The sequence below is a fragment of the Mobula hypostoma genome, chromosome 1 (assembly GCF_963921235.1).
Source record: "Mobula hypostoma chromosome 1, sMobHyp1.1, whole genome shotgun sequence".
Lineage (NCBI taxonomy): Eukaryota > Metazoa > Chordata > Chondrichthyes > Myliobatiformes > Myliobatidae > Mobula > Mobula hypostoma.
This window is the reverse complement of record NC_086097.1, coordinates 93,305,429-93,593,786: the sequence shown is the minus strand read 5'-3', so window position 1 is coordinate 93,593,786 and position 288,358 is coordinate 93,305,429. Positions and strand designations below refer to the sequence as shown.

At 42.8% G+C, this 288,358-nt stretch overlaps 1 protein-coding gene and 1 long non-coding RNA gene across 14 annotated transcripts; one reads left to right on the top strand and one right to left on the bottom strand.

Moving 5' to 3' along the window:
* Nucleotides 1-70,198: 70,198 nt before the first annotated feature.
* mgaa (MAX dimerization protein MGA a) lies at nt 70,199-174,555 on the bottom strand. 13 transcript variants are annotated; one of them, XM_063052759.1, is made up of 26 exons: nt 173,575-174,555; nt 170,217-170,329; nt 158,298-159,505; nt 145,728-146,826; nt 138,154-138,220; nt 135,558-135,668; nt 135,188-135,337; nt 133,185-133,301; nt 131,416-131,975; nt 124,789-125,107; nt 122,165-122,337; nt 115,995-116,126; nt 112,468-112,546; nt 111,031-111,668; nt 110,077-110,332; nt 107,252-107,734; nt 104,198-104,494; nt 92,795-93,891; nt 90,645-90,763; nt 88,961-89,024; nt 86,955-87,140; nt 85,316-85,427; nt 82,848-83,141; nt 81,486-81,662; nt 78,408-78,611; nt 70,199-76,289 (listed from the first exon to the last, which is right to left on the bottom strand). In XM_063052759.1, exons 3-26 carry the CDS (start codon nt 159,404-159,406, stop codon nt 74,971-74,973), a joined length of 9,162 nt encoding a protein of 3,053 aa, XP_062908829.1. In that variant the 5' UTR covers nt 159,407-159,505; nt 170,217-170,329; nt 173,575-174,555; the 3' UTR covers nt 70,199-74,970. The 13 variants fall into 13 exon arrangements, with proteins under 13 accessions (XP_062908829.1, XP_062908845.1, XP_062908822.1 ...); XM_063052775.1 differs by lacking the exon at nt 173,575-174,555 and adding an exon at nt 172,109-172,832; XM_063052834.1 differs by lacking the exon at nt 170,217-170,329 and having other exon boundaries at nt 75,457-75,588; nt 75,837-76,289.
* On the top strand, nt 174,215-216,785 carry LOC134349020 (uncharacterized). The gene is made up of 3 exons (XR_010018559.1): nt 174,215-174,235; nt 192,750-192,940; nt 216,288-216,785. It is a non-coding gene; the product is annotated as an uncharacterized LOC134349020 (long non-coding RNA).
* Nucleotides 216,786-288,358: the final 71,573 nt, after the last annotated feature.

Genomic DNA, 288,358 nt, shown 5'->3' with positions numbered 1-288,358 from the left:
AACATTGACCAGATGTTCTTAGTACATTTCCCTGCAAAAACATCATCCCAATTCACACCCGCAAGTTCTAGTCTTATAGACTCATAATTTGCCCTTCTCCAATTAAAAATTTTCCTGTCCTCTCTGATTCTATTCTTTTCCATGATAATGCTAAAGGCCAGGGAGTGGTGGTCACTGTCCCCCAGATGCTCACCCACTGAGAGATCTGTGACCTGACCTGGTTCATTACCTAGTACTAGATCTAGTATGGCATTCCCCCGGTCAGCCTGTCAACATACTGTGACAGGAATCCGTCCTGGACGCACTTAACAAACTCTGCCCCATCTAAACCCTTGGAACTAATCAGGTGCCAATCAATATTAGGGAAGTTAAAGTCACCCATGATAACAACCCTGTTATTTTTGCACCTTTCCAAAATCTGCCTCCCAATCTGCTCCCCTGTATCTCTGCTGTTACCAGGGGGCCTATAGAATACCCCCAGTAGAGTAACTGCTCCCTTCCTGTTCCTGACTTCCACCCATACTGACTCAAAAGAAGATCCTGCTATATTACCCACACTTTCTGTAGCTGTAATAGTATCCCTGACCAGTAATGCCACCCCTCCTCCCCTCCCCCCCCCCCAACTATCCCTTTTAAAGCACTGAAATCCAGGAATATTGAGAATCCATTCCTGCCCTGGTGCCAGCTACATCTCTATAATGGCCACTACATCATAATTCCATGTATGCATCCAAGCTCTCAGCTCATCACCTTTGTTCCTGATGCTTCTTGCATTGAGGTACACACACTTCAGCCCTTCTACCTTACTACCTTTACTCTGTTTATTCTGCTTCTCTTTCCTCAAAGCCTCTCTATATGTTAGATCTGGCTTTACTCCATGCACTCCTTTCACTGCTCGATCACTCAGGGTCCCATCCCCCTGGCAAATTAGTTTAAACCCTCCCGAACCATGCCAGCAAACCTACCTGCAAGGATATTGCTCCCCCTCAAGTTCAGGTGCAACCCATCCAATCTGTACAGCTCCCACCTTCCCCAGAAGAGATCCCAATGATCTAAAAATCTAAAACCCTGCTCCCTGCACCAACTCCTCAGCCATGCATTCAACTGCCATCTCCTCCAATTCTTACCATCACTGTCACGTAGCACTGGCAGCAATCCTGAGAACGCCACCCTTGAGGTCCTGTTCTTCAGCCTTCTGCCTAGTTCCCGAAACTCACACTTCAGGACCTCATTCCTCTTCCTGCCTATGTCATTGGTCCCAACATGTATCACAACTTCTGGTTGCTTTCCCTCTTGTACCAGGACGTCGTGCACCTGGTCGGAGACATCCTGGACCCTGGCACCGAGGAGGCAACAAACCATGCGGGTGTCCTTCTCACGACCATAAAATCTCCTGTCTGCTTCCCTGACTATAGAGTCTCCAATGACGACAGCTCTCCTCTTCTCCGTCCCACCCTTCTGCACCACAGGGTCAGACTCAGTGCTGGAGGCCCTGCCACCGTGGCTCACACCTGCTCGGTCGTCCCCGCCAACAGTATCCAGGACGGTAAACTTATTATTCAGGGGAATGGCTACAGGGGTGCTCTGCACTACCTGTCTGCTCACCATCGCTTTCCCCCCTCTGACTGTCACCCAACGACCTGCTTCCGACAGCCTAGGTGTGACTACCTCCCTGTAGCTCTCATCTATGACTGCCTCATTCTCCCTTATGAGTCGAAGGTCATCCAGCTGCTGCTCCAGATTCCTTACACGGTCTTCCAGATCGCCCAGCCGTATGCACTTCTGGCAGATGTGACTCTGCGGGGGAGGGGCGTTCCCCCAAGACTGCCACATCTCACATGAGAGTCACATCACCGTCTCAGGAGGCATTGTAAAAACTAACTGGAAGCTAGCTCATCCTCTGCCTCTTCTCATCAAGGCCTCTCGAGTCAAAGCCTCAAAGTTCCATTTAGGAGGACATTGCCTGGAATATTCCAGTTACAAGGAGACACTTGGATAGGTCGGGCTTGTTTTCTAGGAACTCAGGCAACTGTGGGCATGCTGCAAGGTGAATGCCAAATTACGAATGGCACAGAGAGTAGGAAACTTTCCCCCACCCAGTATAGATGGGTACGTAGCAGTTGGTATGGATGTAGTGAACCAGAAGGACAGTTTTTGTGCTGTATTGTTCTGTCACTGCTGATCATTCTCTTTTCTCCCTCCACAAAGAGAGAAGGACAAGCTGTCCTGTACAAGAACAGAACAGAGATTATAACATTTATGGAAGTCAACTCTAGTAGCCTGCACCTGTGGTCCTCCCATTCCCATCGATGACGTCTTCCATCAATTCTCCTCTCCATGGATGCCTCATCAAGAGGGTAAACCGGAATATATTTCGGTAAATTGCCTTAAACCAGCCCTTCAAGATTTGAGGATTCTGCCGCCATGCCCCTGCCCTCACGCCATGACTCATCTCTGAACAAACCAGATACCTCTGCCGTTCCTCGACCCATGGAACATAAGACCTGAGCAGGGCGGCTCTAAACAGGCTCACAATACCGGTTTTAGTGAATTCTGGAGGGGTCTGGGTAGGGTAATGTAATTGGTTTAAAAGTACATCATTCACAACCACCAGCATTAAGTTGTGGAGTTGGGGTTCACTTTAAGAGGCTGGTCTGATGTAATTATGTAAAGTTGTTTCACGCACTTTTTGTTCAGTGTTTGGAGTAGAATAAATGAGTTACTATGGTTTTTCTTAAACAGAAAAAGCCTCCACCGTTTTTATTTGTGAAAACCTACAAACTCACTAATGGAACTATCTCGCCATTTAACTTGTTATGTTGCCTTAGGACCTCATATTTAATTGAAATCATCTTTCATTCTTCAAGCTCCAGAGAGTACAGATTGAATTTATTCAGCCACTGGGAACAGGACAACCCTCTCATCCCACTGTCTGATAAGCAGCAACGCAAGAAGCAGGGTTTCACAGAATTTTGTAGAGAGACCCTTAGCCTTTCACTAAGTGTACAGACCATCCATGAAGGAGAAAAAGCTTTTAATAACATTCAAAGTTCCACGTAGATTTACTATCAAAGTACATAAATGTCACCATATACAACCCTGAGATTCATTTTCTTGTGGGCATACTCAATAAATTCATAATAGATTAATAACCATAACAGAATCGGTGAAAGCCCACACCCGCTTGGGCATTCAACCCCTGTGCAAAACATAACTGTGCAAATACAAAAAATAGAAATAAGTAATAAATATTGAGAATATGAGTTGAAGAGTCCTTGAAATTGAGTCCATTGGTTACGGGAACATTTCAATTATGGGGAAGTTGAGTGTGGCCATCCCCCTTTGGTTGAGGTTGAGGGGGAATAACTTTTAGATTACAAGGACACGCAGTCCTCTTTTATTGTCATTTAGTAATGTGTGCATTAAGAAATGATACAATATTTCCTCCGGTGTGATATCACAAAACACAGGACAGACCAAGACAGAAAAAACTAACAAAACCACATAATTATAACATATAGTTACAACAGTGCAACAATACCATAACTTGATGAATAAGTCCATGAGCACAGTAAAAAGTTCAAAGTCTTTCAAATGTCCCACATCTCACGTAGACGGGAGAAGGAAGAAAAACTCTCCCTGCCATGCCCGAACACAGTCCGACCCTGAGTCATCCAAAAACTTCGAGCCTCCGATCAGCTCTCCGACACCGAGTACTGAGCGCCATCTCTGTCCGAACGATTCAACATCAATCTTGGTTGCCAACAGCAGGCAAAGCCGGGGATTTTGAGGCCTTCCCTCCAGAAGATTCCCCACCGCGCAGTAACAGCAGCAGCAAACTGGCGTTTCAGAAATTTCTCCAGCTGTTTACCTGTGCTTTCACGGCTGTCTCCATCAAATCAGAATTGTCCATGGCCCCTAATCAGAACTGTCCCTGAACCTCGTGGTGTGATAAGGCCATGGACTTGGGAACTGGAATTTACGAAGGAATATAGAACAATGAACTAAGTGAGAATGTGTGTGCTATATTGAGACTGATGTAGGGAAAAGTAAGTTTATAAGCTGAAGTGTGATATTCATTGCATAGCAGAACACTTGGAAAAGGAGGGACCCAGAAAGCTGTACATTGTGTATTTTAATATTGATTTACAGGATGTAGCAAACACTGACAAGGCCAGCTTTCATTAGCCACGCCTACTGTCCTTGAGAAGGTGGTGCTGAGCTGTTTTCTTGAACTGCCATATCAGCTTTGGTAATGAGCAGTGCTGCTGGGTAGGGAGTCCCCAGACTGCACCAGCAATACTGGGCATAATGTTATATTTTTACAGGACCTAGTGGACTCAGCTTCTCTACTGAGCAGGTGAGAAGGGCTCTGGGGAAGCTCAGCATTGGGACCGGATGGTGCGAACCCCAAGGTCCTGGAGGAGGGTGCTGAGCAGCTGTGTGGAGTTCTCCAGCCCATTTTCACTCTGAGTCTCAGCCTAGAAAGGGTTCCTCCCGACTGTGTGGAAAACATCAGTTGTGGTCCCAGTACCCAAGGAGGGCCAACCGAAAGTCTTGAATGACTACCGTCGAGTGGCCCTGACCTCACACACCATGAAGACCCTAGAGAGGCCGGTCTGGGCTCACATCTGACCCCTGGCCAGATCAGTCCTCAGTCCCCCGCAGTTTGCTTACCAGGAGCACATTGGAGTTGACGATGCTGTCATCTACCTTCTGAACAGAGCTTACTCCCATTTGGATAATCAGGGCAGCACTGAGGATCATGTTGCTTGATTTCTCAAATGCCTTTGGTACCATAGTCCTCATTGCTGGGGGAAAAGCTTCATTCAATGCAGGTTGGCACCTCCATTGTATCCTGGATAATGGACTTTCTGATTGGCAGACCACAGTTTGTGCATCTTCAGAGCTGTATGTCAGACATGACTATAAACAGCACTGGGGCCCCAGAGTATTGGTTCCCTTCCTATTTACTCTGTATACCTCAGAGTTTAGATATAACACTGAGTCTTATCATCTGCAGAAATTCTCTGATAACTGCAATAGACAGGTGTATAGACAGGGAGGACAGGAGGCTGAATACAGGGCCCTGGTGGAGGACTTTGTCAAATGACTCATCTGCAGCTCAACATTAGTATGACACAGGAGATGGTGATGGACTTCCAGAAGTCAAAGCCTGCACTGCTCCCTGTTACTATTGATGGTGAGGACGTGAATGTGGTGAGGACCTACAAGTATCTGGGGGTGCACCTGGATGACAGACCTGAGTGGAACACCAGCACAGAGGCCGTGTACAAGAAGGGCCAGAGTCACCTCTACTTCCTGAGGAGACTGAGGTCCTTTGGAGTATGCAGGCCTCTCATTCACATGTTCCACCAGTCTGTTGACACTAGTACAGTCTTCTATGTGGTGATGTGCTGGGGCAATGGCATCAAGACAGGTGATGCCAGCAGGCTCAATAAACTGATTAGAAAGACTCTGGTTCAGTTATAGGAGTCAAACTAGACACACTGGAGGCTGTGGTAGAAGAAAGGACCCTACAAAAAATCCTGGCAATTCTGGACAATGTTTCCCCCCTCTGCATACCACCTTGGCTGAACAGAGGAGCACTTTCAGTAACAGACCAAGACAACTGTGCTGCTCCAAAGAGTGCTATATGAGATTGTTTCTACCCTCGGCCATTAGGCTCTATAATGAGTCAACCTATAGCCAGGGAAGTGATGACCCCTCCCCCCCAGCTAACTGTTTATGGTAACTTATTTTTTATTCTTTCTACTTCTCTTCGAATATTTATATCTGTGCACTTGTAATGGTACCTAGACACTGTAATTTCCTTCGGGATCAATAAAATATCTAACTACCTCTATCTACTCGGAGAGAGACCAAGTATTCCCACATACGCCCCATCCTTCTCCTTGGTTAGGAGATAGAAAGCAGTACTAAAGTAATTTAAATAAAGAATTTGAAATGTTCCCTCCCCCTTTCCCCCCCTCTGGGACAGAAAAACACTGGGGCACTGTTTACAAGTTTGGATACAAAACCGCTAGAAGAATGCATAGACTTTGAACGGATTGGAGCACAGATTCATCTGAATGATTCTGGGATACATGATTAAACTGAAGATCACACTTGTGCTAATAAGGTGAAGAGTGATCTGATCAGAGCCTTTAAAATGATTAAGTGATTCTAGAGGGAAGACACAGTAAACGTTTCTCTGTGGATACTAATTTGATGGGAGATTTCAAGGAGTACCTTTTCCAAATCTGTGGCCATGGATGGTGAACGAGTGAAACTTCCAAGACTGAAATGGACAGATTTTTGAAAGGTGAGGTTGTTATACAGAATGCACAGCCTAGCATTTGAGCCATTGGCTCATGTAGTCTGAACTGCTCTTCCTGCTGGCCATCCTCCTCCTCCTGTACTGCAGCTTCCAGACCAGTCACCAATTCCTCTGACTACTGCACCAATCATTGCACATACTGGGAAATCTGAAATATTACAAAATGGCAAAAGCTCAATTTATGTACTCAGCAGCTGGAAATAATTCGGAAGATGTGTGGCTCCGGCTGTTGATGGGTGGCTTCAGTTGTTCTCCAATCTTGGCCATTGACTTGCAAACGTTTCATCGCCACGCGAGGAGACATCGTCAGTGCGCTGTTGACTGTGCTGTGTCCTCCGCATGCTTGGCCTTTATATATTTCAGTCAGCTGACTGGACGTCATTTCAGAAACTCAGTTTTGATGTGGGGAGGAAATCCTGTCGCTGATTGGCTGTCTGGCAAACTTTGTGCGCTGTGGTCTGGAAATTGCCTGCATCGGCTCATAAAAAGGATTGAGATCTACGTGCTGGTTTACAGAATTTCTCATGGAAGACCACGCTTCTAGGAATTCCCTTGCATGTCATATGTTGTCTTGCACCATGACTTCTCCTGATGCCCAGGGCAATTTGTGCCCCTCTTGGTCTTCATGGGTAGATACTCGGGAGAGCTGGTCATACCACTTTACAGCCAGTTGAGGTTTATGGATCCTTGTGGGTAGTTTTCTCCCGGTTTGGCCAATGTAATATTTGCTGCAGTCTCCACACTGGATTTTGTAGACCACATTTGGTCTTGTCTAAACTCAGCAGCTTCTGGAAAAAGAACGTTAATTTTTAGGATGATGATCTTCCTTTTTCAGATTATTTAACTTCCTTCATTTTTGCGGGCTGAGCCAATGTTTAATTGCCCGCCCCTGAGAAGGAGGTGGTGGGCTGCCTTCTTGGACAACTGCAGTCCTTGAAGAGTGGGTATGCCACAATGCTGTTAGGGGGAAGAGTTCCAGGATTTTAACCCACCGACAGTGAAGGAACCCTGATATATTTCCAGTTCAGGATGGTGTGGGGCAAGGAGGGCAAATTCAAGGTGGTGGTGTTTGCTGCCCTTGTCCTTCTGGCTGGTAGGGGTTGTGGGTTTGGAGGGTGTTGTCTAGGGAGGGTTGGTGAGTGGCTGCAGTGGGTTGTGTAGATGGTACAGATTGTTGCCACTGTGTGTTAATGACAGAGGGAGTGAGTGGTTGTGGATGGGGAGCTTGACAAGTGGGCTCCTACATCCTGTTTGCTGCTGAGCCTCTGTGTTGTTGAAGTTGCACTCATCCAGGCAAGTGAAAGTGTTCCATCACACTCCTGATATGAGCCTTGTGGCTGGTGAGCAGGATTTAGGAAGTAACTCACTGCAGGATTTCTCAGCTTTAACCTGCCCCTGTGTACCTGACGACTCTAGTTCAGCTTGTTGTGAATGGTAACCCCCAGGATATTGGTAGTGGGGGGATTCAGTGGTATCATTGAATGGTAGATGGTGATAACTGGACTTTCCAATGCTGGCTATCCTATTGCCTGGCCCTTTTGTGGCACAAATGTTACTAGCTTTTAAACACAACATTCACTTCAACTACTCCTTGTAACAAGTTCCAGATGCTCAAGATATTTCTCCTGTTTGTCCAACTGGTTTGTGAGTGGTCACCTTGTATTTATGATCCATAGTCTGGTCTCCCTCTTCAAGGATAAACTCATTACATCTTTAATTTTCAAGGTCTCTGCTAGGTTCTGAGCCGCAATCTGTTTTGCACATATTCTCGGGGGGGGGGGAATCAACCAAATGTGGCAAGAAAGATGGGACAGGGAGGCATTTATATCAAATACAAAAAACTGTTGCAGGTATGAGGGTACATAGTGGATACAGAAGAGGAGACTGTGTGGACTAGGTTAAGGCTGGGGCACTGTGCATTAAACAAAACATTGAAAATGCTAAGGAAACACCAGACAGGATTGTGTGAGGAATATCAGGAAGAGTCAGTAGAACATGTAGTTCTGAGTTGCAGGAAGTATGGGTTACATATTAACCTAAGGGAGTTGGGGGTGCAGGAATTCACATTAAAAGGGTTGCTGGGCACGGGTGAGAGAGCACAGGTCAGGGTATTTTTAGCTTTAAGGGGTACAGAGGATAAGCAGGAATAGGGTACTAGGATGGCTGAGGGGAGGGGGGGGAAAAAAAAGAGCGAGAGAGAGAATGCAAGTCTATTGCACACTCCAGAGCAGAAGGTGGCAGTAATGCACCATTAAACTGGGTGCCAACTGCCGTAAAACAAGACGAAGAAGAGGATACATTTCATAGGCAGGCAAAATAAGGATGAGGTACAGTTCAGCTATGTTCCAATTGAATGACAGAGTAAGCTGAAAGAGGTATGTTATTGACTCATGTTCCATGGGCTTCTGATGCAGGATTTGACTCAAAACATCGACAATCCCTTTTCGCCTAGAGATGCTGTTTGCCCTGCTGAGTTCCTCCAGTAGATTGTTTGTTGCTCTAGATTCCAGCATCTGCAACTTCTTGTCTCCTTGGTACTACTCCACTGCAAAGTCTATTCAAGGCATGAGCATTTATTTAGATTTAAGATGTACAAGTAACCAGATCTGGAAGCCTTCGTGGTGGATTAAGTTCTTGAGGCATTGGCTGAAATAGAGTGGATAATTCTTCTCATGAATTGGCAAAGGCCTGCTGCAATGTACAAGGACTTTGTAATATAAAGTATTCATATTCAAACACACACATTATCACAATGTATTTACACAACATGGAATATCTCCAAGCTTGGACAGAATATAAACTTGGCCAAGGCCATGAACACACTTCGATTTCCGATGACTGTGCATCAGGATCACAGTAACATCTACAACTCACATCAAAGTTGCTGGTGAATGCAGCAGGCCAGGCAGCATCTCTAGGAAGAGGTACAGTCGACGTTTCAGGTCGAGACCCTTCGTCAGGACTAACTGAAGGAAGAGTTAGTAAGAGATTTGAAAGTCATTTTACAAACATCTACAACATTTCATTTGCCATCACAGCAAATTATGGAATTCTCTCATGTCTGAATAAACAGTGATACTGGACTCAATTTTAACCCCTTCAGCCCTACCAGGCAGCAGAGTGCTGAGTGAAACACACAGTCCTGCTGCCTCACAACTCCAGTTACCTCCAGTGCTAGCTCTGTGGAGTCCGCATGTTCTGCCTGAGACTGCATCCCCATCCTCTCCCACATCCCAAAGAATTGGAAGATGAATTGACCACTGTAAACAACTCCTGGTAATTGGTAGAATAGGGGGCAGGGGAGTGAGTTGATGGGAATGTAGGGATTAGTGCAAATTGACTTTTCAGTTTTTCAATGCTGTTTGACTTTATGATTTATGCAACCCAAATACTCCAGGATTATCAAAAATAAATTCAACATAAAACCCTGTTGAAACAACTGTGTGCCTTGGCCTCCGTTCCAATTCACTGTATTGTTCTTTCATCCAGTGAGATCCTTACAACAAGCTGGACCTTATGGAACTTTCGCCTCAATTTATTATGCCAAGCAAAATAGTTCTTTGTCTTACCAGATCATTTATACAGTGGGTCGTACCCCTCAACTTCGCACAGGTAATGCATGACAGGCGATACCTGATTTCACCATTGAGATTATTCATTTGCAAGTTCATATGCATCAAATGATGGAAATCACCTCACCTGCCTGACTGCAAGGAAGAACACATTCAATATTTAAATATACCGTTCTGCATATAGTTATGGTACCCAAGACTTTTGCACAGTTCTGTATGTTGGTTAAAATAGGAAGGTGATTGGGAAACAGAAATAAGAGGACTTAGCTTTGTACTAGCAAAGAAGTGATAAGTGTTATTTGGTAACTGGAAAGACATAATATGCAGTACTCTCCAACACACGGGAGCTCTAGGTGTGTGTGTGTGTGTGTGTGTGTGTGTGTGTGTGTGTGTGTGTGTGTGTGTGTGTGTGTAAGCCTTATCACAATCACAAACTAGAGAAACTCTGCAGATTTGTACAGTACACCTTATCCTCATCATATGCGGGGGATACATTCCTTGCAGTCGACGCATAATGTGAAATCGCATAATGTGAATAATTATTTAAACGGAGAAAATAGGGATGTGTTCCAGAGGGCTTCCTAAATATGTTTTATCTGTAATTTATTCACATTTTCATACCAATACGCCACAAAAGCAGTACCACAAGGCAACATTTGTATTATTTCATCAATTTCAGGTAATATTCAATATAATAAATCATGGAAAGTTAACATCCTCTGGTGTACAGTACTCACCAACAGTGGCTAGTGTGTTCGCTCCGGGAGATGAGTGGTTGTTGTGGTGTCGGGCAGCTTTACGTGGATGAGATGGATGGTTGTGTGTTGTCAGGATCATCAAGGACAGCAAGGGGTGAAGGAAGACTCACAGAACTCTCAGAACTGCCGGCAGCAGGAGACGACACCGGTTTGAAGAAAGTGGTGAGGGTTGTTTGCTTGGCAGCATTTTGTTTTTCAGCATAAATTTGCTCGTAGGGAAGAAGGGTTGGCGGCAGGGAATGACTGAAGTGCTGACTCCATTCTAAACGTGGGTCCATGTCCATCGCCATTTGTGCCAAGTGTTCCGACTTCCACCATTTCCTCACCGTTGGTAAACTCCCAGGATTTTCAAAATTGTCCGTTGCTTGCAGCATCTGAGAGATAGTTCGCTGTGAAAAAAAAAGCGCCTTGAATGTGGATTACACCGGTTGAGTGGTTGAATCAGCGATGTTGTGCTAGGCAGCAGGAAATGCACTGTTATGTTAGGATGAATGCTGTCCAAATGTTAAGGATGGGCTGGCGCATTGTCAAGCAACAAAAGAACTTTAAAGGCGAGATTCTGTTCCCGGCAGTGGCGTCCCAGAGCTGTGTTTCCTTCAGCTGATGCCGCGCTGTTTATAATTTTCAACTTTTTTGAAGTATTAAAGTGGTTCTCTGCCACTTGGCTGATGGCCCAGGACATGACATCGGACACTTAGGAGGCATAGTTAAATATTTCAAGCACAAAATCACTGTACTGTAGGTAAAACCAACAAAAGTTTAAGAGCATAAGATCGCACATCCACATGTTGCCAAAACCAATGCGAGACTGGCGGGAGTGAGGCTGTGTGGCACACACACCTGAATTGTATTGGCGGGAAAGCAGTGCTCCTCGCATAACTGAGAGTTTTAGATGCATACGAGAAATAGGTTCCTCGCATAACTGTGAATCCACATTGTCTGAAGATGCATATAACGAGGATAGGGTGTACTGTATTTCAGAGTCTAGTAATATGGAGATAAGGTGTATATCAGCCATAACATAAATAATAAAAAAGTGAATTGAAACTCAAAAAGGAACCTGGAGATACCGGTGACAGAAACAACACCATTGCTGGAAGTACTCAGCAGGCCAGGTAGCATCTGTGGAGAGAGAAAGACAGCTTTAGCGAACAAACTGAAGAGCCAGATTATTGCTCTCTGTTCTACAGGTTTCTGAGCAACAAGAAAGAAACTGTTTCAAGTGAACAATTACCCACAAGTTAGTTTGTTCAGTAAATTAAGCTCTTGGAATGCACTGTGTTAAGTGAGGTAATTGGTTAACTCTGTCAAAAATGTTGGTGAGGCATATTTGGCCAAATGGCACCTGCAGCAAGAGGAAGGGGGCGTGGGGGAAATGGGGAGAAAGAGAGGCTGGGGAGAAGAACATCCTTCACTAAGGGTCTTGACCAAATTATAGGGCCAGGCTCTGTCCAAAGCATACCCAAGCCCGTCCTTCCTAGTTGGACTTCTTTAGTTCCGGCAAGGGTTTGGAGTTCTTCCCGGACCTCAGCATGGACTCGAGGCAGTTCACAGCTATCATGGGTTCTACAGAAAACCTTGACTGATGTAAATGGGCAACAATGCTGTTCAGGCCTGTGAACTTCACTTCCACCTAACCCCCCCAACATGGAGGCAGATCTTAGTGCGCATGCGCCGGTCGTGCATGCAGCCTGTTACAGCCGTTCCAGACTATTCTTACCTTTTTCTTCTTACTTTTTTAAACTTACGTTATGTTTTGTATTTTTTTTTTGCACAGTAACACATTGAAGCTGCACCCTCTCTAACATGCTGGTGGAGAGAGTTTTATTTGGGATTTAAGCGCCGGAAATAGTTACATTCCGACATGTCTCATTAGTGGGACAGAAGCAAGGTCGCATTGTGTATTCCAGGGACCAGCTGCTTGCGCTTATGCCGGCCAGTTTAGCGAGCAGAGCGGTGGACACCCCTGCTGAAATCTGGAGGAAAACACACAGAGGATGCAGAGGGGGGAATCACAAGGTCGAGGAAAGAGGACCAGGTCGAGACAACAGAGACTTATGGAGAAGAGGAGTTCGGTGGGTATTAAAATGGACGAGTTCACGGCGCTAGCCAGGTGTCAGAGAACATTTCGGGAGTGCAGTGTTATGTGTTTCACTGGAATGGGGCTGCACGAGGACATACCTGATCAAAACTTCTCCATGGACGGCTTCCAGACCGTTCCAGCTGACCGGAAGTGCACCGAGAGCGGTAAGCATAAAGGAGTTGGGTGCTTACTGTTCTGATGGTGCAATCCGGGTCATATTACGATCGAGGAACATGTTTGTAGACCGGATATTGAACTTTTTACTGTTGGACTTCGGCCATATTCCACCGAGATACAACACTGGGTGGCACGGAAGGTCATTCCTGCCTGTGGCCATCGAACTTGCAGCTCCTCCCGTGGAGGGTCAGACACCCTGAGCCAATAGGCTGGTCCTGGACTTATTTTCCATCTGGCATAGTTTGCATTTTGTTGTTTGATTGTTTGTGGTTTTTGTATTGCTATATTTTTAACGCTCTATTTTTGGTTGGTGCGGCTGTAAGGAAACCCAGTTTCCCTCGGGATCAATAAAGTATGTCTATCTATCTGTTAGAATATCCGTTCATAGTTTCCAACTGGAATGTGTTTGGAACTAAGGAATGCAGTCCACTTCCAGTCCATTCCCTGCCACCTAAACATGATAAGCAGCACCACACAACTAGGCAATGACTCGCAATACAACAGGTCAGGCATCATCTATAGAAATGAATGAACAGTCAGCGTTTTGGGACGAGACCATTCTTCTCTCCTGAAGGGTCTCAGTCTGAAACACTAACTGTTTATTTATTTCCATAGATGCTGCCTGACCTGCAGAGTTCCTCCCATGTGTATTGCTCTGGATTTCCAGCTTCTGTAGAACCTCTCATGTTAATAATTTGCAATTACAGCATGAAATCTATCTGGTGGCAATGAGTGATCGTGGGGAAGAAATAGCATTACAGTCTGCACGACAAGAGTGAATCCAAGCACAACTCACATGCAGACAGTTTTTGCAAATCCATAGGAACACGAGCAGGGCTATTTTACTCGGCATCTACGCCAGGGTTTCCCAAGCTTTTTTTATGCCATGGACCCCTACCTGTCACAGTGGGGTGCTGGGAACGGACCCAAATGCAAGACACAGACACTGAAGTACAAGGAACAGGACTTGACTAGAGTAGGGACGTGACAGGATACAGACCAGGAGCAGGAACAAGAACGCAGACTTGGGCTAGGGAAAGCGGGACCAGGACTAGAAACCATGGACTAGGAGGCAAGGCTTCAACTCCGAGCCCGAGACTGGACAAGGACCCAGAACCTGGGTCTTGCCTCGGGCTCGGACCCCAGAACCAGGCAAGGACTTGACATGACTGCAGGCTGGGGTCTTGGGTCTTGAGCTTGGCTTGGAGTCCATGAGGCTAGGGTTCGTGGGGCCTGGCCGCAGGGTCCTCCAGGCTTGGAATGCAGAGGCTGATAACTCGGAGACTGGAGCTGAGACACAGACTGGGAACTGAACATCAAGCTAGAGCCAGGACTTCTCCTTCGAAAAGCCAGGACTCATCATTAACATGAGACAGAACAGTACATAGACATAAAGCCAGGACTTAGACAAGCCAGGACTCAACCTCTCCACACCAAGGTGGGACAGGTCCACCTGTTGGGTAATGGCAGAACAGCCAGACTTACCCAACAAAGGCAAAGACATGTTCCCTCCCCCCCCCCCCCCACAAGGCAACAGCAGAATAGCCTTATTTACCCCACAAAGGCAAGGACAAGAAGAGACAAACACCAAAGAACAACAGACAGTTCCATCTCTGCTCTGGGGAAGCTCCAAGTCACAGTTACAGCCAGCAACCTCAGCTGGCTACAGAAACAGCCAGATCCGTACCTGGCTCAGAGTGGCTAACAGCCACTCAGCTGGCCCAGGAAGCAGCCAAATCCATACCACAAAGACTAATCCAACGAGTGGCAACAAGGCTCCATGAAGCAGTGGTCCTCCAAACAGGCCTAGAGATCACAAATGGTTTCACTAACCTTCCATCAGCAGGTTGCTCCAAGGGGGACTGACAAGACAAACCAGCAGCCCCCACTCAATCCCAAGGCTACTTATATTCCAAGCCGCAAGATGGGAATCAGGTGCCTAGGATTAACTCACCCAAACGAGGGACAGCTGGAAGACCCGGAGTCCTGAGTCTATGGACCGGACCACGAACCGGAATGCAGACTTCACGGACCGGACCATGACACTACCATTAACCGAGGGGTCCGTGAACGCTAGGTTGGGAACCCCTGATCTTCACAGTCCCACAAGGCCTAGGACCAGTTATTAGATTGCTGAATATTATCACCTAAGTGTTTTAAACCTGATCTGTTCAGGATAGAAGCTATTTTCGCTGAGCGGAGTTTATTATCTTCCTGTGATTGTGTGAGTTTTTCCTGGGTGCTCCAGTTCCTTCCCACATCACCAAGGCATGTAGGTTTGTATAACCTAAACACAAGAGATTCTTGCAGATGCTGGAAATCTTAAGCAACACACACAAAATGCTGGAGGAACTCAGCATTTATAGAGGGGAATAAACAGTCAACGTTTTGGTCCAAGACCCTAGATTAACTGTACACCTCAATTATCCCCAGTATGTACATGAGAGGGAGAATCTGCGGAGAGTTTATGCCAATGCGGAGAGAATAAGATGGGTAAGGACAGAATGTGCAAGAATCTAGTGCTTTCCCTGCGATAATATGACACATAAACCTTTCTTGGGTTTCCAGCCGGGTCCAACAGTCGATTTTAACCGATGTTTCAATGACAAACTCTGCCATCTACTAAGGCCTAAACATGTCTAGTCTGGTGGTATACATACTCAACTCCCATCATCTGTCTCTCCTGATTGGTTAATCCTCAGCCAATCAGGTTTCTGCTGTCCCACCTTGTATAAAATCATATTCCAGTTCTTACTTGAGCGAAACCTTTGTCTTTCTCGAAATTCTTATTCTCCAGTTTTATTTCTATGGCTTCCTTCACCAGGTCCCAAAAGCCATTGGTGTGGCACAGTAGTTCTGTCAAAGTCAATCCTATGGCCATTGTGAATGCAATCTTCTGCTACTGCTGAGTTCTCCGCGTAACCCAAATGGATACACCTCTGATGCTTCTTGAGGGTGTATTCACATATCTTTATATTTCCATGGTTTTTGGAAGGATCACCAGGATAAATACCTTCCACAAACCCGTAAGGAAACTCAAATCACAGCTTATGTGGGTCAAAGGTGACCTGGGACTCAGGCCAGCTGGCGTTCACAGGATTCCCTGTGAATGCGGAACAGCGTATATTGGCCAGATGGGACGGGCGGTGGAAACCCGCATCAAGGAACAAAGGAAGTGCATCCGTTTGGGTTTCCCGGAGAAATCGGCAGCAGCAGAACATTGCATTTACATTGACCACAGGATTGACTTTGATGGCACAGAACTACTGTGAGATCACCTAGTGAAGGAAGCCGTTGAAATAAGACGAGAGTAAGAATCTCAAGAAGGATGAAGGTCTCGCTCTAAGTAAGAAATGGTATAAGATTGTAAACAAGAGTGGAAACCAGATTGTTGAGTACTAACAAATCAGGAGGGATGGATGACGGGAGTTGACTGTATATACCACCAGACTTGCATAGGCATCACCCCAATGAAGATGGCGGATTTTGTCATCGAAACTTTGGTTAAAATTGACACCTGGACCCAGCTGGAAGCCCGAGAAGAGTTGATGTGAGACAGTGAGCATCAACATGTGGATTTGGTGGGCTGGGTCTGTTTAGTGTTGTATCTCCCTACGACTTCAACCTCAGAACATTCCTAGTGATGAAAGAATGCCAGTTCTGGAGAAACACTGTCCTCTAGAGGTTATTGAAATGCAACACTTTGGCATGAAAAAATCTAGTTTTTCACTGCGGTGACAACTAATAATAAACCACTGGTTGACTTTGTCATTGTATAAGTTCACCCTGAGGCTTTCTAGAATGAAATTACTTTGCTAAAATTTGCATTTGTGAAGAACACGTGGTAGGAAGTCACTGAGGGACACCTAACATTCTATAAAACTGCAGCACACCTCCCACACTGAAATTACAGAAATACTGCATTCCTGACTTTAGGAAACCATGGCATAAAGATGGAAATGCGTGCAAAGAAGTGGCAGATGGAGTTCGGTTTGGATAAGTGAGAGGAGCTGCACATCCGGGAGGTCAAATACAAGAAGGAAGAGTACACTAGGCAGCAGAGCACTTGGGAATATCGATGTACGGAGAGATCTTGTGGTGCAAGTCCAGAGTTCACTCAAATTGGCAACACAAGTGGTTGGGAAGGTCAGAAGGCACACACCGTACTTGCCGTCAAAGGCTGGAATGTTGTATATAAAAGTTGGGCTGTCGATTTGTAGCAATTTAGAACTTCAGGCCACACTTGGAACATTGTGTGCACCTCTGGTCACTGCATTACAGGAAGGACACAAAGGCTTTGTAGAGGGTGTTGAAGAGATTCATCAGGATTAGTAAGTATTAGCTATTGGGAGAGGTTGAAGAAACTTGGGATGTTTTCTCCGAAGCATCAGAGGCTGAAAAACAACTTGATAGAAGTTTATAAAACTATGAGAGGTCTAGATAGGGTAAATAGACAGCATCTTTTTCTCCTTGTGGGATGTCAAGGACTGGAGATCATAAGGTGAGAAGGAATGGAGACCATAAGGAGAGGTGGAAACTTTTAACGAGATTTATGAGAAAAGTTTTTTTTTAATGATTAAAAACATTTAAGAGGCTCATGATGCAGGAAATGGACAAATGTACACCTGACACGGGAATGGTTTGCATCTGTACAACTACGTATCAATTAAATAAAAGCACACACACACGTAGAAGTGAAGTTAACTGGTATATTCACTTTGGTGAGAGAGAACAACAGATCAATGTGCATGGGTAAGTTATCAGTCAGTAAGCAGATCCATACATCACACTTCCTCTGCCTTTAGATTAATGTAACAAAACATCAGAAGCAGCAGGTTAGCTGCAGGCTGTGTGTCCCGAGAGATGCAGCTTCTAGATGCTGACTTCTCTGGGCATAGAGCTCGAGAAAAGCAACGCAACAGGCTTTTAACATCGTAAATCAGTGAGTTGTTAGTTATGTCTCCCCTCACACTGTGAAACAGGGACATCCCTTTTTCCCTTATAAGGAGAGAGAGAGCGTGCTTGCGATAAGTCGAATTACCGGGTGAATGTACAGTTTTTGGGGTACCTGTACTGCCAGTTTGTGGCTTTATTGGTGCTTTGCTGCATGCTTGAGTGCTCGGTGGATGGCGCTGATGCTTTTTTTTGCTGGTGGGGGTTGGGAGGGGGTTCGTTGCCTTGCTACTGTTTATGCATGGGAGGGAGGAACTGGGGGGGTGCTTTGGGGTTCTAACATTTAATTGTCATTCATTCTTTGGGGCACTGTGTTTTCCTGGATGTTTGTGAAGGAAAAGAATTTTAGGATGTATATTTTATACATTTCTCTGACATTAAATGTACCTTTGAAACCTATTGAACATTCAATTTCCCTTTAACAAACCATATTCAGATAAACATGCTTTTACAGTAACATTTCATAAATAGCTTCACAATACTAAAGATTCAGTCTTTTGGGTGGCACTCCGTTTCTTTCAGGATAGTGTCTTTGTACCTGTGGATTGGCACCATGTTTGGCTGGGTGACATGTGAAAGACAACTTTCTCTGCTGCAGATGTCACGTTGCTTTTAGTGACATGATCGTCACTGAGAGGTAATTTCGGTGAATGCAATGTATCTATTCTGTTGGATACATTCAGTTCAGCTGTGTTCTTCGGCTGAGCATCTAGTATCTGGTCCACATGACGTCTCCATGTCTGATCTTCAAAATCCACTGTGTACATCAGTGGTTCTTGTAGTTATCCTTCCGGGTGTCCACTTGTCTTCTCGACAATCACACGCTCGGACTTCTTGTCTAACCTCTAGGCTCCTTGCTGATTTACACCCTATCCTCGTTATATGCAGGGGATACGCTCCTCGAAGTCGACGCATAATGTGAAAAATTAATTAAATGGAGAAATTAGGGATGCATTCTGGAGGCTTCCTAAATACGTTTTATCTAACTTATTCACATTTTCATACCAATACAACACAAAAGCAGTACCACAAGGCAATATGCGTATTATATTTCATCAATTTCAGGTTATATTCATCGTAATAAATCATAGAAAGTTAACATACTAGGGTGTACAGTACTCGCCAACAGTGGCAGGTGGGTTCGTTCCGGGAGATGAGTGGTTGTTGTTGTGTTGGGCAACTTTACGTGGATGAGATGGATGGTTGTGTGTTGTCAGGATCATCAAGGACAGCAAGGGGTGAAGGAAGACTCACAGAACTCTCAGTACTGCCGGCAGCAGGAGATGACACCGGTTTGAAGAAAGTGGTGAGGGTTGTTTGCTTGGCAGCATTTTGTTTTTCAGCATAAATTGGCTTGCAGGGAAGAAGGTAAACTCCCGGGATTTTCAAAATCGTCTGTTGCTTGCAGCATCTGAGAGACAGTTCGCCGTAAAAAAATATGCCTTGAATGTGGATATCACACCCTGGTCGAGTGGTTGAATCAGTGGTGTTGTGTTAGGTGGCAAGAAGCGCACTGTTATCTTAGGATGAATGCTGTCCAAATGTTAAGGATGGCCTGGTGCATTGTCAAGCAACAAAAGAACTTTAAAGGCAAGATTCTGTTCCCGGCAGTAGCGTTCAGCCTCTACAGCAAAATGATTAGCAAACCAATCTTCAAAGGTTTGACCAGTGACCCATGCTTTCTTGTTAGCTGCCCAGTGCGCAGGAAGCATATTCTTACTCAAACCCTTAAGAGCACGGGGGTTTAGTGAATGGTAAACTAAGAGAGGCTTCATTTTACAGTCTCCTTCGGCATTGGAAAACATAAGCAAAGTCAATCTATCCTTTGTTGCCTTGAAACCTGACGCAGTTTTTTTCATCCTTAATTATATAAGTGCGTTTTGGCATACACTTCTAGGAAAGCCCGGTCTCGTCTGCATTAAACACCTGCTTTGGTGTGATGCCTAACTCAGCTATCATAGCCCGCAACTGCAAAGAGTAGCGTCCCAGAGCTGTGTTACCTTCACCTGTTTATAATTTCTGACTTTTTTTCAAGTGTTAAAGCAGTTCTCTGTGGCTTGGCTGATGGCCCAGGACTTGACATCAGACGCTTAGGAGGCATAGTTAAATATTTCAAGCACAAAATCACTGCACCATAGATAAAAACGTTTTAAGAGTGCAAGATCACACATCCACATATTGCCAAAACCAATGCAAGACTGGTGGGAGTGAGATTGTGAGGCGTGCGCACGTGACTTGTATTGGTGAGAAAGCGGTGCTTCTCGTCCCAACAGTGAGACTGTGAGGCATGCACACATGACTTGTATTGGCGGGAAAGCATAACTGTGAGTTTTGGATGCATATAACGAGAAGTTGGTAGAAATAGGTTCCTCGTTCCTCGGATACTGTGAATCCACATTGTCTGAAGACACATATAACGAGGATAGGGTGTACTCGGTAACTGGTTGAGCTGTTTATTCTGCACTTCCCGCCGTGGATCTGATTTCAGGAGGTCTGTGTGAGATCTCGGATGCCTGCTCATGAACAACATTGCAGGTGTTTGATTTGTCGTCACATGAACAGGGTACTGATATACAAAAAAATTAAGTTGTCCACTTCATGCTGTAGAGAAATACCCTCCTTGTCCATCACTTTAATGGATTTCTTGAAGTTGTGGGCAAACCTATCAGCTAAGCCATTTGTTGCTGGGTGGTGAGGAGCTGACTTGAAATGTTTGATGCCATTTTTCTTCATAAACAGTCAGAATTCTTCTGACATGTATTGTGGTCCATTGTCACTCACAATTTGTTTAGGTAAGCCATTTCTGGCGAAGATAGTCCTCAGAGTGGAGACAGTCTTTTCAGAGGTGGTTAATTTCATTGCTATGACCTCTGGCCACTTCGAATGAGCATCCACAGCAGTCAGAAACGTGGATGGCCCAGCAACGACAATATGGACTCTTTGTCATGGTGAAGACAGCCACTCCCATGGCTGTAACAGTGCCTGTGGGTGTGCATTTTGAACTTTGTGGCATCCAGAACAGTCTTTGGTCAAGTCTTCAGCCTGTCTACTGATTCCTGGCCATCACATGTAGCTCCAGGCGAGACTCTTCAGATGTGGTGACATGTATGTGCTCTGATAAAAAATTTTATTTGAACGTTGAACTCTGAATGATGTTTCCAGTCAGTAAAGGCAGATATTCGACATGTATTGAACACCACATTATCAATCCCCCTCCATACTTCCAATGAGGTTTCAACTTACAGTTCCTCATCCTTCTCTACATCAGGAATCTCGGGAACACCATCACTCTGTACCCAGGTGTCCTTCTTGCAGATTCTCTAACACTCTGGTGCGCAGTTTAGAGGGGACCTAAACAGGAGATCCACACATCAGTGTTCTTTGATATACAGACAGTTGGTCTTGTCTCACTGAGAACTCTGGAAACATAGTGTTAACCATGAACTGGCCATTCTTGCATGGTGATGTCATAGACTTTTGACAATGTCAGGTTATTCCTCGTTTCTCTTTGTATTTCCGAATTTGTTACCGGCAACTGGTCCACCAACCTTTCTTCTTCAGTTGTCAGTAGTGGAAGACCTGACAAGCCATCAATGTTGCTGTGTTGTCTGGTATCCTTGAACTCTAAGTCATAACAGTGAGCTGCTCGGAATAGTGACCAACATTGTAAACGGGTAGCAGTCAGCACTGGAATTCCCTTCCTGGGATTGAAAATGGACACAAGAGGCTGGTGATCTGTCACTGGTGTAAAGTTTTGTCTGTAGAGGTAGTGGTGGAACGTCTTTATTCCCCATACTAGACTAGAGTCCTCTCGGTCAATCCGTGCGTAGTTGTGTTCTGTTCTCGTCAGTGATCTTGAAGCAATCACAATCGGACGTTCAGATCCATTTTTCGTAATGTGTGACAAAATGGCCCCAATGCCACAAAGGATGCATCACACACCAGTCTGACAGGCACAGATGGGCCATAATGGGTGAGCAGTTCATCTGGTGTTATTAATCTCTTTGTTTCCTTGAATGCTCTTTCACATCTTTCTGACCATTCCCACTTTGTTCTTGTCTGTCACAGTGCATTCAATGGATGCAGCAATGTAGCAATGTTTGGGAGAAACTGGTGGTAGTAGTTTATAGGGCCCAAGTATGACCTGAGATGTGACACATTTTCTGGTTTGGGTGCTTGTAGCACTGCTTCAATCTTCTCTTGTGACTGATGTAAGCCATGCTTGTCAGTGACATGTCCACAACATGAGATTTCATTCTTGAAAAACTCACACTTCTCTGTCTTCATGCAGATCACACTCACTCAGCCTGGTAAACACTTCACCAAGCTTCTGGAGGTGCTCTCCATCATTCTTGCCTGTCACGATGATGTCATCAAGGTAACACTGTGTCCCTGGGATATCCTGGAGCACTTAGTCCATTGCTCTTTGCCAAATTGCTGGAGCTGATGTGACGCCAAAGATGAGACAATTATACTGGAAGTCTCTTGTGAGTGTTGATTGTGAAGAACTTCCTGCTTGACTCCTCAATGTCCATTTGCAGATAGGATTGTGACAGGTCACTCTTTGAAAACCTCTTCCCATCTGCCAAAGATGCAAAAGGGGCATACTACACAGTTACGCAGCACAGGGTTGATGTTCACTTTGAAGTTCCCGCATATGCCAACAGCTGCATCCTCCCTTTCTTGAACCCCAAGACAATGGGTGTGGCCCAATCACTTCACTCAACCTTGGAGAGAATGCCAGACATCTCCAAGCTCTGCAGTTCAACATCCACTTTAGGACATAGTGCGTAAGACACTGGACGCGTTTTATGGAATCTTGGTGTTGCTGTTTCATCCAGTTCAATTCTAGCCTTCATGCCTTTGAGTTTACCAATCCCCTTCTCAAACACCTTCTCGTTAGCAGTAAGCTGCTATGACAGTCTCTGGTTAGTGCTACCATCCATCTGGCCTGCAGTTGCCTGTTGATGACACATTGAGAGCTTTGACTGTGTGCCAGTCTAGTTGGATTTTTTCTCAACCAATTACGGCTGAAAAGTGCTAGCCCTCTACTTTTCAACACATAATGCTCTAACTGCTGTGTTTTGCCTCCGTACGTCACATTTACTTTCAGTTTGTCTTTGGGACACATTTTTTTGCTTGTGTGGGTCTTTAGTTTCACTGCAGTCTTTTCTAATGGTAGCTTAGAAAACAGTCTTTTGTAGTCAATCTCGGAAATTACAGTCAAAGCTGGCCCTGTATCCAGCTCCATTTTCAGCTTTACACCGGACACATCTGTTGCAATCCAGATGATTTTGTGATCTCCTTCAGTAATGCTATGCATTCTAGGCATGGCAGCTCGCCTTTGTCAGAATCTGTGTTGTCTGATTCAGTTTCACATTCAGTCACTTTGTGCATTTGTTTAGTTTTCTGTTTAAAACTTGCACTTTGTGTGCATTTTCTCTTTGGCTGTACTTTTTGTCTGCCTTGCATGCACTCTCTATGTGATCTTGTCTGCAACACTTTCTGCAAACTTTTTTCTTTTAACCAAAAGTCATTTGCCACATCAATAACATTTTTGTCTTTTTGCCCCATTTAGCAACATTTTGTGTGTTTCACATTCTATACTCTTTTTCTGTAGTTCTGACGCTCTTCTGCTGTCTCTAACGATATTGCAATGGTCAATGCCAGTTCTAAGGTTAGGTCTCTTTCTGGCAGTGGCCTCTTTTGAGTGCTTTGACTGTGCATGCCACATACAAGCCTGTCCCTTAGTGCATCAGAAAGTCCATCTCCAAAGTCACAGTACTGGGAAAGTTTGCGCAGTACTGCAATGTGTTTAGAAATGCTTTCATCCTTTGACTTTTTCCTTTTGTGAAATCTAAATCTATTACAAGTAGTTTAGAGCTCAAGCAATTTTGTAAAATTGCAACAATTTCACCGAACAGCTTGCTTGCTGGCTTGTCAGGGTTTGTATAAAAGCTTGTATGATTTAGCACCTATGAAGCTAAGAAGTGTGGAGGCTTTCTTTTCCTCATCCACATTGTTTTCATTACAATACAACTCATCCCTCTTGACATATGATTCCCAGTCCTCATTAGCACTATCAAATTCATCAACCATCCCAACTAAGGCCATCGTCACGTTATTTTCACTTTAACTTTGCCAGTTGTGCATCTCTTACTGTCTACCATGCACTATTACTCATGCATCCCTTTGTTAGTGTCTGTGACAGCCTTCTCCATACTGATTCACTCTTTCCTTTCACTGTCTCTTTCCCTTCCTCCAAATTCTGTCGTCTTGTAACCGTTGACGCAGTTACTGATATTCGCTGACATTCAGGTTTGGACTTGCTGCCAATTTGTCGTGTCTGTACAACTACATATCAACTAAACAAAAGCATGCATGCAGAGGGTGAGGTTAGCTGGTATATCCACTTTGCAGAGGGAGAGCAACAGATTAATGCACATGGGTAAGTTATCCATCAGTAAGTATTGCTAAGGGAAGTCATTGTGCTAAAAGAAATGGATTGATACATTACATCCTGACTTCACTGAAATTGGCAACACAGGTGGTGGGAAGGCCAGAAGGCGTACAGTATACTTGCCTTCATTAGTTGAAATGTTGAATATAAAAGTCGGGCAGTCATTTTGTAGCGGTATAGAACTCCAGGCTATACTTGGAACATTTTGCGCACCTCTGGTCACTGCATTACAGGAAGGACGTGAAGGCTATGCAGAGGGTGCAGAAGAGATTCACCAGGATTAGTAAGTACTGTATTAGCTATTAGGAGAGGTTGAAGAAACTTGGGTTGTTTTCTCCGAAGCATCAGAGGCTGAAAAACGACTTGATAGAAGTTTATAAAACTATGAGAGGAATGTATACCTGACACCAGCAGATGGTAATAATTTTCATTGGAGTTATGGTTGTCATAATATCATTGGCTGAACTGTTCCTGTGTTGTATTGCTCTCGGTTCTCTGTGCACAACTAGTGTGGAGCTCCCCCCAGTGGATGCAGCACGAATGTACCAACCATAGGTACTCGTGATTCCTTGCAGGGTTTTTGTAAGCGTCATAGAGCACAGAGAGAAGTTCTTCAGATCACCATGTCCATCAAGTGCCTGATGCAACTCACCTCATTTACCAGCATTTGATCCTTGTCCTCCTATGCCCACCCTCACAACTGGCCAGTGATTCGGCTGGGCAGGTACTGATGACTCAGCACCACGGTGTGTGCGGACTTTTACCAAGCCCCAGACCTAGTCTCAGTGTTTTTGATTAAACAGCCATAATGGATTATGTTAAAGACTCCCAGGAGGCACATGCTTTGATAGATGTGTTTGTGGTCACTCTACATCTATGGGAAATCAGTGAGATAAATTGTGAAGTTCCTCCGGCTTGAACAGCCACTCCTATGGACAAGTAATGTCCATTTATTTTGCATTATATTTACATTTAATGATGGGGATTTAATTAGATCCAGAACAAAGCTACTAAACCTCCTGCTCCCTGTGCCAGTACCTAGAGCCAAGGAAATGGAATATAATTTCGTGTTTACAAATTCTTTATGTGCAAAAATTGATGTTTCACTGATATTATAATCTTCCACCTAATCAAATGAGAATGCTTAGCTGAGGAGATTTGCTGGGAGGAAAAATCATCTTTGTCTAATAAAGAACAAAAAGGCGATGATCTCCGCATTAATATCATTGTCTGAAAATAAATAAACTCTATATTCAGACTGGCAAAGGACATGTTAGTGGCTCACTGATCAGAAAATTAATGACTTTACGCTTCTGTGGACCTTGAGGCCAAGCTTGCTTGGGGTTTCCTACGTTTTTCTTGTAATGGTCAGTTCTAAATCAACCATCATTCACACTTTGAGTGAGGGCGAATGAAAAGGCTTCTCCTGACAGTGTGGGTGAGCGGTGTAACCTGGAAGCAGTTGATAGTACAGAAATAAAAATTATGTGTCAAAGACTATTGAGTATCAATATCTTTTGTTCTTGCTACACAAACTTACCTTTATATTGAGCAGCTTCGAACTGGGACGTCCACTCACCACGAACTCTGCCTGGGATGGAGCGGTCTCCAGCTGTGGTGTTCTACCACGTGTGGGATGGCTAGCAGTGGATCGGGCTACGGGAATGATCTCACAGTCCGTAATTAGGTGATCAAACATTGATTGCCCGAGGAAAGACATCTGTATGTCTGAACTGATAGGCAATACAAGGCAGGGATCAGTGACCTGGGAGATGCAAGTACCAAACCCCAGTAACCTAACTCTGCAGTCTACCCTTGAAGACTGGTCTTCTTTCAACTCCATGCAACATATAAGGAGACTATTTGGACCATTCATTTTCCCTGTAAAATATTCTTTCTATATTCCCATCAATTTCCCTAAGTGCCATCACTCACTTAAACACTAGAGGCAAACTCCGCATAGACTGTGCCCGAGGTCAGGCGGCTGTGACGTAGTGGGTCTACCACATGGGCCACCTCTCACTTATCTTTCCAAACAGAGCAGTAATATACTCAGAACTATCATGGAGATGAGCAGAATTACCTGACTGGCAGACCACAGTACATGTGCTTGCAACACTATGTGTCCGACAGGGTGATCAGCAGCACTGGGGCTCCACAGAGGACTGCCCTGTCTCCCTTTCTCTTCATCATTTACACCTCAGACTTCAACTACTGCACAGAGTCTTGGCATCTTCAGAAGTTTTCGGATGGCTCTGCCATAGTTGGATGCATCAGCAAGGGAGATGAGGCTGAGTACAGGGCTACGGTAGGAAACTTTGTCATATGCTGTGAGCAGAATTATCTGCAGCTTAATGTGAAAAAGACTAAGGAGCTGGTGGTAGACCTGAGGAGAGCTAAGGCACTGGTGACCCCTGTTTCCATCCAGGGGGTCAGTGTGGACATGGTGGAGGATTACAAATATCTGGGGATACGAATTGACAATAAACTGGACTGGTCAAAGAACACTGAGGCTGTCTACAAGGGGTCAGAGCCGTCTCTATTTCCTGAGGAGACTGAGGGCCTTTAACATCTGCCGGACGACGCTGAGGATGTTCTATGAGTCTGAGGTGGCCAGTGCTATCATGTTTGCTGTTGTGTGATAGGGCAGCAGGCTGAGGGTAGCAGACACCAACAGAATCAACAAACTCATTCGTAAGGCCAGTGATGTTGTGGGGATGGAACTGGACTCTCTGACGGTGGTGTCTGAAAAGAGGATGCTGTCCAAGTTGCATGCCATCTTGTTCAATGTCTCCCATCCACTACATAATGAACTGGGTGGGCACAGGAGTACATTCAGCCAGAGACTCATTCCACCAAGATGCAACACGGAGCGTCATAGGAAGTCATTCCTGCCTGTAGCCATCAAATTTTACAACTCCTCCCTTGGAGGGTCAGACACCCTGAGCCAATAGGCTGGTCCTGGACTTATTTCCTGGCATAATTTACATTTTACTATTTAACTATTTATGGTTTTATTACTATCTACTATTTATGGTGCAACTGTAACGAAAACCAATTTCCCCCGGGATCAATAAAGTATGACTATGCCTAGAAACCCCATTCTCTCACGTGGTAATCTGATCCCAGTAGAATTCTAAAGGGACGAGTCTGAATCTCCAGAGAGAAACACAGAGGTTCTGAACATAGACCGTCTCCATGGAAACGGGTCCATCAGCTGCTGTGTGAATGAAGTGTCAATTCCAGCTGGTAAGGCTGTCTTTGTTACCTTGAAAGGATTTTCTGCCTTTACACATTCTTTTGCACGAGTCTGGGGATTAACTGCCATGTTCCAAGCCATGTCCTGAATGCTGTCCCACAAGCTGGACAATGCACTGAGCATTTACGTAGTGCCTAAGAAGAGTGGACGCAGGGAGCATTTCCTCCTGGTTGAGGAATAACGGGCAGGCCATTCTGAACTAAGGGCCAGCATGGTCATGAAGCAGCTGGTGCAGTGCTTTACTACACATCGGCTGTAAAATCAGATTCAATTCCTGTCTGTAAAGAGTTTGCACTCTCTCTCTGTGACCCCCGCATGGGCTCCCCCCAGATTCTCCAGTTTCTTCGCAGGCGTTCTGGTTAGGGGTAGTAGGCTGTGTGCATGCTATGTTAGCACCCAAAGCATGGTGACATTTGCAGGCTGCCCCCAGCACATCCCCAACGTAAGCGAGGCATTTCACTATTTTCTGATGTGTATGTGGCAAATAAAGCTAATTTTTATCTATAACTGCAATGGGCAGACATTTCTTCACTCAAGGGGCAGTGAATCTTTGAAGCTCTCTACCTTAGCACTTAAAAATAATTTTAAAATAGTAACACATGGAGAGAATGGGATTTGTTATTAGTACATGTGGAAGATGTCTCTGGGGAGGTGGGTTGTATGGAGGGCCTGAAACAGGTCTTTCAGGACCGTGACACCTGTGCACAAAAATCCATATATCAGTAGACAATACACAATAGAATAGATTAGATTATGAGGACAGGCAGTCCTCTTTTATTGTCATTTAGTAATGCATGCATTAAGAAACGATACAATGTTTTTCCAGAATGATATCGCGGAAACACATGACAAACTGACTTGAAAACCGACAAAACCCACATAATTATAACACATAGTTACAACAGTGCAAAGCAATACAGTAATTTGATAAGAACAGACCATGGCACGGTAAAAATCTCAAAGTCTCTCTAAAGTCCCATCATCTCACGCAGACGGTGAACCTCCAGCGCCAACTTGCCAATGCAGAATCCTGGAAGCATCCGACCACAGTCCGACTCCGAGTCCGTCTGGAAACTCCGAGCCTCCGACCAGCTCTTCGACACCGAGCACCATCTCCGCCGAGCACTTCAACCCCGCCCCCGGCAACAGGCGATAGGCAAAGCCGAGGATTTGGGGCCTTTGTCTCCGGAGGTGCTCGATCGCGCAGTTGCAGTGGCAGTGAAGCAGGCATTTCAGAAGATACTCCAGGTGTTCCTCCATGCCTCTCACAGCTGTCTCCATCAAATCCGGATTGTGCACGGCCCCCTATTTAAACGTAATCGATATCATTCGGAATGGCCGCGTGCACTGTGTCGCACCGCCGTCTTCTCCTCCTGCCATATAAATAAATATTTATATAAATAAATATTAAATAATATTTATTTAAATCCAGCTTTTCCAGAAAAGAAGGGACCCCTCCACTCCATCTGCCAAAAGCAGAACTTCCCAGTGGCCAAACTTTGTAATTGCAATTCCCTTTCCCATTCCAACATGTCAGTCCATGGGCTCCTTGTGTGCCAAGATGAGGCCATCCTCAGGGTGGAGGAGAAACACCTTATATTCCGTCTGGGTACCCTCCAACCTGATGGCATGAACATTGATTTCTTCTTCTGGTCATTTTTTCCCTTCCCTCTCCCAATCTTCTGTTTCCCAGTCTGGCCTTTTACCTCTTCTCATCTACCTATCACTTCTCCCTGGGACCCCTCTCCTCTCCTCTCCATCAGATTCCTTCTTCTCCAGCACTTCTACCTTTCTGTCCCACCTGGATTCTCCTATCACCTTCTAACTAGCCTCTTTCCCCTACTCCTCCCAACTTCTTACTCTGGCATCTTCCCCCTTCCTTTTCAGTTTATTCATTTCCATATGACCTGCCTGACCTGCTGAGTTCCTCCAGCATTCTGTGTGTGTTGTAGTGAACCCCCTCGCCTACTTTCTTTATCCAGGAATGTCAGTGCAGAAAAGGGCACACTCCTGCTTTGAGGTGACTATGAAGTTGGATAGGACGTGTGCAGTGGGAGAGCTGTGGCAGTTAATCTTCAACCCTTTTCTCAGCACAGCACAGAAATTCACCTAGTTCCCTGCATATAAATAGTTTTCAGAGCTTTGCCATTGCATCAGCTTGCAGTGCTACTCAGTGCAATGGATCCTAACCTTGACAGTCTTTTAACAGCTTGCTGCTGTCAAAGCCCTTTGAGCTGTTTTAAATGTCCACAGGACTTTTCAAACAACAGGCCAATATGATCATGGCTGATGATCATGTGGAACTGATAGTCAGCTGAGTGCTCTAGAAGTGCTGTCACTGTTGGAATGCAAGTCTACAAAAGACCCACAGAGTAAAATGTCCATGTTTATAGCACAGCATTGCCAACTCTCCGCACTGCTGTTGCAAGACCTTGCAGTTCTCAGCACAACAGGTGCAATCAATGCAAGCCACATGCTTCCTGCTTTGGAGATCCAGAGAGAGGGTGGGGGTCAACTATTGTATGGATGGATGTTGCAATGATAAGGAGGATTGGGCAAGTGACCACAAGGAGCCAGAGAGACTTTAACGTCCATCTGAAAGACACAACCCGCACAAGATGTGAGCTTTATCCACTAAGGCCACGGCAACCATTCTCAAAGGTGGCTGGCAAGAAGCTCTCCGTGAATGTTTACAATGTGGAGAAGAAAAATGGAAAATGCTGGAAACACTCAGCTGGCATGCGTGGAGAGAGAAAAGGGTTAGATCAGAGTTTGTTCTCATGTCTAAACATTATCCGTGTTTCCAGAACTTTCTGTTTTTATTTTGAGTTTCTAATGTCGGAATTTTTTTATTTTCTCCCACTGTTCAGGGCAGCCTGCAGTGTGGGTGAATGTACATGCCTGCTCTGTCAGCCTCTGTGGGCTTAACAAGTAAATGAACTTTCCTCTCCTGAAGTATGGAGTTCACCTGATCTCCCTTGCACAGCAAACTATGAGATGCAGTAGCCATCAGCACCACAGAATAGTGCTAAGACCAGGAAACCAAGAGTGATTGTTATGTAACCATGTTCTCAATGGGCAGAACAGTCCATGCACTCCTAAGGCTCTTTAAGGTTGTGTGAAGATCCCAGATCTCAGTGATTAAGAATTAAGTATTCTAAATTATTGTTGGACACTTAATCTCAGGAGTAAGAACAAAATGAATAAAGGGCACTGGATTCACTGTGTTACAATAAATCTTACAAGGAAGCTTCTCCATAACTTCCACCATCTCCAATGGAATCCCACCCCAACCACATCTTGCCCTCCATCCCCAACCCCTCACTTTCTGCTTTCCGCAGGGATCCTACATGACTCCCTTGTCCATTCGTCCCTCCCCACTGATCTTCCTCCTGGCACTTATCCTTGCAAGCGGAACAAGTGCTACACCTGCCCCTACACCTCCTCCCTCACTACCAATCAGGACCCCAAACAGTCCTTCCAGATGAGGCGGCATTTCACCTGTGAGTCTTTTGGGGTCATCTACTGTATCCGGTGCTCCCGGTGTGGCCTCCTGTATATCGGCGAGCACTTAAACTCCATCCACCAGAAAAAGCAGGATCTCCTGGTGGGCTACCTACTTCAATTTTACTTCCATTCTGACATGTCTGTCCATGGCCTCCCCTACTGCCGTGATGAGGCCACACTCAGGTTGGAGGAACAAAACCTTATATTCCGTTTGGGTAGCCTCCAACCTGATGGCATGAACATTGATTTCCCAAACTTCAAGTGATGCCCCCGCCTCACCATTCCCCATTCCCATTCCCTCTCTCACCTCATCTCCTTACCCACCTATCCCCCTTCCCTTTATTCCATAATCTTCTACCTTCTCCTATCATACCCCTTCCCCCTTCTCCAGCCCTTTATCTCTTTCACCTATCAGCTTCCCAGTTCTTTACTTCACCCCTCCCCTCCCACTTTCACCAATCTCCTACCTCCTTCCCCCTCCACCTTCTTGCTCTGACTTCTCAACTTTTTTTCCAGTCCTGACGAAGGGTCTCGTCCCAAAATGTTGACTGTTTACTCTTTTTCATAGAGGCTGCCTGGTCTGCTGAGTTCCTCCAGCACTTTGTGGGTGTTGCTTGGATTTCCAGTGTCTGCAGATGTAACACCCTGGGAAGGGCTTCACTGCTAACGTAACGGCCTTTCTGTAGAAGCAGAAGAAGGGCATGAGATTCAGGGCTGTGGTTTCAGGGCAGGAGATTCAGGGCAGGAGTTTCAGGGCATGAGATTCAGGGCATGAGTTTCAGACCAGGAGTTTCAAGGCATGAGATTCAGGGCAGTAGTTTGGGTCATGGTTAGAGATAACGGGTACTTTGGAATGCGAGCCGTCAAATGAGGCGAGTGTGTTTTTGTGTTAAGTGCCTGACACCAGTGTGAGCTGGGGCTTTTGTTCAGCATGGGAGGAAGAGAGAAGACGCTGGAGAGAACCGGTCGATGGATTTGACCCAGTGGAGGACCGTGATTTGATGGTGCAACATGCCAGGGGCTACTGAGGATCAGTGAATAGGTATGACTTTTGGAAGAGTTGAGCTCCAACTCTCAAAGAGTTAATTATAATGTGCCCTTTTTGTTTCCTCTTTCTTTTCTTTACTAACCCTTTAGTTAAGTTAAGATTCACAAACGTAATTCCTTTAATCGCATGCAGTGTGCTGTCTGTTATTTCTTGGCACTGAGTTGTAACAGGGTAGCATATTACACTGCATCCACATGAACCGGGGTTTGGAGTGGGAGAGCCATCTCAATCTCACGGGCTTGACGGGACCAGAGAGTGTACTTCCCAGACTTATGCAGCCAAGGAAACCAGTTGGTTTCATTGTGGGGGCCCCGTCTGGGAACGATTTCATTGGATGCTGTGTGATTGCCCTGAGCATTGATCCACTGGGTTGTGTAAAGCTATTGTCTGGTAGAGTGATTATGAGTCCTGATGAAGGGTCTCGGCCCGTAACGTCGACTGTACCTCTTCCTAGAGATGCTGCCTGGCCTGCTGCGTTCACCAGCAACTTTTATGTGTGTTGTATGATACGTGGTTATGGACGCTGAAGGGGTTGAGCAGTGGTGTGAATACACGAGGTTACCGGTAACGAATGTGTGTGTGTATTGAGTGGGGTAGATATTCATATTCCCAATGAATTGTTAATTTGAACTTTAAGTACCAGTAAAGCTTCAGGAGGAGTTACAACATGAGCCTAAGCTTTGACAAAATGGTGGCCAAAGTCTTTGTTTTAGTTCAGACTAGCGCTGACGTAACGGCAGTGGAACTGCCTGGTACTATTGGGACCCCAGGAGAGGGGGCCGTGGGCTGTCCATACTTTCCTGGAGGAGGGGAGTGTAGGAGAAGGTGCCCAATCAGAAGCTGAGTTTCCCGTAGCCGGGGGCGGAGACTTCAAAGTCAGGGTGCTGTTATTTCGGTGGAGCGAGGGGAAGGAGTGGTCTGATTTGGAAGGTTTAATGAGTCCTTCAGCGAGGGGTGAGCACTCTGAGTTGGTATCAGCCCTTACGCCCCTGGCGGATAAATGGCAAAGTGCACGGGCAGAGAATCCTAGTTATCGTCAGCTCAGGATGTTCTCGGGAATAACCCCTACCCCCGACAGGGAGGAGGAGTATGAGACTTGGGCGGAGCAGACCTCTCAGATGCCGGATGAGTGACAGTGCTCTGATGGCAGTGATTGGTTGAAAGTTTGAGGGGGCCGGCTGCTGATGTAGTGAGATCAGTAAAGACACAGAACCCTTTCGATACTTCTGTGGGCTACATGCAAGCACTAGAAAATGCTTTTGGTGCAACAGAAGCCCAATGGAGCTTATGATGGAATTTCAGAACATGTTTCAGGAGAAGTGGGAGAAACTTTCCGCCTACATTTTTTGGCTAGAGAGGCAGCTAAATTGTTTGCAGAGTAGAAGGGTCATTCAAATGGCTGAGGTAAATCAGTTAAGAATGGACCAAGTGGCAAAAGACACACAGTCACAGGGCCTGATCGCTTGGGATCTCCGACTGTCTCATAAGATGCACCTCCCTCCCTCGTTTGTCGAGCTGATCAGAGAAGTAAGAGAGGAGGAGAATGCAATAGAGGCATGGGAGGTCTCTGTCAGCACAGTACAGTCCAAGGTAGTAGCTTCCTTTGCTGGTGACCCCGGTGGTGGTAATGGAGCTGGTGAACTGAGGTATCCTAGTTGTTATCGGTGGGTGTGCCACCCCGCGTGACAAAGCCGGCAGGGAGTCAGACCCCCGAGTCCCTGAGAGAACGGACTAAGCAGAGGGCTGCCCGTGAATGGGGTCCCGTGAGAAGTGGAGTGACAGGTATTGTCTGTTATAACTGTGGGGAAGAGGCAATGTGGAGGCCAGGAAAGTCTTCGGAGAGTGAGCTCTTGGGTATCTAAGTGGAGAGAGACGTCGGAAAACTTAGAAGAGACCCAGTGAAGGAAAGGGCTGGTGTCTCAGGGGGAACTCGTCCCCGGTAATATATCAAGGAATGCCCTAAAGCAAAATCCCTATTCCTGAAGGCTTAGTAGGGCCAAGCTCCAGTGTATCGCTACAGATTGAGGGTATTTATGCTAAAGCCATACTTGACACAGGGTCACAGGTCACTCGGCTGTACAGTTTGTTTTACAACTGGTATCTGACGCACTTACCATTGACACCACTCAGTGCTCAAGAGATCTGGAGTCTTAGTACGGGTGATCATCCGTATGATGGCTACTTGCCATTGAAGCTGGAGTTTTCGGAGGCAGATGTGGGAGTAGCTGAGGTCCTGGATACATTAGTGCTGGTTTGTCTGGACCCAGTTGAGAAGGGCGAAGCTTCAATTCTCGTGGGGACGAATACTCCTCTTGTGAGGAAGCCAGTGGGAGCCTGCAAGGAGTAAGTTGGAGAGAGCTTTCTGAAAACATTGTCCATTCACTCTATGTTCTGAGCTGCTTTTGACGAGGCGCGCGGGCGCACCGGGCTGGGTGATGAGCATAAACTGGCTGTGGATCACCCAGTCAAAACCAGTCGTGTTATGGCCTGGGGAAGTAGCAAGAGTGATGGGAAACCCCAAATTTCCTGGAACATCTGAGGCCAAGGCCCTCTTGATAGATGCTCCGGAAGACCACGAAGAGGAGTCAGGCTTTCTTCAAAGGTTCAAAGGTCCAATGTAATGTCAGCGAAATGTACACAATTTACATTTTGAAATGCTTTTTCTTTGGAAACATCCACGAAAACAGAGAAGTGCCCCAAAGAATGAACGACAGATAAATGTAAGAACGCCAAAGTCCCTCCTAGCTACCCCCCTCCCGTGCGTAAGTGGTAGCGAGCAACAATCCCCCTCCCCCCGCGGGAAAAAAAGCAAGCACTCGAGTGTGAGCAAAGCGATAGCAAAGACACAGACTTGCAGTTACCCCAAAGACTTTGTGTTTCATCCGGAATTCGACATACCACAGATTCTCTCTCTCGGGGAGACATAACAAACAACTGGCTGGTTTACGATGTTAAAAAATCAGCCCACAGCAGATATCCTGACTCCCCCGATGACACACGGGTCTCCTGTACTGGTGGGGCCTGAACTGCAGAAGCCCTCAGTTGTACAGGGGAACAGGATGACTGTGAGTATCAGAAACACTTTGTAGCAGGAGGTCACCCTCAGGCGGGGTGACAATGCCGTGCCTTTTTCCGGTGACGGTAATGTCTAGTGTCCCTGTGGGACAAGCGGGGAGAAACCCTCCGAAAAAGGGAAAGTTGGCTGCCGAGTCATTCGACTTTGGGGTCTCCCTGGTACCTAGAGGTTGGAAGAGGAGGTTGATAGGGAAGATGTCTTTTTTGTTGACGAGTTTGATGTGGGTTGTTCCAAGAGCACTCGTCGCACCACCCGTGTGACCAAGGACACCCTGTTCAGAGAAAGGTCACGGCGACTGACCCCTGCAGAGGTGGAAGACATTTGGCAGCATCTGCGGAAGTTGAAGGAAGCTGGGATCATCACTGAGTCTAGGAGCCCTCACGCGTCTCCAATAGTGGTGGCCAAAAAGAAGAATGGGAAGGTATGAATGTGTGGGGACTATAGGACTCTGAACAGGTGCACCATCCCTGACCAGTGTACAGTTCCGAGGATTGAGGGCATGCTGGCGTGCAAAGTGGTTCAGTGTGCTGGACTTGAGGAGTAGTTATTAGCAGATCCCCATGAGTGAGGCTGACATATGTCCACTGGGATTCTTCCAGTTCGAAAGCATATCAGGAGCCCTTGCGACCTTCCAGCAAGTCATGAAGAAAACAATGGGAGATATGAACTTGCTTGAGGTATTGGTGTATCTGAATGACCTCAGTGTTTGGGTCCACCTTGGAGGAACGTGAAGCGAGGCTACTGAAGGTGCTGGGCCGCCTGAAGGTTGAAGGGTTAAAATTCTCCCTGGATAAGTACCAGTTCTGCAAGACATCTGTCAGCTATGTTGGGCACATAGTCTCAGGATTGGAGTAGCTACAGATCTGTCTAAGGTAGAGGCAGTGACCAGATGGCCAAGGCCCCAGACTGTGAGTGTCTTGCGCTCATTGTTTGGGTTCTGTGGGGACTATCGGAGGTTCGTGAAGGATTACTCTAAGATGAGTCACACTTTAAATCAGCTTCAGTGCAGTTACCCTCCCTTGGGGAAGAAAGGGAGGAGGACTAAAGGAGAGGAGGGTAAAGATTATCTTAGCCCTTCGGAGCCTTTTGGAGTGAGATGGGATGCAAAATGTGAAGAGGCCTTTCAGTTGCTAAAGGAGCTGCTGATGAAAGCGCCTGTGTTGGCTTTTGTTGACCCGTGGTTGCCGTATGTATTGTGTACAGATTCCATCAGAGGGGGCTTAGCGGGTATTCTGTATCAGGATCAGGGCACAGTTTTGAGACCTGTTGTGGTTGTCAGCCGGAGTCCGTCCCCCTCTAAGCGAAACCACCCCGCACACAAGATGGTGTTCCTGGCATTGAAGTGGGCTGTGGCGGATAAGCTAAGTGCCAAGTTTGAGGGGAGGATGGACCACAGCTCATTAACTTATATCATGACTTCAGCGAAATTGGATACCACAGGCCATTGGTGGTTGGCGGCGTTGTTTGCCTATGATTTCAACCCGAGGTACCAGCCGAGGAGTCGGAACATTGACGCCGATACTTTGTCCTGACATGCACATGAAGGGCTGGACAGGGACGGAGAGTGGGAGAGCGTTCCTGCCCCTGGAGTCAAAGCCATGCACTTGTTTTCCATTACGGGGAAGGCAGAGGAAAGGCAGGGATAGAATCAAGTGGCAGATCATTTGGGAGCGTCTGATGGCGCCATTCCACAAGCTTATTGCAACCTGTCTGCTCTGAAGACAAAGCAGTTGCCAGAATTGAGTCCTGGGGAAGTGGCAGCCGCTCAGCGAGATGACCTGTGTACTGGTACTGTTTGGTCAGCAGTTGCGAAAGGGGACATGGCCCAAGCGGACAAGATGAAACACCCTGTCGTGTCTCTGCTACTGAGATAATGGCCCAGACTGGAGTTGAGAAACCAGATTCTATACCGGGTCATGTTGCCTCTGGATCGGCCTCGGGATTCCCAGCTGGTCCTGCCTGAGAAGTATCAGGATTGTGTTGAAGTCACTGCATGATGATTCTGGTCATCTGGGAGTTGACAAGACCTATAGATTGGTCAGAGATTGGTTCTCCTGGACCCGGGTGAAGTTGAAGGTTGAAGAGTACTGCACGTTGTGCATTCGATGTATAGGGAGGAAGACACTGCCTACAGGGGCCGCTCCATTATCCCACTTGCAGAGTGTGGGGCCCCTTGACCTGGTGTGTATCGATTTCTTGTCAATAGAGCCAGATGCCAGCAACATGGTGAATGTCTTGGTCATTAAGGGTCACTACACCAGATATGCACAAGCTTTCCCTACCAAGGATCAAAGGGCATCCACTGTGGCCAAAGTGTTCTGGAAGAAGTATTTCATTTATTATGGCCTCCCTAGGTGTCTACATAGTGATCAGGGACGGGATTTCGAGAGTAGGCTCATACATGAGCTTCTGAGCATGCTTGAAGTCGAGGACTACCCCTTTTCACGCCGGGTGATTCCCAGCCTGCGAGGTTCAATTGGACCTTGCTAGGCATGCTTGGAACCTTGGAGATCAGTAAAAAGAACAACTAGAGTTAACATATTGGACATCTGGTCCACTGTTACAACCGTACATAGAATGAAGCTACCAGGTACTTGCCATATTATCTGATGTTCCGGCGCAAAGTGAGGTTGCCATTGAGCTCTGTTTTGAGACCAGTGGGGAAGATCTGCAACAGAAGACTTATCTGAAGTGTGTGTCTGATATGAGAAGGGAGCTGCAAAAAGCTTATGAATTAGCTGGGGTCGCGGCTGCCAAGCAGAATCAAGGAAATAAGAGGAGGTATGATCAAAAGGTCAGATTCTCTCAAATAATGCCTGGAGACTGAGTCCTCATAAGAAACTTGGGGCTAACTGGGAAGCATAAGTTGGCCAACTGCTGGGCAGCCACACCCTATGTGGTGGAGAGTCTGTTGCCAAACATACCAGTTTCCCGGGTGAAACAAAAGGATGAGAATGGGCCTGTCAAGATTCTCTATCGGAACCACCTTCAGCCTCTGGGACCCAGAGCCGGACCTGGAGCCTACACCTAGTAAGGGGACTCTGCGGTGACGGGGGAGGGTGGGAACTGAAGGACCAGCAGTGGGAAGGATTAGACTGGACCCAACCCCTGAATGAGATACAGACTCGGAGGATGAGGAAGTAGGGGTGTGGTATTTGCTGCCCTTTGCAAGCTCTCCAATAATTGATGAAGAGGTTCCCAACCCTTCTCACGCTGAGGCGGGTGAAATGGGGGGGGTGATCCAGCAGAGGACAGGCAGGTTTGCGGTTATAAAATGACGGGAGGCTGGATGGTAAAATAGCTGGACACGAAGCTGAGCTCAGTCAAGTGACAAGGGGACCCGAGTTATTGGGAGGCATGGGTAATGGACAGGCCGGAGGTAGACAGGAAAGAGCCCAGGGAGTGCCTGAAGTAGAAGAAGTAGATGATGGGGGAAGGAGGTCCCAAAGAGACAGCAAATCCCCAGACAGACTGGCCTGTGTTGCACCCGGGGAACAGAGTGTGGCACCTTTCCCTTTGGTGAGCTATGTCACTGCTACTTACACCTGGGATGGACTATGTGCTTTGTATGAAGGGGTGACAAATTATCTCAACGTCATGAGGACATGGCTAATTTTGGTGGGGGGGAAGAGTGTAACACCCTGGGAAAGGTTTCACTGCAAACACAAAGGTTTCACTGTAGAAGCAGTGTTTGGGATATAGTTAGAGATAGTGGGTGCTTTGGAATGTGAGCTGTCCAATGAGGGGACTGTGTTCTTGTGTTGTGTGCCTGACACCAGTGTGAGCTGGTTCCTTTGTTCGGTGGGAGGTGAAGAGAGAAGACGCTGGAGAGAACCGGTTGTAGGATTCGACCCAGTGGGGGACCATGATTGGATGCAGCAAAGTGCTGTGGGCTACTGAGGATTGGTGATTAAGTGTGACTTTTGAAAGAGTTGAGCTCCAACTTGTGCACGTTTGACTGTTTATTTATAATGGGCCCTTCTTGTTTTCTCTTTTCTGTACTAACCCTTTAGTTAAGTTAAGATGCACAAACATAGTTCCATTAATCATATGCAGTGTGCTGTCTGTTGCTTCTTGGCACTGAGTTGTAACAGGGTAACAAATTACCCAGCATCCACACAAACTGCGGTTTGGGTGGGAGAGTCGTCTCAATCTCACGGGTTTGGCGGGACCGGAGTGTGTCTTCCCTGGACGTGTGCAGCCAAGGAAACCGGGTGGGGTTCACAGATTTTCTCGTCATTTTATTACAATGTTGTCCACGTGTGAGTCGGGGAGGGGGGAGGGTGGCCAGATGGTTTGGGGAGGAGTCTGACTCTAGAAAAAGAGAACAAAATTCCTGACAAAGACTGAGCAGGTGGATTTATTGATGGCCAATAAGAAAACCAGAAGTCGGTACAAAATTGCTCTACCCTGTGTTTATCCACTCCAGACTCAACAATATGTTTGACTTTTAGCTGCCTTGTAAGTTCAGGTTAATTGAAAAGGGTAATAAATGACAGCATTGCCAATGATATCCCTGTACCCTGAATAAAGTATATCTGAATATCTGTTATCATGGCTGCAGCATACAGATATCCAACAAAAGTTAAACTTACAATCACAGGTGACTAAGCCTTCATTTACAGGAGACTCGTCTCCTGTAAACTTGCCCAATATCAGCAGCCAATTGTGGGTCACGTTCATCGACCCCTCAACAGAAGTACTGAGAAGATCTATGGAAGTGTTCACAATTACAGAAGGATAGGGCCTGCAACATTCACTGCCCAGCCTGTGGGATGCTGCCGATTTTTTTCAGGTTTCTAACATGTGCAGCTTGTAAAAATTTCCTTCGGGTGCAAACTCGCTTACTGTAGCAGTCGGGACTGTTGCAATAACTCCTTTGTGGCTGATCAGTGTGGCAGGGCAGGACCACCTCATATGTATTCCCTTTCTCTTCAGGCGTTCCACAGAGAAAAGCAATGAACGAGCAGGAGGTGGCTTCACCACTGGCCATCACAGGAAAGACATGTTGTTTTACTGTACCTGCACCTGTATAACACCAGCTTAGATATTAACCACACAAGGGAACAGAGTTTTGGAGAGTGTTTTGTGAGGAGACATATAGCATGAGTGGGCTGAGGTCAGGAAGAGGAAGCTATTGTCTTGATTCCAACAAGGTTGTGAGTCATTCAGGGTTGGAAGGGGGTCAGGTAAGATCCATGATAGGAAAGCATTCAGGAGAGGGTGCCTAGGACAAAACAGATGCTGAGAGCTGTACTTAGCTCATCCAATCACCTCTGCCAGTTGGGTCAGAAAATAAAGGAACCCCTATTCAAATCTCTCAAGGCCACAAGAACTTCCTCTTGGAAACAAACTGTCCTTCTCTGTCAATGGAAATATTGTCCTGGAGGCAGCCAAGTGTTCCAGAAAATGTAGTCACCACATATCTCCAGTGATCTGGGTTCAGTTCTCACCTCCATTGCTGTTAGTGTTGAGTTTTCATATTCTCCCACTAACTGTTTGGGAGTCCTGACTGTGCTCTGGTTTCATCCCAAAGTCACACAGGTAGGTAAGTTAAATAGACACTATCGGTCGTCTCTAGTGTGGAGGTGATTGGTAGAATCTGCCAAGGGAATAGGTTACCAGGGGGGCATATGGAATTACCATGTGAACTGGCATGGACCCAATGAGACAAATAGCCTCCTCTGTCAAAGGAAAACATGGCAGCTGAGGGAATAAGTTTCTGCCCCCACTGAGTTATGTTTCCCATCCTTCAGAGTCTTGAGCATACAGTAATGTTGCTCAAAAAGGACATTGATGTGGATGTAAAAAGCACACACTCATGTTCCAGGCTTAGCAGGGTCTTGAAGATCATACTAACAGTTGCTCAGTCTGAGTGTACTGTGTTCTGCCCAGTACTCTGCCCATTTGGCAGTACAGGCACCAACACTCTTGTGCTCTCTGAGGATATCAGAACTCTCCCATGAGCCGTGTTTTTCAGACACCATGTACCACAGTGCAACCAAAACTGCTTCCTGGACTTCAGGCTCACCAGTTGGAAACAAGATGGCTATCCCAAGAGGACTGCTTCATAGTGCTTGATCTCTGAACCACTAACAAAAATTGCAATGAGGCACCAGTGAAGTGTAGATTATAGAATTTTCTTTTGCCTTCAATTATGTTAAAGTTTCTGTAGTTCCATTAGTGCAACTGATACCAAGTGAAATCACCTAAGTTAGTTAACAACCTAATTTATGCTGTTCACTCCCAGTACTTTATGGTCTCCAAGAGAAAAACAAAGAGATTTAATTTTCTTTTAGGCAAAGACCTCATCATGTAGTTCACGGGGAGAAATAAAGTACACTCCCAGTCTGAGAGCCAATGATTAGCGGCCATTTATACTAAATACTGCTAAGAATTATGAAAAGGGATTACGACAAACCACTGGGGTGTTTTATCAAAGTTGTTTCAGTGGTTGATTCATAAATATATACAGCAGAGAAAATGATGGGAGTTATAAATGCTGGGCAATCAGATTTGTTTATGTACTGCTCTAATGCAAAGTTAGTACAGTCACAAAAAGTCAAATATCTCTGTAATATCATGCAGTTAATTACCTTAACAGGTGTTGGCAAATATAAAACCATTTTGCACAGATAAGTCTTCATAGCCTTTGGATTTAAGAGCCTCAGGTAAATCCAAATAGAACCCAAACAGCTTTTCTTGTAATTTAATTTTCTATCAAGGTCTTCCTAATCTTTAATTTGACGTCTCATTCAATAAAGTCAAATAACCTTAAACACATTGGCAGCTACTTGCCTTTTTAAGCAGGGACTTGTGGACATGCAGAATAAGTTTTTATTGGTCTTTTGCACTTCCTACTGCTCTACCATTTATAGTTGTAATGTGAACATTATTAAAAGCAAGTTAATACTAATTAGGATAATGGGGGTTTTTACTTCCGGTGTGCTCTGTGTATAGTGTTCCTGCCATGCTGTACGGGTTGTGAAAGCCTCTGTATAGACATAACAGTTTGACGTTCGAGATAAAGTTGTTTCTTTGGCATGAAGTTGCCAAGTGTGCCTTTTTCAAAGTAGAAGTTACTACATATTTTTGGCGATGAGGTGAACTGGTTTTGTGAACGTATCAGCACATTTTTCGAACGGGAGCTTCGCGTTTCAGATGGCTATGTTTGGAACTATTGGGGAATTTCTGGAAGGAAACGAGGACTGGCCAGAGTATGAGGAAAGATTGGGACACTTTTTCTGTGCCAGTGGAATTACTGAGGAGGCTAAGAGCACTCTATTCTCCTGAGTGTGTGTGGGGCAAAGACTTACAAGCTAATAAGGAATTTGTTGTTGTTGTTGTTGTTCGTCCTTCGTAGTCGAAGATGACCATGGCTTCAAAGTCAAATGGGAGATTGGTGGCTGTGGGTCCGGAAGTGACTGATGAGGCCAATCCGGGCCCTGAAGGCTCGCCCACATGTGGGACACAAGTGGGTGGGTGCTGTCGTGGCAGTGGATGCTGCTCGGGCCTTGCGCACAGCACGCTTTCGTTGCGCCTCGATGATGCGCCTGACTTCAGCTGCACGGGCTCCTGTGGTGATCTCGCTGCGCCAAGCTGGACGGTCGAGGGCAAGCGTCTCCCACATGTTGATGTCGACACCCAGGCCTTTGAGGGACGCTTTGAGGCAGTCTTTGTAACGTTTCTTCTGCCCCCCGACTGAGCACTTGCCCTGACACAGTTCTCCGTACAGCAGCTGTTTAGGCAATCGGCTGTCTGGCATTCTGACCACATGTCCAGCCCACCTGGCTTGGGCTTTCAGCAGGAGGGTGTAGACACTACAGAGCCCAGCTCGTTCCAGGATTTCCGTGTCGGGGACTTTGTCCTGCCACCTGATGTGGAGGAGTCTGCGGAGACAGCTCAGGTGAAAGTGGTTGAGCTGTTTGGCGTGTCTGCTGTAGACAGTCCAGGTCTCGCTGGCGTAAAGGAGGGCGGTAAGGACCACTGCACAGTAGACCTTCAGCTTGGTGGTAAGGCTGAGTCCTCTCCGCTCCCAGACGTTCTCACGGAGTCTCCCAAAGGCAGCGCTGGCTTTGGCAATCCTGTTGTTGACCTCAGCGTCTATATTCACTGCGCGAGAGAGTATGCTGCCCAAGTAGGTGAAGTTGTCGGCTGCCTGGAGGTTCTGGCCCTTCACCGTGATGCGCGGCTCCTGGTATGGCTTTCCTGGGGCAGGCTGGTACATAACTTCGGTCTTTTTGCTGCTGATAGTGAGACCGAAGTTGTCGCAGGCTTGTGAGAAGCAGTCCATTTCACGCTGCATCTCCTGCTCTGTGCTGGCGTTGAGTGCGCAGTCATCAGCAAACAAGAAGTCTCTGATGACAGTCTCTCGCACCTTTGTAACTGCCTGCAGGCACCTAAGGTTGAACAACCTGCCGTCAGTCCTGTATCTGACGTGGATTCCTTCTTCGTAGTTATGGAAGGCATCTGTCAGCATGGCAGAGAATACCATACTGAACAGAGTCGGGGCAAGAACGCAGCCTTGTCTGACGCCATTTGTCACTGGGAAGGCCTCCGACTCGTCGCCATCATCCAGAACTTTCACCATCATACCGTCGTGGAACTGCCGGACGATCGTGATGAACTTGCTGGGGCAGCCAAACTTCTCCATGATCTTCCACAAGCCTTCTCTGCTGACAGTATCGAAAGCCTTGGTTAGATCGACAAAGGTCACGAAGAGGTCGCTGTGTTGCTCCTGGCATTTTTCCTGGAGTTGGCGCGCAGCAAAAATCATGTCCGCGGTGGAATTTAGCCACACCGCGGAAACCGGGGACATTCCATATGACGAACTGATCAAGCTCGTGGGGAACCACTACAATCCGAAACCTTCTGTGATAGTCCAACGGTGTAAGTTTCACAGCCGTTTCAGGAAGCCAGGTCAGTCTGTGGCCAATTTTGTGGCAAAGCTTCGGCAGCTGTCGGAGCATTGTGATTTCGGAGCGGTGTTGAATGACATGCTCCGTGACCGATTGGTATGCGGCATTAATAATGACGGCATGCAACGCCGCCTGTTGGGGGAAACCCCACCGTTGACTTTCAAGAAAGCCTTAAAGATTGCCCAAGGCATGGAGATGGCTGTTAATAATGTCAAGGATATCCAGAAAGGACATGGGGGTTGCAGTCGGCAGCAGTGCACCAAGTCAGGAGGGAGACTGGTAAACAGGCAAAGCGGGTGGAATGTTTCCGGTGTGGAGGGACGCACTATGCAAATGATTGCAAATTCACTGACAATGTCTGCTATGCTTGTAGCAAAAAGGGACATTTAGCTAAAAAGTGCAGAAGTTCAAAGGGTAAGATTAAGCCTGGGCAGCGGAAACCTCAACAGGCCCAGGCAGCCACACACCATCTAGAAGAAGCAGATGAAGAGGCAGCGTGTGTCTACAACATGTTTGCAGTGGAAACAGATGAGGAACCACCTGAACCATATTATGCCATAGACACTGTCAGGGGAAAGGACATTAAGTTTGAGATTGATTCAGGGGCTACTGCATCGGTCATTAGTGAGGAGACCTACAGGAGGACATGGGGGTCCAACCTGCCTCCCATTAGACCATCAAAACTCAAACTTGGGACCTATACGGGGCAGCCCATACCTCATTTAGGGGTGTTATATGTGGACATTTCAGCCGGGGGTCAGAAGACTGAAGCCAGGCTAGTGATAGCTCAGGGCAGGGGGCCCACTCTTTTGGGTCGCGATTGGCTTCACAAAATCCGGCTAAACTGGCATGAAATTAAGTATGCACACACGACGGAAGACATTCTGCAGCGGTACAGTGACGTTTTCAGGGACAAGCTGGGAACACTGAAGGGTAAGACAGTGAAACTCCATGTCGACCCCAAGGCTACACCACGTTTTTTTAAAGCCCAGGTCGGTGCCCTATGCCATGAAAGGCAAAGTCGAGGAGGAGCTGGAACGTTTACAGAGGCTGGGCATTATTGAGCCCGTCCAGTTTTCAAGGTGGGCGGCTCCCATTGTTCCAGTTTTGAAGGCAGACAAAACGGTGAGGATATGTGGGGATTATAAGCTTACGGTGAATCAGGTCTCTAGGCTGGAGGAGTACCCATTGCCACGGGTGGATGACCTGTTTGCGACCCTGTCAGGGGGTAAGCTGTTCACAAAGCTGGACATGAGCCATGCCTAGCAACAGCTGCTGCTCGATGAGGATTCAAAGGAGTATGTCACAATTAATACGCACAAGGGATTGTTCAAGTACAATCGCCTGGTGTTTGGAGTAGCGTCCAGCCCTGCCATTTTCCAAAGGACAATGGACACTTTGCTACAGGGGATTCCACACGTAGCAGTGTACCTTAATGATATTTTGATCATGGGGGCTACGGAGGTGGAGCATCTGGCTAATTTAGAACGGGTGCTGAAGAGGATCTCAGACGCAGGGCAGCGGTTGAAACGTAGAAAATGTGTGTTCCTGGCATCGAGTGTGACTTACCTGAGACGCAAGATCACAGCTGAAGAGCTTTGACCTGTGGAGGACAAAATGAGAGCTATTAAGGGGGCTCCGAGCCCTAACTCAGATCATTTTTGGGCATGGTGAATTGTTATGGCAAGTTCCTTCCTGAACTCTCAAGGGTTTTGACCCCACTGTATAAGCTGCTTCACAATGACACTAAGTGGCAGTGGGGTGAAGAGCAGGAGAAGGCTTTCAAGGAAGTGAAAGAACTCCTCCACTCAGGGAAGCTGCTTGTTCACTATGACCCAGACAAGGAGATCACCCTTGCATGCAATGCCTCGCCCTATAGAGTCAGGGCAGTTCTCTCACATGTAATGGAGGACCGTTCAGAGAAGCCTATTGGTCTTGCTTCATGTACCCTGACAGCTGCTGAGAAGGGATATTCACAGCTAGACAAAGAAGGTCTGGCCATTGTTTTTGCGGTCAAACGCTTTCATCAATACCTTTATGGACGCGCATTTACAATTTATACGGACCATAAACCACTGATGAGCCTGTTCAGTGAGACTAGATGCATCCCACCGCTAGCCTCAGCCAGGATACAGCGTTGGGCTCTTACACTGTCAGCCTACCGGTGCACTATAGTGTACAGAGCGGGTGGGAATAATGCAAATGCTGATGCACTGAGTCGACTACCTTTAGCTGAGACACTGGTTACTACATATGTGCTTCCAGAGACTGTGTTTTCATTGGAGAGGCTGTCAGAGACACCTGTAAAGGTGACCCAGATCAAGCAGTGGACAGAGAGGGACCCAGTCCTGTCCTAAGTCAAGACTTTTCTTTTACAAGGTTGGCCCAGAGTCGTGGAAGGAGAGGAACTGAGGCCTTATGGCAAATGCAAGACAGAACTCAGTCTGCAGAATGGCTGCATTTTCTGGGGGGCGAGGGTCAAGGTGCCTCCCCCAGCCGTTCACAGATTGTGGAGGAAATTCATGAGACTCACCCAGGGGTGTCTCGAATGAAAAGCCTTGCAAGATCCAACGTTTGGTGGCCAAGAATGGATCAGGATCTGGAGAACAAGGTAAAATCATGCATGCAATGTCAGACTAATCAGAATATGCCACCACCAGCTCCTTTGCACTCATGGGAGTGGCCAGACCACCCCTGGCCTAGGCTACATTTGGACTTTGCTGGCCCTTTTCTGGGGCAGATGTTTCTTGTAATGGTAGATACACATTCTAAATGGATCGAAGCTCACATCATGAGCAACATCACAGCCCCCTCAACCATAGACAAACTCAGGCAAGTGTTTGCAGTCCACGGGTTGCCTGACACTCTGGTCACTGATAATGGCTCGACGTTCACCAGTGAGCTGTTCAATGAGTTCATGCAGCAGAATGGCATTTGTCACATTCAGACGGCCCCTTTCCACACAGCCTCCAATGGTTTGGCTGAGTGGCTGTTCAGACAGTGAAGGAAGGCTTGAAGCGGATGACAGGAGACTCTCTTAGCATTCGGCTTTCACGTTTCCTGTTTAAATACCGCCTCACGCCACAGACTATGACTGCCCGCACTCCAGCAGAGATGCTGATGGGGTGTAGGCCCAAGTCAAGATTAGACCTGCTGCGATCGGACATGAAGGCAAAAGTGAAGAGAAAGCAGGAAAAGCAGAAGGAGGGACATGATCAACATGCGCGAGAGAGACAGTTAAAACCGGATGACAATGTCTGTGTGAGAAACAATCAGCAATGGCTGCCTGGGGTTATTCTTAAGCAAAGTGGTCCTGTCTCCTATGTTGTTAAGCTGACCTGCGTCATGATACCGGCTCAGAGGCAGACAGTTCCATGGAGTTTCCATTTGTGAGACAGACTACGGCGGAAGCATGTCCACCAGTGACTTTGCCAGAGGGCGAGATGCTGGCAGAGGGGTCGGGGTCCCCTAAGGAGGATGGACATTCTCATGCAGACACACAGACCCCTCTCATGCCCCCAACACCAGATCCACCCTCACCAGCTGTACCTGCTGGGTCACCAGGGGGTAGTGCGCAGATCACAGCACACTCATAAATCTCCTGACAGACTGAATCTTTGACAGGACAGTTTTTTTTATTGTTGTTAGATTGAATGTTGAATCTGTCACGTTTTCCGGATGTTTTGTATTGGTAAACTGTTGCTGAGATACTAGTATAAGTTTTCAGGGGTACGCAAGTTAATAACACCACTGTTTTTATTTCCTAGTTTTCACATTTGGGGAATGTTGGATTTTAAAGGGGGAGAAGTGTTGTAATGTGAGCATTATTAAAAGTAAGTTAATACTAATTAGCATAATGGGGGGTTTTACTTCTGTTCTTTTTACTTCCGGTCGGCTTTGTATATAGTGTTCCTGCCATGCCGTACGGGTTGTGAAAGCCTCTGTATATACATAACGGTTTTGAAGTTTGACATAAAGTTGTTTCTTTGGCATGAAGTTGTCGAGAGTGCCTTTTTCAAAGTAGAAGTTACTACAATAGTATATTCTCTTGCTTATTTGTATTAACTTGCATTTCTCTGCAACACCAATGCAGTCATCGGTGTAGTGGAAGGAGAGTTGGGATGTGGTGCAAGGACTGTTCCAGGTAGCTAATTAAAACCACAGGCATAGCTGAGACCCAAGAGGGTGTCTACGGCTAGACTTTTGATTTGTAGAGAGAAAGGAATCAAAATGAATGTTTTTCAGGTGCCATTAACCTGCAGTTTATACATTTCTCCTCTTCAATAGGACAGTTCATTCCCTTTGCACTATACTTGGGTTAGGGTTTCTCTGCAATCATTAACCTTGGTTATTGTGTTTGTAAACTATCTATACCCTCTTCCTGGAAAACCTCAATTTATCTTGACCTGTGAGTGTGCAGAGAATAAGATTTCTATTGCAAGCGATATTCTTGTCAAGTCTGCATCACAGCACCTATTGATGTAAAACTGTATAATCGAAACTTACTCCCAAACTGATTGAAAAACTGATGACCTGTAGCAATAGATTTCTGAAGATATTTATTTTGTTCAATTTAGTAACAAAAACTAACTATAGAACCAACCAATGACTTATCAGTTGCTTTGCTGTAATCTGTTACGGATTCACTTGGTAAAATATGCACCACTAAGAATTTGTTGGACCATTAATAGCTCAATGTAGACCTTAAGAAAATCACCATTTCAATTCAAATTAATTGGGCTTAGATTACAGAACTCATCAGTCTAGAGATCACGAGTAGTTTTCATTCATATAACATTCCATGTGAATAACATACGAATTAGCCATTCACATCACATTTCAGAAGGAGCTTCTTCTCTCTCAAATTGGTCACATTTCAGAGTTAAACCCCAAGACACATTTACATTTTGTGCCTGCTACTTAACAATAATGCTCTTGCACTCTTATCCACCTGATGGAACTTGTTCTTACCTGAACCTTGACAAGGACCCAGAACCTGGGTCTTGACTCGGGCTCGGACCCTGGAACTAGGTGAGGACGTGACGTGGCTGCAGGACTGGACATGGCTTGGTTTCTTCATGGCGAAGACATGACGAGGCTTGGGTTTGGGACACTGAGCCAGAGACTGGACAAGGACCCAGAACCTGGATCTTGTCTCGGGCTCGGACTCCAGGACTAGGTGAGGCAGCTCCTGGACAGGACGAGAACATGGAGCCTTGACTTGGTACTCGGGAACAGCTGAGCCTTGGTCTTGGGGACGACAGGAACCTCGGAGCCCTGGTCTTGGGGACGACAGGAACCTCGGAGCCTTGGTCTTGGGGACGACAGGAACCTCGGAGCCTTGGTCTTGGGGACGACAGGAACCTCGGAGCCTTGGTCTTGGGGACGACAGGAACCTCGGAGCCTTGGTCTTGGGGACGACAGGAACCTCGGAGCCTTGGTCTTGGGGACGACAGGAACCTCGGAGCCTTGGTCTTGGGGACGACAGGAACGTCGGAGCCTTGGTCTTGGGGACGACAGGAACGTCGGAGCCTTGGTCTTGGGGACGACAGGAACGCAGAGCCTTGGTCTTGGGGACGACAGGAACGCAGAGCCTTGGTCTAGGGGACGACAGGAACGCAGAGCCTTGGTCTTGGGGACGACAGGAATGCAGAGCCTTGGTCTTGGGGACGACAGGAACGCAGAGCCTTGGTCTTGGGGACGACAGGAACGCAGAGCCTTGGTCTTGGGGACGACAGAAACCTCGGAGCCTTGGTCTTGGGGACGACAGGAACCTCGGAGCCTTGGTCTTGGGGACGACAGGAACGCAGAGCCTTGGTCTTGGGGACGACAGAAACACAGAGCCTTGGTCTTGGGGACGACAGGAACGCAGAGCCTTGGTTTAGAGCACGGGAACATGGTGCCTTGAACTTGAGAGACAGGAACACAGGGACATGGAACACAGAGCCAGGACCCGTCCTTGGGAACAGGACTTAGGGCCGGGACTCACACACGGAACACAGAGACAGGACCCCTCCTTGGGATCAGGACTCGGGGCTGGGGCTCTACACAGAATGCTGAACACGACAAGACAGTTCCCAACACTAGGAAGCAGCAAACGGCCAGACCTACCTAGCGAAGATGTGGACATAGAGACGGTTCCCAACACTAGGTAGCGGTAAGTGGCCGGAGCTACCTAGCGGAGGCGAGGACACAGAGACAGTTCTCACTCAACAATAGACAGTTCCTTATCTTGACACAGCAAGGCTCCGGTCTCACTCCGGTGATTGAACTTGACAACGTTGCGGGCAAGGCTCCAGAAGGAAGGAGAAGGGAAGGGAACAGTCCAGCCTCAGGGTAACAACAAAGATGGCCTGGCTTACACAACGGAGGCAAGGACAGGAAGGGACAGATCCAACCGTAGGGTAATGGCCTGACTTACCCCACAAAGGCAAGGATGGGATACTGACAAGACAAACCAGCCACGACACTCGATCCCAGAGCCACTTATATTCCCAGCCCCAAGACGAGCATCAGGTGCCTATGATTAAGCCCAACTGAAACAAGAGACAGCCGGAAGACCCGGAGTCCAGAATCCACAGGACGGACTGTGAACAGAAATGCGGACTTCTCGGACCGGACCATGACAAGGACTGGTCCTCTGAGGTAATAACATCATGAATTTAAAGTTACTGATCCTCTCCATCTCTGATCCTCTGATGATAACTGGCTTATGGACCTCTAGTTTCCCTTTCCTGAAGTCCACAACCAGTTCCTTGGTCTTATTGACAGAGGTTGTTGTTATTACACCAGTCAGCCAGATTTTCAATCTCCCTCCTGTACACTGATTCATCACCACCTTTGATACGGCCCACAACAGTGGTGTCATCAGCAAATGTAAACATGGTGTTGGAGCCATACAGCTATGCTAATGTCAGTTTATTCTGATATAAACTGACATTGTCAGACTTTTCCCTGCACAAAGAAACAAATTAAATCCAGTAACAATAAATGAGGAAAGATCTATTAAAATACAATAATCTTTATAGAAACTTAACCTTTGCAAAGCTGCACAAGAATGCAATGTAGAGGGAATGGAAAGCTAGCAGAAGAGGGACGTACAGTTCTGTGCAAAAGTCAGGCACATATATATATATAACCAGAGTGCCTAAGATTTTTTGCACAGTACGGTATTTTTCAAGGTGGAACAGAAAGCAAGGTTGTAAATCTTGTGGAAGCAAATCCTGCTAGTCTTGACAATAACCACAGATTCTTAATGAATATTGTCCTTGCCCACCTATCTTTACCTCAAGAAACAATTACATCTTCCATGATCAATTACTGCTTCTTTGTTTGTGCAATACACTATCCTAAGACCACAAGATATAGGAGCAGAAGTAGGCCATACGGCCCATCAAGTCTGCTCCACCATTCAATCATGGGCTGATCCAATTCTTCCAGTCAACCCACTCCACTGCTTTCAACTCATACCCTTTGATGCCCTGGCTAATCAAGAACCTATCTATCTCTGCCTTAAGTACACCCAATGACTTGGCCTCCACAGCCGCTCGTGGCAACAAATTCCACAGATTTACCACCTTCTGACTAAAGTAATTTTTCCGCATCTCTGTTCCAAATGGATGTCCTTCAATCCTGAAGTTGTGCTCTCTTGTCCTAGAATCCCCTACCACGGGAAATAACTTAGCCATATCTCATCTGTTCAGGCCTTTTAACATTCGGAATCTTTCTATGAGATCCCCCCTCATTCTCCTGAACTCCATGGAATACAGCCCAAGAGCTGCCAGACATTCCTCATACCTGGAATGATTTCATTCCTGGAATCATTCTCGTGAATCTTCTCTGAACCTTCTCCAATGTCAGTATATCCTTTCTAAAATAAGGAACCCAAAACTGCACACAATACTCCAAGTGTGGTCTCACGAGTGCCTTATAAAGCCTCAACATCACATCCCTGCTCTTATATTCTATACCTCTAGAAATAAATGCCAACATTGCATTTGCCTTCTTCACAACCAACTCAACCTGGAGGTTAACTTTTAGAGTATCTTGCACAAGGACTCCCAAGTCCCTTTGCATCTCTGCATTTTGAATTCTCTCCCCATCTAAATAATAGAGGCATTCTACAAGTATGTGAAGAGCAAGAGGATAAGATGTGAAAGAATAGGACCTATCAAGTGTGACAGTGGGAAAGTGTGTATGGTACTGGAGGAGATAGCAGGGGTACTTAATGAATGCTTTACTACAGTATTCACTATGGAAAAGAATCTTGGTGATTGTATGATGACTTGCAGCAGACTGAAAAGCTTGAGCATGTAGATATTAAGAAAGAGGATGTGCTGGAGCTTTTGGAAAGCATCAAGTTGGATAAGTCGCCGGGACCAGATAAGATGTACCTCAGGGTACTGTGGGAGGCGAGGGAGGAGATTGCTGAGCCTCTGGCTGAGTCTCTGCAGATGGAGTTCAACCCAGATAAGTGTGAAGTGGTTCATTTTGGTAGGTCAAATATGATGGCAGAATATAGTATTAATGGCATTATCAAAGGGGATGGGAGAGGTTCCGGAGGATTGGAGGGTTGTGAATGTTGTTCCTTATTTCAAGAAAGGGAGTAGAGATAGCCCAGGAACTTATAGACCAGTGAGTCTTACTTCAGTGGTTGGTAAGCTGATGGAGAAGATCCTGCGAGGCAGGATTTATGAATATTTGGAGAGGTATAATATGATTAGGAATAGTTAGCATGGCTTTGTCAAGGGCAGGTCATGCCTTACAAGCCTGATTGAATTTTTTGAGGATGTGACTAAACACATTGATGAAGAAAGAGTAGATGTAATGTATATGGATTTCAGCAAGGCATTTGATAAGGTACCCCATAAGGTACCTCACTGAGAAAGTAAGGAGGCGTGGGTTCCTAGGGGACGTTGCTTTGTGGATCCACAACTGGCTTGCCCACAGAAGGCAAAGAGTGGTTGTAGATGGGTCATATTCGGCATGGATGTCAGTGACCAGTGGTATGCCTCGGGGATCTGTTCTGGGACCCCTACTCTTTGTGATTTTTATAACTGACCTGGATGAGGAAGTGGAGGGATGGGTTCGTAAGTTTGCTGATGACACAAAGGTTGGAGGTGCTGTGGATAATGTGGAGGGCTGTCAGAGGTTACAGCGGGACATTGATAGGATGCAAAACTGGGCTGAGAAGTGGCAGATGGAGTTCAACCCAGATAAGTGTGAAGTGGTTCATTTTGGTAGGTCAAATATGATGGCAGAATATAGTATTAATGGTAAGACTCTTGGCAGTGTGGAGGATCAGAGGGATCTTGGGGTCCGAGCGCACAGGACGTTCAAAGCAGCTGCGCAGGTTGACTCTGTGGTTAAGAAGACGTACGGTGTATTGGCCTTCATCAATCGTGGAACTGAATTTAGGAGCGGAGAGGTAATGTTGCAGCTATATAGGACACTGGTCAGACCTCACTTGGAGTACTGTGCTCAGTTCTGGTCGCCTCACTACAGGAAGGATGTGGAAACAATAGAAAGGGTGCAGAGGAGATTTACAAGGATGTTGCCTGGATTGGGGAGCATGCCTTATGAAAGCAGGTTGAGTGAACTTGGCCTTTTCTCCTTGGAGCGTCAGAAGATGAGCGGTGACCTGATAGAGGTGTATAAATGATGAGAGGCATTGATCGTGTGGATAGTCAGAGGCTTTTTCCCAGGGCTGAAATGGTAGCCACAAGAGGACACAGGCTTAACGTGCTGGGGAGTAGGTACAGAGGAGATGTCAGGGGTAAGTTTTTTACGCAGAGAGTGGTGAGTGCGTGGAATGGGCTGCCGGCAACGGTGGTGAAAACGGATACGATAGAGTCTTTTAAGAGACTTTTGGATAGGTACATGGAGCTTAGAAAAACAGAGGGTTATGGGTAAGCCCAGTAATTTCTAAGGTAGGGACATGTTCGGCACAACTTCATGGGCCGAAGGGCCTGTATTGTGCTGTAGGTTTTCTATGTTTCTATGTTTCTAATAGTCTGCCTGTTTATTTCTTCCACCAAAGTGCATGACCATACACTTTCCAACATTGTATTTCATTTGCCACTTCTTTACCCATTCCCCTGAACTATCTAAGTCTCTCTGCAGGCTCTCTGTTTCCTCAACACCACCTACTCCTCCACCTATCTTTGTATCATTGGCAAATTTAGCCACAGATCCATTAATACCGTAGTCCAAATCATTGACATACATCGTAAAAAGCAGCGGTCCCACCACCGATCCCTGTGGAATTTCACTGGTAACCGGCAGCCAGCCAGGATAGGATCCCTTTATTCCCACTCTCTGTCTTCTGCTGACCAGCCAATGCTCCACCCATGCTAGTAACTCCACTGTAATTCCATGGGCTCTTATCTTGCTAAACAGCCTCATGTGCAGCACCTTGTCAAAGGCCTTCTGAAAATCCAAGTACACCACGTCTACTGCATCTCCTTTGTCTACCCTGCTTCTAATTTCCTCAAGAATTGCAGTAGGTTAGTCAGGCAGGATTTTCTTTTCAGGAAACCATGCTGGCTTTGGCCTAGCTTTTCAGGTGCCTCCAGGTACTCCATAATCTCATCCCTAACAATCGATTCCAACAACTTCCCAACCATTGATGTCAGGCTAACAGGTCTATAGTTTCCTTTCTGCTGCCTCCCACTCTTCGAAAATAGCAGAGTAACGTTTGCAATTTTCCTGTCATCTGGTACAATGCCAGAACCTATCGATTCTTGAAAGATCGTCATTAATACCTTTGCAATCTCTCCAGCTTCTTCCTTCAGAACCCGAGGGTGCATTCCATCAGGTCCAGAAGATTTATCCACCTTCAGTCCATTAAGCTTCCTGAGCACCTTCTCAGTCGTAATTTTCACCGCAGAAACTTCACTTCCCTGACACTCTTGAATGTCCAGTGTGCTGCAGGCATCTTCCACTGTGAAGACTGATGCAAAATACGCATTCAGTTCCTCTGCCATCTCTGCATCTCTCATTACAATATCTCCAGTGTCATTTTGTATTGGTCCTGTATCTACCCTTGACTCTCTTTACCCTTAATATACTTACAAAAGCTTTTAGTATCTTCTTTGATATTAGTTGCCAGCTTCCTCTCATAATTCATCTTTTCCTTCCGAATGACCTTCTTAGTTTCCTTCAGTTTCCTTCTGCAAGTTTTTAAAAGCTCCCCAATCCCCTATCTTCCCACTAGCTCTGGCTTCCTTGTATGCCCTCTCTTTTGCTTTTACTTTGGCACTGACTTCACTTGTTAGCCATGGTTGTGTCCTTCTTCCCTTTAAAAATTTCTTCTTATTTGAAATATATCTGTCTTGCACTTCCCTCATTTTTCGCAGAAATTCCAGCCATTGCTGATCTGCTGTCCTTCCTGCAAATGTCCCTTTCCAGTCAACTTTGGCCAGTCCTCCTCTCATGCCATTGCAATTTCCTTTATTCCACTGAAATACCGACACATTGGATTTTATTTTTTCCCTCTCAAATTTCAATGTGAACTCAATCATATTGTGATCACTGTTCCCTAAGGGTTCCTTAACCTTAAGCTCTCTTATCACCTCCAAATCATTACACAGCATCCAATCCAGCACAGCTGATCCCCTAGTGGGCTCAACAACAAGTTATTCTAAAAAAGCCATCCCTTAGTCATTCTAGAGATTTCCTCTCTTGAGGTCCAGTACTGACCTGGTTTCCCCAATCAACTTTCATGTTAAAATTCCCAACGATTATCATGACATTGCCTTTCTGATATGCCTTCTCTATCTGCTGCTGTAATTTGTAATCCACATCCTGGCTGCTGTTTGGAGGCCTGTATACAACTGCCATTAGGGTCCTTTTACCCTTGCCATTTCATAACTCAACCCATAGAGACTCTACACCTTCCAACCCTATGTCATTTCTTTCCAATGATTTAATATTATTTCTTATAGACAGGGCCACACCACCCCCTCTGCCTATTAACCTATCTTTCTGATACACCGTATGTCCTTGGACATTCAACTCCCAATGGCAGCCATCCTTTAGCCAAGTTTCAGAGTTGGCCACAACGTCATATTTGCCAACCTGTAGCTGAATTTCAAGATCGTCCATTTTATTCCTTGCGTTGCGTGCATTCAAATACAACACTCTCAGTCCAGTATTTGTTGCTTTCTGTTTTAACTGCACCATGCCTCTATTGCCCTGTAACTCATGCCACTGGCTTTGATTAAGCCTCATCTCCTGCCTATTCTTTCTATAATCTCTGTTGCACGCGATCTTTGATTTATTTCTGTTTTCCCCTTCCTCAGCCCTATCACTGTGGTTCCCATCCCCCGGCCAAATTAGTTTAAACCCTCCTTAACAGCTCTATTAAATCTGCCCACTAGGATAGTGAATCCCTTTGGGTTCAGCTGTAACCTGTCCATTTTGTACAGGTTGTACCTCCCCGCACCCACCCCCCCAGAAGAGGCCCCAATGATCCAGGAATCTGAAGTCCTGCCCCCTACACCAGTCTCTCAGCCACATATTAATATGCCTGATTATGCTATTCTTGCACTCGCTAGCACGTGGCACAGGGAGCATTCCTGAGCTTCCTACCTAACTCCCTGAATTCTCTTTTCAGGACTTCCTCCCTTTTTCTACCTATGTCATTGGTACCAATGTGTACCAAGGCTTCTGGCTGTATACCTTCTCCCTTCGGAATACTCTGCACCCGATCCTTATTGACTTCTCACTGTTCAAAGCTGAAGACTTAAATATTTCATCCATTCCTAGGGATGTTATTCTTGATTCCTTTTTCCTATGTGTAGAAAAATACAGTGGACAGTCCTACATCTTCAAGCTCTCAGCAAGCGGAATGTTGGAATTATTGGAGATTAAGAAATAAATATGGTTAAGTCTTAACACAAAAATAGGAGCGAACAAACTGGGAGCACTGAGTACAGCTTTGATGTGCTTACTTTGTAAACATAAGAAACAGGGGCAGGAGTTGGCCATCTGGCCCGTTGAGCCTGCTCCACCATTCAATAAGATCATGGCTGATCTGTCTATGGACACAGCCTCACTTACCTGGCTTTTCCCCATAATCTGTAATTTCCCTGATATGCAAAAATTGATCTAACTCTATATTTAATGAGGTAGCCTCTACTCCCTTCAATGGACCACAACCTTGCCATGGTTCGAAGGCTTGCGTGTCTCAATGACCCGGAGAGCTACGTTGTCTGGAGTCAGGGCTTTATGCTTTGCCTCTTGGTAGGGTCACCCATGCCAAACAGGTCAAGTGGTAGAGGACAGACTAAGAGTGACCCACTGGTCCTCAGCTCAGGGCTAACGCCCTGACTGGTCAAACAAAACTGTTACAGAAACTGCAATGAAGAGTGCGACGGTATTCCTGTGTCTCCACCAGGAATTTGCATGACTGGCAGTAGTGAAAACTGAGGGGAGGCTACTGACATGATGAAGGAGGCCCTAAAACATTACCAGAGATGGGGTACTTTCATTGCTGCCCATTAGTGGTGTAATGGGCTGTTGCTTGCTTGCTAACCTCTAATGCTTCCCTAGGAAGAAAATTCCAGGTTCACTACTATCTGGAAAAAGTGGTTTCTTCAGATCTCCATCCCAAATATATTCGACCAAATGTAGAGGATATGCCCTCCCATTTCAGTTCTATTCTCATTTACTGGTGGAAACAACTTTCCTGCTCTATCTCATCAATTCCTTTTGTAACTCTATATGTTTCTATAAGATTCCCTCTCATTCTTCTAAATTCCAGTGGTGTAATCCCAGGTGACTCAATCTTTCCTCATGGGTTAACCTACTCATCTCCAGAATAAATCTACTAAACCTCCTCTGCAACACTTCCCAAACCAAGTACATCTTTCCTCAAGTAAGGATTTCAGAACTGCATGCAGTACTGCAATTGTGACTTCACCATATCCTGTGCGGCTGCAGCACAACCACCCTGCTCTTAAATTCAGCATTCCATCCGTATTCTTGATAACCTTTTGCATGTTAACCTTCTCCAGTTCCCTGGGTTATATCCCATCAGAACCTTTGGGCCTACTAGTTTGTTCGTCACTACCTCTTTTAGTGACTGCTTGTATTAAGGTCCTCACTTCCCATTGCATCTATAACATTTACCTTTAAAATGCTAGATGTGTCTTCCACCATGAAGACTAACACAAAATTCAAGGCCTTGGCCATTACCACATTACCCAACAGTAATTCCTTCTTCTCTTGTTCCAAGGAACCTATGCTCACATTAGCCACCCTCTTCTGGTTTTATATAATTAAAACAATGTTTACTATCTGTTTTTATATTTTGTACTAGTGTAATACCCTGATTCAGAACATGTTTTATTGTATTACTACAGTTATGCTGTTGGGTATTTTATTTTCTGCAGATTCTTTGTAAAATGCAGTGTGTTCTGTTAATCAAATTTCACAGTCCAGTATTTCGTTTTAAGATAATGAGCCATTTGATTAGCTTAGGCATGTTGTACCAGCCAAATCGGCTCGCCTTGTGATACACCTTCAATTACTCCAAAAGACTGAAGTAGGGTAAATACTGAAAGGCTTTTACTCGCAGTAAAATGTGACTTCCAGCATGCTGCGTGTCTGCCCCTGGACTGAGGAGGAGGAGCAGGGGGAAATCACCTTTATTCAGGGGTCTCTGGGAGGAGCCACAGGGGCAGTCAGCAGAGGGGCTTGTCCAGACAGTTAACCCAGTTACAACATATATATGGTTTACCACATTCACCCCCCCTTTTTTTAAAAGAGTCCCGCAGGGTGAAGTGACTGACAATATTTACAAGTAGAATACCTGCAGGTTAAGTCTATCAGGCCGTTGAGTCTGTCGCTGTGATCGACGCAGCACCGGTGGTGATTGCACCGGCGATGGCGGTTGTGCTGGCTCCGGCCTGACTTCAGGTGCCAGCACGTTAGGCGTCGGTAATCCCTCGTGCGTGTGCGTCGCGCCCGGTATGGGAGTGTCGTGTGCTGTCTGTGTAGGGCTTGGAGTGCGCGGTGTCTGGTGGGTATATATAATTGGTGGTACAGGGTTAATAGTCACCATGGAGTGTTCAGGGTAGGGGCCCGGAGCTCCTGCGGGGGCCAGGTCGCGGATGGAGACCGTGTCCTCCCGCCCATCAGGTAAAACCACATAGGCATACTGGGGGTTCGCATGAAGTAAGTGAACCCTCTCGACCATCTGGGAGTATTTATTGCTCCTCGCATGTTTCTGGAGCAGCACTGGCCCCGGGGGACGTCAGCCAAGTTGGTAGGGTGGTCCCAGTGGTCGACTTTCTGGCAAAAGAAAAGAATCGCTCATGAGGGGTGGCATTGGTGGCTGTGCATAACAGGGAGCGGATGGAGTGAAGTGCCTCGGGAAGGACCTCCTGCCAGCGGGAGACCGGCAGTCCCTTTGACCTGAGGGCTAAGAGTGTGGCTTTCCACACCGTGCCATTCTCCTTCTCCACCTGTCCATTCCCCCGGGGATTATAGCTCGTGGTCCTACTAGTTGCAATTCCCCTAGCCAGCAGATATTGGCACAGCTCGTCACTCATAAACGAGGACCCTCTGTCACTGTGGATATAGCATGGGTATCCGAACAGAGTGAAGAGCTTGTGCTGGGCTTTTATAACTGACGTGGTAGTGGTGTCAGGGCAGGGGATGGTGAAGGGGAACCGTGAGTACTCGTCGATAACGTTAAAAAAGTACACATTGCTTTGGTGGAGGGAAGGGGGCCCTTAAAGTCAACACTCAGTAGCTCAAAGGGGCGGGTGGCCTTGATGAGTGGTGCCTTTTCGGGTCGGTAGAAGTGTGGTTTGCACTCTGCACAGACTTGGCAGTCCCTGGTCATCGTCCTGATCTCCTCAAGGGAGTAAGGCAGGTTCCAGGCTTTCATGAAGTGGAAAAACCGGGTGACCCCCGGGTGGCAACGGTCTACATGTAGGGCATATAGCTGGTTGATCTGCGCGCTGGCACACGTTCCCCGGGATAGGGCATCAGAGGGCTCGTTGAGCTTCCCAGGCCTGTACATGAAGTCATAGTTGAAGGTGGAGAGTTCGATTCTCCACCTCAGAATTTTGTCATTTTTGATTTTGCCCCACTGGTGGTTACTAAACATGAATGTGACTGAGCGCTGGTCAGTCAGCAGGGTGAACTTTTTGCCGGCGAGATAGTGCCTCCAGTGCCTAATAGCTTCCACTATGGGCTGGGCCTCTTTCTCCACCGCGGAGTGCCGAGTTTCAGGGCCTTAAAGGGTACGGGAGAAGAACGCCACTGATCTTCCTGCCTGGTTGAGGGTAGCAGCCAGCGCAAAGTCAGAGGCGTCACTCTCTACTTGGAAGGGAATGGCCTCATCCACCGCATGCATTGCTGCTTTGGCAATGTCCCCTTTAATGCAGCTGAAGGCCGCATGGGCCTCGGCTGAGAGGGGGAATGTGGTGGACTTGACCGGGGGCGGGCCTTGTCTGCGTAGTTAGAGACCCATTGGGCGTAATATGAAAAGAAGCCCAGGCACCTTTGAGGGCTCTGAGGGTATTGGGAAGAGGGAGTTCCAACGGGGGCACATACGGTCGGGGTCAGGACCAATGACTCCATTCTCCATGACACACTCAAGGATAGCAAGTCGGGTGGTCCCGAATACACACTTGTCCTTGTTATAGGTGAGATTGAAAGCTTTGGCCGCTTGGAAAAATTTTTGGAGGTTGTTGCCGTGATCCTGCTGGTCATGACCACAGATGGTGATGTTATCCAGATATGGGAACGTGGCCTTCAGTTGACATTGGTCTACTATGCGGTCCATTGCCCTCTGGAAGACAGATACACCATTCGTGACACCAAAGGGGACACGCAGGAAGTGATAAAGCCTGCCGTCTGCCTCGAAGGCAGTGTAAGGACGGTCCTCCCGGCGGATGGGGAACTGATGGTAAGCGGATTTTAGGTCTATGGTCGAGTACACCTTGTACTGTGCTATCTGATTGACCATATCTGCGATGCGGGGTAGAGGGTACGCGTCGAGCTGCGTGAACCTATTGATGGTCTGGCTATAGTCCACGACCATTCTATTCTTCTCCCCGTTCCGAACAACCACCACCTGCACCCTCCAAGGACTTGTGCTTGCCTCAATGACCCCCTCCCTGAGCAACCGCTGCACCTTTGACTTAATGAAGGCTCTGTCCCCCACGCTGTACCTCCTGCTTTCAGTTGCCACAGGTTTACAGTCGGGGGTCAGGTTGGCGAACAGCGGTGGGGGAGGGATCTTGAGGGTGGAGAGGCCACAAGTGGCGTTGATAGTGCGGCAGTAGGCATGATGTTGGGTGGGATGTGTGTGTCGGTGTGTGTGTGTGGTCAGTAGCGGGGTATGTGACGTATTCCTACAAAACAGGGGATTTATGACAGTAATTGGCAGGAGGGGCCCATCATACTTCATTGTCTCGCTTTTCAGGTGGCTCTGGAAGTCGAGCCCCAATAGCACAGGGGCACACAGTTGAGGCATGACCAGTAACGTAAAGTCTCGATATTCTGTGCCCTGCACCACTAGCGTCGCTACACAACCCCCCCGGATGTCTGTTGTATGCGACCCGGAAGCCATGGCAACCCTCTGACTTACTGGCTGTATTGTGAGTCTGCAATGCTGCACCACGTCTGGGTGGATAAAACTCTCCGTGCTGCCTGTGTCAAACAGGCAGCTTGTCCTGCGCCCCTCCACCAGGATGTCCATCATTGACCTTGCGAGCTGGTGGGGAGCGCTTTGGTCGAGGGTCACGGAGGCCAGGGTTGAGTCGCTGTCTTGGTCTGGCATGGTGGGGTGCCCTGTGAGCACCCGTGGGTCATAGGCGGTGGGAGGTGGTGCTGACCAAGATGGCCGCTCCCATGTCTCGCACGTGGTGGCGGCGTGCAGAGAAGATGGTGACCCCCATGTCTCGCACGTGGTGGCGGCGTGCAGGGAAGATGGCGACCCCCATGTCTCGCACGCGGTGCTGCTCAATCCCGCTCGCGGTTTGGACTTACAGACCTTGGCAAAGTGGCCCTTCTTTCCGCAGCTGGAGCAGGTAGCTTCTTGGGCCAGGCAGTGTTTCCGGGGGTGCTTCTCCAGTCTGCAGAAGTAGCACTTCGCAGACTGGCGACTGGCAGCAGCTGAGGTCGGTTCGCCGGCGGGTTGCGGGATCTGCGGCGCCCACGAGGCCATTGGGGTTTGTGTGCCGGGAGAGCCTCAGAGTTGTGCAGAGCGGCCTCCAGCGTATCGGCCAGCTCAATCGCCAAACGTAAGGTAAGATCAGCTTTTTCCAATAGCTGCTGGCGCAAATACACTGACCCGGTCCCCGTGACGAAGGTGTCTCTCACTAGGAGCTCTGCATGCTGTCCTGCCACCAGGTCCTGGCAATCGCAGTCCCGCACGAGCATCTGTAGCGTCCGGACAAACTTGACACTCGATTCCCCAGGCTGCTGGTGCCGGGTCGCTAAACGGTGCCGCGCATAGATGGTGTTTAGCGGCTGCAGGTATTGTCCTTCGAGTGCGCTCATCGTGCCGTCGTAGCGCAGCTGGTCTCTGATCATCGAGTAGACCCGTGGACTGACCCTGGAGAGTAGAACTCTGTGCTTCGCTGCGGGGTCCGTCGTTTTAATCTCCTCTAGGTACGATTCGAAGCAGGCCAGCCAGAGTTCGAAAGCGTTTCCAGTTTCAGGTGTTTGCAGATCGAGATCTAACTTGTTGGGTCTCAGGGCACATTCCATGCTTTAAAATTACTGCAAATAAAATTGATGCACCTTCAATTACTCCAAAAGACTGAAGTAGGGTAAATACTGAAAGGCTTTTATTCACAGTAAAATGTGACTTCCAGCATGCTGAGTGTCAGTCCCTGGACTGAGGAGGAGGAGCAGGGGGAAATCACCTTTATTCAGGGCCGTGTGGGAGGAGCCACAGGGGCAGTCAGCAGGGGGGCGTGTCCAGACAGATAACCCAGTTACAACATATATATGGTTTACCACACCTTGATAACATTCTGTCCAAGGGTACGCCATGGGTCATCGAGAGAAGATGGCGGCATCCAGTTTCTAGGAGAATGTGGGCTTTTGGGGTTCTTTTGCTAGAGATGAGTGAGAAGTAGGGTTGCCAACTGTCCCGTATTAGCCGGGACATCCCATATATTGGGCTACATTGGTTTGTCCCATACGGGACCGCCCTTGTCCCGTATTTCCCCCGCTAAGGTAGAGCATTCTTATGAAACCTTTCGTGCCAAAATGGCGTGAAGCAAATAAGTAATTACCATTAATTTATATGGGAAAAATTTTTGAGCGTTCCCAGGACCCTAAAAATAACCTACCAAATCATAGCAAATAACACATAAAACCGAAAATAAATAACACTAACATATAGTAAAAGCAGGAATGATATGATAAGTATAGAGCCTGTATAAAGTAGAAATAATGTATGTACAGTGTAGTCGGGAAGATTAAGCCAAATTACCGATTTGTGGGGAAAAATATCGGCACGTACGCGCATGCCCACACAGATGCCCGCGCAAGGCTTCATGGTCATGGTAGTCTTTCTCAGGGTAAACACAAGTGTCTCGTATTTGACTGCTACTTTTGTCTCTTATTTAGGAGTGAGAAAGTTGGCAACCCTAGCGATGCGGTGAGGAGCACAATGGAAGATGCTCGTGGAACCCCACCCGAAGGACAGATACCATTGTAGGACATTTTTTGTACAGACAAATGGGTCCACAGAGACAGTGCCAGTATTTCTGAGTTAGCCAGTTAATTTGTAATGGTCTTCGAGGAAAGTTTGAATCATAGAAACATAGTAAACTTACAGCACAATACAGGTCCTTCGGCCCACGCTGCTCTGCTGAACATGTACTTATTTTAGAAATTACCTCGGGTTACCCTGAGCCCTCTATTTTTCTAAGCTCCATGTACCTATCCAGGAGTCACTTAAAAGACCCTATTGTATCCACCTCCAGCACCGTCGCCAGCAACCCATTCCATGCCCTCAACACCCTCTCTTAAGAAACTCGCCCCTGACGTCTCCTTTGTACCTACTTCCAAGCACCTTAAAACTGCGCCCTCTCGTGTTAGCCATTTCAGCCCTGGGAAAAAGCCTCTGACTATCCACATGATCATCATCTCATCATTTTATACGCCTACACAGCCTATACTGGTATCTGTCCCCCACTTTTCCTTCGCTACATCGACGACTGCATTGGTGCTGCTTCCTGCACGCATGCTGAGCTCATTGACTTCATTAACTTTGCCTCCAACTTTCACCCCGCCCTCAAGTTTACCTGGTCCATTTCCGACACCTCCCTCCCCTTTCTTGATCTTTCTGTCTCTATCTCTGGAGACAGCTTATCTACTGATGTCTACTATAAACCTACAGACTCTCAAAGCTACCTGGACTATTCCTCTTCCCACCCTGTCTCTTGCAAAAATGCCATCCTCTTCTTGCAATTCCTCCGTCTCCGCCGCATCTGCTCTCAGGATGAGGCTTTTCATTCCAGGACGAGGGAGATGTCCTCCTTTTTTAAAGAAAGGGGCTTCCCTTCCTCCACCATCAACTCTGCCCTCAAACGCATCTCTGCCATTTCATGCACATCTGCTCCCACCCTATCCTCCTGCAACCCCACTAGGGATAGGGTTTCCCTTGTCCTCACCTACCACCCCACCAGCCGCTGGGTCCAACATATAATTCTTCGTAACTTCTGCTACCTCCAATGGGATCCCACCACTAAGCACATCTTTCCCTCCCCCCCTTCTGCTTTCCGCAGGTATCGCTTCCTATGTGACTCCCTTGTCCATTCGTTTCCCCCCCATCCCTTCCCACAGATCTCCCTCCTGGCACTTATCCTTGTAAGCGGAACAAGTGCTACATATGCCCTTACACTTCCTCCCTTACCACCATTCAGTCACCAGACAGTCCTTCCAGGTGAGGTGACACTTCACCTGTGAGTCGGCTGGGGTGATATACTGTGTCCAGTGCGCCTGGTATGGCCTTCTATATATTGGCAAGACCTGACGCAGACTGGGAGACCGCTTTGCTGAACACCTACGCTCTGTCTGCCAGAGGAAGCAGGATCTCCCAGTGGCCACACATTTTAATTCCACGTCCCATTCCCATTCTGATATGTCTATCCACGGCCTCCTCTACTGTCAAGATGAAGCCACACTCAGGTTGGAGGAACAACACCTTATATTCCATCTGGGTAGCCTCCAACCTGATGGCATGAACATTGACAGCTTGGAATCATACATGGAATTATGATGTAATGGCCATTGCAGAGACCTGGCTGGCACCAGGGCAGAAATGGATTCTCAATATTCCTGGATTTCAGTGCTTCAAAAGGGATAGAGAGGGGGGAAAGGGGAGGAGGGGTGGCATTACTGGTCAGGGATACTATTACAGCTACAGAAAGGGTGGGTAATATAGCAGGATCCTCTTTTGAGTCAGTATGGGTGGAAGTCAGGATCAGAAAGGGAGCAGTTACTCTATTGGGAGTATTGCATAGGCCCCCTGGTAGCAGCAGAGATACTGAGGAGCAGATTTGGAAGTAGATTTTGGAAAGGTGCAAAAATAACAGGGCTGTTATCATGGGTGACTTTAACTTCCCTAATACTGATTGGCACCTGATTCATTCCAGTGGTTTAGACGGGGCAAAGTTTGTTAAGTGTGTCCAGGACGGATTCCTATCACGGTATGTTGACAGGCCGACTAGGGGGAATGCCATACTAGGTCTAGTATTAGGTAACAAACCGGGTCAGGTCACAGATCTCAGTGGGTGAGCATCTGGGGGACAGTGACCACCACTCCCTGGCCTTTAGCATTATCATGGAAAAGAATAGAATCAGAGAGGACAGGAAAAGTTTTAATTGGAGAAGGGCAAATTATGAGGCTATAAGGCTAGAACTTGTGGGTGTGAATTGGGATGATGTTTTTTCAGGGAAATGTACTATGAACATGTGGTCGATGTTTAGAGATCTCTTGCAGGATGTTAGGGATAAATTTGTCCCGGTGAGGAAGATAAAGAATGGTAGGGTGAAGGAACCATGGGTGACAAGTGAGGTGCAGAAAGACATTGATAAGATGCAGAAGTGGGCTGAGAAGTGGCAGATAGAGTTCAGCCCAGAGAAGTGTGAGGTGGTACACTTCAGAAGGACAAATTCCAAGGCAGAGTACAAAGTAAATGGCAGGATACTTGGTAGTGTGGAGGAGCAGAGGGATCTGGGGGTACATGTCCACAGATCCCTGAAAGTTGCCTCACAGGTAGATAGGGTAGTTAAGAAAGCTTATGGAGTGTTAGTTTTCATAAGTCAAGGGATAGAGTATAAGAGTCGTGGGGTAATGATGCAGCTCTATAAAACTCTGTTTAGGCCACACTTGGGAGTACTGTGTCCAGTTCTGTTCGCCTCACTTTAGGAAGGATGTGGAAGCACTGGAAAGGGTACAGAGAAGATTTACCAGGATGCTGCCTGCTTTAGAGAGTATGCATTATGATCAGAGATTAAGGGAGCTCGGGCTTTACTCTCTGTAGAGGAGAATGAAAGAAGACATGATAGAGGTGTACAAGATATTAAGAGGAATAGATAGAGTGGATAGCCAGCGCCTCTTCCCCAGGGCACCACTGCTCAATACAAGAGGACATGGCTTCAAGGTAAGGGGTGGGAAGTTCAAAGGGGGTATTAGAGGAAGGCTTTTTACTCAGAGTGGTTGGTGCATGGAATGCACTGCCTGAGTCAGTGGTGGAAGCAGATACACTAGTGAAATTTAAGAGACTACTAGACAGGTATATGGAGGAATTTAAGTTGGAGGGGGGGTTATAGGGGAGGCAGGGTTTAAGGGTCGGTACAACATTGTGGCCCGAAGAGCCTGTACTGTGTTCTATGTTCTATTGACTTCTCTAACTTCCGTTAGTACCCCACCTCCCCTTCCAACCCCATCCCTTATCTATTTATTTTTTTTCTCCCTCTGTCCCTCTCACTATAACTCCTCGCCCATCCTCTGGGCTCCCCTCCCCCTTTCTTTCTCCCTAGGTCTCATCCCATGATTCTCTCTCTTCTCCAGCCTCATATCCCTGTTGCTAATCAACTTTCCAGCTCTTAGCTCCATCCCTCCCCCTCCTGCCTTCTCCTGTCATTTTGGATCTCCCCCTTCCCCTTTCAAATCTCTTACTATCTCTTCTTTCAGTTATTCCTGAGGAAGGGTCTCGGCCCAAACGTGGACTGTACCTCTTCCTATAGATGCTGCCTGGCCTGCTGTGTTCACCAGCAATTTGTGTGTCAGGTGCTTATTGCTGCTTTTCAACATGTGCTTTCAGATGCCATCAAAGAGGAGTCCTCCAGCACCTCCAAGAGCAAAGTTTAGGTGAAACCTGAGAAATGTGAAATCCATGTGTTTGAGGTCTCCTCCACATGGTTCATCACCTGCAAGGGTAGCATCCAGATGGATCTCAGAAAGCAATCATGGACTGGCCATAACCCTCTTCTATCAAGCAGGTACAATGCTTCCTTGATTTTGCTAACTTTTACCAATGATTCATCCATAACTTCAGCTCTAGAGCAGCCCCTCTCACTGCCCTGACCAAGAAGTCCACAACCCAGTTCACCTGGGCCACTGAAGCAGAGAGCTCAAGCATTTCACTACTGCCCCAGTCCTAGTCCTCCCTGATCCTACTCTCCCCTTCACAGTTGAAGTGAATATGTCAGATGTGGGAAGAGTAGTGTTGTGAACAAACATCTGGACAATAAGCTCCATCTATGACTCGTCTTACACCTAAAGAAAGATGTGGGTAACAGGGAACTGTTAGCTATCAAATTGGCTTTGTAGGGGTGGTGACAATGGCTGGAGGAGGCCCAGCATCCCTTCATTGTTTGACCTGGCCAGAAAAACCAGGAGTACATTCAGCAAACCAGAAGATTAAACCCCCATCAGGCCCGATGGGCTCAATTTTTCAACAGGTTCAATTTTGTCCTGTCTTACTATCCTGGATTGGAAAATCTATCATCAGATGCCCTTCCCACAGTGTTCCAGAAAGGGACCCTGAGCCCATTGCTTCGGATTCCAGGCTCAGTGACTCCAGGTTCGCTGGGAAGTAGAGACTGTGGTCTGGCAAGTATGACATGGAGGTACCAGATTCAGGTAATGGCCTTTCCGGTTGACTTTTTGTTCTAGTATTGTTCTCACTTCACTGGCCGCCCAATGTCCTCTCAGACAGTGGACCTCAAGAGACTTTTTTGGTAACCCAACATGGAGGCAGACATTCATGCTTTTGTTCCTGCCTGCTCTACTTGTCTGGAGTAATAACTCCCGACAACATCCTCATGGCCTGCTTCACCCACTACCCACCCCGAAATGACACTGGTCCCACATGTCCATGCGCTTCTTTATGGGGCTCCCATCCTCACTGTAATAGTTACTCTTGTGATTGTTGATCAATTTGTCTAAAGCCTGTCGTTTCATTCCCCCGCCCAAACTTTCCTCAGCCCATGAGACTGCGAAACTAATCTGTCAGCATATTTTTCAAACTTTTGGCTTTCCACGGGACATTGTTTCAGACTGGACCACAGTTCACTTCTCGGTTCTGGTGGGCATTCTGCCAATTGATTGGGGTATCAGTTAGCCTCTTCTCTAGCTTTCCTTGCAAGTCCAATGGTCAAACAGAGGATTAACCAGCACCTCAAGACAACTTTTTAATGCTTCACTTCCACCAATCCCACCTCCTGCAGCAGTTACATCCTGTGGGCAGAGTATGCTCACAACACCCTGCACTGCTTCTCCACAGGAATGTCCCCATTTGAGTGTTCCAGGGTCAGGAAGCTGAAGTGGGCACGGCTTCAGCACAGAGGTGCACTTGACACTGCCAGCAGACTTTGGAGGAAGGTCAGGTTGGCTCTGCAACGGGCTTTTCAGTGTCAACAGCTCTAGGCCAACACCATCCTATCACCCTGGGCAAGAGGTTTAGCTCTCTACAAGCAGGCTCCCTGGTTTATATTGGTCCATTCAGGGAGTTGAGGAGGATAAATCCTGTGATCTATCACCTCCTGATTGATGCAGATTAACCTCACATTTAATCTTAGGCCTGTGGTCACCAGTCCCCTGGCTCCGACTGCAAGCTGCATCCCCCTCCCATCCACATCCAACCTATTTAGTCTGCCTGGGTCTGTGTATCTGGTATTTAGCGGACTGAGAGAGTTATGGGACTGAAGAACGCTTTTGGGTTCCAGCACAAGATATATTGGATTCTGATCTTATTCAGTTCCATTGCTGTCATTGTTACCCTGCATCCCCAGGGGAATGTCAGAAGCCGTTTCCGGAGGGGGTTCCTGTTAGGACTCCGCTCTTCTCTGGGGTTGGCCAGCAGGGGTAGACATTGTTCCCAAAGGGTTTTTTTTTCCCCAGAACTGATTGCACTCTGTCACTGATAATGGATTGCACATATTCCCAATTAACATCTGCTTCCTGTACCTTTTCTTGCTCAGTCTCAAAGTGTGATCTCGTCAGTAGCAAGAGCCTGTTTGTTTGTTGTTTTTTCTCTCTCTCAGGTTTTTTTGTGTTTTTGATGTCTTCTTACTACCTGCCATTTCTGGATCTTATTTGTACATCAAGATCTTAGATTACTGAATTTGTGTTTGGATTACTGCATTTCTGAGTTGGACTGGTTGCCTGCTTTTACCCATTTTTTTTTGCCCATCTTGGCTTAAATAAAGTAAAACTTGCTTTTGAGTCTACAAATCAACTCTTGTCTGCATCATATTTTCTGCAATTGGGCTCATTCACATTCCTTAGTAGTAGATTGCTGGACTTTCAACCCAGCAACCAGAGTTCAATTCCCAATTGGGCCATTTCCTTTACAATGATCATTCTTTTAACAGCATCCCTAACTACCAGATCATTAATTTTTTCCTAACTGCAAAGGTTGAAATCTATGATAGCACTCTCCTTTGTAGATTCACTAACATGCTGTTCAAGAAAGCCATCACTGATGTATTGAGGATCAGGTTTAATATCACTGGCATATGTCAAAGATTAAAAGTATATTTATTATCAACCCTGAAATTCATCTTCTCCACAGACAGCCACAAAACAAAAGATCAACCTGTTCAAAGATAATTAAACCCCACTCATCCCCACGAGCAAAAAATTGCAGAAACTGCAACAAAACAAAAACATGTGAAAACACAGAATATAAAATACAAAATCAAAAGGCATATTTCAAATCAGCTCAGTGTTCATATTCTGCAGGCCACTCTGATTCAAAAATCACCCAAAAGTAGCAAAAAGAGAAAAGAGCGACCCAGAACTAGAACACATCATAAACGTGAATTGTAGACCAAATCTACAAACCACAGCGATTAAGACGTGTCGTGATATTTGTTATGCAGTACTTGCAATACATAATAAACTATAAATTACAATAAGTATATATATTTAAAAAATCATGTAAAAAGAGAAAAAAAGTAGTGAGGTAGTGTTCATGGGTTCAATGTTCATTCAGAAATCTGATGCAGAGAGGAAGAAGCTATTCCTGAATCGTTGAGCGTGCACTTTCAGGCTCCTGTACCTCTTTCCTGATGGTAGCAATGAGAAGAAACCATGTCCTGGGTGATAGGGGTCCTTAATGATGGATGCTGCCTTTTTGAGGCATCACTCCTTGAAAATGTCCTGGATGCTGAGGAGGCTAGTGCCTATGATGGAGCTGGCTGAGTTCACAACTTTGCAGCTTAATCCTGTGCAGTTCCACCCTCCCCCATACCAGATGGTGATGCAGCCAGTTAGAATGCTTTCCACAGTACATCTGTAGAAATTCTGTGAAATCCGCCTCAAGGTTACCTCGACCACCTTGATTTGCCCAATCTACCTGCAAGTTAAAGTCCCCCATGAGAACTGCTGTTCCATTCTTACATGGATCCAATATTTCTTGAATGCTATTTGGTGGCCTATAGACAACTGTCACCAGAGACTTCCCCTTAACTATTCCTAATATCTAACCAGATGAGCACAACATTCTGCTCCTTAGATCTTGTATCATTTCTCACTATTGTCACAATTTCACTCTTAATCAAGAGCACTACCCTACCTCCCTTACTTTCCTGCCTATCCTACCATATAACCCGATATCCTTGGATATTTAATTCACAATCATCTCCACCCTATAACATGTTTCTGCATTGGTCACTAAATCATATCCTTTGTACATATTTGTGCCACAAGTTCAGTGACCTTGCTTTGAATACTAACAGGGATATACTGGAGATGATAGGAGAAAACTCTTCAGGTTCAATTCTGGGATGAAGAATTTGCCTTATAAGGAACATCTGAACAGGTTGGGTTGATACTCACTGGAGGTTAGAATGAGGTGACATCTTATTTAATTTTAATATTCTGATCAGGTAAATGCTGAAATGTTTATTTTAAGATATTACTGAGTAATCTAGGACAGGTATAGTTTCAGCACTTAAAGGGATACCATCTTAGACATAGATGAAAAGAAATTTCTGCTCTGATGATCATGCATCATTTATATTCTTTAGGTTAGAAATGTGGAGAATGTATTCAAGGCTGAGAAAGCTTTTTGGACTGCAGTAAGGGAAAATCAGAGTCTGCAATGAGCAGGCAGGAATGGAGTTGAAGCCAAAGTCAGATGGTCAAGAATGTAATAAACAGTACGAAGGCTCCATAGATAAATTATCTATTCCTGCTTTTAGTTGCCATATTCAAATAACTTTGAGGAACAAGGCAGTATTGACTGATAATCGAAGGAAAATGCTCCATCACTTTTAATGACTGAATGTGACTGATACATCCTAATGCTCAAACTAAAGAATTAGTCTTCAGAAAATAGGAATGTGGATAAGCTAAAACTTTCACTACAGATTGGCTTGGTTATGAAAGTGTTAAAAAATCCACCTTGAACATATGGGAGGAAACTGGAGCATCAGCACATCTGAAGGACATGTAGATTCACAGCAACTGTGAATTGTCCCAGTATGTAGGTTAGTGGTAGAATTTGGGGAAGTGGAGTTGAGAATGTGGGGAGAGTAAAATGGGATGTGTGTTTATAGAGGCCTGATGGTCAGCAAGGTCTTGATAGGCCATACAGCATTACCAAATGCATTTTACTCAGATTTTCCATGCCATTTTCTACTGCCATCTGTCTTTCGCAAGCCTCAATAATCTCACATTCCCCTTTCTGTGTCCCCAATTCAGCAGCAATCAGTTTGCCAATTCAATATCATTTCTCTTACATTTTCTGATGAAATGTACATGTGCAGGGTAAGAATACAATCAATGAGAAGGTACAATGTGCAAGTTGATGGAGGAAGTTCTCTACCAATAATATGGCATGGAACTTCTCTGCTGAAGTACTCTAAATAGCAATGACACCAGTGAAGTCACTGAGCAACCAACGTGCTTATACAAATAGACATGGTGGTTCTATCAAGTTACTTAGTTGCATGCAGATAGATATTATCAAAGAAATGTGTCCTTGTCATCTGAGGTTGAAACTAAATTATATTAGAGAATCACAAATTACAGCATGAATCTTCAACAGAAAAGCATACAACAAAGTGCAGGGTTTTAAAGAATAAATTGCACCTATGCCAAATGTTTCAATAACTTATTAGTTGGAATTCTTGATCAAAGAAATGGAAGAAATATTTCTATTATTCTTGAAAGAAACAAAGCAATACTTTCAAATAACACTTCAAATTTGACTATAATATTGTACAGTAGGTTCTAATTTGTTTTGGGTCTTGGTCTTAATGGGGCTATGGATTAATCATAGCCTAGATTGTGGAAGGACTGGGTATGGGAGATAGGAAGTGGTGGGATTAACAGAAAAGGTTTATTATTTTAAAAAAACAGATGGAGACTTAATTAAGTGAATAATGATTTGATTGCAGCATCATAAGAACATAAGAAATAGCAGGAGTAGGTTATCCGGCCCATTCAGCCTGCCCCCTCATAAAATAAAATAAGATCATAGCTGATCTGTCCGTAAACTCAGCTCCATCTACCTGCCTTTTCCCCATAACCCTTAATTCTCCTACTATGTAAAAATTTATCTAACTGTATCTTAAATATATTTAGTGAAGAAGTCTCAACTGCTTCCCTGGGCAGAGAATTCCACAGATTCACCACTCTCTGGGAAAAACAGTTTCTCCTCATCGCCATCCTAAATCTTCTCCGCTGAATCTTGAGGCAATGTCCCCTAATTCATATTTGGAATAAACTTCAACAGTGACGAAGTCATCCACTCCCAGTCAGAATTTATATGAAAACTTTTGCAAAATGTCTTCAAAGCTCCCAGGGCGGAGAATTATACATTTATTCAGGGTCAGCACCCATTAGAAGAAGGGTTTCCAACCTGGGTCCATAACCCCTTGGTTAATGGGAGGGGTTCATGACATCAAAAAGGTTAGGATCCCCTACATTAGAAACTTCAATTTGAGTTTTTCGTGGGATCTTTGTTGGTCAAGCCCTTTTCCTGCCCCTATTTGTCTCTAGATGATTTTTAACTTCCCCTTATCTAGAAGTGACACAGAATAAAATTTTACTAATCCAATTTTCTCCTGAAATCATTCTATTTAAATTGTTAACAAATAAGTGGCTTTCTTTGCTCTTGCCAAGATCTGGGACATCCTGCAACCTCAAATACAATCTTAGACGCATGATCAACCGTGGAAGTCAAGATCACTCTCAGTTTCCCAGACTTGAGATTCCAGTCTGTTGCTGTTGGTCAAAGCATCTCATTTTACTGACCATTGTTATGTTACGAACTCAATAATCAGTGACAACTGCTGAAATTTTCAAGACTGGCAAGATACACCAAGCTGAAATTGAGACGGCATAGTGTTACACAGTGGAAGTTCTGTAAACCATGAAATTAAATGGGACTTCCACAGACAATGCGAAGGCAAAATTACAATCATGAAAAGGCAATTAAGCAATTCCTTGTCTAATAACTCCCTTCATTGCAGCGCCTGATACAGAACAATAATGCGTAAAATGACTGTAACACAAAATATTGATTTTACCTGTTTTATTGCAAGGCCACACATGCCCTCTTACCACAGGAGGTTCTAACGAGGGCTGTGTATGCAGTATGAATTATCTAAAAAAATAGTGAGATCTTGACAAAACAAAAAAAAACTTAAGTTTCTGCTACATATTTTAAAAACCATAGTGAAATATAGTATTTACACATCTTTTAATACACACCAGACATTAGATTTTGTCCCTCTATTTTGTGCTGCACAACATAATTCATCTTCATTAGTTTTAAGACGTACACTATTTAAATTTCATCTGTTCCAAAATTAAGAAATTCAAACGGTAGGTTTGGTGCATTTAAAACACACTAACCGTTCAGTCATTCGGAACAATAGGTTACCAAAACACAGAAAAGGACAGTTTGTACTACAGTTCAATGATTGCTCTGGAAAGCAAAGCTCAAAATTTCATTTATACAAGTTACATATACCTCCCCAAAAAGTTATGCTTGGAATCTTCATGCTTAAGGTGGTTAGGCTGAAAACTGCACAAGATCCTGAAATGACTGAAATGGAAGATTCCACTAGGCAAGATCTAGCTAAGAATATCTAGAAATTATAGACTACAGTGTTTTGCCGTGATCTGTGCAACTTCATGATGGACAAAAGCCAGAAACTGTACATCAGATCCATTAACCAAAACTGAACTTATTATTTTAATAACACAGTGCATGATCACCATGGACCTCCAAAGAAAGCTTAATTTCATATTTCAACTCCCCATTGGAGAGATTTGTAAAATTATGAGATGATAAGAAGCAAAAAAAAAAAGTACTAGTGTTCTCCTGAAGCAAACTCTGGACCCCCCATGCTGTTTTGTTGTGGGGAAGAGATCCGTGCCAAAGCAGGCATTGGTTTGTTAGTTTCTGGAGAATCCTCAGACCTTGACTCAACCTGTACTGATGATACACCTTTCCCAGCTCCCCAAGCAATGCCAAGGGGTGCCAGCTTAGGCATTGGTCTCCAAAGCATATCCAAAGAACTTGATATCCCTGTGTTTGCTGAAGAGGTGGTTGCTTTCATATGGATGAGTGGGGGAGGAGAAATATTTACTGAACTGCTTGAACCACTAATAGAGTTGCCCTCCAATTCCAGTGTGCCATTATCCAATTCACTCTGAGAGTCTACGGGCATTTCATTGCCAAGAAACTGCTCAACGTTCAAGTCTTCTTCTTCTAGCTGCAACACCAGTGGGCTGGTGGAGCCACCGCTCTCCCTCCCTGCCACCTGCTTTAGTTCAGTGGTTCCATCAGTACTGTCAATATCCACCAGTACTGGTCCATGGATCAATGACAATTCATCCATGCTGTCCCCTTGGTTTCCACTGTCAATAAAGCCCAATGCATTGTGGTCCGACACAGAAGAGACATCTGGATTTTCTTCATCGGAGAACTGTTGATTTAAAAATGCAAGTTCATTTAAAAGAGAAGTGAATGGCTCATAACCCTCAGTATCCACCATGTCACCAGCTGCTGAGCCATTTGCTTTCAATAATGGTTCAAGGAGCTGAGACGAGGACAGTTCTGCATCTCTGTCACTCTGCCCAGCTTTATCTATGCCGCACGTCTGCATTCGGCCACCTATTACCTGCAGTTCCAATTTATCTCCAAGCATTATTTCAGTTACTGTCGATGACTCACCTGGAGCCGCTTCCTGAGTCCAAGCCTGCCCTGTGCAAGATATTGCAGTTCCGTCAGGCAAGCTAGACAAATCCAGTGCTTTGGGCAACTCACTGATATTGTCCGCATCCACTGAATGAGATGCTACAATCTGCTGTGTTTGGGCACACACGGATTCTTCAGCCTCAGATGAAAAAGGGCATGACGTGACCTCACTTTCATCAGGTACAGTAGACTTCCCAGTTGGATGAGAGCTGTTCTTCACAATGGACAAACTTGATCTTTTACTGGTTGTAAGACTTAGCCGTTCCTGCAATATACGTCGTTTCCTCCCTTTCATGCTGAAGTCAAGAGGCTGAGTATCAAATGCATAGGAATTATTCATGTCCTCTATACTCATTAGTGGGGCTTCCCCAGTTGCCAACGAGGTTACATTTACTATTCTTGGCATCATGAATGAAGGAGCTTCATCACCTATGATGACATACAAAACGATTAAAACATGCCACTGCAAAATTAGTACTGCATCATTCAAATTCTTTTTATACAATTTAAACTCGCTCTAGGACAAGTTTACCCCTCAACCTTATCTTTTACATTTTCAGTAATGAGATATGCAAACAATAAATCCCCTTAACTTGTGTGGTATCTTAAGTGATGGGATGTACGGGTGTCCAGGAATGGGGTGGCACCTCTGGTGAAGGGGTTTGTTGTGTCCATTCTGGGGCAGCTCACACCTATGGTGTCAAGCAATTGTTTGCATGTGACAGTGGCCACACCCTGGTACACCACTTAAATAGGCAGACTAAAGCAGCTGAGGGCAGCTTGCAGCCTTGTACCCCTGTGAGACAGGGACACGCCCATCCTAGCATGCAAAGTCAGCTCCCGTGGACCGGGCAAGTGAGATCCAACGGCCAGGAAGGAGAGCGAAGGACGTAACAAGGCACAGAACATGTCTTGGACATGGTCAGACATGACGGGCAACCAACCATCTTAAGTGATCACTGCATGGTGTTCTGTTCACTGTCAGTTCATCATTCAGACTTTAGTGATCACCTATGTAAAAGCAACCAAGTGAGGAACATCAAGATCCATACATTTTCTGAAATATCAATTCACTGAGATCACATGGAAATCTCCATAGCAACAAACCAAGTGACTCAAATTATATCAGTTAGCCATATGTCAATAATTCTGCAACAATATAACTGTACAAAGTCACTCAAAGCATTCCTCACCACCCAAAATATTAATTCAAATCAATACTAAATCAAAATAATTGATTGAAATAATCCTTTGAGGGCCTTTATGTTGACCAACACATTTCACAATGTCCCAAGTCAAAAAATGGATGGGCGGGGATTCTACTGATCAATTTTTATCTGTTGTCAGCTGAACAGGGCTCGCTTCAGAATTTCACAGACAGGTATTGACCAATATACAGCCTGGCAAAATTCAGTCTGAGTCTATTTGTTATTGTCATCAGATCACTATTCGCTCCTCTACTCACAGAACCAGCAATTTCTCTACATTACACCAAATGGGTAAGGATGATGAATACTCAAGAAAAACAAACAATTCCTTGGTATTTTAAAACATATTGTGGAAATCAGAAAAGGAAGGAGGAACGTTTCCTCCACACAAGATGCTAGTGGAGGAACTCAGTGGGTCAGGCAAGTATCTGCAGAGAGAAACATTTTGGGTCAAAACCTTTCATCTGGACCGAAATATAGAGGAGAGACAGCAAGTATAAAAAGGTGGGGGGAAGGAGTAGAGCAACAGCTGGCACATGCTAAGCAGATCCAGGTGAGTTGAGGTCAAAGGCAAATGGATGAGAGGAGAGTGGAAATAGAAGCAGAAGCTGAGAGGCGAAAGGTGGAAGCAACAAAGAGCTGAAGACAATGGACTCTGATGGGAGAGGAAGGTGGAGGGGGGAGAGGGCAAATGGGAAAGGGTGAGAAGGACCCAGCGGCATGTGGGTGATGAGGAACTGGAGCAAGTAGAGGAGGAGGTGCGTGGCCAAGTGGTTAAGGCGTTCGTCTAGTGATCTGGAGGTCACTAGTTCGAGCCTTGGCTGAGGCAGCGCGTGTGGCCTTGAGCAAGGCACTTAACCACACATTGCTCTGTGACGACATCGGTGCCAAGCTGTATGGGTCCTAATGCCCTTCCCTTGGGCAACATCAGTGGCGTGGAGAGGGGAGACTTGCAGCATGGGCAACTGCTGGTCTTCCATACAACCTTGCCCAGGCCTGCACCCTGGAAATCTTCCAAGGTGCAAATCCATGGTCTCATGAGACTAAGGGATTCCTATTAGAGGAGGAGGAGAAAGAGGGGAAAGAAACCAGGTGATGAGGACTGCAGTGAGCAGAGGAGATTCTAGAAGGGAGATTGGGGAAAGAGAACAGAAGGGTAGTAGTTCACCAGAAGTTGGAAAAGTCAATGTTCATGCTGTCAGTTTGTAGACTCTGTGGGTAGAATATGAGATGTTGTTCCTCTAATTTGTGTTTAGCCTCAGGCTGACAGTAAAGAAGGCCAAGGACAAGCATGTTGGGTGGGGTGGAGAAGTAAAAGTATGGATGTAGTGCTTCTTACCAACTGAACCTGCTGGAGCTTTCGATTTGGCATTGTTCCCTTGCCTCATATCTGCTGAATCGGAGCTTACAGCCTCCATCCCTGGTTTGGTGCTCAACTGTGCAGATGCTGACTGGTCAGAACTGAGTGATCCCGCAATAGCAAAACTGTTTACCTGAAGTGGAGCTGGTAACCCCTGCAGTTGTACAGTAACTGAAGCAATGCCTGGGGTAGAAGGGGGAGGAGAGAGGAGTGGAGGAGGGGAGGAGTGTGTGGAGAGAGGAGTGGAGGAGGGGAGGAGTGTGTGGAGAGAGGAGGGGAGGAGGGGAGGCGTGTGTGGAGAGAGGAGGGGAGGAGGGGAGGCGTGTGTGGAGAGAGGAGTGGAGGAGGGGAGGAGTGTGTGGAGAGAGGAGGGGAGGAGGGGAGGCGTGTGTGGAGAGAGGAGGGGAGGAGGGGAGGCGTGTGTGGAGAGAGGAGTGGAGGAGGGGAGGAGTGTGTGGAGAGAGGAGGGGAGGAGGGGAGGTGTGTGTGGAGAGAGGAGTGGAGGAGGGGAGGTGTGTGTGTGGAGAGGAGGAGAGGAGGGGAGGTGTGTGTGTGGAGAGGAGGGGAGGAGGGGAGGTGTGTGTGTGGAGAGGAGGGGAGGAGGGGAGGCGTGTGTGGAGAGAGGAGAGGAGGGGAGGCGTGTGTGGAGAGAGGAGGGGAGGTGTGTATGTGGAGAGGAGGGGAGGAGGGGAGGAGGGGAGGTGTGTGTGGAGAGAGGAGGGGAGGCGTGTGTGGAGAGAGGAGGAGAGGAGGGGAGGGGTGTGTGTGGAGAGGAGGGGAGGAGGGGAGGTGTGTGTGTGTGTGTGTGTGTGTGTGGACAGAAAGGGAGAGAGAGGGGAGGGAGGGAGAGAGAGGGGAGGGAGAGAGAGGGGAGGGAGGGAGAGAGGGGAGGGAGGGAGAGAGAGGGGAGGGAGAGAGAGGGGAGGGAGAGAGAGGGGAGGGAGAGAGAGGGGAGGGACAGGGGGGAGAGAGATACAGCATAAAAGGAAAGTAAGATAGAAAGAGAGTAGGGCAATATAGAATATTATTCACATCTTAAAATTCAGCAACAAAGGTAAAGCTGGTAGGAGTTCATTTCTTGGAATCAATTTATACGCAAGTCAATCGGCCTTATCTAGCACCTTTTACAAACTGTTCAGGTACTTGATGTAACATTAACGTGAATCAGAAACTGTAGGCATTCTGGGGTCTATACACACACTTAACAAGGCCACAAAGTACATTTGGAATGGAGTTGGCTAACTTCAAAGAAAACCTGTGTTAAAATACTGCAGCAAACAACATTGGTGTACACTTCCAGTGTGACAATTTTGAAAGTGTTAACATTTATTTGATATTGCCACACTGCCCTCAGTGTGTAGTATATATTATTTTATCTGTATTAGTCTGATGGCCCTTATCCTTGGCTCCAAATACAAATCAGTATTTGGCCATGCAAAATTATAAAATAAAATTGTACATACTGTTGTTCACAAACTAAATTTGCTTTAGATATTAACACATTTTAAATATTTAAGAAGTGGTTTTAAAATATAATTGTATTAAAAGTTTTTTCGAAGAGCAGATTTACAAGGATAAAAACTAAAGTTAACTCCAGAATTTCCTCAATTTTCCAAGCAAATTAAAACTGCTTTGGGCGTTCAATGGGCAATATAATATAGCACACTAAATTTTGAGCTGTCAACCTCACCACATATGTAAAGTTGCATTGTGACATGTTTGTTGAACAGTATCATAACGATTTGCATTTCTATGTACCTCTGAATGAGATGTATCACCACAAGGACTTAAGCAAAACTTTTATCATGGAAATATAGAGCAATGTGACATAAGAGCAAAAGCTAGTTAACTGACTAGGTTTTTGAAGTTCTTTCACGGAAAGGTAGAGGCCCAGAAAGGTTTAGAACTGGAGGTTAGAGAGAATTAATGAGTGAGTTCAAAACCAACCATTTAAAATTTGAAGCAATACAAGCATGAATGTAGCAAGGCAACTCAAATACAAATAGGAGAACCGTACAAAGATAGCATGCTAAAGGATCAACCTTCACCTCTATCAGTCTCTTATACACTACAAATATCTATATTTACATAGTGCTTTTAACAGAGCTTTCTAGTGTACTTTGCAAGATCATTATTAAACAAGACTGCAACAATGAAGGAGACATTACAACAGATGGATAAAAGTTTAGTTAAAAAGGATAGGTTTTAAAGTAAAAGAAGAAAGCAAAATTGTCTAGCAAAGTAATTCCATAGTCTGGGGCTGAGTTAGAAGAACAATGGTGGGGCAATTACTTTCAGGGATTATGAAGTCACCCATATTACAAGGGCACTATTACCTTGGAGTTACTTTAGGATGAAGGATATTATGAAATGAGGCCATAAAGAGATTAGAACAGAATTTCTTAAAAGATTGTGAATTTAACTGTGAGACAAAGTGGACCAGCAATACACAGGAGGGAGGGTGTGTGCTTTTGGCACAAATTGGGAACAAGGAATATTGGATGGCTTCAAGCTAATAGAGAACAATAGTGATGGAGGTCAGCAGGAATGATTTGGAAGTTAAATCTAAAGGAAACAAAGCCAGTGAAATGTTGAGGTAGCAAGGAATCAGGCAATTTCACAGAGGCATAAACACGCAAGTGGTCTTAGCGACAATGCAAATATCTGGTTTAAAGCTCTGCTTGGGGTCAAATTTGATATCAAAGCTTGTGCATGCAACCCTAACGCTGCTGGATTAGTAATTTTTTTTGGTAGCAGGAATAAAACCTATAGCTTTCCCTTCCAAAAACCTTGTGTAAAAGGATGACAATTGCATCTTCCACGAGGTAATGCAAGTGACTCAAATGACAATTCAGCATCAATGTGCAAATTATGACCAAATTTAGTTAATTCTTATGGAGGAAAGGGTAAATGATTCATATGAACATTACAGCCAAATTGACAGCCAATCTTAATTGGAACTGCAATATCTTAAGCAAAGGTGCTATACAATTCTTAGTCACGCCTTTCACAAATGTGGAGTATTGTGAAGATCCAGCCAAATCCCATTAGTAATACCTGCAATACTTGTTCCAGTAACATCATCTCCCTTGGACTGGTTTTCACTAAGGAGTCCCTCAGCAGTAAAGAATGAAGTCTGGCCAGAAATAAGAGGGCCCTTTAAAGTCAGAACCTGACCCTGTGGAGTCATCAGCAAATTCCCACCTGTCACGGGGATGGAAGTGGTTGAAGAATCTGCAAAAAAAAACAGTATTTTGACCAATCGTTTAATAGTTCCAACTCATTGTGCATCTTGAATTCTTACTTAACATGCACACTCTTGTACTTCTCATTCATAGCCTAAACCTTTCTTGCTCATCAGTACACCACCCTCCAATGGCATTTCAAATGATTGTTAAACCTACTGTATCTTTTGAACCTTCATACAATTAATGTCTCCCATCACCCTCCCATGAGCTCTGCAAAGGCAGAAGCTCACGATGGTAAATGCAAAAGCTTAAACAAGACCTGCTGTGTTGACAAGGGCTGCTCACGCTGCACTGCACTAAGGTGTCTTTAATGTCACTTTCTGCTTCACTTCAGGTCAACAAATTTATTTTTACTTTTTTAAAGTTCATTTCCATCAAAAGGAAGGGAAAAAACTCCTTAATGATCTTAACCACGGCAATCAGCATCAGGAGACAATTTGGTCATCAAATTAGCTGAGAGAGGTAGGAGCACTGCAGTCAAGTCTGCCTCTGTTTCTATGAACATGGACTTTCATTTCCAAATTAATTACTAAATACCAACCTGTAGCTTTAAACCTAGGAGACAGCACTCATAGCAGCTCTAAAATGGTACCATCAATGACAATGGCTGACCTTACTTCCTCAACTTAGACAAGGGATGGAGTCAAGAAGGGGAACCCCTGCCACTCTACAAAATGTTTCTGAATTTTCCTTTTTAAAGCTTAGTTCCTATTAAATATTCAAGACCTCAAAAGTCTTCATTTTCACAGTGCATCTACAGTAGAAAGTACCTTACAAAATAAAACTAAACAATTCTCCTCCACTACTTCCAACAGATTTCAATGCCTATCTGTGAAGTTATATGTGAAAAATACTTTAGGTAACAGATCATGCAGCGGAAAAGCCTGTAAGTAGATAAAGGACCCAATCATCTTCAAAACTAAAGAGTTCCCCTCACTACAAAAAATTCTCCAGTTGCACAGTCACAGAAAGGACAAACTTGGGCTGTGAATTAACAAAAAGGGAATAGAAAAAGATATACCCTACCACCGTACTTATGAATTGTTTAGCATTACCTTGTAAAATATTCCAAAAATAAAGCACTGCTATCAATCAGCTTTATATAACAACATTACATCACTTTCACTTGTGGAGTGACATCATCTACTCTGCAGAAGACAAAGTTACATACCCAAAGCTGTTGATGATCGTTTCCTGGTGAGAATAAGAGGTTTTCTAGTACCAGTTTTGGGCCTCTCCTGTTCACTAGTTTGCGTAACGACATTGGGTGGTTTCTGGTTCCGCAAATCCATGGCCACCTTCTGGAGAGAGTCCATTGATGAACTAAGTCCTGCATTCCAACCTTTGGAGCGCTTTTTTCTTGTGTCATCTGCTTTCTGTGTGAGCTTTTTCTTCTCAGCATCAAGTGCCCTCTGTTTTGCACAAATATATTCCAGTTTCTTTAAAATAACTTCCTCAGTCTTCCCTATAAGCAGAACAGATAATCACTAAATTAAACCCAGCAGAAATCAAGTCTTGGTTAAGCTGATGAGAACATTTCCCAGTAGCCCAACAATTCCTTTTTTACCCCTCCAGTGCGGTTTCATGACCAGACGTATTTTCCCCTCTCCTTCCAGCACTTCAGAAGGCCCCCTTACTTTGCAATTCCTTGGCACAATCTTCCACTTTCATCTCTTACACCCTTTCTCATGGGACTTTTCCATGTGACAACTTCCTATTCAACACTTGCCTTTTTACCTCTTCTCACCACAATGATCTAACACTTACCATCCCAGAGAAGCATACAGTGCCTATTAAAAGTATTCACCCCCATCCCCCGGAAGCTTTTATGTTTTACAATATTGAATCACAATGGATTTAATTTGGCTTTTTTGACATTGATCATCAGAAAAACACATCTTACTACAATCAATTGAATCACCTTGACTGCACACGGTGATCTCCATTGAATTAATGATATGACTTTTAAAAACAATTGGCTGCACCAGTGAAGATTTGGTCTGTCACATTAAAGGGGTGAATACTTGTGCAATCAATTATTTTGTGTTTTTATTTTTGTAATTAATTTAGATCACTTTGTAGAGATCTGTTTTCACTTTGACACAAAAGTGACTTTTTCTGTTGATCAGTCTCTCTAGAGGATCAGAGACCGAAGGGAGACCTGATAGACAGCTTTAAAATTATGGGAGGCATAGGTAACATAGACAGAATCTTCTCTCCAGGCAGAAATGTCAAATACCAGAGGACATTGTTTTAAGGTTAGAGGTGGGGAATTTAAAGGCATCATGAGGGGCAAGCATTGTTTTTAAACACAGACATGTAGGTGCCTGGATAAGTTTACTGGAGATAACAGTGGAAGCAGGCAGCTTGCTGGCGTTTAAGAGGCTTTTCGATAGACACATTAATATGAAGGGAATAGAGGGATATGGAAGAAACACAGGAGAAGGACATTTGGTATAAACTGACATCAAGATTAGCACGAAACGTGGGCTGAATGGCCACCCAGTACTATACTGTATGCTAATAAAGGTCCCCTGAATTAGGGTACCAGAATATTATTTTGAACTTCAAGGGCTAAATTTTCAAACTATAATTGCACAAATGATCTTAATTCCACCAATTTGCATTGGAGTCAGGGCTGAATCAAAATAACATGCACTTCCAGATACCTAGAGTCAATTTTGACCTCTGATGCTGTCTCTGTGGAATTTGTATATTACCCCTTGTATTTGTAAGGGCTTCCCCCATGTGCATGTTTCCTCCTTTATGCCAAAGATGTGCCGAAGTGACAGGTTAAATGGCTACTTTAAATTGTGTCTAGTGTGCAGGTGGCGGGTAGGGGATGGCAGACAAATTAGGGAGGGGAGGGGTATTTGATTATAATGAGGAAGATTGCGGTAGATGTAGATCGGGGTACTTGATGGTCAGCATGGACGTACTGGACCATTGGACTTGTTTCCCTGCTTTTCGACTCTGAATCTTGAACTAGTATGTTTATTTTCAATGTATTTTTTCTAATGAATTATTACTTTTTATAAACAAAATATTTCTCTGTAATTGCCCTAACCCTCTGCACAATTTTGTGTAAAAAAAACAAACTTAAAATATTAATGTGGTCATGACGTCCATGAACTCTGCTAGAACAGAATAGAAATAACAACACCAAATGTAATAGGTCACAATGTTAGTATTAGATTATAGTGTCCCCCAGTGGTGTATAAGCTAACTCATAATACAGTTTTAACAGTAGACTATGTACAGATAACAAGTTCCTTTTACTGAAAAGTCACTCTTCTGGACAAAAAGGTAAACAGACTATTCAAACATCAAGGCACAATTAACATTCTAGTCTTATATCATGGAATATAGATATAATACTAATATCATTAAGTACAATGAATAATTCTGTAATTAAGTTATTATGCATCTAGCAGTAACCATCAATAGCTCAGTACTCTAGCTAATAAAGTTGGCTGTATGCTTCTTAGAAACTGTACAACATATGAATGTTACAAATGATTTACAGAAACTTTCCTCTAGCCTTACAGGAAAGGAATTTCATCATCTATGATGGGAGCTACAGCTTTTTTTGGGGGTTGAATAATTTATAAAGAGCTGAAAGCAGCATACTGTCCTTACCTGTCAGTTGAGAGACTTTTCGAATAAGTGAATCCCTTCTGCGAGTTTGGATACTTTTCTCAGCTGACAAGCAATCAGAATAATCCTGCGCATTCTGGATTTCTGAAAATGCCTACAAAAGTAGAGAAACTTAACAGTCACGAAATATTCTGAACAATACAGCCATTCTGGCACTTCAAGTATCTTTACAAACTTGTTTCAAAGTACTTACAATTCTTTATTCCCTGTGAATACCAATATTCTCTTCAAAATTTCAAAAATGTCTTGCAACTCAATACCTCCACTGCTCAGTAACTGGCATTAATTTTAATGCCAGACCAAACACTACTCCTCTGATGCAAATTACAGGCAAATTGGGCAACATGTTAGCGTAATAGTTAGTACAACACTTTACAGTATAGGCAATCCAAGTTCAATTTCTGCCACTGCCTGTAAGGAGTTTGTACGTTCTCCCCGTGACCACAGGCTTCCCACAGTCCAAAGTACCAGTTGGTAGTTTAATTGGTCATTGTACATTGTCCTGTGATTAGGCTAGCATTAAATTGCAGAACTGCTGGGCAGCATAGCTTGAAGCGTCAGAAGGGCCTGTTCCATGCTGTATTCCAATAAATAAATATGGAATTTGCTTCTTAAAGTAGTTATAGATGGAGGTGGTAGTGGGGATAAGCTTCAATTACTTATTGGGTGCTTCCAATGAGGTGTGCCTCAAAAAGCTCTGACAACCAAGTTGAACTCTTGGCCTTCATATGTGGCTTGGCTACTAAACCAAGTGGAATCATTTCTACTGACAGGACAAGGGGCAAAGACAGGCTATCGGTGCCTTAAAACCAGTTGCTTCGGGCAGATGGAGGTTATCAGCCATGGTTGGCAGCTCAACTAGAAGCAAAACTCTGATCTCAAATCTCCACTGCCTTGCGGCTATACCCACTCATGGGGAAGGCTTTGGGAGTAAACCCCAGTGGAAAAATCTGGTGTTGGAATCCCTAAGGCAGTCCCATATTGAGTTCAACGCTGACTGGCAACTCCTGTGACAATGCTGGTGCCAAACTGTATCAGTCTCTGCCGTTCCTTTGGGTTCAGATGCGTGGAGAGCGGGAGCTTGCTACATGGGCAATAGCTTGTTCTCCATATCATACTGCCCATGCTTGCGTTTCTAGACAGCTAGGATGCAACATCCATGGTCGACCCTAACTGACGGAGGCCTCACTCACTCAAATATGGAATTGTCCACCAATGTGCATTACACAAAGCAGTCCAATTTGAACAGATAAATCTCTCTCTATTTAATGAGTAAACTGAGGACTAGAATATGCTGCATGTTAAGACCTTATCAACTGAAACTCATTTTTAACCATTTTAATTTCAATACAGGAATATGGATAAATGAAGTCTCCACAAAAGGTAACTAACAACTAATTCAAAGTTACAGCTTAATTACATCATACATCATTGAACTTGAACATTCACATCTCAAACTTAATAAATGTCCTCTACATGACCCAATTGTTATATGGACTATGCTATGTGTTCAGTGTGAAACCAAAATAAAAAGGCCAATTATTGTTAAAGCAGACAGATTGATACTTCCTAAACCAGTGGTGAGAGGAGTATTTTCAAGTCATCAAATATTTTCATAAACCTTTTTCAGGATTAAGTATTTTGAAGCCCTGTCCTCCCTACGAAGTCCCAACACTTTCTTCAGCCTTTCAAAGAGGTCTCGAATTTTAGAACGCCTCCGCCGCTCGTTGACTGTGTGTGTAGTTCGATATAATACCAGGGCATCCAGCTGAGCTTTGGCTTTCTTACTGATATGAGCACTGGATTTCTAAAGGAGCAAGAAATGGTTATAGTTTAACAATTAAAAAAAAAATGCAGAAATTATCAACTAGTTATTAGAACAAGACAAATCAAAACACACAAAATTTTGTTAGTATTCATTAGGCTAATTCCTAGGATGAGCGTGTTATGCTATCATGAACGGCTCCAAAAATTAGATATATAGTCTCTTAAGTTTAGAAGAATGGAGGGTGATTTTATTAAAATATGCGAGATACTAAAGAATATGATAGGATAAATAAAACAAACTGCTGAAGAACTCAGCAGGTCAAAATGGTATTTGTGGAAATGTCTTGACCAGAAATGGTGACCATCCCTTTGCCTTCACAGATGCCATTTAACCAGCTGAATTCTTGCTTTTTTTGGCTCTGCATTCAGTCTTTTGTATTTCTGTAAGAGGGCAGATTGAGACATTTCTACTCATGAGAGAATTTCAAACAAGGGGTCAAAAATACAAGATTAGAGGATGGTGGGTCAGAACTTCTTCCAGAGGATGATGAATTATTAGAATTCTCTGCCCCAGAGGTTTATGAAGACTGGATTATTGGGGGGAAATTAAAGTGCAAGCCAATATTATTTTTTAAGTGCGGGAAATTGAGGATGATAGGGAACTGGCGCAGAAGAGAGGCTGAGGTCTGCTACAGATTAGGAACGATTGGGACAAGCTGAAGGAGCCAAAAGGCCTACACCTGCTCATGTTCCCCTATACTGCAAAAAGTTATGACAATAAAACCTGTTATAAGTTAAAAAGGGTACAGAAAACAAAAACAAATTTCATGACATATTTGAGTGATGATAAACCTGATTCTGATATTGTGGACTGAAATTAGGAAGAAGGCAGGGAGAGCAGAATTAAGGTTAGGAAAAGGGGAAAGGAGAAGGGAAGGGAGCAGGAAGCACCAGAGAGATATTCTGTAACGATCAATAAATCAGTTGTTTGGAATTAAATAACCCTGCCTTGTGTCTCGTGCCCAACGCCGGCCCCCTAGGCCTGATTCAACGTAGTAGTAGTAGTAGTAGTAGCCTTGTGTCTCAGGGCTGGGTGTGTCTACCACCCTCCACCCCGGCACTCTTTCTGTGCCATCTGTCCCACACTATTCCTGTGGCACTTCACCCTCGCCATTCACAACATCTTTGTTTCTGCCAGATTTACAAACTCCCTCTGCTCCATGTTGACAAATCAGTAACTGTGCAAAAGTCTTAGACAACTTGGCTATATATATGCTAAGACTTTTGCACAGTACTGTAAAAGCAGAATTAGGTCATTCAACCCATTGAGTCTGCTCCACCATTCCACTGTGGCTGATTTATTATTCCTCTCAACCCTATTCTCTTACTTTCTCTCTTTAACCATTGACGCCCCGACTACTCAAGAACTCACCAATCTCAGCTTTAAAAATACTCAATGACTTGGCCTCCACATCTGCCTGTGGCAATGAATTCCACAGATTCACTGCCCTTTGGCTAAAGAAATTCCTCCTCATCTCTTTTCTGAATGGACATCCCTCTATTCTGAGGCTTTGCCCTCTGGTTCTAGACTCACCCACTATAGAAAACATCCTTCCAACATCCACTCTATTCAAACCTTTCAATATTTGATCGATTTCAACAAGACCCCTCCCCCCATTTTTCTAAACTTCAGCAAGTACAGTTGCAGATTTTCCTTCAACTTTCGGCAGTCCAAATGATGGAATATAAGTTCACCCTCCTAACAACACTACAAATGCATTCTATTTACATATGTTGCTTTCCATCTAAGGACATCAAACCCTCTGCTCATTCAAAGCACTCCTGCTAATGGCAACTTACTAGCTTGGGCTTGGTGTACTCCTCTTCGGATTTTCTTGTAAGGTATGGGTTGTGGAAATGGCATCTGCAAGAAAAAAGTTTAATTATCATTCAATCAAGCCAAATGAAAAAGCATTCTGCCTGGGCCAAGGTACAGAGCACACTACCAACAGTACACAGCACATAGCACACATGATTATGGCCCTGAGATGGCAGGGGCTGAAGAATGATGGTGCATGGGATATTGTCCTGGCCCAGAAACGAACACTGGAGAGGAGCACCAGTGGGAAGAGCCAGTCGGACTCCAGCCCACTGAGGCCTCTGCTCTATCCCACACTGCCTCGACGCCTCCTCACCTGGGCGGCTGCACAGGCAGCCCTGTGGCCTGAGGGCCTAGTCCTCATCACAACCAAGGCAACGCAGCTCCCCCACTGTTGGTTTCACCAATGAACCAGACTTTCAGACTCTAATTTACCAAAGTCCAAAACAGTCACTCGAACATTTTTTTGGACTGCCCACTGCCTTGGTACGACAAAGGCAGACAACAACAGTATGTAGTAAGTCCAGCCCTATCACTATTGAGCAACTTGCCGATGGGGCAGACCTGCAGTACTTGATAACCAGCAGTGATTGTAAAAAAGGCGGAAGCAATGAATAATTACACCTTTGTTTGGAGCTAGAGTGGCTTGTGTCCGAGCACGTTGCCATCTTACAGTCATCAGATGAAATATGAAGACAAATCTGAACACTTTAACACACGCCTAGTTAGTTAGACCTTTGAATAATTTCATCAATATATGTTTGGAAAAGTCCGCAATAATTCAATCTTACCAAAAACAGAGAAGTAAAAAGGCTTCTGTATTTCACCCCCTATTTGAGTTAACCAAGTTGCAGGTTCCATAGAGACTCAAGGTACAGCGACATACGGGAATGTTAAATCAGTTACTAAAAGCAATCTGAAGATCTACATTATAAAGTTCACTTATCTTTAAATAAATCTAATTAAATTAAAACGAAGTGTTACACATCTGTTCCAAATAACCACCTTGCAATAAGCCACTTGAGGGAGATATAGAGTCCATGTTACAAAACATTCATCATCTCAACCACTCGGAGATCTACTGTAATCGAAACATCCCTTGTTCATTAAATCCTTAACACACCATGAAAATGTATTCCAATCATAACTTTACTAAGTCATATGCCCAGTTTTACACATATTAGTATACTGCCCAAGATATCTCATGCATTTGTTCGGCTACTTAACTCACTTTCTCCCAGATCCCACAGCCCCCCAACACTGATACCAAGACTGCAAAATGAAAATCACAGAACTTGTATAGTTCAGGAAGAAAGTCCTGCTAGTTGGAAAACTATCTTGGCAGCCCTCAGTTTTCTATTAGCTGCAAACTATTGTCACTTGTGCTTATCTAATTTCTGTTCAATAGCTCTCACAGCAAGTTCCTTTCAAAACTACCTTCCTGCCTAAAACAGACATTCCTCACCTCACTCTTCACAACTTCTGTCAAAATTTTAGATCTGTATTCTATGGTCCTTGAACCATCTACAAAGGAGAAATCATCTCAATAGGCATATTTACATCATGTATCAATCTATAAATAATACATCAAGACATGAAATCTGTAACTTTACTGGTTATATTAACCAAATTCTGGTATTTAAAATTTCTAAGAAATCACAATACTTTGTTTTCCTTTTATGATGGTGGGAGGCAGAAGCAATAAGGCGAGCAATGTTGATTTTCTCGGAGAGTTCCTCCACAGTCTCAATGTCCACTGCCTCTTCACTGGAAGTTGAATCAAACTGTGAAAACATTTTTAAAGGTTAGTAAAAAAAAAACAAGTAATACTACTAACCCTTTACAAATTGTCCAAAACATTACAATTTTTTTTGTGGAAAAACAGCCTGGCACCCTCAGTCTCAGCCCTCATTATACTCAGAGGAATTAAGAATACATTTGAAATCCATGACACTATTTTGCATTTGCCATGTGCCTAGAAATTGGATATTGCCCTTTTCTTGCAAGCTAGATCATTGTTGCATTTTGTACTTTATCAACATTCCCACAATGAGTTAGAAAATTGGTCTTAGGAATGCTTCAGATGGCTTCATGGTAATTTAAATTTAGAAGATGTGCTATTACAAGACATGCACAACTCTGGAGCGACTACACTAATTGTAGGCAACTTACTCCACACTAGATTTAGAAGGGCATCAGCATTAAATGGCACACTCCCCATGGTAGGCTATTGCTATAATATGCACTATGATTGCAATGGAGGAGAGTTAATAGGAGAGAGGGAGAGAAGATGTGGATTTTGAGAGTGACTCGGATATTCTCTATTTGAAAGAAGTGCTAAGAGATACAGTGTGACAGGGATGCCAAAGACTGCTGGAGCCATCATACAAAAAGTTGCTTGGAAGTGGCTTCTGCCGTATCATCAGCAGTGAGAGGATTCACTCAATCAAGAAATGCACAAACAGTACTCATTAAAAATCTCAGGGTGAACTGTAGATCACTGGAGAAAGTGTGAGACAAATCATTACAGTAGGTGAATTAGAAACACATTGATCCTTTACAATCAGATGGATGGATGTGAGGGAATATCATCAAAACTCTTTGAACTCATCGTTGGTGTATCTACTGGGGAGGATCACTTGGTTGCTGTAGGAACCATGGTTTCCACTGAAAAGAGCGAGAAGTGAACACAACTCTGGTTAAGCAAAATTGGGAACATTCAACTGCTGCAGGTGCCAGTGTACAGAAACCTGTCTTTGGGACCATCCAAAGAAGTAAAGTAATTTAAAGACCTGCCTGTCAATGACCCCGCAAATTGGGACTAAATTGGTGTGAATCCGAACTTGTTATGTCTTGCTCTTCAGGGATGAAAAGAAAGAAAAAAAAACATGAGTCTGCACTATATTCTTTGTTCCTTTCTATGGAGGAACTGTGACAGCAAAGTATCACATAGCATTCAATTTTAATCAGGAGTTCCTGTCCTTTAAACTTCCATGTGTAAAATATATCACTGAAATGTTACTTTGTATTAACAAAATAATGGTGCTTAAATAACCCTTTGTTTTACATAACAGAATGGATTATCTTAGGTTAAAACAATTAGTGCATTGAAATTGGACCCAATTAGGAATTTCAATATCTTCTTTTTGACTCCCACATGACAGTTGTTCTGAATGAGAATCCCAACTTTAGAAACTAAGGATTCAAAGTTGTAGTGGCAAACATGTGATGCAACAGTTCAACTATGCTAAGGTAGATCCCATCTAGACACTGGACAAAACTGATTTGGCAATCAGTGGAAGGACAAGTGCTTGGTATAAAATGTTTAATATGATGGCACTTAGAACCACAAGAAAGCCTTGTGAGAAAGATTACTTCCAACTGGAAGAAACAGGAAAATCCACATTTGAAAGCACTATCTGCAGAATCCAAATGGAGGACTGGGTGCATTGAACTTTAATTTTTTTATTTACATTCCTTTATTACAATTAGCATATAACAGTGCAAAGTAAATATATTATTAAAGTATGTATATGTTACCATATACTACATAGAGATAGTTGATAGGTCAGCTTTCTGTTACCATTTAGTTAACCTGATGGTTCTTTCTGGGTGATGGGTTAAAGCAGTAAACCAGATTTTTCTCAATCAAATGGATCCAAACTTAACCCAAAAAAAGAAAGTAAAATAGAGATAATGTTGCAAGCAAGGCAGTCTTTGTACTATTGAGCATACTGGCAATGGTACTCAAATAAAGCACAATCTACAAAGTACCAAAGTTGGTTATTCAAGAACAAACAAGTGAAGCCACTTACCATTTTCTCAACATCAATTTCCTCTGCGTCAGTTTGAATGTCACCATCCTCCAGGTCACTCTGAGAGTCTGTATCTTTATCAGATTCTGTATGAATGTCGGCATATTGCAGCAAAGTTGGATCAAAGTTTATTTCATCATTTTCTTCATCTTTTAGGGTATCCTCTTCCCCTTTAAATGGAGCTGTTTCATACCAACTTTCCTTTTCTTCTGTCTCCACTTCCATTTGTTCATCTTGCACCCCATTTTTCTCCTCCCAGTTGGCTCTTTCATCTGGCTCGTTATCAACCACTTCATGGCAAGATTCTGAAGTATCTTTATCAACACTTCCTTTTTCAGTTGTTATAGAATTCTCCAGTAAAGAGTTTTCATTTCTACCTTCTTCCATAATCTGCTTTTCACTAGTATATGAATGGTCAACCAACTCTGCTGGGATAATGTGTTCTAATGCATTTTGATGGTCTGTAGAATCATCTTCCAACTCATCATCCACCTCACTGACTGAAGGTGTCGAAGGAAGTACATCACACTCAGTCCCCTGTTTAACTTCTGTCAGTGGGTAGGCATTCCCATTGTCCTCGTCTGGTACACATTCAGACACCGTTGTTTCAATAAGGTCAGAGTCTGCAACATGAATCTCCTCAGGTTCAATCAACTGTTCTTCCAAATTGCCATCCTGGTTGGCCATCTTGGAATCTGCTTTTTTAGGTGACTGCGAATTAGATGGTGGATTCACAAACTTCAATGGCCATTCAGTGGTTATAATGGCACTTGGCACATTTTTCTGCCCTGGAGGCAGCTGCAATAGAGCAAGTCCCATTGGCTGAAGGGGAACAAGGTGCCTTGGATTGATAGTTTGACCAAGGTCATTAACAGTTATAAACTTTGCCTGTGATGTACTCACTACCGGAACCTCCAATACAGTTGGGGAAATGGACTGAGTAGCAGAGATCTGCTTCAATGGGACACGAATATATTTTTTAACAGGAATAGAGCATGGCCTTCCTCTTGTTGGTATTCCTGATACAGGATGCAGAATGGGAGGTAAAGCTGAAGAAGATTGTGAAGGGGTAGGTAAGCAGATTCCACTCACTGAGCCTAGGAGTATGAAAATAGAAAAGAGAAAATATGAAATAAATCATATCTCAGATTGTAAGTGAGGAAGTTACATATCATGCTTGTGCAGTTATCTGCTTCTGTATAGTTATCTGCATCTATCTTTGTCACAGACCCAGATGCTCAACAGTGAGAATAGAACAAATGATTAGATGTGAAAGGAGCATCAGTGGAGACCCAAGAGAAAGGAGAGGCTTTTTTGGAATGGAATGTACACTAGTTGACAAGAAAGGTTTAGCTTTGATTTCTTATGAGTTAATAACTTGAATTAAAAGCCAATAAAATGTAATATTAAATTTATTAATTAAGAGTCTATATAAAATACCTAATGGTGTACAAGATTAGGAGAGGAATAGGTAAGAGTAGACAGACAGTATCATCATCCCAGGGTTGAAATGTCTAATACCAGAGGACATTCATTTAAGAAGAGAGGGGGTAATGTCAAAGGAGATGTGAGAGGCAATTTATTTTTTTAAAGAGTGGAGAGTGCCTGGGGTGGTGGAAAAGGCAGATACATTAGGGACTTTTAATTTTAAGAGACATTTAGATAAGCACATGAATGTGAGGAACATGGAGGGATATGGAGATGTGTAGGCATAAGGGATTAGTTTAGTTGGCTCTTTGATTACTAATTTATTTGGTTCGGCACAACATTGCGTACCAAAGAGCTGGTCCCATATTATTACATATACAACCCTGAGATTTATTTTCTTGTGGGCATACTCAATAAATCCATAATGGAATAATAAGCATAATAGAATCAATGAAAGACTGTACCACGTTGGGCATTCAACCAGTGTGCAAGAACAAAAATAAAAAGAAATAATAATAATAATATTAATAGTAATAATTAAATTACTATTTATTTAAAAGAGGAAATTGAAAGACTTTGGAACATGAACAAGGTATAATTATTCTGATAGTAATATTGTCATCCCAAATGCACTACACAATAGCATTCAACAATTGGCGCTACACAGTAATACCTATGTAAACCTTCAGAAAGCCACAATACTAAACACCACTAGAATAGTCTGAAACTTCCTAGCAATTGAGAAATGAGTGTCCTTGGCTATGCCGCACCTCAGGCTTTACCAGCTTAAGCTGAGAAAATAAATAGTAATCATAATAATAATAAAAAAAAGGACGGTGCACTAGCCAAGGACTGAAACCAGAGGTGGCCAGTAGCAAAAGCAACAACAGCAGCAGCAGCACAAATGGGATGAGGTAGCAGCACCAACTTCTGGAAACAGGAGGCAGAGTCTGGAGAACTCTTCAGACGAAGAGCCGCTCAGCTGCATGAACAAGGAGGACAGGTGAGGAGCCAGAACTCCGTCTTGAGATCTGTGTGACAGGTCTGGGATGCTGGGCCTTAAAGTGCGGGGAGAGGACATCCATTGGTGTAAAATCAACTGCACCCAGAAACAAATCCAGGTATGTCTGGACCCAGATTGGGAAGTGCTCTGGTCAGCATCTGTTCTCCACTGTAGGGGTGGCTGAAACCAAAACCTGCCTGTAGGTATAATAAGCAATATCCTTTTGCTTTAGAAAAGGAGTGATGTCGATGGAATAGAGTGATAAAGTAACTGTCAGGGGATCGCCAGGGCACAGCTGGAGCTAACACTGAACATGAGAGTAAGTGAATTGTGCGTGGTACACTGCTGAATAGGCGGACGGGCACCAGGAAACCTGAAAAGGATACAGGCAACATTCAAAGTAGCCTGCCAACATCACAGGCTGTGACTGTTGCAAGGGGGAGCAGTCCACTTACAACTGAGAGCACTCCAGTCATTAAGACAAACATAAAATGGTCATTAGAAGCAAGCACATTCATAATGCGTGTGTATTATCAAGTAACTGAACTTGAGACCGACATGACAGTATACAGGGACAAACTTCATTAACAGTTTATAGTGCAATACCCCTTCATGCAAGTAACTGCACAACAAATAGCAGATCAACATAGAATAATGAATAAATAAGCAATAAATATTGAGAACATAAAATGAAGTGTCCTTGAAAGTGAGTCCATAGATTGTGGAACCAGTTCACTGTTGAGGTGAGTGAAATTATCGCCTTTGGTTCAAGAGCCTGATGGTTGAGGGAAAATAACTGTTCCTGAACCTGGTGGTATGACTCATGAGGTTTCCTGGCGGCAGCAGCGAGAAGACAGCATGGCTTGGGTAGTGGGGGTCCCTGACGGTGGATGGTACTTTCCTGTGATAACGCTTCATGTGGATGTGCTCAGCCGTGGGGAGGGCTTTAACCGTGATGGACTAGGCCGTATCTACTACTGTTTGCTGGCGCATAGGTGTTTCCATGCCAGACTGTGATGCAATCTGTCAATATACTCTCTACCACACATCTGTAAAAGTTTATCGAAGTTTTAGATGTCATGCTCAATCTTCTCAGACTCCTAAGAAAGTAGAGGTGATGCTGTGCTTTCTTCGGAATTGCACTTACATGCTGGGCCCAGGACAGATCTGTTGAAATGCTAACACTGAGCAATTTAAAGTTGCTCTCTCCAGCTCTGGTCCTCTGGTGGGGACTGTCTCAAGGAACTCTGGATTCCTCCTCCTGAAGTTAATAATCAGCTCCTTGCTCCTGCTAACATAGCATAAGCGATTGTCGTTGCAGCACCACTCAACCGGATCTTCAATCTCTCTCCTATATGCAGATTCGTCACCACCCTTGATTCGGTCGTCAATGATGTCATCAACAAACTTGAATATAGCATTGGAACTGTGCTTAGCCACAAATTCATAAGTTTAAAGTCTTATGGTGCTCCTGTACTGATGAAGATTGTGGTGGAGATCTTGTTGCCAATCTGAACTGACTGGGGTCTGCAAGTAAGGAAATAGAGGATCCAATTGCACAAGGAGGTATTGAGGCCAAGGTCTTGAAGTTTATTGATTAGTTTTGAGGGAATGATAGCACTGAAAGTCAAATTGTAGTCGATAAAGTACATCTTGATGTATGCATCTTTGCTATCCAGATGTTTCAGGGTTCAATGATGAGCCAATGAGATGTCATCTACTATGGACCTATTGCTCCAGTTGCAAATTGGAGCAGATCCAAGTCGGTTCTCAGGCAAGAGTTGATATGCTTCATCACCAACCTCCAAAACACTTTATTACTGTGGATGCAAGTGTTGCTGAACAACAGTCATTGAGGCAGGTTGCTTTTAGGCAAATGAGTACTTTAGACTGCTGAAGCAAGAGGATAAAGACCTCAGTGAACACTCCAGCCCGTTGATTAGCACAGGTCTTTAACTTGGCCAGGTACCCCATCTGGGCCAGATGCTTTGTGTGGGATCACCCTCCTGCACATAGGCTTCAGAGACTGAAATCATAGGTTCATCGGGGGATGTGGAAGCTTGTGATGGTTCCTCTATATTTTGACGGTCAAAGTGAACATAGAAGGCATTAAGTTCAACTGAAAGTGAAGCCCGCTTGTTGCCTATGTTGCTTGATTTTACTTTGAGAGGTGATAGCATTCAAGCCCTGACACAACTGTCAAGCATCCTTCGTTGATTCAAGTTTAGTCTGGAATTGCTACATTGCCTGTGAGATGGTTTCTTTAGATCACACCTAGACCTCATAACTTTTTTGGTCACTGGACTTGAATGCCTCTGACCTGACCCTCAGCAGATTGCAGATCTCAAAGTTCATTCAAGGTTTCTGGTTGGGAAAGACACTGAATTATTTATCTCACCTACAACTATTTTAATAAAATCTGTGACGACCATGGTACACTCATTCAGATCCATAGAGGAGTCCTTGAACATGGCCCAGTCCACTGATTCTTAACAACCCTATAGTCGCTCCTCTTCCTCCTGTGACCACCCTTTTGTTGCCCTAATCTCTGGAGCTTTGCCCCTGCCTATGTGCCTGTATGTGAATGACAGCCAAGTGATCACACTTTCAGTGGTTTCGTGTGGTGCTACAGGTTATGTGCTGATGGTAATTGGGCAGGATTTCTTCAAACATCCTGGTTGAAGTCACCAACTAAGACTTGAAATGCATCAGGATGGACTGTTTCATGTCTGGAGATGGCATCAAGCAGTATCTCAAACACTTGATTATAGTCGGCTGCTGATGGTATCTAAACTACTGTCAGGATTCTAAAGAACTCCCTAGATAATATTTATTGTGTGCCCAAGGGCCTGTTCATGTTCTCTGATGTTAAGAAAATCTGTAAAGAATATGATGGTGAGGGAGATGGTGCATCATATGTACAAATTGTGGTTGGTGAATAGTAGTCAAATTACCAGTAACTGTAGCTACAATAGGTGTCTATACCTCAATAAACATGGTTTAGATCACTGAACCAGGTGGGAAAAATAATTTGGGTACCATTCTCTAGATAGACAAATCTTTATTTGAGGAAGGAGTTTGTTTGGTCAGTACTTAGGGAAAGGATAATCCATATTTTCTTACAACATTTGGCCCACCTCACAAAGAAATACCATCAATTCCATTCTCCACTTATTTCTTAACAACTATTCCCTCTCACGTGCCTGTCAATTCTCCTATCACTCATCTACAATAGGGGTAATTTACAGTCGCTAGCACAACCTTGGATGAAGGAGCAAACTGATAACATTCAGGCAAAATCCTTGTGCTTACAAGAACACATAAAATCTGAAAGTCAGGATTGAGCCTAAGCCAATGGAGCTAGCGGCAACAAAACCTACTGTGTCACTGCAATCCTTTTCATCTTTCTCCCCTTTGAATTACATTCCAACAGTCTGTAATTTGGATTTTTTTTGTACTTTCTCATGGTATTGAGTTTATGGCAGCCCTCAAAGATTTTATTCCCGTCTATTTTCCTGTAATCTATATCCTTTCACAAGGCCATCAGTTCCATCCAGTTTCTCCAATCTCACACCTAACCCAAGGGCAGTTATAGTAGACAAATAACCCAGCAACCAGTTAGTGAAAAATCAGATGAAAACTATAATTGATTTAAGACGGGATCTGAAAATGCTGGAAACACCCATGTCAGATAGCATCTAGCCAAAGAGAAAAATAATTAAGTTTCAGCTTCCTTCTTTAAAAAAATTCTGACAAAAGGTCTAAGATCTGAAATTTTAGATGTTTCTTTCCATAGATGCTGCCTGATATGCTGAGTATTTCCAGCACTTTGTTTTGTGTTAACCTAGCAATGAGTCTACCGAAAGTCTATGGCCTAGAGAGGTGGAAGAGCTCGAGACCTGGTGCCAGGCAAATTGCCTCTTCCTCATTGTCAACAAGTCAAAGGATATGGATATCAACTTCATGAGAACTCACACCACTCATACCCTTCTTTACATCAGCAACAAAACAATGGAAACTGTAGCAGCTTCAAACTCCTGGGTGTGCACATCTTGTAGAACCTCTCATGGTCCCAGAACACTTACTACACAATCAAGAAACCTCACCAATGCCTCTTTTTCTGAGGAGGCTGAAGAGAGCTAGATAATGAACATCATTACCCACAACTTTCCACAGCTGTGAAGTAGAGAGTATCCTAACATGCATTATCATTGTATGGTACGGAAGCTGCATTGTGGCAGACAAGGAGGAGGAAAATGAGATGAAGAGTCCTTGGAAGTGAGTCCATAGGTTGTGGGAACATTTAGTCAAATCTGCCCAACACATCACCAGCACCAGTCTACTTACCATCAAGGACATAAATACAGAAAGATGCCGGAAAAACGCCAGAAATATCAGGAAAGATCCAACCCACTCTGCTCATGGACTGCTTGCCCCACTCTATAAAGTAGGAGGCTACATAGCATCCACACCAGGACCACCAGACTCAAAACAGTTACTTTCCCTAAGCAGTAAGGCCAATCAACTCCTTCACCCACTAAGCCACCCACCACATCCCATATCACCTCTATCATTTTCTGTCAGACTCTCCTTCTGTACAGACGCTCCTGTGGCTAGCATCACTTTATGGACGTATATGAGAAAACTTATATACACAGATTCATAGTATTTATATTTAGTGTGTTTTTAAATTATTGCATTCTTTATCTTTTTTTTTGTACTTTATCAGATCCAGAGTAACAATTATTTCATTTTCCTTAACACTTGTGTACTGGAAATGACAGTAAACAATTTTGACCACATCTTTGGGATGTGGGAAGAAACCGAAGCAACCAAGGTGATCCAGTATGTCCACATGGAGAAAATGTGACACCATACAAATAGCAGCAGAGGTCAGAACTGAACCCAAGTCACCAAACCAATGAGGCAGCAGCATTTTCTGCTGTGGCTCTGAGCAGCCCCTGTATCAAGCAGGTATGGGAATCACATGGTGCTTGCTTGTTACTTCTATGGGATCAGCAAGTTCAAAATGGAAGTCTGGAAGCGAGGAGGGACAGAGAGCTCGTGAGACTGGATTGAGGTCCCAGAAGAAAGAGGAGAGACATACTGATGGGTGGTGAGGAGGTGGCATGAGGGAGTGTGGAGAGGCACACCCATGCAAGTCGAGAGCCGGAATGGAAAAGGATAAACACACGTGCCCCATGAATGAAGTCGAGAGTATGGTGAATTAAAGTGACAGTTCCAATGAGTGGAGAACAGGAATCTGGTGTGGGGAGATACAGACCTGGTGAATGGAGAATGAGAGTTTGTAGGCAGAGGCACACATTTGTGAATGAAATGCAGAAGGCTGGGAGGGCAGTCTTGGAAAGCAAGGAATCTGATGTGTGATGTCACAGACAAGGAAGACAAACGATTGGTCTCAAATGTGAGCTAAATTTTAGTTAATGAAGAGTACTTAAATGTTTAAAAAATAAATTCAATTGAATAAACTATGGCATATATAATTAAAATAACAAAACTAATTAAATTAAGATCAAACTCCAAAGTTCAAAGTTCAAAGTAAATTTATTATCGAAGTACATATACGTCACCATATACAACCCTGAGATTCATTTTCTTGTGGGTATGCTCAATAAATCCATAAAAGAACAACAACTATGATAGAATCAATGAAGTACTGCACCAACTGGGGCATTCAACCAGTATGCAAAAGACAACAAATTGTGCAAATACAAAAAGAAACAGTAAGAATAAATATTGAGAACATGAGATGAAGAGACCTTTGAAGTGAGTCCATAGGCTGTGGGAACATTTCAGTGATAGGGCAAGTGAAGTTATTCCCTCAGGTTCAAGATCCTGATGGTTGAGGGGTAATAATTGTTCCTGAACCTGGTGGTCTGAGTCCTGAGGCGCCTGCATCTTCTTCCTGATGGCAGCAGCAAGAGAGCATGACCTGGGTGGTAGGGGTCTCTGATGATGGCTGCTGCTTTTCAGTGATAACGCTCCATGTAGATGTGCTCAGTGGTGGGAGGACTTTACCCATGATGGATTGGGCCGTATCCACTACTTTTTGTAGGACTTTCCTTTCAGGAGCATTGGTGTTTCCATAGCAGGCTGTGATGCAGCCAGTCAACATACTCTCCATCACACATCTACAGAAAATCACTAAACTAATCATTAAATTAATGCAACATGGGAGAACAAGCCATGTGTTGCTGCTGCAACATGTGGGACTTTGTGAACACTTTTGTCCAAGGTGGCTACATTGACAATTTGTGTATGTGGCTCAGGAAATTTGGCACTGTGTTGAGGAACTGGCATCCAAGTTGCACAAAGCCAAAGAATGAGGAAGGGAGAAAAATTTGCATGCCCCACTTGCTTCAAGGAGCATCACACCCCTTAGATTAAAGGCTTTGGAATCAATACATAGTCTTGGGCAAGTAAGGAAGTCATGGGGATCTAAGAGTTAACATTCCAAGACCTTAGTACCTGCATTTGCACAAGTCTGAACCTTATACAGTGTGTGTGGATACTGCAAGAGGGACAAGCAAACTGACATCAGCATTGTGACAGTGGAAGCCATTCATGTTAGGAGTTAAAAGCAATGCAGATGCAGTGGATGGCTGTTTAATTAGGGGTTAGTAGGTTTAGTTGTCTAGCAGGGCCAATGGAGGAGGGAGGGATCCAAAGGTTTAGTTGTCTACCAGGTGCTAAGACTTAGTTGCTTACGAGGGCCAAGGAAAAGAGAGGGAGAATCCAACTGTCATGATCAATGATGTTACCAATTACATAGGTAGGATTAAAAAAATCAACTACTGATAAGAGTTCAAACAATTAGGGGCTAAAATAAAAGGAAAAACAGAGGCTCTAACTTCTGGATTATTATCTGAGAGATATGTAAATTGACCAAGGTTAGGGTTAATTATAGGATCAGGGAAATGAATGTAGATCAGGGATTGGCGTAGTAGAGGCAAGTTTCCATTTGAGAAATGCTGGCACCAGCATTAAGAAAGGAGAGAGTATTCTGCTGTGGCAGACTATGCCTGAAATATGCTGGGAGCAGAGTTCTGGCAAATCAAGTAACTAAATCAAGGGAGTCAGATTGGACTTTATGTAAGGATGTTGGACACAGGGGCAAGGGCTTCCCAGTGGAGGGAAATCTAGAATGCCAGAGATTATCAAAAGGAAGCAGATCCAAAAAAAATATGAAATAAGAGTAAACAGATTGTGTAAGGAAGGAAAAGGACAGCATTAACAAATAGGGCTCAATAAGAACGCATGACAATGCAACTAAGTTCCAAGCCCAAAATTAGAATGCTAGGAGAATAAGAGTGCTGCATTTAAGTATGCAAAGTATTTGTAACAAAGTGGACAAATTAACAACACAATTAAATATAAATGTACACAATGTTATTGCCATTATAAAGACCTGGCTGCAGAGTAACCAAAGATGAGAGTTAAGTACTCAGGGTATTTGATAATTAGGAAGGACAGGTAAAATGAAAAAGAGATGGAATGGCTTTGTAGTGAATTATCAAGCCAGTATAATAGGGGAAAGGATTTTAGTTCAGAAAATGAAGATGTGCAATCAGTCTGGAACATAGTTGTCTACCGGCCTCCAGGCAGTAGCAGGGGAAGAGTATCCGCAATAAAACTCAATTCTTGAGGTGTGCACATGATGTTATTTTGGACCTGTATGTTGAGCAGCCAATCTGGGAACAGACTATCCAATGCAGACTATTAATGAACCTTTCCTTGTTGCAGAACCTTGTACTAAGGGAGCCATTAAGGAAGAATGACAATAAGAGATAGCAATTTTTAATAAGAAATGAGGCAAATTCAATCCGAAACTAGGGTCCCAAATCAAGACAAAGGAAACTATGATGGAATGAAGCACAAGTAATGGATTGGATTGCTTAAAATGCATCTCAGTGGACAAGCAATGTCCACTGCATTCAATGAGGGAATACAGGAAGGACCTAATACATGTCTGTCTGGCATAAAAATACCTGCTGCTTTCTGCATCCAGGTTAAACTGCTTTTTCATGCATGGTTCCAAACTGGAAAATATCATTTGAGCACAAGGTAAAGGATTCAATTGCCATGACCAAAGTAGAAACAAACATTGGTACTAATGAGGGAGTATGATAACCTAGGGACTAAGTTACTAAGCTTGAACTCAATTCTCTGCTGAGGTGCCTAATTTCAGTAACTGCAATATGCAACTAGTACCATGATGCATACAGTATCCAGGTCAAATCCCCTTGCTTAGTTAAAGGGAATAAAAAAAAACTACCTTCAAACCTCATCTCTGATAAGAATTTCATCATGCATTTGAAAATCTTCGTCAGCTGGAGAATCAAGAAACAGGGAGAACGATCTTAGGTGGGGCATTAGACAGTGAGGAAAGGGGAAGCTCCTTAATACAGAGGACTGTAAATGTTTAGAACTCTCACTAAGGACTGAGTGTTGAATAAAACCATAGGTCGGAAAGTGAAAGTTAGCATGAAGATTATCTACGATCACAGTGAGAAGCAGAGAAAAAAAAATCTTTTGAGGGGATCATGAAACTCCTAGGCCACACACATCCTCAGCATAGTGATACTTTTATCTGAATGATCAGCACATGGCTTCTTCAAGAATCTATCAAACTAAGTCATTTCTCTTAACGGAAAGGTGTGATCAAAATTAGCAACATTGATCAGAATATTAAAGCAAGTATCAATAAGCAAGTTAAATGTTTAAAATACAGTCAAATTTGATAACAAAATTCTCCTCAAATTTACAGTTTAATCTGAGTACATATTTAATTACCAGGTTTATGAAGTGATGGGAGTTTGCATTCTTCTCCTATTACTTCAAGATTTTGCTCACTCAAAAAAACCCCAAAATACATGAATAATGGGGGAAAAAGATGAACAAAGCCAATAATTTTCTGAAAATCTTTTGTGAGATTCAAAGGCAGAACTCACCTGGATTCCGTACAGCAAGTGTGATCATTTGGTGGAGATTTGGTTGACTTACTGTACCAGAATTTGCCAAAGGTACAAGTTGGATAATCTGGCCATTTGGGTGTTGGAAGAGTTTCCCAACTGGATATCTGAGGGGCTGCAGTATCACCTTCTGCCCAGGTGTGAGCTGCAGGTTCTGGACAGGCCGGACAGGAAGGCCAGACTGCACTGGTAACGAAATGAGCTGCGATCCTTCAGTTTTTGTAGCTTTAGGCAAATCAGGGGTAGAGTTGGATGTTTCAGGATGTTTAGATAACCCTGTCATAAGAAAATGCAATATAAATGCATCAAGTACTGTGACTCACTAATTGCTAGTCTGCTTGGTTAAAATAATATCTTTTAATCCTAAAGAAGAATATTAAACTCCACAACAAAACTTCTCGATTGCATGCGAAATGGAAATCGGATTGGGGGTAAGGTACCAGGGAGTCAATGACTCCTGAGGAATCATTACCCTGGCAGTCTTAGAGCAGAAAGAAATGCCTGAAGAACTGGAAAGCAAGAAGTAGTTGCCAAATCCTTCACCATAAGGAGAGCCAACTGTCAGTGAAGACTGCTGGCAAACATGGAGCAAGATATCTAAATCACCACCCTGTGCCAACCTGAGAAATACATTCATTGCAGATCATTGGAATATTGAGGAGGTCAAAAAACCAATGATGCTCCCGGCTAAATTTCATTATTTGGAGTTTGGGAGCATGGTGGATATGAATGGAAGAGCAATGAATAATGAATAAATAATCTGACTAATGCTCCAGGATTATACCTAACTGTCAGCATCCACAGTCTTCTTCCTAACAAAAACATGAGAAACAGAAGTATGAATAGGATACTTGGCATTCACTTTCAATAAACTAATAACTTTTGTCTCAGTGTCACTTTCTTGTGCTAATTCCATTTTCCTCAAATCACTTCTCTGAATATCTATCACTTTACTGAAAATGCTCAGTGACTGAACCTCCAGAGCCCATATTCATAGAGAATTCTAGAGAAATTGTCTTTTCTCTGTCACAAGGAGAATAAAGCCCCTTCATTCGCTAACATAAATACAGAATGGAAACAGGTCATTTGGCTCAGTGAGTCTGTGCTGACTGTCAACCAATATTTTATACTGATCCTATAATGATCCCAGTTTGTAGTCTTCCCACATTCTCATCTACTCCACCCCCAAACACACTAGAGGTAATTTACACTGTTCAATTAAACTATCAACCTGTTTGTCTTTCGGATATCAAAGAAAACTGAAGCATCTAGAGGAAACCCATGCAGTCAAAGGATGAACAGGCAAACCCAAAGTAGAAGGCACACAAGGTCAGGATTGAACCCTGGTCTCTGTCTCTGCAAGGCAGCAGCTCTTCTACAACTTGAAAGAATATGTACCTTTCGGAAAGATGTTTCTTCTTGTTCTATACTCAGACAATATAGGCTTAAACAGCTTAACCTCTCTCCTTGTGACAAATCTAACATGCCAGGAATTAAATCTCTAACAGTATTAAAGATTATAAATGCTCACAGTTCAGGCTTTTTAAACTAGTGAACTGGCAATTGGTGGCACCAACTCCATTAATGACCCACAAGCATATTTTGACAGTTCTCCATTTATAAAGAATAGGAAGGATAGGAAGAAAAGTATGAAATGGACAGAAGTTATTGAGAGGAAGCACCAAATAAAGGTGCAACAATACTATAAAATTAAACAACAACAGTGCTTTGGGAATCCATCCTGAGACTTCTACTGTTTTAGTTGAATAGTAAACAATTTAGAATAAGGACAGAGATAAAGTTCACTTTGATACAAGAAGCTGATGATAGTCCATGTCTATCAGTTTTAAAAGGATAGTGTTCATATATAGAAAGGATAAATAAACAAGATATAATTTCAGAGGCTGCTCAATCTGTTGACTGAAATGAACGTTAAACTTCTAGGTGTTTAAAATTTTTCTTAAATGAGTGAGTGAAGACTATGCATAGTGAATAGAAAATGACAGAAAGTTGTCCATCTTGCAAAAATTATCTTCTCCAGTCTCACATCACAGAAGCATTGTAAAAAAAACTAGAGCGTTAAAAGCAGCATTATGTAACTTAAAATGTGATATATGATAGAGAGTGATAAATGAGGTAGTTGGGGTATGACTATAAATAAAACCATGATTTAGTGCAGCAACAGGCCCATTGGCCCAAATGGTCCATGCTGACCAAGAATCTTACCTAAGCTAGTCACAGTTGCCCACATTTGTCCCATATCCCTCCAAACCTTCCACATGTTCTTGACCTGGTAGTTTCTTTAAATTGTTGTTGATGTATCTGCCACAACCACTTCTGCTGGCAGCTCATTCTATATACTGACAACTTTCTGGGTGAAAAGGTTGCCTCTCACGTTCCCATTAAATCTCAACCTCTCACCATAAACTTATAGCATTTGTTCTTGGTTCCTCAACGCAGAGGAAAAAGACCCGAGTGCCTTCAGCCGTTTTGCCTCTCATAATTCTATACACTTCTAAGATCATCCCTCATTTTCCTATGCTGCAATGAAAAAGGTCTCAACTGCTCAACCTCTCTCCATAACTCAGTCCCTGAAGTCCCAGCAGCATCCCCATAAATCTCCTCTGCACTATTTACAGCTTAAAGGCATCTTTTCTATAGCAAGGTGGCCAAAACAGAGTGCAATATTCCATGACAGGGCTGATTATTGTCTTTTACAACTACAGTATAATATCCCAACTTCTATTCTCAATACCTTGACTTAAGGTCAGTATTCCAAAGGCCTCCTTCACCAGCTTGTCTACCTACGATGCCACTTTCAGGGAATCTTAAGGTCTTCCATAAAAATGAAGATGTGAGTATTTTTTTAATGCATTTTCATCACAAGTTAAAAATTATCACCGTGGAAGGTGGTGCATTCCTTTTCAGCACTGTATTGATTAGATGCACCCAGCAGTATACAGCCCTATTTTTAAACAAACTCTGATTCAAATTTCATAACCTTATATCCATGTTGCTCAAATCAGAGCTTACCTGGAGAGTTGTTTGCCATTGACAGAATCGTTGTTGTTGAGGTAGAAGTACTGGGGAGAATCAATTTTGTTAATGTTTGTGTTGTTCTCACTCCTAAAACACTTGCAGATATAACAGCAAGAGTAGAACTTTTTGCTGGAGTTTCAACTGTGCTAGCAGTTACAATACTCTCTTCTCCAATTCTTATTGCTTCTGGGATTCCACAGAATTGTGACTCGTCTGCAACTGTAGTCTCAAAGCTCTTAAATAAATGGGATCCAGCATTTGTGCTTACTGTACAAACTGAAGTGCTCTTTTCTGATGTACAAGTTATTAATGGAGGAATACCTGCTGCCGCATTCATGTTGACTCTGCATAATAGAGTACCAAGCTGCTGGTTACTGGACACTGGTTCCAATGAACTGAAACATGATTTCGTTTTCCCTACATCTCCAACTTTATTTATTACAAGATGAGTGTAGTTGTCAGGAGCAGTACAGTTCCCTGTAAGCAGAAAAGATAGACACAGAAGAATTCTAAGTATAACCAGGATGTGATCAATTATTCATTTAAAAAGCCAAGGTAAATAAATAGAAGGAAATACAATGTCTATTAATTAGTATGATCTTTCTGTGACTCTTTCCAATTATCCCCTTTTCTGATAACATTGCTAAATCTTATTGAGGTATGTATGATGAGTAATAAGAATTTTGATGACAAGAGCTAAAAGTAAGATACAAGTTGAAATAGGTAAAGAACAATGTGGTTTTGTGAAAGACAAAGGTACAAGAAACACGATATTGATGTTAAGGATACTATCAGAACGAGCTATTCAAGTGCAAAAAGATTTGTTTGTTTGTTTTATTGACTACACAAAAGCATTTGATAAGGTGAAGCACAGTAAGTTATTTGAAATATTACAGAAAATTCTTGATCTAGATTCGAAAGACCTCCGCCTAATCAGAAATCTGTACTGGGAACAAACTGCCGCTGTAAGAATAGATGGAGAAGTGAGTCAGTTTACAAAAACCAAGAGAGATGTTAGACAAGGGTGTGTTTTCTCCCCTGATTTGTTTAATGTGTACAGTGAAACAATATTACAAAAAAATAAGAGACATCTTGGGAATCAAAGTTGGCGGTGAAAACATCAATAATTTCAGATATGCGGATGACACTGTTATTTGCAAGTACGGAGGAAGAACTACAAAACTTTATTGATATAGTTGTTGAAGAAAGTGCAAAAATGGGTCGATCTATCAATTGTAAAAAGACAGAATGTATGGTGATATCCAAAAAGAAAGAGAATCCTATCTGCAGGCTGAAAATACACGGGGAAGACATAAAACAAGTATAGAACTTTTGCTACTTAGGAAGCTGGGTGACATCAGATGGCAGGTGCGACATGGACATCAAAAGAATAATAGGGATGGCAAACGACACCTTTACGAGAATGAAGAGTATACTGACCAACACTAAACTAGGCACGACAACCCACCTCAGAGTACTGAAAAGTTACGTTTATCCAGTTTTGTTATATGGATCAGAATGTTGGACAATATCTAGTAACATGAGGAAACAAACTGAAGCAGCAAAGATATGGTTTTTGAGGAGGATGCAAAGAATATCAGGGACAAGTATCTAATGAGGATGTCATGAACAGAGCAAACACAAAAAGAGAAATAATGTATGAGATCATGAAAAGGCAACCTAACTTCATTGGACATGTGATTAGGAAAGAGGAGATAGAATGCACGGTAATTATGGGAAAGATTGAAGGGAAGAAAAAAAAAGGAAGGCAAAGACAAATAGTGATGGAGACAGCAGCCAGAGAACTGGAAGTGAATACCAATGAACTGATCTACTTGACCCGAAACAGGAATGTGTGTGGGCCATGGCAGTCAAAGCTCAAACTGGGCATGGCACCTGATGATGAAGATGAGTGGCACCATTATTCAGAGATTCAAACATTCATTAACAGACAGTGAAATGGAGACCAGGCAGGAGAATACCTTCTTTGAAATACTCCTTGTAAAGCACAAGAAATGCCCCCCACAGCCCCTCAACAAAACATTCATATTCTTTTCATCAATCATTTCAACTGACTGTTGCCGGCTACAAGCCCAGCTTAAGCCCATCCTGCAAACCCTTAAGTGCCCCCATAGCTTCCTCTTGACTACCACCTGTTTCAAACCTATTGTCCTGAAAGGCCGAATTTTTCCCTGCAGGTTGCCAGTTTTCATGTTTGGCATGCTATAGCTGGCCATCCCACAGCATCCTGTGAAGTTAACTGGCTTCTGGGCAGAAACAAAGCCAACAAATTGCATCTTGCTAACTGGCTTTCCAGGAAATACTCCAATAAAACACATTCTCCTGTTACATATCTAGTGCAATGCATTTAAGAGAACACTACCTTTTCTCTCTCCGTGGACAAGGCGGAGCTGTACTATACCAACCAAGATCACAACTAGAAGCATTATGATCTACACTGTTTAACTCTTCAATGAATCAGAAAGGAAATCACTTCTTGGTATAAAAAATTCAGATGCCACAAATCCAACAAGTTCCAAACAAACAACTCCAGCTTTTAATAAGTCCTAGCCATACTTCATCCCAAGAATTTTCTTCCCAACTGTGGGTTAAATTAAAGTGTTGGCTAACAAATGAAATCATAGATCATTCCACTACCACTAAATCTTAACAGCTTGGTTGGCATTGAGTTGTTTTCAGTACTCTGAGCCATCTACCACATGTTAACATCTGAAGCAAGAACTGAAGATTATTACTGCTAAGATTTCTTGCTCAAAAATATTTTATTAGTACAAAAAATTTTGCCAAGCTAACCTTACCTTTGGCCTGGTCAAAAGGCACAGCATTACTGGCATCTCTTGAAACTTCACTGGCAGGGTCTGTAGAACAAGTAGTCACGTGTTTTGAGGGTAAATCAGCAGAGATTGATGAGGCAGCCATACTAGAAGTGAACCATCTGACTGGATCAGCTGACTTTACATTCTTTTTGAGGTTAGAAATCACCCAATTCACTGGATGAAGAGCTCCAACCTGTCCTAGTGTCAGCTTTGTATCACCACTGGTATTTCTGGTAAACTAATCAAAAGATATAATAGAACACACAAGAAAAACAATCAGAAAACCGTCACATATAAATTAATGTCGACAGAACCCCTTTTATACACAAGAAGATTTAACAAGTTAAATATGCCGAGGGTAAAAACCCTCCAACTAGTCAGCACATCTACATGAAACGTTATCGTAGAAAATCAGCATCCATCATTAAATATCCTCACCACCTAGGCTTTTCTCACTGCTGCCATCAGGTAGAAAGTACAGGTACCTCAGAACTTACACCACCAGGTTCAAGGACAGTTACTACCTCTCAATCATCAGGCTCTTGAACAAAAGGGGATAGCTATACTCATTTAAGGACTTTGTTACATTATTTCATGCTCCATATTTATTGCTATTTTCTTATATCTGCATTTGCACAGTTTGTTTACAGATAACAGTTTCTGACGTTTACAGTTACTGTTCTAGAGACTGGCTAAGTAAGCAAGCAGAAAAAGTATCTTAGGGTTGAATGTAGTGACATGTGTACTCTGATAATAGATTTATTTTGAACTTTGAAGTTCTATTTTACTTATTTTTTTACTTTACTTGAATACAAATCAGTTCAATACAACATTCATTACCAACTTCAAGAGCATTAAGATGAAAATAAAATGTTGGTCTTCACAACAATGCTATATCCCATGAAAGAAAACTAAACTGCTCAACCAAGGACATACCTGCATCAAACCATTTTTCCGAGCAGTTGAATCAGAAGCAGCCTTCTGCAGCCTAGCCACTGTCGAGCCTAATTGAATTATGGTTATCTCCTTGCTCCCCAAAATACTGTTGGCAGGTATTCGTAACTTTTCTTTTGGTGCAATTGGTCGTGGGTCAGACTGCTTCAGTCCAGAAGATTTGGAAGCAGTTTGAACAGATATATTGCAACCCGAGGTTTTGGCATCCTCCTCTTTATCAGCAGGCTGAGTAATCTTTACTATGGAACTAGAAATGTGTGTACTTCCAGGTGGACCATCTAGACCTTTTCCACGATTTGATGCAATTTCAACAAGGAAATTGCCAATTCGTATTTTCTCCGAAATTCCCTTATTAGCAGTATATCGAGCAAGAACTTCAAGAATATTTGTGCGTTCGGATTCCCAGTTACAATCTGAAATAATCTCAATGAGTTTGGATGTATTTTTTATCTGCGCTGATGATGGTGGCTCTTTTGGATGAAAGCTGGAACTTTCTCCTTGAGGACTGTTACAGGGTAAAGGTGAATCTGTCTTCTCCTTTGTCTTCCATTTGCACATCTGAACACCATTTGGTGATGTTGAACTGTCCTCCAAATCATCCATTTTCTCAGGATCTAATTCTAGACAAGACAAAAGTGAATTTATTTGTGAAGAATTGTTTACAAGGCTTGGGGTCTGTATATAAAACACCTTGCAAAATAGTTACCATCTTTATACAAAAGGCTAAGTAATGAAGATGCAAGACAGATGCTGAAATCTGAAGCAACACATCTACTGGTTAAGCAGTATCTAAAGAAGGGAATTTTTTGTTGAAACCCTCATCAACTTGAAATATCACATTTCAAAGAATCAAAGGTTTGACAATGAGAAACTTCTATTTACAGCCATAGTTTCTGTGCTGTGAGATAACTTTGACACTCAAATACTTGTGGATTCTACCTCATCAGTTAAATGACTCATAAAAGGTTTAATGCTGTGTTAGATTCAAGGAAAGACTTGGCCTGTTGCAGTGCTTTACAACACATTATCCCTAATGTCCATCTTCCAAATCACTTAAAGGAAAAGGTACAAGGTACATTGCATATCAGAGCTTCATTCATAACACAGCAGGGCAGCATACAAGTACAGGCCAAAAAGCACAATGTACCTCTCACTATTCAACAGTCAAGACCAGTCTAAGGATGTCATTGCTTGCATTGATCGTCTGCAGATCGAAGTGCTGAGAGATTCAATTAGGATGCCAAGATGCAAGTAACTTTGTGGAAAGTCTACTCAACTGATGAGAGTAAACTGGAAGCAAATGTCTAAGCATGCTTACTAAATTGATAAGCCTGTAATGCCAAATGATATGGTACAAACTGCTGACATACAAGATGTGTAACAAAATGGCAGGCAAGTTATTTAAATGAAAATTCTTACCTTTGCTGGATTTACAGTCACTGCAGCACTTTAACTTGCATGCCTCAACTCCCCAATTGTTATTTACTTTACTGTTTCCCTATAAACAGAAAAAGCACTCATAATTATTCTTCAGGAGTTTATCTAGTGACAAGGATTTCTAATCTGTAAACAAAAAGATAAAACTACAAATTTAAACAAGATTCTACCTTGCTATTAACCCAACCTAGTCTAGTTATGCTGAAACCATTTAACTTCCCATAGCATTACTTAAGAACTGCACATCATTTTACAATATAATATTTGTATTTGCATTTACAAATGCTTCAGACAAACCATCAGCCACAGGTCAATAGACACATTCTCAGAAAGTTAATACCTTCAAACTCTATTACAGGGGCCTCAGCAAAAATTCTAGTACATCATTGAATGAGGCCACTATCTTTTGCATATTAAATCTTTTTAATTATCTCTTTAGAAGTGCCCAAATTCTCCCTTGTAACATAGTCAACTAACATCTAAAACAGATTATCAGCCCAATTTTTCAAAGACATTTGTAAAAAATTTAGAGGTCAATTAGTTGCACTTCCTCCTTAATTACAAGAAAAGCCATTTTTCTTGATTATGAAATGATTGGGAGATCAGTCTCAATGACGATGTTATGACAAGTCTTCGTTTTGTTTTCTTTTTCTGCCTTTGGCAGATAGAATCTAATTATCTCAACGCCTGACCACATATTCTTCTTATCATTTTCATTCTCATTTTTTCTCTCTCTCATTCTGAGTTATGTGCTGATGAGAATTAGGGAAGTTAAAATTTTCAAGTACCCAGGCCAATAATTGCTATCACAATGGATGATAATATTAATAATAACAATAATGATGGCATGTCTAAGAACTGCTGCAACATGAACCAGAGAAACAAGTGATTAAAGGGCATGGCAGGATTAGAGTTTTACTTGGGACTTGAATCTGGATCTTCGGGGAAGAAAAAGATCACTTTTGAAGTCAACATCTGTTTTTGTAGGGCAGAAGTAGATTATTGGTAAACAAAGGCCACAACTCTCCTCGATCACGGCTAACTACCTGTTGCAAGATACATCTGACAATTTATCTTTTGTTATTTAACTGATCACAGACCTTAGTTTTGTCCTTTGCTCCTTCTCATTTTCTTAATTCTGATTAAATATCTATCCACAAAAACCATCAACTGCTTCCCTCCACATTTTCTGTTTGAAGTGCATTTTCCTGATTTTAAATCAAAAATATGCACCATTTTACTAAATTTTATTTTATGTTGATCTTGAAGGCAAGACCAACAGACGCTGCCTTCTTGAACTGCCACATGCCTTTTGGTGAAGACCTTCCCATGTTTTTGGGCGGACAATGACAGCATTTGAAGATGGCGGCTGAACAACACCTGGGGCTTGGTTGATTTGATTTTTTGTGGGATTAAGTCCAGACAGTGTAAAACCTTTCTTGAAACTGGCTCAATCAAATGCTCCTTTGCTGTTAGTAACTGTCTGGATTTCAGCTTTTATCTATATTTGAATCTAGGCTGGAAGTTAAGGACAGGTGCCAAGATGTCTTGGCAAATATCAGACTGAACTCTGATGAGCAGGTAATCAGGAAGTAAATGGTTCTTCTCAGCATTGTCAGTGACATGTTCTACCACTTTATAGGTGATTAACATTAGAATGACAAGGCACCACTCATCTGCGGTACATGAGACATGAGCTTTTCCACCCTTCACTGAACAGGGGTACATTTCTGACATCGATGCTCATGCTAGAATGAGAACTTATTGACCCATAAGGTTATAGATTGTAATAGAATGCAGTTCTGCTTCTATTCCAAGTTCCTTATGGTTGTCCAATTTTGAATGTTACATACCTCGTGGGTATCTTGTGAGCATGATGTAATTGTCTTGTGATGGTAGGGTGATATAATTTTCCCGCCGGTGTGAGATCACGTGATGACATGTTCCCAACAGGTATATAACAGGAAACCCCTGTTGTCAAGCAGTTTAGTTTGTTGTTTAATTTGTCAGTTACTCCGTTATGCTGCGTATTCGTCTCATGATGCAGTTTTCTTTTAAAGTGGAGTTTTACTTTCTATTGTAAGGTAAAGCCGTTGTGCTGGCAGTTTCGCCAATTGCTGCCAGTTTTGTTTGGGGTACCTTTGATTTACCTTTACAGTCTAGTATTGGAGAGTGAAGACCTTACCGAAGTACGGGAACCCAAAGGGTTGAGTAAAGTTGGTGTCGTTCTGTGGTTTCATAAAGGATCGGCCTTATTGAATCTTCATTCAGGAATAGTGGCCTGCATCTGAGATAGCCCCTGCAAGATCAGAAAGGTTTGTGCAGTGTTCACCATCCAGGGAAAAAGGTCAGTTCCTTTAAGCTGTTTTACTTCCTTCGTCGTGAATCCTTTGGACGGGATCAGCAGTAACACCATGTCTTCAAAGAAATCCATTTCCAGAGAAGTCTCTCCTTACTGACTGTACAAATCACTTTGAGACTGTGTTCGAATTTACCACTTTAAGAACTATTCCAGAGTTCCAGTATAGCAGTTAACTTCCGGTTAAGTTAGTCGTTTGAATACTTTTCGCTATTGTTAAGCAGAGTTTAATAAATGTTTATGTTTGTTTATAAAACCTGACTCAATTCTATATTCATTGTTGCTGATGACGTAACATGAGCTACCAGATTTGTTCCAAGCTTCAATATTATTCGGCACATTAGCATAGCAGTTAGCACAACGCTTTACAGTATAGGTAAATAGGGTTCTATTCCCACTCCTGCCAACAAGAATTTTGTACGTTCTCCTTGTGACCATATGGGTTTCCTCTAGGTGCTCCAGTTTCCTCCCACAGTCCAAAATGTACCGGTTGGTATGTTAATTGGTCATTGTAAGCTGGCCAGTGATTATGCTAGGATTAAGTTGGGGAACTGCTGGTTGGCGTGGCCAAAGGGCCTATACTGCACTGTATCTCAATATGTAAATATCTGATACAATGTAAGGAAGAATGGAAGGTATAGGTGATGGACTAGGGCACACGGCATCAGATGTATTCTGTTATTCAATGAGATAATGGCTTTAGCTCCAGTGTGTACGAAGAGAATACTGAAGATTCACAACCTCAGAAGCAACAGCACCTCATCTGTCTTAAATGTTGTCCCAGAAACTATATATTCTGGCACTGCATTACCAAGCAGGTGAAATACCTTCACAGCATCTATAGTCAAGCTCTTGGAATCTCATAAATTTATACGTTTTTAAAATTCCTCTAAACTTTTATTGCCACATGTAGTAAAATACAGCAAGACCTTTTATTTGTGTGCCATCCCGCCAGATCATGCCATACACAAGTACATTGAGGTAACTAAGGAAAACAGAATGAAGAGTGTTGTATTACAGCTACAGAGAAGATACAGAGCAGGTAACTCAGAAACTGCACCAACCACTTAACTTCTGTTGTCTGGTCATCTTCCCGCATGAATCCAGGTAAACTCACAAACAACTAAAAATACTTTATAGCTTACTGTACCTCTTTACAGCATTGTGTAGGACTGCAAGTGCAGGTTAATGATCTTCCAGCATCCTTGCGTTCAAAGACACGAACACGTGCACAGGTCATCATACTCTCAAAATACCAGTACACAAGACCCTTCTCATCAACCTCAAATAAAGATAAAAACAAGACAGACAAAATTAAAGGAAGCTTTCCTGGGCAATGACACATGCAATATTTCAATACGCGTTATTTACATAAACAGTTATCTATTGTGCAACATTTCATGAAATAGTTTTATATTTTAATAACTGCAAATAACCAAGCAAATTGCTGGAGGTGAGTTACCATATCAGGAAGCCAAAATGTAATAACTTGAGATACAGCGTGGAAAAGATTTTTACAGCCCTCTGAGTCGTGACGCCCTGCAACCCCCAATTTAACCCTAGGCCAATCGCAGGACAGTTTACAATGACCAATTAACCTATCACGTCTTTGGACTGTGGGAGGAAACCGGAGTACCGGGAGGAAACCGGAGTACCCAGAGGAAACCCGCAATATCATGGGGAGGACGTACAAACTCCTTACAGGCCGCAGCAGGATTTGAACCCAGGTCACCTGCTCTGTAAAGCGTTGTGCTAACTACTATGCTACCATGCCGCCCTAATGGAATTACATAATAACTATAATCAATGTTTGTTAGTCATGGAATAATGTTGTGGTGTGTACCTTTAAGCAGCAACACTGCTTTGGCCTTCAAAGGAATAAACAAGGTTTTATGCATACTATTTCTAAGAAGCATTTGGAGCTGCTGCAAAGCATCTTACTAAATTCAGACAAAACATTTACTGAAAGGAATTTGATGACCCATATATTTAGATAGCAATATGGGTTCATAAAGCGGAGGCCAATCTGGTGTTCTCTGAGACTTAAAGGTGCAGATTTAATGTACTAGAATTCCAGAACTTTAACATACATACTGCTAAAGATTTGTACTGAAAATGACAAAAACCAGGAATCAGTGCTGGCTAATATATAGAATCCAGTATGATGTCATTAGTCTGGGAGATGGTGATCCATTAGATCTTAAAGAGAACTGCTTTAAGATTTCTTTTGTTAGATATATTGTACAGTAATCTGGAACCAAGAGTGACTTACAGCCTAAATCTTTCATAATACTATTAAATAAAAGGCAGTGAACTGCAGATCCAAAAATGAATACTTGAATATTCTCGGGACTAGAGCAGAAATGTCACAGATGAAATCTACTGCAGTACTAAAATAGATGCATTACAAACCTAAAAGGACATTGTCAGGAGCTGGGGCTGGAAACTACACACAGCTCCTTCTCAGTTTGCTTTATTACTAGTTGTATTTTGTGCAAACTAATCTACAATACTAGAGAACTGTCTTAGGCACCCTAGATATTTTATATAAATTTTTTTGGGTTTTTTTTTTGGATTTTGCATTAGTGTGACAGTTAAAAAGAGCAAATTTTAGATTTTGGCAAACAATCATTTTCCAAAAAATTAAAATGTTATAGAGAATTTTTTGTATTTTCTTAAAGAAAGTAATATATTAAGTAATATAAACTTCCATTACTTTGCAGGTATATAGGACAGTGCATGATTAACCAAAGATAACAAACAGGATGCTAATGATCAATGACATAATAAATTGAATAAACAAAACTGATTAATTGAAACAGAAACAGGTGTAGAAGGAATCAAACTGGCCAAATTACAACCAAACTAAAATATGAGGGTGTGGCAGATGCAACAGTTTAATCTTCAATCATCAATTCTCATGCCATGGCAAGAGTGAGCATAGCAACAAGATACAAGGTCATCCTGCATCAACGAGATCTCTCCACAGCAGAAATTCTGTGGCAGGTAAGAGTTTCAAGATGTGCCATCCAAGCTCTTCTGAAGAAGCACAAAGAAACGGAATAAGTTGAGGACCAGAAATGCAGTGGTCAGCCATGGAAACTGCGCGCAGCAGACGAGAAATACATCAAAATGACATTTTTCTAAATCATACTAAGTCCAGTGCTGCAATCAGCTCTGAACTCAGAGACCACTGAAACCCAAGTACAACCTTCTACAGTATGGAGAAGTCTTGTCAGAAGTGGTCTTCCTGGAGGAGTTGCTGCCAAAAAGCCATTCCTCCAAAGTGGAAACAAAGCCAGGAGACTCCCATATGCACAGAAACAAAAGGACTGGGATGCTGAACAACAGGAGCAAGTGCAATGGACTGACGAGTCAAAATTTGAAGTACTTGGCTCAAACAGGAGGCAACTTGTTCATAGAAGAGCTGGAGAGTGCTACCTGGATGAGTGCCTGCATCCAACAGTGAAGCATGGAGAAGGTTCCTGCAGGTTTGGAGCTGCATTTCCGCAAATGGAGTTTGTGATCTGGTCAGAATTAATGGAATCCTCCATGCTGAGAAGTACAAGCAGATTCTCATCCATCACATATACCATCCCTCAAGAGGACCACAACTCTCTCGTGGTTTTGAGGCCTGCGTGCCTCAATGACACAAAGAGCAATGCTGGCTGGAGTCAGGGCTTTGGCTCTTGGTAGGGTCACCCATGCCAAACAGGTCAAAGGGTAGAGGCCAGATGAAGAGTGATCCACCAGTCCTCCTGGTCTGGGGGTTTTAACAACCCTGACTGGTAAAACAAAGTTGTTGTGGAAAACAGCAGTGAACAATCCTTCTACATCTGAGTGCAATGGTATTCTTGAGTCTCCACCCAGAACTTGCATGACCGAGTTAGTGACATGATGAAGGAAGCCCTGACACCACCAAAAATGGAGGACCTTCACTGCTATCCTAAACATCAGTGCGTAATGGGCAGGAAAGAAACACAATACCATCAGGGAGGTGTCTGATCGGTCCCAACTTCACTCTGCAGCAGGACAATGATCTCAAAGACACGGCCAAAGTCATAAAGCAACAAAAAAAACAATGAATTCTGCAACAGATAGTATGGCCTCCACAGAGCCCTGATCAACATTGAGGCTGTCTGGGATTACCTGAAGAGACAGAAGCAAGCAAGACAACCAATGTCTGTGGAAGAACTGTAACAAGTTCTCCAGAATGCTGGGAACAACCTACCAGCTAATTTTCTTATAAAACTGCATGACAGTGTACCTAAGAGAATTGATGCAGTTTTGAAGTCAAAGGGTACACACACAAGATATTGATTTGGTTTAGTTTTTTGCTGAGTACTGCTCTATATAGTAATTTTTTGACATTTAGAAACTTTTAATTTCATTATTTTTGAAAGCATCTTCGCTTTTCTGATTTGTTTTACATGTGCCTCAGACCTTTGGACAGTACTGCAGCTAATACTGTTACACAGTCTGATTAAGCAACCATTTTTCTGCAATGTCATTAATGATCCAAAACATCTGCCATGAAGATGATGATTTTACCCAAGTTTTTATATTTATTTCAAACATTGCCCATCTTTATTCCGAAATCCTTTTTTGATAATGCTGATTCAAAAATTTCTTCATATATATGGCAGAGTAAAAATCCTAGACTAGGTAAAAGATACTTACAGAAGCCCAAAAAGGAGAGCAGTTTAGCATTGCCGAACTTTAGATTTTATTATTGGGCAATTAATATTCGTTACTTAAAATTTTGGACATGGAATTGGGATACAGTTTCAAGTCCACAATGGGTTAATCTTGAATGTAAATCCGTTTCAGGGTTTTCATTAGGTTCTATTTTAGGGTCTTAAGCTTCCTTTTGATTTTTCTAAGGTGAACAAACATATGGATAACCCAATAGTTAAATATACTCTTTGAATATGGTTTCAGTTTCAAATTTTTTGGACTGAATCAATTTATTTTAACAAGCCCTATTCTAATTAAATTTTCTTTTTCAACCCTCTTTTTTGGATCAAGCCCATCTAGTCTGGAAAACTAAAGGTATAATATGATTTTCTGATTTAGTTTTAGATAATGGTTTCATGTCTTTTGAACAATTATCTAATAAATATAATTTACTTAGATCCCATTTCTTTAGATACTTACAGATTAGAAACTTTTTAAATACTGTTCTTACTACCTTTCTGATTTCATACTCATCGGATATAATGGAAAGAATTTTAGTTTTAAATCCTTTTCAGAAAGGTGCAATAGCAATTATTTATAATATGATTATGAAAATAAATCCAGATGTATCGAATTCAATCACGAACAACTGGGAAAGGGAACTTAAGCTTACTTTACCTTATGAGAAATGGCAAAAAATTCTTCAATTAGTTAATTCTTCTTCTATATGTGCTAAACACACGTTGATACAGTTTAAAGTAATACAGAGAGCTCATATGTCCAAGGATAAATTAGCTCGCTATTACTCTCATATAAATCCTGTATGTGACAGATGTTATTCTGATACAGCTTTGTTAACTCACATGTTTTGGTCATGCCCTTTGCTGAAGAAATACTGGGACGATATCTTTGGGATTATTTCAACTGTTTTGAATATTGATTTACAACCCCATCCTATTACTGCAATCTTTGGTTTACCAATGATAGAACAACATCATCTGAGCTTGTTGGATGATTGCTTTTGTTACACTAATGGCTAGAAGATCCATACTATTGAATTGGAAAGAGATTAATCCTCCTACTACATTTCAATGGTTTTCGCAGACTATGTCTTGTTTAAATTTAGAAAAAAATTAGAAGCGTCATTTACGACCCTTCTATTAAATTTGAAGAGATTTGGAAACCATTTATTCAATACTTTCATATGATGAAATTTGATCCTTTCCAATTCTACTTTGTTATTCTATATAGGGGGAGAGGAGCGGAGTTAACAACACTAATGGTCTTATCTGAGGTATCATAATAGCCCATTCTTTTTCTTTTCGTTAGTTTAGTTTTTCTTTAGCTGGTTTAGATTTTTTTTCTTTTTTGGGGGAAATTTTTTTTTACTCTTTTTTCATGATATTTTTTCCATTTTTACCTTATATTTCCCTATATTAGAGCTGTACTTTTTGAGATTTTGGGAGGCTCATGAATTATGTGTCAATTGAGGTTATATTTGTACAAACTATCTTTTCAATAATGTAATCCCGATTTCTCTGTATCTATTTTTCTGAAATGTATATGATGCTGAAACTAATAAAAAGATTGAAAAAAAAATCTGCAAGTATTTGTTTGTCATTACTTAACTGCCAGATTCATGATAACTTTAACAGTTTAGTCCTAATTATTCTGGCTCCTGAAAATTTCCTGATTTATCTCTTCCACAATTGAACAACCTTCACCATAACACCACTTGTCATGTAATTGACAAAGCGCCCAGGAACAGGAAAGAAAGTAACAGTTTTGTAATGTTGCTGATACAGAATGATAAGAGTATACCATCTGCTCATACCTTACTCTTCCAGGTTCCTTATCAGTGGTTCTTACATATGCAAATGTACCAAAGAACAGGAAAATAGCTTCTAGGCAGCATGTACCAGGAGATCCGCTTTCTCTCTAAATCTATAACTGGTCATTTGCTGCCATCTTTTGCCTAGAACTAATCCACGCCACTGTTACCCAAGACTTAACTATTCTGCACATTCCTGACTAGTCTGCCTGCACAAATTTGAAGTTGTTCTGAAATTTCAAATCCCACATATTCATGCCTGTACTCAAAAAAAAACTCAAGATTCAAATCAGAAATGCCTCGATTTTAAAAAGATATGCTGGTTTACAAACCCGACTAGATTCAAGCCTCTCTTTACTTTATCTCCTCAGCCCTCTGTAATACCTATACTCCTATATTCTTTCCTCTAAAAAAAGTTTATAATCACTCTGCCAGTGATAGCATTGTATTGGGTAACAGGGCCCCGAACTCTGGAAGTCCCTTTGTAAAACCCTATTTCTCTGACTAACTTTTCACATTAAAATGCACATCAAAATCTGACTCTCTGACCAAGCTTTGGTTCATTTTGCGTTGATACCTGTCCCATCATTAAGTTTTGTGTAATAATATTCCTTGGATTATCTTACTCATTATAGGCTCTAAAGATAAGTGGTGTATAAAACTGCAAACACTGGCAAAGGAGGCATCTTTATTCAATAGGCGCTAACCAGGTTGGCTATGAAATCTAAAAACAGAAAATAATTTGCTGAACATCAATGCCATTTCTGAGTACACATATCACAGAGATTTTTTCTTTATGATTTTCATCCTACCTCAGAGAGCTTTGGTGAACTTGCAGGAGTTGACTGTACTGGCAATGACTGAGATTTATTTTCATGACAAGTTTCTATGTGAGGTGCAGTATAGACTGGCTCAGGGTCTACTTCCCCCTCCTCGCGAACCCACATAGGATAAGAACGTTTAGGTTGTTCTGGTGCAGGAATTGCTGCAGGGAGAAGGGAAGAAAAAACGGAGAACAGTTCTTATACCCATTCTTAAGCCCAACATTAGATAGACAGATGATACTTAATTGATCCCAAAGAAAAATACAGTGTCAACAGTAGCACTAAAATTGCACAGATATAAGAAAGAATTCAAAATAAGTTACCCCAAACACTTCCCTGGCTATAGGTTGGCTCATTATGGCCGAGGGTAAGAATGGCCTCATATAGCACTCTTTGGAGCAGCACAGTTGTCTTAGTTTGTTACTAAAAGTGCTCCTCTGTTCAGTCAAGGTGGCATGCAGAGGGTGAGAAACATTGTCCAGAATTGCCAGGATTTTCCATTGGGTCCTTTTTTCTACCACAGACTCCAGTGTGTCCAGTTTGACTCCTATAACAGAGCCAGCCTTTCTATTCAGTTTATTGAGCCTGTGGGCATCACTTATGTTGATGCCATTGCTCCAGCACACCCACCACATAGAAGATTGTACTGGTGACAACAAACTGGTAAAATATGTGTAGGTGAGGCCTGCAGACTCCAAAGGACCTTGGTCTCCTCCAAAATGACAGGCGATTCTGGCCCTTCTCGACCACAGCCTCCGCGTTGGTGCTCCACTCAAGTCTGTTATCCAGGTTCACTCCCAGGTACCTGTAGGTCCTCACCACATCCACATCGTCATCATCAATAATAATAGGCTTAGTCTTCTTAAAGTCCACCATCATCTCACTGATGTTGAGCTGCAGATGATTCAGCTTGTACCATTTGACAGAAGTCCTCCACCAGGACCCTGTATTCACTTTTCAAATGCCTTGTTAGCATTGGGAATTAAAAATTCTTCATTAATATTTTTATCTTTAAACATAACAATGTGAAATCTAAATGAACGCATAACATACTTTAGAAGAAATGGTAGAAAGGAAGAACATTAAATTATGTCTCCATCAAAGCACTAAAAAAAATCTGTCTTCAAATATTGCAAGATGTTGAATGTCCACTTTGATCATAAATAACAGACTATTTTGAAATTCATCAGAAGACCTCTAACAATTGAATGCTCTCCCCAGTAATGCACTGATATGGCATAAAAATTTAGTGGTATACAAGATTTATCCACAGACTAAATGAGGTACAACATTCCTTCATACAGTGCACAGCTCACTTCCTGTTTCTCTTTCCACAGATGCTGCCCCATTTGCTAAAATTTTCCTGCATTTGTTTTTATTTCAGATTTCAGCATGTGCAGTTTTTTTTATTTTCATGGCCCACTTATTCTTGGTATATAGGCAAAATGTAAACTTTCAGTCCTATTGTGTGCATTTCCAGGATATTCTTAATTTTGATTGCTAAACCTACTGATCAGGAATCAGTCATTTGCAGTCTTGCTAACCCAGTAAATTGAAAGATTGATGTTAATGCTTCAATCTATATGATTATGGTAAACCCCAAGTAATGATGGTTGCTCCTTGGGTGACAACTGGCTAAAACAGCTGACACAGTGGGGAGGGATGGAAATGTTATATTAAAGTGGCATGGAGACAAAAAAAAAGGCAGAACAGGAGGTGGCAACAAGTAGACAACATTTAGCCAGTAAATAAAAAGTGAAATATTGAGGCATACATTCATACTACATGTGTTTCACAGACTATTAACTTAAGGAGCGGTGGGGGGGCAGGGGTAGGGAAGGAGAGGCATTGTATCAAGAAAGCGAAAAAATTGGGTCAAGAAGATACATGCATATTTGAAAGTCTGTTATAAAAGCAATAAAAGTCTGCCCAAAAAAATGCAAAAGTCCTTTTGTAACGAAGTAATTGATGGATAAGCCTACAACTGATTGAACTGGATATTGATGATTATTTCTCAGCCTTCTCCTGTAGGAAGTCAAATTTAAGACCAACTGAATGATTGCAAGGCCTCAAAAAATCCCACTTTATGTAATACAGTTGTGGAGCAGACTTTAATTCAAACCCTGTTGTCTCAAGAGGTGAAAAACACTAATGGTTGCTTTCCACTCAATAAGCATCCAGCCTTTAAAATCAACAACTAATATGCAGACAGCTTGGTAATAAAATTCAAATGACTACCTTTGAAAGACATCCAGGAAGCACGATTCTGGGCTTTTAGTCCAATAATCCTCTCCAGCCTAATATCCTTTTCAATGTTCTAAATGCATGGAACTTAATTAAAATGAACTGTTGTTTATAACATGCTTGAACATCAAGCAAAATTTCTTTTTTGGTGGAACATACAGAACTTTAAGTATCACATGTATTTACATATTTTTGCATGTTAAGGAAGGAATGTTTCACAGATGTAAGTAGCTTCAATCTCAAAAAGAACCATGTAATCTACCCGCAAATCATAAACAGACTTACATTTTCAAACCTACTTGTTAACAAAATTACATTTTACTGGAGATAATTAATGCTGAAAAATGTTAAATCCAGTTGCCACTAACCATATTCAACCATCTTCTTCCTTTTCCTCTTTTTGGCTCTTGGTTTCCAATCTTCATCTTCTGCCAATGCATCATAGAATATTAAATCTTCTCTGAGGGCTTTGTTCATCTGCTTTTTACGTCTCCCAAATGACTTTAGCACCAGCACCTTCTGCTTCGGACATTTACAAGTCAGCATGCACTTTGGTTTGCGGCAATGACTAGGCGGCTGCTTCACATGCGAGAGACTGGAACATATGCAGCCCAAACGACAGAATTCATTCTTACACATTGGCACTTGTCTAGATACCATTTTACGTTTCCGTGATGACAGTGAACCCTAAATCATGATAGCAAAGCATGTATTAATTAATACAAAATACAATAATAAATTTTAAGACCACAAGACATAAGAGCAGAATTAGGCCATTTGGCCCATTGAGACTGCTTCACCATTCAATCGTGGCTGATCCTTTTTTCCTCCTCCTCAACCCCATCTATTAACTAAGACTAGCACAGATTTCTTCTCATAGCAAATAGGATCATTACTATTTCTTGAAAAAAATACCAGCCTTCTGTTTTACTATTCTTTAGTAAAAGATAATTTCAACAAAAGGCATGAAGTTCCGTGGAGCTTTGTTCCCTCCTGCTAGGACCGCAACCATCATCCCCTTTGGCTGGGGAATTGTGTAAGTTGCTGACTTTCCATGAGAATACACAAGTTGTCTATCAATGGCAAACACAATAGTTAGAGTACTTCACATTTGACCATCACTTGCAAGAATAACTTAGAAAAGATCCAACTACAAGGCCAAACATTAGCTACTGATAAAAAATTAGAGATGTAACAACTTCAAATTTCTCAATTATTTTGTTCTCCTTTACACTTGTGTACTGGAAATAAATTAATCTTGAATCCTGAAATTAAATACACATTGAAACTCTGTAGTCTAACATCCTTGGGATTTGACTGGTGCTGGCCCACAGAAGCTGAGCAAACTGAGCCCTGATCTCCTTCCTGTGAGGAGAGCGGTTCTTTTTCTGAGCCCTACCCACCTTCCCGTGAGGAGAGCAGTTCTTTTTCTGAGCCCTGATCACCTTCCTGTGAGGAGAGCAGCCCCTTTTCTGAAGTAGAGGACATTCCACCAGTTAGTGAGGGTTTTGTTCTCAAGAAGCACCAGCAACCTGAAATTTCAGTACACCAAAAAGCTGCCAGCTGAGACTGCAGTCAGTTGAAATCTCAAATGTTAACCAAGTACATATGTTAGTTAATTGTAGATTTTAATTAGATTTTAGAATTAGTTAATTAGCACACATATGTACTACTGATCACCCAGACATTCTCTTATCCCCTTTCTGATCGAGCAGAATATACTAAAGCATGACTGCACATACCACCAGACTCAAGGACAATTTTTATCTTACTGTTATCAGACTTCTGAACAGACATACTTTAAAATGGACTTTTGACCTCACAATCTACCTCGTTATGATCTTACAATTTATAGTTTGCCTGCACCACATTTTTTGGTAATACAGTCGGCCCTCCGTATCCGCGGATTCAACCAACCACAGATCGGGATCGAGAAAAACCCGTAAGTTCTCTCTCTTTCTTCTTATTCGCTAAACAATACAGTGTAACAACTATTTACATAGCATTTCCATTGTACAGGTTTCCCCCGCTATCCGAAAGTGAAGCAAAGAAGCAATTACCATTAATTTATATGGGGAAAATTTTTGAGCGTTCCCAGACCCAAAAAAATAACCTACCAAATCATACCAAATAACACATAAAACCTAAAATAACACTAATATATAGTAAAAGCAGGAATGATATGATAAATACATAGCCTATACAAAGTAGAAATAATGTATGTACAGTATAGTTTCACCTACCAGAATTGGGAAGACAGTGAGCCCACTGGAAGTTTCACACATTTTTCTATCATACAGTTCTTTGTAAGTACTCAAAACATCCTGCAAACCAGCCCTAAACCTATGTGCCCTTTCAAAATTAAAGTCATACTTTTCTGCAATCATTGCAGCACTGTCAATCATAGTGAAAATCTCACGCAGTTCAAAGCTATGGCGGCTTGATGCTGAGATGCTGAGGGTTTGTTTTGCTGACAGCAAAACAAACGCTGAACACTATTTTTGCTTTTCGCCACTCTTGCTGCTCGAGGTTCGCTGAACAGCTACGATGGTTGCCTCTGTACAACATGTACAGACTTTTTTTTCTTGCCATTATTCCCTAAACAATACAGTATAACAACTATTTACATTGTATTAGGTATTATAAGTAATCTAGAGATGATCTAAAGTATACGGGAAGATGTGCGTAGGTTATATGCAAATACCACGCCATTTTATATATGGGACTTGAGCTTCTGCAGAATTTGGTATCTGCGGGGGGTCCCAGAACCAAACCCCCGCGGATACAGAAGGCTAACTGTATTTACATTTTATTCAGCATTGTTATTGTTTTACCTTATTCTAGCTCAATACTGTGTAATAATTAGATCTATATAGAGTCATAGAGAAGTACAGCACAGAAACAGGCCCTTCAGACCATCTAGTCAATGCCAAAACCATTTAAACTGCCTACTCCCATCGATCTGCACCAGGACAACAGCTCCCCAATATCCTTACTATCCATGTACCTATCCAAACGTCTCTTAAACGCTGAAATTGAGCTCACATGGACCACTTTTGCTAGTAGCTCATTTCACATTCTCACGACCCTCTGAGTAAAGAAGTTTTCACTCATGTTCCCCTTAAACTTCTCCCTTTCATCCTTAAGCCAAGACCTCTGGTTGTAGTCCCACCCAACCTAAATGGAAAAAGCCTGCTTATATTTACTCTACTTATACCCCTCATAATTTTGTACACATCCGTCAAATCTCCTCTAAATCCTCTACGTTATAAAGAATAAAGTCCTAACCTATTCAGTCTTACTGTATAACTCAGGTCCTCCAGACCCAGCAACATCCTTGTAAATTTTCTCTGTACTCTCTCAATCTTGGTTACATCTTTCCTGTAAGTAGGTGACCAAAACTGCACACAAAGTAGGCCTCAACATCTTATACAACTTCAATATAACATCCCATCTTCTGCACTCAATAAATTGATTCATGAAGGCCAATATGCCAAAAGCTTTCTCTACCTGTAACACCACTTACAATAAGTTATGTACCTGTATTCCCAGATCCCTTTGTTCTACCACACTCCTCAGTGCTCTACTGTTCACTGTTTAAGACCTATACTGGTTGATCCTGCAGTGCAAAATCTCACACTTGTCTGCATTATATAAACAGCATGCAAAACAAGCTTTACACAGAAACTTGGCATTCAGAGTATGAACCAATGATACTTTCATCATTGCAAAACATCCCAAGGTGCTCCTCAAGAGTGAGTGAGTGATACACACACATATACATATAAAATATTACATCATTCAAGAAATGTTAGTATGGCAATTAAAATTTATCAGAAAGGATTTAAGAAGCTGTTTAAAGGAGGCAAAAGACATGGGGAGATGGAGAGATTTAGCAAGTAATTCTGGAGTTCATAGCTTGGTATCCAAAGCCAACTTAACTTGGGGATTTTCACATAGCCAGAAATGGATAAGCACAGTTTTCCCAGAGAGCTACATGTCATGGAGGAATTTGGAATTATAGGGAGAGGAAATTATCACAGGTCAGAAAACAACCCTACCAGTAAAAGTTTTGATGGTCTCATGTTTATGGAGGATTGAACTCAGGAAGCTGGCCATTGGAATAGTGAAGATTCTGAAAATAATAATAAGGCTGGGGTATTTTAACAATATACTTATAGTAGTAAAGCAATATTGCAGAGATTGAAACAGCAGACTTACATCTGCCATCAATACCTTGTTGAAAGTTCACCTCAAAATCAGATAAAATGAGAGACTGCAAAGGATCTGGTTCTCCCTCTGGTAATTCTCAATGACTGCCATAGTAGAGCAGAGTTTGCAGTGGTGATTGAGGCAAAGCTTTCTGTCTGCTCTTGGTGAAGCAATCTGATAACCTTAGACACAGTAAGAGTTTGTTGCAAAAGGCTATAAAAGCAGGAAAACATTGATGCAATTCTCCTGGGTGCATGTGGGCCTGGAGTACCTAACAGTGTTTTGGTCTCCATATTTAATAAATAAAAATGTCCCTGTGTTCCAGTGTTAAATAAACCCACTTACAATGATTAAAGAAGAGAATTGGGTGGTGAACTAGGAAAGCAGATTAAATAAATAAAATGGTAGATGAGCAGACAGAAAGAGGAGTTATATCAATTTCTACTATTAGGGATAAAGTATTGAGCAAACCATGGGCTCAAGATGGACAAATTCCAAGGAACTAGTGGCCTACATCCTGCAACTTAAAGTGGCTGAAAAAACAATGGGTATAATCCATCAAAATCCCCTGGATTCTGTAGGCCAAGGTACCACATTTCAAGAAAGGAGAGAGGCAAAAACCACGGAACTTTAAGCTTATAGGAAAACTGCTGGAATCCATCGTTGAAGGGGAAATAAAGAAAAAAAATAGGACAATCAAGCACAGTCAACATGGTTTCAGGAAAGTAAAATTGTTTTTAACACCTTTCAGGCATGGAATCATGGGAACTTGTCTGCCTAGATTTGGAATTGGCAGAGGGTGGTAACAGATGGAAACTATTTGCCCGGAGGCTGCTGACCAGTGGTGTTCCTCAGGAATCTGTTCTGGGGCCCGTGCTCTTTGTGGACTTGGATGAGGAAGTGAAGGCGTAGAGTTGTTGTGGATAGTTGCTATGGGTTACAATAGGACATATACAAGAAGAAGATTTGAGTGGAGTAGTGGCAGATGGAAATCAATTTGGAAAAGTGGGAAGTGATAAACTTTGGAAGATTTAACTTGAAGGCAGAGTACAAGGAAAAGGGCAAGATTCTTAGCAGTGTGGACAAACAGAGGTATATTTGGGTCCATGTCTATAGATCACTCAAAGTTGCAGCACAAGGGTAATAGGGTGGTTAATAAGGCAAAAGGTGTGTTGGCTCTCATTAGTTGGGGTCTGAGTTCAAGAGATGCAAAGTAATGTTGCAGCTTTATAAAACTCTGGTTAGACCACGCTTACAATATTGTGTCATCTCATTATAGGAAGGATGTGAAAGCATCAAAGAAGATTCAAATTTACAAGGATGCTGCCTGGATTAGAGGACATGCCTTCTGAAGTATGCCTGAGTCAATCCAAATCTTTGGATTGACAGAGGGCGAGAGGCAATTGATAGAGGTGTATAAGATTATAAGGGGTGTGTGTCCATCATCGACGTCGATGAGGACCTTGACATCATTATGATGGTGTTGATACTAGCGCGTGATTTGGATTTAAGTGAGGGAGAACTGAGCAGCGTCAGCCTCACTCTCTGTTCCCAATTCCCATCTGGATCCTGTGGCAAGACAGAATCGAGACAGCTGGAGATGGGACTAGGCGCAGTGGATGACCAGGACGTTTTCTGTGTCTTGTCCTGCTCTACACGGTCCACGACGCTTGCAGAGACCGCCTTCTTGACTGTTGAACCTTCCATTGGTCTCATCTGCTCAATCCACCGGAGTCTGTCTTCACATGCTAGGATAGACAACTCCCTATCTCACCGAGGGTTTGAAACCTGTCAGCTACCCTCACCTGGTTTAGCTGGCTTGTCGAAGCCATTGCCTGGAGTGTGGCCGCTGTCGCATGCAAACAGCTACGGGGAGCCACAGGTGAGAGCTAAGTGTCAGGTGGGGAAAGGATGCCACATGTTCCCCCAGCAGAGGTGCTACCCCTCCCTGACACCCCATACAAGGAGTATAGATAGAGGGATAGCTAGCACTTTTTTTCCAGGAAAGCAATGGCCAACACTAAAAGATATGTGTTTAAGGTGAGCGGAGGTAAGTTTCGGGGAGATGCCAGAGGAAGGAGTTTTTTTTGTTTTACACAGAGTAGTGGGTGCCTGTAGCACAATGCAGAGGTGGTCATAGAGGCTGATACAATAGTACTGACAGTTAGGCACATGAATGTAAAATAAACTAGAGAGTTATGTGCTGTGCAGGTGTGGAGGGTTAGATTGATCATGAAGTAGATTGATTTATACTGACACAATGTCATGAGCCAAAGGGTCCATACTCTGCTCTACTGTTCTATGTAGCATGGATGTGTAAAGGGAAATTAATAAACACATACTGTATAATATTTGGATTTTCAGATGGCATCTGAAATGTTATTTCAGTTTGAGGTGAAGAGTAATCTGTTCCCTTACAAGTCTGCAGTTCTATACACTAGAGGGCTATGGACGCAGCAGCATTAAACTTAATTCAAGGCTGATACAGACTACAAGGGAAATGAGAAATATAAGACAGGAAAGTATAGGAGAGGGCAAAAATCAGATCAGACTCCAAGTTAATGAATCCAAAATGAGAGACTTACAGCTTAATCCTCCTCCCACATGTTATGTTTGCACTGTCTCCTTATGTCCCAAATAAACATTACCTGATCTACAGTCACCAGAAAAATGTACTACAGTTGTCAACTGATGGAGTCAATTTATTTGAGATTTGCATTCTCCAAGAACTTCAGTAACAAACTTTCCTCACTTTTTCTTCAATGTAAGAGAAAAATCAATACCTGTGCTGTTAACAGAGTAACAAGGGATGCCTCTGCTCGCTCCTCTGTAATGTAAGTCCTTGGCTTCCCAGACCAGAGGGCACTATTCTCCAGATGCATCAACTTCATCTGTTTTTTAGATATACCAGGAAGTCTCCTGGATGCAGAGGAGAACCGCAAACGGGAGCTTTTAGCCGGTGATTTAGCTGGTGTTGAGGCTACTTTTGCCACGTTTACAGACCTCTGCTCCTTACTGGCCGAGTCATGTTCTATGATCATCCCACTCTGCTTCTTGCTTTTGGAAACAGAGCCAGCAGGAACGGACTGTGGAGAAACTGAAGTTCGACTGGATGAGGAGGACTCTCTAGTGTTGGCTTGCGTTGTCTGGTGTTTTAAAACACTATCCAATGTGCGGATGTAACTGGAACTTTTGGTAGGCATTTCATAAACAACTTTTGATGTTTTGTTCATACACAGAGCAGCACGCTCTTTAATAATTTTCTCCTCATTTTCTAGATATTCATCCAATTTGTCACTTGAGAAAACAGAACGATTTTTCATGGATGCCTCTAAATTGGTGCCTGGAAGAGACCCCAAAACATTAATCATCAGTTCATTGGTTATTGCATTGTCCAGACAAACATTCATCAATTGAAGTATACTACTTAAACTCAATTCGTCCCAACAAATTATGGCAAGTATGCAGTTCTTTACCATGCCTACTGAAGTATTCATTTCAAGAGTACAAGAATATAAAAGCAAGGATGTAATAATAAGGCAATGGTCAGACTACATTTGGAATAAGGTAGTCAGTTTTGGGCGCCATGTCTAAGATGGGATCTGCTAGCATTGGGGAGGGTCTAGAGGAGGTTCATGGGAATGAAATGCTTAATGTGTGAGGAGCATCTGATGGCTCAAGGACTGTACTTACTGGAGTTTAGAAGAATGAGCATAGTATCTCATTGAAACCTACCGAATATTGTCAGTCCTAGATAGAATGGAGGTGGAGAGGGCCTTTCCAATAGCGGACAAGTCTAGGAACAGAGGGTACAGCCTCAGAGTAGAAGGAGATTCCTTTAGAATGAGATGAGGAGGAAATTTATTGGTCAGCAGATGGTGAGTCCGTGGAATTCATTGCCACAGATGACTGTGGGATCAAGTCATTGAGTATATTTACAGTGGAGATAGCAAGGTACTTAATTAATAAGGGTGTCAAAGTTTATGGGGAAAAGGCAGGAGAATAGGTTTGAGAGGTAAAATAAATCCGTCATGATCAAATGATGGAGTAGACTCAATGGGCTAAGTGGCTCTACCTCCTGTCTGTTATTGTCGTAGAGCATATTGAGTGAAATACCTCTGGGAAAGCTTTGTTAATGAATAAAAAATAATAAACTCTATGAATTAAAGTATAGATTACTTTCTAATTAAAGTACAGACTACTTTCTTCATGCTAAATGTATCTGCAGGTTCTCATCCCAAAGTAAGCATCAACACAACATAACAAAAGACTAAAAGCCAATAAGTAAACTTAGCAATTCCCTTTTCCCTTCAGGCTGATATGGAGGACAACAGGTGGGAGAGAGGAGGTGAGAAATAAAGAGGGTGAAAGGGTCAGAGTAGTCAGTAGCTTAGGCCCTTGTAACTCAGAACTGAAAGGAACACACATAGTTTTCAGATCTGTTGCCTGGATGCTAAAATGTTGGAATGGGGTGATCTGTCCCACCTGATTGTGAGTTAAAAGTTATCTCAACTACACACCGTCATTGGCAAGCAACAATTTATAAACTTACTTGCTTCAACCTGCTTGGAAGTAGAAGACTCTGACTGTTGTGCAAGCTTGTGCTTCCAGCCCTTCAGCTTCGTGAAGTCATTTGTTTTTCCTGTTCTTGAAACAAAGGAAACGTCTTCTGCAGAATATTCACATATTTAAATAAAGTTAAAGATTTACTGGAATTGGACAACAATTTCAATTATTAAAATTGTGCAGCAGTAATAATGACCCATAAAACTAAAAGACAGGGAAATGTAATGTTTAAAACTAAAGCTTTATGGCAAAATAATATACTACCTATTTAAAACCCTGGTTTAGAACAACTGCTGTTAAGCCAAGCAGTTCTGAGAGAAGCATATTCTTCCTGAAAATGTGGCTGAAGAGATACAATTCTTTTGCACTCCTTTGAAGAAACAGAATTTATCTGAGCAAGGCAAGCAAAATATAGAATACTTGTTTATTACTGGAGATGAACTAAGAATGGTTAGCTTTCAGGATTATTGATCTCTTAAAGGAACTGAAGGGAAGGCAAAAAAACACAGGAACAATGAGATCAAAGGGGATTGATTCTTTCTGATTAGATATGCTAGAGATCTCTACCTGAAGAAAATAATAAAAACAGTAAATTTTGAGTACATTAAAGCAATCAAACAACTTGTGTGGGAGATCATACCTTGGACACCTACAACTCAAATTCAGAAAATGACCAACTCCAGTGACTGTTGCACTACTCCAAAGGTCTTTGCATCAGTTCAATATTTTATTAACAGGTGTAAAATAACCAGTCTTTGAAAATATACACAAGGACAGCTGATGCACAATTAACATTGTTAAGGACAGTGAACAGATCTCCAAACTTCAAAAAATCATTACCAGGTGGGCAGAAGAAAAGACTCAAAATTGCTCTCAAAAACTCTTTTGAAAATTCCCACTTAAGCATAGGAATCCCAAGCTGATGACAGCTCAAAACAGAGCAGTAAATTAGACACTGAAAACTTATCTGGATCCCATGGCATAAAAACTCATTGTTATGGGGATCAGTGGCAGTTGGTACATACCTGGCTCTGCATTTGCAATCATGGCTTTATTATAAGTGGACATCCCACAAAGAATTTTTTTCTATAGTCCAGACAGGGGAATAACCCTTTCCTCTTCCCTATTCAAATTATTTATCCAGTTTTTTTTGCCTTTTGACTATTATTCCTGACACTTCATTTTCCAAAGAGAACCCCAGTTAAAAATACTTGTCCAAGTGCAAATCAATTCACATGAGAGACATCAGTATAAAGGCCCTTCACCTCTATCACTCTGCCTAAACTTACTTAACTTGAAAACACTCGAAGAAATCTACCAGCATCTAATCTTTACATATATGGTTACTTCTTTAAATAGCATGTTGAAGTAATCAAGACAAGAGTGTGATAGTGGAAAGTCGGGCTGTCCATGTATGCGTCAAGGCCCTGGGCATCACTTTGGAACACTAAAGACTGAGAGCAAGCAATCCAATTTCTAGTCAAGAATTGGAATCTCTGAGTGGATAACGTAGGGAAATAGCACTGTTTCAGTCAACAGAAGACTTTTTTTTGGCTTGATTGTTAAAAAATTTATTTGGTTATAGCTTATACATTAAAATAAAAAAAGGCCAGCTTTATTATCAAATCTTATTAAACAAATTGTAATGTTTGTTTTTTTTAAAATTTCTTATCTCAGTTTCAAAATTACTGTTATCATTTGACACAAAACTCAAATATAGATTAAATAGAGCTTGCTCTTTAACTTCTCATTTATTCTAAAATTTCTGTCACCCATTCAATTTTTAGTCTCAGAAACAAGTTTGTTTCAATTTAATCTATAAACTAGAATCACACTCTTCAGAAAAAATATAAATTTAATTTTGTAACTATCTTTGGGAAATATTATCTATAGAAATGGTCCATTTGATCGTGGTCCCTAACTTCCATGTTGACAAACTTGCTTTCATGCATTGACATAAACTTCTCATTGAAGCGCTTGTTTGCTCACCTAAAGGATCACGAACTTCTCTGATTGGAGAAGGTTTTAAGATGTCTCTCTGAGCAGTTCTAACAATTGATGCTGAGGGTGATATTACCACTCCTAAGTGTTTTAGGTTCAGACTGCCTGTTGACAGCAAGGAACTTGGCTTAAGACCAGCTGTGGAAGAGAGTACGTGTAGTTAATAAGGAGGTTTACAATGAACACACCAATCAGGCTATGACACACATTTTACATTCTGCATAAAAACACTGCAGCTTGAAAAATGACCATAAAAGTGGAATTAACAAATTTGAATTCATCAGACCACTTTGATACATCTTTAAATTTTTTCACAAATTAGCATATTCGAACAAACCTTGTAACATTAAACACTCACCTTGTTCAAGTAATGGATGCATAATAACTCTGGGATTTAAATGAGACAGGTTCTTAAGCAGCTGCTCTTCCAGCCGTTGAATTTTCTCTTCTTCAGTTTCTTGAGGATCTGCTTAAAAAAATGGAAGCATAGTGATATCAATGACCATGATTATAGAGAGGGAAGATGGTCTGAATGAAGGAACTGAAGGCTTTGTGATCAAGTCTGCAGATGATACCAAGTGGACGAGCAGGTAGTGTTGAGGAAGCAGAGTCTGCAGGACTTAGAATGGGAATGTAGGCAAAGTGACAGATGGAATACAGTGCAGCAAAGTGTATGATCATGCATTTTGGTAGAAGGAATAAAAGCGTGGACTATATTCTAAACCCAGGGAGCAAATTCAGAAATTGGAGTTGCAAAGGGACTCAGGAGTCCTTGTGCAAGATTCCGTAAAAAGGTTAACTTGCAGGTCAAATCAGTAGGGAAGGCAAATGCAACGTTAGCATTCATTTCAAGGGAATTAAAATATAAAAGCAATGATGTATTACTGTGGCTTTATAAGACATTGGTCAGATCACATTTGGAGTATTGTGAGCAGTTCAGGACCCCATATCTAAAAAAACGATGTGCTGCCATTGCACAGGGTCTAGAAGAGGCTTATGAGAATGAACCTGGAAACACAAGGGTTAACATGTGAAGAGTACTTGATGGTTCTGGGCCAGTACTCACTGGAGTTTAGAACAATGGGGGGGGTAGGGTGGAGGGATCTCGGCGAAACCTTCTGAATACTGAAAGGCCTATATACAGTGAATGTGGAGAGGACGTTTCAAATAGTGGGACAGTCTAGGACCAGAGGGCATAGCCTCAATAGAAAGACATCTTGTTGGAAGGATGAGGAGGAATTTCTCTAGCCAGAGGGTGGCAAATCTGTGGAATTCAATGCCACAGATGGTTGTGGATGCCAAGTCATTGGGTATATTTTAAGGAGAGGTTAATAAAGTCTGGATTAGTAAGGGTGTCAAATGCTACAGGGAGAAGGCAGGAAATGGGACTGAGGGAGAAAATAAGTCAGCCATGACCTCATGGTAGAGCACACTATGGACAAATGGCATAAATTTACTCCTATGTCTTGGTCTATTGGAAAAGAAATGAACCCACATTACAATTTGAATTATCTAAATTTTCAGCAACAATGCACTGCCTAGATCATCCACCCTAGTAGATGTATGAAAGTTCATACATAGCTAAGGCACATATGCTGTCAAGTATTGCATCCAAACACAGAAATTTGAATACAGTATTTAACTGGAGGAGACAATACATCTTCCACAATAGCATAGGTTCCATTTGCACATTCTTTCATTTTCACAGAATTAGTTGCTAACCAACTAAGTGATTTACATTTGGTAGGTGTGAAGTTAAAATCAGATGCACAATTGACACAAGCCAGAGAACTTTGAAGTTTTCTTTTCTAAATACCCAACTCAATGTTGACATATATGAAGGGCCACCAGCAATGGCTCAGTAGCCAGGCTCCAGTCAAAAGCATCAGCCTAGCACCAATCAGTACAAGACTTGGCTGTGCCTGGTATTTGAAAAGGCCCTGTGGCACCACCTGGACCCTGCAGCCCATCTACCAGCATTTAGATCAGTGTGGTGGCTGCCTGTACCATGAACCATCATCTGATACCATGTTAGATTGCTCAAGACCTTCGCTCTCTGAGGTGGCGACAGACAGAGTAGAGCTGCCTGGTCAGGTGGCTACCATCTGTGCCAGAAGCTGATGGCCTTCTGTTTTTGTCCTGTGTATTGACTCTCCATCAAGTGCATAAACCTCCCTGAGTGACCATGCTTGGGAAGTTGACATAAGATCTCCTACAACGCCTGCTGAACTTCATCTTGATTCACCAATCTCTAGACAGCTCCAGCTAATTGTGAAGGGAAGAATACAAAGATTTATCCAGAGTTTTTGCTGCAGACCTACAGTGACAAACTGGTCATCAGAGAAAGGAGCACATGTAAAGCTTCAAGTTTTTGCTCTTTATTTAGAGATCGTGCTACATCGTAGACTAGCCCTGCACGTTCCAACCTTACCACCTTGTGATAAGCATCAGCTTGGTCATCTAGGGTACCTCCTCAACTCACTGGCCCAATACGCATGGGGGGCGGGGGGGCAATAAGGGATCAGGTCCTGTACCAATACCACATTGGTTTCCAAAAGAGCATCCAAGTCCAGTGATAGGGGTCAAGTGGTATTTTGGCTACCACTTGCTGCGAGTTCAATTTAACCTTGCTTTCAAGAAAAGGAAAATATATATAAGATTAACATTTTGAAATAAAAGTCCAATAATGCCAAATGCTGCACTTAGTTGTGAAAAGCCAACTTAATCTAATCAAAAGCCAAGGAAGGATATATTTCTCCCATAAGCAAACTATATTACAGGGCTCCTGTTGGGTGAACAGGCTGAAACATACATGTTATTTCTGGTATTAACCTGTCTTGCAGTTCTCTTCAAAAACAGAAAATTGTAGGAAAAATAACATTAAAACATTGAGATCTTTGCAGAGATGGTATCACAGTTCAGCAGAGACAGAATAAACTTGGTGTAGCAAATACCTATCTGAGAGATGGAATTGCTCTGTTCTTCCGGCACCTTTTCAACCAGGTGGGACTGTAGGGCATCCTGCATAAATAAAAATTCAAAGATTGTGATGAAAACCAAACATATCAAACTTACAATATTGAAACAGAAAAATCTGAGAAACTCCTAAAGAGACAGAGAAAATTTTAAAAGATAGGTGTTTTTAAAAAAACTGCCTTGGTTTAATTAACACTTTCTTAAATCTGATCCAGCAGTTATAATAAAGAAAACTGGGGCAAGCATGAAGTTAAAAATGTTTCTATTGCATTACCACCATTCCTTTCAAATCAGCTTTGAGCCCCAGATCATTCCTGATTTCTTTTTCGAGTCTATTTACATTAGCACATCCTAGTTTGGCTAATGTTACCATTACAATGTCCTGAATTTTACAACTGAAACATGTTGCAGACTATAAAATACCTAAGGATTTAAGAGGCACAGATTTTCCTGGACCCATGATGCTAAACACAAATAAAAATGGTAAATGTTGGAAATACTGGTTAGGTAGTTTCTGTGGAGAATGAAAAACAGCTCGTGTTTCAGTTTAAAGACTGGGAAAAAAAGAGCCATTTAAAAACTAGCTGGTGAATGCAGCAGGCCAGGCAGCATCTCTAGGAAGAGGTACAGTCGACGTTTCGGGCCGAGACCCTTCATCAGAACTAACTGAAAGAAGAGCTAGTAAGAGATTTGAAAGTGGGAGGGGGAGGGGGAGATCTGAAATGATAGGAGAAGACAGGAGGGGGAGGAATGGAGCCAAGAGCTGGACAGGTGATTGGCAAAAGGGATGTGAGAGAATCATGGGACAGAAGGCCTAGGGAGAAAAAAGGGGGAGGGCGGAAGCCCAGAGGATAGGCAAGGGGTATAGTGAGAGGGACAGAGGGAGAAAAAGGGGAGAGAGAGAAAGAATGTGTGTGTATAAATAAATAACAGATGGGATACAAGGGGGAGGTGGGGCATTAGCGGAAGTTTGAGAAGTCAAAGTTCATGCCATCAGGTTGGAGGCTATCCAGACGGAATATAAGGTGTTGTTCCTCTAACCTGAGTGTGGCTTCATCTCTACAGTAGAGGAGGCCGTGGATAGACATAACAGAATGGGAATGGACGTGGAATTCCTAGTGGGGTGGCGGGAGGATGGAGTGAGAGCAGATGTGCGTAAAATGGGGGAGATGCGTTTGAGAGCAGAGTTGATGGTGGAGGAAGGGAAGAATCTGTTATTTATTTATATACACACATTCTTTTTCTCTCTCTCTCCTTTTTCTCCCTCTGTCCACCTCACTATACCCCTTGCCCATCCTCTGGGCTCCCCCCCCCTTTTCTTTCTCCCTAGGCCTCCTGTCCCATGATCCTCTCATATCCTTTTTGCCAATCACCTGTCCAGCTCTTGGCTCCATCCCTCCCCCCTCCTGTCTTCTCTTATCATTTCGGATCTCCCCCTCCCACTTTCAAATCTCTTACTATCTCTTCTTTCAGTTAGTCCTGACGAAGGGTATCGGCCCGAAACGTCGACTGTACCTCTTCCTAGAGATCCTGCCTGGCCTGTTGCATTCACCAGCAACTTTTGTGTGTGTTGCTTGAAATTCCAGCACCTGCAGATTTCCTCGTGTTTGCATTTAAAAACTAACTTGTTTTCATTTCCTTCCTCATGCTGATAAAGAATCTTTGACTTCAAGCATTAACTGTTACTCCCTCCAAAGATGCTGCCTGACCTGCTGAGTTTGAGAATTTTCTGTTTTTGTTTTAAAATACTGAATTAACAGTTTTTGCATTGTTTAAAAAAATTTCATTCAAATGATAAGCTCATGCGTGATTGCTCAGGCAGTGATAAGCTGCTAGGATTCATGGAGAGCTGTGAAATGCTACAAGGTCAGGTATCTACCAAGGCACAATCCTTCACCAAAGTTTCTACATGTAAAACCTGTCCTTCCAAGAGAGATGCTGAAAGGAGAACGGGAGTGGGAGACAGTTGTAACTTAAACAACATACACAGACCCTTCAACTTTGTGCCATTGGGTTTGGGGTGGAAGCTTCATTTCAGATACTACTATAATATCAACTTAAGAGTTAGCACTATACAGAACATAAATAGGCACTCAGCCAACTTGAACATGCCTTACTGAGTTAATTCCATTCGCCAGTATTTGATCCATATTCCTCTAAACTTTCCTACCTATAAACCAGCCAAAATGTATTTTAAATAGAGTAACTGTACCAACCTCTGCAACTGGATCCTTGATTTCCTGCAGAACAGTCAAGATAGCACCTCTACCCCTGGTCCTCCACAAGGTTCCTCAGCCTCCTATACACTCATGGCCGCATTCTGCTCTAATTTCATCTACAAATTTTCAGAGGATCCTACCATAGTGGGCTGTCCTTCAAATGATGATGATTTGGAGTACAAGAGAGGTAGTTTAGTTGATTGGAGTCATGACAACCTTTCCCTCAATGCCAACAAAAGAGTGATCATTGACTTCAGGAAGCGGGTGGGGGGGTAGTGGACATGCTGCTGTCTACATCAGCAGCATTAAGGTTAAGAGCTTCACGTTCTCAGGAGTGTACATCACCAATGGTCTGTCCTAGTCCAACTATGTAGATGTCATGGCCAAGACAGCTCACCAACGCCTCTACTTCCTCAAGAGGTTAAATAAATTTGACATCTTTCTGTCCAACTTTACCAATTTTCATCAATGTATTATAGAGAGCAACCTATCTAAATTCATAACAACTTGGTATACAACTGCTTTGTACGTGACTGCAAGAAACTGCAAAGTCCCTCCATGGACTGTCTATACTTCAGTAAAACAGCCAGCATAATCAAAAACCTTACATAAACTGGACATTATTTCTTTTCTGCCTCTTATGTCAGGCAAAGTTACAAAACCCTGAAAGCAAGTACTGTCAGTTTTAAGGACAGCTTACGCCCCAGTGCTGTAAGACTGGTTCCCTAGTACGATAAAATGGACTTTTTGACCTTACAATCAATCTCATTATATTCTTGTGCCTTATTGTTTACCTGCTTTCACTTTCTCTGTAGGTATTACACTTTATTCTGCATTGTTATTGTTTTACCTTTTTCCATCTTAACACACAGTATAATGATTTGATCTGTATGAACGACATGCAGGAAAAACTTTTCACTGTATCTTGATACATGTAACAATAATAAACCAATTCTAAATTCCAAAATTCCAGTGCTTCCACCATCTCACCTGACTACTTGTTCCATATAACCACCACTCACTGTGCAAAAAAAAATTCCATCAATCGACCCCTCTCACCTTAAATTTATGCACTCTAGTTTTAGACTCCCCTACCCTAGAAAAAAACTGACCAGTCACCTTTTCAATGGCTCTGATTTTATAAATATCTAGGTCACCCCTCAGCCCCCTTCACTCCCGACAACACCCCTGACCTATCTAGTCTCTCCTTGTATCTCTAGCCACCTAGTCCAATCAATACTCTAGTGAATCATTTTTGCACCCTCTAACTTAATCACATCCGTCCTATGTATAGCGACTAAAACAGTATGCAATATTCCAGATGAGATTGTATCAATGTCCTACACCAGGGGTCCCCAACCTTTTTTGCATCGCGGATCAGTTTAATATTGACAATATTCTTGCGGACCAGCCAAACGGGTGGTGGGGGGGTTGTTCAAGTAGGGTTAAACTCACCTCAACATGTCTTTTGCAGTTAGGGTTGCCAACTTTCTCACTCCCAAGGAAGGGACAAAAGTAGCAGTCAAATCCCGGGACACTTTACCCCAGGAAAGACTACCATGACCATGAAACCTTGCGTGGGCACCTGTGTGCGCATGCGCATACATGCCGATTCCCCCCCCCCACAAATCCGTTTTGCCTTCATCTTCCCGACTATACTGTACATACATTATCTCTACTTTATATAGGCTGTGTAATTATCATACCATTCCTGCTTTTACTATATGTTAGCGTTATTTATATTCGGTTTTATGTGATATTTGGTATGATTTGTTAGGTTATTTTTTGGGCCTGGGGACGCTCAAAAATTTTTCCCATATAAATTAATGGTAATTGCTTCTTCGCTTCACGCCATTTCGGCATGAAAGGTTTCATAGGACCGCTCTACGTTAGTGGGGGGAAATACGAGACAAGGGCGGTCCCGTATGGGACAAACCAATTTAGCCCAATATACGGGATGTCCCGGCATATACGGGACAGTTGGCAACCCTATGTTCAAGTTCAACAGTGCGTGACAGGGAATGAGGAAAGGTACAGCTGACTCATATCGTTTCCTCATGGCCCGGTAGCACATGTTTTGCGGCCCGGTGGTTGGGAACCACTGTCCTACACAGCTGTAATATGACATCTCAACTCCTGTACTCAAGGCCCTCTGCAATGAAGAAGCAGTATGGCTGCTTGCCTTCTCCCCTTTGACTCCTTACGCTGCCACTTTCAAAACTTGACTTACTCTTACCCCGAAGTCTCTCTGTTCTACAACACTCCCTTGGGCTCTGTCATTTACTGTGCAAGTCCTGTCCATGATTAACCTCCTAAAATGCAAGTCTTCACATTTGACTGACTTAAAATTCCAATATGCGATTCTTTTGCTAACTTTCCTAGTTGATTGGATCCATTTGACACCTTAGACAATCTTTTTTATTGACTAACATACCAGTAATTTTGGCATCATATGCAAAGTTACTCATAATGCCATCTACATTCTCATCCAAAAGCATACGGGAACCTAACACTGACCCAAACAGAAACGCAAAGATTCAAGATTAATTTTGAATGAAGACCCTGTTAAAACAAAACAAAAAAAAACAGCGATTGTTTCTGATAAAGAAAATGCAAAAAAAGACATCCTTTCACTGGTGGTGTTTCGAATTTTCTGCAGTCAGTTGAGAATGAGCTTATTCGCCTTTCATATTATGAGTGGCATGAATGAAGTGAGCATTTATTGCCTATCATTGAGAAGGTGATGTTGAGCCACATTTAATACAACTGAATCCCTTCTGATGAAGGAGCTCTCACAGAGCAGTTGTATAGAGACTCCCGATAATTAGTTCTAGTGTAAAGGAAGAAATGGTGATATATTTCCAAATCAGGAAAGAATACAGTACAGGAGATAACCAATCACTTGTTGCCCTTATCCTTCTTGATGGTAAAGGCAGAGGCGTTTGGATTTGAGAGGTGCTGTTAGAGTGACCAATATGAGTAACTGCAGTACATTTTGTAGATGGCACACACTACAGCCATTGCATACTAGTGAATCAATGTTTGACAGGTGATGGATGGAGTGCCAATTAAGAGGCTAATTTGTTATTGATAGTGTTGAGCATTTGTAGTTGATGGAGGTACACTTAACCAGGCATGAAGATAATATTCCATCACATTTCTCACTCAGGTCTCACAGATGTGGAAAGATTATGAGACATTAGATGAGTCACTCATTTCAGGATTCCCAGTGTGTGACCTGCTCTTCAACTATTAAAGGAAGTTTATGAGGTTGGTCTAACCGAGTTCTGGATCAATGGTGACCTCAAAGATGATATAGAGGGAGTTGGTTGCAAGGATGCATACAAATTCACCTATCCTTGATATTCAGTGGCATTATCACTGAACAGCATCTTATAGGATTGTAGGCATCGAGAAGCCTGGGGAATGAACTGCTGTTATGTTAAGTGCCATGCCCCTTCAGAATTTGCAGCTCAGCCTGAATCACAAGCTATTCTTGAAGTCTGTCAGTCCCTGACACTCTTACTACTCAAATGCCACCTGTAACATTGGAACAACAATGGCAGGTATTTCTGGGAATAATACAGAAGGTGCAAGATCAGTTCATTCCAAAGAGGAAGAAAGATTCTAAGGGGAGTAAGGGGCAACCGTGGATGATAAGGGAAGTCAAGGACAGTATAAAAATAAAAGAGAGGAAATATAGAATAGCAAGGATGAGCGGGAAGCCAGAGGATTGGGAGACTTTTAAGGAGCAACAGAAGATAACTAAAACAGCAATACGGGGGGAAAAGATGAGGTACGAAGGTAAGCTAGCCAAGAATATAAAGGAGGATAGTAAAAACTTCTTTAGGTATATGAAGAGGAAAAAATTAGTTAAGACCAAAGTTGGGCCCTTGAAGACGGAAACGGGTGAAATTATTATGGGAAACAAGGAAATGGCAGACGAGCTGAACAGGCACTTTGGATCTGTCTTCACTAGGGAAGACACAAACTATCTCCCAGATGTAATAGTGGCCAGAGGACCTAGGGTAACGGAGGAACTGAAGGAACTTCGCATTAGGTAGAAAATGGTGTTGGGTAAACTGATGGGACTGAAGGGTGATATATCCCCAGGGCCTGATGGTCTGCGTCCCAGGGTACTTAAGGAGGTGGCTCTAGAAACTGTGGACACATTGGTAATCATTTTTCAATGTTCTATAGATTCAGGATCAGTTCCTGTGGATTGGAGGGTCGCTAATGTTATCCCACTTTTTAAGAAAGATGCTGGAGTCAATTATAAAAGATGAAATATCGGCATATTTGGATAGCAGTAGCAGGATAGGTCCGAGTCAGCATGGATTTACGAAGGGGAAATCATGCTTGACTAACCTTCTGGAATTTTTTGAGGATGTAACTATGAAAATGGACATGGGAAAGCCAGTGGATGTAGTGTACCTGGACTTTCAGAAAGCCTTTGATAAGGTCCCACATAGGAAGTTAGTGGGCAAAATTAGAGCACATGGTATTGGGGGTAGGGTACTAACATGGATAGAAAATTGGTTGGCAGACAGGAAACAAAGAGTAGGGATTAACGGGTCCTTATCAGAATGGCAGGCAGTGACTAGTGGGGTACTGCAAGGCTCGGTGCTGGGACCGCAGCTATTTATAATATACATTAATGATTTAGATGAAGGGATTAAAAGTAACATTTGCAAATTTGCAGATGACACAAAGCTGGGTGACAGTGTGAAATGTGAGGACGATGTTATGAGAATACAGGGTGACTTAGACAGGTTGGGTGAGTGGGCAGATGCAGCTTAATGTGGATAAATGTGAGGTTATCCACTTTGGTGGCAAGAACAGGAAGGCAGATTACTATCTGAATGGTGTCAAGTTAGGAAAAGGGGAAGTACAATGGGATCTGGGTGTCTGGCTGGTTTATGTTAAATTAGCAGCTTTGTCTCAATTTCTTTAGCAGGGCTCATGTATACCAAGCTTCTGGTTAGGTATGCATCTGCTTCACACTGGTTCAATAGAAGTAAAAAAAAATCTATGCATTAGGGAAGCTCACATCCCTTAGTTTTTAATGATTCCTTGGGTTCAATAACTTCTTCAAAGTTTTGTAATTTAAACATGTTCCATTACAAAATAACCTAGTTCATTACTGACAGTCTTCTCTATTTTAAGTTATGAATTCCTAAGCACATTTTCACACTTTTTTTCATAAGGCCTAATAATCTGAATGTAGTCATAGTTTTATTACAATGCTTTAGTTTAGAACAGGATTCCTTTTTTAGAGAAATCTCAAAACCAAATATTAAATGAATTACACACCCTAACACAAATGGTCTCACCTGAGATGCATATGACACAAAGGTAACACCTTCCACATCATCCAGATCGGGACTGGCATCTTGAAATGTTTTTTCCCGTTCCAGATGTTTAGAGGATGCCAAAGAACTCATTCCCAAGACAGAATGGGAAGATTTCGCAGACAGCCGCAGCTTTTTTGTCCGTCTTCGTCTGCAAGCACCCGCTATGGCTTGTTGTGCCGACATAGGTGAAGATTTGCAATTGGTGCGAGGCACAGAGGTCCCCCCTGTAGAGCAAGTCCTACCATCTGGAGGTCTCCAGATCCCAGAACTGAATGCCTTACTAGACAAACGTGCAGACTTAAAGCAATTGGATAACACAGGAGAATTCTCAGTAGAATTAAGATACGGTCTGCTTAAAGGCATCCAAAGGGTGGAATTCAGTGCTTTTTCAGTATATTTAATCTTACGAAATCTGAAGCCTTCTCCAGACGACTTCCCAAAGAGTGTACTATGTGAAGCAGTTGGAATATTTTCATCCGTAGAGATGTGGGGTTTATTTTCAGTCCTTTCTGACGCAGGGCTTCTCTCTTTGCGCTTTGAGCATTCTGATGTTGAGTCCACATTCTCCATTTCAGGTTTCTCAGCAGAGCTCGGTGAGCAAGTACGTTTTTCTGCTGACACTGGAGAATGGACAACGGTAGGCAGAGGCCCTCCACTCCTCCGACAAGGAGACAACAGCTTCTGTGGTATTTCAGATACTTTTATGGTACCTTTTGTAATAATACATGGTTCCAAGTAAACTACAGGCACTTTAATGCTTTGCCGCATTTTAGCTTTAGGTGCTACTTCTGTCGGAATTTTCAATGGCGGCTTACTAACTGCAGGTGAAGTTGCATCCTCTTCATTTTTGTCAATAGTTTTATTAATTAATTCACAATTAGTCTTGTCATGCTGTTCCTCTGGTTCTAAATATTCCTCCTCCTCTTTACATTTTAGTTCACCACAATCAAGGTCCACTGAGTTTGCTGCACAATTGTACTCATAGTCATCTGGAGGTTCTTCCTTGACAATAATATTAAAAGGCTCTTCATGGTCTTCAGGCGATGTTGAATAAATATTAGGGAGACATTTCAAGATGCTGGAGAGGAATAAAAAAAAGAATAAAGTACAATGCACACTGAAAATAAAATATGGTCAAAATATATAGTTCCTAATCCAAACAATAAGGCAATGCACAGCACTTTCAAATTAATGACACCATCAGGCATTTTACTGGATTGCAAAAGGGACTGCATAAAAACTAGGTATAACTCCAAACTAGGTTGGAGACAGAATCAGAAGCACATCAACTCTGGCAGGGTTTGCAAGCCGTTACTTCCTACAAAGCAAAACCTAACATCCTAAAAGCAGTCAGGACGAAGGGTCTCGGCCTGAAACGTCGACTGCGCCTCTTCCTATAGATGCTGCTTGGCCTGCTGCGTTCACCAGCAACTTTGATGTATGTTGCTTGAATTTCCAGCATCTGCAGAATTCCTGTTGTTATCATAAAAGCAGTGATGCTTCACTGCTAGATAAGCTCAACATCTTTTACGCATGCTATGAAAGAGATAATAGAACTGCAGCTAGGAGGACCCCTGCAGCACTTGGTTACCCTGTGATCTCTGTCTTAGAAGATGACGTCAGCCTGTCTTAAGAGGGTGAACCCTCGCAAGGTGACAGGCCCCAGTGGAGTATCTGGCAGGGCTCTGAAAACCAGGGCCAACTAACTGGCAAGGGAATTCAAAGACATTTTCAATCTCTCATTGCTAGTCAGAAGTTCTCACCTGCTTCAAAAGGGCAACGTTTATACCGTACCCAATAGTCCAGTTTCATCACTGTCATACCTTAGCCAAATTCACAGCAATCAGATATACAACTGGATTACAAAAAGGATAATTAAACAAGGAAAAAACAAGGAAGCAGAGAAACAGGCAGTGAAAGGTGACAAGAGATACAGAGTATGGTATCTTCTGCCTCATTTTGCATTTTACATTTGTATAAAGGCAAAAAATGTGAATCAGGTTGGACAAACTGTAACCTAGTCTCCTTAAACTCTACACTTTAGTCTTCAGGCATATCGTGTGCGAGTATACTGTTAATAAAAAGTGACCAACTACTTAAGTTCCTTAGATTGCCATAAACTGCAGCATTTTTAAACCAATCTCTTAATACCCACAATTGAACTACACACAAGAAAACAGTTCAGTCCTGAATAGTTATATTAAATCAGCTTGTTTTTTTTCAGCTCTCTCCAAATGTTTGCAAATCCCTGAAACTGTCAACTGCCAGGAACTCATCAGTGCAGATACGAAACAAAATTATTTGAAAAAAAAATCTAGGCTAAATCAAGATGAGATACTGGAAACGTTCAGCAGGTTAGACCACATCTATGCAGAGAAATACAGCAGGCATTTCAAGTCAATGAATTTTCGTAAGAATTAAACATATTTTAAGATGCAAATAAGGGAGACAAATAGCACAAACAAAGGGAATTTCTGTGTTTGGTTGGAGACCAAGAGAGAATGAATACTGTAAATCATGGAGGTGCCAGATGAGAAACTATTGCGAAGGCATGGACATGTTAATAATCTTGCAAAGATAAATGGCAGAGTACGAAAAGATGCATATGTGTGGAGCTTGCTCATTTTCTGTGCAAACACATGGACTCTCTCCCCTCCCCTGTAGTCTTGTTTCCACTCACATCACAAAATTTCTGCTGGGGTGTAGTTGGATATCAGGGAAACAGAGAGTGGCATGAGATGGTGGAGATCACACGAGAGAATAGATGACAGGCAATTAAGTGACTCCATATACTGAGAAATATAACAATTAAAGAGACAGGCAACTGGATTGAACCAGTATGTTCTGCAGAATGGTCACCTAATCAATGTTTGATTTTTCTCATGTAGAGAAGGACAGGTTGTATGACCCAGATGCAGTACACAGTAGTGAAAATACAAGTGAACTTCTTCACTTAAAAGGTGTGGTCATCTCTGATGACAGGTATCAAATTGCAATATTTCCTGTTTTACTTTCCACAGAATCTCAGTACTTCCAGCACTCACTTTTATTCATGACTGCTGGAACCTGCAGCTTGTGTGTCTTACAATTCCAGCATTCAGATTCTCTTGATTTCCATTCTATCCAAAGCTTCCTTTTTCATCACTCTCCACCCCCACCACCACCCAATTCAACTTTTCTGAAACTTAAAACGTGCTTGTTTTCTACCTTTGCCTATATCAGATGAAAGGTCATTAACATGAAACATTATTTTTGTTTTTCTCTCTCAATAAGTGGTGTCTGACTGGGTGAGTTTTGAGCATTTTGTTTTTATTTCAGATTTTCAACATGTAGAACTTTTTCTGTGTTCAATATTGAGGCAATTAGTTGAATAATTCTACTTTTTGGGTACCATTGAAGAACTGCCGATTGACTTGTCAAGACAAGCAATAGACCATATGAGAAGGGTGAATGCATGGTAGCTGTTGAGTACGTTGACGATGCACTGAGATTGTTTACTGCTCTGTATCAATTAAAGGAATATCAATTTCATCCCGGATGATACCAGTTTATGAAATTTGAGTTCAATCCCGAACGTAGATCCTATCTGCATGGAGTTTGCACATTCTCCTGTGTCATGCAGGTTCCATCAGGGTGCTCCAGTATCTTCCCTCAGCCTACAACTGTGCAGGTTGGTCGGTTAACTGGTCACTGTAGATTGCCTCTAGTGTAAGTGCAGTGGTAGGATATGGTAGAAATAGGGAGAATTTAAAATCAAAAAGGATCCAAACCTCTCCTTCCCATGTATTTATCTAGATGTGTTTCATGTTGTTAAATATCCTCATATCAGCCAGGATTTCAGGCAGCTCATACCAAATACACAAAATTCTGCATGAAGTTGCCCTCATGTCTTTCTCACCTCTGATTTACACCAACACCCCTTTAGTTTCTAGCACCCACACTTTGGGAAAAGGACTATGCCCCTCATAATCTTACATGTTGAAGTTACCCCTCAATTTTGCGTATTCCAGGAAATAAAGTCCTCATCTACATAACCTTTCCTTATAACTTAGGCACCCAACTCCAGGCAACATCCTGGTATAGTGGGTTCTACTTAATTGGAACACATTGGGACCAGACATTTTGGCTCAATTAACTGGTTGCCCCAATTAGCTGAAGTTTCACGGAAATAGTTAAAAAAGTATAAAAATGACAAACAACCATTTAACCAAGTAACAAATTATATATTTAAATGAAATATAGAATAAATTAAAACACTACCAAAACTACTACACTATAAAACCGTATTGTCCTGCCTTTTCCCTATAACCTTTGACACCTTGACTAACTAAGGACCTATCAAACTCCACTTTAAATATACTCAGTGACTTGCCCTCACAGCTGTCTGTGGCAATGAATTCCACAGATTCACCACCCTCTGTCCAAAGAAATTTCTTCTCATCTCTGTTCTAAATGGATGTCCTTCAATTCTGAAGGTGTGCCTTCTGGTCTTAGACTCACCGACTACAGGAAACATCCCCTCCATATCAATTCTATCTAGGCCTTTCAATAATTGAGGTTTCAAAGAGGAGCCCCTGCCCCTATTTTTCCAAACTCTAGCAAGTACAGGTCCAGATCTATTAAATGCTCCTATGTTAACCCTTTCATTTTCCGGAATCATTCTCGTGAACCTCCCTTGAACCCTAAAACTCCCTCCAATGTCAAAACATCTGTTTCTTAAATAAGGGGCCCAAAACTGCTGACAATATTCCAAGTACAGTCTGACCAATGCCTTATAAAGCCTCAGCATCACATCCTTGCTCTTATATCGAATGCTAATATTGCATTTGCCTTCTTTACCACTGACTCAACCTGCAAGTTGACACAAGGATTCCCAAGTCCCTTTGCACCTGTGATTTTTGAATATTCTCCCCATTTAGAAAATAGTCTACGGCTTTATTCCTTCTACCCAAGTGCATGACCATATACTCCCCTCCACAATATTCCAACTGCCACTTATTTGATCATTCTCCCAAACTGTCCTTTTCAGAATCCCTGCTTCCGCAACACTACCTGTCCCTCAACCCATCTTTGTGTTGTCTGTAAACTTAGCCATAAAGCCATCAATTTCATCATCCAAATCGTTGACATATAACATGAAAAGACGCGCTCCCAAAACCAACCTTATGGGACACAAGTAGTCACTAGCAGCCAACCAGAATAGGCCCCCTTTATTCTGACTCTTTGCCTCCTCCCAGTCAGCCAATCTTCTATCCATGCTAGTTTGGGCTCTTATCTTGTTTAGTAGTCTAATGTACGGACAGCACCATGTCAAAGGCCTCTGAAAATCCAAGTAAACAACATCCATTGATTCTTTGTCTATCCTGCCTGTTATTTCCTCAAAGAACTTCAGATTTGCACCTAAGGCAGGGGTTCCAAACCTGCGGTCCATGGCATAAGAAAGGTTGAGAACTCCTGCCTCATGGAAACCATACTGACTGGCCCATTTTTATCATGCAAGTACCCTGAAACATCATCCTTAATAATTGACTCCAACATCTTCCAACCACTGAAGTTAGGCTAACTGGCCTAAATTTTTTGTAGTGCTGAAGTGGTAAAATCTTTTCATTTGTACCTGTGGTCGTTTCTGGCATCTCCAAACCTGAATGCTTGAAGCCGCAGTGAGCAGTTCTGAATTATCTTACTGCATATTACTCACCAACTATCAGTGGCAAGAATCACTCCTTTCTGAACACAAACACACAAGCACGGTGTAGTGTCTAATGGCCACACGACGTGCATGTGAGTGATGCTAGCTAGAAAATGTTCAGCAACCATCTTCTGTCCTAATTAGGTGGCATAGTGTTCCAAATAAGCAAAGGGAATCCTGGCTATTTTCTCTGTTTATGTTCTTTAAGAGTTGTCCCAAATAAGCAGCTGCCTCAATTAATCGTTGGCTCAAATAACCAGAATTGGCTGTATATCTTTTCTGCACTCTTTCAATTTTAATAACATCTTTCCTGTAAGAGGATGACCAAGACTACTCTCAATCATCCACGTGTGGTCTTACCACCATCTTATACAAGAGCAACATAATTTTCCAACTCCTACACTCAATACCTTGACTGGTGAAGGCCAGTGTGCCAAATACCTTCTTATCCTGTCTACTAGCGATGCTACATTTAGTGAACAATGGGCTATTCAATAACACTCTTGGATCCTTCTATTCCATAGCTCTCACTAGTGCCCTACCACTCACTACTTAAGTCCTACCTGGTTTGAAATGCTGTAACTAACATCTGCCAGATTCAAAAGACACTTGCCAATTCTCAGCCCATATTCTTAGAGGCTCATGAGACCATGGATTTGCACCTTGGAAAGTCTCCAGGGCGCAGGCCTGGGCAAGGTTGTATGGAAGACCAGCAGTTGACCATGCTGCATGTCTCCCCTCTCCACACCACCGATGTTGTCCAAGGGAAGGGCATTAGGACCCATACAGCTTGGTACTGGTGTCGTCACAGAGCAATGTGTGGTTAAGTGCCTTGCTCAAGGACACACATGTTGCCTCAGCCAAGGTTTGAACTAGCGACCTTCAAATCACTAGACAAACGCCTTAACCACTTGGCCACACGCCAGCCCACATACCTAGCTAATTAAGATCCCCCTATAATTTTTCATAACTTTCTGCATTAACTCTATACCACCTACTTTATTAACATTTTTTATTAACACAGGCTTTTTCCACTGAGGCAAGGGGAGAAAAAAACCAGAGGACATGGGTTAAGGGTGAGGGGGGAAAAGTTTAAAGGGAACATTAGGGGGTGCTTCTTCACACAGAGAGTGGTGGGAGTATGGAATGAGCTGCCAGATGAGGTGGTAAATGCGGGTTCTTTTTTAATATATAAGAATAAATTGGACAGATACATGGATGGGAGGTGTATGGAGGGATATGGTCCGTGCGCAGGTCAGTGGGACTAGGCAGAAAATGGTTCGGCACAGCCAAGAAGGGCCAAAGGGCCTGTTTCTGTGCTGTAGTTTCTATGGTTCTATGGTTCTATTTGCAAACTTAACAATCATGCCTTGTGCAGTCACATCTAAATAATTTATACAAATTATAAACAACAAACATCCCAGCACTAACACTGTGGCACACCACTAGACAAAGACCAGAGAGAAAACCCCTGATGATCTGCCCTTGTTTCCACCAGAATCAATTACAAATCCAATATCCACTATCTCCCCATGGGTCTCATGAGATTTAAACTGTCAGAAAGGAACCTGTCAAAGTCCACAGAGACATCTTTCATTTCCTCTCTTGATTACCTTCTCAAAGAACACCAAGAGTTTTGTCAGACATGACTTCCAATGCAAAAGCAATGACGACTGTTGCAAATCAGACTTTGTTTCTCCAAATGTTGGTAGTTCTCAGAATCCCCCCCCCCAGCAATTTAGTCACCACTGTCAGTCTCACAGGCTTGCATTTTCTTACCCTTTTTAAACAATGTTATGACATTAGCCACATTTCTGGCCTGGAGAACCTTACCAGTGGCCAGAAATAAAACAAAAATCTCTGTAAGGACCTCTGCAATTTCTTCTTGGAACTTGTGTGAGTTGAGAGAACGCACTAGGTCAGGCCCCGGACTTTTAAGATGTCCAATTACCTTCTCCCTGGTAATCTGCATGTGGTCCAAACAATACTATTCAACTACCTCATTCTCCTAGCTTCTATTGTTTTCGTTGCAGTAAAATCTCCAGAGAAATATTCACTTCGAATCACAAATTTAAAAACAAATTTGTTTTGGAAGAAACTACTTATCAAATTGATACTGGAAGAATGTAAAACAGGAATTTTGAGGACAGCCATCTCCAAATTTGCCAGATTTCAAATTGTTGGTTTTCTACACTTAAACCAGAGAAGTCAATTACCTTCACAGTACCACATTCTAGAAGTGTTTAACAATCTAGCAGCCCAAAGGATCCTTCTGCGATTGAAACCTCACACATATGCGGGAAGTAATTTCCCCATCCTATCATTCCTTCTTCGCTTTTGTTACCCAAAGCTCCAGCTTACCAGGTCACACATAAAACAGGTTTGAAGCAAAACTGGTCCCTATTGCAGCGCACCCTTAAAACAATCATAGCATAAATTGTAAGTATTTTGCTGTTTTCACTGGGTACCGTATAAATATCCGACCGGAAGTCACACAAAAGAAAGAAACAAAACTGGGCAAATTTGCTCCAACTGTTCATTATCACGACCTGCACGTCAATAAAGCTTTAAAACCTGATCTGCATGTTTCATGGATGATTGCTACCAGCTTTCACAGAACTACTAGATTATTTGTGTGCAGGCCATGGGAACAGAGTTGATGCTAGAGAGCACAGGGGTACATAAGGGGTGGGACAATGCTACATATTTCGCAGGTTCTCTCAGCCTGACAGATGAAGTAAGCTAAGAAACCCTCTCGATGAGGAAGCTTGGGGGTCACATGCGATCTATGGGAGTATCAGACATAGATTGATAGATCTGGAAATGGCAGTAAGCAGTCCATAGATCTGAATAGAGTATTGACAACACATATTTTCAATAAATATTAAAGAGGTTGCTCCTAAGCATTTAAAAATAAATAAAATAATCTATTAATTCCATAAGATGTAGGAGTAGAAATATACCACTCGGCCCATCGAGTCTCCTTGCCATTCCATGATGACTGATTTAGTATCACCCTCAACCCCATTCTCCTGTCTTCTCCCCATAACCTTCAACTCCCTCACCAATCAAGAAGCTATCAACCTCCACTTTAAATATATCCAATGACTTGACCTCCACAGCCATCTGTGGAAATGAATTCTACAGATTCGCCACCCTCTGGCTAAAGAAATTCCTCCTCATCTCTGTTCTAAAGGGATGTCCTTCTCGTCAGAGACTGTGCCCTCCCCCACCATAGGAAACATCCTACTCATGTCTGCTCTATCAATGATATTCTTCCTCACTCTTTCAAACTCAGCAACTAGTGCGCTGTCGGAGCAGTGCTGCCAGGATAATCAAGGACACAACCCACCCAGCCAACACACTTTTCGTCCCTCTTCCCTCCGGGAGAAGGCTCAGGAGCTTGAAGACTCATAGGCCAGATTTGGGAACAGCTTCTTTCCAACTGTGATAAGACTGCTGAACGGATCCTGACCCGGATCTGGGCCGTACCCTCCAAATATCCGGACCTGCATCTCGGTTTTTTTGCACTACCTTACTTCCCATTTTTCTATTTTCTATTTATGATTTATAATTAAAATTTTTAATATTTACTAATTTTTACTATTTTTAATATTTAATATTTGTAATCCAGGGAGCGGGAAGCGCAGAATCAAATATCGCTGTGATGATTGTACGTTCTAGTATCAATTGTTTGGCGACAATGAAGTATGAAGTATAACTAGTACAGGTCCAGAGCCAAAGTGTCCTCATGTGTTAACTCTTTCATTTCTGAGAATATGTTAACACTTTCTTTCCAGGGATCATCCTCATGAACCTCCTCTGGCCCTCTAGTACCAGCCATCCTTTCTCAGATAAACAGCCCAAAACTGCTCACAATACTCCCAAGTGCAGTCTGATCAATGCCTTATAAAGCCTCAGCATTACATCCTAGCTTTTACATTCTAGTCCTCTCGAAATGAATACTAAACATTGCATGTGCCTTCCTTACCACTGACTCAACCTGCAAGTTGGCCTTTAGGGATTCCTGCTTGGGGATTCCCAAGTCCTTTTGCACGTCTGATTTCTGAATTCTCTCACTCTTTTAGAAAACAGTCTACATCTTTATTTCTTCTACCAAAGTGCGTGACCATACAATTCCCAATATTTCACCTGCCGTTTCTTTGCCCATTCTCCTAATCTGTTTAAGTCTTTCTGTAAATTCCATGTTTTCTCAACACTTCCCACCCCTCCATCTATCATTGTATTGTCCACAAACTTGGCTACAAAGCTATCAATTCCATCATCCAAATCACTGACATACTGTACAACTTGAAGCGGTCCCAATACCTACCCCTTCAAAACAACACTTGTTACCAGAAGTCAAAAGAAAATGCCCCCTTTATTCCACTGCTTGCCTCCTGCCAGTCAAACAGTTTTCTATCCATGCTAGTATCTTTCCTACGATTCCATGGGCTCTTATATTGTTTAGCAACCTCATGCGTGGCAACTTATCAAAGGCCTTCTGAAAATCCCAGTAGATAACATCCACAGACTCTCTATCCTGCCTACTATTTGCTCAAAGAATTTCAAAAGTTTTTCCAGTCCTCAGGAACCATTCCAGAATCTAGCGATTCTTCGAAGATCACTATTTCTTTGTTCCTCATTACTAACTCTTCAGTTTCATTTTCCAGTGGTATAATCTTTTGGTATCTTCTTTTATATCATTGACTAACTTAACATCATATATCATATTTTCTCTCCTTATTGCTTTAGTTGCCTTCTGTTGAAAAGCTTCCAAATCCTGGATTTGGCACTCCACTGTAATATGATATACCTGACTTCAGCTTCTCCTTCTCAAACTCAAATTCATGCACGGTTCCTTACTTTCAGTGTGACGTACTCATTTTTTGAAATATGTTATTAATATGTAAATGATAAACTTTTGATTTCTTTTTCAAGGATCAAGGTTCTTTGAAAAATCAACTTTATTCGCCATAAAAATTTACATGTATTAGGAATTTGTGGTGTACTGTATGTTGGTGTGACATGCACTCAAAAACAACAATATTCAACAATTATAAGAAAAATTGTATAAAAAAATTAACTTTGAGGTCAAGTACAGAAATGGAATAAAAATGTTCATAAATACCAGCATGTATTCACGATGGAAAAATAAATATAAAAAGTGGCTTAAAGTATTTACACTGCAGTACAGAAGAAACTTTTAAGATGGTGTGAAGTTTTTGTTTTAATCTCCCTATGGCGCTCTCCAAAAGGGAGCTTTTGGATAGGGCAATTTGCTAGGTGGATAGCAAAGGAAAGATATGTCGCATACAGTTTCTCCGGTTAGCGGACCATTTCCCTCCACGCCTCTCTGACATAGTGGGGAACAGCGTACAAGGCAAGTTACAGCAGTGCTTTGCCATTGCCTTTCTGCCAGGTGAGATTCCAAAGAGATTACCAGCTCGTAACCCAGCACAGATGGAAAGCGTGCAGGGGAGCCAGCTGAATTCAAACTCGGGACCTTTCGTCCCGAAGTCAGACGCTGATGCTACTACGCCACCAGCCGGGTCAGGTGGGTAGTATCAGCAATAATTTTTCCTACCCACTTCTTTGCTCTGGGCACATACATGTTCTGCAGTGATGGCAGATTACAGCCAGTGATCTTTTCAGCTGACCTGATTGTAGTTTTTGTAAACTGTGAAAGGATGCTGCAACAAACCAGACAGTAATGGCCGATGTGAAGATGTTCTCTATGATGCCAATGTAGAATTGCAAGAGTATTTTCTGGGGAAGACGGAATTTTACCAACTGCCAAGCCTTTTTGTTAATGAAAGAGGTATCATTCCCCCACGAGGTTCTGCCCAAGTATCTGAATGAAGACAGTGCTAACTACTGAGTTGTTGATGATGAGCGGGTGGAGAGGAGGTATATTTCTCCTGAAGTCGATATGTGTCTCTGCGATTGAGGGCATTTAGCTCTAAGCTGTTGTGATTGCACTAGGAGACTAGCTTGTTAACTTCCAGATGATACTTGGATTCAGTGCCTCTGGTGATTAGTCTGATGACAGTGGTGTCATCTGCAAACTTTTATCAATTTAACAGACACTGTCATTAGTGTATAGCAAAAGTAGGAGAAGGGAGAGCACACATGTGCGGTGCGCCAGTGCAAGGTGAGTAGATAAGGATATGTGCATATCTAGTCTCGCAGACTGCCTTCTGTCAGAGAGAAAGTTTGAGATCCACCTGCACAAACATCCTTACATATTCACTTTGTAATTAAAATGAGCTGTACATACTGATGTAGTACTCATTTGCAGGAATTACAACAGGGAAATGAAGACATACACTTCCAAATAAGTTTGAAGTTCTTTTTATGTGCAGTTTACAAATAAAAAAGCAAATCGATCAAATTTCTAGATAATTTCAAGTCCATGTGGAAAATGATATTATTGTAGTGGGAATAGTTGACACTAGAAAACCATGTAGTACATTTAAAACCTTAGCTCTCTATTTAACCTGAGATGCATCTTCCAAAGAATTTGAAAAACAAATCGGAATTTCTTCAGAATTTGTCGTTATTAATTTTAGTAAATATGAGGGATAAGGGCCATTACTAACTTCAGTGAATATGAAAAGCAATGTTATCAAAATGCTCCAGTGTTTTTTGAAGAACGTACACAAAATGCTGGAGGAAATGCTAGACAGAATCTATGGAGGGAATAGACAGTTGACGTTTTGAGCCAGTGCTTTCTGAAGATATATTGTTGTCACCAATATAGATAAATTTGTTGCCAGAGTAGACAAATTTGAAAATGTTGACATTAAAGTAGGGGGGTAAAGCAGATTTGTTGCTTTTATTGAAAATTCTTTGCTTACCTCTCAGTTGACCTCTTCTTCATGTTTCTTTGTTCTCCACAAGGATTGTTTATTTTTGGTACGTCTTCTTCCAGGAAATCTTCATCTTCAGTGTTAGATAAACCTCCATCCAAACTGGAGTTTGGAAATTTATGGGTATTACCTTGCTTTTCTCTGTGTTCAGTCTCCATTTGAGACTCTTCTTCAGTTTTAAATCTTAAATGGTCACTGGATTCAGTTGCAACACTGCTGCATGAGGCAGAATCATCACTGCAACCAGTATCCATCGATTCACTGCCTTGGTGCCTCAGCTCTCGCGTTGGCTTACTTTTCAGCCCTTCATCCCGAAAACCCTTTGCAAATGGATTGAAGTCTATTTTCAACTGAGTGATCTTTATGTTCTGATAAGCAGTTACAGCCACAAACTCTGTCTGTGGAAAAGTGAAGGTGTGCACATTTGGGCCACTGAGGGAAATTACATCAGTTGACTTGTCAGCAGAGATGATATGCAAACGTGGCAGGTACCGGTGCATGGAATGAAGGATGATGTGACCTTCTTGATCTAAAGTATTATTGGTAAGTTTCAATTTATGAAAGGTTATGGGTTGCCTCATCCAGTAGCTCCCACTGGAAGGTGAATTGGGATGAATGTACACCCTTCCAAGAACATGAGGTTCTGCTTTACCATTTAATTCCCAACACTGACCATTCCATTTGTAGCGCTGGTTGTCAACGGGAGCAATATCCATTACCAAGATGTAATTCTTCAAAGAATCTAGGCCCAAGATGCAGAATCTGCAGTAGGGGAACATGCGCCGGCCACGTTTTGTTAGAACCATCTCTGTGCCATGCTTGTAAAATTGATTCCACATTTCCTGGTTCTCTAAAGTGACACAAACATTCCCAGAATGGCACTCAAATGGATGACTGGCTGTCCCTGGCATCAATCTGTTACTTTTTTCCAGAAGGCAACCGATACCCCCAAGTTCTTGCTTTGCCACGACCATGCTGTGTTCAGTACCACTGCTGCCACCAGCCTTCTTAACAAGGACAAAGTATGCAGCAGGTGTGCCAGAGTTTGCTGGGGCATTGCTCTCTTGTTCTGTGTGTTCTGGCTGCTGTTTCTCCATGTTCTTTTAAAGTTAAAAATCAAAGAGAAAAAGTGAGAGACCGAAAACGAGTATGAGATATCCAAAACTGTCGTCAAGAGAGGCCCATAAGATACCACCCTGTAAAACACAAACAAAAACATATATCAAATAAAGTTTCAATAGCACCTCACAATCTCTCTATATCAATGATACAATCTCACAATCTCATTCAGAAGAACTCCACCTCTCAACTCAAAGTAGTAAATTATCAGCACTATATAATGATGAATCCTGATAGTTAAAGAAGTTTCTAGCAGGGAATGAAAATTAATCAATTTCCTATCTACAGTCAAGTCAAAATCAAGTCAACTTTATTGTCATTTAACTACATACGTGTCTATAACATATCTGACCATATAATATAAAGAAATGAGACAATGTTTCCCTGAATCAGGGTGTAAAGCACAGTGGTACACATAACACACAATAACTTATGAAGGTAAAGATAAAATCTACAGATGAATTACACATACATAACAAACTAAAGTGCATAAATTAAATCTCATAAGGAACAGATCAACCAGTGACATTCGAAGGCGATGCGTCAGGGAATTCAGAAGCCTAACGGCCTGTGGGAGGAAATTGTTTCCCATCCTGACCATTCTTGTTTTTATGCATTGGTGTCTGCTGTTAGATGGTAGAAAATCAAAAAGAGGATGCTGAATGGATGGGTGGGATCCTTAATAATACTAAAGGGCCCTGTGTACACAGTGCTCCTAATAATTATCCCCAATGGATGCTAGGAAGACCCATATGACATTACTTCCTACAAAGCGAAACCCAATGGAAGCGATGCTTCACGACCAGATGAACCCAGCGTCTTCTATGCCCGCTTTGAAAGGGAGAACACAACTACAGCTGTGAAGATCCCTGCTGCATCTGATGACCCCGTGATCTCTGACTCAGAGTCCGATGTTCGGCTGTCTTTAAAGAGAGTGAACTCTCGTAAGGTGGAAGGTCCAGATGGAGTACCTGGTAAGGCTCTGAAACCTGTGCCAACCAACTAGCAGGATTGTTCAAGGACATTTTCAACCTCTCACTGCTACGGGTGGAAGTTCCCACTTGCTTCAAAAAGGCAACAATTATACCAGTGCCCAAGAATAACATGAGCTGCCTAAATGACTATCGCCTGGTAGCACTCACATTGACAGGGATGAAATGCTTTGAGAGGTTGGTCATGACTAGACTGAACTTCTGCCTCAGCAAGGACCTGGACCCATTGCAATTCACCTATCGCCACAATAGGTCAACGGCAGATGCAATCTCAATGGCTCTCCACACGGCTTTAGACCACCTGGACAACACAGGCACCTATGTCAGGATGCTGTTTATCAACTTGAGCTCAGCATTTTATACCATCATTCCCACAATCCTGATTCAGAAGTTGCAGAACCTGGGCCTCTGTATCTCCCTCTGCAATTGGATCCTCAACTTCCTAACCGGAAAACCACAATCTGTGCAGGTTGGTGATAACATATCCTCCCTGCTGATAATCAACACTGGTGCATCTCAGGGGTATATGCTTAGTCCACTGCTCTACTCTCTATATACACATGACTAGGCATAGCTAAAATACCACCTATAAATTTGCTGAAGATACAACCATTGTTGTAGAATCTCAGGTGGTGAGGAGACGGTGTACAGGAGTGAGATATGGAGTGCTGCCACAACAACAACCGGGTGGGGGGTGGGGGGGTGGCTACTGCACTGGACTGCAAGAAGCTGCAGAGGGTTATAAATCTAGTCAGTTCCATCCTGGGGGTACTAGCCTATAAAGTACCCAGGACAACTTCAGGGAGCAGTGTCCATTATTAAGGACCTCCAGCACCCAGGGCATGCCCTTTTCTCACTGTTACCATCAGGTAGGAGGTACAGAAGCCTGAAGGCACACACTCAGCGATTCAGGAACAGCTTCTTTCCCTCTGCCATCTGATTCCTAAATGGACATTGAATCCTTGGACACTACCTCTTTTTTTAAAAATATACAGTATTTTTGATTTTTTCATGTTTAATCTATTCAATATACGTATACTGTGATTGATTGATTCATTTTTTTCTTCTCTTCTATATAATGTATTGCATTGAACTGCTGCTGCTAAGTTAACAAATTTCGCGTCACATGCCCGTGATAATAAACCTGATTCTCATTCTCACTGTCCTTTGTAGGGACTTTTAGTCCGATGCTCAACTGCTCCCATGCCAGATGGCGATGCAACCCGTCAAGAAACTCTCAATGGTGCTCCAGTAAAACATAGTTAACATGGCAGGGGGAAATTTTGCTTGTCTCAATCTTCTTAGGAAGTGGAGCCATTGCTGTGCCTTCTTGTTGAGGGAGGTGAATATAAGGGACCAGGTGAGGTCATCCATGATGTGAACTCCCGGTAACTTGGTGCACTTAATTCTCTCTACAGAAGAGCCATGTATTCGTCAAGGGGAATTACGTAGTACATCTACTCTTCCTGAAGCCCACAATGAATTCCTTTGTCTTCTCCAGGTTCAGACTTAGGTTGTTCTTCTCACACCAATCCACCAGCTGCTCCGCTTCCTTGCTGTACTCTGTCTCATCATCGTAACAGCTGAGATATTCGTATGCTCCTTGGCTGGATCCATCCTTTGGGTAATAGATCATATCCAATCAGACTCCATGATGTAAATCTTCCATTTCCATTGACTATTTGCTGTTGTTGGCAGCAGTCTATGATGTGCAATTATGTCAGGTCACTCATCTGAGTGCCACTGGTACCATGTAACCCAGTACTACCTGTCGCACGGTCGGGTGGTCGGCGACTAAACCGGCTCTCCCACCAGGCTTGCCTGGTGAGGAGGGTGGCTAGACACCCCGCAGGACGAAAAACAAGACCTGTCAAAGGGCAGATAAACCCTCTTGTAGGGTCAATGGCCATCTAACAAACATGTGCCGTGAAGCGCGGAAAGGGCATCCCTTGCATCGAAGCTTGGTCTGGTCATTCACTGCAACAGAACTTCTCTCAGCTGTCTTGGACCCCACCATGCTGCTGGATCCGGGAGGGGATGTCGAGAGGGTGGGTCTGGACCTGTGCAACCCCCTACTCACCTAAAATCCACTCACGCACACGCTGTTCCTTTCTGAGGAGTGGGGTACCCCACTAACTGACTGAAAAGAACCATCATCATCCTGTGGGATGGATAGCCAGAGAACGATGACATGCAGTTTACTACATAGATTGTTGGTGACACTACTTCATGATTAACTCATCGTGGTGCACAGATGTGGCAGTTTTGAGTCAGTCCTGCTCTTCCCAACTGGAGCATCTAGCAGCCAAATATCATCCATTTTATCTGCCAAGGGAGCTTTCTGCCATAATCCTGTTTGCCTTTGGCTAACATCAGGCAGGCACTGGAGGAGCTGAACACCGTGATTAGCAGTCGTGAGACAGTGCACCCTGATGCCTCCCAGATTACTGCACTGGACTTCAACCAAGCCAGTTTTAGGAAGTCTCTGATCATCTACCACCAACATATCACCTGTTACACCACTATCAAGAACGCTTACTGTGTTATTCTACGCCTGCAATTTGGCAAGTCTGATCACCTGACTACTTCTACTCCAGGCGAAAGGCAGATATTGAGGACCATGAAAGTATGGGTCAAAGGAAGTGGACAGCATTTACAAGACTGCTTTGAATCTGTAGATTGGACAATATTCAGGGAACATATGTCACAGTTGTCACTGACTTCATCAAGACCTGTATGGTTCAGTATGTGCCTTAGAGAACATACCGGACATACCCAAACCAGAAGCCATGCATGAACCATGAGATTTGCAATCTGCTGAGGGCTAGATCTAGGGCATTCCAGAACTCTGCAAGAAGTCCAGGTGTGACCTAAGAAAGGCAATCTTAAGGGCAAACAAAAAACAATTCCAAGCGAAGTTAGAAACAGAATCAGATGCATATCAGCTATGGCAGGGTAAGCAGGCCGTCACTTCCAACAAGGTGAAACCTAACATAAATGACTGCCATACTTCACTCCCAGTTGAGCTCAACACCTTTTATGCATGCTTTGAAAGGGAAAATAAAATTACGCCTGTATGAATCCCTGCACCATCTGGTAACCCTGCAATATCTTTGTCAGAGCTGATGTCAGGCCCTGATGGTGTACCTGTTAAGGCACTGAAAACCTGTACCAACCAACTGGCAGGAGTGTTCAAGGACATCTTCAATCTCTCAGTGCTGCAGTCAAGAGATTCTCAATTGCTTCAAAATGACATCAATCATACCAAGGTGCCCAAGAGGAGCAGGGTGAGCTGCTTCAGTGACTGTCACCCAATTGCACTCACATCTACTGTGATAAAGAGCTTTGAGAAGTTGATTGTGGCTCAAATTAACTCCTACCTCATCAAGGACTTCGACCCACTACAATTTGCCTATTGCTACAATAGGTCCACAGCAGATGCAATCTCACTGGCTTATCCACTTGGCCTTCGACCATCTGGACAACAATGATACCTACATCGGCTGCTAACTTTGTGTTCAATACCATCACCCCCTCAGTACTAATCAACAAATGTCAAAACCTGAACGTGTTTACTTCCCTCTGCAAATGGATCTATGACTTCTTTAGCAGGAGAACGCAGTACATGTGGATTGAAAGTAACATCGCTTCCTCACTGACAATCAACACAGGTACACCCGCTGCTCTACTCTCTACAAACTGTGTAGCTGGGCACATCTCAAAGCCATCTATAAATTTACTTATGACGTAACTGTTGTCAGCAGAATCTCAGATGGCAACAAACAGGCATACAGGAGTGAAACAGATTGGCTGGTTGAGTGCTGCCTCAAGAACAACCTTTCACTCAATGTCAGTAAGATCAAGGATTGAGTATGGGCTTCATGAAGAGGAAGTCAAGAGAACACACACACACCAGTCCCCATCAAAGGGTCAGCAGTGTAAAAGATGAGCAGGTTCAAGTTCCTAGGTGTCAGTATCTCTGAAAAATTTTCCTGCGCCCAACATATTGATGCAATTACGAGGAAGGCATGTTAGTGGCTGTATTTCATTAGGAGTTTGAGGAAATTTGGCAAGTCAAAGACTCCAGCAACTTTCTACAGATGCACTGTAGAGCAGCGGTCCTCAACCACCGGGCCGCGGACCGGTACCGGGCCGCAAAGCATGTGCTACCGGGCCGTGAGGAAACAATATGAGTCAGCTGTACCTTCCCTCATTCCCTGTCACGCACTGTTGAACTTGAACACAGGGTTGCCAACTGTCCCGTATTTGCCGGGACATCCCGTATATTGGGCTAAATTGGTTTGTCCCGTACTTCCCCTGCTAAGGTACAGCGCTCCTATGAAATATTTCGTGCCGAAATGGCGTGAAGCGAAGAGCAATTACCATTAATTTATATTGGAAAAAATTTTTGAGTGTTCCCAGACCCAAAAAATAACCTACCAAATCATACCAAATAACACATAAAACCTAAAATAACACTAACATATAGTAAAATCAGCAATGATATGATAAATACACATCCTATGTAAAGTAGAAATAATATATGTACAATGTAGTTGGGAAGATGAAGGCGAAACCAATTTGTGGGGGGATAAATTGGCACGTACTCGCATGTGCACATCACATGCCCACGTCACGCATCTGCACACAGGTGCCTGTGCAAGGCTTCATGGTCATGGTAGTCTTTCCTGGGGTAAGGTGTCCTGGGATTTGACTGCTACTTTTGTCCCTTATTTAGGAGTGAGAATGTTGGCAACCCTAACTGTAAAAGACATGTTGAGGTGAGCTTAACCCTACTCGAACACCCTTCCCCCACCCCCCCCCCCCCACCGGTCGGCCCACAAGAATTTTGTAAATATTAAACTGGTCCACAGTGCAAAAAAGGGTTGGGGACCCCTGCCGTAGAGCACTGGTAGCATCACTGATATGGAAGTATCATAGCACAGGATTGGAAAAAGCTGCAGTGGGTTTTAAACTCAGCTGACTCTATTACGGGCACTAGCCTCTCCACCATCGAGGATATCTTCAAAAGGTGATGACTCAAAAAGGCAGCATCTATCGTTAAGGATACTCCACCACCACATGCGCTTTCTCATTACTGCCAGAGGGATCATACTGGAGCTTGAAGAAACACACTCAATGCTTTCAGAACCCCTTCTTCTCCTCTGCCATCAGACTCTGAATGGACAATTAACCCATGAACACTACTTCACAATTTTGCTCTTTTGCACTACCTATTTATCTATCTATCTTATTTTAATGTATAGTATATTCTATGTATTACACTGCACAAAGTTCAAAGTACATTTATTATCAAAGTATGTACATTTGGAAGAGAAAGTTTGAGAACCCTTTGTAATTACCTGGTTTTCTGCATTAATTACTCATAAAAACATGGTCTGTTCTTCACCTAAGTCATGATAATAAACAATTGTACTTCTCATCAACACTGAGCACACTATTTAAACAATCACAGTCTAGGTTCAAAAATAAGTATGTGAACCTCTGGGGTAATGCTTTCTACAAAAGCTATTTGAAGTCAGGTGTTCCAATCAATGAGTCTAGATTGGAGGTGTGGGTTGTAGAAGGGCTCTGCCTGAGGCAGCACGGTAGCGTAGTGGTTAGCACAATGCTTTACAGTATAGTGACGCAGGTTTAATTCCCGCTGCAGCCTGCAAGGTGCTTGTGCGATCTCCCCATGACCACGTGGTTTCCTCCAGGTGCCCCGGTTTCCTTCCACATTCCAGCAGATGAACTGACTGGTAGGTTCATTGGTCCTGGTAACTTGTCCCATGATTAGGCGAGAATTAAAATTTTGGGATTGCCGGGCAGCATGGCTCAAAGGGCCTGAAGAGGCTTCTCCTTGCTTTATACCAGTAAATGAATGAATAAATAAATGAGACAAAGTCAGGTTAGTGACAGAGTCTGTTCTTCTCAAGAAAGATCCATTTATGTGCACAATGTCTCAATCAAAACATTTTCCAGATGATCATAGAAGAACAATTGTAGAGATGCATGAAGCTGGAAACCCTGAGCATTCATCAGTAAGAGGAAATTCAGTACTGTTGTTAATCTCCCTGGGAGTGGGTGTCCTGCAAATATCACACCAAGAGGACAATATGCAATACTGAGAGAGATGAAAAACAACCCAACAGTAACAGCAAACGACCTGCAAAAAGCTCTAGAACTTGCTCTGTTCATGCGTCCACTGAACAAGAATGACACAGAAGGACATCACGGTAGAAACCACTGCTCTCCAAAAAAAAACATTGCTGCACGTCTCAAGTTTGCAGAAGGCCACCTGGATGTTCTACAACACTTCTGGGAAAATGTTCTATGGACAGATTCAAGACAAAAGTTGAACGTTTTGGCAGAAATGCACATTGCTGTGTTTGGAGAAAAAAGGGCACTGCACACCAACACCAAGACCTCATCCCAACTATGAAGCATGGCGGAAGAAGCATCATGGTTTGGTGTTGCTTTGCTGCCTCAGGGCCTGGACAGCTTGCCAATCGCTGAGGGGCCAATGAAATCAAAATTGTATCAAGAGATTTTACAGGATAATGTCAGGGTAGCAGTCCATCATCTGAAGCTTTACAGAAGCTGGATAATGTAACAAGACAATGATCCAAAAGACAAGAGTAAATCAACAACAGAATGGCTTAACAAGAAGAAAATTTGTGTTTTGGAATGGCCAAGTCGGAAACTAGACCTTAACCCAATTGAGATGCTGAGGCATGACTCAAAGAAGGCTGTTCATGCAAGGTATCCTAGAAATATTGATGAACTGAAACAGTTCTGTATGGAGGAATGTTCTAAAATTCCTCCTCGCTGTTCAGCCATTATTGCTGCTAAAGGAGGTTCTACCAATTATTATATACAAGGGTTCACATACGTTTTCCAGCCTGGACTGTGAATGATCAAACAATACGTTCAATGAAAATATGAAAACTACAAGTGTTTGTACGTTATTAGTTTATACAGATTGTGTTCTGTCTATTATTGTGATCAGACCACAATTTATGACTAATTAATGCAGAAAACCAGGTAATTGCAAAGAGTTCTCAAACTTTTTCTTGCAACTGTATACATTATACAATTTTGAGATTCTCTCCTAACAGGCAGCCACAAAATAAAGAAACCCAAAAAGAACCCATAAATAAAGACAGTCTGATCTGGATAGACAGGGTCTGATTAGGAACAGTCAACATGGATTTGTGCGTGGAAGGTCATGTTTGACAAATCTTATGGAATTTTTGAAGAGGTTACTAGGAAAGTTGACGAGGGTAAAGCGGTGGATGTTGTCTATATGGACTTCAGTAAGGCCTTTGATAAGGTTCCACATGGAAGGTTAGTTAGGAAGATTCAATCGTTCGGTATTAATATTGAAGTAGTAAAATGGATTCAGCAGTGGCTGGATGGGAGACACCAGAGAGTAGTGGTGGATAACTGTGTGTCAAATTGGAGGATGGTGTGTAGCAGTGTGCCTCAGGAATCTGTACTGGGTCCAATGTTGTTTGTCACAAATATTAATGATCTGGATGATGGGGTGGTAAATTGGATTAGTAATTATGCAGATGATACTAAGATAGGCGGAGTTGTGGATAATGAAGTAGGTTTTCAAAGCTTGCAGAGAGATTTAGGTCAGTTAGAAGAATGGGCTGAAAGATGGCAGATGGAGTTTAATACTGATAAATGTGACGTGCTACATTTTGGTAGGACTAATCAAAATAGGACATACATGGTAAATGGTAGGGCATTGAAGAATGCAGTAGAACAGAGGGATCTAGGAATAATGGTGCATAGTTCCCTGAAGGTGGAAGCTCATGTGGATAGGGTGGTGAAGAAAGCTTTTGGTATGCTGGCCGTTATAAATCAGAGCATTGAGTACAGGAGTTGGGATGTAATGTTGAAATTGTACAAGCATTGGTAAGGCCAAATTTGGAGTATTGTGTACAGTTCTGGTCACCAAATTATAGGAAAGCTGTCAACAAAATTGAGAGAGTACAGAGAAGATTTACTAGAATGTTAGAAACATAGAAAACATAGAAACATAGAAAATAGGTGCAGGAGTAGGCCATTCGGCCCTTTGAGTCTGCACCACCATTTATTATGATCATGGCTGATCCTCCAACTCAGAACCCCGCCCCAGCCTTCCCTCCATACCCCCTGACCCCCATAGCCACAAGGGCCATATCTAACTCCCTCTTAAATATAGCCAATGAACTGGCCTCAACTGTTTCCCATGGCAGAGAATTCCACAGATTCACCACTCTCTGTGTGAAGAAGTTTTTCCTAATCTCGGTCCTAAAAGGCTTCCCCTCTATCCTCAAACTGTAGCCCCTCGTTCTGGACTTCCCCAACATCGGGAACAATCTTCCTGCATCTAGCCTGTCCAATCCCTTTAGGATCTTATACGTTTCAATCAGATCCCCCCTCAATCTTCTAAATTCCAACGAGTACAAGCCCAGTTCATCCAGTCTTTCTTCATATGAAAGTCCTGCCATCCCAGGAATGTTACCTGGGTTTCATCTCCTAAATTACAGAGAAAGGTTGAACAAGTTGGGTCTTTATTCAACACACATCAAAGTTGCTGGTGAACTCAGCAGGCCAGGCAGCATCTCCAGGAAGAGGTACAGTCGACGTTTCAGGCCGAGACCCTTCATCAGGATTAAACCCGCCGATAAGGGGGGTGCTGTTGTAGTCAGGCATATTTATTCAACCTGCTGATAAGGGGGGTGCTGTTGTAGTCTGGCGTATTTATTCAACCCGCTGATAAGGGGGGTGCTGTTGTAGTCTGGCGTATTTGCGTTCACCATCAACTTTGATGTGTGTTGCTTGAATTTCCAGCATCTGCAGAATTCCTGTTGTTTGGGGCTTTATTCTTTGGAGTGTAGAAGGTTGAGGGGGAACTTGATAGAGGTATTTAAAATTATGAGGGGGATAGATAGAGTTGACGTGGAGAGGCTTTTTCCATTGAGAGTGGGGGAGATTCAAACAAGAGGACATGAGTTGAGAGTTAAAAAGCAAAAGTTTAGGGGTAACATGAGGGGGAACTTCTTTACTCAGAGAGTGGTAGCTGTGTGGAACAAGCTTCCAGCAGAAGTGGTTGAGGTAGGTTCAATGTTGTCGTTTGAAGTTAAATTGGACAGGAAAAGAATGGAGGGTTATGGGCTGAATGCAGGTCGGTGGGACTAGGTGAGAGTAAGAGTTCGGCATGGACTAGAAGGGCCGAGATGGCCTGTTTCTGTGCTGTAATTGTTATATGGTACATTCAATGTGCAGAGAAAAGAAAACAAATCCTCCAAAGAATAATCACAACCAAATAGCATTCTGAACTTAAGTCCAGAAACAGAGACCCATAGTTCAGCACAGAGCTAAGTAAATGTTGAGGAGCAGCAATCTGAACCGGCCCATTCCTTGCTTCGGCCCCTGACACCCTGACATTTTCAATCTGGCCTGGTACCTAAACAGGCATCCAAATATTGGGTTCAATTGTCTTGATACACTCTGGAGCTGGATCCAACCACCTTGATTCGGCCTGTAGCGACCTCTCCCATTCGGCCCACTGCTTAAATCTCTGTCCCATCATTGAGTTGTCATTTTAATACACTCTGGGGCCTGGACCCCGCCACCTCGATTCGGACTGTGCCTGACCCTTCTGATTCAGCATGCCGCTTAAAGCAATCTAACCTCAGACTTCTCTCACTCTTGGTGCCGGGCCTGCTGCCTCGTCTTAGTTCCGCCATATCGAACTGCCTCCAAGTCCAAAGGAAAGTTACAGACTATTACTTACGAAGATCACTTGCCAGAAAAAGTGTGTATTTAGTAGTTTTCCTTGTTTCATTAGCCATCAGCCAGACGTTGCTGAGGTTCACCAATGCCATCTTAAGCCGCAAGTTTAAGGTGCTACAAAACGATAAATGTCATGACACACATAAGTGATAATGAACTTCATTATGATTCTGACTGTCAGATCCATGATTTAATTTTCCTAATTTACTATTTCAATTTTATCAACAAACATTTTGCAGAAAAGTAGCAAGAAGCCCATTGTGTTAAGTAGCTATTATGAAGACTGCAAATGCTGGAAATCTGGAACAACACACAAAATGCTAGAAGACCTCAGTAAGTCAGGCAGCGTCTATGGAGGGAAACAAATATTCAGTGTTATGGGCGAAGAGCCTTTATCAAGACTAGAAAGAGGGCAGTAGCCAGAATAAAAGGGTGGGGAGAAGAAACATGAGTTGGAAGGTAATAGGTAAATCCAGGTCATGGGGGAAGCTAGGTAGATAGGGTGGAAGGAGGGAAGTGGAAATAATGTGAGAAGCTGGGAATTGAGAGGGGAAAATGTCTGAATAAGATAGAATCCATTAGGAGAGGGTAGTAGACAATGGAATAAAGGGGTAGGGGAACCAAAGAGGAAGATGTGGGTTAGTCAGCAGGTGGTGAGGAAAATAAGGGAAATCAAAAGGGACATGGAAGGGAATGGTTACCAGAAGTTAGAGAAATCGTCAGGGTGAAAATATAATATTCTGTCTTTGTAGTCTCCAATGATGTGTTAACATTGACTTCTCCAACTTACATTCAGAGCTATTCCTCCATTTATTTTGCTGCAACATATTCTTTCCCACTGACCAACAAATGCCCCATGATCTTTTCGTGACCAATCCACACAAGCAATAATTTATTGCCACCAACCAGAACACCATTAAGATGCAGGTGCAAACTAGAGAACCCAAGGGAAACCAGCACAGAAAAGTGAGAACATACAAAACCCCACACAGACTGCACCAGAGGTCAGGATCTAAACTGGAGTGTTGAAGCTGGCTTTTGATGAGGCCTTGCATAGTAGCTGCACTAGAAATCACAAAGGACCTAAAATGAGTTGCAACCTGGATCCAAAATTGGCATGAGTAGAAGGCAGAAACTTTCCTGACTGAAAGCTAGTAACGAGTGGTCTACCTGTTGGGAAGAGGTACAGGACCCACTATAAGCATCTTAGCAATGGCTTTGTGCCCCCCACCAGGTTTCTGAGTGTTGCATGAACCCATGAACGTTATGCACTCTTTTGTAACCTTAATAGCAGTTTTTATGGCTTGCATTCTACTACTGATGCAAAACAACAAATTTGGTAACACATGTCAGCCATAATAAACCTGTTTATGATTCCACTCCACTCATTCCCTCTACATTTATTGTACTTACCCCTTCCCCTTTTTGCTCACTCCAAATGTAATAACTTCTGCCCACCTAACTAGTTCAATACTTTCCTGAGCTCAGAAAATTTTTCCTTAGCTATTTTACAAAAATGCTTTCAAAAAGATAATCATGAACTTGATCAGCTGCACATAACGTCTTTTTCTTTTAAAAATCCAGCTAATCCAGCGATTAACTATTTGGATTGGACCGAGTAAAACAATGTTATAACAACAGGGGCAGCTTATTTTACAAATATAACTGTTGTAAAGAAATTAAACACAATCTATTTCAAAATCACATATAATTAAAATATTACGTATTAAAGCAGATAATTCTAAATGTCTCTTCCTATTTCAGGGTAATATTTACTATGATTTCCCGACACGTAAAAACACCGCAAAAAGCAACCCACAACTCAACCCGATCAGGCGTATGTCAATATTACATACAAAGCTTTCAAATCATTCTTCTTTGCTAAATACCTACTTCAATGTGCTAGACTCTCCGCGGTCTAAAGTTGGAGGCCTGCTAAATCGGTATAACAGGCACCGATTGTCATGGCACGGATCAGAGATAACATGTGGAGCCAGCATTGCCCCCTCGGAGGGGGCTGGACGCCCGAGAGACAGGACGCAAATCGGCTCGATTTATCTTGCCTGGTTTAGGAAGGTTTGGTTTTACCGATGACTCAAACTCTGCTTGACATAACAACGGGATGAGAACGGGTCGGCGCGGGCCCTGCACCCGGAGCACATCCGCCGGTGTGCTCTCCGCACCGCTTCCTCCTCACCACGTGAACGTGAAATCGTTGCCGCCCCAGGCCGCTGCAATCGAGCTTCCCGATTTGATTTGGCGCCTTCCTCGATCCGCTCGGTCTCGGGGCTTTCATAACCAACGCCCCCCAGCACCCCGAACCTCCCACCGCTTCATCTCACGTCCTTCGGCTTTGCCATCTCCCCGCCACCCTCGTCGGACCAGGGTCAGAGCAGCGGGTGGCGCGGCCGAACGGCCCCGTCTTGGCAACATTGTTCGCCATCTATTCCAATACAGCAGCAGGGCGGAAGGGATCAGAAGTCCGAGATCTCCAATACACCGATTCGTGAGAAAGCCGGACAGCGATGGGCCACTCGATGTCTCCAATTCACACACGCTCATATCAGGAGACCATAACTTCCCAGCTGAATCGGGGATACACTTACCGGACAGGCGATCCCCTACCACCCCACCCCCAGTGTCCTCATATAATATCAGTCGGGGCAGGCAGCCTCCGGCTTTGCGTTCAACGTGAATGGGAGGGGGAGGGTGGGGAGTGCTGCTGGAAGGGAGTTCAGCAACAGCAAAACAGGGAGACAGCCTATCTTCCATCACACTCAAAAAAAAACCCACAAAACCGTGAGCGATAGCGCCAAATCGCGGGCCTTCCCGGAGATATCACAAGACCAAAAGCTGCTGGTGAAGCTAAAGGCAGTTTTTACAAAAAGGCGATTTGACTCTATATTCGATATGGGAACGGCAACGGGCTGCTTTTAAGTGTCGGTGCAGTGACTAATGTTTTCACACGTGCCCAGAGAAGCACAATTGTGTCAGTATACCTTATGTTTCTTGCGTCACCGCCGGGATTCCTCCCCCACCCCCCCCATCTCCACCCGCGCTTTGCCCTCAACACAGCAAGTAACTTGCCTCTTCGATTTAACTGGGAGGCTAGAGTTTCCCCTATTTACAACTGCGCACGATCTAAATTTGCAATGACTGCACATTCCCGCTTTGCTTTAACAATCTGTCACTGTATAATACCGTAAACTCCGAACAGTAACCAGCGGCGTCCAGACTTCGGTGATACACAAGTGACAGATCAGCTGTCTACTGCGATGAGCACACCAAACTCTGAGCATGTTCTGCACACGTTCTATTTGCTTCGGGAAATGAAGCCAGACTTCAAAAATGAGACTTACCCTCTCGTGCGAAAACAAGCCGCTGCTCTCGTCCGGTATCTGTAAACCCACACCCGATCCGTGTTAATCGTCCAGATTTTTTTTTAAATCCACGGATACGCGCAAGCTTCGCCGCTCTCTTTCTTTAACCACCGTGCCTCGATGATAATTCAGACCCTGTATGTGTACACCTGCTTTCCCTATAATGGCTGTGTGGATATTGTTGCCCCTAAAACTACCACCCCCACCCTCGCTCTCGGCGTGAATGGCTGAGATTTGGCTTTTTGGAACACCCTGCAAACCCTTTCGAGAAAGTGGAGGGCTCCCTCGGTTCCCACAATCCCACGGCTGCAGAAGGGCGGTAACCTCTAGGTGCTAATTTCTGCAGCTCGCCCAACGTTCGCCATTATCGCCGATTTACTCCTCCCTGCGCGGCATCACCTTCTCTCCCTTCCTTTGCTCTTCCACCTCTCCTGCTCTCTGCGATGCGATCGCCACCGCTCTTCAGCCGACGGGCTCCGGGCGCCTTCTGCACGGCCCGCAAGCCCGCAGCCTCTCGCACGCCATGCCGATCACGTGCCGCCCTCACCCCCTCCTTCCCTCCCCGCGGCTCTGGGCGCCCGGCCGGTGCACCTCGGGAAGGCGGCGGAGTGCGGGGCGACGGCGAGCTGCGGACGCACGGGTAATGGCGCCAGGCGTGCGTGTGAAAACCCAGGGCCTGCCCGGCATGCGGGTGCCCACCTCCTTCCCTCACGCGGCTCTCTAAAGACGGGGGGATGGGAAGGCGGGGTGCGGTGCCGCGCCGCGCCCCCGCGGGGAGACGACAGTGCCCTCTCGATCGGAAAGGTGTTATGCTTTAGCTTGGCCCCACACGACCCAAGTGCCCGCTCTCCGCTCCGACATTCTGCGCGACCTAACAGCTGCGAGAAGCCTGCGCGCTGACGCTCCTGCGCGCACCGAGCATGCGCCGGCCCATCGCCTCGCGTCGCTGGTCGGCATTCCATTCCCACCACGCCTGCGCGACGTGCTGACATTCCCTGCCGCCCGCGGCGGAGCATGCGCGGCGGCGGGTGCTGCTGTGCTTCGAGGAGGAGGCGGTGTCCCGGGACGGGATGGGGGGGAGGGGAGCGGGCCGGGGGCGCGCCTCGGGGTCGGTGCGCTGAGGGAAGGAAAGGGCGTACGTTGTTCGCGGGCTCCCGGTGCAAACAGTGCGCAGACACCACGCCTCTGATGGGCACCCGCGGAGGTTGCCGTGAAGGAGGGCAATGGACTTCAATTGTTCCCACATCTCCACCTCTTGGTTAGCTTTCCCAGGCAGCTGGCTGAGGGCTTGCCACACTAAACAAGTAGAGCGGGAAGCGATGCAGTGAATGACTATGCAATCGTGGCGCTGGAACGGTCCAACAGTACTGTATACTGCGGTCATAGTTTGTCCAGTGCTTCATAGTGTTAGAATAGGCAGACTCCACCCAGATTGTCAAAGCCACTGCAGAGATTTCCTAGGAAATAATTCCTAATCTTTCTGACGACATTCTGGCACTCTGAAATAGTTGTGGAGCGCGTTGCCATTATGGATCACGAAAAGATCCCAAAAAAAAGTATTTCATTTTAACCTTGATCCTATTATGTCCTTGTTGACAAGGAAGTTCTTTCATGGGGATATCTTCATAAAATCTACAATTATGTTCTGTAGGATCACTGCTGTTGTAACAATTGTAGCAGAAAAAAAGATTGGAGCAAATTAGAAAGTGGATCCGAACAACTCATCGTATATCTTCAAATAAACTTATCATCGAAAAGGAATACCCTTTTGTAACGACATTGCTTGCAAAATGCTCGCTCTATTTTAGGAGGACTTCATACTCCAAGGCAACATTGCAGCATGGAAATCTGTCCGGGCGATTAAGTATTCTCCACTGACATCATTTTTTATGTCTATCTACACCCCTGCTAACTAAATTACAGCTTTGATGACACTGGTTTTGATACTCAGCATTCGCGTCATAGGATAGGTTCCATCGTGTATGTTATTACAAGATTTTCATGATATATAACATAAGAATGAGGAGGCCAGTCCATTCTTATTTATTTATTTAGTGATAGAGCACAGAATCGGCCCTTTGAGCCACAGCGCCCCAGCAATCCCTGACAAACCCGATTAACTCTAGCCTGATCACAGGACAACTTACAATGACCAATGAACCTACCCAGCCTTTGGACTGGAGGACCCGGAGAAAACCCACACATTCCACGGGGAGGACGTACAGAGCCTCCGTACAGAATGGCGCTGGAATTGAACTCTGAACTCCGGAATGCCCCGAGCTGTGATAGCGTCGTGCCAATCGCTCTGCGCCGAGGTTTCTTCGAGAATGCTCCAACAAGCAATAAGATGTTGGATAACCTATCTCAACCTCAACACTGCTTTCCCACTTTCTGCACACCTCAACTGACTTGTAGTTATGAATCCCACGGCAAGGAAACTGACCATCGCAACTCATCCATACTGACCAGGATGCCTGCATTGGCCCACAGACCTTGGTGAACAAATCTCCTAAATACACCACTGAGTAGCTGGATGATGGACTTCCTAACCAACAGACCTCAGATGGTCAGGATACACGACTGCTACTCCCTCCCCATCATCCTCAGCACACTCCCCCCCACCCCCCAAGGCTGTGTGCTGAGCTACACTCTGCTCACACGTAACGACACGGCCGAACACCTGAGCAATGGTTGTCATATCCACCAATGGCACGACACCAACAAAAATGAGACGGCTTACAGAGAGGAGGTGGAAGAGGCAAATAACCTCTTCCTCAAAGTCAACAAGGCAAAGGAGATGGTTATCGATGTCAGGAAAATCCTCACCACTCACAGCACTCTTCACATCGGCAGCACAACAGTGGAAACTGAGAGCAGTTTCAAACTCCTGGAAACTCCTTTCTCACACAACCTCTCACGGTCCCAGAACACATCCTCTACAACTCATAGAGCTCATCACTGCGTCTATTTTGTGAGGAGGCTGACGAGACTTGGACTACGGACATGAATACTCATGAACTTCTACTAATGTGGAGTAGACAGCACACCCTAACATGCCGTATCACTGTGTGATACTGAAACTGCACTGCGACAGGCAATAAGGCTTTGCAACCTGTGGTCAAAACTGCCCCATGTGCCTACCAGCTCTCAAGGACATATATCGCACAAAGGTGCCAGAAAAAGTCCAGCAATATCATGAAGGATCCCACCCACTCTGTCCCACTTCCATCAGGGAAGAAGCAACACAACATCCATGACTGAAAGACACTGACTTTCACCAAGGCGTCAGGCTGATCAAAACCTTCTTAACCCACCCCACACACCACTGCTTTATCATTTCCTGTCAGAGTCACCTTACGTACCGACACTTCTGTAGCGTGATGGTATGTACTTACTCCAGAATCAGGTTTAATATCACTGGCATACGTCATAAATTTTGTTGTGCAGTATAAATGGGTTCATTGTCCATTCAGAAATCTGACGGTAAAGAGGAAAAACCTGTCCTTAAAACGTTGAGTGTGTGTCTTCAGACTCCTATAACTCCTCCTTGTTGGTAGCAATAAGAAGAGGGCATGTCCTGGTGATGGGGGTCCATAGTGATGGATGGCGTCTTTTTGAGGCATTGCGCTTCGAAGGTGCTCTCGACATAGGGGAGGTGAGTGCTGATGATAGAGCCATCTGAGTGTACAACTTCCTGCAGCTTTTTCTGATCCTTTGCAGTGGCCTCTCCAGACCAGATGGTGATGCAATCAGTTTGAATACTCTCCATGGTATCCTGTAGAGATTTGCAAGTCTTTGGTGACATACTAAATCTCCTCAAACTCCTAATGAAATATAGCCACTGTCGTGCCTTCTTTGTAATTACATAAATATCTTGCGCCCAGGCTAGATCGTCAGAGATTTGACACCCAGGACTTTGAAACTGCTCACCCGTTCCCTTGATGGAAAGGGTCATCCCTTGATGAGGACTGGTTTGTGTTCCCTCGACTTCCCTTTCCTGAAGTCCATATTCAATTCCTTGGTCTTACTGACATTGAGTGCAAGGCTGTTGTTGCACCACTCCACCAGCTGATCTGTCTTATTACTGTATGCCTCCTCATTGCCATTTGAAGTTCTGCCAACAACAGCATGTCATCGACAAATTTATAGATGCATTTAAGCTATGCCAAGCCACACAGTCATGCGTGTAGAGAGAGTAGAGTAGTGGACTAAGTACGCATTCTTGAGGTGCACCAGTGTTGACTACAGATGGAGGTACAGAGGCCCAGGTTTTAGAGCATGTCTGTTAGTACAGAGGGGATGACACTGTTGATCCCTGAGCTGTAATCAATAAACAGCAGCCTCACGTAAGTATTCCTGTTGTCCTAGTGGGATCTAAGGCAGAGTGGAGAACCAGTGAGATTGCACCTGCTGAGGAACTATTATGGCAGGTACAGGTCTTTGTCTAGGCAGGAATTGATTTTAGTCTTGACCAAACTCTCAAAGCACTTCATCCCAGTATATGTGAGTGCAATTGGGTGATAGTCATTGAAGCTGCTCACCCTGCTCTTCTTGGGCACTGGTTTGATTGTCGCCCTTTTGAAGCAGGTGGGAAACTCTGAGTGTAGCAGTGAGAGGTTGAAGATGTCCTTGAACACTCCCACCAGTTGGTTGGCACAAGGTTTCAGTGCCCCACCAGGTACAGCATCAGGAGCCTGACGCCTTCTGAGGATTTACCCTCTTGAAAGATATTCTGACTTCGGCCTCTGAAACAGAGGTCACAGGGACACTGGATGCTGCAGGGATCCACACAGGTGTTGTTTAATTCTCCCTTTCAAAGGTTGTATGAAAGACACTGAGCTCATCTGGGAGTGAAGCATTGCAGCCATTCATGATGTTAGGTTTCACCTTGTAGGAGGTAATGGCCTGAACCCTGCCAGAGCTGACGAACATCGGAATCTGTCTCTAACTTCAATCGGGATCGTTTTATCATCCTTAAAAATAGCCTTCCGTAAGTTGTAGCTGGGCTTCTTGTATGGTTCTGGATCACCGTTATTTAATGACACGGATGTAGCCTTCAGCAGACTGTCAATCTCATGGTTCATCCTGGCTTCTGTTTGGGTATGTCCGGTACGTTTTCAAAGCACACCCTCATCCACACAGGTCTTGATGAAGTCAGTGACAACTGCAGCGTATTCATTCAGATTCGAAGATGAACCTCTGAATATTGTCCAGTTCACTGACCCAGAGCAACCCTATAAACACTCCTCGACAATACCTTCTTGGTCCACACCACAAGTGCTGTGCTATTTTCTCTCTGCTTGTATTTCGAGAGTGTAAGTCCAGCCAGGTGATCAGACTTTCCAAAGTGCAGGCGTAGGATGGCACGGTAAGCGTACTTGATGGTGGTATAACAGCGGTCAAGTGTGCTGGCTCTTCTGGTTGCACAGGAGATAACGTTGGTGGTAGTTGGGCAGAGACTTCTTCAAGCTGGCCTGGAAGAATTCCCCCACAATGATGGGGAAGGCATCAAGGTGTGCTGTTTCATGACTGATATTCCTGCAGCTCCAAACTGCTTATTGTCATTTCCAACACACAAGTGTGAAGGAGAACAAAATAATTGTTACTCCGGATCCGATGCAGCACTAAAAACCACAATAAGATAAAGACCCAATAATGAAAAAAATCTATAAATATACGTAAATATATAACTTATACATAGATTGATTGTATGTCCTTACATAAAGTAAATGCTAAGCTGAGGAGTGTCTGTATATAAGGTGACTGACAGGAAATGGTAAAGTAGTGGTGTTAGGGTGTGGTGGTGTGGGCTAGTAGATGAGGCCTTCCTGCTTGGAAGAAGTAACTTTTTAGTTTGGTGGTCCTGGTGTGGATGCTACATAGCCTCTCTCCTAATGGGAGTGGGATGAACAGTCCATGAACAGGGTAGGTGGGATCCTTCATGATGTTACTAGCCCTTTCCCGCCACCTTTTGGTATAGTGCGACCCATTGTAGAGCTTTCCTGTCTGCTGCAGTGCAGTTTCCGTACCAAGCAATGACGCAGTATGTTAGGATGCTCTCTACTGCATGTCTGGAAGGACGTGAGTACAGTGACTGCGTGACTTTGGCCAGATTTGAAATGTACACCTCTACCAGAATGACGAGGGAAAACTCCCTCAGCAGATTAAAATAGACAACAGCTGGTCATTAGATGTTGGGTGAACAGGACTGAGACAGAACCATGATGATTCAACATGTTGGTTCACCATGATGAGTTAAACATGAAGCAGACTCCATCTTATGTGTGTTTTTATTGCTGCATCAGATTTTGTTCATTGATGAATGACAATAAACAAACTTACATTTTGAATCTTAACCCGTTCCTATCCATGTATCTGTCCAAATATCTTTTAAATGTTATTTAAACGTCTGTAAATCAATGACTGACTGCGCCTCTGCAGCTGTCTGGGACAGAAAATTTCAGAGATCCACCACTCTGATAAAAAAAATTCCTTCCAATTTCTTTTGAAACAATTATAGATACACCCACCAGGGAAAACATCCTCACCACATTGATCCTGTCAGCCCCCTCTGATAGTTCAATAATATTTCATTCTTCCATATTGCAATGAGTATAAACCCAACCTGCTTAACCTTTCCTCATATAATCAACTCCCTCATCCCAGGTGTCTATAGACTCCATATCCATTGTAATAAAGGGCAACATTCATTTGTCTTTCTAATTATGTGATGTACCTGCATGCCAGCTTTTTGCATTTAATGTACTAGGACCCACAAATCCTTTCGTGCCACAGCATCTGTTTAAATAATTATTTTCATTCTTCCATTCAAAATGGATAACATCATTCTTTCCCATATTATACTCCATTTGCCAATTATTTTGCCCACTCAATCTATCAAAATCTCTGCAGTTCTTTTTGTGTCCTCCACACCACTTTCTAACCTATTCTCTTTGTGTCATCAGCAAATTCATCCACTGCACACTCAGTCTTTTCATCCAAATCATTAATACAGATTATAAATAGTTGAAACCCCAGCTTTAATAGTGTGACAGTCCACGAGTTTCTGATGCCAATATTTTTTATGTGGTATTGTATGACATGCCTTCTGGAAATCTAAATATACAACATCTATTTTTCCCTTTTATACATCATGTTACATCTTCAAAGACATTTAGCAAATTTGTCTAAATACATTTTCCTTTTCATAATACACTTTCCATTCTCTTCCTTATTTTAAAAACGTTCTGTTTTAAATTTAAAGCTTCCAATTCTTAAAAATTATTTTGTATTTAAGTGCTCTTCACAATAATCATCCTAAATCCTAGCTTATGTATCAATGCACCACAGAATTTGAATGTGCAACCCAGAATTGCTCTTGGTCCATTAGTACTGTCAACTGGTAGATAAAAGTAGATTTGTGTGTGTGTGTATATGTGTGGATTTAAATTCAGATACATATACTTACCTTTATTTTTTTTACTTAGAGATACAGCACAGTAACAGGCCCGCCCAGATCAACCAGCCCGTGCTGTCCAGTTACACCCAAGTGACCAATTAATCTACTAAACCTGTACACCATTGGAATGTGGCTGGAAACCTATGTGGTCACAAAAGGAATGTACAAACCCCTTACAGATAGCAGTGGGAAATGAACACTGGTTACTGGTGCTGTAAAAACATTTATGCTGACAGCTACATTATCGTGCCAGTCAATGGGAAGAAAATTTAGACTATAAGATATATAAGACCCAAAGATATAGGAGCCGAATTAGATCATTTGGCGCAATGGGACTGCTCCGCCATTTCATCATGGCTGATTCAATTTCCCTCACAGTCTCAGTCTCCTGCCTTCTTCCACCTTTCATGCCCTGACTAATCAAGAATCTATCAACCTCTGCCTTAAATATATCCAATGACTTGGCCTCCACAGTTGCCTGTGACAACAAATTTCACTGATTCACCGCTCTCTGGCTAAGAAATTCCTCCTCATCTCTGTTCTAAATAAACATCCCTCTGTTCTGAGGCTCTACCCTCCGGTCCTAGACTCCCCACCACAGGAAACATCTTCTTCACATCCACTTTTTGAGGCCTTTCAACATTTGATAGGTTTCAATGAGATCTCCCTCATTCTCCTGAATTCCGGTGAGTACAGGCCCAGAGCCTTCATTCGGTTCTCATATCATAACCGTTTCATTCCCAAAATTATTCTTGTGTACCTCCTTTGAACCCACTCCAATGTCAGCACATTGCCCTTCCTAAGATAAGGGACCCAAAACTGCTCACAACTCTCCAAGTGAGGCCTTACCAGTGCCTTAAAAAAAGCTCAACATTACATCTTGCTTTTATATTATAGTCCTCTCAAAGTGAATGGTAACATTGCATTTGCCTTCCTTACCACCGACTCAACCTGCAAATCAACCTTAAGAGAATCTTGCACAAGATGTTTCTGATCGTGTCCACAATATCCTGAAGTGGGAAGGAGAACAGCCAGAGGTCATGGTACATCTCGGTACCAACGGCATAGGTAGGAAAAGGGAGGTGGTCCTGATAACAGACTACAGGGAGTTAGGAAGGAAGTTGAGAAGCAGGACCTCAAAGGTAGTAATCTCAGGATTACTGCCTGTGCTACATGACAATGAGTATAGGAATAGAGTGAGGTGGAGGAGAAATGCGTGGCTGAGAGATTGGAGCAGGAGACAGGAATTCAGATTTCTGTATCATTGGGACCTCTTTTGGGGCAGGTGTGACCTGTACAAAAAGGATGGGTTGCACTCGAATCTGAGGGGGACCAATATCCTGGCAGGGAGGTGTGCTAAGGCTATTGGGGAGAATTTAAACTAGACTTGCTGGGGGTTGGGAACTGAATTGAGGAGATGGAGGAAGATTTTCTGGTGGGAGGAGAAGATGGCGGCACGACGCAGCCGCGCAGCTCTCCAGTGAAGTGATATCATATTTGTTAAATAGGGTACCGTGCACAATTCTGATTTGATGGAGACAGACGTGAGAAGGCACAGAGGAACATCTGGAAATTTCTAAAATGCCCGGTTTGCTGCCGTTGCTACTGTGCGATCGAGAATCTCTGGAGGGAAGGCCCCAAAATTCCTGGCTTTGCCTGCTGCTGGCGACCAAGGCTGAGGTTGAAGCGTTCGGCAGAGATGACGCTCAGTGCTCGGTGTTGGAGGGCTGATCAGAGCTCGAAGTTTTCGGACGACTCAGTCGGGCAGGGAGAGTTTTCTTCCTTCTCCCGTCTACGTGAGATGTGGGACTTTCGAGAGACTTTGAACTTTTTTACTGTGCCATGGCCTGTTCTTCATCAATTTATGGTATTGTTGCACTGTTGTAACTATATGGTATAATTATGTGGTTTTTGTTAGTTTTTCAGTCTTGGTTTGTCCTGTGTTTCTGTGATATCACACCAGAAGAATATTGTATTATTTCTTAATGCATGCATTACTAAATGACAATAAGAGAGGACTGTGTGTCCTCATAATCTAATCTAAGAGCGGTTGGCTCACAAATAGAGAAAGCTTGGAGACAGTGTGAGAGGCATGATAGGCAGGTGATAAACAAGGGATGCGCTCAGTCCGATGGTTTGAGATGTGTCTATTTTAATGCAAGAAGTATCATGAACGAAGCGGATGAGCTTAGAGTGTGGATCACTACTTGGAGCTATGATCTTGTGCCCATTACAGAGACTTGGAAGGCTCAGGGGCAAAAATGGCTATTTCGAGTGCGAGGCTTTAGATGTTTCAGAAAGGACAGGGAGGGAGGCAAAAGGGGTGGGGGCTTGGCACTGTTGATCAGGGATAATGTCACGGCTGCAGAAAAGGAGGAAGTCGTGGAGGGATTGTCTACTGAGTCTCTGTGGTGGAAGTTAGGAACAGGAAGGGGTCAATAACTCCACTGGGTGTTTTTTATAGACCACCCAATAGTAACAGGGACATCAGGGAGCTGATAAGGAGACAGATTCTGGAAAGGTGTAATAATTACAGGTGGGAGATTTTAATTTCCTAAATTTTGATTGGCATCTTCCTAGAGCAAGGGGTTTAGATGGGGTGGAGTTTGTTAGGTGTGTTCAGGAAGATTTCCTGACACAATATGCAGATAAGCCTACAGGAGGAGAGGCTGGACTTGATCTGAAGAGCTCAAATCTCTTGGGGTGCCCAAACTTTTGCATGGTGTTCCTTTCCTTTTATAACCATATCACAATTACAGTACAGAAATAGGCTATCTCAGCCCTTCTAGTCCATGCCGAACTCTTACTGTCACCTAGTCCCACTGACCTGCACTCAGCCCATAACCCTCCATTCCTTTCCTGTCCATATAGTTGTCCAATTTAACTTTAAACGACAACATCGAACCGCTCCGATACAGCCTCCCGAGTGCCATCCTCTGCCGAGCGCTTGGATGAGAGGTGACCTGATAGAGGTGTACAAGATAATGAGAGGCATTGATCGTGTGGATAGTCAGAGGCTTTTTCCCAGGTCTGAAATGGCTTCCACAAGAGGGCACAGTTTTAACGTGCTTGGAAGTAGGTACAGAGGAGATGGCAGGGGTAAGTTTTTTATGCAGAAAGTGGTGAGTGTGTGGAATGGGCTGCCGGCGATGATGGTGGAGGCAGATACAATAGGGTCTTTGAAGTGACTCTTCTATGGGTACATGAACCTTAGAAAAATACAGGGCTATGTGTAATCCTAGGTAATTTCAAAAGTAAGTACATGTTCGGCTTAGCATCGTGGGCCGAATGGATTGTGCTGTAGGTTTTCTATGTTTCCAACACTACTAGTCATTGGCAGCCAACCAGAAAAGGCTTCCTTTATTCCCACTCTGTGCTTCCTACCAATCAGCCAATGCTGTATTCATGGAAGTATCTTTCCTGTAATATCATTGGCTCTTGTTAAGTAGCCTCATATGCGGCACCTTGTCAAAGGCTTTCTGAAAATCCAAGTACATGATATTTACTGTTTCTCCTTTGTCTCTGCTGCTTATTATTTCTTCAAAGAATTCCAACAGATTTGTCAGACAAGATTACCCCTTAAGGAAACGGTGCTGTCATCAGCCTATTTTATCATATGCCTTCAAGTATCCCAAAACCACATTATTAACAATCAACTTCAACTTCTTCCCAACCACTGAGATCAAACTAACTGGCCTATAATTTCCTTTCTTCTGCCTGTCTCCCCTCTTGAAAAGTGGAGTGAAATTTGCAATTTTTCAGTCCTCTGGAACCATGCCAGAATCTATGGATTCTTGAAAGATTATTACTAATGCCTCCACAATCTCTTCAACCACCTCTTTCAGAAAGCTGGGGACCATCTGGTCCTGGTGATCTATCTACATTCAGATCTTTCAGTTTCCCAAGCACCTTATCCCTAGTAATGGCAACTTCACTCATTTCTGTCCCCTGACACTCTTGAACTCCCAGAATACTGCCAGTGTCTTCCACAGTGAATTATGATGAAAAATACTTAATCAGTTTGTCCACCAATTCCTTGTCCCCCATTACTTCCTCTCCAGCATCAATTTCCAGCAGTTCAATGTCTACTCTTGCCTCTCTTTTACTCTTTATATATCTGAAGAAACTTGGGTATCCTCTTTAATATTATTAACTAGCTTACCTTTGTATTTCATCTTTTCCCTCTTTATTCATGCAACTTTTTTTTGGTCGCCTTCTGATGGTTTTTAAAAGCTTCCCAATCCTCTAAGCAACACACATCAAAGTTGCTGGTGAACGCAGCAGGCCAAGCAGCATCTGTAGGAAGAGGTGCAGTCGACGTTTCAGGCCAAGACCCTTTGTCAGGACAATCCTCTAACTTTCCTTTAATTTTTGCTCAATTATATGGCCTCTCTTTACCTTTTTTGTTGGCTTTGACTTCCTTTGTCAGCTACGGTTATGTCATCCTTTCTTTAGAAAACAACTTTTTTTGAATGTATCTATCCTGCACCTTCCAAATTGCTCCCAGAAATTCCACTGCTACTCTGCCGTCATCCCTGCTAGTGTCTCCTTCAAATCAACTTTAGCCAATACCCCTCTCATTTCTCTATAATTCCCCTTACTTTAGTTTATTGTCACCAAACAATTGATACTAGAGCGTACAATCATCACAGCGATATTTGATTCTGCGCTTTGCGCTCCGTGTATTACAAATCAATAGTAAATATTAAAAATTTAAATTATAAATCATAAATAGAAAAGGGAAAGTAAGGTAGTGCGAAAAAAACCGAAAGGCAGGTCCGGATATTTGGAGGGTACATCCCAGATCGGTGTCAGGATCCGTTCAGCAGTCTTATCATAGTTGGAAAGAAGCTGTTCCCAAATCTGGCGTACGAGTCTTCAAGCTCCTGAGCCTTCTCCCCGAGGGAAGAGGGACGAAAAGTGTGTTGGCTGGGTGGGTCGTGTCCTTGATTATCCTGGCAGCACTGCTCCAACAGTGTGCGGTGTAATACTCCACTGTAATATTGATACATCTGACTTTAGCTTCTCCTTCTCAAATTGCAGGATGAATTCTAGCATATTATGATCACTTAGTCCTAAGGGTTCTTTTACCTTAAGCTCTTTAATCAATTCTGGTTCATTGCACAACACCCAATCCAGAATAGCTGATCCCCTGGTGAGTTCGACCATGAGCTTCTCTAGAAAACCATCTTGCAGACATTCTACAAATTCCACCTTTGGGTACCCAGCACCAACCTGATTTTCCCAATTTACCTGCATATTGAAATCCCCCATGAGTTCATAACATTACCTATTTTGACAAACCTTTTCTATCTCCCATTCTATCTGGACTATTCCTCTTCTCACCCTGTCTCTTGCAAAAATGCCATCCCCTTCTCGCAAATTTCCGACACCTCCCTCCTCTTTCTAGATCCTTCTGTCTCTGTCTCCGGAGACAGCTTATCCACTGATGTCTACTATAAGCCTACTAACTCTCACAGCTATCTGGACTATTCATCTTCTCACCCTGTCTCTTGCAAAAATGCCATCCCCTTCTCGCAATTCCTTCGTCTCTGCCGCATCTGCTTTCAGGATGAGGCTTTTCATTCCAGGATGAGGGAGATGTCCTCCTTTTTTAAAGAAAGGGGCTTCCCTTCCTCCACCATCAACTCTGCTCTCAAACGCATCTCCCCCATTTCACGTACATCTGCTCTCACTCCATCCTCCCGCCACCCCACTAGGAATGGGTTCCCCTGGTCCTCATCTACCACCCCACCAGCCTCCGGGTCCAACATATTATTCTCCGTAACTTCCGCCACCTCCAACGGAATCCCACCACTAAACACATCTTCCCCCCCCCCCCCGGCTTTCTGCAGGGATCGCTCCCTATGCGACTCCCTTGTCCATTCGTCCCCCCCATCCCTCCCCACTGATCTCCCTCCTGGCACTTATCCTTGTAAGCGGAACAAGTGCTACACATGCCCTTACACTTCCTCCCTCACCACCATTCAGGGCCCCAGACAGTCCTTCCAGGTGAGGCGACACTTCACCTGTGAGTCGGCTGGGGTGATATACTGCATCCGGTGCTCCCGATGTGGCCTTCTGTATATTGGCGAGACCCGACGCAGACTGGGAGACTGCTTTGCTGAACAGCTATGCTCTGTCCGCCAGAGAAAGCAGGATCTCCCAGTGGCCACACATTTTAATTCCACATCCCATTCCCATTTTGACATGTCTATCCATGGCCTCCTCTACTGTAAAGATGAAGCCACACTCAGGTTGGAGGAACAACCCCTTATATTCCGTCTGGGTAGCCTCCAACCTGAAGGCATGAACATTGACCTCTAACTTCCGCTAATGCCCCACCTCCCCCTCGTACCCCATCTGTTATTTATTTATATACACACATTCTTTCTCTCAATCTCCTTTTTCTCCCTCTGTCCCTCTGACTATATCCCTTGCCCATCCTTTGGGTTCTGCCCCCCCCCCGATCTTTCTCCCTGGGCCTCCTGTCCCATGATCCTTTCATATCCCCTTTGCCAATCACCTGTCCAGCTCTTGGCTCCATCCCTCCCCGCTCCTGTCTTCTCCTATCATTTTGGATCTCCCCCTGCCCCTCCCACTTTCAAATCTCTTACTAACTCTTCCTCCAGTTAGTCCTGATGAAGGGTCTCGGCCTGAAACGTCGACTGTACCTCTTCCTAGAGATGCTGCCTGGCCTGCTGCGTTCACCAGCAACTTTGATGTGTGTTGCTATCTCCCATTGTAATTTGTCACCCACATCTTGGCTACTGTTCAGAAGTCCATATATACAGTGACTCCCATCGGGGTCTTTTAGCCCTTGCATTTTCTTAGCTCTACCCACAAGGATTCTAAACCTTCCAATCCTATATGACCTCTTACTGAGGACTTGATTTCATTTTTTAGTGACAGAGTCACCCCACCCCCTCTGCCTACCTGCCTGTCCTTTCAATACGATTCACTGGTCAATAGAAGAAAATTTTATTTTCTTTGCACCAACCGGAAACCAAACTGTCCCAGCCACCTAAATTTTGAGACTGTTGAAAGTGGTCAGAGTATGAATATACAGCTGTGATTGGCTCACCTCCAGAAACTCCTACCATCAACAAGGTGCAAGTGAGAGTGATGGAATATTCTTCACTTACTTGGTAAATGCAGCTCCAGCGATGCAAAAGGAATTTAGCATTGCCCAGGGCAAAGTAGTCTGCAATAACCAGGACCTTATCTGCGGTTTAAAAATTAGCTTCTTACACCTTCTGCATATTATGTATTGCTATGAACTTCCAAGGAAGCTTTGGCAGCAGTTTCCAAATACAAAACCTTGATCACCAAGAACAAATGGGATACAGATGTTTGGAGCATTGCTATCAACATGTTATTCTCATTTGTATTCCCAGCTTTTTCTGATTTCTAGGATCTGCATTTTTGTTGATATTCATTACATTATTTGGATTTGTGTCAGCACTGGGACAAAATCCTAGAATTCCCCTCCTGGTACCATGCTGACACATTCACAGATCATCATTTTCTCAAAGGACAAATAGACATGGGTAATATAGACTGGCCTTGCCACCAGCTAGAACTTGAGTTTATGTAATGCACTTAATGTAGCAAAATATCTTAAGATATATATATATTTTTAAAAACTTATCAGACAAAAAATGACAGAGCCACATCAGGGTTGATTCAATGTCTTGGGTTTTATGAAGCTTTTCTAAAGAAGTTTCGACATATGTCAAGGATGTTCCAGACTTCAGCTCCTTACTGGCTATCAGTGTTATAGCAAGTAAAAGAGAGGGACTCCCAGCTGGAACATGAAAGATACTAGGGATGTAGATTTCAGTGATAAGGTAGAGTGAGCTCATGGAGAAAACTGTGATGTTGATTAACTAGGAGGTAGTGTGGAGGTGTGGTGGGTCACTAGGGGTTAGTTTGAGAGAGGAGAAAGGCAACAGTTATATCAGTGGTTTAAGTTTTGGGCAGCAGATGAACTCAGGCTGGGCATAGCTAACATAAGTTTTAAGAGGCTGAAATACATTTTCTCCATGATAGCACATTTACATGTGCAGTCAAACAACTTAGAACAAAATTCAACTTCTTTACAGAAACAACAGGAACTCTGCAGATGCTGGAAATTCAAGCAACACACATCAAAGTTGCTGGTGAACGCAGCAGGCCAGGCAGCATCTCTAGGAAGAGGTGCAGTCGACGCTTCAGGCCGAGACCCTTTGTCAGGACTAACTGAAGGAAGAGTGAGTGAGAGATTTGAAAGTTGGAGGGGGGCTTTTTAAAACGGGAGACAGGATTGCAGAGTATTGGTGGGGGAAGGGGGGACGAGAGTCACAATAGCAGCACATAAAGACCCGGCGTGGAGTTCAAGGCTGGAGTCGCAGTTGGTGGTTGCGCAATCACTTTGAATGTGTCCATGGTCGTTGCTGGAGTCCGGGTTTTGAATATGCCCTGAGGTGTTGGAGCCGGCGAGATCAATGGCAGAGGCAATCTGAAGTTCATGCCTCCTAGTTTCATGGCCAGCAGGCTCTGGAGTCCGTAGATGTAGGATCTTGCGATCTTTGCCTAATATGACAAAGTCAAAAAAACGGCGATTGCAGGCGTGAATCCGACAGAGAATGAAATAACGGGTAGGACCATTACAGACGGCGAAGAAAGTGTCCCGAAGGTGTGGAAGGTTCTGGGATAGGGACACCAAGTACCTCCTCATGGCGGAGAGAGTCGCCTTCAGAGCTTGACGGGAGAAGCGGCGAGAGGCAGAGTCAGTAAAATGTGAGTACCTGGGATCCTCAGAAGGTCCAAATTGAGAGGCTCGGAAACAAATCCTAAAGACAACTGGTGTAAGTTGGCGACGGAGGCACATTCCAAGAAAGGATATATGGCTGTGATAGCGAGTCTGAGTCAAAATGTGGTCGAAAAGTTGAAGAGCCGAAGAAATTACAGATGGGGAGCAGTGAAAGATGGTTTCACTGAATTCCCGTCGAAGAGAGGATCTAAACTTCTTCGGTGTAGGCATCACCGGAAGAGGCTTCACAGTAGTGAATTTAAAAACGCAAACAACAGGAATTCTGCAGATGCTGGAAATTCAAGCAACACACATCAAAGTTGCTGGTGAACGCAGCAGGCCAGGCAACATCTCTAGGAAGAGGTGCAGTCGACGTTTCAGGGCGAGACCCTTCATCAGGACTAACTGAAGGAAGAGTAAGAGATTTGAAAGTTGGAGGGGGGGCTTTCAAATCTCTTACTCACTCTTCCTTCCGTTAGTCCTGATGAAGGGTCTCGGCCTGAAACGTCGACTGCACCTCTTCCTACAGATGCTGCCTGGTTCTTTACAGAAACCTTTCTAAGACAGAGGTGGTTTTAGGGTTTATGACAGAATCTGAAAACAATAGCTTTGGAATACTGTGATTTTTTTCGGATCATCTTATTATAGGAAGGATGTGGAAGCTTTAGAGAAGGTGCACGATGTTGCCAGGATTAGAGGACATGTCTCATGAGGGAGGGTTGAGTGAACTCCAATGTTTTTCTTTTAAGTGAAGGAGAATGAGAGGCACCTTGATAGAGATATATAAGATTATAAAAGGCATAGATAGTGTAGAACGCCAGTGCCTTTTTCTGAGGGTGGCAATGCCTAATACCAGAGCACATCCTTTTAAGGTGAGGGGAGATGTCAGAAGTAGGTTTCTTACATAAAGGGTGATAAGTGCTTAGAATGTACTGTTGGGGGAGGCGGGGTTGGGTGGGAGGGTAGTGGTAGATAAATAATGTGCATTTAAGAGACTCTTAGATAGGTACATGGATAAAAGAAAAATGAAGGGTTATGGGCCATGTTGAAGGCCAGAATCGGAATCAGATTTAATATCACCATCATATGTTAAGAAATTTGGGTCTGTAGAAACTGAATCAGAGAGATTCAAATACGATGTCCTGGAATTGTCAATGTTACTGTGTGAAAGCTTCCCACAGATGCTGCTCGACCCGCCAAATTCTTCCAGCAGATTGTTGTTCCAAATTCTAGCATCTGCAATCCCTTGTATCTCAACTGATCAGTAGATCCTTATTTTTTCTCTTCCCCCTTTTTTTGGAATAGCATTGTCATCTACCATAAAAGATCCTCACCATCCAGTGCAAGAACAACTAGTGTTCATCAACCATTCAGTTCTTGAACTTAACTGCACAACCCTAATAGCTCTTTCAGTATAGCAACAGTATAGTACAACAGCACAGCAAAACTTTGATCATTTTGCACAAGAGTGACCTTTGCTTTTTGTTTGTTCTAATTGTGTTTTTTTTTCTTGTATAAGTTTCTCTAATAAATTTTTCCAGTGACTGTTGTGTTTCTGACGCTATGTGCTTATGAAGCTGCTGCAAGTGAGTTTCTCACTACACATTTGTATAATTCTAGAGCAATAGAGCAAAAGGACATGAATATAAATGCTTTGGCCCAGCAAGTCCATGCCAACCATGGTGCCCTGCCAGTTAGAGCCAATTTCTTGCATTGGGCCCTTATCTAAGACCCGCCCCTCCATGTTCCTACTTGTGCATATGATAATAAACTCAACTTTGATTTTGATTTTGTCACATTTGCTACCCTCCATTCTGTGGGAACCATTCCAGAAGCACCTACCTCACTCCATCAGAAGCTGCATCGTAAGGAGACGTTAGGCTCCTGGTGAAGGGTCTTGGCCTGCAACGTGGACTGTTTTATAGATGCCGCATGACCTGCTGAGTTCCTCCAGCATTTTTTTTTGTATGTTTGCTTTGGATTTCCAGCATCTGCAGACTTTCTCATGTTTGAGATGTTAGGCTATACCAGATTTTGTTAAGAACACATGAACAAGCCATAAAACAGGCAGCAGTGTGCCATATGTCCCATTGAGCCTGCTCTATGATTGAACAAGATCACGGCTGATTTACTTCAATACCGTTTTCTTGTTCCATGCACATATCTCGATTCCTCTAATATCCAGATATACATCAGTATCGGTTTTGAATGCAATATATGATATGACCCTCTAGTATGTACTTGTTCCGCCTCTCCCTGCAGTGCTAGTTCAACATTTTCCATGCCTCATTGATGTAATATTACCTTGGCAGTGTTTCCCTAATCAGTCCTTTGGGGCAATATTTCTTGAGCAAATAGTTTTTTCTTTATTCAATTGGCAAGCTAAGTCTCTCGTGTCCTTCCTCAAGGATGCAGTCCATCTCAGAATGAGGGGTCACAGTTTGAGGATAAAGGGGAAGCCTTTTAGGACCGAGATTAGGAAAAACTTCTTCACACAGAGAGTGGTGAATCTGTGGAATTCTCTGCCACAGGAAACAGTTGAGGCCAGTTCATAGGCCATACTTAAGAGGGCGTTAGATATGGCCCTTGTGGCTAAGGGGATATGGGGGGAAGGCTGGTACAGGGTTCTGAGTTGGATGATCAGCCATGATCATTCTGAATGGCGGTGCAGGATCGAAGGGCCGAATGGCCTACTCCTGCCCCTATTTTCTATGTTTCTATGTATCTCCTTCAATGACCACTCTTCAGAGGGTGTGGATGATGATCCAAAGAGCAATGTTTTGAAGGAAAGTCTTTAGCATCATCTTTTTGTGCCATATACATTGTGCTCTTTGCCATACACATTTCATACTTTTCTCTTTCTCCTTCTCCCTATCTTCAACTTCTTCCTTACTCTAACAGACTCAATTGGCTGCATGCTTGCCTCTGAAAGAGGAGGTTGTAGTTTCAAGACTTACTGGAGGAACTTCATCAGAAAAATCAAGCTGGTAACTGCCATGTTTTAGATGAGGTAATCCAAGCCTTAGCCTCCTTTCTCAAGCATATGCGGAAGATTCCTAGCATCGCTCTGACAAGAAGCATGGGAACAACAGGTAACCTCAAGCAACTTCACTGAGTACATAGTTTTGTTATTTCAACATTGATGAAATGTTGTATTAACTGTAAAAACTGTGTATACTAACATGTACACCACAGAAGGCAAACATAACTGGCCAGTTTCCATTTTAATTGTGAATATAAGAACTTTAAATGTTAAAATACAAGTGAATAACTTACGGCTTGCTTAATTGGCTACTTATTATTTCTTCATCATATTTCACCTGATAGCCATGGATGGCATTAATTTCCTGCATGCGCATTAAACTTGTAGATATCTAACACAATTAAAAGTATCACATGCTAAATCAAGGGTCTAGGATTGAAGGGAATTTGAAGAGGATTCCAGACTCCACCAGAAGAAAGGAGAGAATCTCACAGTTAAGGCAGAGCAAAATTTAACAGTATAATAGAGTAGGAGAAGTACATGGGAATACATTTAGGAGACCAATGGGGAGAAACCATGTACGTTCAAGCCTGAGTCAACTTTTGTTAGTTAGAAAGGTATGGAATGCAATTGCTGAATTTATGCTGCCATTGTGTGTTAGGAATGTAAGAAAGGCTGTTATGATCAAAGAATATTTATTTCACCAAAACATTTTTAAGAATAATAAATACGCAAACGAGCAAACCAAAGAGGCTCCCTAATGATAATATCCTTGTTTTATATCCCCAACCATCTTTAGGAAGCTCATAGTATCACATATTGCTGTTGCTGTGAATTGTAAACAAACTACACACATCCTTCATCACATTTCCTATTTGCAGGGGGTCCCAACGCTTTTTTTATGCCGTGGACCCCTACTATTAACAGAGGGGGTCTATGGACCCCAGGTTGGGAACTCCTGTATTAGTTTTTCTGTAAATTTGTACTGAAGTTGCTGTCAACATATTCCAATGACCCAAACCACTTTCCAGGGATACTGAAATCTTATAAATTGGCAAGTACCTGTGTATCACCTTACCCAACATGTTAAGCAGCACAGCTTCTGAAACAGGAAATATCAGAGTATTTAAATCAGTCTCAAATGAAGGTATGTCTCAAAAAAAGAACTAACACAGAGTAAAGAGAAAGGTTTGCATGAAGAGAAACACTGGAGTCAGAAGGAACCAGAAAAATGAATTTTATTTACTTATTTAAATTTCTCCAAATAATTAAAAGATGAAGGAAAAAGAATTAACAATTGTAGAGATTAATTCTCAGTACTAGGGAGATTGTTTGGTCGTGGTTATCACTCCATTCAGAGAATACAAGACTGGAATGGCAAACCCTAGCTTCGTAAGCTATGAGTGGTGTCAATCTGACTTCAGTAAGAGGGCGAGGTGTAGGACGACTAACTACAGTTAGCCAAATGTTTATAGTGTTAAATTAGTGGGAAGCTTTCAGTGACAGCATAAATGGGCACAGATTCATCAAGATAATTAGCATGAGTTTGATAAGGGAATGTTATGTCTGACCAACTTGGCTGAATTTTCTTAAGCTGTAATGGGTGTTGATGTGTCTTATGTGGATTTTAGCAGTGAACTTCACAAAGTTTCACGTGGCAAATACATCAAATAGAGCATCATAGGATCCAAGGGAAAGTGTTAAGTTGGATTAAAAGTTGATTCAGTAGTAGAAAAAACAAAGGGGCAATGGTTGATGAGAGTTTTAGTGATAACAGGGCTGTGTACAACTTGATTACAGAGGGATTTCTTTTCATTGTACATGACAATGATTTGGATCAAAATTTAGAAGCCATGATTGAGAGATTTGCAAATGGTATCAAAACTGACAGTGTAAATGATAATGAAGAAAAAGGATTGAAGTGGTATGTAGATCTCAAAAGAATAGTTAGATGGACACAAAAGTAGTAAATGCAATTACATCAGTAAATCAGTGAGGTAATGAACAAGGGACAAGAAATGCTTCCAGGACTACTTTGAATCAGCAGACTGGTCTATATTCAGGTATCCTCTTCAAATTTGGATGAGTATGCCACAGTTGTTACTGTCTTCATTAAAACCTATCTGGTTGAGTGTGTCCTACGAAATCTTGCTGGACATTCCCAAACCAAAATCAGCAGATAAACCAGGAGGTTTGTCATCTGCTGAGAGCTAGACTTGTGGCATTTATGTTTGGCGACCCAAGAATGTGCAAGAAAACCAGGTATGACTTGCAAAGGGCTATTTCAAGAGCAAAGAAACAATTCTGAGCGAGGTTGGAGGCAACTTCGGATACACGTCAAACCTTGGCAGGGTTTGCAGGACATTACTTCCTCCAAAGTGAAACCCAATAGCATGAATGGCACTGATGCTTCACTCCCAGACAAGCTCTACGCCTTTTATGCTCGCTTTGAAAGGGAGATTAAAACTACAGCTGTGAAGACCCTTGCTGCAGCTGGTGACCCTGTGATCTCTGTCTCGGAGGCCGATGTCAGGCTGTTTTTTAGGAGGGTGAACCCTACTAAGGCAGCAGGCCCTGATGGAATATTGGGTAAGGCTCTGAAAACTTGTGCCAACCAACTGGCAGGTGTATTCAAGGAAATTTTCAACCTCTCCCTTTGCTACGGTTGGAAGTTCCCACCTGCTTCAAATTATACCAGTGTCCAAAAGTAGTGTGAGCTGCCTTAATGACTATTATCCAGTAGCATTCACATCTACGGTGATGAAATGCTTTGAAAGGTTGGTCATGGCTAGAATCAACTCTTGCCTCAGCAAGGACCTGGACCATTACAATTTGCCTATTGCCACAATAGGTCTACAGCAGACGCAATCTCAGTGGCTCTTCACACAGCCTTAGATCACCAGGATAATACAAACATCTATGTCAGGATGCTCTTCCTTGACTATACCTCAGTGTTTTACACCGTAAGTTACAGAACCTGGGCCTCTGTACCTCCCTGTACAACTGGATGCTTGACTTCCTAACCAGAAGGTCACAATCTGTGCAGATTGGTATTAATAACTCCTCCTTACTGATGATAACCACTGGTGCACCTCAGGGATGTGTGCTTAGCCCACTGTTCTACTCTCTATACCCATGACTGTGACGAGTCGTAACTCATAAGCCATCTAAAAATTTGCTGATGATCAACCATTGTTGGCAGAATCTAGGATGGAGATGAGAGGGCATACAGGAGCGAGATATACCAGCTAGTTGAGTGGTGTCGCAGCAACAACCTTGCAATCAACGCCAGTAGGACCAAAGAGGTGACTGTGGACCTCAGAAAGGGTAGGACGAAGGATCATGAACCAATCCTCATAGAGGGATCAGAAGTGGAGAGAGTGAGCAATCTCAAGTTGCGGGGTGTCAAGATCTCTGAGAATCTAACTTGGTCCCAACATATCGATGTTGCTATAAAGAAGGCAAGACAGCGGCTATATTTCATTAGATACTTGAGGAGATTTGGTTTGTCACCTAAGACACTTGAAAACTTCTACAGATGTACCATGGAGAGTATTCTGACAAGCTGCATCGCTCTCTGGTATTGGGCAGGGGGAGGGCGAATGCACAGGATTGAAAGAAGCTACAGAAAGTTGTAAAATCAGTCAGCTTCATCTTGGGCACAAGCCTTTGTAGTATCCAAGACATCTTCAAGGAGAGGTGTCTCAGGAAGGTGGCATCCATCATTGACCAGCGACCAATCCGGTCATTGGAAGCCTGGAGAGGAGGGAACTTCAATCAGGTCCATTGTTTGAGGATAACAGGCAGCAGCAGCAGGTCGTGGCAGTGTAACAGAGCTTTGATCAGCGAACAGTTGGCATCTGGGATTGACTAGTAAGAGCAGATTAAAAAAGGCAAGGAAGCACAGCAGCCATCGTCTGAGTGGATATAGTCAGAGTGGTGATTTTAGGCTTTGGCTCTTCAAAGGTTCTGTGAAGAGGCTTCACTCAGGGAAAGCAAAGGAAATCTAATTTTTTCCTTCTTTTCTTTATATCTGCTCAGCTAGGACAGTAGGGATGCCAGGCAGGATAGTGAGATGCTCCTCTTGTGGGGTGTGCAAAGGCAGGGAGACCTCCAGTGTAATGACCTAACAGAGGAAAGTCGCGGTGGTTATGTCTCTGGCACTGAGCCTGCCTCTGTGACTCAGAAGGGAAGGGGAGGAGAAGAGGCACGCTGTGGTGATAGGGCATTCATTTAGGGAATGGACACGAAGTTCTGTGGGTGAGAACCAGATTCCAGGATGGTATGTTGCCTCTCGGTGCCAGGGACCAGGATATCTCAGATTGAGTCCTCAGCATTCTTAAGTGGGAGGGTGAACAGCCAGAAGTCATGGTCCATGTAGGTACCAATGACATGGATAGGATGAGTGGTTTGAATCATCCAATTAAATGGAAGAAGATTTTAAAAGTTTTTCATAGACTGAATGCTCAGATTATCTTTGCGCAGGAAACTCATGTGAGGAAGGAGGATAATCAGCACTTTTTTAGGTCTTGGAAGGAACAGAAGTCCACTCTAACTCATCGTCTAAGGTGAAAGGTGTTACTATTTTTATAGACTCAAATTTCATTTGTTCACTATGATACAATTTCAGACCCATATGGTAGATTTCTATTAATCACTGGTTCATTTCATAACCATAAAGTAGTTTTGGTTAATATTTATGCACCAAGTACTGACTATCCTCAATTCTTTAAGCATTTATTTGCATCTCTTCCCAATTTAAATCAATATATGTTAATAATGGGTGGAGATTTTAATTGTTGTCTGAATCCTATGATGGATAGGTCTGTACCGAATCAGGTACTTCCAAACAAATCTGCTATTTTTATTAATTCCTTTTTAGTTGACTCTGGAATTTTAGAAGTTTGGAGGTTTTTACATCCTAATGAACAAGAGTTCTTTTTTTTCTCATGTACATCATAATTACTCTAGAATCGATTACTTCTTTATTGATTCTCGATTAGTTTTGTTTGTCACTGCCTCTGAATGTGAAGCAATTGCCATTTCCGATCATGCGCCTTTGAAATTATCAATTAAATTAACTGATGTAACCTTTAGTACTAAACAATGGCGGTACAACTCTATTTAGCTTCAGGATTTAAATTTTGTTAATTCAATTAAAGAACAGATTGCCTTTTTCCTTTCAACTAACTCAACGGAATAAATTTCCAGTGGGATATTAAGGGATACCTTTAAAGTATATATCCGTGGGCAAATTATTTCATACTCTGCTGGATTGAAAAAATGAATTAATGATAGAAAATATTCTATTGCTCCCAATTTGGAGCTTTATAAAGAGAGAGTTGAACTTCAGATGCAACATAGTTTGTTATTAACATCCCCAATTCAAAATCAATTACTTAAAACTAAGCAACATACATCAAAGTTGCTGGTGAACGCAGCAGGCCAAGCAGCATCTATAGGAAGAGGCGCAGTCGACGTTTCAGGCCGAGACCCTTCGTCAGGACTAACTGAAGGAAGAGTGAGTAAGGGATTTGAAAGCTGGAGGGGGAGGGGGAGATGCAAAATGATAGGAGAAGACAGGAGGGGGAGGGATAGAGCCGAGAGCTGGACAGGTATTAGGCAAAAGGGGATACGAGAGGATCATGGGACAGGAGGTCTGGGAAGAAAGACAAGGGGGGGTGACCCAGAGGATGGGCAAGAGGTATATTCAGAGGGACAGAGGGAGAAAAAGGAGAGTGAGAGAAAGAATGTGTGCATAAAAATGAGTAACAGATGGGGTACGAGGGGGCGGTGGGGCCTAGCGGAAGTTAGAGAAGTCAATGTTCATGCCATCAGGTTGGAGGCTACCCAGATGGAATATAAGGTGTTGTTCCTCCAACCTGAGTGTGGCTTCATCTTTACAGTAGAGGAGGCCGTGGATAGACATGTCAGAATGGGAATGGGATGTGGAATTAAAATGTGTGGCCACTGGGAGATCCTGCTTGCTCTGGCGGACAGAGCGTAGATGTTCAGCAAAGCGGTCTCCCAGTCTGCGTCGGGTCTCACCAAAATATAAAAGGCCACATCGGGAGCACCGGACGCAGTATATCACCCCAGTCGACTCACAGGTGAAGTGATGCCTCACCTGGAAGGACTGTTTGGGGCCCTGAATGGTGGTAAGGGAGGAAGTGTAAGGGCATGTGTAGCACTTGTTCCGCTCACACGGATAAGTGCCAGGAGGGAGATCAGTGGGGAGGGATGGGGGGGACGAATGGACAAGGGAGTTGTGTAGGGAACGATCCCTGCGGAATGCAGAGAGAGGGGGGGAGGGAAAGATGTGCTTAGTGGTGGGATCCAGTTGGAGGTGGCGGAAGTTACGGAGAATAATATGTTGGACCCGGAGGCTGGTGGGGTGGTAGGTGAGGACCAGGGGAACCCTATTCCTAGTGGGGTGGTGGGAGGATGGAGTGAGAGCAGATGTACGTGAAATGGGGGAGATGCGTTTAAGAGCAGAGTTGATAGTGGAGGAAGGGAAGCCCCTTTCTTTAAAAAATGAAGACATCTCCCTCGTCCTAGAATGAAAAGCCTCATCCTGAGAGCAGATGTGGCGGAGACGGAGGAATTGCGAGAAGGGGATGGCGTTTTTGCAAGAGACAGGGTGAGAAGAGGAATAGTCCAGATAGCTGTGAGAGTCAGTAGGCTTATAGTAGACATCAGTGGATAAGCTGTCTCCAGAGACAGAGACAGAAAGATCTAGAAAGGGAAGGGAGGTGTCGGAAATGGACCAGGTAAACTTGAGGGCAGGGTGAAAGTTGGAGGCAAAGTTAATAAAGTCAACGAGTTCTGCATGCGTGCAGGAAGCAGCGCCAATGCAGTCGTCGATGTAGCGAAGGAAAAGTGGGGGACAGATACCAGAATAGGCACGGAACATAGATTGATAAATCGGGTAAATTATTGGCTAACCGATTCGTAAACGGAATGGTATTTTGACGGTTGACCATGATGAAATTAACAAATCTTTTCAAAAATTTTATACCAATTTATACCAATCAGAATATCCTGATGATTTTACCATAATGCATGAATTTTTAAGGAAATTGAATATTCTGAAATTATCAGTTGATGAACGTTTAGCACTAGACACACCCATTACTGAAGAGAAAATAAAGAAAGCAATTTATTCGATGAGTTCTGGTAAAGCACCTGATCCAGATGGGTATACAGCTGAATTTTTAAAATTTTTTTCAGATTTACTTTTTCCCTGGTTATGTAAAATTTTTAAAGATGCTTTATTTGCAGGTAAATTACCACAACCCTTTTATGAAGCATCTATTTCTTTAATTTATAAAAAAGATAAAGATCTCACTAAATGTGCATCATACAGACCTATATCTTTGCTGAATGTGGATTCTAAAATCCTTTCTAAAATATTAGCAATTAAATTGGAGAGGGTGTTGCCACAAGTTGTCTCCGAGGATCAGACAGGATTTATTAAAAATCATTATTCACATTTTAATGTTAGGAGGTTAATGAACATTGTATACACTACTTTATCTAAGACTCCAGAATGTGTTATCTTGCTCGACGCTGAGAAGATGCTTGATAGACTTGAATGGGAATATTTATTTAATATACTTGGCCCAAAATTTATATCTTGGATCCAAATGAGATACACCTTTGGCTTCTGTATTCACTAATAATCAGAGATCCCCTTTCTTTAGGCTTTTCTGAGATACTAGGCAGGGCTGTCCTTTGAGCCCCTTACTATTTGATATTGCCCTGGAGCCCTTGGCAATCGCTATTCGTAATTCACCTAATATATTTGGCACTACTCGTGGGGATGGGACGCATGAAGTATCACTATATACAGATGACCTGTTATTATATATTACTAATCCAGAGAAATCCATTCCTGCAGTAATAACACTACTTGCTCAGTTTAGTAGTTTTTCTGGTTATAAATTGAATTTTAATAAGAGTGAGCTTTTCCCATTAAATATGCAAGTCTCAATTTATAGACAGTCACCATTTAGATTGGTTACTGATTATTTTATTTTATTGGGTGTTAAAATTACTAAGAAGCACAAGGATTTATTCAAAGTTAATTTTTTACCCTTAATTGATCATGTTAAACAATTGTTTACTAAATGGTCCCCATTGTCCTTATCCTTGATTGGTCGAATAAATGCTATTAAGATGATTATTTTACCTAAATTTCTGTATCTATTTCAGATGGTATCAATTTTTTATCCCTAAATCTTTTTTTGATATTATTGATTCTAAAATTTCTTCATATATACGGCAGAATAGAAATCCTAGGTTAATTAAGAAATATTTACAGAAATCAAAAAAGGAAGGCAGCTTGGCTTTGCCAAATCATAGATTTTATTATTGGGCAATTAATATTCAAAATTTAATGTTTTGGATACAAGAGTTGGATGAAACTGAATGTCCACGATGGATGAACCTGGAGCGTGAGTCTGTACAGGGGTTTTCATTGGCTTCTATTTTAGGGCTGCGCTTCCCTTTGCACTTTCTAAATTGAATAAACAAATCATAAATCCAATAATTAAACATATAATATGAATATGGTTTCAATTTCGTAAATTTTTTGGACTGAATACGTTTATCCTGTCACGTTCTATTATATCTAATTTTTTCTTTCAACCATCTAGAATTGATCAAGCTTTTCTTTTATGGAAAACAAAAGGAATAACATGTTTTCGTGATTTATTTATGGATGATTGTTTTATGTCTTTTGAACAATTGTCTAATAAATATAATTTGCCTAGATCACACTTTTTCAGATATTTACAGATTAGAAACTTTCTGAATGTTATTTTACCTACCTTTCAGATATCACATCAAATTGAAGTTACAGAAAAAATTTTAAGTTTAAATCCCTATCAGAAGAGTTTAATATCATTTATTTATGACTTAATTATGAAAATACACTTAGGTACTTCCGATAAAATTAAGAATGAGTGGGAAAGAGAACTTCAGATACCTTTACCTACAGATAAATGGGAGAAGATTTTTCAACTAGTTCATACCTCTTCAATGTGTGCCAGACATGCTTTAGACAATTTAAGGTGGTTCATCGGGCTCATATGTCCAAGGATAAGTTAGCTCGTTTTTATTGCCATATAAATCCTGTTTGTGATAGATGTAATTCCGAGGTAGCTTCCTTGACACATATGTTTTGGTCTTGTCCTCTTCTAAAAAAATATTGGAAGGATATTTTTGATATTATCTCAGTAGTTCTGCGTATTGATTTACAACCACATCCTGTTACTGCAATTTTTGGACTACCAGTGATAGACTAGTCATTCATCCTCATCAGCTTGTCATCTAATTGCATTTGTTACATTAATAGCCAGAAGATCCATTTTACTTAAATGGAAAGATTCCAATCCCCCTACTACATTTCAATGGTTTTCCCAAATGATCACATGGCTAAACTTGGAAAAAATTAGGAGCGGTACTATGGATTCTTCGGTTAAATTTGAAGAGACTTGGAGGCCACTTATTCAATATTTTCATATGATGTAAGTTGACCCTTTCCGAATCTTTTGTAAAATTTTTTTGTTCATGTGTAGAGGAGCGGAGTTAACGACAAATAATAATATCAACCGTTGTAATATAACAGCCCAATTTCTGTTTTTTTTCAGTTTAGGGTTTTTTTTCTCCTTATATCTTTTTTTCACGGTCAGTTGCTATGAGATTGGGAGGCTAAATTATATTTGTTACTTGGAATCTGTGCTTGTACATGTTAACCGTTATTAATGTAATCCTGATCTCTTTGTATCATTATTATTGTTATGCTTATTAATTTTGAAACTTAATAAAAAGATTGAATAAGAAAGGAAGGATGAGTGATGAGGCTCTGCATAGGGAGCTGAGGGAGTTAGGTGCTAAGTTAAAGGGCAGGACCTCCAGGGTTGTGATCTCAGGATTGCTACCTGTGCCATATGCTAGTGAGGCTACAGTTTAATATGTGGCTAAGGAGTTGGTGTTAGAGGGAGGGTATAGGATATTTGGATGGATATTTGGGCTCTCTTCCAGGGAAGGTGGGACCTGTACAGAAAGGATGACTTGAACCTGAACTGGAGGGAGACTAATATTCTGTGGGAAGGTTTGTTAATGCTGGATGGTGGGGTTTAAACTAGAGTTGCAGGGGAATGGGAACCAGTGTGCCAGAACAGTTAGTAGCAAGATTGTGAAGGCAGAAGCTGGTAAAACCTCAAAGTCAGGAATCAGAAGGTTGAGCATGGTGTGACTAGTTACCTGAACTGCCGATATTTCAATGCAAGAAGTATTGTAGGAAAGGCCGATTACAGTGCTGAAGATGAGGTAACTGGTTTATAAACAGAGGCAATATGTAGTGAGGAGAGGCTGTTGATAGGGCAAAATCGTGGTCAACAGGATGAGTTGCAACATTAAAGGCAGACAAAATCAAAAAGGGTGAATACAGGACTGAAGGTGTTTGTTTGAATGCGCACAGTACACGGAATAAGGTAGATGAACTTGCAGCACAAGTTCCTGTTGTAGGCATCATGGAATTATGGCTGAAAGAGGATTATATCTAGGGGCTTAATGTCCAAGGATACACATTGTATTGAAAGGGCAGGCAGGAAGGCAGAGAGGGCAGCATTGGTCTGTAGGTAAAAAATGAAATCAAATCATTAAAAGAGGTGACATAGGGTCAGAAGGCATTGAATCATTGTGAATAGAGCTAAGGAACTGCAAGGGTGAAAAGACCCTGATGGAAGTTGTATACAGACCCCCAAACAGTAGTAAGGATGTGGCCAACAAATTACAATGGAAGATGGAAAATGCATGCCAAAAGGGCAATATTACAATAGTCACGGGGGATTTCAATGTACAGGTAGATTGGGAAAATCAGGTTGGTGCTGGATTACAGGAGGGGGAATTTCTAGTGTGCCTACAAGATGGCTTTTTGGAGTAGATTGTGGTTGAGCCCGATAGAAGATCAGCTATTCTGGATTGGGTGTTGTCCAATGAACCAGAATTGATGAGAGAGCTTAAGGTAAAAGAACCCTTTGGAGCAAGTGATCATAAGATGGTAGAATTCACCCTGCAATTTAAGAGGGAGAAGTTAAAGTCAGATGTGTCAGTATTACAGTTGAGTAAATGGAATTACAGAGGCATGAGAGAGGTGTTGGGCAGAATATCCCAAAGAGGAAGAAGTATTCTAAAGGAAAAATGACATAACCGTGGCTAACAAGAGAAGTCAAAGCCAGCATAAAATACAAAGAGAGAGCATATAATAGAGCAAAAATTAGTGACCACAACTAGAGAGAAGGTTGTTGTGAAACTGAAAGGTCTGAAGGTAGATAAGTCACTTGGACCAGATGGTGTACACCACAGAATTCTGAAAGAAGTGGCTGAAGAAATCATAGAGGCATTAATAACAATCTTAAAAGAATCACTAGATTATGGAATGGTTCTGGAAGACTGAAAAATTGCAAATGTCACTCCACTCTTCAAGAAGGGAGAGGGGCAAAAGAAAGGAAACTATTGGCCAGTTAGTCTGACCTCATTGGATGGGAAGATGTTGGAGTCGATTATTAATAATGAGGTCTCAGGGTACTTAGAGGCACATGATATAATTGGCTGCAGTCAGTATGGTTTCCTCAAGGGAAAATCTTGCCTAACAGATCTGTTGGAATTCTTTGAAGAAGTAACAAGAAGGATAGACAAAGGAGAATTGATTGATGATGTGTACTCGGATTTTCAGGTCTTTGACAAGGTGTCACATGAGGCTGCTTAACAAGCCACGAGCCCATGGTATTACAGGAAAGATTCTAGTAAGGATAAAGCAGTGACTAGATTTTTCAGGAGGCAAATAGTGGGAATAAAGGGAGCCTTTTCTGGTTGGCTGCCAGTGACTAGTGGTGTTCTATAAGGGTCTATATGGGGACTGATTCATTATACGTTATATGTAAATGATTTGAATCGATGGCTTTGTCATGAAGTTTACAGAGAAAGGTGGAGGGGCAGGTAGTTTTGAGGAAGTAGAGAGGCTACAGGAGAAGTGAGGTTAGGAGAATGAATGTAGAAATGGCAGATCGAGTACAGTGTCGGGAAGAGTTTGGTCATGCACTTTGGTAGAAGAAATGAAAAGGTTGACTATTTTCTAAATGCAGAGAAAATACAAAAATCTAAGGTGCAAAGGGACTTGGGAGTCCTTGTGCAGGGTTCCCTAAAGGTTGAGTCTGTGGTGAGGAAGGCAAATGCCATGATAGCATTCTTTCAAGAGGACAAGTAATGTTGAGATTTTATAAAGCACTGGTGAGGCCTCACTCGGTGTATTGTGAGCAGTTATGGGCTCTCTATGTTAGAAAGCATGTGCTGAAACTGAAGAGGGTTCAAAGGAGGTTCACAAAAATTATTCCAGGATTGAATGGCTTGTCATATGAAGAGTGTTTGATGGCTCTGGGCCTGTATTTGCTGGAATTCAGAAGAATGAGGGGTGACCTCATTGAAACCTATCAAATGGTGAAAGGGCTTAATAGAGTGGATGTGGAGAAGATGTTTCTATGGTGGGAGAGCCCGAGACCAGAGGACACAGCCCCAGAATAGAAGGGTGTTCTTTTAGAATGGAGATGAGGAGGAATTTCTTGAGCCAGACAATGGGGAATCTGTGGAATTCTTTACCACTGGCAGCTATGGAGGCAAGTCTTTATGTATATTTAAGGCAGATATTGATAGATTGTTGATTGGCCTGGCCATGAAGGGAGATGTGGAAAAGGCAGGAGACTGAGGCTGAGAGGGACATGGATCAGCCATGATGAGTAGACTCGATGGGTCAAATGGTTTAATTGTACTCCTATATCTTATGGTCTTATGTTTTCATTGTCACCATCAGGAAGGAGGTACAGAAGCCTGAAGGCACACACTCAGCAATTCTGGATTCTGCCATTCAATTCCTAAGTGGACATTGAACCTATGAACACTACCTCACTTTCATCATTTTTGTTTTGCACTATTTTTAATTCAAAGGTACAATTTAATGTCAAAGAAATGCATACAATATACATCCGGAAATGCACTCTCTTCACAACCATCCATGAAAACAGAGGAGTGCCCCAAAGAATGAATGACAGTTAAATGTTAGAACCCCAAAGTTCCCCCCTACCAGCTCCCCCCCATGCATAAATGGCAGCGAGCAACAATCCCCCCTCCCCCCATCGGCAAAAAAAAAGCAAGCATCGGCACCGCCACCAAGCACCCAAGCGTGAGCAAAGCAGACTTGCAAGTATCCCAAAGACTTCACGTTTCACCCAGTATTCGACATACCACAGGCTCTCTCTCTCTTCCTAGTAAGGGAGAAAGATGTGTCTCTATTTTCCCAGTGAGCGGGGAGACATAACAAACAACTTGCTGGATTATGATGTTAAAAGTCTGTTACGTTGCTTTTTTCAAGCTCTGTGCCTGAAGTTCGCAAGATCCCGGGTCTCCAGGCACACAGCAGCTATCCTGATTCCCCTGACGACACACGGGTCTCCTGTCGTAACACCGACCCCCGATCCGCCCGTCTCCAGAGCCCCAAGATCCTAGGCTTGAGCCTTTGGCGTGCCAAACAACAACCCATTATGGAATCCTGAGAGCAGGTCCCATTCCCGCAAAGAACTGTAGTCAGCGTGTAACTCCAGGTCAGGGTCTTCAAAAGAACCCTGAAAGGCAAAAATAGAGCTATTAAAGATGGAAGATCTTTAATGTAACCTTATAACCATATAACAATTACAGCACGGAAACAGGCCATCTCGGCCCTTCTAGTCCGTGCCGAACTCTTACTCTCACCTAGTCCCACTAACCTGCACTCAGCCCATAACCCTCCATTCCTTTCCTGTCCATATATCTATCCAATTTAACTTTAAAAGTATGCATATATATACTTAATGTAATTGATTTACTTATTTATTTTTTCCCTATATTATCATGCATCGCATTGTATTGCTGCCACTAACACAAATTTCACGACATATGCCAGTGATATTAAACATGATTGTGATTCTGAAAAATAGGCTGGGAAATGGCAGATGGAATTTAATGCAAACAAATGTGAGATGTTGTACTTTGGCAAGACAAACCAGGGTAGGACCTACATAGTGAATAGTATGGCACTGGGCTGTGTGGTAGAACAGGGGAATCTGGAAATTCAGATCTATAATTCCTTGAAAGTGTCAATATAAGTAGACAGAGTCATAAAGAGAGCCTTTGGTTCTTTGCCCTTCATAATGCAGAACAATGAGTACAAGATTTGAGATGTTAATTTGAAGTTGTATAAGATGTTGGTGAGACCAAATTTGGAGTATTGTGTGCAGTTCTGATCACCTACCAGCAGGAAAGATATCATTAAGATTGAAAGAGTGCAGAGAAAAGGTACAAGGATGTTGCCAGGATTTGAGATCCCGAGTTACAGGGAAAGGTTGAATTGGTAAAGATTTTATTTCCTAGAGCATAGGAGAATGAGGAGAGATCTTATAGAGCTATGTATACAAAAATTATGAGTGGTATAGGTAGGGTAAGTACATGCAGGCTTTTTCCTCTGAAGTTGGGTGCGACTAGAACTAGGGGTACAGGTTTATGTGAAAGCTGAAATTTTTAAGGGGAACCTGAGGGGGAAATGGATCAGGGGAACTTCTTAACTCAGAGGGTGGTGCAAGTGTGGAATGAGCTTCCAGCTGAAGTGGGGGATGCAGTTTCAATTGCAAAATTTAAGAGAAGCTTGGATAAATAGTCAAGTCCAGTTTATTGATGTTTAACTATGTACAGTACATGTATATATCTGTGGGCACGTGGCCAAGTGGTTAAGGCATTTGACTAGTGACCTGAAGGTCATGAGTTCGAGCCTCAGTCGGGCAGCATGTTGTGTCCTTGAGCAAGGCACTTAACCACACATTGCTGTGCGACGACAGTGGTGCCAAGCTGTATGGGTCCTAATCCCTTCCCTTGGATAACATCGGTGTCGTGGAGAGGGGAGACTTGCAGCATGAGCAACTACCGGTCTTCCATACAACCTGAAGACTTTCCAGGCGCAGATCCATGGTCTCGCAAGACTAATGGATGCTTTAATATAACATATATAACCATATAATGTACATAGAAATGAGACAATGTTTCTCTGAACCAGGGTGTAAAGCACAGTAGAACAATATAACCAATGGTATTTCAGGTAGTATATTTAGAAGAGGGAATGAAAGTGGTTTTGGCAAACTGTAGGGCTTAGGTGCTAAAGGTCTGGCCATTACTGTAATCGCAAAGCAGTGTGCCAGGGACCAGAACTGATGGATGTGAAGATCATAAGTAATGGATGCAGCGTTAAGCCATTTACACATGCCTATTCTACCTAATCTAAAATGGAGATAAATTTCTGTTGGCCACTGAATTTGAAGAGGGAATTCCAAAGTTACTCCTGAATGGGTATAAAAGGGTTCAGGGAGGTCAAGAAAGTTTAGATATGGTGACTGGTACTGTTCCCTGAATTTCTCCTAGAATTGTTGCATGTGAAGATCATCTCCACTATGCCCTTAGACAGACAGGATCCAATCTATGGAACAGCTGGGTGTTGGCAGCTGCTGAGGAGGATGCCAAAGATGACACTCCCAGCAGTAGATTGAAGACTCCTCTACTGCAGATGTATACCGATATACAATCCCTGAAGCTCCCTATACATACAAAGCCAACAGGGAGTGAAACGTTATCACATTCATGCATTTCACCTATTAAAGCATCTGCACACACAGCAGGAGGCAGTTAGCCAAAGCTCAGTAACTCTGAAGATGTCAATTCACAGGTCTCCTGTTGATTCTGCAAAATCTTGGCTCCTTGCACTTCACCAAGGTTCATTTGGACAGTCACATGTTCCCCTGCTGGCTCACATTTGTCAGTGGTGCCAGAGACTGTGACAGAGGTGACAGTTACCTCAGTCTCTTGCTGAACTGACGTGGTGTGGTTGGGGCCATTGTGAGGGATGACCTTCCCTGCTCTAAGTTTCTTGCTGCTCAGATAGGTTGTAAGTGTCCTGTCAAAGTAAACAACACTCCCCACTGAAACCTGTTTTACCTGTGTAATCTACAAACACTGAATAACAATGTAAAGGCAACTCACTAGCAATGTTCCCTCTAATTTTTAGTAGTCAGTGTGCACAAAAATCTTATGTTGTACAAATTTTTTCCTGTGACAAAAGTATGTGCGCATTGAATGCACACCTGAGACAGTTTATGTAGGTTTACAAAATATTTGACATAAAACTGCACAGAATAACAACAAAATAACATACATATTTAAATCACACACACAAAAAGTGCAGGGTGAACACGGCAGGCCAGGCAGCATCTATAGGAAGAGGTATAGTCGACGTTTCAGGCCGAGACCCTTTGTCAGGACTAACTGAAAGAAGAGATAGTAAGAGATTTGAAAGTGGGAGGGGGAGGGGGAGATCCGAAATGATAGGAGAAAACAGGACAGGGAGGGATGGAGCTAAGAACTGGAAAGTTGATTGGCAAAAGAGATATGAGAGGATCATGGGGCAGGAGGCCCAGGGAGAAGGAAAAGGGGGAGGGGGGAAAACCCAGAGGATGGGCAAGGGGTATAGTGAGAGCGACAGAGGGAGAAAAAGGAAAGAGAGAAAAAGTATGTGTGTATATAATTTGTGGAAGTGGGATCTCCCAGTGGCCACACATTTTAATTCCATGTCCCATTCCCATTCTGATATGTCTATCCATGATCTCCTTCACTGTAAAGATGAAGCCACACTTAGGTTGGAGGAACAACACCTTATATTCTGTCTGGGTAGCCTCCAACCTGATGGCATGAACATTGACTTCTCTAACTTCCGCTAATGCCCCACCTCCCCCTCGTACCCCATCCGTTATTTATATACACACATTCTTTCTCTCTGGAGGCCCAGGGAGAAAGAAAAGGGGGAGGGTGGGAAATACCCAGAGGATGGGCCTCCTGTCCCATGATCCTCTCATATCCCTTTTGCCAATCAACTGTCCAGCTCTTGGCTCTATCCCTCCCCCTCCTGTCTTCTCCTGTCATTTTGGATCTCCCCCTTCCCCTCCCACTTTCAAATCTCTTACTAGCCCTTCTTTTAGTTAGTCCTGACGAAGGGTCTCGGCCCAAAACGTCGACTGTACCTCTTCCTAGAGATGCTGCCTGGCCTGCTGCGTTCACCAGCAACTTTGATGTGTGTTGCTTGAATTTCCAGCATCTGCAGAATTCCTCTGTTTTCATTCTTGTACCTCAACTTTGATTTCCTCTGTGTTTGATCGTTTTTGCTCTCGCTCATCTGCACTCAACCGTAACATGCGTAGCACTCCTGTAACGGGTAATGATGGGTTCTGTTGCTTGAGCTTTTGTACACCATCCAAATGCGATTTACTTGCCCAATGACGATTCAAAAGGTCAAGTTTCCAAATACCATCCCACTTCTTTCCACTAGCAAATTCTCCAGCAACTTTCGCATCACGCCAATACAAACAGATAACTTGAGTTTCCAAATCATTCATAAATATTTCTCATAGCTGAACGTTCATGACCTCATGAGCTTTTGGTGTAACAGTTTCTACTATTTTGTTAAGCCATTCAACTTTAAACAAATTTGCAGTTCTTTTGTGCTACACGCTCTTCGCTTCTTTTGAATTCGACATAGTGAATCAACATTTTTTCAATAAAAACTTAGTAAGCTATCTACAGGATTTGAAACAGATCTTTGTAAACTTTACGATATGAACACTGTCTGCCAAACATGGCTGCTGCCATGATGCAGCTGTACAAACCGGAACAGGATAGGTGAGGTGACGTATATTAGTGATATGCATTGTGGTATTTGAAAAACCAACTAACTAGTGTTACGTACCCCGTAACTGGGTTGCCAAACCAGCAGAAATGGATCACTCAGTTGGAGTCTGGAGTACTAGAACTAAGAAAGTTTTATTACAGAAACAAGCAACACAGTAATCGAAAGGATAATAAATGCAACAGTTCAGTGATGATAAACACACATGTGCACAGAATTAAGATAACAGCATCAATCAAGCTCTATCGTTGTCTAGGGGTAAATGACCAATTTCAAAATGACTCAAAGTTCAGTCCAGTTTAGTAGTTCAGTTCGCAGTAATCTTTGCCATGGCGGTGGACAACGTGGGGGAAGAGAGAGATAGAATAGGAACAACTCATCATTCAGAACGGCTTCACTCACAGACCAGCAAGATGGCTCACAGACCACCGAGATGGCTCACAAACAGCTTTTGGGCGGGTCCTTGGTGATGTCACCTGAGGTCACCGACTGTGACCCCTCCTCCAGATGCGGTCGATCCTCTGCAGTGAACCCGGCACCCAGGCAAGGGCGGACACACACCGGGTTCCCGCTGATCGTACCTTTCCACCCTTGTCGTTGTCCGGTACTTCTCACCCACTCATGAGAAGCGCACCGCTTCCAGGGTCTCGTTACCTCGGGTGGCGTGTGTGTCTGTCTTAGCGAACCTGTCCCTTTTTATCCCCCTGCTGGGGTATCGCCTGTCCATCACTTCAAACAGTTCAGGGTTCAAAGGGGGGAGCCGCTCCAGACAGCTCTTCCTCCCACATCCCTTCATTACACATCTCCAGACGCTGCTCCATTGTTCCTTATCTCTCCTTCCCCTGAGGGCAGGTGGCAGACCAACTGCTGATGCCACTGATGCTAGCCCAGGCCAGCAAACATCTTAATTTTATGTGTATTCTCGTAACACTAGTTAACAGAAACAGTTAGCTAAAAGATTATTTTCAATAAGTATAATTATTAACTACCACATTATCTTAGGTAACTAACCTCTTGTGCGCTCATTGATTTCCTTTGTGCATTGGTCGAAAAACGTGTGTACGCGCACAGCTTAGAGGGAACTATGCTCACTAGCGCAACATTTTGAGGGAAAATAGATAACAAATTATGTTAAAAAATGTAAATCTCACAAAATCTAGTTAAGTAAAAGCTGTAAACAGTTACTTAATAGTGAATGATTTATTGTGTGATATTTTAAAATTATCTAATCGTATACCTAGAGGCAAGAAAAATTTAAAGCCCAGAAGAAGGCAAAGGCAGAACACTTCTGTAGAAAAGTGGTCACTGTAATTGCTTACGCCATATGACACGGCACATAATGATGACAATGATGATGATTTAAAGCAGAATAAAAACAACTAGTCACTAGTAATGTTATCTAAAAAACTATTCTACTATTATAGATGTAGAGATTCCATAAATAGTGATTAACATGGAGAGTAACTTGTTGGTATTGAGGTTCCCATGTGCCTGGTGCTCTTGCCTTATAAGTGGCAGAGGTCTTCAGGCTGGGAGCTGCTATTGGAGCTAGCAAGGTATTATACCTAGGCAAGTAACTGCAGTGCATTTAGTAAGTGGTAAACACTGAGCCTTTGTGCTGCAGATGTAGGGAATGAATACTAACATTTAGGGTTGTACTGGCAATCCTGCGTTTTTTTAAATCCTGGATAGTGTTGAGCTTCTTGAGGCAATTGGATGATATTCTATCACACTTCTGATATGCCTAGAAAGTGGAAACATTGAGGGTTTCCACTAAGGTGCACTTGTATCCACAGTGTTTATGTGCCTACTCAGTGCTGGCACTGCCATTGAATGCCAAGACACTCATTGGAGAGAATCATTTCTTGGCATTTGTGTGGCACTCTTCAACCCTTGCTTTTTGCAGTCATGGTGTTTTCTGAGGAATAAGAGGGGAAAAAGCACTGACAGGATTTCTCTGTTGGAAGCCAACATTAACTTGATAGACAGTATGAGCTCCTGTGTTCTAGTAACACTAGGGGATACCATGACACCATCCCTGGGTTATGGAGTTAACAACTCAATGTTTATCTCAGTAATGGGTTGTGACCGTAGTCAGAGTCAGTTCAATCCTCTTTATCAGGGTCAGTATTCAGAGATCACAAACATATAGGTTTACAGTACGCCAAAATATTGTTGATGATGTCAAGCCAGCATATTCACTTATAGGAGACATTCAATATTAGCATACTCTTACTTGGACGTTTGTATGTTATTAGTCAAGCAGCATGAAGCTGGCAATCTGCAGATTATTGTCCCTGGGTGTAAATGTGTTCGGGACATAGGTAGGGAATGGAGGATGTCTTCAAGAGCTCATTCCTCAAAATGTACTTGCTTTCCAAAGTATGTATTATATCTCAGAGAAGAATGTGTGCTGCCCATATGGTCAAGTTTAGCTTGTGTAGGATAGTTTGCAAACTTACTAGGTTTCTATGTATCTACCATAGTTAGTCATTAATTAGAAAATAATTTGGAGATCGTAAAAATGGTGGAATCAGAAACTGCAGGATAAAAGCAATTTCTCCAGAATAAAAAAATGCAGCAGGAGGCGAATAGTTATATAGAAATTATATGCATGAAAAACACTGTTCTACATTTAAAGCTCTATAGTCACCAATAACAACAGACGCCCAATCTTTTCAATGTTTTATTATTTTGCTTTGTTTTTAGACTCTCTTTCTCAACCTTTCTCAAGGTGTTTTTGAGGCTCCCTCATTTTCACAGCACTGGTCTTCATCAGTTTTATTGGGAGCAAAAAGGAAATATGGAAGAGGGAAACAAGGAAAATAAGGTAACAAAGAGCATTAAGACAAATGAATTTGCGTGAAAAAGTGAAAAGGACACAGTTCACAAAATTATTCAGAATTACATATCACCAGAATGTCAATTTCACAGGCAGACATCCAATTGTCCCTGATATTGTTTTGACTGACAGCCATCCACCCCTCTGCTGACAGAAATCATAAAACAGACCTTCCTCAGATCCTTCACAACCTCAGCACACCACAGCATTTTACAACCAATTGAATACCATTGAAGTGGGTCATTGTTGGAAGTAGGAATCTTTAACAAGGTCCTTCAAACAGCAACATGACTTCAAAAGCTCTCAGTGTGGCATTTTCATATTTTTCCTGTCACTGTATGGGTTTTCTCCCACATCCCGAAAAATGCACATAGGTCTGTATGTAAATTGGACACTATAACTTGCTCTTAGTCTGTAGGTGTGTGATGGAAACTAGGGCGGGGGAAGAGAGGTATCAGGGAATTGATGGAAATGTGGTAAGAGTCAAATAGGTTAGAGCAGAACTAATGCAAAAATGGGGGCTTAATGGTAGGTACAGACTCAGTGGCCAAATACCCTGTTTTTGTGCTGTCTCTCTGACAATAAGCAGATGATCTGTTTTAAGGAAGTTGGTGAGTGATTCTAGTTGGACTGCACTTCTCTGGTCTTCCTCCAGAGTAGGCTGAGGGATTTTGGTTTATATATTCAGAATTGTCCTTGGCATGATTCAGTGCCTACAGACAGAAAGTCTAATAAGAAACGATTTGATGGTAGGCATGCTCAAAGGCTGAGCACCAGAGATATTGGTGGAGTCTTCAGAAAGAGAAAGGGTGCAAGACGTTTACTTTCAGAAAACAAAAAAAATTGTCTGAATACTAGCAGAGTAGATGACAACAGATTTTAATTTGATTTTTTCTACTATTGACTTGCTGCACCCTCTGGAAGCAAATGCTATCACTCTAGAAAGAACTTCTCGTGTCTAAAAAATAATTTCCATTCATGATCTCTGTTAGTTCCAAAGTACTATACAGCCATGTAAAACAAACAATAATATGTAGTCCCCATTGTAATGAAGGAAATGTGACATTCAGTTTTTGTACAGCAATCACATGATGGACTTTTGGGATATCAAGTTTGTCAAGTGAGGAGAGATTGCTCATATCCTCCATGTTTAGGTGATTCCACATGAGGCTTACCAATTTTTTTTGAAGAGGTTTGTCAGAGTAGAGCTGCAACTATTTGTTCCTCTGACTGGGCCCATTGTCAACATAAGGGGACAGCCATTTAGGAATGAGAAGAGATTTTCTTTTTACCCAAGTGGTGAATCTTTAGAACACAATATATTCTGCAGATGCTGGAAATCTGCAGCAACACAAAATGCTAAAGGAACTCAGCAGCATGTACAGAGTCCAAAACGTCGCCTCGTTATTCCTCTCCATAGACGTGGCCTGACCTGCTGAGCTCCTCCAGCATTCTGCGGGTAAATCTTTAGAATTTTCTTCCATTAGGCTTCGGAGGCTCAGTTGGCATGTATATTCAAAGCAAAGTTCAATGGATTTTTTTAAAAATCAAGGGTCACGGATTAGAAAGGAGTATAAAACTGAGATAGCAAATCAATCATAATCTTACTGAAAAGTAGACCAGCTATGAAAAAAACAAATAATCCATTCCTGTTTGCTTTTGTTCTCTATGTTTGTGTTCGTATGTCCACACAGCAGCAGGTTATAACCAAATAATTGTCTGAAATTTGGCTAATAACCCTGCAGGCATAGTAATTTGATGGCTTGTGATGGGCATTTGACAAGTTCTGTACTAGGAGGCCAAAGGAAGGAGTGGAAAGGAGGAACTGTTGATCTGCACATCTTTGATAAGTAGGGTTGGGTGTTAGGCCAAAGGTCAGCTGCCAGAATTTGCAGGAGGAAAGAAGTTGGTCGCTGATTAGTGGTCGGTATGCTTGGTAGCTGAGGGGCTGATTGGTAAATGAAGGTGGGGGGATGGAGGAAAGAGTATTCTTGTGAGATACAGTCTGAGTTTGTGGGTTGTCTCGGTCTTGCCGCATGCTTTGTTTTGTAAGGAGCATAATGTATAATTGTTCATAATGTATATGAACAATGTGTAGTTATCAGCAAACTTCCCCTCTTTCGTTGTAACAGATAATTTTCCAGGGTTGAACCCAAACAATACAAGCATATGTGTCTTGAGAACAGCTTCCCTTTTGATGGCTGCCAATCAACTTCAGATTTACTGGGACTACAGCAGATCAAGGAGGATCCAGCAAAGTCCAGATCCTGAAAAATAGATAAATATAGGGCCCATGATGCTAATCACAGTCAAATTCTGCCCCGATTGACATTTTAATTAGAACAAATAGCAAAAAAAATACACATATGCAAAGGTGTATAAAATCATGAAGGACATAGATGGGGTATATGTGCTCGATCTTTTCCAAGGGAAAGGGAATAAAAAAAACAGAGGGCATACGTTTCATGCGAGAGGTGAACATTTTAAAGGGGACCTTGGGGTAACTTCCTCATGCAGAAGGTGTGAGTACATGCTACATAAAATGGTTTTGAATTGTAACTCACTCTCTGGTGGCGGTCAAAAATTATGGGCTTTAAACAGGGACCGGACAGGCTCTTGAACCAAGAGACTTTGCAAGTATATTGAGAATTGGGATTAACTGGATTGCTTGACAAAGACAGCCTCCCTCTAAAGAGGAGGTGAAGCAAAGTTAAAATGGTGCCAAACAGCAACTCCTTTACTTGCATCTTCAAAAACAGCTCTATTTCCATCTTTAATGTCTTTATTTTTCCCTTTCAGGGTTCTTTTCAAGCCCCTGACCTGGAGTTACACGTTGACTTCGGTTCTTTGCGGGAATGGGACCCTGTTCTTGGGGTTTCAGGACTGGCCGTTGTTCGGCACGCCAAGGGTTCGGCCTGAGAGTCCGGCTCAGATCTGGAAGCCTAAAATCTCGGGGCTCTGAAGACGGGTGGATCGAGGGTCGGTGTCACGGCAGGAGACTTGTGTGTCGTCGGGGGAGTCTACTGCTGTGTGCCCAAAGACTCGGGATCTTTTGAGATCTTCAGGCACAGAGCTCGGAAAAAGCGATGTAACAGACTTTTAACATTGTAAACCAGCGAGTTGTTTGTTACGTCTCCCTGCTTGCTTGGAAAATGGAGACACCTCTTTCTCCCTCATTAGGGAGAGAGAGAAAACCTGTGGTATGTTGAATTCCGGGTGAAACGCAAAGTCTTTGGGGTAACTGCAAGTCTGTGTCTTTGCTATTGCTTTGCTCACACTCGAGTGCTTGCTTTTTTTTGCCAGTGGGGGGAGGGGGGATTGTTGCTCGCTGCTGCTTATGCACGGGAGGGAGGGGAACCGGGGGGAGCTTTGGGGTTCTTACTTTTAACTGTTGTTTATTCTTTGGGGCACTTCTCTGTTTTCGTGGATGTTTGCGAAGAAAAAGATTTCAGGATGTAAGTTGTATACATTTCTCTGACATTAAATTGGACCTTTGAACTATACTCATTCTGTAATTTCAGGATTCTTACCTCATCTCTGGAATGAAATTCCAGACTGTGACTGAGATTAGATAGAGAGGACAGGACAGTAATTAACCATGTCGGATTTGTCCTGCTTTACATCAACAGGGCATACCTGGATAATATGCACACTCAGTGGGTAGTTACTTCTTTTGTAACTGTACAGGTACAGCTAGAATAAATGTACAGGTCCTGTCAATTTCTGTGCTGACATTAGTAAAATGGGACTTAAAAACAAGTTGAGGCAAAAGTAATACAAGCGGAACCAGATCTGAGACATGTTAGATAAACAGAAAGGGTAAGGCTAGTGAGAGAGCAATAAGCAAAGAACAGCATGATTTTGACAGCAGTCACAGCTTGTCTTCAGCCATTTCAGTTGTATGTAGAAAAGCAAATACAGGTCGACCTTCACTAATCCTGCACCAATGGGACCTGAGGAGTGTCGGATTAGTGAAAATGCCGAATTACAGAAGGATCACATTAAGCATAATCAGTGCCGGATTATCAAAGGAACTGGATTACAGGTAGTCAGATTAGTGAAGGTCGACCTGTACCTCCAATTCATAAACACGAGAAAGTCTGCAGATGCTGGAAATCCACAGCAATACACACAAAACGCTGGAGAAACTCAGTAGGTCAGGCAGCACCTATAGGAAACAATAAACATTCGATGTTTTGGGCCAAGACTCTTCTTTAGAACTGGAAAGGAAGGGGGAAGATGACAGAATAAAAAGGGGGAGGGAAAGGAGGATAACCAGAAAGTGATAGGTGAAGCCAGCTGGGTGGGAAAGGTAAAGGGGTGGAGAAGAAAGAATTTGATAGGAGAGGAGAGTGGACCATAGGAGAAAGGGAAGAAGGAGAGGGCCCAGAGGGAGGTACTGTAAGAGACCAGAGTGGGGAATAGAAGAAGAGGGGAAGGGGAGGGAAACATTCCTTCAACTGTTGGAATACCAAATCGATTTACTTCATCCCAACTTCACCACCATAGTTCACTCTACTTCATGTTTCCCTATGACACAGAAGGATGCCATTCCACCCACCAAATCGGTGCCAATGTCAGAACGATCCAATCAGTGCCATTCCCTCACTTATTTCCTGTCACCTACTCTCTCACATACATCTGTTAATACTCGCGACCCTCCTGCCACTCACTTACACTGGAAATAACCTACAGGGTTGCATTCACCTAGTAACCCGTGTATCTGCTGTAGATGCAGTGGGAAGAACCCCCAACATTCACAAGAGGAACATGCATTCTCACACACCAACTACACCAATGTCAGAGTCCTACCGGGGTTGCTGGAGCTGTGTATCTGCGGCACTACCCGCAGTATTAGTGTCACTCTATTTCGGTAACACATCTCAGCCAAGGCTCAGCTGGTAACACCATCACTTTTCTTCAGTCATGTTCTCGATCTAAGTCCCACTCTAGCAATTCAAACACAAAAGTCTATGCTGGCACTCCAATGCAAAGCATTGGCTCACTAAGCAGATACCACTATTTCAAATGCCAGTCGACTCCACTATTCTGAACAAGTTCATGCCTCAGTCCTGACTGTTTAAAAATATTATCTAGTTATTGACAATTTCCTCTTTGGGGAGTACACTGTGAACAAAATGGCATTACAAAAGTGCCGCTTTACTACACCCATGGATGCTCCAAAGGCAGCATGAAAAGTACCAAAAACAACGTAATTCCTTTTTTCCGACTCCAGCTTGCAAGTCTACAGAGTACATATGGTGCTCTACTTGTAGCCTCTGATGAATCCCTCATTTCAGTCACTCCTACGATAGAGGTCACAGAACGTCAGTTGCAGAAAACCAAATTCCACAATGCTGGAAATCAGAATCAGGTTCATTATCACTATGTTATATGATGTGAAATTTGATGTTCTGTGGTAACAGAACAGTGCCATGACAAAAAATTACAATAAATTACAAAAAAAAATAAATACATAAAAAGAAATTAGGTTGCGTTCATGGAACTGTTCAGAAATCTGATGGCAGAGGAGAAGCAGCTGTTTCGGAATTGCTTAGCCTTCAGGTTACTGCACTTCCTTCCTAATGGTAATAATGAGAAAAATGTACATCCTGGATGGTGAGGGTCCTTAATGATGGAGGCCTCTTTTTGGAGGTACTGTTTCTTGAAGTATGTCCTCATTGGTGGAGAGGGTTGTGCCTTTAATGGAACTGGCTACAACCTTCTGTAACTTCTTGTAATCTCAGAGCCTCAAACCAGACTGTGATGAAACCAGCCAGAAGACTCTCTATCGTACATCTACAGAAAGTTGCAAGTCTTTTGTGATAGCTCCTTAAAGTCATAATGGAGTAGAGCTTCTTTGCGACTGCATCAATGTGTTGGGCTTATGACAGATCCTGAGATGTAGGCACTCAGGAAATTAAAACTGCTGCTGATTTAGCTTTCTTCAAGTTCACAATCAATTCCTTAGTCTTGCTGATGTTGAGTGCAAAGTCCTTGTGACACAACTCAACTAGCCGATCTGCCTTACTCCTGTACATCTCCCCATTGCCATCTGAGATTTTACCAACACCAGTGGTGTCATCTGGGAATTTATACATGATGCTTGAGCTGTGCTCAGCCACACAGTCATGAGTGTAAAGAGTTGAGCAATGGGCTGTACTCCCCTTGGGCATCCTTGAAGGTCATCTGTGTAGATCCCCCTCACCCACCCACCTTCCCCTCAACTGGTTTCACCCATCAGCTGCCAGCCTGTACTCCTTCCCCTCCCCCATCTTCATATTCTGGCTTCTTCCCTTTCCTTTCCAGTCCTGATGAATGGTCTTGGCTTGAAATGCCAACTGTTTATTCCCTCCATAGATGCTGTCTGACCTGTTGATCTTCTAAAAGGATAAACCAGAAAACTACAGCCCTTGCATCAGTGTGAGGGGTATATCAGAGAAAATCTTAATGGATAGGATTTATGTAAATTTGGAAAGGCAGAGCAGGAATGGCTTTGTGTAGAGGAAAACATATCACAATGTACATATCCTTCAACAAGGACAAATCCTTTATTGTAATCTGCTTTCTGCTGTACTGAAGTGAAAAGAGAAATGAACACTTAATATATTAATTTTGTTCAAGCCCTCAAATTTACCTTTACTTCCCCTAATAACTACGTAAATCAGAGCAATATATGACATTGCTGACAATTAATTATTCATCACAGAAAGAGACAGGCTGGCCAATCATACCCGACTAGCTCTTTGCAATCCTAATTTACTCATTCCTAAATTCCCACTTGCTGTCTTTAAAATCTGCAAGTTTATCAGCACTTGTTTATAGAACATTCTAGATTCCAACAATTTTGATGAAAAATAATTATCATTGCCTTTCTCAGCCTTTTGCTGATGTTTTAAAATCTAGAATATAAAGTCACTGAACCACTTCTTAGGTCTATGAATATTGTTTCTCTATGTTCAGGAATCTCCTAACATCTCGATAATCTTCACTTAACTTCTGTAAATGGAGAACAATTCTAAGATCCAACCTCTTTGATAACCTGTGCCTCACTCCTGGTAACATCCTAGTAAACATCTCTGCCTTCTTTATCTTTTCTACGTACAAAGCTTTATCCCCCTTCATTTATAAACTCAAGTGATTTGTTACATTAATTTTAAACCACTTTGTCAACTTTATATGCTACATTTTAAGGTCCTGTGTAAACTGACACCAATATCTCTCTACTCATTTAGATTTACCTTTCCATGATATAGACTTGGCAAAACTCATGAGAATTACTAGTAATATTCACATTGACCATTCCATCCCCCACCATCACCCTGGCAATACTACATGCTCCACAACAGGCAAGTTTGGGTTGGAGAACATAAGTAGTTCACAAGTGGTTTATTCAAATAGACTGCAGTGGAACGATCTCTGTACAACTTCACGTAATCACATACATTTGCAAGGCTTAGGAAGATCAAGGTGGATATGTGATTCTGTTTTGGAATATAATTTAGAAAAGCTTAGAAAAATAGAGGACTATGGGTAACCCTCGGTAACTTCTAAAGTAAGTACATGTTCAGCACAGCATTCTGGGCTGAAGGGCCTTATTGTACTGTAGGTTTTCTATGTCTCTAAAGCTGACGGTATTTTTGAGAAGGATAACTAAAAAGATTGAGGACATGGCAGAAGTTGTTCATGTGGACGTGACTGAAACATTTGACAACTGTGGTAGGCTTGACTGGAGCCCAAGCTACAGGAGATCCAAGGTCCAGTACCCGTGTAGAAAAGGGAGAAGTGAAGTGCTACAGCGAAAAAGAGGTTTGACCAGCGACCAATCCGCATTTGGAATTGATTAGCGAGAGCAAATTGAAGGAAGGCAGGGGCAGGCACAGTGGCCATCATCGCAGCGGCTGTCATGAGTGGTGATCTTGAGGCTTTAGCTCTTCGAGTCTTCAGCGAATAGAGGCTTCATTTAGCAAAAGCAAAAAAAAAACACAAAAGCTCAAGGTTAAGTTTTTTCCCTCCTTCCCTTCTTTATATCTGCTCATCTAGGAGAGTAAAGATGCCAGGCAGGATAGTGGAATACTCCTCTTGGGGTATAGGGAAAGTCAGGGAAACCTCCAGTATCCCTGCCAACTACAACAGCGAGAAGTGCATCCAGCTGTAGCTTCTAACAAGGAGGTGGAGCTGAAACCAGATGAACTTCAGATCACTTGGGAGGCTCAAGGTGTGATAGATGGGACATGTGGGATTGAGTTCAAGAGCTGAGAGGTAATGTTACAGCTATATAAGGCCGCAAACAACAGGAATTCTGCAGATGCTGGAAATTCAAGCAACACACATCAAAGGTGCTGGTGAACGCGGCAGGCCAGGCAGCATCTTTAGGAAGAGGTACAGTCGACTTTTCAGGCCGAGACCCTTCGTCAGGACTAACTGAAGGAACAGTTAGTAATCCCTCCCCCTCCTGTCTTCTATCATTTTGGATCTCCCCCTCCCCCTCCCACTTTCAAATCTTTTACTAACTCTTCCTTCAGTTAGTCCTGACGAAGGGTCTCGGCCTGAAACGTCGACTGTACCTCTTCCTAGAGATGTTGCCTGGCCTGCTGTGTTCACCAGCAACTTTGATGTGTGTAGTTATATAAGGATCCTGGTCAGGCCCCACTTAGAGTACTGTGCTCAGTCTGGTCACCTCACTACAGGAAGGATGTGGAAACCATTGAAAGGGTGCAGAGGAGATTTACAAGGATGTTGCCTGGATTGGGGAGCATGCCTTATGAGAATAGGTTGAGTGAACTTGGCCTTTTCTCTTTGCAGTGACAGACGATGAGAAGTGACCTGATAGAGGTGTATAAGATGATGAGAGGCATTGATTGTGTGGATAGTCGGAGGCTTTTTCCCAGGGCTGAAATGGCTTACATGAGAGGGCACAGTTTTAAGGAGCTTGAAAGTAGATACAGAGGTCAGGGGTAAGTTTTTTTTTACGGAGAGAGTGGTGAGTGCGTGGAATGGGCTGCCGGTAACAGTGGTGGAGGCGGATACGATAGGGTCTCTTAAGAGACTACTGGACAGGTATATAGAGCTTAGAAAAAGAGGGCTATGGGTAACCCTACGTAATTTCTAAAGTAAGTACATGTTCAGCACAGCATTGTGGACCGAATGGCCTGTATTGTGCTGTAGGTTTTCTATGTTTCTATATACAGAAGTAGTTAGCCCAAAGTGCAGGGCACAGGAAACTGGGTGACAGTCAGGAAGGGGAAAGGAGTTAAGGAGCCAGTGCAGAGTACCCCTGTGTCTATCCCCCTCAACAAAAGGTATACCTCTTTGGATACTGCTGGGGGGGGGGGGAGGAGTTGACCTAACAGAGGAAAATCACAGTGGTCAGGTCCCTGACACTGAGTCTGGCTCTGTGACTCAGAAGGGAACAGGCACGTTTCTGTGGGCAAGAATGAGATTCTCGGATAGTATGTTGCCTCCCTAGTGACAGGGTCAAGGATATCTTGGATCGAGTCCTCAGCGTTCTTAAGTGGGAGGGTGAACAGCGAGAAGTCATGATCCATGTAGGTACCAATGACATGGGTAAGACAAGTGATGAGGTTCTGCAAAGGGATCTCAGGGAGTTAGATGCTAAGTTAAAGGGCAGGACCTCCAGAGTTGTGATCTCAGGAATGTACAGTAAGGACAGTTTGCACCTGAATTGGAGGGAGACTAATATCCTAGCAGGAAGGTTTGTTAATGTTGCATGGTGGGGTTTAAACTGGAGTTGCAGGGGGATGGGAACCAGAGTGCCAGAACAGTTAGAGGAGAGATTGTAGAGGCAGATGTTGGTAAGACCTCAGACAAAGTTAGGAATTAAAAGGTTGAGCATGGTGCAACTAGTGTCCCGAACTACTTATATTTCAATGCAGGAAGTATTGGAAGAAAGGTGGATAATTGTGCTGAAGATGAGGTAGCTGGTTTACAAATGGAGGCAATGTGTAATGAGGAGAGGCTGTTGATAGGGCAAAATTGCAGTCAACATGTTGAGCTGCAATGTACAAGGCAGACAAAATTGATAAGGGGGAATACAGGACTGAAGGTGTTAGGTTTGAATGCATGCAGTACACGGAATAAGGTAGGTGAACTTGTAGCAGTTACAGATTGGCACTTGTGATGTACATATCACTGAATCGAGGCTTAAAAAAAAGAGTATAGCTGGGAGCTTAATGTCCAAGGATACACATTGTGTCGAAAGGACAGGCAGGAAGGCAGAGGGGGTGGTGTTGCTCTGTTGGTAAAAACTGAAATCAAATCTAAGAAAGAGGTGACATAGAGTCAGAAGGTACTGAATCTTTGTGGATAGAGCTAAGGAATGGCAAAGGATAAAAAGTCTCTGATGAGATTTGTATACAGATCCCGTAGTAAGGATGTGGTCTACAAATTACCATGGGAGACAGAAAAAGCATGCCAAAAGATCAACATTACAATAGTCCTGGGGGAGTTCAATAATGCAGGTAGTTTACGAAAATCAAGTTGCTGCTGGATTCCAGGAGGGGGAATTTCTAGAATGCCTACAAAGTGGCTTTTTAGAGCAGCTCATGGTTGAGCCCACTAGGGGATCAGTTATCCTGGATTAGTGGTTGTGTAATGAACTAGAATTGAACAGAGAGCTTAAGGTACAAGAACCCTTAGGGGAAAGTGATCATAATATGATCGAATTCACCCTCAAATCTGAGAAAGAGTAGCTAAAAACAGATGTATCAGTATTACAGTGGAATAAGAGGAATTTCGGAGGCATGAGAGGGGAATTGGTCAGAAATGATTGAAAAAGAGCACTGGCAGGGATCATGGCAGAGCAGCAATGGCTAGAATTTCTGGAAGCAGTTTGGAAGGCACAGGATATCTCTCTGGCTATCCATCCCATAGGATGATGATGGTTCCTTTCAGTCAGTTAGTGGGGTTTATACCCCACTCCTCAGAAAGGAACAGCGTGTGCGTGAATGGATTTTAGGTGAGTAGGGGGTTGCACAGGTCCAGACTCACCCTCTCGACATCTCCTCCCAGATCCAGCGGCATGGTGAGGTCCAAGACAGCTGAGAGAAGTTCTGTTGCAGTGAAGGGCCAGACCAAGCTTCGATGCAAGGGATGCCCTTTCCGCACTTCACGGCACATGTTTGTTAGATGGCCATTGACCCTACGAGAGGGTTCATCCGCCCTTTGACAGGTCTTGTTTTTCGTCCTACAGGGTGTCTAGCCACCCTCCTCACCAGGCAAGCCTGGTGGGGGAGCCGGTTTAGTTGCCGACCACCCGACCATGCGACAGGTAGTACTGGGTTACATGGTACTAGTGACACTCAGATGAGTGACCTGACTCAGGATATAGACAACCCAAAGAGTAAGAAGTATTCTAAAGGAAAGATGACACAACCATGGCTAACAAGAGAAGTCAAAGCCAACATAAAAATCAAAGAGAGGGCATATAATACAGCAAAAATTAGTGGGAAGATAGAGGATTAGGAAGCTTTTAAAAACCAACAGAAGGCAACTAAATTGTCATTAAGAAGGAAAAGATGGAATATGAAAGTAAGCTAGCCAATAATATTAAAGAAGATACCAAAAGTTTCTTCAGATAAAAGTATAAAAGGGAGATGACAGTGGTTATCGCACCACTGGAAAATGATGCTGGAGAGGTAGTAGTGGGAGACAAGGAAATGGCGGATGAACTAACTAAGTATTTTGCATCAGTCTTCAATGTAAAAGACACTAGCAGTATGGTGGAAGCAACAGGTATCAGAAGTCATGAAGTGTGCAAATATACCACTACAAGAGAGAAGGTTCTTGTGAAACTGAAAGATCCAAAGGTAGATAAGTCACTTGGACCAGATGGTGTGCACCCCAGAGTTCTGAAAGATCATAATGATCTTTCAAGAATCACTAGAGTCTGGAAGACTGGAAAATTGTAAATGTTCATTCTTCAATGTATAGGGAAATTATAGGCCAGTTAGTCTGACCTCAGTGGTTGGGAAGATGTTCAAGTCGATTATTGAGGATGAGGTCTCAGGATACGTGGAGGCACATGATAAAATAGGCCATCGTCAGCATGGTTTCCTCAAGGGAAAACCTTGCCTGACAAATCTGTTGGAATTCTTTGAAAAAAAAAGCAAGCAGAATAGACAAAGGAGAATCGGTTGATGTCATGTACTTGGATTTTCAGAAGGCCTTTGACAATGTACCTCACAAGCTACAAGGCCATGGTATTACAGGAAAGATACTCGCGTGGATAAAGCAAAGGCTGATTGGCAGGAGGCAAAGAATGGGAATAAAGGGAGCGCTTTCTGGTTGGTTGCCAGTAAATAGTGGTGTTCCAAAGGGGTCTACGTTGGGACCGATTCTTTTTACGTTATATGTAAATGATTTGGATGATGGAATTGATGACTTTGTTGCAAAGTTTGCAGACAATATGAAGATAGGTGGAGGGGAAGTAGAGAGGCTACAGAAGGATTTAGATTAGGAGAATAGCCAAAGAAGCAACAGATGGAATACAGTGTCGGGAAGTGCATGGTCATGCCCTTTGGTAGAAAAAAAATGAAAGGTTTGACTATTTTCTAAATGCAGAGAAAATACAAAAAAGCTGAGGTGCAAGGAGACTTGGGAGGATTTCCCCAAAGATTAATTTGCAGGCTGAGTCTGTGGTGAGGAAGTCAAATGCGATGTTAAGAGGACTAGGATATAAAAACAAGGATGTAATTTTGTGATGTTATAAAGCACTGGTAAAGGCCTCACGAAGTATTGTGAGCAGGTCTGGGCCCTTTATCTTAGAAAGGATATGCTGAAACTGGAAAGGGTTCAAAGGGCACTCATGAAAATGATTCAAGGAATGAATGGCTTGTCATATGAAGAGCGTTTGATGGCTCTGGGCCTGTATTCATTTGAATTCGGAAGAATGAGGGGTGACCTAATTGAAACCTATCAAATGATGAAAAGCCTTGATAGAATGGATGTGGAGAGGATGTTTCCTATGGTGGGAGAGTCCTGGACCAGAGAACAAACCTCAAAATAGAGCTGCATCCTGTTGGAATGGAGATGAGGAGGGATTTCTTTAGTCAGAAAGTGGTGAATCTGTGGAGGCCAAGTCTTTACGTATATTTAAGTTAGAGGTCGATAGATTCTTGATTGGTCAGGGCATGAAGGGATACGGGGAGAAGGCAGGAGATTGGGGCTGAGAGGAAAATTGGATCAGCTCCGGAACCTGGGCCTTAGCACTCAGATCTGCAGCTGGATCTTCATCTTCCACACAGACAGGACCCAGGCTGTAAAAATAGGGGACAAGCTCTCCTCTACAATCACTCTGAGCACCGGTGCCCCACAAGGCTGTGTACTCACTGTACACCCATGATTGTGTAGCCAAGTTTCCATCGAACTCAATACATAAGTTTGCTGGTGACACAACAATTGTAGGCCGTATCTCAGGTAATGATGAGTTTGAGTACAGAGAGGAAATTAAGAACCTGGTGGCATGGTGCAAAGACAATAACCTATCCCCTAATGTCAGCAAGACGAAGGAATTGGTTGTTGACTTCAGAAGGAGTAGCAGACCCCATGACCCAATTTACATCGGGGGTGCGCAAGTGGAATAGGTCAAAAGCTTTAAGTTCCTCGGGGTCAATATCACAAATGACCTGACTTGGTCCAACCAAGCAGAGTTCACTGCCAAGAAGGCCCACCAGTGCCTTTACTTCCTGAGAAAACTAAAGAAATTTGGCCTGTCCCCTAAAACCCTCACTAATTTTTTATAGATGTACCGTAGAAAGCATTCTTCTAGGGTGCATCACAACCTGGTATGGAAGTTGTCCTGTCCAAGACCGAAAGAAGCTGCAGAAGATCGTGTACACGGCACAGCACATCACACAAACCAATCTTCCGTCCTTGGACTCACTTTACACCGCACGCTGTCGGAGCAGTGCTGCCAGGATAATCAAAGACACGACCCACCCAGCCAACACACTTTTTGTCCCTCTTCCCTCCGGGAGAAGGCTCAGGAGCTTGAAGACTCGTACGGCCAGATTTGGGAACAGCTTCTTTCAAGCTGTGATAAGACTGCTGAACGGATCCTGACCCGGATCTGGGCCGTACCCTCCAAATATGTGGACCTGCATCTCAGTTTTTTTGCACTACCTTACTTTCCATTTTTATATTTTCTATCTATGATTTATAATTTAAATTTTTAATAGTTACTATTGATTTGTAATCCAGGGAGCGGGAAGCACAGAATCAAATATTGCTATGATGATTGTACGTTCTTGTATCAATTGTTTGGCGACAATAAAGTATAAAGTATAAATGGCAGAGCAGACTCGATGGGCCAAAGGGCCTAATTCTGCTCCTGTATCTATGATCTTATGGCATGCTGGCAAACCAGATGTATAACTGGTTTGGTGATAGAAGACAGAGATAATGATGGAGGTACTTTACTGATTGGAAATCTGTGACTAGTGGTGCTAAGACCCCTGTGTGTGATATACAGTATCTGACTTGCATGTGAACATAGGAGGCACGTTTGGTAAGTCTGCAGATGATGCAGAAATTGGTGTTGTGAATACCTCAGAAGGTTTCAAAGGCTACAACAGGATACAGATTATACAGACAATTGGGAGGGCATTGGGTAGATCGAATTTAATCTAACATGTGAACTGATGCATTTTGGTAAGTCAAATAGAGGTCAGGCATGTGCAGTAACTGATGACATTATGAAAAGCTAATGAATAGATTGACCTTGAGGTTCAAGTCCAGTTGCCTAGAAGTGGCAACACCAGTCTATGAGGTTGTGAAGAAGGCATGTGGCACATCTGCCTTCGTAGGTCAGAGTGCAGGATATAAAAGTATACAATAAGGTTAGACCGCAAAGTGAGCACTGTGTCAAGTTCTGATTGCCACACTATAGGAAGGATGTGATTGCACTGGAGAGAGGATGGGGGGACTGACCATGATGTTGTCTGGACTGGAGAACAACAGCAATGCAGGGTGATCGTAGAAAGCCGAGGAGTGACTCAATAGAGGTATGCAGATAGTTATAATCTGTCTTCCCTATGGTATTAACAAGGTATAAGTTTAAGATGAGAGGAGGGGCTTTTATAAGGGATTCGAGGGGAACATATATTGTTCATTCAGAGTGGCAGATATCTACAACTCAATGTCTAAGGTGGTGATGGATTCAGATATAATCATTGTTTAATTTTTCATTTTTAAGGGGCAAATGACATTCATTTAGAGACGGGCAAAAAGGTCTGCAGGGGCACAGTGGACTAAAGGGCCAGTTTCTGTGCTGTACAACTCTGACTGTAATAAAAACAGGATTAGTGCCAAGTGGGTGTTTGATGGTCGGTACAGCCTCGGTGGGCTAAAGGGCCTGTTTCCATGGTAGGTATTGCTAATCTATGGACTGCTCTGCTAAGTTACACAAAGTATGAACCTAAAAACAGAAAACTTTTAAAAGTTATGAAGTCCGATACCTGAAACATTACCTCTACGTCTCTTTCCACTAATATTGCCTCACTGCTGAGTGTTCCTGCCACTTTCTGTTTTACTTCACATTTCCAACTAACGCTGCCTTTGATTTAATTTTGAAAATGTGAACATACTTTGCATTGAACTTCAGAATCATATAATTCAAACTGTATCACTGGCCACCGAGGTTCAATGTATAATATAGTAAAGCATCCCACCCAGCAAAAACTCATTTCAGGGAGGTAGCACCATCAATTTGCAGGAGACTTCCGGGAGAGGTGGGATGTCTGCAATAGAGTAGCTCCTTAGCAGCTAGCCAGCTAGTTTAAATAACGTTAGCTATGCTAATGAACGAATGACACCTGTTAAACTCACCTCAACATGTCTTTTACAGTCTTAACCCACCATGGACAATAGAAAAGTCACTGTTGCAAACAGTGCAGTGAGCAACACTGTCATTATTTTTGATCCCTATTAGGCAGGGGTACACTTTAGAGTAGTCTGGGGTGACGTACGTTTCATATTTTCTTTTTTTGGAACACTCTTGATCTTTCGCTCATGGTCGCTCTCTCTCACACTTGCTTTCTCGCCCTTGCTCTTGCTCTCTCTCGCACGTGCTTGCTTTCTCGCTCTCTCGTGGTCACTCCCACTTGCGCTTGCTTTCTTGCTCTTGCGCTCACTCTTTCTCGCGTGTTCTCTCACGCTCGCTCTCAAAAAAATCAATTTCCGTGATATTGTATATAATTTGCGGGCATCAGGGAGCCACTATTAATTTGCGGGAGACTCCCGGAACTTCCAGGAGAGGTGGGATGTCCGCGACTGTACCGCTTCCTATAGATGCTGCCTGGCTTGCTGCGTTCACCAGCAACTTTTAAGTGTGTTGCTTGAAATTCCAGCATCTGCAGATTTCCTCGTGTTTGTGTTTTTAAATATAGTAAGGAATAGTTTTCCAGGAAGGCTAACGTTTAAGAAACATTTAATTTTATTAAGCCACGCGTTATAAGGATCGGAGCTGATGTGGGCAATTGGGTAAAATGTAGATGGATAAAAAAGGTAAGCATGGACCTGTTTCGGTGCTGCATAACTCTAAGATTGGCGAGAAAGGAATAAAACAAATACATGCTCCAATACACGGCTCACCTGATGCCTGCTATTCCACAGAGCACATGGTCCTACCCAGTGAGCCAGCGAATTCCTTCCCGTCAGCTGTCTCCGTACCACGTGACCGCCACACTCCCGCCCCGAGCAAACCGCCGCCAGTCTCCAGCGTCATTCCATCACGTGAGTCCCACTGCTCCGTCCGCGCGCGGGAGAGGCTGTTTGTCCGCAGTCATGGTTGGAAACTAATAAAATCCGCCAAAGAGAGCTGGGCTTTGACAAAAATATATATATATTGACAAATGATCAGACAGCGCAAACCATCCAGCCACCAAATTCAAACATCGCCGCAATCGTCGTCGGACGAAGCGCGAGAAATTGACCACATGATCTAGAGGCGCCGGGGTTTCCCAGGCAGTCTGGCAGGGCCGCCGACCGACTGCTTTCGTTCGCCCTTCCCTGTCAGATAACTCTCATATCTACTGGGTAAAAAGTTATAGTGACAACGCTTCGTTTCGCTCGATTCCGATTTTCCAGTGGCTGCTTTAGTAATTCCGCCTCGCAGCCCTGCGTCGGAAACTGTACCTTCGGTAATTTCCGGAATCCCGGAGCGGGTCGTTCGGTAACTTCCGCCGTCCTTCGGCTGGGTTGTTGAACGTTAATCTCCGAATGAAGTCAGGGCTTTATTCAGTCACTGAAAATATTGCAAAGTCAAACCCGCGATTACATTCCCTCCTGAGGCTCCGTGTCGTGCGATCTCTCTATAGCAATCGATTGCTTTCGCTGATTAGTCTAACGCTGCACAAGCTATTTAGAACAGGGCAATTGCGGAGCTTTAATAAAAACTTTAAAAAGTCAAAATACTCAGGAGGTCAAACAGCATCTTTGCGGACAGAAAAAGAGATTACGTTTCAGGTCATTATTTCTGTCTTATCTGGTTCCACATCACTTTACATAATCACATCTCACTCTCACTCTCTCACACCCACCCACCCTCTGGCTCATCTTTTTTTTGCCTCGACCCTTCATTGTCCTCTGTCTACCAAGAACCCCCCCCCCCCGGTTATTTCTACATGTTGGCAGCCTCGTCACTCCCGCTTAATTCTTTAAATTGGCTATTCCTCTGCATTCTCAGTCATGACTCCTCGGAACGCGGATGCGTGGCTGGCTAATGAGCTTGGGATCAGTGGTGGTTTCCCTTAACTTTTGGTTGGTCTGTTCGTTTAATTTTACGTATTTTATTAATTTATTTTCTTCCCCTTTATTCAGCCTAGTAGTTCGGATAGGGTTAGTTTGTAGCCTATGGCTGCAAAGCGTGTGGGGGGGGGGGGGTTGAGATTGAAGGAGGAGGGTGGAAGACCATTGAATACTCCAGAAGTAAGGGTAGCCAAAAAAGGGGTGCATCAAGTGAAAGACCTGATGTAATGGGGGACAACAAATTGAGGAAAATGGGTGACTTGGAGAGATTTATAGATCTGTATAAAATTAAAGGTCAGAAGGAAGGGAAAGGAGGATTTAGAGCCCTTAATCCTTTGAAAGTGGCAGCAGCATTAGAGAACCAAATAAGTAAGGGATTCCAGGCCAAGATTTTGTCTAATGGATTGCTGAAAATTTGTTGCAAAGATGTTGACCAATATAGCAGTGCTAAAGTGGAGTGTATTACTCCAAAAGAAAGGAAGGGAGTGGGGGGGGTGGTATTTTGCCTGGCATGACTTAAAAGGGAATTTTGGACAATATTAAAGGTGGTCGAGTGATTGAAACCAAATGATTAAAATCGAGATAAGGGGGTGATTGGGATTCTCCTGTCCTGGTTTTTGCAGGTGACGTTCTTCCAACTGGTCTATCTTGGGAGCATGTCTTATCAAGTTAGAGAATATGTTAGACCTCCCTTGCGTTGTTATAATTGCCAGAGATTTGGACATGTTGCTGGTTCATGTCGAGGTAAAAGAAGGTGTGTGAAATGAGGAGAGGATCATGATATTAAAGCATGTAAGGCAGCGGCACCTAAATGCAGTAACTGTGGAGGGGATCATGTAGCGGTGTTCAGAGGATGTGAGTGTTTTATCAAGGCAATGCAGATTCAGGTTGTTAGTAACCAACAAAAAATACCATATGCTGAGGCGGTAAAGAAAGTTGATGGAGAGCAAAGGATAAGTAAAGAAAAGATTAGAACGATGGGGAGTCAGCACATTCCACGTTCTCCAACTATGGTTCCTTCAGACATGTTGCTGATGACTAAAGAGTCCTTTTTAGCATTTGTTGTTGATGTACTGGTTGGGGCTAAAACTACAACCAAAAGGTCAGATATGATAAAAGGAGTTGTTGGAGCTGCAGAGAGATTCCTTGATATGAAACAGGTTTTACAGGTGCAGAACATTGAAAACGTTCTGTGCAATTGCCCACACTCACCTGATTTAGCTGACACTGACCTGCTCAACATCAACCAAACAACACTAGAGTGGCTGGCTGTCTGGTGTGACAAGCTATGATGATGACTGAAAAAATTACATGAGTGTATGACAGACAAATAAATCACTGAGTATTTCCCAGTTGTTGGGGTCAGAGAGTATGGGGGGGCCTTATGTGGATGAAGAGGCCGATAATTAGTATTTGGATGTTTTTAATATTACAATGGAATGCAAGAAAGTTTAATTGCAAATGGTCAAGAATTAAAAAGATTTGTTGGAACTTTTAAAGATAAGCCTGATTTGATCTGTATACAGGAGACATGGTTAAAGCCTCATTTAGATTTTGTGATCCCTGGATATGATAGTTTGAGAGCTGACAGAATAGGTAAATCCAGTGGAGGGTGTGCAACTTTCATAAAAACAGGACTTCCGTTTGGAAGACTTTATTTTAAATCTAACCTTGAAATTGTGGCTGTGGAGGTTTGGAGCTCTCGTGGTCAAACAACTGTGATTAACTTTTATAATCCATGTAATATGTTATCAGATTTTGATGAAATTATGACTAAGGTAAGATCCCCAGTAATCTGGGTTGGAGATTTCAATGCCCATAATTCTGGATGGGGTAGTGAAAGTAAAGATAGTAATGGAGTGGTAGTAGAGGAGTTTCTAGATAAATACAACATGGTACTTCTAAATGACGGAAGGCCGACAAGATTTAATATTGTAAAGAATACTTGTAGTCACTAAGACTTATCTATCACTTCCTCAAACTTAGCCAGGATTGAGGAATAGGATGTTATGGACAGATACACACTAGGAAGTGATCACTATTCTATATTATGTAGATTTGGTAGAAATTTGATAGTTGAAGTTGTGGAGAGGGCTGCTAGGTATAATTTTTCTTTGGCCCGTTGGGATGAGTACCAGGAGAAAACTGTGGATGTAATAGAAGAGATTGATAGCGAGGGCTCCACAGATGATTGGAATGAATCCCTCTGTTCTATAATTCATAAAGTTGCTCAGTTGACTATTCCGCTATGGAATGTTCCTGAGGCTCGAGCATTAGTTCCGTGGTGGAATAAAAATTGATATACTAAGAAACAAAAATAGAGTTTACAGGAAATTAAGAAAGTACCCAGTGTTAGATAATGTTATAGAGTATAAAAAGGAAAGAGCAGTAGCAAGGAGAGTAATTAAAAATGCAAAGAGGGATAGTTGGACAGGATTTTGTGGAACCCTGGGCCCTGAGACACTTATAAAGCAGCTATGGACGATCATTCACAGAATGTCAGGGATATATAGAAAACCATCTAACCCAGCTTTGCTGGAAGGAGATATTGAAGCTGTAACCAATAAGGAAAAAGCTAATATGTTTGTAGAGGTGTTCCAAGCGTTACACAGTTCTGGACATCCAGATGATTTGAGAAAGGAAATTATGTTAAAGGAAAGTTGGAAATTGGACAGGAGTTTGGATGGTAATAGCTCTGATAATTTGTTTTTCTCCGTTCAGGAATTGCTGGAGGCTGTCCAAACAGGTTCAAACATTTCATGTAGGGATGGACTGTGTTATGAATTGCGTAAGCATTTAGATGGCTCTGTATTAATAGAAATGCTAGCATTATTTAATTCAGTGTGGAAAGCAGGTAAATTACCAGTAGAATGGAAGCATGTGGTGGTAGTTCCAGTTTTAAAGCCAGGTAAAGATGCGTCTAGTCCTAGTTCATATCGGCCTATAGCTTTAACATCAGTGCTTTGTAAAACTATGGAACGAATGGTCACCAACAAGTCTGTTTTTTTTTTAGAAAATAAGGGACATTTTGCTGCCTATCAAAATGGTTTTAGAACTGGAAGATCAACAATGGAAGCTGTTGCCCTTTTATATCATGATATTAAAAAAAGTTTCAAAATAGAGAAGTAATGCTAAGTGTATTTCTAGATATTGAAAGAGCATATGACCCACTATGGAAGGATGGTTTATTAATTAAACTCTATGATGCGGGAATTAGAGGTAGAAATTTTAATTGGAGCAAAGATTTCTTAAGGAAAGGACAATTCAAGTAAGGATAGGCGGAACAAGCTCTAAGTCAGTTAAAATAGGTAATGGAAGCGTCATTAGTCCAGTTCTTTTTAATGTCATGATAAACAATATCTTTGATCAGGTAGGGACAGGATTTGGCAAATCATTGTTTGCAGACGATGGTGTAATCTGAAAGAGGAAGAAATGTCAAGTGTATATTAAGGCAGGTACAAAAGGCTTTAAGATCAGTTGAAAACTGGGCAAATAAATGCGGTTTCAGGATTTCTGCTTCTAAGTCCAAATGCATGATTTTTGGCTTTAGATGAAAGATTCCTGATTGTGAATTGTGTCTATATGATTCTCCCTTAGAAAAAGTCAAGGTATTCAAGTTTTAGGTGTCTGGTTTGATGAAAGACTTAATTGGAGGGTTCATATAGATAAAACAATTGGAAAGTGTGAGAAAGTTTTAAATGTTATGAGAAGTATTGCTGGATGTGACTGGGGAGCAGGGCAGGAAACTATGTACTTAATATATCCAGCTATGATTAGATCAGTTATTGATTATGGTTGTATTGCTTATGGTTCCACTGCTACGGCAGTGCTTGAAAAATTAGACACTGTTCAGTCCAAAGCACTTAGACTCTGTTGTGGAGCTTTTAGAACAACATCAGTCCCTGCATTATGTGTGGAGATGGGAGAAGTGCCTCTACATTTAAGAGGAGTTCAGTTGGGCCTGCAGTATTGGGCAAAACTAAATGGCTTCAATCACAGCTGTCTGCCAAAGTGTCTTTTGCAGGGGAAGTCAGAGTGCCAAAATAATATTAAGAGATATCCATTTTTATATTTGGTTAATAACTGGGCTGTGAAATTGGAACTGACTGAGGAAGACAGAGCTGACCAAATTTGCTTGCCACCCATCCCTTTTTGGCTCTTTCCAGAACCAGAAGTAGACCTATTCCTCCTTTTTCAGCTTCAAGGAAGCAGAGCAATTTCAACGGCGTTGATCATAAATGAATATTTAAATAATAAATGGGGATCTTATCTGAAGATTTTTATTGATGGCTCAGTGGACCCAGAGAGCAGTAGGGCAGGATTTGGGATGTATGTGTCTCAACTTGGAGTTAAGATTAGTCACTGGGTTTCAGATGGTGTTTCTGCCTTTGCAACAGAATTATTAGCAATCCTCTGGGCCTTATGGTGGATAGAAGACTCTCGACCATGCAGGGTTAACATCTGTTCGGATTCTGCTGGTGCCTTAGAGACTATAAACGGGAATAAATCAAAAGCTCGTCCTGACATAGTTATTGAGATTCTTAGTTTTGTTTAGAGTAGGGAAGATGGGATGTGCAGTTAGATTTTCATGGATACCTGGGCATGCTGGGGTGGAGGGAAATGAAATTGTGGATGGCGTTGCAAAGTCTTCTTTACAGAGCAGGCAAGTAGAAATTAGAGTACCCCAAGCAGAGCAGAATTGAGAAGTAGGATTAAAAAAGGTATAGAGAAGAAGTGGCAGGAGGATTGGAAAAATGAATTAAAGGGAAGGCATTTCTTTTCTAGTCACCTAGTTAAAAAGGTCTCAGACTGTTACTTTTTAAATTGTAGAGATATGGTGAAATTAGCAAGACTTAGGTTGGGGCATTGTGAACTAAACTATTATTTAAAGATAGTAAGAAAACATCCTGCTGGGTTATGTGACTGTGTGAGTCCAGAGACTGAGGAAGACTTAGCTTGTTTTGCTGAGTTGTAATCAATATAAAATTGAAAGAAGCATTGTTCATGAGGATATCTGACTTAAAATGTATTTTGTTTTTCTATTAAATATTTGCATGGCCACCAAGAGAACCACTATATAATTGAAGAGTTTATTATTCAGTTTATACGTGTACCTAGTTTATATTAGAGAATTTGAGTTTCTTGAAGTTCGATAATTAATTATACATCCTGCGGAGGGCAGTAATACGCCTAGATGTGTCTAAACTGCCAGAAATAGAAGAAGAAGAAGATTCTCAGTCATATGTCAAGACATCAACTTATATTTCGTTTGGGTAGCCTCCAACCTGATGGCATGAACATTGATTTCTCTAACTTCCGTTAATGCCCCTCCTCCCCTTCTTACCCCCATCGCTATTTATTTATCTTCTTCTCTCTTTCCCTCTCACAATAACTCCTTGCCTGTTCTCCATCTTCCTCTGGTGCTCCTCTCCCCGTCTCTTTCTTTCAAGGCCTTCCGTCCCATGATACTCCCCCTTCTCCAGCCTTGTAACCCTTTTGCCAATCTACTTCCCAGCTCTTGGCTTCATCCCTCCCCCTCCTGTCTTCTAAATCTCTTACTATCTCTTTTTTCCCTTCGTCCTGACGAAGGGTTTCGACCCGAAACGTCGACTGTACCTGTTCCTATAGATGCTGCCTGGCCTGTTGCATTTCACCAGCATTTTCTGTGTGTTGCTTGAATTTCCAGCATCTGCAGATTTCCTCATGTTTGTTTTCCACAGATGCTGCTCAAACTGCTGTGTAGCTCCAGCAGCATTTATTTTGAAACATTAACCCTGTTCATGTGGTCTGACCTGCTTGAGTAGTTAAATATATATTTTTGTTTCTATTTCAGACGTAGAACTTATCCTTCTTTTGCCAGGCAAAATTTTCTCAACATATTGAAATCCTTCTTTTCCCTTCACAATTTACTTGCATACTTATATTTTTGTTATCAGCAATTTAGGATCTGTACCTTTGGTATCTTAACTCTAATAGGTGATAATTGGGCATCTGACAAGACGTCTCATAGTATCAGAATCAGGTTTATTATCACTGGCATGTAACATGAAATTTGTTAACTTAGTAGTGGCAGTTCAATGCAATACATAGTATAGAAAAAAATACTAATACAGTAATAATAAATAAGTAAATCTTATTCTGTATACTTTATACTGTATATGTATATTGAATAGATTAAAACTCATGCAAAAAACCAGAAATACTATATATTTTTTTAAAAAGTGAGCTAGTGTTCATGGGTTCAATGTCCTTTTAGGAATCGTATGGCAGAGGGGAAGAAGCTGTCTCTGAATTGCTGAGTGTGTGCCTTCAGGTTTCTGTACCTCCTACCTGATGGAAACAGTGAGAAAAGGGCATGCCCTGGGTGCTGGAGGTCCTTCTATGTTTCTATGTTAATAATAGATAGATAGATAGACATACTTTATTGATCCCAAGGGAAATTGGGTTTCGTTACAGTTGCACCAACCAAGAATGGAGTATAAATATAGCAATATAAAACCATAAATAATAATATGTAAATTATGCCATACGGAAATAAGTCCAGGACCAGCCTATTGGCTCAGGGTGTCTGACCCTCCAAGGGAGGAGTTGTAAAGTTTGATGGCCACAGGCAGGAATGACTTCCTATGACGCTCAGTGTTGCATCTCGGTGGAATGGGTCTTTGGCTGAATGTACTCCTGTGCCCACCCAGTACATTATGTAGTGGATGGTAGACTTTGTCCAAGATGGCATGCAACTTGGACAGCATCCTCTTTTCAGACACCACCGTGAGAGAGTCCAGTTCCATCCCCACAACATCACTGGCCTTACGAATGAGTTTGTTGATTCTGTTGGTGTCTGCCACCCTCAGCCTGCTGCCCTAGCACACAACAGCAAACATGATTGCACTGGCCACCACAGACTTGTAGAATATCCTCAGCATCGTCCAACAGATGTTAAAGGACCTCAGTCTCCTCCAGACATAAAGACGGCTCTGACCCTTCTTGTAGACAGCCTCAGTGTTCTTTGACCAGTCCAGTTTATCGTCAATTTGTATCCCCAGGTATTTGTAATCCTCCACCATGTCCACACTGACCCCCTGGATGGAAACAGGGGTCACCGGTACCTTAGCTCTCCTCAGGTCTACCACCAGCTCCTTAGTCTTTTTCACATTAAGCTGCAGATAATTCTGCTCACACCATGTGACAAAGTTTCCTACTGTAGCCCTGTACTCAGCCTTATCTCCCTTGCTGATGCATCCAACTATGGCAGAGTCATCAGAAAACTTCTGAAAATGGCAAGACTCTGTGCCTTTCTGAGACACCGCTCCCTGAAGATGTCCTGAGTACTTTGTAGGCTAGTACCCAAGATGAAATCAACTAAATTTACAAAACCTAAATTTAGTAGGTTCATCCAAAGATGGAATCCACTGTGATTTAGCCATTTGCAATCAGAAATGGCTTGCCTATAGGAGACAGAGAATAGTGGATTGATGGGACTTATTCTTGTTGGAGGTCTTTGACTAATGGTGTTCTTCAGGAACATAGAATCAGGTTTATAATCACTGTTTTATGATATGTTCTGTAGCAGTAATACATTGCAAATACATAAAATTAATATAAATTATAAAATAAATAGTGCAAAAATTATGCATTGTTCTTTATGATATATGTAAATTTATGCGGTTTTTGCTGCATGGGATCTGAAGTAACAATCATTTTGTTCTTTACACTCGTGCTGAAGGATATTATTAGAGTCACGGAGCCGAGCAGCACTGAAACAGGCCCTTTCTAGTCAATGCCGACCTGTTTTAGTTTTTACTGCCTATTTCCAACTACCTGCACCATAGCCTCCATACACATCCCATCCATGTTTCACCCAAATTTCTCTTTAGAGTCTAAAACAATTCCCACATCCACCACTTCTGCTGGCAGCTCATTCCACACTCTCACCAGACTTTCCCTTCAGATTCCCCTCAAATATTTCACTTTTTACCCTGAACTTGTGTCCAATGTGGGGGTAAGAGGGAAGGCAGTAAGGAGAGGGCGAGGCTGAATGGGGACAAGGAAACAGAGGGGAGTGTTTATACTTACTGTTTTTCAAAAACATAATTGCTTGAACTTGCTGCAAACTTACTATCCATACCCTGTACATTCTCAAACAAATTACAGATGACAAGTAACATGAAGAGCAGTGTGAGCTCCCTTAATGATTATCATAATAACAATAAACACTCTTGAATCTTGAAATGACTTGGATGAAAATGTGGATCGGAGGGTTAGTAAGTTCACTGACGATGCAATGGAGTATGTAACAAAGGATATAGATCAGTTACAGATATGGGTCGAGAAATGGCTGATGGAGTTTAATCCAGCTGAGTATGAGGTGTTCCACTTTGGGAAATTAAATGTAAAGGGACAGTACGCAGTTAATGGCTGGACCTTTAACAGGGTATAGAAGGATCTTGGGGTCCAAGTGGTTGCACTGATTGATCGGGTGATGGAGAAGGGGTACGGCATGCTTGCCTTTATTAGTTGAGGCCTCGAATTCAAGAATGAAGAAGTTATGTTACAGCTTTATAAGTCTGCAGTATTGCATTCAATTCTGGTTGCCTCAGTTATAGGAAGATTTGAAGAGAGGGTGCAGAAGGGGTTTACCAGGATACTACCTGGATTAGAGGGCATGTGCTGTAAGGAAGGTTGGACAAACTTCACTTGTGTACACTGGAGTGTTGAAGGCTGAAAGGAGACATTCTAGAAGTTTATAAGAATACGAGAGGCATAGATAAGGTAGACAACCAGTACCTTATTTCCACGTTTGAAATTTATAATACTACAGGACATGCAGTTAAAGTGAGATAGGGTAAGTTTAAATAAATATGGGGGCAAGATTTTTTTTTAAACAGAGTAATTCATACAAAATGTTGGAGGAACACATCACTTTAGGCAGCTTCTATGGAGAGGATCTTCGCGCAAAATGACAGCTTTTTATTCCTCTCCATTGTTGCTACTCGACCTTCTGAGTTCCTCCAGCATTTTGCGTACACTGCTCTGGATTTCCAGTATCTGTAGAATATCTTGTACTCTTTAAACAGAGTGCTGAGGGTCTGGAATGCACTGCCAGGGGCAGTAGTGAAGGAAGATACAATAAAGGGGTTTAAAACACCCTGAGATAGACATATGAATGTACAGAAAAAAAGAGTGATATGGACTTTGTGTGGGACAAAGATCCAGTTATGTCAAGTCTTTTTTTTCTTGTTAGCTAATAAGTCTTTTATCCATATGCATGTGTTACCTCCTCCATTACTGTGCAACAGTCTTAGGCACGTGTTTAAAAAGTTCTGTAAAGTGAAGATGCTTTCAAAATAATGACATTAAAAGTTTCCAAGTATCAAAGAATTACTCTATGAGTCTTTCTATAATTGGGGGTACATTTCACATAAACAAAAAAGTACAAAAGTAATGTGCTTTCTCAATAAAACAATCAGTGGTTTAAGTTAAAATATTCCTTCAGTGTAATATATCCACTGGAGCAGTAAACAAGTTAAAGAAAAACTTTACAAATTAATATTTGGTGTGACCACCCTGCATCAATTCTCTTAAGTATAAATACATCCCAGTCTGAGGATATGAGAACCCTTATTCTGATGCACATCTACTCCCATTGTACAGATAATTTAGACATTTCAAAATCATTATAGGCTGACAATGTGGAAGAGAGGCAGGAATATAAATTCTACAGTGAGGAAAATGCAGGCAGCTACTAATGAAGTAGAGGAATTGGGACGTTGATGGGGGTTTAAATTTTCTGTTGTAAAGACTCTCATTATTTGTTTTTCTAAAAGGAACATTACACCCACAATTGATCTCAAACTATATGGTAAATCTCTTAAACAAAAGTCAGTGGTAAAGTTTCTAGGTATGTGGATGGACAAAAGCCTAACGTGGAAGGTGGATGTGAATAAAATTCTAGAGAAGTATAAAAAAGCCCTTAATGAGCTCAGGTGGTTTGTTGGGTGTGATTGGGATGTAAGTAGGTCATTAAACAAATACACAGTATATTGCTTTAGACAATAGGTGCAGGAGTAGGCCATTTGGCCCTTCAAGCCAGCACCGCCATTCACTGTGATCATGGCTGATCATGCACTATCAGTATCCAGTTCCTGCCTTATCCCCATAACCTTTGATTCCACTATCTTTAAGAGCTCTATCCATCTCTTTTTTGAAAGCATCCAGAGACTTGGCCTCCACAGCCTTCTGGGGCAGAGCATTCCATATATCCACCACTCTCTGGGTGAAAAAGTTTTTCCTCAACTCCATTCTAAATGGCCTACCCCTAATTCTTAAACTGTGGCCTCTGGTTCTGGACCCACCCATCAGCGGGAACATGCTTCCTGCCTGCAGCGTGTCCAATCCCTTAATAATCTTATATGTTTCAATAAGATCCCCTCTCAGCCTTCTAAATTCCAGAGTATACAAGCCAAGTCGCTCCAATCTTTCGACATATGACAGTCCCGCCATCCCGGGAATTAACCTTGTGAACCTACGCTGCACTCCCTCAATAGCAAGAATATCCTTCCTCAAATTTGGAGACCAAAACTGCACACGGTACTCCAGGTGTGGTCTCACCAGGGCCCTGTATAGCTGCAGAAGGACCTCTTTGCTCTTGTACTCAATTCCCCTTGTTATGAAGGCCAGCATGCCATTAGCCTTTTTCACTGCCTGCTGTACTTGCATGCTTGCTTTCAGTGACTGATGTACAAGAGCACCTAGATCTCGTTGTGCTTCCCCTTTTCCTAACTTGACTCCATTTAGATAATAATCTGCCTTCCCATTCTTACCACCAAAGTGGATAACCTCACGTTTATCCACATTAAACTGCATCTGCCCACTCACCCAGCCTGTCCAAGTCACCCTGCATTCTCATAACATCCTCCTCACATTTCACACTGCCTCCCAGCTTTGTGTCATTGGCAAATTTGCTAATGTTACTTTTAATTCCCTCATCTAAATCATTAATATATATTGTAAACAGCTGCAGTCCGAGCACTGAACCCTGCGGTACCCCACTGGTCACCGCCTGCCATTCCAAAAGGGACCTGTTAATTGCTATTCTTTGTTTTCTGTCAGCCAGCCAATTTTCAATCCATGTCAGTACTCTGCCCCCAATACCATGTGCCCTAATTTTGCCCACTAATCTCCTATGTGGGACTTTATCAAAGGCTTTCTGAAAGTCCAGGAACACTACACCCACTGGCTTTCCCTTGTCCATTTTCATAGTTACATCCTCAAAAAATTCCAGAAGATTAGTCAAGCACGATTTCCCCTTCGTAAATCCATGCTGACTCGGACCAATCCTGTTACTACTATCCAGATGTGTCATAATTTCATCTTTTATAATTGACTCCAGCATCTTTCCCACCACCAACGTCAGGCTAACCGGTCTATAATTCCCTGTTTTCTCTCTTCCTCCCTTCTTGAAGAGAGGGGCAACATTAGCCACCCTCCAATCCACAGGAACTGATCCTGAATCTATAGAACATTGGAAAATGATTACCAATGCGTCCACGATTTCTAAAGCCACCTTCTTAAGTACCCTGGGATGCAGACCATCAGGTCCCAGGAACTTGTCAGCCTTTAGACCCAACAGCCTATCCAACACCATTTCCTGCCTAATATCAATTCATCCATTACCCTAGGTCTTTTGGCCACTATTACATCTGGGAGATTGTTTGTGTCTTCCCTAGCGAAGACAGATCCAAAGTACCTGTTCAACTCGTCTGCCATTTTAATCAGATCTGTCTTTATGGATGTGTTGTGTATGGGGCAGCAGTCTTAAAGCCATTAGATAAAGTTCAAACTGAAGCATTGAGATTATGTTGTGGTGCTATTAAATCATCCCTGATTTTAGCATTATTGATGAAGTACCTTTACATCTATGCAGGTTACAGTTAATTTCACGTTTCAAAGTACATTTATTATCACAGAATATAAAAATTACACAACCTTGAGATTTGTTTGCTTACAGCCAGCCACAAAGCAAGAAACCTGAAAGAACGCAATTAAAACGGATAAACTAAAGACCAACACGTGATGCACAGAGAAAAGGGGAAAAGAGATAAATCACGCAAATAATAGAAGCAGGCAACAACCTTCCAAACCGAAGTGAGTCCTTCGATCTGAACCAGTTAGTAATGGTTTATTGGGTTAATGTAAGAGGACATAAAGTTGGTCATCCAATATTGGCAACATTATTAAAGTGTTGGGAGTACTGTATTTTTAAGATCTTCAGATTTGGGTGGATGGGTAATGAATGGGAACAAAATCTTGGGTTGTTTAATGTAGATTATGGTCCCATTGTACCTTTATATGTCACTCTTCCATGCTTTTTCCTTTTGCCTGTCTTTCCGGAAATGATCAAAATGAGGAGTGATTGTTTATCTGCGGTACTGGAAGTTCAGCAATATATGCAAAGCATATATTATAGATTCTTACACAACTACATAGATGGTTCAAAAAATCCAGGTTGTTCTGTTGTTTCTATTCATGTTCCAAAGTTTCACATGGCTATTAAGAAAAGATTATCAGACAATGTATCAGTATGCACATCTGAGATGGTTGCCATTTTTTGCCTTGGAATGGGTCAAAGGTGCATCCTAATTATGTACTTCTGTGTTCTGATTCATTCTTGGTTTTGACATCTATTTAAAGGAAGTATTTGAAACTGTAAGACAGATAGGGTTCCTGCCCAAGTTGGGGATTGAAGGAAATTAAGTTGTATAATTCCTTGTTCTGAATTAATATGCACGGTATGGGCATTTGTAGGAGGTGCATTTGTCAAGAAACAGGTGCAACATGTTGTTTGAATGCAGTGCGTATGAGGTGCAGGGAAACATTCAATTACTAAATTGAGTCTTTAGAACAGACATAGTTTAACATGGAAAGTTTTTTCAGATACCACTGCTATCAAAGCATGTTTTGATATTATTTGAGGATTTATTTTGGGGGTGGGGAGGGAGAATTTAGTGGGTATACTTCCTGTCTCTGCTCCACCTTCCAACTCAATAGGTGATGGTAATACACCTGCCAACCTCCATTAAACTTCGCAAGAAGTAGTGGGGTGTTCATTGTAACAATGAACTGGTATCAGGATTAGATTAGATTATGAGGACACACAGTCCTCTTTTATTGTCATTTAGTAATGTATGCATTAAGAAATGATACAATATTCCTCTGGTGTGATATCACAGAAACACAGGACAGACCAAGACTGAAAAACTAACAAAACCACATAATTATAACATATACAAACCCCATTTCCAGAAAAGTTGGGATATTTTCCAAAATGCAATAAAAACAAAAATCTGGGATATGTTAATTCACGTGAACCTTTATTTAGCTGACAAAAGTACAAAGAAAAGATTTTCAATAGTCTTACTGACCAACTTAATTGTATTTTGTAAACATACACAAATTTAGAATTTGATGGCTGCAACACACTCAACAAAAGTTGGGACAGAGTTAAAATAAGATTGAAAAGTGCACAGAATATTCTCCACATTAAGCAGGCTAATTGGTAGCAGGTGAGGTATCATGACTGGGTATAAAAGTAGCGTCCGTCAAAGGCACAGTCTTTGCAAGCAAGGATGGGTCATGACTCACCCCTTTGTGCCAAAATTCATGAGAGAATTGTTAGTCAGTTCAAAAGGAACATTTCTCAATGCAAGATTGCAGAGAATTTAGGTCTTTCAACATCTACAGTACATACTATTGTGAAATGGGGTTTGTAGTTACAACAGTGCAATAATACCATAACTTGATGAAGAACAGTCTATGGCACAGTAAAAAAGTTCGAAGTTTCTCGGAAGTTCCACATCTCACGCAGACGGGAGAAGGAAGAAAACTCTCCCTGCCATGTCTGACCACAGTCCGACTCTGAGTCATCCGAAAGTTTCGAGCTCAGATCAGCCCTCCGACACTGAGTACCGAGCACCATCTCTATCTGAATGTTTCGACCTCAGTCTTGGTCGCCAGCAGCAGGCAAAGCCAGGGATTTTGGGGCCTACCCTCCAGAGATTCTCGATCATACAGTAACAACAGCAGCGAACCAGGCATTTCAGAACTTTCTCCAGATGTTCCTCTGCTTCTCACATCTGCCTTCATCAAATCAGAATTGTCAATGGCCCCTATTTAACAGATACGATATCATTTCACTGGAGAGCTGCATCGCACTGCCATCTTCTCCTCCCTTGAACGGGATGGGGAGGCTGAATAAATAGCTCAGGTGTTTGGAGTAAGAGCAGGAACTCTAAATGTGTCATTAATTGGTTAATTAGAAGGTACTTTAGGCAATAAAAGGAAGATAAAATGAAGTAGATTGGCGTTTTGGAATTGTGAGATTAGTTAGCTGAGACCTTCAGTGAAGGGGAAATAGGTGATAAGGTAAATTCTTGCCTTTCATGTTTAGAACTTGATTCATTGTAGGTAGGATGGTAGTCAGGGCAGTGGAACACTCCTGTTGCAAGATAATAGAAAATCACTCTATTCCTGATGAATGCATCTGTGGGAAGTATACCCAGGTACAGCTTCTGCCAAAGCAGGTCAAGGAACTGGAACCAGAACTGGAGCTGGAGCCGGAGCTGGATGTACTCAAGATCCAACTTGGAGTGAGTTTCATTTATTTATTTTATGGTATATTGAAGCACATGGTGAAATGTGTCTTTGGCATTAACAAGTAACACAAACTAAGGTTGTGCTGGTGGTACCGCACAGTATCACCACCCATACCGGAGCTGATCATCTAGAAAACTGAGAACATCATACATGAGACTTTTATTGAGGTAGTCACATGTAGGGTCCAGGCTTCAGATAGGTGAGTGACCACCAAGCATAGTAAAGGGTCTATGCAATTTGTGCAGGGTTTCCCTCTGGCCATAACCCTCACTAAGAGGTATTCTCCCTCTCTACCCCACCCTTGGATACTGTTGAGGGGGATGTTCTTTCAGGGGCTAACAGCAGTATCAGGTTCAGGCTCTGAGGTTCAGATTGGAAGGACAGGGTTATAGTAGTAGGAGGCATGATAGTGAAAGGGACAGAAAAACAGGACTGAGAGAAGGGCATCTCATTTTTCCAAGATACAGATGAGACAGAGATACAAATAAGTGTAGAGGGGGTGTAGCCATTTTGATGGGGGTGGGGGGAACTTAACAGCATTACTTGGAGATGACATTCTTGGGGGATTGTCCAGTGAGGCCATACGGGTTAAAACTTAGAAACAAGAAGGGTGAGTCAATCTAGTTGAGCTGCATTATACATCCCAAATAGTCAGCGGGAATTTGGAGAGCAGATGTGTAGGGAAATTGCTCATGGTTGTAAGAATAATAGTTATATTAGTGGGAGATTTTAATTTCTGTGGTGTTGACTGAACCATGTGTGGAGGAAAGTTTCCTGACACAATATTTAGAGGGTCCTATTTGGGAAGGTGTAATAATGGACTTCATCTTCGGGAATGAGGCAGGGTAAGAAACTGAAGTAACAGTTAGAGGAGCACTTTGTCGCTAGTAACCAGAATTCTATTACTTTTAGATAATGATGGAAAAGGATGGGCCAGGTCCATCTGAGGGGTAAACCTGGCAAGATTTGGGAACCATGGCTGATGAGAGATATTGACGCTCTGGTCAAGAGAAAGAAGAAAACATACATTTGGTTTAAAAAATCAGGATCAAGCAAATCCCTTGATGTCTATGAAAAGATTAAGAATGCTCTTAAGAGAGAAATCAGAATGGCAAGATTTGGTGTGAGATGGATCTGGCAGGTGAGGTATAACTAGGTGTAAAAGGGTAGCTAGGGTGGGAGTAGGTCCCCTTGAAGATCAACAGCACTGCTTGCTTCTAGAGGTGCAAGTGATGAGTGGCATTTTTATGAAATATTTCTCCTTGGTGTTTACTGAGAGAAAATCAAGGGAAAAGAGAAGCAAATAGAGATGTTTTGGAGGACATTCATATTATCTGGAAGAAGGTATTGGCAGCCTTGTAGCACATTAAAGTAGATAAATGCCGGGGCCTGACCAAGTGCATCCTTCTACTTTGTGGAAGGTTAGAGAGAGGCCCTTGTGGAAATAATTGCTTTAATACTAACTTCTGGTGAAGTTCCTGAATGTTCCATTGCTTAAAAAGGGTAGCAAGTAAAAGCTAGGGAACTACAGTCTGATCAGCTTGACATCAGTAGTGGTGAAGCTAATGAAGGAGTGCTGAACCAAGAAGTAGATGAGGGTAAGGAAGTGGATGTTGTTTATTTGGACTTTAGAACATAACATATAGGAGCAGAATTGGGCTATTTGACCCACCGAGTCTGCTCTGCCATTTCATCATGGCTGACCAATTTTTCCTTAGCCCCAATCTCCTGCCTTCCCCCCCCCAACCCCATATCATGCCTTGAACAATCAAGAATCTATCAGCCCCTGCCATAAGTATACATAAACACATCTGCCTGTGGCAACAAATTCCACAGATTCACCACTCTCTGGCTAAAGAAATTCCTCATCTCCGTTCTAAAAGGATACTCCTTTATTTTGAGGCCGTATCCTCTGGTCTTAGACACTCCCATCATAGGAAACATCCTCCCCACATCCATTGTATCAAGGCCTTTCACCATTTGATAGCTATCAATTAGGTCACCCCTCGTTCTAAGTTCCAGTGAAACAGGCCATCATACAGTCTTCATATGACAAGCTGTTTAATGCTGGAATAATTTTTGTGAAACTCCTTTGCACCCTCTCCAGTTTCAGCACATCATTTCTAAGAGAAGGGGCCCAAAACTGCACTCAGTACTGCAAGTGAAGCCTCACCAGTGCTTTATGAAGTCTCAACATTACATCCTTGCTTTTATATTCTAGTCTTCTTGAAATTAATGCTAACATTGCATTTGCCTTCCTCACCACAGACTCAACCTGCAAATTAACCTTTAGGGAATCCTGCACAAGCACTCCCAAATTCTTTTGCACCTCAGATACTTGTATTTTCTTTCCATTTAGAAAATGGTTAACCTTTTCTTCTACCAAATAGCATGACCAAACACTTCCCGACATTGTATTCCATCTGCCACTTCTTTGCCTATTCACCAAATCTGTCTAAGTCCTTCTGTAACCTCCCTATTTTCTCAGAATTACCTGCCCCCCAACTATTTTCATATCGTCTGCAAACTTCGCAACAAAGCTGTCAATACCATCATCCAAATCATTAACATAAAACATAAAAAGAATCGGTCCCAACACAGACCCCTGCGGAACACCACTAGTCACTGGCAACCAGAAAGGGCTCCTTTTATTCCTACTTTTTGTTTCCTGCCAATCAGCCACTGGTAGATCCATACTAGAATCTTTCCTGTAATACCATGGGCTCGTAGCTTGTTAAGCAGCCTCGTGTGGCTCCTTGTCAAATGCCTTCTGAAAATCCAAATACACAATATTAAATGTTTCTCCTTTGTCTATCCTGCTTGTTATTTCTTCAAAAAATTCCCACAGATTTGTCAGGCAAGATTTTCCCTTGAGGAAACCATGCTGACGATGGCCTGTTTAATCATGTGCCTCCAAGTACTATGAGACCTCATCCTCAATAATTGACTTGAATATCTTCCCAACCACATAGGCCAGTTAGTCTGACCTTAAATTTCCTTTCTTTAGCCTCTCTCCCTTTTTGATGTGTGAGTGACATTTAGAAATTTCTAGTCTTCTGGAACTATTCCAGAATCTAGTGATTCTTGAAAGATCATTACTAATGCCTCCATCATCTCTTCAGCCACCTCTTTCAGAAACCTGGGGTGGGCACCATCTGGTGACTTATCTACCTTCAGATTTTTTAGTTTCTCAAGAACCATCTCTCTAGTAATGGTAACCTACACACTTCATGACCCAGGACACCTGGAACCTCCACCATACTGTTAGTGTCTTCCACAGTCGTAGCTATCCCTCGAGGGCGAGGATGATGGTCTTTGTTCCGTACAGAGCGAAGACGCCTGTGCATGTATTTGTTTACCGTGTACTTGATGTTGCACTCCAAGAAGCACACGATACTTCACAAATCAACCAACTGATTCCAAAGGCCAGAAAGTTCTATTTTAACTTCATCAGTCCACAGGACTTGTTTCCAAAATGCATCAGGCTTGTTTAGGTGTTCCTTTGAACATTTTGAATAGAACTTTTTGGCCGCAATGAGCAAAGGTATGTTTGGAGAAAAAAGGGTGCAGAATTTCATGAAAAGAACCCCTCTCCAACTGTTAAGCACAGGGGTGGATCGATCATGCTTTGGGCTTGTGTTGCAGCCAGTGGCACGGGGAACATTTACTGGTAGAGGGAAGAATGAATTCGATTAAATACTGGCAAATTCTGGAAGCAAGCATCACACCATCTGTAAAAAAGCTGAAGATGAAAAGAGGATGGCTTCTACAACAGGATAATGAACCTAAACACACCTCAAAATCCACAATGGACTACCTCAAGAAGTGCAAGCTGAAGGTTTTGCCATGGCCCTCACAGTCCCCTGACCTAAACAACATCGAGAATCTGTGGATAGACCTCAAAAGAGCAGTGCATGCAAGACGGCCCAAGAATCTCACAGAACTAGAAGCCTTTTGCAAGGAAGAATGGGCGAAAATCCTCCAAACAAGAACTGAAAGACTCTTAGCTGGCTACAAAAAGCATTTACAAGCTGCGATACTTGCCAAAGGGGGTGTTACTAAGTACTACCATGTAGGGTGTCTAAACTTTTGCTTCGGGCCCTTTCCCTTTTTTGTTATTTTGAAACTGTAAAAGATGGAAATAAAAAAGTTTTCTTGCTTAAAATATTAAAGAAATGTGTCATCTTTAACTTTATGCCTTTTGGAAATCAGTTCATTTTTTTTACTCGCTTAGCTATTCACAGTAACAAAAATTTTGACCGGGGTGCCCAAACTTTTGCATGCCACTGTATTTAGAAGACGTCTTTATTTAAACGAGTACAGATTTCTTCTAAAACCTGTATGATCGGGTGAGATAATCAATGGTAAAAACTTCTCCATTCGGTGTGCCAGGACTTTTGCAAGGATTTTGGTATCCATATTTAAAAGAGAGATTGGTCAGGATGAACTACATTCAGGGGGGTCTTTGCCCTTTTTTCGAAATTAATGAAATAACTGCTTGACACATTGTGGGCAGTAGAGAGTGGGATAAAAAAAACTCTTCAAAATCAGATAATAGTAATGGGGAAAGTTGAGTGGAAAACTTATTTAAGAATTCAGAAGGATATCTATCTGGGCCTGGGGATTTTCCACTCCGAATACTCTTAATTGCTGAGTCAATCTCCAGAGTCGTGATTGCCTTCTCCAGATCAGCAGCTACATGTGGATCTATATATGGGATGTTTAGCTTTTTAAAGAAATCATCTAGATCATATGGGGTGGTGGATGAATCTGAGGAGTACAGTGATTGGTAAAAGCCATGGAAGCATGAGTTAGTTTCTACATTATCTGTTTGTTTTATGCCCTGTGCATCCCGTATCTCAGGTATACCGTGACTGGCCGTTTTTTGACACAGTCAATGGGCCTGCAGCCTCCCTGTTTTTTCTCCATGTCCATAAAACTCACATTGCAACTTGGAGATAAGATATTCAGCTTCTTGGGTTGTTAACAGATTGTATTCGGTTTGAAGTAGTAAACGCTGTTTGAGCAAAGCCGATGAGGGTGATTGGCTATGCAAGAGGTCTAATTCCAGTTTCTGATCTGTCAGTTGTTTAATGTGTTCAGTCCTCATTTTTCTCCGATGCGTGCAGAATGGGATTATTTGGCCTCTTAAATATGCCTTTAGCGCCTCCCACACAAATGATGGAGACATCCCTGGTGTTCGATTAATTCTCAGAAAAGATTCTATTTTGGAATAAATATACTTCACAAAACATTTATCTGAAAGGAGAGTAGGATTTAGCCTCCAAGGACGGTAACTTGGTTGTGTAGTAGGGATATGTAATATTAAAGTTAGCGAACTATAATGGGATATAACTATGGCTTCATAATCACACTCTGTTACAGCAGAGAGAAGGCTGGTGTCCATTAAAAAAAAAACCTATACACGAATAGGAACCGTGTACTGAGGAGAAAAAAGAGTAACTCCCAGAGGTAGGTTTACGAAACCGCCAAACATCAGCCACCCCGTACGTTTTAAGAAAATGTCTGATAGACTGTGCTGACCTAGAGATAGGGACATTCCTCTCCGCACTGCGGTCAAAAATTGGAGAGAGGACACGATTAAAATCACCTCTGAGGATGAGCTTTTGTGTGACCATGTTTGGCAACTCGGAGAAGAAATCACTAAAAAAGATATGGTCATCCCAATTCGGTGCATAAACATTGGCAAGGATAACGGGCAGCCCATATAACCACCCAGTTACAATTTAAAAACCGTCCAGCTGCATCAGATTCAACATTCGTTGCAGTGAACTGCGTAATTTTACTAATTATTATACAAGGGGTGATTGATAAGTTCGTGGCCTAAGGTAGAAGGTGTCAATTTTAGAAAACCTAGCACATTTATTTTTCAACATAGTTCCTCCTACATTTACACACTTAGTCCAGTGGTCGTGGAGCATACGGATCCCTTCTTTGTAGAAGTCGGTCTCTTGGACCTCCAGAAAGTGGTCCACAGTGGGGCTGATTGATAAGTTCGTGGCCTAAGATAGAAGGAGATGAGTTATCAACTTCAAACTTTCTGCATAATCACTCAGAGTTGAACTGCACATGTATGTAATGAGAGCTGTATAACTCAACTCTTTCCTTAGGCCACAAACTTATCAATTACCCCTGCTGTAGACCACCTTCTGGAGGTCCAAGATGCTGATTTCTACAAAGAAGGGATCCGTATGCTCCACAACTGCTGGACTAAGTGTGTAAATGTAGGAGGGGACTATGTTGAAAAATGAATGTGCTAGGTTTTCTAAAATTGACTCCTGAAGGGGTTCTGGTGACGTCATCATTCAGAATGGCAGCTTAAATCAACAGCTCCTCCGGAAAAATGCATATTTTGCCCCGTTAATCCGTCAAATATAAGATCTTCCGAAAATATCTGAATTGATAAGGGGGACAAGAATGGGGAGAAAGAATCGAGATTAAAAAGAAGCACCACTGCAGAGCCTATGCAAGGGAGAGGTACAGCGCATGGTGGCGAGGCTGACGCTGGGCCTATTGCAGGCGAAGCGGCAAATATGATAAGGATTCTGGAAGAGATTAGGGAAGTCCAAAAAGATATAAAGCAGCAACTCAATGATATAAAGTCAGAGCTCGCCAATGTCAATCAGAAAGTAGCGGTGGCAGAGACTCGAATTGAGACGATGGAAGATTGTGTGCAAAACGTGGAACAGATACTAAGTAAGACGATAAAAATATTAAATCAACAGGAAAGTAAATTGCTTGACTGGGAGGGAAGATCGCGATGGAAAAATATCAGGATTTATAATGTTCCCGAAGGAGCGGAGGGATTGTCGATGATGGACTTTGTAGATAAGCTGCTGCGGGAAGCGCTGGAGATTCCTCAGACTACGGAGATTGAAATTGAAAGGGTGCACCGTTTGCTTGTCCAGCGGCCTCCTGGAGACAATGAAGATAAACCGTGCTCCATAGTACTTAGATTCCTACGATTCAAGAGCAAGGCGGAGATTCTACGAAGGGCCTGGGGTAAGAAGACGGTGTTTTGGAACGGTAAGTTAATATACTTCGATCATGATTACTCCTCGGCGGTCCTACAGAAATGGAAGGAATATTCCGAAGCCAAACGAATATTAAAGCAAGAAATGATTAAATTCCAAACCCCGTACCCTGCTAAACTGAGGGTATTTTACCCAGAAGGGATGTGACTGTACCAGACGGTGGAGGAGGCGACTACAGACATGAACAACAGAGGACTGTCTATTAGTGTGGTTAAACCAGGGGAAACTCTGGCTGAGCAGTTGTCCCAATCTGCTTGGGAAATAGTACGAGAACCTAGAAAGCAGGGGACAGGAAGAGGACGAGAGAAGGATTTCAGGAAGAGACTGTCAGTTCTCTGAGGGCAGCCCTCACCTCCTCCAGAAGAGCCATAAGGTTTGGCTAACTTTAAAAGTGCTGATAAACTAAACGGAAGCAAAAATAGACAGTGATATACCTATCTCGAGAAATATGTGTTATAATGTGGATTTTATATTACTCAATTTTTTAAAAATTCATTTATTCATTCCTTTTTCCCCACCTAAATGAGTATACATGGGAGGAATACACAGGGATATCATTTCTGTGTAATGGACATAGTTTTTTAAATTTACTTTTATAGGTACTGCAGTGGGGGCCCTCAACCCACAGGTAGGAGGGGCTATCCCCCACGGCTAGACTTTTCTTCTAGCCCAACCCAGGGTCATCTAGAGACCCCAGCCTTGGAACCACACCTTCCTTACCTTTCTTTTTATTATTCTCTTCTCTTGGTTCTTATTTGTTCAGGGAGTAGATTGATCAAGTTATATTCTGCAAATTTCAATGATATACTAACAGATAAATACACTTAGAGAGTAAGACCATGTATTTTTGGTATATACTTCAAGAATGGTTGAAAAGAGATAAATATAAATACTTAATGAATGTACTGCTGGTGGCTGGTAAAAAAGACCCTTACCAGGAAATGGTTATCTCAGGAGAGCCCAACTTTAATGTATGGATGGAAATTACAATGGACATCTACAAAATGGAGAAGATAACAACATGTTAATCATAAGTTGGAACAATTTTATTCATACTGGAAAAAATGGTTTAACTACATAACACCTCATAGGCCTGATGTTATCCTCACAATCAATGAATATGTTGTAAAAAAAAAATCACTCCCTACTCTGTACATAGTTTTCTTTCGATTGTTCTTTCTTTCCTCTTCTTTCTATAGGTGTATACCTCAGATAAATATTATGTGGAGATTTATTACATATGATTATATATGTACAGTATCTGGAATAAATCTTATGGAAACATTTGTTTGATGAAACTCAATAAAAAATAAATTCCAAAAAAAAAATTGACTCCTTCTACCTTAGGCCACGAACTTATCACCCCTAGTAGCTGCTCCCCTGGCCTTTGAATTAAGAGTGAAATACTTGGCCCACCCATCCCCCTTTCAGTCGACAATGATCAAATACGCAAATGGGTCTCCTGTAGGAATGCTATATTAGTCAAGGTTTCAAATAAGTAAGTACCTTTTTACATTTTACAGGGTGATTAATAGTTTTAACATTCCAACTCACTAACAGAGCAACTATTTGAGATGAAATATTATTATTAACCATATGGAACTGAAGGAAGTAGAATATCACATAGGTATCTCCTTATATACATAGATAGAAACAACGATAGGCCTAAGTATGAAACAAAAAGAAAGTCTGGCAATTTCCCTACCCTCATCACCTATACAAACATGGTGAACCCAAAACCCTTTATTACCATATCCACACATTAAGGGTTTACTTGGGTACCTTCTGAGCTAAATCAGGTTGAGTTCCTGACCAACCCACCCTAAATTAAGAAACCAGAAAAAAAATAGCACTAAAAATTCCCCCAGCTTATAAATATCAACATTGTTTGGGATTTTAACATTGTGCGTGTGTGTGTATATTTACAACTGGTATTATGAATTTGCTAATTAACGAGACATTAATCTAATTTGGTTTAAGCATTTTGAAGGATTCAAAATTAAGCCTAATCTTGAAAAGATTCCCCCCCCCAAAAAAAAGCTTTAACATCTCAACGACAGTGACCACAGAGAAAACATATTTCCACGACAAAAGACTATGATAATCATAATACTTTTTCTGGGCACTGCAGGAAACTATCGATTCTGCCACTGTTTATGAATAGCCCACCGGAGTGCCACATGTGAAAAATGCATTGCTGGTCCGTCATCATGTTCAGTGTTTTGCTGCCGTGACGATATGCTCTGTTACATAGGCCACGGCTTTCTCCGGGTGCAGAAATTCTTTCTCCGCCTCGTTGTGTGTAACGCGGAGTCAGTATATTGTACCATGTCGGATATCCGGCTGGTCCCGCAGCAGTTTCCTGACGTCCCTGAACACAGCTCTCTGCTCGAGCTTTGGCGATCCTTGCGGTGTAGTCTGGCAAAATAGCGATGGGTTTCCCATCGTAGTTAAGCGGAGTCTGGTTTCGAGCTCGACGTAAAACATCGAATCAGTCCTGATAATAATGTAGTTTAACTACAATTGCACGCGGTTTACCGCTAGGTTTTTTTGGTGTGAGACTCCGATGCGAGCGGTCGATAAGAATGTCTTTGTCCAGTTTAAGCACCTCTGACAGTAATTTAGAAATGGACTTCGCGGAACTTGACCCGGGCCCCTCAGCAACCCCCAAAATACGGATATTGCACCTCCGCATTCTTCCCTCCATGTCTTCACATTTATCACTAAATCCTTCCACTCCGACTTCAGGGCGTTTTACGATGGTTTGAAGCGATACCATTTCATCTGACCACGATGCCGTTTTCCATGTCTTTAACATTAGCCTTTACTTGGGCAATCTCAACTTGGGTCCGTACCGCGTTGTTTGCTAACTCGGTTCTTACTACCGCCAACTCTTTTTTCAGGTGGTTTAAATTTTCGGCTAGGGCGTGCTTCATCTCGTTTTTCAGGTAGTTGAAATCTTGGGCGAGGGCGTTTTTCAGCTCTGCTCTTAATCACCGCGGAGATGTCCGTTTTTAGTTCCGAGAGGAGCTTCCGTGTCCATTTCGCCTGAGTTCGTGTGGGGTAGGGTACTTGCGCGTTCACGGTCAGCATTTAAACTTTGCGCCGGGGAGTCGGTCTTGGTGTTAGTGGGCCCATTGTATTTATATTTTCGAAGCTTTGATGTCATTACCGCATGTTAGAGAACAAAGTAACTTTCGCTATATGTACTTAGACGACATATTTTGATAAGATTTGAAAGAAAGCGCTATTCTAGATACACAATAAAGGTTAGGAAAGAGCCCAGCCAAACACGCCTCAGTCCATTGCTTGCTCAGGTGATCCCCGACAGGTCCTATTCTGAGGCTGTGCCCTTTGGTCCTAGACTCGTCCGCTGTTGGAAACATTCCTTCCACATCCACTTGATTTAGGCCACTGAATATGTTTCAATGAGATACCACCATCATTCATCTAAACTCCAGTGAGTACAAGTCCAGAACCATCAAATTTTCTTCATTGGTTAAACCTTTCATTCATTCTCATGAACCTCCTCTGGACCCTCTCCAATGCCAGCACATCCTTTCCTAGAGAAGGGACCCAAGACTGTTCACAATACTCCAAATGTCTGACCGATGCCTTGTAAAGCCTCAGCATTATATCCATGATTTTTATATTATCTTTTGTCTTGAAATAAATGCCAACACTGTATTTGCCTTCCTTACCACCAACTCAAGCTGCAAGTTAACATTGAGAGAATTTTGCACTGGGATTCTCAAGTTCTTTTGCACCTCTGATTTCTGTATTTGCTTCCCATTTAGAAAATGGTCTATGCCTTCACTCCTCCTGCCAAAGCACATTGGGTGGCGGGGTGGAGAAGTGTCTCTACCAAAGGTGGTGGCAAGGTGCTCCTTCCCTCTGCTAGCCTGCAGGTTACCCTTGGGCAAGGTGTAGCACCTGCTTAGCACCCCAATCTGGGTCATGTGAAGCTGTGTGAGCAGGTGGTGGATGGTCATATGAGCAGTTGATACCACTAGATCCAGATGGGAATTGGGAAGAGAGAGTGAGGCTGACGCTGCACAACTCTCCCTCACTTAAATCCAAATCACGCGCTAATCTTGACACCATCATAATGGTGTCGAGGTCCTCATTGACGACGATGGACGAACACTCTGAATCATATCACAAGGCCTGGTTATTCAACCACTAATGCCAGTCAGATAATTCTCAGATGTATTGATAATGGCTGGGGTCATCCATCTTGTAAATACACTGCCTGGAAGAAGGCAATGGTACACCACTTCTGTAGAAACATTTACCAAGATCAATCATGGTCAAAGACTATGATTGCTCATGTCATACGACACCTCACATGATGATGATGATGATGACCAAAGCACATGACTGTACTGTATTCCAACTGGTACTACTTCAGCCATTCTCCTAATCTGTCCAAGTCCTTCTGCAGGCTCCTTGCTTCTTCAACATTTCCTGTCCCTCAGAAATTTTGAGAGTGCAGAATTTGTATGTTCCTGTCAGGATTAAAGGCAAGGTGAATAGGAATAAGGAACCTTGGTTCTCAAGGGATATTGCAACTCTGATAAAGAAGAAGAGGGAGTTGTATGACGTGTATAGGAAGCAGGGAGTAAATAAGATGCTTGAGGAGTATAAGATGTGCAAGAAAATACTTAAGAAAGAAATCAGGAGGTCTAAAAGAAGACATGAGGTTGCCTTGGCAGTCAAAGTGAAGGATAATCCAAAGAGCTTTTACAGGTATATTAAGAGCAAAAGGATTGTAAGGGATAAAATTGCTCCTCTTGAAGATCAGAGTGGTCGGCTATGTGCGGAACCAAAGGAAATGGGGGAGATCTTAAATAGGTTTTTTGCGTCTGTGTTTACTAAGGAACCTGGCATGAAGTCTATGGAATTAAGGGAAACAAGTAGTGAGATCATGGAAACTGTACAGATCGAAAAGGAGGAGGTCCTTGCTGTCTTGAGGAAAATTAAAGTGGATAAATCCCCGGGACCTGACAGGGTGTTCCCTCGGACCTTGAAGGAGACTAGTGTTGAAATTGCAGGGGGCCTGGCTGAAATATTTAAAATGTCGCTGTCTACAGGTGAGGTGCCGGAGGATTGGAGAGTGGCTCATGTTGTTCCGTTGTTTAAAAAAGGATCGAAAAGTAATCCGGGAAATTATAGGCCAGTAAGTTTAACGTCAGTAGTAGGTAAGTTATTGGAGGGAGTACTAAGAGACAGAATCTACAAGCATTTGGATAGACAGGGACTTATTAGGGAGAGTCAACATGGCTTTGTGCATAGTAGGTCATGTTTGACCAATCTATTGGAGTTTTTCGAGGAGGTTACCAGGAAAGTGGATGAAGGGAAGGCAGTGGATATTGTCTACATGAACTTCAGTAAGGCCTTTCACAAGGTCCCACATGGGAGGTTAGTTAGGAAAATTCAGTCGCTAGGTATACATGGAGAGGTGGTAAATTGGATTAGACATTGGCTCGATGGAAGAAGCCAGAGAGTGGTGGTAGAGAATTGCTTCTCTGAGTGGAGGCCTGTGACTACTGGTGTGCCACAGGGATCAGTGCTGGGTCCATTGTTATTTGTCATCTATATCAATGATCTGGATGATAATGTGGTAAATTGGATCAGCAAGTTTGCTGATGATACAAAGATTGGAGGTGTAGTAGACAGTGAGGAAGGTTTTCAGAACCTGCAGAGGGACTTGGACAAGCTGGAAAAATGGGCTAAAAAATGGCAGATGGAGTTTAATACTGACAAGTGTAAGGTATTGCACGTTGGAAGGACAAACCAAGGTAGAACATACAGGGTTAATGGTAAGGCACTGAGGAGTGCAGTGGAACGGAGGGATCTGGGAATACAGATACAAAATTCCCTAAAAGTGGCGTCACAGGTAGATAGGGTCGTAAAGAGAGCTTTTGGTACATTGGCCTTTATTAATCAAAGTATTGAGTATAAGAGCTGGAATGTTATGATGAGGTTGTATAAGGCATTGGTGAGGCCGAATCTGGAGTATTGTGTTCAGTTTTGGTCACCAAATTACAGGAAGGATATAAATAAAGTTGAAAGAGTGCAGAGAAGGTTTACAAGGATGATGCCGGGACTTGAGAAACTCAGTTACAGAGAAAGGTTGAATAGGTTGGGACTTTATTCCCTGGAGCATAGAAGAATGAGGGGAGATTTGATAGAGGTATACAAAATTATGATGGGTATAGATAGAGTGAATGCAAGCAGGCTTTTTCCACTGAGGCAAGGGGAGAAAAAAACCAGAGGACATGGGTTAAGGGTGAGGGGGGAAAAGTTTAAAGGGAATATTAGTGGGGGCTTCTTCACACAGAGAGTGGTGGGAGTATGGAATGAGCTGCCAGACGAGGTGGTAAATGCGGGTTCTTTTTTAACATTTAAGAATAAATTGGACAGATACATGTATGGGAGGTGTATGGAGGGATATGGTCCGTGTGCAGGTCAGTGGGACTAGGCAGAAAATGGTTCGGCACAGCCAAGAAGGGCCAAAAGACCTGTTTCTGTGCTGTACTTTCTATGGTTTCTATCTTTGCACCATCTGCAAACCTAACCACAAAGCCATCAATTCCATTTAATTTGAAGAAGAACAAGCCAAAGAGTCAGGGATTAGGGATAGTCTACATGACTTTGTGCATGGTAGGTCGTGTCTAACCAATCTGATGAGATTTGTTACTAGAAAAGTTGATGAACGAATGGCAGTGGCCATTGTCTACATGGACTTTAGCAGGGTCTTTGACAAAATCCTACAGGGGAGGCTGGTCCATAAAGTTCTGTCGCTTGGCAATGAGGATGAAGTTGTAAATTAGATTCCTCTTTGACTTAGCGAGTGAAATCAGAGAGGCCTTCTTTCTAATTGAAAGCCTGTGACTAGTGGTGTGCCGCAGGAATCACATTGGCTCAGAAGCTGGTTGTCATCTGTATTAATAATTTGGATGATAAAACGTTAAACTGCATTAGCAAATCTGTGGACGACACCAAGACTGGGGGCGTGGAGGACAGGGAGGAATACTATCATAGTTTGCAACAGAATCTAACTTAGCTGGAAAAATGGGCTGAAAAACAGCAGATGGAATTTAATAAAGACAAGTGTGAAGTGTTTCATAATGGAAAGACAAACCAGGGTAAGACTTAGTGAATGTCAGGGCTCTGAGTATACGATAGAAGAAAGACATCTGTGAATACAGATCCATAATTCATTGAAAGTGGTGTCACATATATATAAGGTCGTTAAGAGAGCTTTTGACATGTTGGCCTTCATAAATCAAACTATTGAGTTCAAGAATTGGGATGTTATATTGAAGTTATTTAACAGGTTGTTGAGGCCAAATTTGGGGTATGAGATCATAAGACACGAGAGCAGAACTGGGTCACTTGACTCATCAAGTCTGCTCTGCCATTCTATCAAAGCTGATTTATTATCCCTTGATGTGTTAACTAACCAAGAAGCTATCAACCTCTGCTTTAAAGTTACTCGATGACTTGCCCTCCACAGCTATCTGTGGCACTGAATTCTACAGATTCATCAACATCTGGCCAAAGAAATTCCTTCTCATCTAGGTTTTGAATGGACATCCCTCTATTCTGAAGCTGTGTTGTCTGGTCCTAGACTCGCTCACTATAAGAAACATCCTCTCCACATTCAACATACATCAAAGTTGCTGGTGAACGCAACAGGCACATTCCACATTCACTCTGTTTAGGCCAGGAACCATGCCATAGACCCCTACCATTAACCAAGGGCTCTGTGGACCCCAGGCTTGGAACCTCTGGGCTCGCCTTTTCAATATTCAGTAGGTTTCAATGAGATCCACCCCCTCATTCCTCCAAACTCCAGTGAGTGCAGGTCCAGAGCGATCAAATCCTCCTCATGCATTAACACTTTCATTCCCAGAATCATTCTCTTGAGCACCATCTGGACTCTCTCCAATGCTAGCATGTCTTTCCTTATTTAAGGAGCCCATAACTGCTGACAATACCTCAAGTGGAGTCTGACCAATGCCTTGAAAGCCTCAGCAACACACCCTTGCTCTTATATTCTAGCCCTCTTGAAATGAATGCTAACATTGCATTTGCCTTCCTTACTACTGACTTGCCCTGCAAGTTGACCTTTGGGAATCCTGCACAAGGATTCCCAAGGCCTTTGCATCTCTGATTTCTGAATATTCTCCCTGTTTAGGAAATAGTCTGTGCCTTTATTCCTTCAATCAAAGTGCATGACCATATACTTCCCTACTCTATATTCCATCTGCCACTTCTTTGCCCATTCTCCCAATCTGTCCAAGTCCTCAACGCTACTTGCCCCATACCTAACTTTGCATCGTCTTGCAAACTTAGCCACAAAGCCGTTAGCGAAGACAATTATTCACGGACAGAATCATTATCCTTTATTCCAACTCTTCGCTTTCTGCTGATCAGCCAATCTCCTATCCATGCTAGTATCTTCAGAATCAATCAGTTTTAATATCATTGGCACATGCTATGAAATTTGTCTTTGCAGCAGCAGTACAATGCAATACATAACAGTAGGGAAAAGTGAATTAAGCAGTGCAGAAATAAAAACATAAACAAAGTCGTGAGGTAGTGTTCATGGGTTCAATGTCCATTCAGAAATTGGGTGGCGGAAGGGAGAAGCTGTTCCTGAATTGTTGAGTGTGTGCCTTTATGCTCTGTACATCTTTCTTCATGTTAGCAATGAAAAGGGGGTATGTACCAGGTGATGAGGGCCCTTAATGATGGATGCCGCCTTTTAGAGTCATCGTTCCTTGAAGATGTCCTGGAGGCCAGTGCCCACGATGGAGCTGACTAAATCTGCAAGACCTTACAGCTTATTTCAATCTGTGCAGTAGCCCTCCATCCACCTATACCAGATGATGATGCAGCCACTTAAAATGCTCTATACAGTACATCTGTAAAAATTTGCTAGTCTTTGGTAGCATACCAAATCTCCTCAAATTCCTAATGAAATATAGATGCTCTCGTGCTTTCTTTGTAGCTGCATCAATATATTGGACCCAGGATAGATCCTCAGAGATGTTGATACCCAAGAGCTTGAAGTTGCTCAATCTTTCCACTTCTGATCCCTCTGATGACTGGTATGTGTTCCTCGTCTTGCCCTTTCTGAAGTCCGCAATCAGTTCTTTGGTCTTACTGACACTGATACAAGGTTGTTGCTGCGACACTCTTCAACTACCTGATGCATCTTACTCTTGTCACCATCTGAAATTCTGCCTACAATAGTTGTATCATCAGCAAATTTATATATGGCATTTGAGCTGTGCCTAGCCACACAGTCGTGGGCATAGAGAGAGTAAAGCGGTGGGCTAAGCACACATCCTTAAGGTGCACCGGTGTTTAATTGTCAGCTACTGGTGATGTTTCCAATGCGCACAGATTGTGGTGGTCCGGTTAGGAAGTCGATGATCCAGCTGCAGAGTGAGGTACAGAGGCCCAGGTCCTGGAGCCTTTTGATCAGAACTGAATTAATGATTGTGTTTAAATGCTGAGCTGTAGTCAGTAGACAGCATCAGGACATGGGTATTAGTATTATCCAGGTGATCCAAGGCAGAGTGAAGAACTAATGAGATTGCATCTACCGTCGCCCTATTGTGGCAATAGGCAAATTGCAGTGGGTCCAGGTCCTTGCTGAGACAGGAGTTAATTCTAGAAATGACCAACCTCTCAAAGCACTTCATCACTGTAGATGTGAGTGCTACTGGACGATGGTCATTAAGGCAGCCTTCCCTGCTCTTCTTGGGCACTGGTATGATTGTTGTCCTTTTGAAGCAGGTGGGAACTTCTGACTTTAGCAACTACTACTTTGTTGACTCAGGCCCAGGGGGCCAGCGTCGGGAGAGACTGAAAATATGTTTTAACACCCCCACCAGTTGTTTGGCACAGGTTTTCAGCACCTTACCGGGTACTCTGTCAGGGCCTTTCACCTTGCGAGGGTTCACTCTCTTGAAAGACAGTCTGACATCAGCTTCTGAGACAGAGATCACAGGGTCACCAGGTGCAGCAGGGGTCCTCATTGCTGTAGTTTTATTCTCCCTTTCAAAGTGAGCATAAAAGGTGTTGGGCTCATCTGGGAGTGAAACATCAGTGTCATTCATGATGTTAGGTTTCACTTTGTAGGAAGTAATGGCTTGCAAACCCTGCCAGAGTTGACATGCATCCGATTCAGTCTCCGACCTCATTTGGAATTGTTCCTTGGCTCTTGAGTTAACACTCCATAAGTCATACCTGGGTTGCCATGCCAGACTTGAATGCCACAGATCTAGCCTCCAGGTTCATCCGTAACTTTTGATCTGGGTGAGTATAGCATGTTCCTCTAGGCACATGCTCATCCACACAGATTTTAATGAAGTCAGTGAAAACTGTGGTGTACTCATTCAGACTCAAAGATGAATCCCTGAATACAGGTCAGTATACCGGTTCAAAGCAGTCCTGTAAGTGCTCCTGTGCCCGCCTTGTCCATACCTTCTTTGTCCTCACTATTGGTGCTGCAGTCTTCAGTCTCTGCCTATACTCGGTGTAGATGTATAGCCAAGTGATAAGACTTTTTAAAATGTGGGCATGGGATAGCACAGTAAGCGCTCTTGATGGTGGTGTAACAGTGGTCCAGTGTGCTGGTTCCTCTGGTACTACAAGTGAGTTGTTGGTAGCAATTATTTAGAGACTTTTTAAAGCTGGCCTGGTTTAAAATCCCCCAAAATGATGGGGACAGCATCAGGGTGCATTGTTTCATGCCTGTTTATTACATCGCTCAGTTCATCTAGAGCCTGTTTTACACTGACCTGGGGTGAGATGTACTGCTACCAAGATGATCACTGTAATCTCCTGTGGCAGATGAAGTCGTCGATACGAGATTGTGAGATGTTCCAGGTTAGGTGAGCAGGACTGGGACAGCAGCACATCATTTATACACCATAGGGAGTTGATCATAAAGCATACTCCACCTCTTGTCTTTCACAGACAGTAATCTAGCTCTGACATCTTGAATTTATTTGCCAGAGACTGTACACTTGCCAGCAAGATGGACGATATTGAGAGTTGAAAGCCACGCTTCCTTAGACAAACTTTTAAACTAGGGCGGATTCCTCTCTTCCACTCTCTCAAATGGGACTCACGCCAACGAGCAGAGTCCATTTGAATTTCATTAACTTCAAGTAGCAATATATATTTTAGTCACCTTAAAATGAGATAAACTGTACAGACCACTGATGTAGCTGTGGTTTTCAGCTGTAGCAGACTGAAATAGGAATATCTGATGGTTTCCTTCGGAGCTGCTTGCAGGAGTCGCCTTCCCGATGACGAACTGGAAGGGTTATCTTTTCTGTAATACTATGTGCTCCTATCTAGTTAACCAGCTTCATGTGTGGCACTTTGTCAAAGTCCATCTGGAAATTTAAGTAAACATCCACTGATTGCCCTTTGTCTGCCTGTTATTTCCTCAAAGAATTCCAACAGATTTGTCTGTTAATATTTCTCCTTAAGGAAGCCACGCTGACTTAGGCCTATTTTGTTACATGCTTCCAAGTACCCAGAATCTTCATCCTTAATAATGGTCATTCTTAACATCTTCCCAACCACTGACATCAAGCTAACTGGACTATAATTTTCTTTCTTCTCCCTCTATCTTTTCTTAAAGAGTGGAATGACATTTGCAATTTTCCAGACCTCCAGAGCCATTGCCAAATCTGGTGATTTTTTTTCTTTGAGATTATTACTAATGCCTCCACAATCTTTTCAGCTACCTCATTCAGAGCCCTGGGGTGTAGTCCATCTGATCCAGTGATGTATCTCAGATGTTTCAGCTCCCCAAGCATCTTCCCTTTGGTAAAGGCAACTATACTTACTTCTGCTCCCTGACATTCTCGAATTTATGGCATACTGCTAGTGTTTTCCACAGTGAAGACTGACACAAAATACTTAATAAATTCACCCGCTATTTCTTTGTTTCCTCATTACTTCCTTTCCAGTATAATTTTCCAGTGGTCCAATATCCACTCTCACCTATCTTTTACTCTTTATATACCTGAAAAATACTTTTGTTATCCCCTTTGAAATTTTTGGCTAATTTACCTACCTATTTCGTCATTTCTCTCCCTATGGCTTTTTAGTTGCCCTGTGTTGGTTTTTAAAAGCTTCCCAATCCTCTAACCTTCCACTAATATTTGCTATATTATATCCCCTCTCTTTTGCTTTTATGCTATCTTTAACTGCCCTTAACAGCCACAGTTGCCTCATCATCCATTTAAAACACTACTTTTTCTTAGAACGCATCTATCCTGCACCATCCAGATGGCTCTGGAAACTTACAGCCATCGCTGTTCTGCCATCATCCCTACTAATGTTCCCTTCCCATCAACTTTGGCCAGCTCCTTTCTCATGCCTCGGTAATTCCCTTTACTCCTCTGTAATACTGACACATTTGACTTTAGCTTCTTCTCAGACAGCAGGGTGATTTCGATCATATTATGACAACTGTTTCCCAAGGGTTCCTTTACCTTGAGCTCCCTAACCAAATCTGTGCATTACACAACACTCAAGCCTTTTCCCCTAGTGGGCTCCACCACAAACTGCTCTAAAAAGCCATCTTGCAGGCATTCTACAAATTCACTCTCTTGGGATCCAGCACCAACCTGAATTTCCCAATCTTTATGCATACATGAAATTCCCCATGACTTTTGTAACATTTCCTTTTTACAAGCCTTTTCCATTTCCCATTAAAAGTTATATCCTGCATCCCGGCCACTGTTTGGGGTCCTGTATATACTGTAAACGCCCTGTAGGGTCTTTTTTTACCCTTGCAGTTTCTTAACTCTACCCACAAGGATGCTACATCTTTCAATCCTATATCACCTCTTTTCTATGGATTTGATTTTATTTTTTTATCTACATGTCCTTTTGATAAAAGTTGTATCCTTAAATGTTAAGCTCCCAATTATGATCTTTCAGCTAAGTTTCAGAGATGCCCACGATGTCATCATACCTGATCTACAAGATCTTCTACCTTATTTCTTATACAGCATGCATTCAAATCTAACACCTTCAGTCCTGAATTCATCACCCTTTTCAATTTTTGCCCCCATGTTACACTTCACCTCATCCCACTGGCCACAATTTTGCCCTATCATCTGCCTGTCCATCCTCAGTCTCACTACACACTGCATCGACTTGAATACCCCTGCCAACTTAGACTAAACCCTCCTCAACAACTGAAGTAAGCTTGATTGCATGGATATTCATCCCCCTTGGGTTCAGATGTAACCTGTCCTTTTTGAACAGGTTAATATAATACCTTCCCCAGAAGAGATCCAAATAATCCAGAAATCTGAAACCCTGCCCTTATCCCACTTCCTCAGCCACTCATTCATTTGTACTGTCCTCTTATTCCTGCCCTGACTAGTATGTGGCACTGGGAGTGATCCAGGGATTACTGGCTTGGAGGCCCTGTTCTTCAGCCTTTCCCTAACTCCTCATACTCACTGCATAGGACCTCTTTACCTTTTCTACCTATGTCATTGCTGCCAATGTGCACCATGATCTCTGGCTGCTCACCTTCCTGCTTGAGAATCTTCGTTCTGAGATACCCCAGACCCTAGCACCTGGGAGGCAACACACCATCCTGGCTTCTCTTTTCACGGCCAGAGAATCTCCTGTCCATCCTCCTAACTATCACGTCTCCCTTCCCTACTGCTCTGCCTGCCCTTCCCTTCCCTTCCCTGCTGAGCCTCAGAGTTGGCCACAGTGTTACTAACTTGGCTGCTGCTGCTGTGCGCTGATAGGTCAACCACCAGAGCAGTATCCAATGGAGTGTGCATGCTGCTGGGGCGAATGGCCACACAGGAACCCTGTACTGACTGCTTAACCCCTTTACTTCTCCTAGTGGTCACCTGTCTGAAGCCCCTTACTTCTCCTAGTGGTCACCTATCTCAAGCCAGCACTCTGGGTGTGACCACTTCTATAAAAAAGCTCATCTGTGAAGTTTTCTGTCAGTAGTCCTGAGTGTATCCAGCTCCAATTCCTTGACCTTGTCGATCAGGAGGTTTATTTGGGTGCAGATCCTACAGATGTAGTCAACAGGGAAAGGTAACCTGAAATCCCCCATTTCACAGGAGGTGTGCCTGAACTGGTGTAGGACCTAAGAAAGCTTCTGCAGTAGCTAGAAGAGAGCATGGCCTGGATGGCTGGGGTCCTTGATGATGGATGCTGCTTTCTTGTGACAACACTGCATGCAACTGTGCTCAATGGTGGGAAAGGATTTGCCTGTGATGGACTGGTCTCTATCCACCACTTTCTGTGGATTTTTCCATTCCTGGGCTTTGCTGTTTCCATACCAGGCTGTGCTGCAACCAGTTAGGATACTCTCCACTTCCTCTATAGAAGTTTGTCAAATTTTAGGTGACATGCTCAATCTACACAAACTTCTAAGGAAGTAGAGGCATTGTCGTGCCTTTTTTTTGTGATGGTACTTGTGTGCTGGTAAGAAAGGTTGAATAAGTTACCGGAATATAGGCAAATAAGAGGAGATTTGATGGAGGTATACTGAGGTTGGGTCAGACTGGAACTAAAGGTCAAAGGTAAAGGTTGAAAAGAGTAATATTTAAGGGGAACCCGAGAAGGAATTTCTTTACTCTGAGGTGGAACCAGCAGGAGTGGTGGCTGTGGATTCAATTGCAACATTTAAGAGGAGTCTGGGTAAGTACTTGGATGTAGGGTATGGAGGGTTAAGGTGCAGGTGACTCGATATGATTAGGCAGAATGACAGTTCAGTGTAGATTTGATGGGCTGAAGGGCCTGTTTCTGTGCTGTAGTGTCCTGTGACTTTATGACTATTCCTGCTCCATGGTGTGGTTCTTGATTGGTGGATGATCTTGGAAGATTCTGGGACTAGAAGTGAGGCTTGCTGAATTCTCTGGAGAAAATCTAATGATCACAGATCAATAGATTCTGCCTTCCTTATTGGAGTTGGTATACCTCCTTCCGATTCTCTTGTGCATTGTGAAATGTGTTCCTTTGTTACTTGTCTGCCCTACTTGCTGGTACAGTCTGATTCTATCTGATCTGTACTATGATAAATGTCTAACAAAATATTACTGTGACATGGTAGTGTAGTGGTTAGTGCATCTACTGTAGCTCAGGGCACTGGAGTTTGGAGTTTACTTCGAGTGCTGTCTGTAAGAAGTTTGTATGTCCTTCCCATGAGCATGTGGGTTTCCTCTGGGTGCTCCAGTTTATACCCACAGTTTAAAGACATACAGGTCAATGTGGTCACTGCAAATTGTCCTGTGTTTAGGCTTGGGTCAATAGATGGGTTGCTGGGTAGTGCAGCTGGTTGGGCTCGGAGGGCTTGTTCTATTCTGTATTTCCAAATGAAATAAATAAATGCCTGTAATCATAGGATTTTTGTCTGATTCTTGACTTCTGAAAAAACTTCTGGACAACATTATTTCCAGGATTTAACAACTTAATGTCATGTACAGGATGTTGAGAAGGCTAAGGATTGAATTCTTTCCAGATGAGACAGAAAGGAGGTCAAAGATCTGGAACCGTACTAATGCATTTTAAGAATTATATGATCTGCCTTTATGGCCGGCCTGAAGCCAGATGTGGCCAAGGTTAACAAAGTCAAACTGGAATAAACCCAACACTTCATACAACTAGTTAATGGATATCACTAACAGGGTGGAACGAGACATGGAATTTAGAGTAAGAGCATTACAGTCAGGATTACCCGTTCACCAATGACAGAATTGAGAGCAAGTTACTAAAGGAGGATATCACTATTTTGTAAAATTAGACTTTGGGCTAAAAACTGTAGGGCCAGAAAGCAAGGTGGTCAAGGGAAACAGGTTCAACCACCAACTCCACTAGTGTCAAAAGATCCTGACTTGATAGCACAGTTTCAACAACTATTCATCAGCAAAGGCAACTTTTGGACAGTCTCAAGGACAAAGAAATGACTAATTCCTTCCCTGCATTCCTTGCTCACTGCAATCAAACATGGCCAGTTGATTCAAGAATTCATGGATGTTATGCAATTGCCAGCAGAAATGGCTGTATTGAAACGTAAAAGGCACTAATGAAAGCCACAGAAATGCATTGGAGAATGGGACAGCGCGTGTCGTAATTAGAGGAATAAATGAAGTGAATCCAACTACTAAAGTCCTGAAAACAAACTTAAGTCCTCTATCACATACAGTATAATTGAGAAATGCAAGTGTAACCCTCTCACTGGGGCTTGTATACAGATTTGGCTTATTAGCTAACTCCGCTAACAGCCATGTGACTCGGGAGTGAGATGGCCACCTTTCATAAACAATATACGTGTAGGATTGAAATGATTTTGGGCTCAACCAAACAGGAACATTGTGATGTTCTGATTAAAGATACCTCGATTTGAGTGAACGCTGTGTAAATGCTACCCATATGCAGTTGTTGATAGCCCAGAAATAACAGATCATACACCAGCATAAAATTACATAGAAAGTATTTTTACCAAATTTTCAACTTTAACGGTTACAGAAAAAAGGAAACAAAAGGACCCACTACAGTTAAACCAGTCCAATATGCACATAATGTTGGAGCTCATGCTGGAGTAGTCAGGGGTGTATCTCTTACTCAAGTGCTTGACCCGTGGTCTGCATGAAAGCACCTACCAGATTCCAAATTCCCCTTGAAGACCGTCTTGAATGAACTGGTTCTCTCAGCAGTATTGGCCCCGTCTCCTTGGAGTCATTCATCCACACAATGCACTTCTTGCAATGGGGGTTCTCCTTTCAATGGCATTCTGTGCTATCTTCCTTTGTGTCCTGCTCTGCAGTTCCCACCAAAAGACCCCAAACCAGACTACTGTCCTTCAGAAAACTCTTCCCCACAACTCTCTAGAATTTTCTCTCACACCCCACAATCTTGATTGACTCACGTTCCTAATTTGGACAACATGCGTCCTTAGCTGGAGCCAAAACACACTTTCCAGCACGGCACACTGCTTTTACAGAAAGCTGCGAATATAAATTACCCCATGGCATAGCAGCAGAAATCTTAACCAGGGCATTACACTAGCTTAATATTCTAATGAAGAAAAATGCTTCTGGATGGGGAATGGTGGGAAATTGTCCAATAACAGAGCATGGAGCATTAGTCACAGACTTGTAGCCCTGAACAGATTGCTTCCTTATCTAGCACAATCTTTGGGGCATGATGGAGTGAGAAAGCTGACCTGTAGATATGATCTGTGGTGGTGGGATTCAAAGTTTAGGTCACAAGCCCCACAAAAGTTGGAACGATGCATGATATGCCAGAAAACAGACCCAGGAATAGCGGATAAGGTACCACAACTGAAAGCTCCAGCCCCACCTGAACCATTTTTGTACCTGCTAGTGAATTATATTGTATTACCAAAGTGCCAGAGGATACTCAGACATACTGGTAATAGTGGACGAGTTTATGAGGTGGATGCAGGCTATTCCAGCAAGTAAAGCCACTGCCACACATACAGCAAAACTTTGATCAAGGATTACATCCCTATATGAGGATTGCCATGCCACATTGACTCTGACCAAGGGAGACACTTCACTAGAAGTGTATGTCAGGAGTAATGCCAATTGATAACCATTGTCCATGTTATTTATTTATTGAGATGCAGCCATGTTATCCAGAGTCATTACGACAGGCTGAATGAATGAATGGAACTATCAAATGAAGACTGGCTAATTATCACCAGGAGAGTGTGCAATGGTCTTGTGTAGCATGAGAGAAACTCAACCAAAAAAAAACTAGGCTAAGCCCACTGAGGTTTTATGCTAACATTGCATTTACCTTCCTTACCACAGACTCATCCTGGAAGTTGACCTTTAGCAAATCCTGCATGAGGACTCTCATTGCACCTCTGATTTATGAATTCTCTCCATGTTTAGAGAAGTCTGTGCTTTTATTCCTTCTACTAAAGTGCATGACCATACACTTCCCGACACTAAATTCCATCTGCCCCTTCTCATCTGTCTAAGTCCTTCTGTAGACTCCCTACTTCCTCCACACTACCTGCCCCACCACCCTCCTTGGTATCCTTCCCAAACCTGTCCTCAATTCCATCATCTAAATCATGACATATAACATGATAACAAGAGATCCCAACACCGACCACCACAGAACACCATTAGTCACCAGCAGCTAACCAGAAAAGGGGTCATTTATTCACACTCTTGGCATCCTACCAATTAACCAATTTCTATCTATGCTAGCAATTTTCCTATAATACCATGGGCTCTTAATTTGTTAAACTGCCTCATGTATGGCAGCTTGTCAAAGGTGTTCTGAAAATTCAGGTACACAACACCCACCTTTGTCTATTCTGCTTATTATTTCTTCAAAGAATTCCAAAAGATTTGTCAGGACAATTTTCCCTTTAAGGAAACCATGCTGTCTTTGGCCTTTTTTACCATGTGCCTGAAAGTACCTTGAAATCTCATCCTTAATAATGGATTCCAACATCTTCCCAACCACTGAAGTCAGGCTAACTGGCCTTTAATTTTCTTTCATCTTCCTCTGTTAAAGAGTGGAGTGACATTTACAATTTTTTGGTCCTCTGGAACCATTCCAGAATCTAGTGATTTTTGGAAGATCACTACTGTTGACTCTACAATCTCTTCAGCTACCTCTTTCTGAACCCCAGTGTAATCCATCTGGCCCAGGTTTCTTATCCACCTTCAGACCTTTTCAACTTCCCAAGCATCTTCTCACTCACTTCTGCCCCCTGACACTGTCAAATTTCTGGCATACTATTCATGTCTTCTACAGTGAAATGCTTAAGTTCATCTCCCATTTCTTTGTCCCCCATTACTACCTCGCTAGCGTCACTTTCAGCAGCCCAGTAACCACTCTCCTCTCTTTTACTCATTATATATCTGAGAAAATCTTTTTGTGTCATCTTTTATATGATTGATTAGCTTGCCTTCATATTTCATCTTTTCTCTCCTTATAGCTTTTTTAGTTGACCTCTGTTGGTTTTTAAAAGCTTAGCAATCCTCTAACTTGCCACTAATTTATACTATTTTATATGCCCTCTCTTCTTTTTTTTTGCTGGATTTGAGTTCTCTTGTCAGCCACAATTGCATCATCCTACCTTTTAGAATACTTTTTTGTGATGTATCTATCCCGCATCCTCCAAATTTCTCCCAGAAACTCCAGCCATTGCTGTTCTGCCATCTTCCCTGCTAGTGTTCCCTTCCAGTCAATTTCGGCCAGCTCCCCTCTCATGCCTTTGTGATTCCTTTTACTCTAATGTAATACTGATACACCTGACTTTAGCTTCTTCCTCTCAAACTGCATGGCGAATTATATCATATTATGATCACTATGTCCTAATGGTTCCTTTGCCTTAAGCTCCCTTATCAAATCTGGCTCATTCCACATTCTTGAGAAACGTGTTCTTTTTGTTCTTGCTCACTTTTATCACAAAGCTATTTATGAACCATTTTATAATGCTGTTTTTATGGAGGATGTTCTGTACACCACTGTTTCAGAACTAAAGATGCTTTATGTTACTATCTTAACCAGTTCTTTGCATATTTCATCACCTCTACAAAATCAAGCAATTATGGCAGGGCTAGATTATGTTGCTGCAAGACAAATGGGTGAGAGCTTGCATCAAGTTTGAAGTATGCTGACAACCACTGTTGTTGACCAAGATAAAGGTGCTAATGAATTGGCATAAAGGAGGGAGATTAGAAATCTGGTTCAAAGATGCCATGACAACAACATCTCACTTAATGTCAGCGAAATTGAAGAGCTGATTATTGACTACAGGAGAAAGAAGTCAGAGATCCACAAGCCAGCACTCATTAGGGAATCGGAGGTGTAGAGGGTTCGTACCTTTAAATTCTTTGACCTTCTCATGTTAGAGGATCTGTCCTGGGACCAGCATGTAAATTCCACAAGGAAGGCATGATAGTGCTTCTACTTTCTCAGAAGTTTGCGTAGATCCCATACATCACCCAAAAACTTTGGCAAACCTCTCTACAGGTACAGTGATCACCTTGATCAGTTGTATAATGGCCTGGTATGAAAACATCAAGGAGCCTAGGAATGGAAAAGTCTTACAGAAAGTGATGGATCACAGGCAAAGCTATCCTCACTATTGAGCATGTTTACATGGAGCACTGCCCCAAGAAAGCAACATTCACCACCAAGGATCCCTACCCTGCAGACCAAGCTTTCTTCTTGTTGCTACCTTTGGATAGGAGGTACAGGAGTCTTAAATCCTATTAAGATACAGTATTGAACTTTTTGCTGTTGGACACTGGCCATATTCCACCGAGATACAACACTGGGCGTCATCGGAGGTTGTTCCTGCCTGTGGCCATCGAACTTTGCAGCTCCTCTCGTGGAGGGTCAGACACCCTGAGCCAATAAGCTGGTCCTGGACTTATTTCCATCTGGCATAGTTTGCATATTGTTCTTTGATTGTTTGTGGTTTTTGTATTGCTATATTTATGCTCTATTCTTGGTTGGTGCAGCTGTAACGAAACCAAATTTCCCTTGGTATCAATAAAGTATATCTATCTATCTATCTAAGTCCTATGTCGGCAGGTTCAGTAACGGTTATTGCCCTACAGTCCTCAGGCTCCTGAAGGGTGTGGATAATTTCATTCACCACAACTCTGACTGATTCCACAAGGTACAGACTCTCTTTCAAGGTCTCTACAACTCATGTTCTCAGTGTTATTTATTTTTGTACAATTTGCCTTCCTTTGTACATTGGTTGTTCCAGTCTTTATTTATTTTCTCCACAAGTAATTGAATCTCAGTGTAGCATATGTACTTAGCCTTTGATTATTTACTATTCTTTCATAGTTTCTGCTCAATGCACCGGATATTTTTAAAAATTCTTTTTCTGGAAAACAGTTAAAAAGGAAAAAAAAGCACCCTCTATTCATAATTCTTTAACATATTCCCCATCACTGAGTGGCTTTCCATGTTGAGCCATAATCTTTGAAAACCAGCAGCAAGTATGTTGAAACTACCTGGAATAAATGTGATAAACATATTTGACTTTTTTTTGCCTCTGAATTCCGGAAAAATGTTTCTTTTAGTTCTTGCTCACCTTTATCGCAAAGCCCTTTATGAACTGTTTTAGTATGCTGCTTTTATGAAAGAAATTCTGCACACCACTCTTTCAGAATGTAAGATGCATAATACTTTTTAACCATGCTAAATCTTTCACTCCACTCTCTTGAAACTCTCTGCCTTTTGTCCCTTCATTTGAACAGTTTTGTTTCTTTGTTGGTGTATCTGATATTTTGAACAAGCTGAAACGAGTAAACACAATTTAATAATATTTCGCTAATAAAGTTAAATAACATGGACATGAAGTTCTGCTGATGTTGGAAAGCCAAAGCAAAACGCACAAAATGTGGACAGAATTCAGCAGGGCAGGCAGCGTCTATGGAAATGAAGAACCAGTTGATGTTCGGGTTGAGACCTTTCTTCAGAACTGAGAAGGAAGGGGGAAGATGCCAGAATAAAAAGTTGGGGGGAAGGGAAGAAGGCTAACCGGAAAGTGATAGGTGAAGCCAGTTGAGTGGGAAAGGTCAAGGGCTGGGGAAGAAGGAATCTGATAGGAGAGGAGAGTGGATCATAAGAGAAAGGGAAGGAGGAGGGGACCCAGGCGGAAGTGAAATTGCTAATAACAGTTTTATTAATATAAATAAAATGGTTATTGTGAAAAAAATATTCACGGACATGCTAAATTACATACAGCATTTACCATTCTTATCACTGAATATCCAGTGTTCACTCACAAATGACAGAAGAAAAAAAATAGTGGAAGGAAGCCAATGTCAATTGGCCCACCTGTTTACTATCCAAATTCTGATGTGTACACTAGGTCTGTGAGGATTTCAAAACTTATCAAACAATGTCACATGTTCTCACAACTGCCCAGCTGTGCCAGACCAGCATGAGACATTTACTGTGAAAACATCTCACTGCCCTTGGGTTCTAAAAGTATAATTCACTGCAGTAATGATAATTATTATGCATCTTTTTATTATGGGTGGGGTTTAAAGAATTGAAAGGTGGCACTGCATGCTGTGTGCCAACAAAAGTTTTGTGTGCCATTGGTTTGCCACCCCTGAATGACATCACCTTGTTCTATTGACCTCAGATAGGCTGATATACCCCTTATAACAGCCAACCGACTTGATTATTGTGTGAAACTAACCTAAACTGTTCAGTCTGCTCCTCAATAGTTTCTGCTGCCTCGAACGATCCAACAGGACTCACCTTGGTACTTGGAAAGTGACTCCTGATCAAGATACTACATAAGGAGCCACTGAGTGCTCGGTGGGAAGGACCCTTTTGGGTGCTGTTCATTGCTAAGTCAGCAGGAAAGGTAGAAGGGAAAAGCAAGTGGATACACACTAGCCACTGTAAGTGTGCTAAGGTGGCACCAAGAAATGAAGGTGGAGACAGCAAGCACTGAGATTAATGTACTACAACACGAGGAAATCTGCAGATGCTGGAAATTCAAGCAACACACATCAAAGTTGCTGGTGAACACAGCAGGCCAGGATGCTGCCTGGCCTGCTGCATTCACCAGCAACTTTGATGAGATTAATGTACTAGTAACTCTGACTCAGTGCCTGTGCTGCTGGGCTACAATGAGTAGGGAGATGTCAAACGTAGATGCTAACCAGTGAACATTGCTTTTCCTTTCTGTGCCTTGTGGCAGACTGCATTGGGTGGCAGTCGTGTCGTTTCTTTAGCATTTTTGTCTTTTTTTTGAGGCAAGTTGCCAGCTTGACGCCCAGCATGGATGGAAAGTGTGCAAGGAGCTGACCGGATTTGAACCCAGGACCACTTGCCTTGAAGTCTGGTGCAGATGCCACCAGCCAGCTAACCAGTGGACATAATTAAGTCTTGCACGCAACACTGGTACCGCAACTTTTACTACCTCTGAATTTTCAGATGTATTGAGAATCAAATTGAATTGACTTTCTCTTACATCCTTCACATACATGAGGAGTAAAAATCTTTACATTACATCTCCATGTAAATGTGCAATGTGCAATTTGTAATAAATAGTATGTGCAACAGGACAGCCAATATAGCAAAGAAATACAATTGTATCAGAGTGAATTAATCAGTCTGATGGCTTGGTGGAAGAAGCTGTCCCGGAGTCTGTTGATCCTGGCTTTTATGCTGCAGTACCATTTCCTGGATGGTTCCAGCTGGAATAGTTTGTGGTTGGGGTGGCTTGGATCCCCAATGATCCTTCGGGCCCTTTTTACACATTGCTCTTTGTAAATGTCCTGAATAGTGAGAAGTCCACATCTACAGATGTTCTGGGCTGTCCGCACCACTCTCTGCAGAGTCCTGCAATTGAGGGAAGTACAGTTCCCATACCAGGCAGTGATGCAGCCAGTCAGGATGCTCTCAATTGTGCCCCTGTAGAAAGTCCATAGGATATGGGGACTCATGCCAAACTTCTTCAACCGTCTGAGGTGAAAGAGGCACTGTTGTGTTTTTTTCACCACACAGCCGGTATGTACAGATCACATGAGATCCTTGGTGATGTGTATGCCTCTGGTCTTCATGTGTGTTGACAGTCAACCAGCAGGACGCAGTGGTTAGAGAAGGATACAGGAATCAAATTACTTGATTTAAGTTTATTTCTGGACTTAAGAAAATCAGTCCTGGAATGTATTGAACTATCTTGTGTAGACCAGATATATTGTCACTATACTCCATCTGCAGAGTTGAAGAAGGCTTCACCCAGTTTTGCTTTTTTTTTGCTGCTCCAATCAGCACATTGGATGTAGCATCAAGTTTGCTGGTGTCTGGCCAGATTGATGCAGTTGAAGTCATTTTCTAGAATGATTGACTAGTATGTCACCAGCAGCAGTGAGAGCTACTGGAAAGGTTTGAGCATTTCATTCCTTGGAACAAAGGAAAGGACATTAATCAGAACCTTAATCAGGTTTAATATCACTGGCATATGTCATGATGTAATTTTTTGGCAGCAGTACAATGAAATATCGAGAAAACAGTTGCATTAAGTATATATGTCTATTAAATAGTTAAATTAAAATAAGTACTGCAAAAAATCACAAGTAGTATTCATGGGTTCAATATCCATTTAGAAATCGAATGGCAGAGGGGAAGAAGCTGTTACTGAATTACTGAGTGCGTCCTGACGGTAACAGTGTGAAGAGGGCAGGTCCTGGGTGGTGGGGTCCTTAATGATGGAAGCTGCCTTCCTAAGACACTGTTCCTTGAAGATGTCTTGGATACTACGGAGGCTGGGAGCCATGATGGAACTGACTAATTTTACAATTTTAAGTCTATGTGAACCATCTTTGTACATTACGTTTAGTGTGAGGGCGTCCATCCTTCTGCTATCTCTCTGACTTCAGTCAGAGTCAAGTTGCTTAGCAGAGTGGCCAGCCAAGAGAGCAGTGACTGTTGCCTCCTGACCATACTACTTACCTATTAATACTAAATATGATCACAGTCAGTAGCTGCTAAGGTACAGTGAGTTGGACCCCAGTTTTATGGAACAAAATATCATTCTCAGCTTTGGCGAGATAATCTGTTATACCTACACATTTTGCAGTGCTGTTGTCACTACTCACAGTAATAGATACTATCTTAAGTTGCATTCTTAACAATAAAACATGGTCTAAAGTCACTTTAAAATTTGTTTCTTTGTTCTAGCATGCCTTTGGCATGGGTGAACTGCTACACATGCCGAGGACTGAGGACTGGATCTTGCATCTACTTCAATTAATAATTTTTCTTGTGGAAAACCAGGCATTGTTATGGGGTAAGGCTCCTGAGATTGATCTTTGAAGTTCCCTCTTGAAATTTCTTAAACAAAATTGCTGCTCCCAGATTCTCAGAACTGGGGTACTTCACTCTTCATTTCTCTGCTCCCAGATTCCTAGAGATGGGATACCATGCACTCACGGTCCTACTCCTGGATTTCCAGAGCTAGGTTATCCTTGCTCTTTGTATTTCTGCTCCTAGATTCCCAGAGCTTTTCCCGGTGTTGCTGTTCGGTTCCCCGAGCTGGATACCATTCTCTTCACAGTGCTTCTCCTGGATTCTCAGAGCTGGGAATACCTCTGTTCTGCACCCTTTCTGCTCCACTTCCTGAAGTCCTGTATTCCAAAATAGACACAAGTGAGTTCATATGTTCCACGTGAGTTCTGACTCTATGAACAATTATCATGATGCATTTCCTTAACAGACGGTCTTGGACTTGATGGTTTTTAGCAAGATTTGAAACATTTGGTTAAGTTGTAACAGCCAAAGCCTTAAATCCCCACACGGAACAACGTCGAAGTGGTTTCTGTGAGTATGTGGTTCACCTTAGTGAAGCCTCTTTCAACAAGGCTGGAGGATGGAAATGCAATGAAGAGCAGTTTGGCTCTTCTCCAAAGACCAGGAAACCTTTGTATGACAGTGTAGCCACATGCCACAAAAGCTGACATGTTTGAAAAGCATTTTTGTTTCTTCATCATACTGAATTACAATAATTTCTTCTTGCAGACTCTCTTCCCGTTCTTTCAACTGGCAAAGAAATGAGTTAATTACCCAGTCCAGAATTTCCAGATTGTTGAAATTCTTGAACTGATTCTGAAAATCCTTCTTCAGTGACTGCAGGTGTAAGCAGTACTCTTGCAAATCACCATCTGTGAAAGAGTGCCATACTTTCCATGCAGGGAATCTGTGAGACCATTCTTCTCCCAATGTTTTGCTTATATATTTCCAATTTTTCAGTAAAAGTGGATATTGCACTTTTTGCCTGGAGTAAATTGAAATTCTCACCCTGCAAATTCATATTTGGAATGTTCATTTTTTCATACAGATCAGCTAGGTGTGCCACATCTCCACGTAGAAGTTCAACCTTGTTTTCCAAGCTCTTGTTGACTTTGAACAAAAATTCAATCAGTGTCAAAAAGATCAAAGAAACTTTTAAAGTAGCAGCCTTTTGACAATCAGTACACTTCAGTGTGAAGAAGCAAGCATTCAAACTCTTCATTGTTATCTTGGCATAACTGGCGTAATATTCTGCTATTTAATGGATGAGCTTTAATTTTGTTGATTACAGATATTAGAAGAGTCATGTTTGAAAAAAAGTTGCTGGCTGAGTTTTTTGGCTGCAAGATGTTGATGGTGAATGACACAATGTATTGCAAACAGACTTGGAATTTCTTGTTTCATAAATGCCGCTAAACCAGCATGGCGGGCTGTTGCATATGGTGCTCCATCGGTTGCACAAGAAATCTTGTTCCTAATTGAAATATTGTTATCCTTAATATACATTTTGAGCTTGTCATAGATTGATTCTCCATTGATATTTGATGTTAACTTTTTTACGAAAGAGAATCCCTTCATTAATTTTTTGATTTTTGATAAACAGTATATATGCCAATAGCAATGCCTTGTTGTCTCGCACAGTTGACTCATCCAGTTGAATTCCAAATTTTGTGTTTTTTTTTGTAGCTCTGTGTATAGTTGATACTCAATGTCTTCATTCATTTCATCAATACAACAAGCTTTAGAGTTATTACTCGGAGGAAATGATTTTAAAATACTGGTATCCGTTTTGAGAACAGTGGTGAGCACTTGTGATACAGCAGGCATTATTAATCTTTCACTAATTGTATGAGATTTTCCACATTTTTGAAAATTTTATAAGAAGCAATGAGACCACAATCAAGGTCATTTTTAGCTTTCTCGGAAAATGTTGAGTGTGCAATGCTTTTCAACTGCTTCTTTCATCTTCTGGAGCTGAGTAGTATCACAAGTAGCCTTTTCAGGGTGTCTTTTATGGAAGTATTCCTTAATGATTTCATGGCTTCATTAGACATTACAGTATTACAATTAAGACACATGGGATGCTGCTGATCTGACGAGAACGGAATAAAACCATAATCCAGGTATGTAACATTGAATTAATGCACTTTCTGTAGTTTCTGTTTTTTTAGCAGGATTAGAATTAAAGTTTCACCACCTTCAGACTTCTAGAGATCACATCATATGTATTTATCCATCATTAACTGGGCTAAGTTAAAATTAAAAATTAACACAAATTGGGAATGCTTATTGAATGTAGACGACTGCAGTGAGTTGACGTGGTTGGTCAGGTCTCATTCCTCAAGTTAGGGTGTTGCTTATGCCCCCCATGGATCTTGTACCCGCCCCCAATGACTTCTATTTCCCCTAATGCCCCCTTGAACCTGTATCAATATTATTAAGCTCTAAAGCAGTGATTACTGCCACCACTGGGAATCACTGCTTTACAGCTTAATGATAATGGTATGGGTTCAAGGACTTTTACTTCATTCTGACCAATAGATGTGACATACTGATCAATTATAACCCTTTTGCCAATCCTTTAATGGAATACAATTGCAAAACCTGCAAACATCTTGTATGAAAAAAATAGGTAATTTTTCCACTCGACATAAAAATTAGCAATATTGATGGAGCAGATTATGCAACTCTTTCATTTTTAATTTCATTGTAGTTAAGGCCAGGGTGTGCAATAATCACTTGACCAAAGTTATACCTTTTTAATGCCAGATTGAAGATTATGTAATGTCATTTCCTGTACACAAGTATAAGGAGAACAAACTAGTTGTTACTCCAGATCCAATATAGCACAGAAAAATCACAATAATATTAGAAAACACACAATAAATATAAATACTTAAGATAGCTCATTTACATTGTTAGTAAGTCTAGAAAGCGAAGCTAGGCTGTTCATACGGTGACTGATGGGAAATAATAAAGTAGTGGTGGAATTAGTGAATGGAGGTGTTGATCAGTATTACCGGTTGGGGAAAGTGAACGTTTCTGTGTTTGGTGGTCCTGATGTAGATACTATGTAGCCTCCTCCCTGATGGGAGTGGGACAAACAGTCCATGAGCAAAGTCTGTGGGATCCTTCATGATGTTACTGGCCCTTTTCCATCACCTTTCTGTATATATGTTGTTGATGGTGGGTAGTCTGGTGCCAGTGATATGATGCCAACTTTGACTACCCATGTAAAGCCTTCCTGTCCCCTGCAGTGCAGTTTCCATACCAAGCAGTGATGCAGTTTGTTAGGATGCTCTCCACTGCACACCTGTAGAATGATGAATGGGTGTGCAAAGTCCAGCTCTCTTAAGCTTCCTCAGAAAATAGAGGTGTTAGTGAGCTTTCTCGACTGTGTAGGATGTGTCCTAAGACCATGAGAGGTTATGTGTGATGTGCAGAGAAATGTAATGACTCTTCTTGAAACAATTACCATTTTCTCCAATGTCTTTACTTGTACATTTTCACTTCCCCAGGTAGTCCATTTCATTTGTACCTTTTAAATCTAATCTCCCTGGTTACTTTCTCTCTTTCAGTGTGTCTGTGAGCTCTGATTTTGCAGATTGTAGTGATTTTGAATGTATTTCAGAGTAATGACCAGTGATTCACTTCTGATGAATAATGCAAAGAGAAATCTATAGCACTGATCATACTCTGACGCATACACAATGCTATCAATATCTGTTGCACTTCAGGTGACAGAAGTAATTCAAATTTTCTGTCATATTCAACATTAACCACAATGATTGACCCCTGTAATTGTAAATTTTATTTCATTACTGATTTTGTTTTTTTAATTTAAAATTCATTCATTGTAACTTGTACTCAAGTAGTTTGTTTCTTTTAGTCATCCCTTCCTAACACCAAATGGAAAGATTAGGGATTTTACATCGTGACACTGCTTTTGGCGTTGATTAGCTTCATTTCAATCTTCTTGAAAGCCTCAGCTTTTAATAGCTTAGATGTGAAGTTGAGGTACACTTCTGAGTTAATAAAAAGGGTCATGGTTTGAAATGTAAGTGCTGAACCCAGAATCTAGATTGCATTGGCACCAGTGCTGTACTGCAGGAGTGCTGGACTCTTGTGAAGTTAACTGGACCTGAAAATTTCAACATGATACATTCATACTTAGTTTGGGCCTAGCTATGTGTCATGCTGGCAGTGGGTGGGAGAGAGGGAGGAGGGAGGTGAAATATAAGATAGGTAGAAGAGAGAGAGGTAATGTAGGGAGGTGCATGTTCCTGCACAGAAACAGACTGTAGATTTTAGCATGGGTCTATCGATGCTTCCTGACCTGCTGAGTTGCTCCAGCTTTTTGTGTGTTTCTGCAGAGAAATGATCATCAGGTTGAGCTTAGACTGGGCTCCAGTTTTATAGCAGAATTGACTTTGACCACCTGACTGTGGTCTGGATTTGCAAGAAGGCCACCTGTCATACCTGCAGAACGTGTCTTGTGCTCCAGCAATGATCTTACCCATGTCACAAGTAAAAGATGGGAGATTGAGTGTAAAAGCATTGAGGCTTACCTCTGACATGCAAAATAATGTTTCTGTGACAGTCAGTTTATGAATGTGTTGGTTTATAGCTTGTTGCTGTAATATTCATGGCCCATCACTAAAGGATAGGAACAGGAGTGGGCCACTAGGCCTACTATAGTCATACTGATTTATGCTGGACTCAATTCCTCTTCTATGCCATTTCTCTATACCCCTCAATTCCTCAATCTTTCCAATATTTATTTATCATATATTCCTTGCGAGTAAAGATAGCTAGTCACCCCTGCCAATACCCAAGCAGGTTCCTTCTAAAGTGATGCGCTGTTTGGCTCAGATGAAGAAAATGTTGTTCTGCTTGCTGCATTCTGAACTAGTGCCTGTGAGCCCTTTGCAGCATGTTGAATGAATCCCGTTACCCAAGTGTGCACTGCAATGTCTTTGTAGTTCAGTTACGCACCAGCAGGCAGCAGGTCTTGTTTCAGAAAGCTTCTATAAACCTTTGCAGTCTCTCATAGAAAGGTTATAGCACAGCAAGGCCATTAGTCCCATCAAGCACATGCTGGCCCTGTGCAAGAACAAACCAGTTCTTTCCAGTCCTCACCTTCTCCCCAACACCTTACATTTTCTTTCCTCTGCCATAACTGAAACTGCCTCACTAAAGGTCTAGACAGCGCACAACAGATCCAAACTACTCACTGGTTAAAGGCTTTTCCTCATCATGTTTGGTTCTTGGCCATTGCCTTCCTTGGAATTTTTCTCTCTTTATTCCCTCACAGTTTATTTCCACCCTGTATAGACCCTTAAAGATCTCCATCAGATCACTTATCAATCTCTTCTACTTCATCGATTACTTCTCTCTACTTTATCTGAGATATTAACAATTTTCTTAATGTTTGGCCTTTGGAACTGGGCATAACACTTCAACTGTGTCTAAAACAGTTTACTGAGACTTCCTTGCATTTGCATTCAGTGTGCCTGTTTATAAAGCCCAGGATCTGATATCTATATACTACTAAAACTCTCCTACTCTGTCTGTCTGTTTGTCACCTTCAATTAGTGCAAACTGTGCATTACAGCGGCACTTTTTTCGGCTATATCGATTAAAATGTATTAACTTACAGAATTCAGGCAAAGTTCAGGGTTATATATTCGTATAAAATTGCTCATCCGTCAAAAATCAACAGGCTGCCTTTCACCCGAGACCTGATCGGCCATCATGGAAATCGGGACGCCACAGCCCGACGCACATGCACAGCCAGCCTCAGCAGCGTCTCACAATGCTCAGAGCCAGCTCCAGCTTCCATGGAGACCGCGACGCCACACCACGACGCATGCGCACGGCCGGCCTCAGCACCACCTCACAATGCTCAGAGCCAGCTCCACCTTCCACGGAGACCGCGACACCACACCACGATGCATGCGCACGGCCAGCCTCAGCACCGCCTCGTGATGCTCACAGAGCCACTTCCACCTTCCATGGAGACCGCGACGCCACACCACGATGCATGCGCACGGCCAGCCTCAGCAGTGCCTCACGATGCTCACAGCAGCCACTCCAACCGCAGCAAAAGGGCAGGGCTATCATGTCCATTTAGGAGAGCACCAACCACATCATCAAGAAAAATCAGCATCCTGGAGGCTTTGGTGTTACTGCTTCCTATCTTCTATCAAACATTAGGGTAAAAATATATGGATAGCCTAATTATGCCGCGTGGAAAGAGAAGAGGGGCATTATGGTCAAGAGATGACGTCAAACGTCGTCGGGAAGCGGCAGGGAGAGGGAGAGAACAACAATCAGATGAGGCCAGGGCCGCATGACTCCAGGATCAAAGAGTCAGGACAAAAAAGATGAGAGAAGAAGAGACAGAGGAGGAGAAGCATGCACGTCGCCAAAATGACAACAATAGGCACAGATGGAGGAGAGAACAAGAATCCGATCAGGCCAGGGCCGCATAACTGCAAGATCAGAGGGAAAAAACAGATGGTAGAAGAGATGAAGAAATGAAAGATGAAAGGGCTGCACGTCTCCAGAATGACAAAAACAGACAGAGAAAGAGAAGAGAGGTAGAGACAGAGGAGTAAAGGAAAGATCAACTCGAGAATATGTGGCACAGAGTAATTATTGCGAGAGATGTGGTCATAAAAAGTGTCCTTTGTTAAACAAGGAGGAGCAATATTTGTCTTGCCGCGCGTCTTTCTTCTTTAATACACTGAGTTCTTCTTCTTTAATTTCCAAAGCACATCACATCACACTGCTCTACCTTTCTCTCAAAAGGTGCCCCAACGGGTCACCCAGTTGTCTAGTATCCTTTTAAATGTTTCTCAACCTTTTCTACTATACTCAATCAATTGTGAACATTGAGTCATACAGCACAGAAAAAGGGCCCTCTGCAAAATCATGTCTGTGTTGATAGCAAGTGCCTTTCTACTGTAAGGCTATTTATCAACAATTGATCCATGGCCTTCTGTGCTGCAGTGAATAAATTGCCCAGCCAAATACATAAGTGAGAATATTGTTAGAACAGTCCCTGCTACCACCGCCCATTCAGGCAGAGTGTTCCAGTTTCCAGCCATAGTCAAAGTGAAAAATTCTTTCTCAGATTCCCTTTAAACCCTTTACCTTAAACCTATGCCTTCTAGTTTAGATACTAATGAACAAAAAAGACAAACTGTGCAAATACTGATAAATAAAATAATTTGAGAAAACGAGCTGTAAAATTCATGAAAGTGAGTCCATATGTTGTGTTCAGTGATTAGTTCAATGTTGTGGTGAGTGAAGTTATCTATGTTGGTTCAGGAGCCTAATGGTTGAACGGTAACAACTGTTCCTGAACCTGGTGGTGTGGGACCCAAGGCTCCTGTACCTCCTTCCTAATGGCAGCAGCAAGACAAGAACATGGCCTGGATTGTGGATGCTACTTTCTTGTGGCAGCGCTTTTGTCTGATGGACTTTTTGTAGGCTCTTCTGTTCTTGGGCATTGGGATGCAACAAGCCGGGATACTTCCTGCAAGAAAATCTCTAGATGCTGGAAATCCAAGGCAACACACACAAAATACTGGAGGAACTCAGCAAGCCAGGCAGCATCTATGGAAAGGAAAAAACAGTTGACATTTTGGGCTGAGAAAATGAGAAGTCCTGATGAAGGGTCTCAGCCTAAAATGTTGACTTTTTTTTCCCTTTCCAAGGAGACCTCCACCGTGCATCTATAGAAGTTTGTTAAAGTTGTAGATCACATGCCGAATCGGAGCAAACTTCTAAGAAAGTAGAGTCACTGCCATGTCTTCTTGACAGTGCCAGGATAGGATAGTGGTTAGTGTACACTATCACAGCTCGGGGCATCGGAGTTTGGAATTTAATTCCAATGTCATCTGTAAAGATGAGAGAATAAGACATCAGAGAATAGGACCAATCAAGTCTGACAGTGGAAAAGTGTGTATGGAACCGGAGGAGATAGCTGAGGTACTTATGAATACTTTGCTTCAGTATTTACTACGGAAAAGGATCTTGACAATTGTAGGGATGACTCGCAGTGGACTGAAAAGCTTGAGCATGTAGATATTAAGAAAGGGGATGTGCTGGAGCTTTTGGAAAGCATCAAGTTGGATAAGTCTCCAGGACCGGACGAGATATACCCCAGGCTACTGTGGGAGGCGAGGGAGGAGAGTGTTGAGCCTCTGGCAATGATCCTTGCATCATCAACGAGGTTCCAGTGGAGAGTTGCAGATGTTGTTCCCTTATTCAAGAAAGGGAGTAGAGATAGCCCAGGATATTATAGACCAGTGGTTGATGAGTTGATGGAAAAAATCCTGAGAGGCAGGATTTATAAATGTTTAGAGAGGCATAATATGATTAGGAATAGTCAGCATGGCTTTATCAAAGGCAAATCCTGCCTTACGAGCCTGATTGTATTTTTTGAGGACGTGACTAAACACGTTGTTGAAGGTAGAGCAGTAGATGTAGTGTATATGGATTTCAGCAAGGCACTTGATAAGGTACCCCATGCCAGACTTATTGAGAAAGTAAGGAGGCATGGGATCCAAGGGGACATTACTTTGTGGATCCAGAACTGGCCCACAGAAGGCAAAGAGTGGTTGTAGATGGGTCATACTCCGCATGGAGGCCGGTGACCAGTGGTGTGCCTCAGGGATCTGTTCTGGAACCCCTTCTGTTCGTGATTTTTATAAATGACCTGGATGAGGAAGTGGAGGGATGGGTTAGTAAGTTTGCTGATGACACAAAGGTTGGGGGTGTTGTGGATAGTGTGGAGGGCTGTCAGAGGTTACAACGGGATATCGATAGGATGCAGAACTGGGCTGAGAAGTGGTAGATGGAGTTCAACCCAGATAAGTGTGAAGTGTTTCATTTTGGTAGAATATAGTATTAATGGTAAGACTCTTGGCAGTGTAGAGGATCAGAGGGATCTTGGGGTCCGAGTCCATAGGACACACAAAGCTGCTGCGCAGGTTGACTCCATGGTTAAAAAGGCATATGGTGCATTGGCCTTCATCAACCATGGGATTGAGTTTAAGAGCTGAGAGATAATGTTACAGCTATATAGAATCCTGGTCAGACCCCACTAGGGGTACTGTGCTCAGTTCTGGCCACCTCACTATAGGAAGGATGTGGAAACCATAGATAGGGTGCAGAGGAGATTTACAGGGATGCTGCCTGGATTGGGGAGCATGCCTTACGAGAATAGGTTGAGTGAACTTGGCCTTTTCTCCTTGGAGTGACGGAGGATGAGCGGTGACCTGATAGCGGTGTATAAGATGATGAGAAGCATTGATCGTGTGGATAGTCAGAGGCTTTTTCCCAGGGCTGAAATGGCTAACATGAGAGGGCACAGTTTTAAGGTGCTTGGAAGCAGGTACAGAGGAGATGTCAGGTTTAGGTTTTTTACGCAGAGAGTGGTGAGTGTGTGGAAGGGCCTGTATTTTGCTGTAGTTTTTCTATGCTCTATGTCTATGTTTCTATGTAAAAAGTTCATGCGTTCATCCCTGTGAATGGTGGGTTTCCTTCCACATTCCAAAGATGTACCAGTTAGTAGGTTACTTGATTATTGTAACTTGTGATTAGGCTAGGGTGATAAGTGGTTTGCTGGGTGGCGTGGCTTGGCTCATTGGGTTGGAAGGGCTTGTTCCATACTCTATAACAATAAAACTTCTTTGTGATGGCACTTGCATGCTGATCCTAGGACAGAACCGCTAATATGATAATGCCAAGGAATTTAAAGTAATTGACCCTCTTCGAATCCCTAATGGGCACAGGCTCATGGACCTTCAATCTATTCCTTCTGTAGGCAATAATCAACTCTTTGGTTTTGCTGATGTTGAGTGAGATGTTGTGCAACCATTCAACCAGATTTTAAATTTCCAACCAATATGCTGATTGTCATCACCTTTGATTTGATCAACAACGGTGGTATCACCATCATACTTAGATATGGCGTTAGAGTTGTAATTAACCAGACAGCCCAAGTGAGTAGAGCAGGGGGCTAAGCACACAGCCTTGAGTTCCCCCTGTGCTGATGGTGATTGTGGAGGAGATGTTGTTGCTGATCTGTACTGACTAGGGTTTACAAGTGAGGAACTCAAGGATCCAGTTACTCAAGGAGTTGTCGAGGCCTAGGTCTTGGAGGCTATTGATTAGTTTTGAAGGGATGATAGCGTTGCCTGGTGAGTTGTAGTCAATGAAGTGTCCTGATATATGCATCTTCATTGTATAGATGATCCAGAGCAGAGTGAAGAGCCAATGAAATTGCATGTGCTGTTGATTTGTTGTGATGCTACGTAAATTGGAGCAGATCCAAGCTACTCCTCAGGCAGGAGCTGGTGTGTTTCATGACCAATCTCTCAAAGTACTTCATCACAGTGGATGTAAGTGCTACTGGGTGATAACTATTGAAGCAGGTTACCACATTCTTCTTGGGCACCATTTATGATTGAAGCCTGCTTAAAGCAGATGGGTACCTCAAACTGCCAAAGCAAGAGGTTAAAGATG

What these genes read in the sequence shown, in the direction of transcription:
- mgaa (XM_063052759.1), bottom strand. Translation starts at nt 159,406, where the DNA reads ATGGAGAAACAGCAGCCAGAACACACAGAACAAGAGAGCAATGCCCCA. An exon ending in TTCCAAGCAGGTTGAAGCAA is followed by an intron (nt 131,976 to 133,184) that starts GTAAGTTTATAA and finishes GGTCTCTTCCAG; the next exon opens with GCACCAATTTAGAGGCATCC. An exon ending in GCCTTTTGACCAGGCCAAAG is followed by an intron (nt 107,735 to 110,076) that starts GTAAGGTTAGCT and finishes TTCTGCTTACAG; the next exon opens with GGAACTGTACTGCTCCTGAC.